Source organism: Ahaetulla prasina, chromosome 5 (genome assembly GCF_028640845.1).
Source record: "Ahaetulla prasina isolate Xishuangbanna chromosome 5, ASM2864084v1, whole genome shotgun sequence".
Lineage (NCBI taxonomy): Eukaryota > Metazoa > Chordata > Lepidosauria > Squamata > Colubridae > Ahaetulla > Ahaetulla prasina.
In genome coordinates, this window is record NC_080543.1 from 2,585,740 (window position 1) to 2,862,958 (window position 277,219).

Below are 277,219 nucleotides of genomic sequence, written 5' to 3' on the forward strand. Positions count from 1 at the left end.
AGAATAGAATAGAGTGGAGTGGAGTGGAGTGGGAGTGGAGAGGAAGTGGAAGTGGGAATAGGATAGGATAGGATAGGATAGGATAGGGAATTCCCCCACCCAGCTTTGCTTACTGGGGGAATTCTGGGAGTTGAAATCCGCCAAGGCTTAAAGTTGCCAAGGTTGGAGACTCCTGGAATAGAACAGAACAGAACAGAACAGAACAGAACAGAACAGAGAATAGGAAATAATAGGAAAATAGAATAGAGAATAGAAAATAGAGAATAGAGAATAGAATAGAAAATAATAGAAAATACAGAATACAGAATAAATAGAGTAGAGTAGAGTAGAATAGAATAGAATAGAATACAATAGAATAGAATACAATAGAATATTCTTTATCGGCCAAGTGCAATTAGACAGAGAAAGAAATTGTGATTAGACACACAAGGATTAGACACACAATATGCAAGAATATACAAGTTCTATGGATACTTTGGAGAAATATTACTACGTACAGATAGTCTTCGAGTTGCAACCAAAATGAAGCCCGACAATTATGGTTGTAAGTTGAGATGGTCCTAAAGCAGCCCATGTGATGATGTCATGGGGCGGAGCAAATCGTATGAGTGATGTCATTAGGGTCCTTTGTCTGGTGGTCTCATTCTCACTGATCCTTCCTTCCCCAAGACGCAGAGCGTGGTAGAACTTATTAGAACTTGTTTTGCATTTTTCCAGGCTTAAGCATCTCGCATGCTGTTTCTGCAATCATTTGCAATAACCTTTCTTGCCCTTTTCTAATTATTATGCCTTTTTTCCCCCATAAGATTTTGTTCTGAGAGCATTTTCCTCTAATAAGGATCAACACTCTGCTTGCTCCTTTCTCTGATACATGCATATTTATGCCCACAAACACATTCTTTTTTTAATTGGAAACTTGCATTGTAAAACTCCAGAGAAGACAATAAAAACAGCTGCAGTTTGGTTGGAATATCGGTTTAGAAAGTGCAAATTAAAATCTGAAATGAGCTCATTTCTGTCCGCCCTGAACACACTTCTTAATCCTCCTCCCTGACCCGACATTTGTTCCAAAACCACAAAAATTATTCCAGTTGCGAGACAGTTTAGTTTTTGATGATAGATGGATGGATGGATGGATGGATGGATGAGAGAGAGAGAGAGAGAGAGAGAGATGGATTGATGGATGACAGATGAGAGAGAGAGAGAGAGAGAGAGAGAGAGATGATGGATGGATGGATGGATGGATGGATGGATGGATAGATGGATAGATGAATGGATGGATGGTGGTTGGATGGATGGATGGATGGATGGATGGATGGATGGATGGATGGATGGATAATAGATTAGATAGATGAGAGAGGTGAGAGAGAGAGATAATGGATGGATGGATGATATATAATGGATGGATGACTGATAGATAAAAGATAGCTAGACAGACAGACTGACAATAGATAGACAGACAGAATAAAGAAATAGGAGATAGATGATAGATAGATAGATAGATAGATAGATAGATAGATAGATAGATAGATAGATAGATGAGAGATAGGTGTGAGAGAGAGATAATGGATGGATGATATATAATAGATGGATGAATGACAGATGATAGATAAAAAATAGATAGACAGACAGATAATAGATAGAAAGAATAAAGAAATAGGAGAGATGATAGATAGATAGATAGATGATAGATAGATAGATAGATAGATAGATAGATAGATAGATAGATAGATAGATAGATAGATAGATAGATGATTGATTGATGATAGATGAGAGATAGGTGTGAGAGAGAGATAATGGATAGATGGATGATATATAATAGATGGATGAATGACAGATGATAGATAAAAAATAGATAGAAAGAAATAGGAGATAGATGATAGATAGATTGATAGATAGATAGATAGATAGATAGATAGATAGATAGATAGATAGATAGATAGATAGATAGATAGATAGATAGATGATGAATGGATGATAGATAGATAGATGAGAGATAGGTGTGAGAGAGATAATGGATAGATGGATGATATATAATAGATGGATGAATGACAGATGATAGAAAAAATAGATAGACAGACAGACAGATAATAGATAGAAAGAATAAAGAAATAGGAGATAGATAGATAGATAGATAGATAGATAGATAGATAGATAGATAGATAGATAGATAGATAGATAGAATAGAATAGAATTTTATTGGCCAAGTGTGATTGGACACACAAGGAATTTGTCTTGGTGCATATGCTCTCAGTGTACATAAAAGAAAAGATGCGTTCATCAAGGTACAACATTTACAACACAATTGATGATCAATATATCAATATAAATCATAAGGATTGCCAGCAACAAGTTATAGTCATACAGTCATAAGTGGAAAGAGATTGGTGATGGGAACTATGAAACGATTAATAGTAGTGCAGATTCAGTGATTGATTGATAGATGATTGATTGATGATAGATGAGAGATAGGTGTGTGAGAGAGATAATGGATAGATGAATGATATATAATAGATGGATGAATGACAGATGATAGATAAAAAATAGATAGAAAGAAATAGGAGATAGATGATAGATAGATAGATAGATAGATAGATAGATAGATAGATAGATAGATAGATAGATAGATAGATAGATAATTAAAATAGATTGATGGATAGACAGACACAGAGGGAAGAGATATAGAGATAATTATATAGGAGATAGAGGTGATAGAGAGAAAGATAGAGCGAATGATCATGGAATCCTAGGGAAAGAAAGGGACCTTGGAGGTCTTCTATTCCAACCCCCTTCCCAAGGCAGGAGAATTTATATAATCCACAACCATTTTATTTTTAATCCCTGCCCCTCCCCTGCAGCGATGTGGTGGCCCCCAGCTCGACCTTCTGCAAAGTCTACACCTTGACCCCTTTCCTGGCCAACAACCGGGAAAAACGCGGACTGGCTTTGGACGGGAAACTGAAACACGAAGACACCAATTTGGCTTCCAGCACCCTGTGAGTGTCTCTTTTCCCCCGGGGGCCCTCGGGAAGGTGGATTTGGATGGAGCACAGATGCGCCCTGGGCCCAAAAATGGCCCACAAGGGTGGCCTTTGCCTTGTTTACAGGATCCCCTAGCCAGCACACATGGATTTCAACTCCCAGAATTCCCCAGCCAGCATGTGTGAACTAACTCCCATAATCCCTTAGCCCAGGGGTCTCCAAGCTTAGCAACTTTAAGACTTGTGGACTTCAACTCCCAGAATCCCTTAGCCAGCAAGAGTGAATTAACTCCCATAATCCCTTAGCCCAGGGGTCTCCAAGCTTAGCAATTTTAAGACTTGTGGACTTCAACTCCCAGAATTCCCCAGCCAGCATGTGTGAACTAACTCCCATAATCCCTTAGCCCAGGGATCTCCGAGTTTAGCAACTTTAAGACTTGTGGACTTCGACTCCCAGAATTCCCCAGCCAGCATGTGTGAACTAACTCCCATAATCCCTTAGCCCAGGGGTCTCCAAGCTTAGCAACTTTAAGACTTGTGGACTTCAACTCCCAGAATTCCCCAGCCAGCATGTGTGAACTAACTCCCATAATCCCTTAGCCCAGGGGTCTCCAAGCTTAGCAACTTTAAGACTTGTGGACTTCGACTCCCAGAATTCCCCAGCCAGCATGTGTGAACTAACTCCCATAATCCCTTAGCCCAGGGGTCTCCGAGTTTAGCAACTTTAAGACTTGTGGACTTCAACTCCCAGAATTCCCCAGCCAGCATGTGTGAACTAACTCCCATAATCCCTTAGCCCAGGGGTCTCCAAGCTTAGCAACTTTAAGACTTGTGGACTTCAACTCCCAGAATTCCCCAGCCAGCATGTGTGAACTAACTCCCATAATCCCTTAGCCCAGGGATCTCTGAGTTTAACAAGTTTAAGACTTGTGGACTAACTCCCATAATCCCTTAGCCAGCATGTGTGAACTAACTCCCATAATCCCTTAGCCCAGGGGTCTCCAAGCTTAGCAACTTTAAGACTTGTGAACTTCGACTCCCAGAATTCCCCAGCCAGCATGTGTGAACTAACTCCCATAATCCCTTAGCCCAGGGGGTCCCCAAATTTAGCAACTTTAAGACTTGTGGACTTCAACTCCCAGAATCCCTTAGCCAGCAAGAGTGAACTAACTCCCATAATCCCTTAGCCCAGGGGGTCCCCAAATTTAGCAACTTTAAGACTTGTGGACTTCGACTCCCAGAATTCCTCAGCCAGCAAGAGTGAACTAACTCCCATAATCCCTTAGCCCAGGGGTCTCCAAGCTTAGCAACTTTAAGACTTGTGGACTTCAACTCCCAGAATTCCCCAGCCAGCATGTGTGAACTAACTCCCATAATCCCTTAGCCCAGGGGTCTCCAAGCTTAGCAACTTTAAGATTTGTGGACTTCAACTCCCAGAATTCCTCAGCCAGCTTTGCTGAGGAATTGGAGACTCCTGCCTTAGCCCACCCATGTGGACTTGAACTCCCAGAATCCCTTAGCCAGCAGAAGCTCCTATACAGGTAGTCCTCGACTTACGACCACAACGGAGCCCCAAATTTCCATAGCTAAGCGAGACAGTCGTAAAGTGAATCTCACCCTCTTTTATTACCGCCGCTGTGAACTTACCAACACGGTTGTTAAGCGAATCTGGCTTCCCCATCAACTTGGGTCGGCAAAAGGTCACAAAAGTGGATCACATGACCCTGGGACACTACAACCGTCGTAAATATGAATCCGTTGCCAAGCATCTGAACTTTGATCACGTGACCGCGGGGGATGCTGCAACAGTCGTTAAGTGTGAAAAACAGCCCTAAGTCACTTTGTCACTTCGACTGGTCACTAAATGAACTGTTGTAAGTCTAGGTCTGACTTTTCTGCAACTGAGGGAAAGAGAGAAGCTGAAAAGAGGAGAGAACTTCTTGTATTTGACCAATTTTATTTTATTATTATTATTTGCACGTGAGGCAAAGAATCCTTTTCTCTCCCCCATCCCAGGTTGAGAGAAGGCGCCAACAAGGAAGTTTTGGGGATTATTGTCTCCTACAAAGTGAAAGCCAAGCTGGTGGTGTCTCGAGGCGGGTAAGTCCAGGCGGTCCTCGACTTACGGCCACAATGGAGCCTGAAATCTCCGTGGTATTTCCTAACCCTTAACCCCACGACCTATTATGACCTGCTCTTTATATGTACACGTATGTGAGCTTCTGCACCGGAGACAAATCCCTTCTGTGTCCGATTACGCTTGGTTAATAAAGAATTCTAATTCTAATTCTATCCCATCATATCCTATCCCCTCTTTTAATTCTAATTCTAATTCTAATTCTATTCTATTCTATTCCTATTCTATCTTCTCTTCTCTCCTATATGCTATTTCATTCCATTCCATTCCATTCTAATTCTATTCTATATTCTCTTCTCTTTTATTCCTATTCTATTCCTATTCCATTCTAATTCTATTCTATTCTATTCTATTCTATTCTATTCTATTCTATTCCATTCCTATTCTATTCTATTCTATTCTAATTCAATTCTATATTCTCTTCTCTCCTATATTCTCTTCTATTCCATTCCTATTCTATTCTATTCTATTCTAATTCAATTCTATATTCTCTTCTCTCCTATATTCTATTTCATTCCATTCCATTCCATTCTAATTCTATTCTATATTCTCTTCTCTTCTATTCCTATTCTATTCCTATTCCATTCTAATTCTATTCTATTCTATTTCATTCCTATTCTATTCCTATTCTATCTTCTCTTCTCTTCTATTCCTATTCTATTCCTATTCTATATTCTCTTCTCTTCTATATTCTATTCTATTCCATTCCTATTCTATTCTATTCTAATTCAATTCTATATTCTCTTCTCTCCTATATTCTATTTCATTCCATTCCATTCTAATTCTATTCTATATTCTCTTCTCTTCTATTCCTATTCTATTCCTATTCCATTCTAATTCTATTCTGTTCTATTCTATTGTATTGTATTGTATTGTATTCTACTCTATTCTATTCTATTCTATTCTATTAATTCTATTCTATATTCTCTTCTCTTCTATATTCTATTCTATTCCATTCCAATTCCAATTCTATTCTATTCTAGTTCTAATTCTAATTCTGTTCTATTCTATTCTATTCTAATTCTAATTCTATTTCTATCTTCTGTTCTGTTCTGTTCTAATTCTAATTCTATTCTCTAATTCTAATTCTATTTCTATTTTCTGTTCTGTTCTGTTCTAATTCTAATTCTATTATTCTCCTATTCTGCTCTGCTCTGTTTTTAATTCTGATTATCCTGATTATAATTAATGATAATGTTAATTCTATTCCCCTATTCTACAGTATTCTCTCCTCTTCCGTTCTGTTGAGTTCTAACTCTCTTCTCTCCTCTCCTTCCAACGCCAGCTTGCTGGGAGATCTTGCCTCCAGGTAACACCTTCCAGACTTCTACCTGTGCTGATCAAATGCAGTGCAACCTCCCTCCACCAGGGGCGTCCATGGGGAAAGTCGAAACAGTCGGGGGGGGGGTTGAACACAAGGGATGCGCCTGCGGTCGCTAAGCACAGAAGCCATCTTATTTATTTATTTATTTATTTATTTAATCCCATTTTTACATCTTGACTTTTCTGACCTCCTCTGTGGAAGCCCCTGCCTTTGCATGCAAGAGACCTGATCCCGTTCCCCACCTAGAAGGGAGGGGGTACTAATACTGTTACCCCCATTGCTACAGCACTGATGATGTTCCCTAGTCTGGTGATGAAACGTCTGCGAGAAAACAACCAAGCTCAGAGAGCAACAAGGACCCTTCATAAATAATTAGAATAAATCCCAATTATCGACAAATTATTTTAATAGCAGGGTCAAAACCTGGTCCTTTGGCGGAGAATTAACTCCTCAAAAGTGAACGTGTGAAGGAGGCTAAGAAATGAGGACTAGAAGCTTGAGTTGATATAGCTGTGGCCGAGGTAATGCAGGATCTTAAAGCAAGGTAACCTTTAAGATAGGTTTAGGGGAGCAGGAAAAGTGCTTTTGGGAGGAGTAATAATCCCCTCAAAAGTGAAACCTTCATGTGGAGGAGGCTAAGTGTTAGAAATGAGGACTAGAAGCTTGAGTTGGTAGAACGCAGGGGACTAGGTCCGCTAGAGCAGGGGTCTCCAATCTTGACAACTTTAAAGACTTGTGGACTTCAACTCTTCTGGGAGTTGAAGTCCACAAGTCTTAAAGTTGCCAAGTTTGGAGACCCCTGCGCTAGAGAGTCTTGAGTTTCCCCCCAGTGGCATCCACTTTGATTAAAAACTAATTTTAAAACAAAATGGCTGAAATGGAGGAGACCACCCAAACGTCCCTCTCTGATCCCTTGTTGAGAAAAAATGCCGGAATCCCACACAATTCGCCGCAAGAAAGGTAACTTTTCCTCCCTTGAAAAAAATGGGTTTCTTTGAATGCCTTGCCAGGAACTGGCCCCAACCTGGCTCCCCACAAACCCAGTTTAGGAAGCCTTGATCGGGCACACTCCACAGCAGCTTGAGAAGAGGGCATCCCTAGAAGAAGGAGGCCATGCCGGCCATACCCAAAACGGGTGCCTCACTTTCCAAACTCTTTCTTTCTAGCGACGTAGCTGTGGAGCTGCCGTTCACTCTGATGCATCCCAAACCCAAGGAAGAGTTGTTGCACCGAGAAGGTGAGCCTGTCCACGTGAGGAGGAGGCAGATTAGCATCCTCCCGAAAGGACCTTCATGAGGACTGCTGTCTTGAGAGGGTTGGCTAGTTGAAGAATCAAGTCGGCTGCGGGGGGGAGGGGGGGCAGATTACGCTCGCCGTCCAAGGAAACTGGATTAATTGGCTTTGTTTCTTGTTTTCAGTGCCCGAAAATGAAGCTCCTATCGACACAAATCTCATAGAACTTGACACGAAGTAAGTCAAATTTGTGTGTGTGTGTGTGTTCGGAACAGCTCCTCGTGGGAAGCCAGGCTCCTTTGCATGTAGCCCAGCCACTCTGTCTTAAACTGATAGTCCTCACTTTACAAGTTGAGGAGAGGAAGGGGAAGAAGGAAGGAGGAAGGAGAGAAGGAGGAAGAAAGTAGGAGAGGCGAGGGGAAAGAGGAGAAGGGAAAGAAAGGGTAGAAGAGCAACCCCCGAATGTAATTAAAATGTTTTATTTTCGTGCTTTCTTCAGAAAAAAAATATGTATGATTATTTACGGACAAGAGAATGTACATCTACAATATGGGTATAAGAAAATAAAAAATAAAAAACTTCTTTACAAAAAGGAAAAGAAAAACTTACAAGATACGAAGAACGGTTGCAGGAACTGGGTAGGTCTAGTTTAATGAAAAGAAGGACTGGGAGGGGGGGGCATGATAGCATCTTCCAGTATCAGTAACTGAATGGTCACTAAACAAACTGGTGTTTAAGTTCTATGTAACTAATCAAAGAAAGAAGCAACTTAGAACTAAAGAGAAATTTCCTGACAGTTAGAACAATTAATAAGTGGAACGACTTGCCTTCAGAAGTTGTGAATGCTCTAACACTGGAAATTTTTAAGAAAATGTTGGATAACCATCTGACTGATATGGTGCAGGGTTTCCTGCCTGGGCAGGGGGTAATAATAATAATAATAATAATAATAATAATAATAATAATAATAATAATAATAATAATATCAGAGTTGGAAGGGACCTTGGAGGTCTTCTAGTCCAACCCCCTGCCAACTTACAACTTCTGCAGGCAAGTTGTTCCACTGATTAATTGTTCTAACTCTCAGAAAATTTCTCCTTAGTTCGAAGTTGCTTCTTTCCTTGATAAGTTTCCACCCATTGTTTCTTCTTGTGTTAGGCAGGGGTCTCCAACCTTGGCCACTTTAAGACTTGTGGACTTCAACCCCCCAGAATTCCCCAGAAAGCTTGGCTGGAGGGCTTCAACTCCCAGAATTCCCCAGAAAGCTTTGCTGGAGGACTTCAACTCCCAGAATTCCCTGGCCAGCTTGGCTGGACCCCTCCAAGGTCCCTTCCAACTCTGTTGTTGTTGTTGTTGTTGTTGTTGTTGTTGTTGTTGTTGTTATTATGTCGAGAACTGCCTATATTGTGAAAACCAACTCTCATGTTTTCACCTGCTCCTTTTCGCTAGTGTGGAAAAAACAGTCACTTTTTTTCAGCCACCGTTGTAACTTCGAACGGTCCCTAAATGGAACGTTGTAAGTCGAGGACTACCCGAGATAGGAAACGGCTCTGGCCGCAGAACGATCAACGTCCGGCGGAGTTTCCCCTCGCCCCGCTCGCTGTGGTTGAGCCCCCAGTGACCCATTTCCCTCTGTCCTTTTTTTTGTGTGTGTGCCGCAGTGACGATGACATCGTCTTCGAAGATTTCGCCCGGCAGAGACTCAAATGCATGAAGGATGAGGAAGAGGAGGCCGACGGGACCAACTCGCCGCAGCTCAACGACAGATAAACTGCCCGCCTTCCTCCCCCTGTTTCCACTCCCAGCACTCCCCCCTACTCTTTTCTATAAGTTTTTTGAAGTTGCGTTGTTTTTAACACATTGGCTGGGAACCTGCAAAGGGTGGGTGGGGAGGGCGCGGATGCAATCCACCCTCCTGCAAAAGCTAGCCTGGGTTCAAGGCCCCCGTCCGGTCTGAATATTGCAGACGGGGTGTGTGTGTGTGTTGTGTCTAAGAAGGGAGCTGCGTTGTTTGAGCCACGCTTAGGGCATGTTTGGGCGTGCATGTGTGCCTGTGTGTGTGCTGGGAGGGGGTGATTGTATCAGGACTCAGGGGCGTCCTTGGTTGCTCCCTGAGCTTGGTGTTTTCGTGACCCAACTAGGGAACATCATCAGTGCAAGAAGGGAGGACGAGGAAGAGGAGGACCATGGGGTCCTTGGCGCTCTCTGAGTTTGGTAGTTTTCTTGCAAACGTTTCGTGACATAACTAGCTAACATCATCATCATTAAAGAGTAGGGTTGGAGGAGGAGGAGGAGGAGGAGGAGGAGGAGATGGATTGTAGGGTCCTTGGTGCTCTCTGAGCTTGATAGTTTTCTTGTTTCATGACCCAACTAGCTAACATCATCAGTGCCAGAAGGGAGTGGGGCTTAGGAGGAGGAGGAGGAAGAGGAGGACTGCTGGATCCTGTAGGGTTCCCTGCCTAAGCAGGGGGTTGGACTAGAAGACCTCCAAGGTCCCTTCCAACTCTGTTATTCTGTTTTCCCAATGGGAGAAAAACAAACGTAAACAGAATATATAATAATATAGCTAATCCTTGGTGCTCTCTGAGCTTGGTTGTTTTCTTGCAGGCGTTTCGTGACCCAACTAGGTAATATCATCAGTGCTAGAAGGGAGTTGGGTTTGCTCTCTGTTTATCTACCATGACTTGCACAGTATTGGTGGGAGTGTTGGTTTCTTGTGAAGTCCTTGGCTCTTTTAGAGCTTTTAGACGTTTCGTGACCACGTTAGGTAACATTATCAGTGCCATTAAAGTACCAGTAGATGAGAATGCACTGATGATGTTACCTAGTTGGGTCATGAAACATCTGCAAGAAGACCACTAAGTTCAGAGAGCATAAGGACCCCACAGTCGTCCTCTTCCTCCTCCCCTTCTCCTTCACTTCCACTCACGTACCCTTTTTCCCTTCTAGCACTGATGATGTTATCTACTTGGGTCGTGAAACGTCTGCAAGAAAACAACCCAGCTCAGAGGAGCATCGAGGACTCCTCGTTTCAATCCTGAGCTGCAAATGTTCCCCTTTATTGGTGACACGCCTCTGATTTACGTGGGAGGAAAGCCTGCATGCAGCAGAGCGAGTGTTCCTCCTCCTTCGTAAAACCCGAACTCAGGACCGGCTGCTAGGAGAGGCCAACGGGAAGGAATTTTTTTCATCCTTGCTGAACTTTCCTTGGGGAACTTTAAAAAAACGTAGATCCAATCCGTTACAGGTAGTCCTCGCCTCGCGACCACAGCTGAGCCCAAAATTTCCATCGCTTAGCGAGACGTTAAGTGAGTTTCGCCCCGTTTTACAACATTCCTTGCCGCAGTCGTTAAGTGAATCACTGCCGCTCTTAAGTCAGTCACACGGTTGTTAAGTGAATCCGGCTTCCCCATTGACTTTGCTTGTCGGAAATTCGTAAAAGAGGATCACGTGACCCCGGGACGCTGCAACCATCACAAGTCAGGGGTCTCCAACCTTGGTCCCTTTAAGACCTGTGGACTTCAACTCCCAGAGTTCCTCAGCCAGCTTTGCTCTAGGGCAGGGGTCTCCAACCTTGGTCCCTTTAAGACTTGTGGACTTCAACTCCCAGAGTTCCTCAGCCAGCTTTGCTCTAGGGCAGGGGTCTCCAACCTTGGTCCCTTTAAGACTTGTGGACTTCAACTCCCAGAGTTCCTCAGCCAGCTTTGCTCTAGGGCAGGGGTCTCCAACCTTGGTCCCTTTAAGACTTGTGGACTTCAACTCCCAGAGTTCCTCAGCCAGCTTTGCTCTAGGGCAGGGGTCTCCAACCTTGGTCCCTTTAAGACTTGTGGACTTCAACTCCCAGAGTTCCTCAGCCAGCTTTGCTCTAGGGCAGGGGTCTCCAACCTTGGTCCCTTTAAGACTTGTGGACTTCAACTCCCAGAGTTCCTCAGCCAGCTTTGCTCTAGGGCAGGGGTCTCCAACCTTGGTCCCTTTAAGACTTGTGGACTTCAACTCCCAGAGTTCCTCAGCCAGCTTTGCTCTAGGGCAGGGGTCTCCAACCTTGGTCCCTTTAAGACTTGTGGACTTCAACTCCCAGAGTTCCTCAGCCAGCTTTGCTCTAGGGCAGGGGTCTCCAACCTTGGTCCCTTTAAGACTTGTGGACTTCAACTCCCAGAGTTCCTCAGCCAGCTTTGCTCTAGGGCAGGGGTCTCCAACCTTGGTCCCTTTAAGACTTGTGGACTTCAACTCCCAGAGTCCCTCAGCCAGCTTTGCTTTAGGGCAGGGGTCTCCAACCTTGGTCCCTTTAAGACTTGTGGACTTCAACTCCCAGAGTCCCTCAGCCAGCTTTGCTCTAGGGCAGGGGTCTCCAACCTTGGTCCCTTTAAGACTTGTGGACTTCAACTCCCAGAGTTCCTCAGCCAGCTTTGCTCTAGGGCAGGGGTCTCCAACCTTGGTCCCTTTAAGACTTGGGGACTTCAACTCCCAGAGTTCCTCAGCCAGCTTTGCTCTAGGGCAGGGGTCTCCAACCTTGGTCCCTTTAAGACTTGTGGACTTCAACTCCCAGAGTCCCTCAGCCAGCTTTGCTCTAGGGCAGGGGTCTCCAACCGTGGTCCCTTTAAGACTTGTGGACTTCAACTCCCAGAGTTCCTCAGCCAGCTTTGCTCTAGGGCAGGGGTCTCCAACCTTGGTCCCTTTAAGACTTGGGGACTTCAACTCCCAGAGTTCCTCAGCCAGCTTTGCTCTAGGGCAGGGGTCTCCAACCTTGGTCCCTTTAAGACTTGGGGACTTCAACTCCCAGAGTTCCTCAGCCAGCTTTGCTGGCTGAGGGACTCTGGGAGTTGAAGTCCACAAGTCTTAAAGGGACCAAGGTTGGAGACCCCTGTCATAAGTACATGCCAGTTGCCAGCTGCCAAGCATTTTGATCACATGACCACAGGAATGCTGCAGTGTTAAGGGTGAAAGATGGTCACAAGTCACTTTTTTCGCTGCCGTTGTAACGGTCGCTAAATGAACTTAGTAAGTCGAGGACTTCTTGCAGCTGCTTCTCCAGTACTGTTCATCCCGCAGGCTGGCTGACGTCCGATTTCGAAGTCTCCTTCTTCACCTTCTGCTCCCCCAAGACCGGGGGCCACGTTCCTGGCCATGTGGCGCCATGTCACAGCCTCTTCTCTAACACAAGGGTCTCCAACCTTGGCTACTTGAGGACTTGTGGACTTCAACTCCCAGAATTGGGGAATTCTGGGAGTTGAAGTCCTCCAGCCAAGCTGGCTGGGGAAGTCTGGGAGTTGAAGTCCTCCAGCCAAGCTGGCCAGGGAAGTCTGGGAGTTGAAGTCCTCCAGCAAAGCTGACTGGGGAATTCTGGGAGTTGAAGCCCTCCAGCAAAGCTGTCTGGGGAATTCTGGGAGTTGAAGTCCTCCAGCCAAGCTGTCTGGGGAAGTCTGGGAGTTGAAGCCCTCCAGCCAAGCTGGCTGGGGAATTCTGGGGGTTGAAGTCCACAAGTCTTAAAGTGGCCAAGGTTGGAGACCCCTGCCTAACACACCCGACTTCCTGGCTGGCAGGTTCAAACCACACACCTATTTCCAAAAGCCAGGACACAACTAAGCACAACACCCCAGCCACGTTTCTCACTCCCTTTCTCAACTCACACATGTGCCCCCCCTTTTCCCCATGTGTAACAAGGGTGTGGATTGCACAATTCCAGTCGTCCCGTCCACTCCAGATTTTCTCGGCAGAGTACAGGTCGTCCTTGACTTACGACCATAATGGAGGCCAGAATTTCCGTGGCTAAGTGAGACAATTGTTAAGTGAGTTTTGCCCCATTTAATGACCTTTCTTGCCACTGCTGTTAAGTGAATCACTGTAGTTGTTCAGTTACGAACACGGTTGTTAAGTGAATCAGGTTTCCCCATTGACTGCGCTTGTCAGAGGGTCGCAAAAGGGGATCACGTGACCCCAGGACACTGCGACCGTCGTAAGTATGAGTCAATTGCCGAGCACCTGATTTTGATCACGTGACCAGAGGGAGGCTGCAACAGTCGCAAGTGTGAAAAGTGGTCACAAGCATGGTCACTAAACGAATGGTTGAAGATTGAGGACTGCCTGTGTTTATTTTTTAGCATGTGATGAGAACATGACAAGAGAGAACATATAAAAGGTAGTCCTCCGCTTCCGACCACAATTGAGCCCAAAATTTCTGTTAAGCGAGACACTTGTTAAGGGAATTTTGCCCCATTTTACGACGTTTCTTGCCACAGTTGTTAAGTGAATCACCGCAGTTGGTAAGTTATTAACACGGTTCTTAAGTGAATCAGAGCTTTGCTGGTCAAAAGCAACGGTCGTAAACATGAGTCAATGGCCAAAGCATCTGAATTGTGATCACATGATCATGGGGAATGCTGCAAAGGTCGTAACTCTGAAAAACGGTCATAAGTCACTTTTTTCAGTGCCGTTGTAACTTCGAACGGTCACTAAACGAATGGTTGTAAGTTGAGGAATGCCTGTGTCTATTTCTAGCCTAGGATGAGAATATGACAGAAGAGAAGTAAAACATATGTATTATAATAATAATAATAATAATAATAATAATAATAATAATAATAATAATAATAATAATAATAATAATAATAATAATAATAATAATAATAATATCAGAGTTGGAAGGGACCTTGGAGGTCTTCTAGTCCAACCCCCTGCCCAGGCAGGAAACCCTACACCATTTCAGGCAGATGGCTATCCAACATTTTCTTAAAAATTTTCAGTGTTGGAGCATTCACAACTTCTACAGGCAAGTTGTTCCACTTATTGATTGTTCTAACTGTCAGGAAATTTCTCCTTAGTTCTAAGTTGCTTCTCTCCTTGATTAGTTTCCACCCATTGCTTCTTGTTCTACCCTCAGGTGCTTTGGAGAATAGCTTGACTCCCTCTTCTTTGGGGCAGCCCCTGAGATATTGGAACACTGCTATCATGTCCCCCCAAGTCCTTCTTTTCATTAAACTAGACCTACCCAGTTCCTGCAACCGTTCTTCATATGTTTTAGCCTCCAGTCCCCTCATCATCTTTGTTGCTCTTCTCTGCACTCTTTCTAGAGTCTCAACATCTTTTTTACATTGTGGCGATATACAAACCCGCATAATTTTGTGCAAAGCTGGGTGTCCAGTTCAACTTTCCAGGCCATCCCTTTGTGCAGATCTTCCAGGGCATAGATCTCCAACCTTGGCCACTTTAAGACTTGTGGACTTCAACTCCCAGAATTCCCCGACCAGCTTGGCTGGAGGACTTCCACTCCCAGAATTCCTTAGACAGCTTGGCTGGAAGGACTTCCACTCCCAGAATTCCCCAGACAGCTTGGCTGGAGGACTTCCACTCCCAGAATTCCCCAGACAGCTTGGCTGGAAGGACTTCCACTCCCAGAATTCCTTAGACAGCTTGGCTGGAGAACTTCCACTCCCAGAATTCCCCAGACAGCTTGGCTGGAAGGACTTCCACTCCCAGAATTCCCCAGACAGCTTGGCTGGAAGGACTTCCACTCCCAGAATTCCCCAGATAGCTTGGCTGGAAGGACTTCCACTCCCAGAATTCCCCAGACAGCTTGGCTGGAAGGACTTCCACTCCCAGAATTCCTTAGACAGCTTGGCTGGAAGGACTTCCACTCCCAGAATTCCCCAGACAGCTTGGCTGGAGGACTTCCACTCCCAGAATTCCTTAGACAGCTTGGCTGGAAGGACTTCCACTTCCAGAATTCCTTAGACAGCTTGGCTGGAGGACTTCCACTCCCAGAATTCCCCAGACAGCTTGGCTGGAGGACTTCCACTCCCAGAATTCCTTAGACAGCTTGGCTGGAAGGACTTCCACTTCCAGAATTCCTTAGACAGCTTGGCTGGAAGGACTTCCAATTCCAGAATTCTGGGAGTGGAAGTCCGCCAGGCTTAAAGTTGCCAGTGTTGGAGAGAGCCTTCTTCTAGGGAACCAGAGAATGCCCATCGCGGGAGATCTTACACAACAGGTGGAATGGTTTGCACATCAGCACCACAATCGCACCATCTCTCCGTCCGCATGGAGACAGGGCAGAGGCAGTTCTTCCAGGATCACACACCTAATTCTGTTCCGTTTCCTCCAGACAGGTCAAAACCAGGTAATTTGGAAGAGGTAATTGGCCCCAAATGGATGAGGATGGAGATAGTCCCAGACTCACAACGTATTCATTCCGTCACTAAACGGACTGTTGTAAGATGAGAACTACCTTATTTAGTCGGGGTTTAAAAGTTATCCCGATAAGAGCCTCAGTTCTGATTACATAAGTAGTCCTCGAATTACAACAGCTTGTTTAGTGACTGTTCCGAGTGACGACGGCACTGAAAAAAGCGACTTGTGGCCCTTTTTCACACTTACATGATCAGAATTCAGAGGTTTGGCCTCTAGTTCGTATTTATGACGGTTGCAGTGTCCCAGGATCTTGTGATTCTCCTTCTGACGAGATGAGCCGAGGGGGAAGCTGGATTCACTTAACAACCGGGCGACTAATTCAAGAGCTGTGGCGATTCACTTAACAATCGTGGCAAGAAAGATCATAAAATGCGGGCGGGGGGGGGGAATTCGCTGAACCAAACAGAAATGCTGGGTTCAACTGTGGTCGTAAATCGAGGACTACCTACATTCGCTTTTCTTTTCCCAGTCTTGTGTGTGGCACTGGGCTCGTTGACTTGTGCTCTCTATCCAGGCTGGGTAGATATTTGGGGCTCCCCACTGACCACTCCCGCCACCCCAGGCTGATCATGGGATCAAATAGGGGTCCACTATAGCCCCCCACCTTCCTCGGCAAGTGGGAAGAAAATCTGAACACCCACCGGTCCTGCACTACGTCCAGCTAACCCAGCCACGCGTGGTCCCTTCACCCTGTCCTTGGCTTGGCTTCTCTTCCTTTCCTGTGACCGTTTTCTCGTGGTTTTGTCAAATAAATTATTCTAGTTTATTAATCCGAGAAACGTTTCAGCTTCTCTTGAATGGCGTCTGGTGTCATTTCTCTCCTTTTGTGGGCTGGGAGCGGCCGGCCGGCCGGCTTTGCAACTGCTGGACCACAGTGCCACCCATCCGGATGAGCGTGCAGAATGGAGGGGGGGGGAGGTTGCGGGTGGCGTGCACACACACACGAGGAAGTAGTCGCACACTTGGCTGCAACGGACAGCACGTGACCGTGTGCGATGGCGATGCTGTGTTTTCTCAAGGCTGCCTCTGTACACCAGGCTAAACCTGGTTATCTTCAGTCGTGGTTTCTTTGTCTCTCCTTGGCACGTTGGATGATGTTCGTTTAGGGTTGAATGCAGATGTAGCAACTTAATGGATTTCAATTTATTTTTTTTTAATTTGAATTTATATCCCGCCCTTCTCCGAAGACTCAGGGCGGCTTACATTGTGTTAAGCAATAATCGTCATCCATTTGTATATTATATACAAAGTCAACTTTTATTGCCCCCAACAATCTGGGTCCTCATTTTACCTACCTTATAAAGGATGGAAGGCTGAGTCAACCTTGGGCCTGGTGGGACTTGAACCTGCAGTAATTGCAGGCAGCTGCTGTTAATAACAGACTGCATTAGTCTGTTGAGCCGCCAGAGACCCTCCCAGAATTCTCCAGCCAACCACAGAAAGAAGGATTAACCAGGAGATAACAACTGGGAAACTGAGGCAGGACCATCCTGACACCTCAAACCCATTTTTCTCTGCAGGAAACAGCACAAATACCACATCTTATCGGTTTGCCCTGCACAAGCATTTTGCACACTTTTACACACTTCCACGCAGAGATTCTGGGATGAAAATATACATTTTGACGTTCACTCTTGGGACAAGGGGTTTACACGACGCACAACCACAACTGAGCCCAAAATTTCCGCTGATAAGCAAGACCGTCGTTAAGTGAGTTTTGCCCACATTTTACCACCTTTCTGGCCGCAGTCGTTAAGTGAATCACTGCGGTTGTTCAGTGAGTAACAGGGTCATTAAATGAATCTAGCTTCCCCACTGACTTGGCTGGTCGAGGGGGGGGGTCGCAAAATGGGATCATGTGACCCCGGGGCAATGCGACCGTCATAAATACGAGTCAGTTGCCAAGCATGTGAATTTTGATCACGTGGCCATGGAGACGCTACAATGGTCGTAAGTGTGAAAATTGGTCTATAGACACTTTTTTTAGTGCGGTTATAACTTTTGAGTGGCCACTAAATGAACTGTTGTAAGTCGAGGACCACCTCTATGTGAAAATGCTTTCTTCCAGCCTGCTCTCTCTGCCTTTTCAATCCCACTTACAGGTAGTCCTCAACTTACAAAAGTTCACTTAGTGACGGTTTACAATGTTACAAAGTTACAATGGCACTGAAAAAAGTGACTTATGTCCGTTTTTCACACTTACGACCATCGCAGCATTTCCCCCACGGTCATGTGATCCAAATTCAGACGCTTGGCAACTGTCTCACAGTTATGACGGTCTCACAGTTATGACGGTCTCACAGTTATGACGGTCACAGTTATGACGGGTTCACGCGATCCCCTTTTGCAACCTTCTGACAAACCAGGTCCATGGGGAAGCCAGATTCACTTAACAACCATGTTACTAAACTTACCAACTGTAATGATTTGTGTGCGGGAAGGGGGTTGGACTAGATGACCTCACAGTACAAGGTCCCTTCCAAGACATCAAAAGATGATTCCTTTAACAGATGTGGCGAGGAAGGCCGTAAAATGGGGCAAAACTCTCTTTAACCAATGTCTCGCCTAGCAACAGAAACATAGGGCTCCGCTGTGGTCGTATATCGAGGACCCCCGGGATGGATTATTAGGGCTGGAATTGGCCCCCATCTTCACCCATATTTTCAATAAATCACTAGAGATGTGTTATGTTCCTTCTTGCTTCAAACGCTCTACCATCATCCCAGTGCCGAAGAAGCCCACCATCAAGGAACTGAATGACTACAGACCAGTTGCTCTAACATCTGTAGTCATGAAAACCTTTGAAAGGCTAGTGCTTTCCTACCTGAAAACCATCACGAATCCGCTTTTAGACCCCTTGCAATTTGCATACCGAGCAAATAGATCAACAGATGATGCTGTTAATATGGCTCTGCACTACATCCTACAACATCTTGAGTCTCCAAAGACCTATGCAAGGGTCCTCTTTGTAGACTTTAGTTCAGCATTCAATACCATCATTCCAGACATTCTTCTAACTAAGCTAAACCAGCTACAGGTACCGGAACAGACTTGTAAGTGGATCACAAGCTTCCTAACAAACAGGAAGCAGCAGGTGAGCAAGATCACATCGAATACCTGTACAATTAGCTAAGCAAGATCACATCGAATACCTGTACAATTAGCACAGGGGCGCCCCAAGGCTGTGTGCTCTCCCCACTTCTCTTCTCTCTGTATACCAATGACTGCATCTCCAATGATCCATTTGTTAAGCTACTGAAGTTCGCAGATGACACAACAGTGATTGGTCTCATTCGAGACAATGACGAATCCGCATATAGACGAGAGGTCGAACGACTAGCCTTGTGGTGCAACCAAAACAATCTGGAACTGAACACACTCAAAACCGTAGAAATGGTGGTAGACTTTAGGAAAAACCCTTCCATACTTCCACCTCTCACAATACTAGACAACACAGTATCAACAGTAGAAACCTTCAAATTTCTAGGTTCTATCATATCGCAAGATCTAAAATGGACAGCTAACATCAAAAACGTCATTAAAAAAGGACAACAAAGAATGTTCTTTCTGCGCCAACTCAGTAAGCTCAAACTGTCCAAGGAGTTGCTGATCCAGCTCTACAGAGGAATTATTGAGTCTGTCATTTGCACCTCTATAACTGTCTGGTTCGGTTCTGCAACCCAACAAGACAGACACAGACTTCAGAGGATCATTAGAACTGCAGAAAAAATAATTGCTACCAACCTGCCTTCCATTGAGGACCTGTATGCTGCACGAATTAAGAAGAGGGCTGTGAAAATATTTACAGATCCCTCACATCCTGGACATAAACTGTTTCAACTCCTACCCTCAAAACGACGCTATAGAGCACTGCACACCAGAACAACTAGACACAAGAACAGTTTTTTCCCGAAGGCCATCACTCTGCTAAACAAATAATTCCCTCAACACTGTCAAACTATTTACTGAATCTGCACTACTATTAATCCTCTCATAGTTCCCATCACCAATCTCTTTCCACTTATGACTGTATGACTATAACTTGTTGCTGGCAATCCTTATGATTTATATTGATATATTGACCATCAATTGTGTTGTAAATGTTGTACCTTGATGAAGGTATCTTTTCTTTTATGTGTCCCATCACGCTTGGCCAATAAAATTCTATTCTATTCTATTCTATTCTATTCTATTCTATTCTATGACCATCATTAAGTGTTGTACCTTGATGAAGGTATCTTTTCTTTTATGTACACTGAGAGCTTATGCACCAAGACAAATTCCTTGTGTGTCCAATCACACTTGGCCAATAAAAAATTCTATTCTATTCTATTCTATTCTATTCTTTGCCGATTCCCGAGGGAGAGAAGGAAGGGAGATAAAGGGTTAAATGGGCGTGGCCGGGGGCAGCGCTCCGAGGGAAGGCTCGACCTTCTGCAACCCGATCGCTGTGCCGTGACCAGCGCCGTGCCGGGGGCGCCCGCGAGCACCTCGTGACTTAGCAGTATTTCGGAGCCTTTTGCAACGCCCCAGCCTGGCTGGGGGTCAGTCGGGACCCTCCGCAATTGGATCCACGCCTCAGCCACTCCCCACGCTCGCTCGGCCGGCCGCTTCGCCTTTGCAACCGCCTCGCCTGTTGCTCCGCGTTGCAAATCCGCTTTCCTGCCTGCAAGAGCCCCCGCCCGCTGCCAGGCTCGTCTTGAGCTCCGCTGGCCGGTGAGTGGCACCCCACCAAAAGGGTCGGGGAGTGGGTGCCGAAGGGTGGGCTTCCTCCCCAGTGGAAATGAGGCCCTCGGAGCCGTGGAGGTTGACAGAACCAGCTGGGGAGCGGCCACCACCCAGCGATCTAATTTTAAACAGACCCACTTTTACCCAGCTAGAATTGGGTTTGCACAACGGTGGGAAAATCGAAGAGATCCCTACAGAGGAAAATGTAAGGTGCAGAAATGGATAGATTAGCACTAAAAATTAAGGAGAAGGAAGAAACGGAATAGTTTTTAACAGGGCATTTTTTTTAATCAATGGCTAACTAGCAGAAACAGCAGTTAGAAACTTAAATGTATAAGAGAATGACCAATTACATAAGGAAGGTTCACTATACTGGATAAGCAAATAATAATGTATTTTAATAATGTTATTTATTATTAGATTAATATTAATTTTAATTAATTATTAATTTAATAATTAATATTAATTTATTAATAATATGTTATTAATGTTACAAATATTATTATGATTATTACTTCTTAACACTAATTGTAACTAGACAACACACTGTTTAGGCCGATATTGATTTTTTTATGTTTAATAAAAAACTCTTTAAACCTAAAAAAAAGAAAAAAGAACAACCAGCTGGGGACTGGTCACCACCCAGCGACCCGCCTCTTTTGAGTCCCCAAATAAGCCCTTTTTTCCCTAATATTTTGCATTTAAGTGACTTGGGGGACCTTCAGGTAGTCCTCGATTTACAACAGTCTTGTGAAGTCTACAAGTCTTAAAAGTCCACAAGTCTTAAAAGAATTATCGAGTCTTTTCATTGGCATCTAAATAAACTCTCTGGTTTGGCCCAGCAACCAAAGTTTAAAAGCTTTGCTGGCTGAGGAACTTTGGGAGTTGAAGCCCACAAAGTCTTAAAAGAGCCAAGTTTGCAGACCCCTGGTCTAGGAGAGGGGTGGGTGCTAACTTCCTACAGGAGAAAGGTGGTTTAGGGTTCACGAAAGAGATAAACCAGACCCCAAGTTTGTACTAACAAATTTGCCTGCTCTGGAGCTCGTCTCCAGCTTGTTTATCAGTTTAGGAATGTTAAAAGCTCGTAAATCCAAACATTACTTTAAAAGAATGTAAATCAGATTAAAATACAAAGTAACTATGTTAGTTAACAAAATTACAAAACCCGTGATATAGATGGGAGGTAGTCAACGGGGCATCATCAGCAGAGGCCTTCAAGTTTCATTGATGTAATTTTAAAAACCACAAAAAATGTTCTTCCTGCGCCAACTCAGAAAGCTCAGGCTTCCCAAGGAGCCGTTGTTATACAATTCTACTTGTATAATTCCTTCTACAGAGGAATTATTGAGTCTGTCATTGGCACCTAAATAAACTCTCTGGTTTGGCCCAGCAACCAAACAGGGCAAGGACAGACTTCAACGGATGGTTAAAAGGTAAAGGTAAAGGTTCCCCTCGCACATACGTGCTAGTCGTTCCCGACTCTAGGGGGCAGTGCTCATCTCTGTTTCAAGGCCAAAGAGCCAGCGCTGTCCAAAGACGTCTCCGTGGTCATGTGGCCGGCATGACTCAACCCCAAAGGCGCACGGAACGCTGTTCCCTTCCCACCAAAGGTGGTCCCTATTTTTTCTACTTGCATTTTTTACCTGCTTTCGAAACTGCTAGGTTGGCAGAAGCTGGGACAAGTCACGGGAGCTCACCCCGTTACACGGCGGCACTAGGGATTCGAACCGCCGAGCTGCTGATCTTTCGATCTACAAACTCAACGTCCTAGCCCCTGAGCCACTGCATCCCCCTTCAACGGATGGTTAGGACTGCAGGGAAAAAAAATTGCAAAAAGTCTTGCCTTCCATTGAGGATCCTGTATTTTTCGGAGTATAAGACACACCTTTTTCCCCCCCTAAAATGGGGGGGGGGGAATTTGAGTGCATCTTATAAACTGAATATAGCCCCTCCCGTCCACTGGCCCCCATCCTTTGGCTTCTGCCTCCCAGCAATTTACCTCCTTGCAGCAAACAGCAAGCAGCCCGTTACAGCTTCAGCACAGCCTGATTAGCACAAGAATAGAATAGAATAGAATAGAATTTTATTGGCCAAGTGTGATTGGACACACAAGGAATTTGTCTTGGTGCATATGCTCTCAGTGTACATAAAAGAAAAGATACCTTCATCAAGGTACAACATTTACAACACAATTGGTGGTCAATATATCAATATAAATCATAAGGATTGCCAGCAACAAGTTATAGTCATACAGTCATAAGTGGAAAGAGATTGGTGATGGGAACTATGAAACGATTAATTAAATTAATTAAATTAAATTAATTACTGCAGATTCAGTAAATAGTCTGACAGTATTGAGGGAATTATTTGTTTAGCAGAGTGACGGCCTTCGGGAAAAAACTGTTCTTGTGTCTAGTTGTTCTGGTGTGCAGTGCTCTATAGCGTCGTTTTGAGGGTAGGAGTTGAAACAGTTCATGTCCAGGATGCGAGGGATCTGCAAATATTTTCACGGCCCTCTTCTTGATTCGTGCAGTATACAGGTCCTCAATGGAAGGCAGGTTGGTAGCCATTATTTTTTCTGCTGATTGTCAAGCTGATTGTCCTTCAGCCTCCCGACTCTCAGCTGTTTCACGCTGCAGGGATGGCCATGACCTATTGCTTGCGCGGGCCTCTGCTGCTTGCTGCAAGGAGGTAAATTGCTGGGAGTCAGATTTTTTTTTCTTGTGCAAATCAAACTATGCTAAAAATGAAAATGAAAGTAAAACAGACAACACGAGACAAAATTGCTGGGAGGCAGAGGCAGACGTCTTTTTCTTGTTTTCCTCACCCAAAAAAGTTGGTGCGTCTTATACGCCGAAAAATACGCTAAGTGCTGTATACTGCATGAGCCAGAAAGAGGGCTGAGGAAATATCTACAGGCCTTTCGCATCCGGGACATAAACTGTTTCACCTCCTCCCCACCTCAGGATGCCACTATAGAGCAGGGGTCTCAAACTCAAGGCCCACGGGCCGGATCTGGCCTGTAGGGTGCTTAGCTTTGGCCCATGGAGCTACCCTGGAAACAGTGAGGGACCGGCCCACGGTGCCTCTGCCAGCAAAAACAGGCTCCTGAGCTCCATTTCCGGCTGAGACGGCCTCCTGCAATCCTCTGCCAGCAAAATCAGGCTCCCGAGCTCCGTTTCCGGCTGCGACGGCCTCCTGCAACCCTTTGCCAGCAAAAACGGAGCTCGGGAGGGCCGCGTGTGGCCTCCCGAGCTCCGTTTTTGCTGGCAGAGGGTTGCAGGAGGCCGTCGCAGCCGGAAACGGAGCTCGGGAGCCTGTTTTTGCTGGCAGAGGATTGCAGGAGGCCGCCGCAGCTGGAAACGGACCTCAGGAGCCCGTTTTCACTGGCAGAGCGCTCGAACCACTACAGGCGCCCCCGGCATGAGTGATGTCGAGCTGGCCATGCCCACCTTGACCACACACACCCTGCGCCCCCACCGAGGTCAAACACAACCCTGATGCAGCCTGCAATGAAGAGCATTGAGTGCCAAGACAATTAGACACAAACATAGTTTCCCCTCCCCCCCATCCCTGTGCCGTCACTCTGCTGAATACCTAATTCCCACACCACTGTCTTAAGCCTAAAGATACTTACCCGTGTAGTAGGGCTACGTATATTGCTGTTCTCACCTTTTCTTTTCATCTTCTCATTTTTCCTACTCCCTTTCTTCCCATGGATATATTATGATTCATCCACTTGGTTTGTATCTCAGGATTTATGACTGTATCGTTAAAATTTAGGATCTACGGACGTATCACTTTGCTGTTTGTACATACCCTGAGAGTTGGTGCACCAGGGACAGATTTCTTGTGGGTTTGATCCAGTGGTGAAATCCCAAAAAAAATTTTTTACTACCGGTTCTGTGGGCGTGGCTTGGTGGGCGTGGCAGGGGAAGGATATTGCAAAATCTCCATTCCCACCCCACTCTGGGACAAGCCAGAGGTGGTATTTGCCAGCTCTCCGAACTACTCAAAATTTCCGTTACCGGTTCTCCAGAACCTGCTGGATTTTACCCCTGGTCTGATCACACTTGGCCAATAAACTATTCTGTTCTATTCTATATGGGTTGGCTAGGGGAATTCTGGGAGTTAGTTCATACATGCTGGCTGGGGAATTCTGGGAGTTGAAGTCTATCCATGCTGGCTGGGGGATTCTGGGAGTTGAAGTCTATCCATGCTGGCTGGGGGATTCTGGGAGTTGAAGTTTATCCATGCTGGCTGGGGGATTCTGGGAGTTGAAGTCTATCCATGCTGGCTGGGGGATTCTGGGAGTTGAAGTCTATCCATGCTGGCTGGGGGATTCTGGGAATTACAGTCCCAACTATTTTGGCTGCGGAATTCTGGGAGTTGCTTCATACATGCTGGCTGGGAGATTCTGGGAGCTTAAAATCTACCCATTTTAAAGTTGCCAACTTTAGAAAATTGCTTTAAAGCCACCCGAGATTAATTCAGGATTTCCTCCAACTCTTTGCTTCCATGCTTCGAGGTCTCCTGCACCCAGCAGCCTTGTGATTCTGCATTTAGATTTTGTTAAAAGTCACAAGTATCCACAGTTTATATCTTTCAAGTGTGCAGTGAGTCCTTGACTAACAACCAATTCGTTTAGCGACTCTTCAAAGTTATCTCGAGACAAAAAGAAAAAGTGACTTGGGTCTGATCCTTCCACTTATGACTTTTTCTTCCTCCTGGAATGTCCCGGTCTCCAGAGAAGATGGCTGAGGCTCCGGGGGACTCCGTGAAGATGTTCCTCTTCAACAAGAAAGGGGACGTCACTTACCGCATCCCTGCTCTGATCTACTGGCCCGTGGAGACCACCTTCCTGGCTTTTGTGGAGGAACGTTCCTCACCGCGGGACGAACACGCCAAGGGCCTGGTGATGCGACGTGGATTCAAAGAGGGCCTGTCCGTTAAGGTAACACTGCAGCCCCAAAAGTAGCCGTGGTCTTCCAAATCTGTATAGGTAGTCCTCGACCTACGACCACAACGGAGCCCAAATTTTCTGTCGCTAAGGGAAACATTGGTTAAGTTCCGTTTTTATGGCCAGAAAGCCACCGTTGTTAAGGGAATCGTTGCAGTTGTTAAGTTAGGAGACAGTGAGTTCTAGTCCTGCCTTCGGCAGGAAAGCCAGCTGGTTGACTTTGAACTTATCACCAGACTGGTGATTGGCCCAAAATCACCCAGCCGCCTTTCATTCTTAAAGCAGAACTAGAACTCACCGTTGCCTGGTGATTGGCCCAAAATCACCCAGCCGCCTTTCATTCTTAAAGCAGAACTAGAACTCACCATCTTCTGGTGATTGGCCCAAAATCACCCAGCTGGCTTTCATTCTTAAAGCAGAACTAGAACTCACCGTCTCCTGGTGATTGGCCCAAAATCATTCAGCCGGCTTTCATTCTTAGAGCAGAACTAGAACTCACCATCTCCTGGTTATTGGCCCAAAATCTCCCAGCCGGCTTTCATTCTTAGAGCAGAACTAGAACTCACCATCTCCTGGTGATTGGCCCAAAATCACCCAGCCGGCTTTCATTCTTAAAGCAGAACTAGAACTCACCATCTCCTGGTGACTGGCCCAAAATCACCCAGCTGGCTTTCATTCTTAAAGCAGAACTAGAACTCACCGTCTCCTGGTGATTGGCCCAAAATCACCCAGCTGGCTTTCATTCTTAGAGCAGAACTAGAACTCACCATCTCCTGATGATTGGTCCAAAATCATCAAGCTGGCTTTCATGTTTTGCCATTTAAGGTAAAGGTAAAGGTTACCCTTGCATATACATGCTAGTCGTTCCCGTCTCTGTGGGCGGTGCTCTTCTCCGTTTCAAAGCCGAAGAGCACCAGCATTGTCCGAAGACGTCTCTGTGGTCATGTGGCCGGCATGACTCAACGCCAAAGGCGCATGGAACGCTGTGACCTTCCCACCAAAGGTGGTCCCTATTTTTCTACCTGCATTTTTTACCTGCTTTCGAACTGCTAGGTTGGCAGAAGCTGGGACAAGGAACGGGAGCTCACCCCGTTACACGGCAGCACTAGGGATTCGAACCGCTGAACTGCCAACCTTTCGATCGACAAGCTCAGCATCTTAGCCACTGAGCCACTGCATCCTCTTTTTTTTTTAGTCATTTGCCTTGTTCAGCCAAAATCCTTTGCCCATACTGCGACCACAGTTGAGCTCCAAATTCCCGTTACTAAGCAAGACTTATGTGAGCTTTGCCCCATTTTAGCTTCGTTAAGGAAATCCGTTAAGCGAATCTGGGATCCCCACAGAGAAGCAAAATCCATGGGGAAGCCAGATTTGCTTAACAGCCGTGTTGTTACTACATTAATGGCAGGGATTCACTTAACGTCTGCGGCAAGAAAGGACGTAAAATGGAGCAAACCTCACTTAACAAATGTCTCACTTAACAACAAAAATGTTGGTCTTACGTTGAGAACTATCTGTATTTAGTAACAACGAATATGGGATAGAAATATATACAGGAATAAAGTTGTAACCCCTTTTCCCTCCATCCAAGATCTCAGACCCCCTGAAACTTATCTTCGGGGTCTCAGGGGCCCAGATTCAGAAGCCCTGATCAATGGACTTTCCAGAGTATAGAATAACAGAGTTGGAAGGGACCTCAGAGGTCTTCTAGTCCAGCGGTCAGCAACTGGTGGTCGTGAGAAAATGTTGGTGGTCCTCAGAAAAATGATTTGCATTTTTTATATTGCACTCAATCAGGGGTCCTCAAACTACGGCCCCGTGCAATGAATGTTTGTGTTGCTGCACAGAGTCTCCCGCTTTGGGGTCTTTTTGTATAGGTCAGAGGGGGGCAGAAATTCCGACTCGGGGTCTGCTTCAGCCTCCTGGTGGGGGGCTTTGGGTGAAGGCTGGAGGGAAGAGCCGCTGGTGATGAAGAGCCGGAGGGCCTCGTTCCAGTGGGACTGCATCATGGCCTGGAACTGGCTGACCATCTCAGCCCAGGCGCCGGTACCTGGCCTTGCACTCCCACAGGTCTTCCCTCTGCTTGGAAAGCCTATGCTCCTAGTCCTCAGTGAGGTGTTTCTGCTGAGCCTCCTTTCTCGGCCAGATCCAATTTGAACTGAGCTGTTTTGCCAACTCTTTCTCGTGGTGGCTGCTTAGCTCCAACAACTGCTTCCTGCTGGGGCCCTAAGGAGCCCGGGCGGGCAGGCGAGGAGGGGCTGGGAGGGGAGGGGGTGAGTAGAGGCTAGGGAGGTGCCCCTTGACGTGAGTGACATCGAGTTGGCCATCCCCATCCAGTCACATGACCACCAAGCCACGCCCACCCAGCCGCTCATTAGGCAGATCATATTAGTGGTCCGTGGGATTTAAAATTATGAATTTAGTGGTCCCTGAGGTCCAAAAGGTTGGAGACCCCTGTTCTAGTCCAACCCCCTGCTCAATGCAGGAAACCCTCTTCCATTTCAGACAAATGGTTGTCCAATCTCTTCTTAAAAACTTCCAGTGTTAGAGCAGTCACTACTTCCGGTGGCAAGTCGTTCCGCTGGTTAATTGTTCTCAGTGTCAGGAAATTTCTCCTTAATTCTGGGTTGGATCTTTCCTTGATAAAAAAAACAACAACAGAATAACAGAGTTGGAAGGGACCTTGGAAATTGGAAGGTGGCCAGTTCTTCTCTCCATTAGACCGGACATATCCAGTTCTTAATTCAGATTTATTTTGTCCTAGTGGGGCCCTTTCATCCGTTTGAAGACAGCTGGGCTGCCCAACCATCGGACCATGAACCCGTGCCCGGTTTATGACAAGAAGAACGACGTCATCTTCCTCTTCTTCATCTGCGTCAGGGACGGCATTTCGGAACAGCATCAGCTGAGGACGAGGAGAAACGCCGCCCGGCTGGGCTACATCTCCAGCCAAGATGGCAGCCGCACCTGGAGCTCAATGACCGATCTGACCGAGCAGGTGATGGGTGACGAGGAGGTGAAGAAGTGGGCGACCTTTGCCGTGGGACCAGGCCACGGGGTGCAGCTGAGATCGGGGCGCCTGGTGATCCCAGCTTACGCCTACTACGTCCACAAGTCGTGGTTTGGGTACTCCTTCCCGTGGTGGATCAAACCCCATTGCTTCAGCTTCTACAGCGACGACGGGGGACAAACCTGGTCTCGGAGCGAGCTCCTCAAAGCCTTGAAGACCACCGAGTGCCAGATGGCCGAAGTCACCTGCCACGACAACAGGCAGGTGTTGTATTGCAACGCCCGAAGTTTGCACAAATTCCGAGCGGAGGCCTACAGTCCGGATGATGGGCACCGGTTTTCAGATCACGCCCTTTGCAAACAGTTGTTTGAACTGCCCTTCGGGTGTCAAGGAAGCGTTGTGAGTTTCTTTCCCTCGGACCCGGGCCAAAAGAAGGACCCCAACGGGTCAACATCTCAGACGGACTCGCCTCCATCGTCTGCTTCACCCGGATGTCCCAAATCATGGTTGATGTTCTCCCATCCCACCAGCAGGACGAAGCGGATGGATCTGGGGATCTACCTGAATCCTTCCCCAATGGAGCAGAGCAGGTGGACGACCCCTTGGGTCTTAAATAAGGGACCCAGTGGGTACTCAGACCTGGCTGTTTGTGAAGATGGGGAACCACTCGCCTTCGGTTGCTTGTTTGAGTGTGGAGAGTCCAAGGAATACGAGTACATCACGTTTCACCTCTTCTCTTACCATGAGCTCCTGAGAAATGTGGAAATGTGAGGGACAGTCACTCTGAGGCCGCATCTCCTTCAACGCTCGCCAAAATCTGAGGGTGGTTCTGCGCTTGGCATCGGGCTGTGAAGTTCCCACAGGCGGTTCCTCGTGTTATATCTTGTGTATTAAGCTGCTGGCTTTTCATTCTAACAGTCACAGAGTTGGGAAAGGACCTTGGAGGTCTTCTAGTCCAGGTGTCTCAAACCTTGGCAACTTGAAGCCTTGTGGACTTCAACACCCATAATTCAATGCCCCCATGTGTCCTGCCCCCCATGCATGTGCATGCGACCCCTCCCACACTTCCCCACGCATGCGCACCCTGTTTTGGACCTAGCAGGCCTACCTGAAGCCTCCGGGGAGCAAAAACGCCTCCCCCACCACTCCGGAGGCCAGAAATGGCCCGTTTCCTGACTTCCAGTGGGCCCGGTAGGCCTGTTTTTCGCCCTCCCCAGGATCCAGAAGCTTTCCTGGAGGCTGGGGAGGGCAAAAATGGCCTCCGCCACCACCACCCGGAGGGCCTCCGGAGGCCAGAAACTGCCCGTTTCCCGACTTTGGGTGGGTCCGGTAGGCCTGTTTTTCACCCTCCCCAGGTTGACTTAACCGTCTCACTGAGCAGCAGAAATGTCCGGTACAATTGTGGTCATAAGTGGAGGACTTGTGGTTGTGTTGGAAGAAATGTCCAACACATTTCTGAGTTCAGTTCCAAGTGGGGGGAAAAGAGACTGGAAACATGGAAACTGCTTGAAAAGAGGTTTAATGGTGGACAGGTTCACATGGTTGGAGTTCCTGAACAGAAACAGAGACAAGATACTGAGTGCGCCTTGGTTTTTGCCCTATCTGAGCTTTGAATTTTCTGGCGCACAGGAAGAGTATCCTGATTGGCTGCCCACCATTGGTGCACGCCCTGTCGTCCACGCATGCGCAAAGCCTTCTGCGCATGCGCAGAGGCTGAAATCGTCGCAAAAAAGAGACGTCATGACATCCGTGCAGATGGGCGGAGCCTCCCAAAGCCGCCGCTACCGGTTCGCCCAAGCCGGCTAGAACTGGCTAAATTTCACCCCTGAGTATATCCTTAAATATATACAACATTTGTGGCCAAGGGGAGGGGTTCTAAATATATTGGAAATATATGTTTGCTTGTGGGGTGTTGTACGAATGGAAATCTTGGCAGGGTTTTGACTCCTTACGAAGGATCAGATGATGGAATGTATGTACAGATAAGGCCTTGGGGGTCAGAGAGGAAGGTTCATATGTGGAGATATCCACGTGACACTTAGCTAGTAACACTGAGCTACTTTGCATAGCAAGCGTAAACAGTTTTAGGGAGCTGAAATCCAGATAACCAATCAATATTATATGTTATGCATGGATTATTAGGGGAAGGGCGAAGGGGTTGTTGCAAGAAAAACTCCGGGTTTTGTTCCCAGCTGGGACACACCACAGACGCCGAGAAGAAATAGATGCAGAAGCCAGCTGCCAGAAAGTGGAATTTTTTTAATGTAGGAAGGCAAGAAGCAAAAAGTGACACAGCTCTCCAGAGCAGGGGTTTCCAACCTTGGTCCCTTTAAGACTTGTGGACTTCAACTCCCAGAGTTCCTCAGCCAGCTTTGCTGGCTGAGGGACTCTGGGAGTTGAAGTCCGCAAGTCTTAAAGGGACCGAGGTTGGAGACCCCTGCTCCAGAGTGTTGATTGATGTGTTTCTGATTGCTCTGTGTTTTGTTTTTCTGGATTAATCTTGGTCCCAGGTCTTCTGTTTTTCCTGTCCTAGGAATTACTCCTGTCAGGGAAGCAGGAAGAAGGGAGTTTATTTTTAGCCTGATTCCCCTTATTTTAATGGCTCTACTTAAGTGTTTCTGTAGTCAGCTTTTGTTACTTTTGTAACAGCCCTTAGCACTGCTGCTCTGAGTTTTCCTTTCAGCTGGTGCTGCTTGGTTTTCTTAAAGGGGAAGGGCTGGCTTACATCTTTTGGCATTGCTTTAATGGTTCCTGGCACTGCCCTTTGGGGTGCACTTCCCACAAAATGTATTGGACCCATGCTTTGACTATAAGAATTGCTGTAAGATTGTAATCAGGGCCTTGGCAGCTTTTAAAGCCAGGGTCCTTATATCTTGGTACCAAAATAAAAAAATAAAAGTATATTCTTGTATCACACCTTGTGTTTGGTGACTCATCGGCTTCGACGCCAAGCTAAGACCCAAGTTTTGGGGACAACATTTAAGCCAGACACACGTGCAAATTTTTGAATTGGAATTATTTATTGGCCAAGTGCAAAGTTTTCTCTTAAAAGAAGAAAAATGTGTTGCATTGTGAAAGGTTATGTCACGTCATCAACAAATAAATTTAGTTAATATTGTCACCCTCTGCGTTCCAGATATGATCATCTAAGTGCTATTGCTATTTGTGCAAAGGGCAATAAATAGCATTTCAAAGACCAAAATAAACAGTAATGGAAAAAGGCGACACCTCATTAGGAGAAATATTTCTGAATCTTTAATTGTTTGTTCTTAGTTATCAGCTGTTAACATCATATTTTTAAATTTAGAGACATTTTTTTAAAAAGAATATTCCAGTCAAACGGAAAATATAGTTAATAAAGTTTTGTTCGTTTGATTTGTTCAAAACTGCATCAGCACTAAAAATAGTGACTTATGACCAGCCCTCGCACTTACGACCAGCATCCCACGGTCACAGCATCCCTATGGTCACATGATCAGAATTCAAGCTCTTGGCATCCATCAATTTACGGCAGTTCATTTAGTGACTGTTTTCCAAATAACAACAGCACTGAAACCGTACCTTATGTCCGCTTTTCGAACTTACGACCATTGCAGCATCCCCATGGTTATATGATCAAAATTCAGACACTTTTTTTTTTTTTTTGTTTACATTTATACCCCGCCCTTCTCCGAAGACTCAGGGCGGCTTACAGTGTATAAGGCAATAGTCTCATTCTATTTGTATATTTTTACAAAGTCAACTTATTGCCCCCCCAACAATCTGGGTCCTCATTTTACCTACCTTATAAAGGATGGAAGGCTGAGTCAACCTTGGGCCGGGCTCGAACCTGCAGTAATTGCAGGCTGCTGTGTTCTTAATAACAGGCTTTACCAGCGTGAGCTAAACCGGCAACTGACTCACATTTATGGCGGTCGCAGTGTCCGCGATCCCCTTTTGCGGCCTGCCAAGCGAAGTCGACGAGGAAGTCAGATTCATGTAACCGCCATGATGCTAACTTAACCGCTGCAGTGATTTCCTTAAGAAGAAAGGTCTTAAAATGGGGAAAAGCTCACTTAAACATCTCACTTAAGGACAGAAAAATTTGGGCTCAGTTGAGGTCGTAGGTCGAGGACTGCCAGTAGCAGGCTCAGCACTGCAGCACATCGAGCGACCACAAGGGGGCAACAAGTGAGCTTTCTCTTTCCATAGAGCTGCATTCTGTGAAAGGCCTCTACTTTTGCTAACCACAGCGCCCTTCCTTGGATGCATCTGCGTCTACGTGTCGGTCTGGCACACGTGTCTATGATGCAGGCATGCAGAATGTGCTGCTCTCAAAGCGCTTGGCAGCCCCACCCCCCAGGAAAACCTTTTCATAGGATAGGATAGGATAGGATAGGATAGGATAGGATAGGATAGGATAGGATAGGATAGGATAGAATAGAATTCTTTATTGGCCAAGTGTGACTGGACACACAAGGAATTTGTCTTGGTGCATATGCTCTCAGTGTACATAAAAGAAAAGATACCTTCATCAAGAATCATAAGTTACAACACTTAATGATAGTCATAGGGTACAAATAAGCAATCAGGAAACAATCCATATAAACATAAATATAAATAAATTATTCGGTCGAATAGGATGTAAAAAATGCTTTTAAAAGTAGAATAGAATAGAATGAAATTCTTTATTGGCCAAGTGTGATTGGACACACAAGGAATTTGTCTTGGTGCATATGCTCTCAGTGTACATAAAAGAAAAGATAAATTCGTCAAGAATCATAAGGTACAACACTTAACGATAGTCATAGGGTACGAATAGAATAGAATAGAATAAAATAGAATAGAATAGAATAGAATTCTTTATTGGCCAAGTGTGACTGGACACACAAGGAATTTGTCTTTGGTGCATATGCGCTCAGTGTACATAAAAGAAAAGATACGTTCATCAAGGTACAATATTTACAACACAAATGATGGTCAATATATCAATATAAATCATAAGGATTGCCAGCAGCAAAGTTACAGTCATACAGTCATAAGTGGAAAGAGATTGGTGATAGGAACGATGAGAAGATTAATAGTAGTGCAGATTTAGTAAATAGTTTGACAGTGTTGAGGGAAATATTTGTTTAGCAGAGTGATGGCCTTCGGGAAAAAATTGTTCTTGTGTCTAGTTGTTCTGGTGTGCAGTGCTCTAGAGCGTCGTTTTGAGGGTAGTAGTTGAAACAGTTTATGTCCAGGATGCGAGGGGTCTGTAAATATTTTCACGGCCCTCTTCTTGATTCGTGCAATATACAGGTCCTCAATGGAAGACAGGTTGGTAGCAATTATTTTTTCTGCAATTCTAATTATCCTCTGAAGTCTGTGTCTGTCTTGTTGGGTTGCAGAATCGAACCAGACAGTTATAGAGGTGCAAATGGCAGACTCAATAATTCCTCTGTAGAACTGAATCAGCAGCTCCTTGGGCAGTTTGAGCTTCCTGAGTTGGTGCAGAAAGCAATCAGGAAACAATATCAATATAAATCATAAGGATACAAGCAACAAAGTTATACAATCATACATGGGAGGAGATGGGTGATGGGAACAATGAGAAGATTAATAGTAGTATAGACTTAGTAAATAGTTTGACAGTGTTGAGGGAATTATTTGTTTAGCAGAGTGATGGCCTTCGGGAAAAAACTGTTCTTGTGTCTAGTTGTTCTGGTGTGCAGTGCTCTATAGCGTCGTTTTGAGGGTAGGAGTTGAAACAGTTTATGTCCAGGATGCGAGGGGTCTGTAAATATTTTCATGGCCCTCTTCTTGATTCGTGCAGTATACAGGTCCTCAATGGAAGGCAGGTTGGTAGCCATTGTTTTTTCTGCAGTTGTAATGATCCTCTGAAGTCTGTGTCTGTCTTGTTGGGTTGCAGAATCAAACCAGACAGTTATGGAGGTGCAGATGGCAGACTGGAACCCATACCACATCTCTGACATTAATAAAATTGAATGCGTCCAGAAATATTTTACAAGAAGAGTTCTCCGCTCCTCTGTAAACAACAAAATACCTTATACCACCAGACTTGAAATCCTGGGATTAGAAAACTCCGCCGACTCCGACAAGACCTGTGTTTAACACACAGAATCATCTATTGCAATGTCCTTCCTGTCGAAGACTACTTCAGCTTCAATCGCAATAATACAAGAGCAAACAATAGATTCAAACTTAATGTTAACCGCTTCAATCTTGATTGCAGAAAATATGACTTCTGTAACAGAGTTGTTAACGCTTGGAACACACTACCTGACTCTGTGGTCTCTTCCCAAAATCCCAGTTAACCAAAAACTGTCTACTATTGACCTCACCCCATTCCTAAGAGGTCTGTAAGGGGCGTGCATAAGAGCACAAAAGTGCCTACAGTTCCTGTCCTATTGTTCCCTTTATTATATCAAATTAATATAGTTGTTGCATACTTTTGCTTATATATATATATGTTTATATGATGTGTTATTGTTTTATGTTGATGTTTGTGTATACTGTTGTGACAAAATAAAATAAAAAAGACTCAATCATTCCTTTGTAGAACTGGCTCAGCAGCTCCTTGGGCAGTTTGAGCTTCCTGAGTTGGCGCAGAAAGAACATTCTTTGTGGTGCTTTTCTAAGGCCGTTGTTGATGTTAGCTTCGTATTAGAATTATAGCCTTGAATATCAGAGTGAAAATATAACGTCTTTGTTGCATAAGAGCTTATCAAACTGCCGATCTTTTGCTGCAGGAGCAGCGGCCGGCTGGGTTGCAAAACCCGATGCCTTTCAATGAAACGAATTAGTTGCATAAGGGAGCATCAAACGCCCGAGTTTTTGCTACCGTGGACTGTACACGAGCAGCGGCCGGCTCAGCGGTGGGGTTTCTGCCCCTGCGCCCACCCACTCATCCCCCTGCCCATCCCCCCGCCCCCGCCCCGGCTTTGCCTTTTTTTTTTTTTCCCAACCTCAAGCCATTTAGCGATGCGCTGCGAGAGGAGCCTGGCGCCCGCGGGCGCCCGGGCGGCCTCCATCCCTGCTCCTCCCCGTAACTCCGCGGTTGCTGGAGCCGGAAGGTGGGGCCCCGTGGGAGTCCCACCTCAAGCCGGCCGAGCAGGGCTGGCGGAGGAGGAGCGGCGACGGCGGAGGAGGAGGAGGCGAAGACCGGGGGAGTTCCGGGGTTGCCGATCCTCGCGCGGAGCGCTTGCAAGCAGGAGGGACCGCGAACCCGCAGCGCTGTGAGTGAGGGGCGCGGAAGGAGGGGGAGGAACGCCAGGGGAGGGGCAATCCTGGGGGAGGGGGAGTCTTGGGGAGGGGGAAAAGGGAAACTTGGAGGGGGGGGGGAATGAGAAAAACAAGGGGAGGGGGAACCCCTAAGGAGGAGCGTCCTGGCGCAAGCCTGGCCCCCAATTGCAGAAAGCTGCTTTGCCCTCCTTCCATAGAATAAAATAGGAAATAGGAAATAATAGGAAAAAGGAAAATAGAGTAGAATAGAATAGAACAGAATAGAGAATAGGAAATAGGAGAATAGAAAAGAATAGAATAGAATTTTTTATTGGCCAAGTGTGATTGGACACACAAGGAATTTGTCACCGGTGCTTAAGCTCTCAGTGGACATGGGGTGCAGGGCACTGCTCTCCCCCCCTCCCCCCGCCCCCCGTGGTACGATAGGCAGGGAGAGGTACAAGGAGCAATCCAGAGAATTGCAAGAGTCTGATTCTCCCCCCCCAACACACATAGAATAGAATAGAATAGAATAGAATAGAATAGAATAGAATAGAATAGAATAGAATAGAATAGAATAGGCCAAGTGTGATTGGACACACAAGGAATTTGTCTTGGTGCAGATGCTCTCAGTGTGCATAAAAGAAAAGATGCCTTCATCAAGGTACAACATTTACAACACAAATGATGGCCAATATATCAATATAAATCATAAGGATTGCCAGCAATAAAGTTACAGTCATACAGTCATAAGTGGAAAGAGATTGGTGATGGGAACGATGAGAAGATTAATAATAGTGCAGATTCAGTCAATAGTTTGACAGTGTTGAGGGAATTATTTGTTTAGCAGAGTGATGGCCTTCGGGGAAAAACATCCCCCCCACCATCGCTCCCTTCTCCACCCCACTCCATGGATGGTTGGTTGGAAGGAAAAGGGGATCCCCCTTTCCAAACCCTGCCTGCATTTAGGGCATCCTGGCTTAGATTTAGAGAATTATAAATTTTTATTTATAAAAAATAAATAGGTTTAGAAAATTTAAAACTACGCTGTCTTCCGCATGACTTGAGTTTAACTCATAGAATCATCTGTTACAATGTCCTTCCTGTCGAAGACCACTTCAGCTTCAATTGCAACAATACATGAGCACACAATAGATTTAAGCTTAATGTGAACCGCTCCAATCTTGACTGCAGAAAATATGACTTCCGTAACAGAGTTGTTAATGCTTGGAATACACTACCTGACTCTGTGGTCTCTTCCCAAAATCCCCAAAGCTTCAACCAAAAACTCTCTACTATTGACCTCACCCCATTCCTAAGAGGTTTGTAAGGGGCGTGCATAAGAGCACATACGGTGCCTACCGTTCCTGTCCTAATGTTCCCTTTGGTTGTATTCAATTTCATATAGTTATTATTTATTTATTTATTTTATTTATTATTTACATTTCTATACCGCCCTTCTCCGAAGACTCATACTTATATATATGCTTATATATTGTACAATCATTTCATGCTTACACTTATATATACTGTGTGACAAAATAAATAAAATAATAAATAAATAAATAAATAAATAGGCAGCTGCCGTTCACGGCCCCTCCCCCATCTTCCTCTCTCTCTCTCTCTCTCCCCCCTCCCCCACCACCGCAGGAAGGAAGCCACAAATGCTTGGCAGCCGTAGAATAAGCCCATTGTAAAACGGTTAGCCAGGCTGGAAATTTTAAAATAAATTTATTTAAATAAATAAATAAATAAAGCGGGGCTGGCTTAAATTTTATTGGTTTTTAAATTTTTATAATTTTTTATTATTAATTTTTTAATGGGTTTTTAGTTTTATGTTTTAAAATCTTTAGGCCAATTATGTAATAAGTTTTTTAATTCGTATTTTAATTTGTATGTTGTACTGTTTGTTTTACCTTGGCTGTACACCGCCCTGAGTCCTTCGGGAGAAGGGCGGTATAAAAATTGAATAAATAATAATAATAAAAAAATAAATACATTTCTGACTAAGGCACTTTTCTGAAATGAAAGGGCTGGCTTTAACCAAAATTAATTAATTAATTAATTAATTAATTAATTAATTAATTAAAAAGACAGATGTTGAACAGCCTTGGCAACGTTAAGATAGGTGGACTTCAACTCCCAGAATTCCGTGGCTGGCGGGAGAATTCCGGGAGTTGAAGTCCCATCGATCTTAAAAAGGCTAAAGATGGGTTATACCAGGGTCTCCAAACATGGTCCCTTTAAGACTTGTGGACTTCAACTCCCAGAGTCCCTCAGCCAGCAAAGCTGGCTGAGGAACTTTGGGAGTTGAAGTCCATAAGTCTTAAAGGGACCAAGGTTGGAGATCCCTGGACTATACAGGTCTATGGAGATTCTCCGTCATCCAAGAGGTTGTCTCCAAGATGTTTTTTCTTTGAAGACGTTTTGCTTCTCTTGAATGAGAAGCGAAAGGTCTTCAAAGAAGAACCAGAAAGCCCAGCTGCCTCTTGAAAAAACACCTTTGGGGCAACCCTGAACTACAGGTTATTTTCTTCCATTGAAGGGCCTGTTCCTCCCGTTTCTGTTTTAGTGGCCTTCTTTTGCCTAGCTTCATGTTTCTCAACCTCAGGGACTTGAAAGATGGGTGGACTTCAACTCCCAGAATTCCCTTGGCTAGGGAATTCTGGGAGTTGAAGTCCACCTACCTTAAGCTCCTCAACAGGGCATTCTGAAAATTCCATTGCTGGAATGTCGGCTTGGTTTAATGTCTCTTTTTTTCCCTCCTCCTGGAATTTTCCCGTCTCCAGAGAAGATGGCGGAGACTTTGGGGGTCTCTGAGAAGATGACCGTCTTCCGCCAGGAGGGGAGCGTCACTTACCGCATCCCCGCTCTGCTCTACCTGTCTTCGGAGTCTACCTTCCTGGCCTTTGCGGAGGAGCGCACCTCACCCCGCGACGAACATGCCAAGTTCCTGGTCATGCGACGTGGACAGAAAGAGGGCTTGTCCGTAAAGGTAACCCTGCAGCCCCAAAGTAGCCATGGGTCCCAGTTCACTACCTCTGTTCGTTTCACCTCCCACCTTTCAGGTGGATTTAGAGCATCCTATACATTGTCTTTCTGCCCCATGTCATACTATGGCTGCATTCACACAACTGCTTGAACCAGACTAGCAAACATTCCAGGGGTGAAATGCTCCCGGTTCGGACCGGCTCGTGCAATCTGGTAGTGATGGTGGCTGTCAGTTCGGAGGACCGGTAGCAAAAATCCCTGGCCCAGCCGCCCCTGCCTCTGCTGAGCCGCACCATCAGCAGAAGGTTGGGTTTTTTTACGTTTAAAAGCAGGTTTTTCTTCAGCCGAAACATGCCTTTAAAAGTAAAAAAAAAAGCCTTTGAGGATCCCACCCCTCAGCTGAGATCGGCAGAGCCTTTAAACTTAAAAAAAAATTTTTTTTTTTTAAAGGCTCCTCTGCCGATCTCACCTGAGTTCCTCATCAGCAGAATCTTAAAAAACATGTTTTCTGTAGAAAACATGTACAAAACCTCCTTTTAAGAGATTCTAAGGCACTTACCGGATTACTGATCGAACGCATGGCTTTTTTCCCAGCCCGAAAGCCCCAGTTTCACTTTCAGCACCAGACAGAATCAGTTTCTTAGCTAATCTGTTTCATCACTGAGCAACTAATGCTGGTTGGCTTTGCTGGCTGAGGAACTCTGGGAATTGAAGTCCACAAACCTTAAAAAATAAAATAATAAAATAAAATATTTGTGCAGCTTTCTGACATTTGGTGTGTTTCTGTAGCGTTTCACTCTAACTACGCAAACACACAAAATCTCAGAAAGCTGTATGTGGTATTGTGTGTGTGTGTGTGTGTGTCAGTTGTGTTGTGTTGTGTGTGTGTAAAGTGTGAAAGTTGGTTTTTGAGTTTTTTGTGGCTGTGTGAAGTGCAGCTGCTTTTACACTGTGTGTGAGTCAGTTGTGTTGTGTGTGTGTAAAGTGTGAAAGTTGGTTTTTAGTACCTCTTATTGTTTTTTATACTTTGTTTATTATTTTTATTATTTATTGTTATTGGCCATGCCCACCCAGTCATCTGACTACCAAGCCACACCCACCAATTAAGCCACGCCCGCAGAACCGGTAGGGGAAATTTTTAGATTTCACCCCTGAAACATTCTATTCTATTTTTTTTCTTTTTTGGGGAAGATTCTAGTCCTCATGGTTCCCAAACAGGACCCGATCAATCAATGGGAGAAGAGAATATTGTGCCCCACACTCAGGTTTGGCCATGAGGCTGTGAATGTCAACTCGGTTGCTGAGTGAGATCATTGTTAAATGCGTTTTGCCCCATTTTATAGTCTGTCTATAACCAAACCACTGCAGTTGTTAGAATTCGTAACACGGTTGTTAAGTGAATCCCCATTGACTTCGCATGTCAGGAGGTCGCAAAAGGGGATCACGTGACCCCGGGACACGGTAACCGTCATAACTATGAGTCAGTCGCCAGATGTCTGAATTTTGATCACAGGATTGTGGGGATGCTACAAAGCTTGTAACTGAAAAACGGTCGTATGTCACTTTTTTCAGTGCTGTTGTAACTTTTGAACGGTCACTAAACGAATTGTTATAAGTCGAGGACTGCCTGTGTTAGGGATTTAACTCAGTGCCTATACCAAGCCGCTATTCAAACCATGATGTGTAGCTTAGTGTTGTGCATGAATTAGAACCCTGCAGCTTGTGTACAAACTGTGACTTATAGCTTTGTGTTGTGGGGGCCCTTGATGCTCCTGTGAGCTTGCATGAATTAGAATACTGTGGCTTGGCTGCGTAACTGGGTTTAAAACAGAACATGGTTTAGCGCAAAAGAGCGGTAATAGGTCCCAGTCTTTTCTTTCTCTTTGCCTAAGAAAGCTGACATGATTGTCCCAGGATTGGATGGGACGATTTCACATCTGACCGTTTCGTATCTTCTCTCTAGTGGGGTCCCCTGCAGACTCTGGAGACCGCCGTGCTACCCAAGTATCGCACCATGAATCCGTGTCCGGTATACGATGCAAAAGAAGACACCATTTTCTTGTTCTTCATCTGTGTTCTCGACCACATCACAAACAGACACCAGATCTGGAGGAGCGAAAACGTCACCAGGCTGGGCTACATCTTCAGCAAAGATGGTGGACGCACCTGGAGCCCAATGACGGACTTGACCGAAAAGGTGATTGGAGGGGATATGAACAAGTGGGCCACGTTTGCCGTGGGACCAGGCCACGGGGTGCAGCTGAGCTCCGGGCGGCTGGTCGTCCCGGCCTACGCTTATTACATCCACACACGGCTGTTTGGACGCCCGCTCTGCTGCGGCACTAAACCTCACCCCTTCGCCTTCTACAGCGACGGTGGTGGGAAGACGTGGCTGAAGGGCCACCTTCTCCAAAAACCACTGCTGGCGTCGGAGTGCCAAATGGCCGAGGTGGTGGACCGGAATAATAGCTCAGTGTTATATTGCAATGCCCGCAGCCATGACCGATACCGTGTGGAGGTCTTCAGCAAAGATGGTGGGTGCCTTTTCGAAGCCCCCTTCCGATCTCGGAATCTGCAGGAACCACCCCATGGTTGTCAAGGTAGCGTGGTAAGTTTTCCTTCACCGCAACTGGGGTCTGAGTCTCCTTTAGCCTCTTCAAAGACCCCCGAATCGTGGCTGATCTTCTCCCATCCCACCAACCGAAAGACACGTGCGGATCTGGGCATCTACTTGAATCCGTGTCCGTTGGAGGAGAATTCCTGGAAGACGCCCTGGATCTTGAACACGGGACCCAGTGGCTACTCAGACCTGGCTGTTTGCACAGGGGAAGATCCTCTCTCTTTTGGCTGCTTGTTTGAATGTGGAGCGTCGACGTCCTACGAAGAGATCGCCTTCCGGTTGTTCAGTGGTGCAAAACTCCTGAAAACCCGGAATGCATCCACTGCAGAAAAGAATTAACTCCCTCCAAGCCGCGCCACTTTGGAAAAAGTGCAAAAAAGAGCAACTAAAATGATTAAAGGCCTGGAGACAAAAATATGTGTTGGAGGATTTGGGTTTGGCTAGTCTAGAGAAAAGAAGGACTGGGGGGGACATGATAGCAGCAGTCCAGTATTTGCCACAAAGAAGAGGAGGGTCAACTTATTCTCCAAAGCCAATGAAGGCTGGACCAGAAGCAACGGTTGGAAACTCACCAAAGAGAGAAGCAACCTGGAATTAAGGAGCAACTTCCTAACAGTGAGGACAATTAACCCGTGGAACAGCTTGCCACCAGAAGTTGTAGGTGCTCCATCACTGGAGGCTTTTAAGACGAGACTGGACAGTCGCTTGTCTGAAATGGTATAGGACAGTGATGGCTAACTTTTTTTTCCTCGAGTGCCCAAAACATGTGCATGCGCAATAGCACACATGCGTGTGCCCACATCCATAATGCAATGCCCCCCCACACGCCCCGCCTCCCTGCGCATGCACGGCCAATCCGCCCCCCGTTCTCCCCACCCCCCATGCATGTTCTCCGCTCCCCCAGGCGCCCCGTTTTGGGCCTAGCAGGCCTCCCTGAAGTGAGACCATGGGGATGCTGCAGTGGTCATAAGTGTGAAAAACGGTCACTAGTCCTTTCTTTAAGTCAGGGGTGAAATCTAAAAATTCTCCCTACCTGTTGTGTGGGCGCGGCTTAATTTGTGGGTGTGGCTTGGTGGTCCGATGACTGGGTGGGTGTGGCCAAAAATAATAAAAATAATAAACAAAGTGCACAAAACAATAAGAGGTACCAAAAACCAACTTTCACACACACACAACACAACACAACTGACTCACACACACAATGTAAAAGCAGCTGCACTTCACCCAAAATGTGCCACAAAAAGCTCAAAAACCAACTTTCACACTTTGCACACACACAACAGACTCACACACACACAAAATGCCATATACAGTGAGATTTTATGTGTTTGTGTAGTTAGAGTGAAACACACCAAATCTCAGAAAGCTGCACAAATATTTTATTATTTTATTTTATTTATATTTTTAGATACAAGCAGCTAAATTTAAAACTTCCTTAACATTAAATTGCTATGTCTAAAAACAAAACTCCTTAAAAAAACCCCCAATTAACTATTTTTTTTTAAAGCTCCCCCCAAGTTACTTACCCAATTGAAGGGACAAGGCAGGCAGATTGAGTTGCTCATCGATGAGATGGGTTGCAGGCAGGCAGATTGAGTTGCTAGCTGATGCAATTGATTGCAGCGGCCGAAGCAAGGCAGGAAAAGTGAGCGAGCCTGAAAGAAGCAGCGAGCTGCCAAGTAGGCAAGTGGGGACCGGACGATTGGGTGGGCATGGGGATGCTGCAGTGGTCATAAGTGTGAAAAACGGTCACTAGTCCTTTCTTTAAGTCAGGGGTGAAATCTAAAAATTCTCCCTACCTGTTGTGTGGGCGCGGCTTAATTTGTGGGTGTGGCTTGGTGGTCAGGTGACCGGGTGGATTTGGCCAATAAATAATAAAAATAATAAAGTACACAAAACAAAAGGTACCAAAAACCAACTTTCACACACACACAACACAACACAACTGACTCACACACACAATGTAAAAGCAGCTGCACTTCACCCAAAATGGCCCCTGCAACAAGCAGGAACCTCACACAGCCACAAAAAGCTCAAAAACCAACTTTCACACTTTGCACACACACAAAATGCCATATACAGTGAGATTTTATGTGTTTGTGTAGTTAGAGTGAAACACACCAAATCTCAGAAAGCTGCACAAATATTTTATTATTTTATTTTATTTATATTTTTAGATAAAAGCAGCTAAATTTAAAACTTCCTTAACATTAAATTGCTATGCCTAAAAACAAAACTCCTTAAAAAAAAACCAATTAACTATTTTTTTTAAAGCTCCCCCCAAGTTACTTACCCAATTGAAGAGACAAGGCAGGCAGATTGAGTTGCTCATCGATGAGATGGATTGCAGGCAGGCAGATTGAGTTGCTAGCTGATGCAATTGATTGCAGCAACAGAAGCAAGGCAGGAAAAGCGAGCGAGCCTGAAAGAAGCAGCGAGCTGCCAAGTAGGCAAGTGGGGACCGGACGATTGGGTGACCATGGTCGGGGGTGGGGCCAGGGATTTTTGCTACCGGTTCTCTGAACTACCCACTCCCATTGCTACCGGATCGCCTGATCCGGTCTGAACCGGGAGCATTTCACCCTTGCTTTAAGTGCTGTTGTAACTTCAAACATTCACTAAACGGTCGTAAGTCAAGGACTATCTGTACACATAGTTGAATATACCTCCTCCTCTCATGCCATTCCAAAATCCATTTAAAGCTGATTATTCTCCCAAACCTTTGGGTAGCATTGTGGTTAGCTCTCTGGACCCACATCTCTTTGTTCCTTTATCATTCTGAATTTTTAATACAGGCAGTCCTCGATTTATGACCACAATTGGGACCAGAATTGTGATGTAGCTGTTAAGCAAGTCATCATATGACTGCAGCTGATTTTACGACCATTTTTACCGTGGAACTCAGAGTCGTTAAGCAAATCTAATTTCCCCAATTAACAGGAGCTGGCTAGGAAGGTCACTAATTGTGAATATTGTGAATTGTGAATACATGCATGTTTTGCCCTCTCTCCCTAAAGTTACACCATTGTTTCCTTCTTTCCATAACCTACGATGTTTTCTAATCTTCAAAAACATTTTAAGTTGCTTTTTTCTTCTTTTTTCAGCAAAAAGTCCATAAAGGGTTTGCAGTCACTGATAAATGTAGTTGTTGATCTTTCTCTAAATCAGTTTTTCCACATCTGCTAATTCTGTCATCTTAAAACAGCCATTCCTCCGTTCTGGAAATTCCAGAATCTTTCCATTCCTGCCGATATGAATAGCCTCACAGCAATAATCATATTAAAATGATTGTTTAATATTTTCCTTGACGCTTTGCTAATTGGCTGTCCACCAGTCACCGCAAGAAAATAATCTGATTTCATCTGAATGCTGATCTTGAAAACTCCTTGTATTCATAAAGTAATAAAGATGTGATAAAAATTAATAAATAAATATGTCTTTGAACCCAGAAATTTCTCATTTTCTTTACAAATCCACCAAGCATAATAAAATGATTCTTAATATTGTCCATATTTCCAACATTCATTTGAAGTTCCTTTATACATTCTAGACAATTTTTTCTGGAGTCACCAACCAATGGTACATCGTTTTTAATAAATTCCCTTTATAAAATGGGATTTTTTTTTTAATCTACATGAAATAAATCATTCACTTTCTATTCCCTGGAACAAAAACTCAACCCCATCTCTTTAAGCACCAGGCTAGGAAGCAGGAGACCCTGAGTTCTAGTCTTGCCTTAGGCTGGGCGAAAGCTGGCTGTGTGATTTTGGGCTAATCACCAGGTGACTGTGAGTTCTAGTTGCACCTTAGCCATGAAAGCCCCTGGGTGATTTTGGGTCGATCACTAGGAGATGGAGAGTTCTAGTCCCATCTAAGCCATGATAGCCAGTTGGGTGGCTTTGGCTAATCACCAGGAGACAGAGAGTTCTAGTTCCACCTTAGGCATGAAAACCAGCTAGGTGACTGGACCAATCACCAGGAGACAGAGAGTTCTAGTCCAGCCTTAGGAATGAAAGCTGGCTGGGTGACTTTGGGCCATCACTAGAAGACCAGGAGTTCTAGTCCTGCCTAAGGCGTGAAAGCTGGCTGAGTGACTTTAGCCAATCACCCTCTCTCAGCCCAGCCCACCTCACAGGATTGTGGTTATAAGGAAAATAGAAGGAGGAAGGTGTGTCGAACATGTTCGCTGGCTTGGGTTCTTTGTAAAAATTATAAAGGCAGGATACAAATAAAATGGGCCTCTGTGGCTCAGACTGCTAAGACAGTCTGTTATTAACAGCAGCTGCTTGCAATTACTGCAGGTTCTAGTCCCACCAGGCCCAAGGTTGACTCAGCCTTCCATCCTTTATAAGGTAGGTAAAAGGAGGACCCAGATTGTGGGGGGGGCAATAAGTTGACTTTGTATATAAATATACAAATAGGATGAAGACTATTGCTTGACATAGTGTAAGCCGCCCTGAGTCTTCGGAGAAGGGCGGGATATAAATGCAAATTAAAAATAAATAAATAAAAAATAAAAACCGGAGCCCGGATAGTACTTCAACTGCAAGGGACTGAGAAACGGGCTAATAGTAAACTTGGAAGGAGAAAATAATCTTTTATAAGCGTAAAAATACCAACTTCCAAGTTTAACCCCCCCACCCAGAAAACCTGTTTCGCAAAGAGGCAAAGGAACTCAAAAGTGTAGGGAACAAACAGGATGAACCTGAAGTACGAATACGCAAAGGCAGTTGCTAATTTTGAAACTTGGCGACATGAAACTTAATTACTGGAATGTACTGATAGAAAGATACGAGCTGTACAAAGGAGGTGGAGTTGCATTATATATCAAATTTGCAGATGTCAGCAAGCTGGCAGGAATAGCCAACACTCCAGAAGATAGGCTCAAGATACAGAAGGATCTTGACAGACTTGAACATTGGGCGCTAACTAACAAAATGAAATTCAACAGTGAAAAAAGGAAGGTTCTACATTTAGGCCAAAAAAACAAAATGCACCAGTACCGTATATGTGGTACCTGGCTCAATAGTAGTACCTGTGAGAGGGATCTTGGAGTCCTAGTGGACAACCATTTAGATAGGAGCCAGCCATGTGCAGCAGCTGCTAAAAAAGCCAACGCAGTTCTGGGCTGCATAAACAGAGGGATAGAATCAAGATCATGTGAAGTGTTAGTGCCACTTTATAATGCCTTGGTAAGGCCACACTTGGAATATTGCATTCAGTTTTGGTCGCCACGATGTAAAAAAGATGTTGAGACTCTAGAAAGAGTGCAGAGAAGAGCAACAAAGATGATTAGGGGACTGGAGGCTAAAACATATGAAGAACGGTTGCAGGAACTGGGTATGCCTAGTTTAATGAAAAGAAGGACTAGGGGAGACATGATAGCAGTGTTCCAATATCTCAGGGGTTGCCACAGAGAAGTGGGAGTTGGGCTGTTCTCCAAAGCACCTGAGGGTAGAACAAGAAGCAATGGGTGGAAACTGATCAAACAAAGAAGCAACTTAGAACTAAGGAGGAGTTTCCTGGCAGTTAGAACAATCAATAAGTGGAACGACTTGCCTGTAGAAGTTGTGAATGCTCCAACACTGGAAATTTTTAAGAAAATGTTGGATAACCATCTGTCTGAGATGGTGTAGGGTTTCCTGCCTGGGCAGGGGGTTGGACTAGAAGGCCTCCAAGATCCCTTCCAACTCTGTTGTTATTATTATTATATAAAAGATCAGTACATGTCTACAGAAATCCACAAAAGGATTGAAAACCACCTAGAATCCCTATGGGTCAATATAAAAAGGAAAAAAGAATGACATTGCTATAGGCCGGCGATGGCTAACCTTTTCGGCACCGAGTGCTGAAAGCGCACGCAACCCACCCTGTGCGCCCGCCCCGGCACATGCATTCGCACCCCCCCGTGTATGTACCCCACCCCCCATGCATGCATGGGCAACCCCTGCACATGTGCCCCACCCACCCGCCACGGATGCATGGATGTCTCCTGCATGCACTCCACCCACCCCCGCTCATGCGCAGCAGAGACCTGAAAACCAGCTGGCCAGCGGGAGGCGTGTGCGCATGCGTGGCGGAGCCGAGCTAGGGTGACAGCTCACGTGCCCGTAGAGAGAGCTCTGCACGCCACCTGTGGCACCCGTGTCATAGGTTCGCCATCACGGCTATAGGTGCACACTATAGGCCACCCAACCTAGCAGAAGAAATAGATGAACTTTTTGCTAATCAATTAACAAATGTATGTAAGGGATGGGATGGGATGGGATGGGATGGGAAGGGAACGAACAGAACAGATTGTAGAATAGAACAGAACAGAACAGAACAGAACAGAACAGAACAGAACAGAACAGAATAGAATAGAATAGAATAGAAAATATGGAATGGAATGGAATGGAATGGAATGGAATGGAATGGAATAGAATAGAATAGAATAGAATAGAATAGGATAGGATAGGATAGGATAGGATAGGATAGGATAGGATAGGATAGGATAGGATAGGATAGAATAGAAAATATGGAATGGAATAGAACAGAACAGAACAGAACAGAACAGAACAGAACAGAACAGAACAGAATAGAATAGAATAGAACAATAAAAGTTGGAACAGAATGTGATGGAATGGAACAGAATACTATAGCAACAGCAATAGCACATGGGCTTATAAACCACTTTATGTGCTTTACAGCCCTCTAAGCAGTTTACAGAGCTGCCATCTTGCCCCCAACAATTTTTCTCATTTTACCCACCTCAGAAGGATATAAGGCTGAGTCAACCTTGTGCCTGGTGAGATTTGAACTGCCAAATTCCAGGCAGCCGGCAGTCAGCAGAAGTCGCCTGCAGTACTGCAATCTAACTACTGCGCCACCCCAACTTTTATAGATCAGATTGGAGTAGAAGAGAACAGAACAGAACAGAACAACAAAGAACAGAACATACTTTATCGGCCAAGTGTGATCAGACACACAAGGAGTGCATAAGCTCTCTGGTGCATAAGCTCTCAGTGTACGTACAAGCCATAAGTGATAAATCATGATCATACACCGCAGTAGTAACAGGAGACCTTTAACTACCCTGATATCAACTGGGAGGCAAACTCTTCAGCGAGTGGGAGATCAAAGAGATTCCTAACCAACCCAGCTGACAACTTTCTCATCCGAAAGCTAGAGGAGAGAACTAGAGCAAAAGCTGTACTAGAGCTCATTCTTGCCAACAGAGAAGAAGTGATAGAGGGAGTTGAAGTTGCCGGAAGTTGGAGCGACAGTGACCAGGTCATACTGGAATTCATTATAATGCAAACACAAGCAACAGAATATAATCCAACCAGCGTTTTAAACTTTAGACACTGCAAAATTGTGGAATTTTAGTTTTGTCTCGGAAATTAATTCCTAGCATTGTCCACATATCAAGACAACAGTCCCTGTATTCTTAGGCGCAAATATTAGGAATGGAGTTTAGAGAAGCAACAAAATTGCAGGAAAGTGCACATAGAGTGCTAAGGGTCCTAAAACTCCAACAGAAGAGATGGGTCCAAAATGCAATGTTGCATCAGAATATTTGCTGGTCCGATCTGCCCATCCAGGAAAGGACCAGGTTGTAGGAAAAAGATTCTTTGCAAGCAAATAGGATGGCCAGAAAAGGCAGCTGCTCTGCACACTCAGGAAAAATGAAAACTATGCACAATAGTTTGCCAGTTTGGTGTATATACCATGGTAGTGGTGAAGCTGCTGGCCTAGAAAGCAGGCGATGATGAGTTCTAGTCCTGCCTTGTCATGAAAGCCCGCTGGGTGACTTTGGGCCAATCACCAGAAGACTGTGAGTTCTAGTCCCACCTTAGGCATGAAAGCCAACTCGGTGACTTTGGGCCAGTCATTCTCTCTCAGCTCAACCCACCTCACAGGGTTGTTGTTGTAGGGAAAATAAGAGGAAGGGCTGTTAGCCCTGAAAGGAGGCTAATAGTGGGTGAGGGGGGCAGCATTTTCAAATCCTGGGGGTGATTTTATCCTGCCCTGTTTGGATGCTCTCAATTGTCCTGTTAACAGCTTGCTAAATTTACCCCCCAAGATTGCATTCAGCTATGGGGTGCAGGAGCCACCCTGCCAGATGAAATGTCAGACAGACACCCCCCCTCCTCCTCACATATTTTGCATGAACTTGAACCTGGGAGAGGGGCTCAACCCCCACTCCCCCAAATGTCAGTCACGCCTCGGCAAAAGTCCCACAGGCCCTCAGCTTCTGAATATTCCAGTCAAAAGCTTTCCAGGAATGTAAATAAATAAGAGTTAAATTTTACTTGTTTAATTCAGGGGTCCCCAACCTTGGCACTTTTAAGCCTGGAGGACTTCAACTCCCAGAATACCAGCTCTGCTGGCTGGGGAATTCTGGGAGTTTAAGTCCACCAGGCTTAAAAGTTGCCAAGGTTGGGGACCCCTGGTTTAGTTGACTGTTTAAAGTGATCAGAAATCAGAAAAATAATTTATGACCAATTCTTGCAGTTACAACCGTTGCAGTTTCCCGACGATTGAGTGATCAGAAGTCAGGTGTTTGGCAACCAGCATACGGTTACGATAGTTACAGTGTCCCAGGATAAAAGGAGGAGTGGAGAGGGGGGCATGATAGCAGCGTTCCAGTATTTGAGAGGCTGCCACAAAGGGGGGGGGTCGAGCTGTTCTCCAAGGCACCAGAAGGAAGAAGCAGCAACAACAACAACAACAACAACAACAACGGATGGAAACTCATCAAAGAGAAAAGCAACTTGGAATTAGGGAGAAACTTCCTAATAGCGAGGACAATTAACCAGTGGAAAAACTTGTGTGCCAACACTGACAGCTTTTAAGAAGAAACTGGTTTAAGAAGAACCCGTGCTTGAGCTGGTGGCTGGACTAGAAGACCTCCAAGGTCCCTTCCAGCTTTATTCTGATTGTCATTTACGACCTTCCCAGTCGGCTTCTGACAAGCGAAGTGAAGCCAGATTCACTTAATGTTCAGTTAATGACTGCAGCGTTTTGCTTAACAATCAATGGGGGGGGGAGTAAAATTGGACATGACCCACTCAACCGTCTCACATAGCAAGATAAATCTCTTTTCTGAATCAGAATACGAAATAACAGATTTGGAAAGGACCTGGGAGGTCTTCTAGTCCAGCCCTCTGCTCCAGCAGAAGTCCATATATCATTCTAAAGAAATGGTTGTCCAATCTTTTTTTTAAAATCCTCCAGTATCGCAGCACCCACAACTTTCTTGTAGCAACCTGTTCCACTGGTGAATAATTCTGACTGTCAGGAAATTTCTCCTTGGTTCTAAGTTGCTTCTCTCCTTGATGAGTTTCCACCCATTGCTTCTTCTCCTGCCTTCAGGTGCTTTGGAGAATAGGGGGACCCTCCCCCCTCTTCTTTGGGGCAGCCCCTCCGATATTGGAAGAGTGCTATCATGTCCCCCCCAGTCCTTCGTTAGGCTGCGCATATTTGGTCTATAGACCTCCGTCTGCCTGCCTTAAACGCAGATCGCTTGCATTGACTGGAGTCCCCAAGCCATTGCAGCGTTCTCAGCTCCCTTTTCGTACCCCGCGTTCTCTTGAACACGCGTCCGCAGCGCCCTTCCTCGGATGCACCTGTGTGTGTGTGTGTGTGTCCACGCGTCGGTCTGGCGCATAGGTGTGTCATGCATCCCGTGCACGCGTGGAGGATGTGCTTCTCTGCGGCTCCGCTGCAAAACCCGATGCCTTTAAATGAAACGAATTAGTTGCATAAGGGAGCATCAAACGCCCGAGTTTTTGCTACCGTGGACTGTACCCGAGCAGCGGCCGGCTCAGCGGCCAGATTTCGGCCCCGGCGCCCACCCACCCACCCATCCCCGCCCCGGCTTTGCCTTTTTGTTAAATCTCAAGCCATTTAGCGATGCGCTGCGAGATGAGCCCGGCGCCCGCGGGCGCCCGGGCGGCCTCCATCCCTGCCCCTCCCGGTAACTCCGCGGTTGCTGGGCCCGCAAGGTGGGGCCCCGTGGGAGTTACCGAGCAGGGGTGGCGGGGGAGGAGCTGAGGAGGAAGGCGAGAAGCCTGGGGAGCTTCGGGGTTGGCGATCCTCGCGCGGAGCGCTTGCAAGCAGGGGCCGCGAATCCGCAGCGCTGTGAGTGAGGACCGCGGAAGGAGGGGGGGGGAATTCCCGGGCCAGGGGAAGGGGCAATCCTGGGGAGGGGAGTCTTGGGGAGAGATAATAGGGAATCGAGGGGGCGGGGGAAAGAGGAAAACTGGAGGGGGAATGGGGAATTATGGGGAGGGGAAACTCTGGGGAAGGGAGATTATGGGGAGGCGAAAGGAGACTCCTGGGGAGGGGGAAGAAACTCCATCTCCACCTGTCTTAACCTTGTCAAACTGGGCATTCAGAGGAGCTGAAATTGCTTCTGCTGAAGACTAGAAATGTTGGCTTAATTTGACCTCTCCCGTCTCCAGAGAAGATGGCTGAGACTTCAGGGGTCTCTGAGAAGGTGACCGTCTTCCGCCAGGAGGATGGCTTCACTTACCGCATCCCCGCTCTGCTCTACCTGTCTTCGGAGTCCACTTTCCTGGCCTTTGCGGAGGAGCGCACCTCACCTAGCGACAACCATGCCAAGCTCCTGGTCATGCGACGTGGACAGAAAGAGGGCCTGTCTGTAAAGGTAACCCTGCAGCCCCCAAAGTAGCCATGGGTCCCAGTTCACTCCCTCCGTTCATTATACCTCCCACCTGTTCTGACCCAGCTCCCCAAACACAACAAACCCTCTGAAGCGAACTCATATAAGGAACATTTGTACGAAATGTTTTATAGGTGGCACTTACAAAAAATGGGAAGAGGGACACATAACACTGAAGATAAAAGAAAAAGAAAGCACAGAATATTTTCAAACTTGGGATTTGTTTTATCAATGGTCGAATAATAGAGGTAGAAACTAGGAGTTTAATATTGTGATGTAAGCAAATTGACTTAGACCAGGGGTCTTCAAATTTGGCTGTTTTTAAGACTTGTGGACTTCAACGCCCTGAATTCCTCTGGAGTTGAAGTCCACAAGTCTTAAAAGAGCAAAGTTTGCAGACCCCTGACTTAGACAGTATGCTGTTTAGTAAGCACTTATTTTTTATCAAGAGAAAATATATAAATAATATATATATATAAAAGAAATCTGTATGAGCCGTGGTAGCACAGTGGCTAAAATGTAATACTACTTCTTCTGCTACTATTGGCTGGCTGTAGTTCCAGCGATTTGATTCTGAATGGCTCAAGCTTGACTCTGCCTTCCATCCTCCCATCTGAGGTTAATAAAATGAAGACCCAGATTGTTGGGGGCAAAATGCTAATTCTGTAAACTGCTCAGACACAGGGGTGAAATCCAGCAGGTTCTGACAGGTTCTGGAGAACCGGTAGCGGAAATTTTGAGTAGTTCGGAGAACCAGCAAATACCATCTCTGGCTGGCCCCAGAGTGGGGTGGGAATGGAGATTTTGCAATATCCTTCCCTCAGGAGTGGGGTGGGAATGGGGATTTTGCAGTATCCTTCCACTGCCATGCCCACCAAGCCACGCTCACAGAAACTGTAGTAAAAAAAATTGGATTTCACCACTGCTCAGACAGTTTAGTTTTATTAGATTTTTTTAGACAGGGCTAAAAAGCACTGTGAAGTGATATATAAGTCTAAGTGCTATTGCTACTAGCAGAGAAGAAGTATTAGAGGGAGCTGAAGTTGCCAGAACTTGGGGTGAGAGTGACCACGTCATATTGGAATTCAATATAAAATAGACACAAGCAACCGAACATAATCAAAACTTTTGATTAGACTTTAAAAGAGCTGATTTTAACAAACTCAGAGAGAGCTTGGGAAGGATCCTGTGGATGAAAATTTTAAAGGAGAAATCAACTAAACAAGCTTGGGAAACTCTGAAAAATATTACAAAAGCCCATCCCAGTTCAATGCCACTAAAAAAGAAAAACAAGAAAACCAAGCAAAAACTAGATGGTTACACAAAGAACTGTCAGAGCAACTGAGAGGGAAAAAAGGATAAGTATACAAAAAATGGAAATGTCAGAGTTCCAAGAAACACCCCCAATGAAATAAAGCTCTGAGGCTTGAGGTTCCTCAAAGTTTCACTTTATTAGAGATGTCATGTTGGCACAGCTGGGAAAACCCAAAACTGAAAGCTTCCAGGTTTTCCACACCCAGTTGACAGGTCACAGCCCTGCTCCACACCCACAAGTTCATTACATTGTCCAATCAACTCTTCACACTCAATTGGATACAACCTTCAGGCAGTCTCCATTAGACACAGGATGTCCTTGAAAATGGATGTTGTTATGACTAATTTTCTACCGCTCCAACAACAACCCTCCTCTCAACTTCCCCAGCTAAAATATGTGGCAGTTAAGAAGCAAAAGAAAATTGCCTTCCAAAACTGACAGGGACACATAACTGAGGCAGTTAATACCACTTTACAAAGCCCTAGTAAGATCACACTTAGAATACCGGATCCAGTTCCGGTCACCAGAGTATAAAAAAGATGTTGAGACTCTGGAAAGTGTGTAGAGAAGAGCAACAAGAATAATTTGAGGGCTGGAGGCTAAAACATATGAAGAACGGTTATAGGAATTGGGTATGTCTAGTCTAATGAAAAGAAGGACTAGGGGTCACATGATAGCATTCTTCCGATAATTGAGGGGCTCCTACAAAAACAAAGGTGGTCAAACTATTTTCCAAAGCACCAAAAGGCAAGACAGGAAACAATGGATGGAAACTAACCAAAGAGAAAAGCAACCTAGAACTAAGGATAAATTTCCTAACGGTGAGAGCAATCAGCCAATGGAATAACTCACCTTCAGAAGCTGTGGGTGCTCCATCACTGAAGGCTTTCAAAAAGAGAGAGGACACGTACCATGTTTCCCCGAAAATAAGACCTATTTTTTGCACCCCAAAATAAGCGCTTGGCCTTATTTTTGGGGTGGTCTTATTATTTTGGGGCACATGGAACGAGACAGGGTTCCTCTTGCCATCTTACCTAATTTCCAGCTCTGTCTCCCTAACCCTAACAGAGGAAATGGTGGGGACCAGTTGCCCATGCGCTTAAATATTTTGCGGGGGCCTTATTTTCAGGGGATGGCTTATTATCCAGAGAGGGTTTATTTTTGGGTAAACGCAATATTTGTTTGAAATGATGTAGGGGCTCCTGTTCGAGGGCTGCACTAGTAGCCCTCCAAGGTCCCTTTTAACTCTATTATTCTATGTTCTATATTCTGTGTATACTAAGCATGATTTATGGCTAAGTGTTGTGCATGAATTAGAACACTGTGGCTTGTATAGAAACCAATTTATACCTTAGTGGGGTGCATGAAGTAGAACCCTGGCGTGCTGCATAACTGGCTAAAACAAAACATGGTTTATTGCCAAATAGGCAATGCAATAAGTCCTCAGACTTTTCTTTCTTTTCACCAAAGAAAGCCGACGTGATTTGCCAGGATCTGATGGACAGTTTCACATCTGACCATTTCTTCTCTAGTGGGGTCCCCTGCAAACTCTGGAGACCGCCGTCCTACCCAAATACCGAACCATGAATCCGTGTCCAGTGTACGATGCAAAGGAAGGCACAATTTTCTTGTTTTTCATCTGTGTGAAGGCCAATGTGTCAGAACAGTATCAGATCAAGACGGGGAGAAACGCTGCCAGGCTGGGCTACATCTTCAGCAAAGATGGTGGACGCACCTGGAGCCAAATGACGGACTTGACCGAAAAGGTGATTGGAGATGATGTGAGGGACTGGGCCACGTTTGCCGTGGGACCAGGCCACGGGGTGCAGCTGAGTTCCGGACGGCTGGTTGTCCCAGCCTACACTTATTATATCCACAAACGTCTGTTTGGACTTCCGCTCTACAGTGGCACCAAACCTCACTCCTTTGCCTTCTACAGCGATGATGGTGGGAAGATGTGGCTGAAGGGACACCTTCTCCAAAAACCACTGCAGGCGTCGGAGTGCCAAATGGCCGAGTTGGTGGATCAGAATAATAGCCCGGTGTTATACTGTAACGCCCGCAGCAGTGACGGATACCGTGTCGAAGCCTTCAGCAGAGATGGTGGGCATCTCTTCGAAGCCCCTTTCAACTCTCAGAAGCTGGAGGAGGTTAATAATGGTTGTCAGGGTAGCGTAGTGAGTTTTCCTTCATCACAACTGGGATCAGAGTCTCCTTTAGCCTCCTCAAAGACCTTCGAATCGTGGTTGATCTTCTCCCATCCCACCAACCGAAAGATTCGTGCGGATCTGGGCATCTACTTGAACCCCCGTCCGTTGGAGGAAAATTCCTGGAAGACACCCTGGATCTTGAACACGGGACCCAGTGGCTACTCAGATCTGGCTGTTTGCACAGGGGAAGATCCTCTCTCTTTTGGCTGCTTGTTCGAATGTGGAGTATCGATGTACTACGAAGAGATCGCCTTCCAGTTGTTCAGTGGTGCAAAACTCTTGAAAACCTAGAACACATCCACTCCAGAAAAGAATTAATTCAATCCAAGGCGGCCCACATCTCTGGGGCCCCTTCAGCCTCAGAGAAGAAATAAATCACAGACTTTTTATACACAATTTTTTTATGGAAGAAAATTTTATCAGAGTTTTTAAAAATAATAGAAACTGAAAGGAAACTAAAGACAATAAAGAAAAAGAGTAAATAGTGAAAAAAAAGAAAATATTAAAAAATAGGTTATATAAAATATAGATTATATGAAGCATAATACAAACTGAAAGAAAACTAAAGGAAATAAAGAAAAAGAATAAATAGTGAAAAAGGAAAATATTAAAAAAAATAGAATTATATAGAAGCAACTTCTGATCTTCTTAATGGTGGTTATAGATGCATGTATATTTTTTGTCAGAGATTTGCCATGTCCAAATGAAGTCAGAGGCGCTGAGACGAACTTGTAGTTTTATATACCAGTAAATAATTATACTTTATAACTATATATACAGCAAAACTAGATACTCAGGCTAACAGGAGCATCGTGAGGTAAATCAACACAGCGGGAAGATCATGAGGTAAATTACAGAGCCCACAGAAGAAAATGGGCGGGGGGAAAGGGAACCTCCCCCTCCACACCCACACAACCAATCACAGCACAGATTGCCTCATCTCGGAGCCAGCCCTCTCCAATCCATCAACCACAGCTGTGTGTTCTGGATCATTGTACAACCCCACTCCAGCTCCAGCTATCAAATTTAAATATCTTAACATTTCCCCTCTCTATAGAATAGAATAGAATAGAATAGAATAGAATAGAATAGAATAGAATAGAATAGAATAGAATAGAATAGAATAGAATAATAGAATAGAACTAAGGGTAGGATGGGATGGGATGGGATGGGATGGAATGGAACGGAACGGAACGGAACAGAACAGAACTAAGGATAGGATGGGATGGGATGGGATGGGATGGAATAGAACAGAATATAGAATAGCATAGCATAGCATAGCATAGCATAGAATAGGGTACAGTAGGGTAGAATAGAATAGAATAGAATAGAATAGAATAGAATAGAATAGAATAGAATAGAATAGAATAGAATAGAATAGAATAGAATAGAAAATGTGGAATAGAATAGAATAGAATAGAAAATGTGTAATGTGGAATAGAATAGAATAGAATAGAATAGAATAGAATAGAATAGAATAGAATTTGGGATGGGATGGGATGGGATAGAATAGAATAGAATAGAACAGAACAGAACAGAATAGAATAGAATAGAATAGAATAGAATAGAATAGAATAGAATAGAATAGAATAGAATAGAACAGAACAGAATTAAGGATAGGATGGGATGGGATGGAATAGAACAGAATATAGAATAGCATAGCATAGCATAGCATAGCATAGCATAGCATAGCATAGAATAGGGTAAGGTAGGGTAGAATAGAATAGAATAGAATAGAATAGAATAGAATAGAATAGAATAGAATAGAATAGAATAGAAAATGTGGAATAGAATAGAATAGAATAGAAAATGTGGAATGTGGAATAGAATAGAATAGAATAGAATAGAATAGAATAGAATAGAATAGAATAGAATAGAATAGAATAGAATTTGGGATGGGATGGGATGGGATAGAATAGAATAGAACAGAACAGAACAGAACAGAACAGAACAGAACAGAACAGAACAGAATAGAATAGAATAGAATAGAACAGAATTAAGGATAGGATGGGATGGGATGGGATGGAATAGAACAGAATATAGAATAGTGTAGCGTAGCGTAGCGTAGAATAGAATAGAATAGGGTAAGGTAGGGTAGAATAGAATAGAATAGAATAGAATAGAATAGAATAGAATAGAAAATGTGGAATAGAATAGAACAGAACAGAATTAAGGATGGGATGGGATGGGATGGGATGGGATGGGATGGGATGGGATGGGATGGAATGGAATGGAATGGAATAGAATAGAACGGAATTATTATTATTATTATTATTATTATTATTATTATTATTATTATTATTATTATTATTATTATTATTATTATTATTATTATTATTTATTAGATTTCTATACCGCCCTTGTCCCGAAGGACTCAGGGTGGTGTACAGCCAGAGTAAAAACAAACAATACAATATACAATTAAAACAAAATTAAAAAGCTTATTACACAATTGGCCGAAAACTTTAAAACATTTAAAATTCTAAAAACCCATTAAAATTCATATAAAATTTAGAAATATGGAATATAAATTTTAAAATACAACAAAATTTAAGCCAGCCCCGCGCGAGTAAATAAATGCGTTTTCAATTCGCAGCAAAAGGTCCGAAGGTCAGATATTTGGCGTAAACCAGGGGGAAGTTCGTTCCAGAGGGTAGGAGCCCCCACAGAGAAGGATCTTCCCCTGGGGGCCGCCAGCCAACATTGTTTGGCGGACGGCACCCTGAGAAGTCCCTCTCTGTGTGAGCGTACGGGTCGTTGGGAGGCATGAGGTAACAGTAGGCGGTACCGTAAGTACCCAGGCCCTAAGCCATGGAGCGCCTTAAAGGTCGTAACCAACACCTTAAAGTGCACCCGAAAGACCACAGGCAGCCAATGCAGTCTGCGCAGGAGTGGTGTTACATGGGAGCTACGTGGAGCTCCCTCTATCACCCGCGCAGCTGCATTCTGGACTAACTGAAGCCTCCGGGTGCACTTCAAGGGGAGCCTCATGTAGAGAGCATTGCAATAATTAAGGATGGAATAGAATAGAATAGAATAGAATAGAATAGAATAGAATAGAATAGAATAGAATAGAATAGAATAGAATAGAATAGAATAGAATAGAATAGAATAGAGTTGGAAGGTACTTTGGAGGTCTTCTAGTCCAACCCTCTGCTCAATCAGGAGATACTATGCCATTCCAGACAAATGGCTGGCCAATCGCTTCTTGAAAACCTCCAGTGATGGAGCATTCGCAACTTCTAGTGGCAAGCTGTTCCACTGATTAATTGTTCTAAGACTGTCAGGAAATTTCTCCTGAATTCCAGGTTGCTTTTCTACATGATTAGTTTCCATCCATTGTTTCTTCTCCTCCTTCAGGTCCTTTGACTCTTTTTTAATCGGCTGTCCATTACTCCCAGCAGGAAAATAATCTCATTTCAATTGAATGTTGATCTTTAAAACTCTTTGTATTTATAAATAAAAATCTAATAAATGAATAAATATGACTTTGAACCCAGAATGTTGGCTGTTTTGACAAATCCACCAGGCATAATTAAATGACTTTTAATATTGTCCATATTTTGAACATAAAATTTGAAGTAGCTTTATACATTCTAGACAATTGCTCTGCAGTCACAGAACAGAGGTACATCATTTTGTAAAAAATTCCCTCTTTAGGTTGTAACATCATGTAAACTGGGAATTGATTTTTAAATCGGGGTAAAATAAATCACTCACTTTCTATTGCCAGGAACAGGAATTAAACCCCGATATTAAGGCTAGAAAGCCGGAGACCATGAGTTCAAGTCCTGCCTTAGCCATGGAAGCCAGCTGGCTGACTTTGGGGCCAGTCATTCTCTCTCAGCCCAACCCACCTTGCAGGGTTGTTGCTGTGGGGGAAATGGGAAGAGGAAGGTGTATTGGGTATGTTCATCCCCTTATTTATAAAAAAATAAATAGAAAAATAAATAGAATAAGAACTGAACCCCAGATGGTACTACAAGTGGAAGGGATTGAGAAATGGGCTAATGGCAAATTTAGAAGGAGAAAAGAATCTTTTATAAGGTTAAAAGAAAAAATGTTTTGCAAGCAGCAGGAGACAATGAGTTCTAGTCCCACCTTAGGCATGAGTGACTTTGGATCAGTCATTTTCTCTAAGCCCAACCCCACAGGGTTGTTGTGGGGAAAATAGGAGGAGGGGCTCTTAGCCCTGAAAGGAGGCCATTAGTAAGTGGATGAGGGGGCGGCATTCTCAAATTATGGGGGTGATTTTATCCTGCCCTCCATTGTCCTGTTAACAGCTTGCTAGATTTACCCCCAAGGTTGCATTTGGCTATGGGGTGCAGGAACAACTCTGCCAGATGAAATGTCAGGCAAATCCCTCATTTTGCATGAACCTGAACCTGGGGAAAGGGCTCAGTACCCCCTCCCCAAATGTCAGTCACCCCTCTGCAAAAGCCCTGCAGGCCCCCAGCTTCTGAATATTCCAGTCAAAAGCTTTCCAGGAATGCACATAGAGTTAAATTTTATTTGTTTAGTTGACCGTTCAAAGGTGCAACAGCGTTTTAAAAGAAGTGATTTATGACGAAATTCTTGCAGTTGCAATTGTTGCATTATCACCACAGTTGCATGATCGGAATTCAGGTGTTTGGCACTCGGCACATACCGGTAGTTATGATGGTTACAGCATCCCAGCATAAAAGAAGGACTAAGGAGGACATGCTAGCAGTCTTCCAGTATTTGAGGGGCTGTGACAAAATCGAGATTGCAGCTAGAAGAACAAGGGTTAGATTTGGAATGGTGGTCATATTTACAAATTCAGTCAAGTTATATGAAAGATACGAAAACATGGGGCATCAGCAGAAACTTAATGATATTAGATAAACTTTCATTGGGGACAGAGGAGAAAATGATTAAAGCAATGTATAAATTTTTATTAGAATACAAAACGGAGAAAGAGCGTGTTAAAGAGACAATGGTGGTATGGGCAAAGAACTTTGAGTACATTATCGAATTGGAAAAGTGGGAAAATTTGTGGGGAAAAAACAGGAAGCTAACTTTGGCCACGTCATACAAAGGGAACCTATACACAAAGTTTTATAGGTGGCACCTACCACCAGCTAGGCTAGCCAACGGTCTCACTTAGCAAGAGAAATCTCTTTTCTGAATCAGAATACGAAATAACAGATTTGGAAAGGACCTGGGAGGTCTTCTAGTCCAGCCCCCTGCTCCAGCAGAAGTCCATATATCATTCTAAACAAATGGTTGTCCAATCTTTTTAAAAAAAACCTCCAGTGTCGGAGCACCCACAATTTTCTTGTAGCAACCTGTTCCACTGGTGAATTATTCTGACAGTCAGGAAATTTCTCCTTGGTTTTAAGTTGCTTCTCTCCTTGATGAGTTTCCACCCATTGCTTCTTCTCCTGCCTTCAGGTGCTTTGGAGAATAGGTGGAACCCCCCCCCCTTCTTTGGGGCAGCTCCTCAGATATTGGAAGAGTGCTATCATGTCCCCCCCAGTCCTTCGTTAGGCTACGCATATTTGGTCTATAGACCTCCGTCTAAGTGCCTGCCTTGAAGCAGATCGCTTGCATTGACTGGAGTCCCCAAGCCATTGCAGCGTTCCCAGCTCCCTTTTCATACCCCGCGTTCTCTTGAACACGCGTCCGCAGCGCCCTTCCTCGGATGCACCTGTGTGTGTGTGTCCACGCGTCGGTCTGACGCACGGGTGTGTCAGGCACCCCCGTACACGCGTGCAGGATGTGCTTCTCTGCGGCTCAGCTGCAAAACCCGATGCCTTTAAATGATACGAATTAGTTGCATAAGGGAGCATCAAACGCCCGAGTTTTTGCTACCGTGGACTGTACCCGAGCAGTGGCCGGCTCAGCGGCCAGATTTCGGCCCCAGCGCCCACCCACCCATCTCCGCCCCGGCTCGGCTCCGGTTCCGGCTCCGGCTCCGGCTCCGGCTTTGCCCTTTTTTCCCCCCGCTCAAGCCATCCAGTTTGGCAATCCTCGCGCGGAACGCTTGCGGCACTGGACGCGAATCCGCAGCGCTGTGAGTGAGGGGCGCGCAGGTGGGGTCGGTGGGCGGGGAACCCCCGCGGGAGGCAAAATCCTGGGGGAGGGGGATTCGTGGGAGAAGGGGGAAAAGGGAAACCTGGGGTGGGGGAAAGGGGGAATTCAGGGGGAGGGAGAATCCTGTAGGAGGGGGGAAGGTGAAATCCTGGGGTGGGGAAGAAACCCCATTTTCTGGGGTGGGCAAGGATGCCCCCCCCATTGCAAAAGTCTGCCTTGCCCTCCTTCCATGGGGCACAGCGTGCCGCTCCTCCCCCCTCCCCCATGGTACAATAGGGAGGGGGGGTGAGGAGCAATCCAGATTATTGCCAGAGGCTCCCTTGTCCCAACTCCCACCCTAGATAGATGGTTGAGGGTAAAACAGGATCCCACTTTCTGCTCACCCCCCTTCCCTGATTCCCCAATGCCCTTTTGGAATCCTTGCTTAGATTGACACCTGTCTTTCAGGCTGGACCGTTGACCTCCCACTCCCCATCCTTCCCCCCCCCCCAGTGCAAGAGGAAAGAGACCCCAAATGGTTACATCAATAGAAGAAGCCCCTTGTGAAATGTCCATGCAGTGGAAGGCTGGACAAGATGAAGAAATGGTAGCTCTTCTTCTCACTAAGGAAGTTGGCTGAAATGCACCAGCTCTCCTGAACAAAAAAACAAAAAATACAGGTAGTCCTCAACTTACAACAGCTCAAACTTACAACGGCACTGAAAAAAAGTGACATATAACCATGTTTCACACTTACGACCGTTGCAGCATCCCTGTGGTCCTGTGATTTACATTCGGAGGCTTGACAACTGACTCGCGTTTATGACAGTTGCAGCGTGCGGGGGGGGGGTGTCACGCGATCCCTTTTTGCGACCAGCAAAGTCAGTGGGGACACCAAGTTCACTTAACAACCAGGTTCCTAACTTAACAACTGCGGTGATTCACTTAACGAATGCGGCAAGAATGATCGTAAAATGGGGCAAAACTCACTTAGTGAATATCTTGCTTAGCAACGTAAATTTTGGTCGTTGAGGTCTACCTGTATTTAAAAGGCAAAAGATGTTTCTCAACCTTGATAACTTCAAAGATGGGTGGACTTCAACTCCCAGAATTCCGCATTCAGCAGAGTTGAAGTCCACCTGTCTTAACCTTGTCAAACTGGGCATTCAGAGGAGCTGAAATTGCTTCTGCTGAAGACTAGAAATGTTGGCTTAATTTGGCCTCTCCCGTCTCCAGAGAAGATGGCTGAGACTTCAGGGGTCTCTGAGAAGGTGACCGTCTTCCGCCAGGATGAGGGCTTCACTTACCGCATCCCCGCTCTGCTCTACCTGTCTTCGGAGTCTACCTTCCTGGCCTTTGCGGAGGAGCGCACCTCACCCCGCGACGAACATGCCAACTTCTTGGTGATGCGACGTGGACAGAAAGAGGGCTTGTCCGTACAGGTAACCCTGCAGCCCCAAAGTAGTCATGGGTCCCAGTTCACTCCCTCCATTCATTATACCTCCCACCTGTTTTGACCCAGCTCCCCAAACACGACAAACCCTCTGAAGCGAACTCATATAAGGAAAATTTGTACAAAATGTTTTATAGATGGCACTCACAAAAAAATGGAAAGAGGGACACATAACCGAGGCAGTTAATACCACTTTACAAAGCCCTAGTAAGATCACACTTAGAATACCGGATCCAGTTCCGGTCACCAGAGTATAAAAAAGTTTTTGAGACTCTGGAACGCAACAAGAATGATTTGAATTCTGGAGGCTAAAACATACGAAGAACAGTTACAGGAACTGGGTATGTTTAGTCTAATGAAAAGAAGGACTAGGGGGGTCACATGATAGCATTCTTCCGATAATTGAGGGGCTCCTACAAAAACAAAGGTGGACAAACTACTTTCCAAAGCACCAAAAGGCAAGACAGGAAAGAATGGATGGAAACTAACCAAGGAGAGAAGCAACCTAGAGCAATGGTGAGAGCAATCAACCAATGGAATAACTCACCTTCAGAAGCTGTGGGTGCTCCATCACCAAAGGCTTTCAAAAAGAGAGTGGACAACCATTTGTTTGAAATGATATAGGGCAGGGGTAGTCAAACTTTTTATACCTACCACCCACTTTTGTATGTCTGTTAGTAGTAAAATTTTCTAACCGCCCACCGGTTCCACAGTAATGCGCCATGTATCATCGTCTGTGCATGCCTCTCACGCATCGTGGATTGGGTTTGTGGGGGGCGGCGCCGGCTATCAGCTCTGCTTGTCTGTTACAGCTGGGTGGTGTGGGGGGGGAGATGCACAAGCTATTCTGGGACGAGGCTCTTTTTTTTGCGGTCGCACTATAGCGCCATTTAGTTTCACTTACGTAACGTGAACTAAACTTATGTGCAAGCGATACAAATAGTATATTTTCAGAAATTTAAATTGTCACGGGGAATTTTATGAAAACCTAATGAAAATGTTTTTAAATAATGCTATGAACTTTTTTAAAAAGTAAATTAAAGTAAAAAAAAGGAAAGTGCTTCAGTATCGGACAACACCCCTATCGCCCACCATGAAAGCTGGAACGCCCACTAGTGGGCGGTAGGGACCAGGTTGACTACCACTGATATAGGGTCTCCTGTTCAAGGGCTGGACTAGAAGATATCCAAGGTCCCTTCTAACTCTTTTATTCTATGTTCTATATCAGTGATGGCGAACCTTTTCGCCACGGAACTGTCGCGCACGCACGCACTAATCAGGGCCGCACTCCGGAAAAGCTGAACATTCGGGTTCTAGCGCGCATGCGCACCCGACAATCAGCTGGTCAGCGCACATGCGCACACCAGCTTTTAGCACTGCCACGCATGTGAAGGACAGCTGATCATCATGTGCGCATGAGCGCCAGAAACCCAGAAGACAAACAGGCAAGTTTGACAAAGTGACAAAATTAGTAGACCAGAGGAATGCTGTCGATATAATTTACTTGGACTTCAGTAAAGCATTCGATAAAGTAGACCATAACCTACTACTAGATAAAGTAGAAAAATGTGGGTTAGACAGCACCACCACCAGATGGATCCGTAAGTGGCTGACCAACCGCACTCAACGTGTAGTCCTCAACGGAACTACATCCACATGGAGGGAAGTATGCAGTGGAGTACCCCAAGGCTCTGTTTTAGGCCCAGTACTCTTCAACATCTTCATCAATGACTTGGACGAGGGGATAGATGGGGAACTCATCAAATTTGCAGATGACACCAAGCTGGCAGGAATAGCCAACACTCCAGAAGATAGGCTCAAGTTACAGAAAGATCTTGACAGACTTGAACATTGGGCGCTATCTAACAAAATGAAATTCAACAGTGAAAAAAGTAAGGTTCTACATTTAGGCAAAAAAAACAAAATGCACCAGTACCGTATATGTGGTACCTTGCTCAATAGTAGTACCTGTGAGAGGGATCTTGGAGTCCTAGTGGACAACCATTTAGATATGAGCCAGCAGTGTGCAGCAGCTGCTAAAAAAGCCAACACAGTTCTGGGCTGCATAAACAGAGGGATAGAATCAAGATCACGTGAAGTGTTAATACCAATTTATAAGGCCTTGGTAAGGCCACACTTGGAATATTGCATCCAGTTTTGGTAACCACGATGTAAAAAAGATGTTGAGACTCTAGAAAGAGTGCAGAGAAGAGCAACAAAGATGATTAGGGGACTGGAGGCTAAAACATATGAAGAACGGTTGCAGGAACTCGATATGCCTAGTTTAATGAAAAGAAGGACTAGGGGAGACATGATAGCAGTGTTCCAATATCTCAGGGGTTGCCACAGAGAAGTGGGAGTCAAACTATTCTCCAATGCACCTGAGGATAGAACAAGAAGCAATGGATGGAAACTGATCAAGGAAAGAAGCAACTTAGAACTAAGGAGAAATTTCCTGACAGTTAGAACAATTAATAAGTGGAACGACTTGCCTGCAGAAGTTGTGAATGCTCCAACACTGGAAATTTTTAAGAAAATGTTGAATAACCATCTGTCTGAGATGATGTAGGGTTTCCTGCCTGGGCAGGGGGTTGGACTAGAAGGCCTCCAAGGTCCCTTCCAACTCTGTTGTTATTATTATTATTATAAGTCTGCATGTGCCAGGCGACATGGCTTCCGGTGCCACTTTGGGCATACGTGCAGAGGTGAAATGCTACAGGTTCCTCTGAACCGCTATTTCGGACGATCAGCTGTGGTGTTGGGCTTAGTTTTGTTAGAAAGCAGGAAATTCTGCTTTCTAGCAAAGCTAAATCATGCGGCACAGCTGATCCCACCCCCTCGCTGGTCTACTTACCTTCCCAAGCCTCCTTTTGGCGTGTACTGCACATGCGTGCATGTACATAGCATGCATTTGGTGTGCATTACGCATGTGCATGCAGTGCACATTTGTAGCACAATGCGCATGCGTAGCCAGCAAACCAATAGCCAACCGGTTCAGATTTCACCACTGCACACGAGTCATAGGTTCGCCATCACGGTTCTATATTCCCTCCTTCACCAGGGGGAGTGGGATGACCCGTTGCAGGGACGTGCTGAGGAGTTTAACGGTTATCTATACGATAAAATCGTTCAGCTTCGGGACGGTCTGGACCAAAATTGCGGGGATCCAGATGGGGCGTCTGAGGGCGGTCTTGTTGACATTGTTTGGGATGAGTTTGACCCTGTGGCTCCCGAGGACATGGACAGGTTGCTGGGTAGGTTGAATGTCACCACGTGTTTACTGGACCCGTGCCCCTCCTGGTTGGTACTGGCCACTCAGGAGGTGACACGAGGCTGGCTCCAGGCGATTACGAGTGCTTCTTTGTTGGAGGGAGTCTTTCCGACCGCCTTGAAAGAGGTGGTGGTGAGGCCCCTCCTCAAGAAGCCTTCCCTGGACCCTGTTTTAGGTAATTATCGTCCGGTCTCCAACCTTCGCTTCGCGGCGAAGGTTGTAGAGAGTATGGTGGCATGTCAGTTTCCCCGGCACCTGGAGGAAACTGTCTATCTAGACCCGTTCCAGTCCAGTTTCCGGCCCGGTTACAGCACGGAGACGGCTTTGGTCGCGTTGGTGGATGATCTCTGGAGGGCCAGGGATAGGGGTTGCTCCTCTGCCCTGGTCCTATTAGACCTCTCAGCGGCTTTTGATACCATCGACCATGGTATCCTGCTGCGCCGGTTGGAGGGATTTATTTATTTATTTATTTGTTTATTTGATTTTTATATCAAAAATATTGGGATTGGGAGTGGGAGGCACTGTTTATCGGTGGTTCTCCTCCTATCTCTCCGATCGGTTGCAGACGGTGTTGACAGGGGGGCAGAGGCCGGCCCCGAGGCGCCTCACTTGTGGGGTACCTCAGGGGTCGATTCTCTCGCCCCTTCTGTTCAACATCTATATGAAGCCGTTGGGTGAGATCATCAGTGGCTTCGGTGTGAGGTACCAGCTGTACGCTGATGACACTCAGCTGTACTTTTCCACACCGGGCCACCCCAACGAAGCTATCGAAGTGCTGTCCCGGTGTCTGGAAGCCGTACGGGTCTGGATGGGGAGAAACAGGCTCAAGCTCAATCCCTCCAAGACAGAGTGACTGTGGATGCCGGCATCCCGGTACAGTCAGCTGAGTCCATGGCTGACTGTTGGGGGCGAGTCACTGGCCCCGATGGAGAGGGTGCGCAACTTGGGCATCCTCCTGGATGAACGGCTGTCTTTTGAAGATCATTTGATGGCCGTCTCCAGGAGAGCTTTTTACCAGGTTCGCCTGGTTCACCAGTTGCGCCCCTTTCTAGACCAGGATGCCCTATGCACGGTCACTCACGCCCTCGTGACGTCTCGTCTGGATTACTGCAATGCTCTCTACATGGGGCTCCCCTTGAAGGGCACCCGGAGGCTTCAGTTAGTTCAGAATGCGGCTGCGCGGGTGATAGAGGGAGCCCCTCGTGGCTCCCATGTGACACCTCTCCTGCGCAGACTGCACTGGCTACCTGCGGCCTTCCGGATGCGCTTCAAGGTTCTGGTAACTATCTTTAAAGCGCTCCATGGCATAGGGCCGGGCTATTTACGGGACCGCCTGCTGCTACCGAATACCTCTCACCGACCCGTGCGCTCTCACAGAGAGGGACTCCTCAGGGTGCCGTCTGCTAGACAGTGTCGTTTGGCGACACCCAGGGGAAGGGCCTTCTCTGTGGGGGCTCCCACCCTCTGGAACGAACTCCCCCCAGGACTTCATCAACTTCCGGACCTCCGAACCTTCCGCCGCGAGCTTAAAACATATCTATTCATCTGCGCAGGACTGGATTAGATTTTAAATTTATACAGGTTTTAATGGGTTTTATTATTTATATTGTTCTTTTTTAACTATTTGGCTGTGTAGAATAAGTTTTTTAATTGATATTTTATTCTGTATTTATATGTACCTTTTTATTTGCCTGTGAACCGCCCTGAGTCCCTAGGGAGATAGGGCGGTATACAAATACAATAAATAAATAAATAAATAAATAAATAAATAAATATATTCTGTATATACAAAGGATGATTTATGGCTAAGTGTTGTGCAAGAATTAGAACACTGTGGCTTGTATAGAAACCAATTTATACCTTAGTGGGGTGCATGAAGTAGAACCCTGGCGTGCTGCATAACTGGCTTAAATCAAAACATGGTTTATTGCAAAATAGGCGATGCAATAAGTCCTCAGACTTTTCTTTCTTTTCACCAAAGAAAGCTGACATGATTTGCCAGGATCTGATGTTTCATATCTAACCATTTTGTATCTTCTCTAGTGGGGTCCCCTGCAAACTCTGGAGACCGCCGTCCTACCCAAATACCGCACCATGAATCCATGTCCAGTGTACGACGCAAAGGAAGGCACAATTTTCTTGTTCTTCATCTGTGTGAAGGCCAATGTGTCAGAACAGTATCAGATCAAGACGGGGAGAAACGCTGCCAGGCTGGGCTACATCTTCAGCAAAGATGGTGGACGCACCATCTTTGACTGAAAAGGTGATTGGAGATGATGTGAGGGACTGGGCCACGTTTGCCGTGGGACCAGGCCACGGGGTGCAGCTGAGCTCCGGACGGCTGGTCGTCCCAGCCTACGCTTATTACATCCACACACGGCTGTTTGGACGCCCGCTCTGCTACGGCACTAAACCTCACTCCTTTGCCTTCTACAGCAATGATGGTGGGAAGACATGGCTGAAGGGACACCTTCTCCAAAAACCACTGCAGGCGTCGGAGTGCCAAATGGCCGAGTTGGTGGATCAGAATAATAGCCCGGTGTTATACTGTAACGCCCGCAGCAGTGACGGATACCGTGTCGAAGCCTTCAGCAGAGATGGTGGGCATCTCTTCGAAGCCCCTTTCAACTCTCAGAAGCTGGAGGAGGTTAATAATGGTTGTCAGGGTAGCGTAGTGAGTTTTCCTTCATCACAACTGGGATCAGAGTCTCCTTTAGCCTCCTCAAAGACCTTCGAATCGTGGTTGATCTTCTCCCATCCCACCAACCGAAAGATTCGTGCGAATCTGGGCATCTACTTGAACCCCTGTCCGTTGAAGGAAAATTGCTGGAAGACACCCTGGATCTTGAACACGGGACCCAGTGGCTACTCAGATCTGGCTGTTTGCACAGGGGAAGATCCTTTCTCTTTTGGCTGCTTGTTCGAATGTGGAGTATCGACGTCCTACGAAGAGATCGTCTTCCAGTTGTTCAATGGTGCAAAATTCCTAAAAATCTGGAACGCATCCACTGCAGAAAAGAATTAACCAAGCCGACCCACATCGCTGAGGCCCCTTCAGCCTCAGAGAAGAAATAAATCACAGACTTTTTATACACATTTTTTTTTATGGAAGAAAATTATATCAGAGTTTTTAAAAATAATAGAAACTGAAAGGAGACTAAAGACAATAAAGAAAAAGAGTAAATAGTGAAAAAAAGAAAATATTAAAAAATAGGCTATATAGAAATATAGATTATATAAAGCATAAGACAAACTGAAAGAAAACTAAAGGCAATAAAGAAAAAGAATAAATAGTGAAAAAGGAAAATATTAAAAAAAATAGAATTATATAGAAGCATCTTCTGATCTTCTTAATGGTGGTTATAGATGCATGTATATTTTTTGTCAGAGATTTGCCATGTCCAAATGAAGTCAGAGGCGCTGAGACGAACTTGTAGTTTTATATAAATGATTATATTTTGTAACTCTATATACAGCAAACAAGGCTAACAGGAGCATTGTGAGGTAAATCAACACAGTGGGAAGATCATGAGGTAAAGAGAGCAAACAGAAGAAAAAAAGGCGGAAAAAGGGAACCTCCCCCTCCACACTCAAAGCAGCCAATCACAGCGCAAATTGCCTCATGCAGAAGACAGCCCTCTCCAATCAATCAACCACAGCTGTGTGTTCTGGATCATTGTACAACACCCCTCCCGCTCTAGCTACCAAATTTAAATATCTTAACATTTTCCCCTCTCTAAAGGATAGGATAGGATAGGATAGGATAGGATAGGATAGGATAGGATAGGATAGGATAGGATAGGATAGGATAGGATCAGATCAGTAGTGGGTTGCCCCCCGGTTCGGTCCGGTTCTTGTGAACCGGTAGTAAAACTGATCATCCATGTCATCATGGATGATCTGTGCATGCGCAGAAGCACACGCAGATGTGTGAGCAAAGCAAGTGAGCATGCGCGATCCAGTTGCGAACCGGTAGTAAAGATAAGTAGAACCCAACCCTGGATAGAATAGTATTGGATAGGATAGGATAGAGAATAGAATAGAATAGAATAGAATAGAATAGAATAGAATAGAATAGAATAGAATAGGAAATACCGTAATAGGATAGGATAGAGAATAGAATAGAATAGAATAGAATAAGAAATAAGATAAAATAGAATAGAATAGAATAAGAAATAAGAATAGGATAGGATAGGATAGGATAGGATAGGATAGGATAGGATAGGATAGGATAGGATAGGATAGGAAAGGAAAGGATAGGAAAGGAAAGGAATAGGAAATACCATAATAGGATAGGATAGAGAATAGAATAGAATATTGGAATGAAAAATAGACTAGACTAGACTAGACTAGACTAGACTAGACTAGACTAGACTAGACTAGACTAGAATAGAATAGAATAGGATAGAATAGAATAGAATAGAATAGAATAGAATAGAATAGCTGGAATGAAATAGGAATAGGAAATACTGTAATAGGATAGGATAGAGAATAGAATAGAATAGAATAGAATAGAATAGAATAGAATAGAATAGAATAGAATAGAATAGCTGGAATGAAATAGGAATAGGAAATACTGTAATAGGATAGGATAGGATAGGATAGGATAGGATAGGATAGAATAGAATAGAATAGAATAGAATAGAATAGAATAGATGGAATGAAATAGGAATAGGAAATACTGTAATAGGATAGGTTAGAGAATAGAATGGAATAGAATAGAATAGAATAGAATAGAATAGAATAGAATAGAATAGAATAGGAGAGTTGGAAAGTACCTTGGAAGGTACCCTCTGCTCAAGCAGGAGATACTATGTCATTCCAGAGTCCAGACAAATGGCTATCCAAGCTCTTCTTGAAAATCTCCAGTGATGGAGCATTCACAACTTCTGGTGGCAAGCTGTTCCACTGATTAATTGTTCTAAGGCTGTCAGGAAATTTCTCCTGGTTGCTTCTCTCCATGATTAATTTCCATCCGTTGCTTCTTGTCCTGCCTTTAGGTCCTTCCTCTTCTTTGGGGCAGCCCATCAAATACTGAAATACTGCTATCATGTCACCCCTAGTCCTTTTCATTAAAGTTACATCATAATTTCCTTCTTTCCACCTTTTTTAATCTTCCAAAACATTGAAGCTCCCTTCTTTTCCTTTTTTTGAGCAAAAAATCCACGAGAGGTTTGTAGCCACTGATAAATTTAGTTATTGATCTTTCTCTAACTCAATTTTGCCACCTCTGCTAGTTCTGTCATCTTCACCAGCCGATCCTCCATCCTGGAAATTTTGAATTTTTCCCTTTTTGCACACATTAATAATCTCACAGCAATAATTATATTAGAACAATCTTCTTTGATTCTTTTTTAATCGACTGACCATTACTCCAAGCAGGAAAATAATCTCATTTCAATTGAATGTTGATCTTTAGAACTCTTTGTATTTATAAATAAAAATCTAATAAATGAATGAATATGACTTTGAACCCAGAATGTTCTGGCTGTTTTGACAAATCCACCAGGCATAATTAAATGACTTTTAATATTGTCCATATTTTGAACACAAAATTTGAAGTAGCTTTGTACATTCTAGACAATTTCTCTGCAGTCACAGAACAGCGGTACATCATTTTGTAAAAAATTCCCTCTTTAGCTTGTAACATCATGTAAACTGGGAATTGATTTTTAAATCTGGGTAAAATAAATCACTCACTTTCTATTGCCAGGAACAGGAATTGAACCCCGATATTAAGGCTAGAAAGCCGGAGACCATGAGTTCAAGTCCTGCCTTAGCCATGGAAGCCAGCTGGCTGACTTTGGGGCCAATCATTCTCTCTCAGCCCAACCCACCTCGCAGGGTTGTTGTTGTGGGGAAAATGGGAAGAGGAAGGTGTATTGGGTATGTTCACCCCCTTATTTATAAAAAACAAATAAATAGAAAAATAAATAGAATAAGAACTGAACCCCAGATGGTACTACAAATGGAAGGGATTGAGAAATGGGCTAATGGCAAATGTAGAAGGAGAAAAGAATCTTTTATAAGGAGAAAAATACTAATTTCTTTGCCAAAAGAAAAAAAATGTTTTGCAAAAAGCTGGCAAAATAGACATTCATCTTGAAAGTCTAGACTAGACCATTTGCAAAATTGTGGATTAAAAAAATTAATTCTTAGCAACACAATAGCAGGAAAGTTCACATAGGTTGCTAAGGGTCCTAAAACTCCAACAGAAGAGATGGGTCCAAAATGCATCAGAATATTTGCTGGTCCGATCCGCCCATCCAGGAAAGGACCAGGTTGTAGGAAAAAGATTCTTTGCAAGCAAATAGGATGGCCGGAAAAGGCAGCTGCTCTGCACACTCAGGAAAAATGAAAACTATGCACAATAGTTAGCCGGTTTGGGGTATATACCATAGTAGTGGTGAGGGTGCTGGCCTAAAAAGCAGACGACTGTGAGTTCTAGTCCTGCCTTAGGCACAAAAGCGAGCTGAGTCGTTCAATCACCAGGAGACGGTGAATTCTAGTCCCGCCTTGTCATGAAAACCTGTTGGGTGACGGGGTCAATATCTAGGAGATGGGGAGTTCTAGTCCAGCAGTCACCAACTGGTGGTCCGTGGACCACTGGTAGTCCGCGAGAAAATGTTGGTGGTCCGCAGAAAAATGATTTGCATTTTTTATATTGCACTAAATCAGGGGTCCTCAAACTACGACCCCTGGGCTGGATACGTGCAATGAACGTTTGAATTGCTGCAAAGTCTCCCCCTTTGGGGTCTTTTTGTGTGGGGCAGAGGGGGACAGAAATTCTGACTTGGGGTCTGCTTCAGCCTCTTGGTGGGGGGCTTTGGGCAAAGGCTGGAGGGAAGAGCCACTGGTGGCAAAGAGCCGGAGGGCCTCGTTCCAGTGGGACAGCATCATGGCCTGGAACTGGCTGACCATCTCAGCCCGCTGAGCCTCCAGGCGCCGGTACCTGGCCTTGCACTCCTGCAAGTCTTCCCTTTGCTTGGAAAGCCTATGCTCCTAGTCCTCAGTGAGGTGCTTCTCCTGAGCCTCCTTCTCGGTCAGAAGAGTGGCTGGGAAGGGTGAGTAGAGGCTGATGAGGCGCCCCTTAACATAACATAACATAACATCAAAGTTGGAAGGGACCTTGGAGGCCTTCTAGTCCAACCCCCTGCCCAGGCAGGAAACCCTACACCATCTCAGTCAGATGATTATCCAACATTTTCTTAAAAATTTCCAGTGTTGGAGCATTCACAACTTCTGAAGGCAAGTTGTTCCACTTATTAATTGTTCTAACTGTCAGGAAATTTCTCCTTAGTTCTAAGTTGCTTCTTTCTTTGATCAGTTTCCACCCATTGCTTCTTGTTCTACCCTCAGGTGCTTTGGAGAACAGCCCGACTCCCTCTTCTTTGTGGCAGCCCCTGAGATATTGGAACACAGCTATCATGTCTCCCCTAGTCCTTCTTTTTGTTAAACTAGACATATCCAGTTCCTGCAACCGTTCTTCATATGTTTTATCCTCCAGTCCCCTAATCATCTTTGTTGCTCTTCTCTGCACTCTTTCTAGAGTCTCAACATCTTTTTTACATCGTGGCGACCAAAACTGGATGCAATATTCCAAGTGTGGCCTTACCAAGGCATTATAAAGTGGTACTAACACTTCACGTGATCTTGATTCTATCCCTCTGTTTATGCAGCCCAGAACTGTGTTGGCTTTTTTAGCAGCAGCTGCACACGGCTGGCTCATATCTAAATGGTTGTCCACTAGGACTCCAAGATCCCTCTCACAGGTGCTACTATTGAGCAAGGTACCACATATACGGTACTGGTGCATTTTGTTTTTTTGGCCTAAATGTGGAACCTGACTTTTTTCACTGTTGAATTTCATTTTGTTAGATAGCGCCCAATGTTCAAGTCTGTCAAGATCTTTCTGTAACTTGAGCCTATCTTGAGCCTTGACATGAGTCACATGGAGTTTGCCACGCCCACCCAGTCACATGACCATCTAGCCATGCCCATACACCCAGTCATTAGGCAGACCATATTAGTGGTCAGTGGGATTTAAAACTATGAATTTAGTGGTCCCTGAGGTCCGAAGGGTTGGGGACCACTGTTCTAGTCCCATTTTAGGCATGAAAGCCAACTCTGTGACTTTGGGGCAGTCATTTTCCCTCTGTCCAACCCACCTCACAGGGTTGTTGTTGCGGGGAAAATAGGAGGAGGGGCTGTTAGCCCTGAAAGGAGGCTAAGAGCGAGTGGGTGAGCGGGGCGGCATTTTCAAATCCTGGGGGTGATTTTATCCGGCCCCGTTTGGATGCTCTCGAGTGTCCTGTTAACAGCTTGCGAGATTTACCCCCGAGGTTGCATTCGGCTATGGGGTGCAGGAGCAACTCTGCCAGATGAACTGTCAGCGAGACCCTCCCCCACATATTTTGCCTGAACCTGAACCTGGGGGAGGGGCTCAGCCCCCCCCCCCCCAAATACCAGTCACTCCTCTGCAAAAGGCCCGCAGGTCCCTTACCTTCTCCCCTTGCCCGCCCTTCCTGCCGGATCCTATCCCGATCCAAGTGAGCACGTTCCCACCCCTCACCATCCCCAGAGCTGCTCCCCCACCGCCCCATCCCGGCCCGGCTTGGCTTCCCCGTCTGCTTCCCATTCTCCTCCTCCTCCTCCACCGCCGCCGCCTCCTCCTTCCCGGGCGGGCCGGGGGCGGCAGAAGGCGCGATGCTGCGGGCGGCGGGGCTGGCGGGGTTGCGGCGGCTGCTGCTGCTGCTGGCGGCGCTGGGCGGGCCGGGCGGGCTGTGCGGGGCTCCGGGCGAGACCTTCAGCTCCATGCTCAGCATCCGCCGGGCGCTGGGCACGGAACGGGCGCTGCTCCGCCACCTGCGCTCCTACCTGGAGGACGAGGCCAGCCGGCTGCGAGACCTGGACAGGTAAGGCGGGAGGGGAGGGGAGAGAGGGAGGGAGGGAGAGAGGGAGGGAGGGACACCCCCCCTCTTCCTTCCTTCCTTCCTTCCTTCCTTCCTTCCTTCTCTCTTCCTCCCTCCCTTTCTTTCTGTCTTCCTTCTTTCCTTCCCCATCTTTCTTTCTTTCTTTCTCTCCCTCTTTCTCTATTCCCCTTCTTTCCTCCCTCCCTCTCTTCCCCCTTCCTCTTTCTTTCTTTCTTTCTTTCTTTCTCTTTCTTTCTCTATTCCCCTTTCTTCCTCCCTCCTGCCTTCTTTCTTTCTTTCTTTCTTTCTTTTCTTCCTTCCTTCATTCCTCTTTCCTTCCTTCTTTTTCATTCTTCATTCCCTTCCATCCTCCTTCCTCTATTCCTCTTTCTTTCTTTATATTTCTTTCTTTCTTTCTTTCTTTCTTTCTTTCTTTCCTTCCTTCCTTCCTTCTTTCTCTCTTCCTCCTTCCTTTCTTTCTGTCTTCCTTCTTTCCTTCCCCATTTCTTTCTTTCTTTCTTTCTTTCTTTCTTTCTCTTTTGTTCTCTTTTTCTTTCTTTCTTTCTTTCTTTCTTTCTCTTTCTTTCTTTCTTTCTTTCTTTCTTTCTTTCTTTCTCTATTCCCCTTCCTTCCTCCCTCCCTGCCTTCTTTCTTTTCTTCCTTCCTTTCTTCCTCCTTCCTTCCTTCTTTTTCATTCTTCATTCCCCTTCCATCCTCCCTTCCTCTATTCCTCTTTCTTTCTTTATATCTTTCTTTCTTTCTTTATCTTTCTTTTCCTTCCTTCCTTCCTTCCTTCATTCTTTCTCTCTTCCTCCCTTCCTTTCTTTCTGTCTTCCCTCTTTCCTTCCCCATTTCTTTCTTTCTTTCTTTCTTTCTTTCTTTCTTTCTCTTTTGTTCTTTTTCTTTCTTTCTTTCTTTCTTTCTTTCTTTCTCTCCCTCTTTCTCTATTCCCCTTCTTTCCTCCCTCCCTCTCTTCCTCACTTTCTTTCTCTTTCTTTCTTTCTTTCTTTCTTTCTTTCTTTCTTTCTCTATTCCCCTTCCTTCCTCCCTCCCTGCCTTCTTTCTTTTCTTCCTTCCTTTTTCCTCCTTCCTTCTTTCTTTTTCATTCTCCATTCCTTCCATCCTCCTTCCTCTATTCCTCTTTCTTTCTTTATATCTCTCTCTCCTTCCCTCCTTCCTTCCTTCTCCTTCCTTCCTTTCTTTCTTTCTCTGTTCCCCTTCCTCCCTCCCTGCCTTCTTTCTCTTTCTTTCTTCCTTCCTTCCTTCCTCCTTCCTTCTTTCTTTTTCATTCTCCATTCCCTTCCATTCTCCCTTCCTCTATTCCTCTTTCTTTCTTTATGTCTCTCTCTTCTTTCTTTCTTTCTTTCTTTCTTTCTTTCTTTCTTTCCTTCCTTCTCTGTTCCCCTTCCTTCCTTCCTCCCTGCCTTCTTTCTTTTTCTTTCTTTCTTTCCACCCCTTCCTTGTCTCTCTTTCCTTTCCTTCCCTTCCCCTTCCTTCTTTCTCCCTTTCTCTTTGCCTTCCATTTCGTTCCCCCTTCCCTTCCATTCTGTCCTTCTGTCCTTCTTTCCTTCCTTCTTTCACCCCTGGCAAGTGGGTTGCACCCCAAGTGCCGAGGAAAAATTGCAGATCGAGGGCTGGTCTCTCACCCAAACACTGCCTGGTTTGGACCACCCCCCCATTGGTCTTAAATCCAGTCAGGTGAACGCCTCTTTTTTGTCTACTTGGCATTATCTGTTAGATTTCAACACAGAGACTGGGAGGCTGTTGTGGTTCAATTAAGTGGCCTCCAAAAACAACGATGAGCTCATTTAGTTTTGCTTTTGAGTTCCTCTGCCAAGTTCCCCAACTCTAAGGGGTAAAAACGACCATTTTACTTTACCTTAATTTTCAGGGATTATCGCTTAGAAGACTTAGAAATAACTTTACGGTTACTTTGAATGTACACTAATTGGCATGCATGGAAATGAAAGTTCGTTGCATACACCTCTCAAAGTGTCACCATCTCCAATAGACACTGCATAAAGACGACAGTCTGGAACTGAACACACTCAAAACCGTAGAAATGGTGGTAGACTTTAGGAGAAACCCTTCCATACTTCCACCTCTCACAATACTAGAAAACACAATATCAACAATAGAGACCTTCAAATTTCTAGGTTCTACCATATCGGAAGATCTAAAATGGACAGCTGACATCAAAAACGTCATCAAAAAAACACAACAAAGAATATTCTTTCTGCGCCAACTCAGGAAGCTCAAACTGCCCAAGGAGCTGCTGATCCAGTTCTACAGAAGAATGATTGAATCTGTCATCTGCACCTCTATAACTGTCTGGTTCGGTTCTGCAACCCAACAAGAAAGACACAGACTTCAGAGGATCATTAGAACTGCAGAAAAAACAATGGCTACCAACCTGCCTTCCATTGAGGACCTGTATACTGCACGAATCAAGAAGAGGGCCGGGAAAATATTTACAGATCCCTCGCATCCTGGACATAAACTGTTTCAACTCCTACCCTCAAAACGACGCTATAGAGCATTGAATAACAGAACAACTAGACACAAGATCAGTTTTTCCCCGAAGGCCATCACTCTGCTAAACAAATAATTCCCTCAACACTGTCAAACTATTTACTGAATCTGCACTACTACTAATCTTCTCATCATTCCCATCACCCATCTCCTTCCACTTATGACTGTATGACTGTGACCTTGTTGCTTGTCAATTTATATTGATATTGTTTCCTGATTGCTTATTTGTATCCGATGACTATCATTAAGTGTTGTACATTATGATTCTTGATGAAGGTATCTTTTCTTTTATGTACACTGAGAGCGTATGCACCAAGATAAATTCCTTGTATGTCCAATCACACTTGGCCAATAAAAAATTCTATTCTAAATTCTACAACAATAAATAAATACAAGATTATGCATATACCCATATATATTATGTGACACAGAGAACCAACACAGTCTAGTTCAGATGTATACATGTACATGGTGAGAAAAACAAATCTTGCAAGTTTACCGGATGGATGGCCTAGGGAACAAAGCTGCTCCACAATCAGGAAGTTCTGCTAGAAATACTTTGAAACCTCCTTCCAGAGGGGAGCAACAGAAACAGACTATGAAGTGGGTGTGGGGGGTCTCTAACAATGATTCAAGCTCTAAGCACATAGCACTTATAAGCAGTATCCTGAATAATAGGAAGCGAGCTTCCACTAATCTCCACTGTCCTCACCACTCTCTGTAGGGACTTTCTATCTGAGGCTCTGCTGCCACCAAACCAAACAGGGATGCAGCTTGTTAAAACATTCTCAATCGCGTCTCTGTAAAAAGTGGCCAGGACAGAAGGAGAAAGAGGTGCTCTCCTCATCCGACGCAAGTAATGCAGATGCTGGTTTGCAAATCACAGCCTAGGAAAGGGGTTGGACTAGAAGACCTCCAAGGTCCCTTCCAGCTCTATTCTGATTGATTGGTTAATAAATGATAAAATAGGAACAAAAAAATGCCATTTCTGTTTTCCAGGTTCTACCAGAAGATCCGGGTTTTGCATCAAGGATCGAGTGGCAATATGGCGAACCCGTTGATGGCGTTTGCCCTGATCAAGAGATTACAGTCGGACTGGAGGAACGTAGTTTACAGCATGGAAGGAAGTGAGAATATTCAAGGTGCGTCTTCCTCAGAACTCTTTAATCTCAGGAGACAGAAAGCTCATTTAAATGGGACTCCAGGAGTAGGCCCAAATAAAAGCCACCCTCAATTTACAACTGTTCATTTAGTGACCGTTTGAATGAATGGTTGTAAATGGAGGAGCGCTTTTATTTGGTTGTAGTTCTTGTAGACCACCCCCATTGTGAGGCATGGTGGCCTAGTGGTGAAGATGCTGGCTTCCCATTCGGAAGTTTGAGAGTTCGATCCTAGGTAGTGGCAGATATTTCTCTCCTGGGACGCAAAGAAAAAAAAAACTGCTGCTAACTCAGCATAGGCATCAGGAAGGGCATCCGGCCAGTAAATGTTCAGCTCCATCCAATCGCTCTAGGCCAAATTAAGTAATAAAAAGCGAGTTGAGGGACTGTTTGAAATTACAACCATGCTGAAAAAAATGTTACTTAAACCCAGTCCTCAACCCACACTTATGACCGTTGTAAGGATCTTGCAGTCACTTGATCCAAATTGTCGTGTCCCACTCCTCCGCTGACGGCCGGGTCAGGGAAATCCGAATCAGGCGTGCCTCTGCAGCTCTGCCAAAGTCCTAGCAAAGTCCTCAGGGCAGGCAGGAGACCAGAAAGTGACTTCAGCAAGATATGTTTAGACTTTGCCTGACTCAGAGAATGCCAGAAAGCAGGTCCTTTATATAGGCCATGGGGTGTGGCTCTATGACTCAGCACTTATCCCGGCCTGCCCCTCCCTTCCTTCTGTTGCCTCCGCCTATCAAGTCTTGTGACACGAGGGTCATTCCAGTCGGCAGCTGTTGGCAATTGACCTCCCTCAGGCTCACATGCTGTGGAGGAGGGGGAGGGGTCTAGTTGCTCCGTTTGCCTGGGCATGGAGCCAGAGCTGGGGGCTGGAGGTACTTCCTCCTCTTCAGCCTGTCTGGGCATGGAGCCAGGGCTGGGGCCGGGAGGCATACTAGGACATTCCTCCGTGTTCGGAAGCAGATAAGAAGGCCCCGGCTGTGGTGAGATCGGACGAGACACAACACAAATTCAGGGGCTTGGCAACCCAAGCTGCCAAGTATTTATGACGATTGTAGCATCCCGTGATCACTATTTTTCGCCTTCCGGGCTGGCTTCCAACTAGCAAATCAGTGAGAGAAGCTGGATCCGCTTAATGACCATGGCCAAAGAAGTTTTTAAGAAGAGACTGGACATCAGCTTGTCTGAAGCAGTATAGGGTCTCCTGCTTGAGCAGAGGGTTGGACTGGATGACCTCCGAGCTCCCTTCCCACGCTGTTATTCTGTTGTCCCAACCCAACCTGTTTTTTCAGCCCTGAAGGTCAGCTATCACCACTTAGAAGACCACCTACCTGTCTTCGAGGACCTTGAAGGAGCAGCGCGGGCCCTCATGCGACTTCAGGACGTCTATGCTCTGAGCGTCCAAGAGTTGACCAGAGGCCGATTTCGGACGGCGAGTGAGGCCCATCCTGATCTCTACCATCCCAGCCGGGCCTTTGCCTTGTCTGCCGATGACTGTTTCCACATCGGGAAGGTGAGAGTCACTGAAACCATGATGGCCAAGAAATAATTCCTTAGACAAGGAAATTCCCAATTGTGGGTTTCACACACACACACACACACACAAACACAAACACACACACACTGGCCTTGTTTGTTAAAGGGGACATGGCATAGAGGTTGTCCTTGACTTAAGACCACAATTGAACCCCAAATAGAATAGAATAGAATAGAATAGAAAAGAAAATATGGAATGGAACGGAACGGAACGGAACAGAACAGAACAGAACAGAATAGAATAGAATAGAATAGAATAGAAAATATGGAATGGAATAGAATAGAATAGAATAGAATAGAATAGAATAGAATAGAATAGAATAGAAAAGAAAATATGGAATGGAACGGAACGGAACGGAACGGAACGGAACGGAACGGAACGGAACGGAACAGAACAGAACAGAACAGAACAGAACAGAATAGAATAGAATAGAATAGAATAGAATAGAAAATATGGAATGGAATAGAATAGAATAGAATAGAATAGAATAGAATAGAATAAGAATAATAGAAAATGTGGAATGGAAGGAAGGGAGGGAGGGAGAGGAGGGAGAGGAGAAGAGGGAGGGATTAGAGGAGAGGGAGGGAGAGAGGAGAGGGAGGGAGAGGAGAGGAGGGGAGGGGAGAGGAGAGGAGAGGAGAGGAGAGGAGAGGAGAGGAGAGGAGAGGAGAGGAGAGGAGAGGAGAGGAGAATTCTTTATTGGCCAAGTGTGATTGGACGCACAAGGAATTTGTCTTGGTGCAAAGGCTCTCAGTGTACATTAAAGATACCTTCATCAAAGTACAACACTTACAACACTTAAAGATAGTCCATAGGGTACAAATTTAACACTTAATGATTCTATTCTATTCTATTCTAAAAATTTTCGGGAGACGTTTGTTGAGTGAGTTTTGACCCATTTTTACGACCCGTCTTGCCGCGGTTGTTAAGTGAATCACTGCAGTGGATAAGCTAGTCACCCGGTTGTTAAGCGAATCTGGCTCCTCTGTTGATTTTGCTTGTCAGCAGATTGCAAAAGGGGATCACGTGACACACCCAGGACACTGCGCCCCGTCATATATATGAACCAGTTGCTAAAGGTCATGTGACCAAAGTCGTAAGTGTGAAAAGCGGTCAGAGATATCACATTTTCCCGCGCCCTTGTAACTTTGAAAGGTCGCTAAATGAACTGCTGTCAGTTCGAGGGCTACCTGTACACGGGTCCCACGGGAGCTGGTGGCCGAGGCTTGGAGTTAGGTGGTCCTGCAGACCATCTTGGCAAAGCTTTGGTGATCTCCAGCCATTGAAGGAGGACCGCTGTGGTTCCAGGAAAGCCCAAACCCTCTTGAGTGACGGGGGGCGTCAATCCAAGGATGATGGACACTCTTATCTCTTGTTTCTACAACCCGTGTGGATTGCACATCTGATCTGCCCCGGTTTCTTACAGGTGGCTTACGATAAGGAGGACTTCTACCACTCCATCCCGTGGATGGAGGAAGCTGTCCGCCTCTTCCGGGTCTCCTACGGGAACTGGAACACCGAAGACGAAGGAAGCCTGGAAGAGGCCCTGGATCATTTGGCCTTCTCCTACTTCATGGTGAGCCAGTTAGCTTCCTGAAATTGCAGTGGCTTAGTCCAAAGTTTGTTTGTATGTTTGTTTATTGGTTGGTTGGTTGGTTGGTTGGTTCCTTCCTTCCTTCCTTCCTTCCTTCCTTCCTTCCTTCCTTCCTTCCTTCCTTCCTTTCTTTCTTTCTTTCTTTCTTTCTTTCTTTCCTTCCTTCCTTCCTTTTCTTTCTTTCTTTCTCTCTCCTCTTTCTTTTCATTCCTTTTCTTTCTTTCTCATCCTTCCTTCCTCCCTGCCTTCTTTCTTTCTTTTCTTCCTTCCTTCCTCCTTCCTCCCTTTCTTCCTTCCTTCCTTTCCCTGTTTCTTCCTTTCTCTCTCTTCTTTCTTTCTTTCCTTCATTCCTTCTTTCTTTCTCATTCTTCCTCCTTTCGTTCTTTCTTTCCATCCTTCCTCCCTCCCTTCCTTTCTTCTTCTCTTCCTCCCTTTATTCTTTCTTTTCTCTTTTCTCTCATCCTTCCTTCCTCCCTTCCTCCCTCCCTGCCTTCTTTCTTTCTTTCTTTCTTTCTTCTCTTTCTTTCTTTTTTTATTCTTTTCTTTTCCTCCCTCCCTCTTTCATCTCTTTCTCTTTCTTTCTTTTCTCTTTCCTTCATCCTATCTTTTTCTTTCTTTTCCTTCCTCCCGCATGCTCTCTCTCTCCCTCCCTCCCTCCCTTTCTCTTTCTTTCTTTTCTCTCTCCCTTCCTTCCTTCCCCTTTTCCTCCATCCTTGCAGCCGCCATCCCCTGGCTAAGCACCTGGAGGCAAAACCTTCATTTAATGGACTGTCTGGGAGAAGAAGTGTCTATTAAACCCAAATATCCATTAAATCCGAATGAGCATTTGTACTCATCTATATCTACGTAATTACACCAATCATGTCAGGTTTGTGGTTAAAATTAAATTTAGCACATTTTAGAGGGTTTTTGTCCACTAAAGGGAAATGCAATTAATGCAAACTTTATTGGTTTCTTCCCAAATCTATTAAATCAAGGTTTTACTCTTTACTTTTTTAAAAGTATGAGCAGAGCATATCCTGAAACAGCCAAAGATAATATTTATATAAAACGTGTCCAATCTTGAGTTTAAGGTTGCTAAAATGCTGTGTTTCACAGGCAGCGTGAAGTTTTTAAACTTTTCAGACTGGAAGGAATTGCTTCGAAAGTTAAACTCCGGCTGCCTTTATTCCTATAAAATGTTAACTATCCACTTCTTTTTCTCTCTCTCTCTCTCCTCCTTTCCCCTTTGAAATCTTATTTTTTTACAAGGCAGGAAACATTTCTCACGCCTTAAGGCTGTCCCAGGAATTTCTCCACTACGGTATGTGCTTCTCGGAAAAAAATATCCAGATTTATTTGGTCTGTCAGTCTAACACCACCACTTTCAAAGACTGTGTTCTTAATAAATTCCATCACATCTTCACAGCCAAAGAAATACTGTATTTACCCGAAAAGGCGGCAACCATGAATTTAGCTTCCAAAATTCCAAAATACCACAAAGATGAGAGAGAAAAAAATCCACCCCCTTCCTTTCCTGTATTCTCAGCAAATAGGATGGGGCTCCCATTGAAAAAGCGAAATATTTAGGGGAAAAAATACACTAGGCGTTCCTCAACTTACGACCGGATACTTAATGACCGTTTCAAGTTACGACGGGCCTCCCCAGATCTACTTACTACAGGAAGTTGTAAAGTCCTCGACATACGACTGTAATTGAGCCCAAAATTTCTCTTGCTAAGCCAGGCTGTTGTTACGTCTTGCCCCATTTTTACGACCTTTCTTGCCACAGTTATTAACTGAATCACTGCAGTTGTTAAGTTAGTAACACGGTTCTTAAGTGAATCTGGCTTCCCCGTCGATTCTGCCTGTCGGAAATTCTTAAAGCGGGATCACGCAATCCAGGGACACTGTGACCGTCATAAATACAAGTCAGTGGCCAAGCATTCAGATATTGATCACGGTGATAAGTGTGGTCATAAGTCACTTTTTTTCTGCCCCATTGCAACGTCAAACGGTCACTAAACGAATGGTTGTAAGTCGAGGACCAGCTGTATAGGTAGCTGGTTGCTTTGTGGTTATGATCATTTAAAGCAGTGGTTCCCAATCTTTTCTGTATCCCCTAGAACGTTTTTGATATATCCTCGCACCCTTTAAAAAAATAAATAATTATACGCATATAATTATGCGTATACAGTATAATTTTGAAACTTCTAAGCCCAAGTTTTCAGACTCCCAGGCGATTGGAAACCCCGGATTTAAAGTTACAACAGACCTCTGAAGAGCTACTTGCTACCTGTTTCGAGTTATGACGGCGACACGCACAATTTTAGGTGACTGCATTTTGAGCCCTTGGCAACCAGCTCAACTTTACAATTGTTTCCACTGTGATCTGTGATGGTTTTTTTGTGTGTTCACTTCTGGTTTCCATTAAAAAATTGGGGGAAATGGATTCCCTTAACGATTATTTTTTTTTTATTTACATTTATATCCCGCCCTTCTCCGAAGACTCAGGGCGGCTTACATTGTGTAAGGCAATAGTCTCATTCTATTTGTATATTTACAAAGTCAACTTATTGCCCCCCACAACAATCTGGGTCCTCATTTTACCTACCTTATAAAGGATGGAAGGCTGAGTCAACCTTGGGCCTGGTGGGACTCGAGCCTGCAGTAATTGCAAGCAGCTGTGTTTTTAATAACAGGCTATCTTACAGCCTGAGCCACCCATTGCTGGTTTTGCTGAACAACTATATTCATAACATGTGACCATCCGCAACGGCTTAAAACCTTAATTCCAGGCTTAATTCTGGTTATAAGTCATGGGCTATTTGTCTAGCTTTCCTTTTGGGTAAAATATGAGATATGCATCTCTCTTTTTTTTGAATTATTTTTTTTCAAATTTATTTGCCCTATGTTTCCCAGTTTACTCTAAACTTTAGGGAATTAAGAGGAATATATTCAACCACACAAGTTTTACTGTAAATTTGTTAATTGGGAAGCACTGCTGCTTCCTAAAAATTAACCTAATCACGAGCACTGTAGAATTAAATAATCTCAATTTATTTAGCATTGTCTGGATATGATTTAAGCTACCATCAGAAACAGTTTGGAAAGAAGCATTTAAAGAGTTCCTTATTTATTTTTTTTTCCTCCCCCAAACTGGTAAGTGATATTTTGCACCATCCTGAGCTTCAGACGCTGAGTCAAACCGCCGTTAGACGATCAGGAAAAGCAAAAAACATTTTTCTAGCCAGCTGGCAATTCGTTCTTTTGTTGGAGAAAAAGAATAGGAAACACGCAGGCATCCAGAAGGGTTTTTCAAAACTGAGTTCTGCAGAATTTGACGGGATCCTTTGAGATATTAAGGACCAAAATGGGAAGGGGTGGAAAAATCAACCCTCTGGAATATTCATGGCAGCTTTCAGAAGTCACCGCAGGTCAAAAAAGTCAAGATGGAGGCCAGAACGATGTAATTGAAGCTCTGCCTCGTTTTTGTTTTTTGTTTTTTTTAATTTGTGTAACTTTAAGCCCACTGTTACATCCGCAATCTTGATTTTGGGGGGGCCAAATCCTGAATTTCCCCCCTGACATTTTTCTCATAAAAATAGAAGCCTGATTTGTTGGGCTAAGAAGAGATTGGACAGCTGTTTGTCTGAATTGGCATAGGGTCTCCTGCTTGAGCTGGGGGTTGGACTAGATGACCTCCAAGGTCCCTACCAACTCTGTTATTCTGTAGAACTAGCGCTTGAGTTACAACCATTTGTTTCGAAGTTACAAGGGCACCGAAATAAAGTGACTTATGGCCCTTTTTCACACTTAGGGCCATTGCAGCATCCCCATGATCACATGATCAAAATTTGGATGCTTGGCAATTGACTCATGTTTATGACGGTCGCTCATGTGATCCCATTTTGCGACCTTCTGACAAGCAAAGTCAACAGGGAAGCCAGATTCACTTAACAAACCGTGTTGCTAAGTGAAGAGCTGCAGGGATTCACTTAACGACTGTGGACAGAAAGGTCGTAAAAACGGGGCGCAACTCACTGAACCACTGTCTCATTTAGCAATAGGAATTTTGGGCTCAGTTGTGGTCCTAAGTCGAGGACTACCTGCGATTGGGAAGTTCGTAATTTTTTTTATTTGCATTTATATCCCGCCCTTCTCCGAAGACTCAGGGTGGCTTACACTATGTCAAGCAATAGTCTTCATCCATTTGTATATTATATACAAAGTCAACTTATTGCCCCCCAACAATCTGGGTCCTCATTTTACCTCCCTTATAAAGGATGGAAGGCTGAGTCAACCTTGGGCCTGGTGGGACTTGAACCTGCAGTAATTGCAAGCAGCTGCTGTTAATAACAGACTACTTAGTCTGTTGAGCCACCAGAGGCCCTTTTAATTGTTCTGCGTTGGAAATATTGCTTCCGTGTTTCCAATCAAACAGTTTACTTTTTCTACTGAACAAGAAGCGGAAGAACCTTTGGGGGCCAAAACCGAAGCAGTCCTTTTTCTGAAACAGAAATAAATTACAAACACAAGTTTCACCCTCCTGCCAATTTTCTACGGGTAGAATTTTGCCTCTTGATTAATGGTTCCATTTTTTAAAAAACAGGAAAAGCTAATTTTTTTTTTAAACCCTCTGCCATATAATGTCCCAAGCAGTGGCGGGATTCAAATAATTTAACAACCGGTTTTCTGCCCTAATGACCAGCTGGGTAGGCTTGGCTCGGTGGTCATGTGACCGTGTAGCCGTGGCCAACTCAACGTCACTCAGGTCGATGGGCGCTTCGCCTTAGCGGTTACAATGTAACAAGGGTTAAGCAGAGAGGCAGTTTCTGTAAGCAGGGCAATAGAGGCTAGAAACAACACCAGAATGTTTCAGTTCCTTACAGGATTAGCCCTGTAAAGTGGAAAAAAACAAAATAAGATTTCTTCCAACAACCGGTTCTTCGAACTGCTTAGAAACTTAACAACCGGTTCTCCCAAATAGTTGTGAACCGGCTGAATCCCACCACTGGTCCCAAAGATGCTTTTTCAGGAGACAACTGGACTTTCTGGTTTGTTTTTTCTTCTGAAGATGTTTTACCCAATCACTTTTAGGGGCGAAGGACGAGGAGGAAAGAGGGGGCTGGGTGGGAAACCATCTTCTATCCTGGTTTGAGGATGGTTGGGGCAGAGGATTATTCTCTTCCCCAGATCCGGGCAATGAACGGATGGCCAGGAACGTCCTGAAGTACGAGAAGCTCTTGAAGGAGAATCAGGAGGAGGGCAAAGGAAGAATCACGGTGCAGAGACCCAATGTGACTCACCTGGAGACGCGAGATGCCTATGAAGAACTCTGCCAGAGGCTGGGCTCTCAGGTGGGCCAGATACAGGAGGAGGAAGAGGAGGAGGAGGGAATTGGGGAAGGAAGAAGGCTTTAGAGGAGAACCACAACGTGATCCGTTCCTGCCTGGCTGCAGGAGGGAGGCCCCTTCATTCTATTTGCTTACATACAGTCTCTGCCAGATATGTATAGATATATAATCTACATTTTCCAGGGAAATTCCCATCTTCCATGCAACTCTGCTTCCACTTTGTCCTTCCAATCAGAAGCCTATAAGGTAGACTGCTCTGAAGGAGGAGGTCTCTTCCTTGGCAGAGAATTGAACTTCCTTCCTTCCTTCCTTCCTTCCTTCCTTCCTTCCTTCCTTCCTTCCTTTCCTTTCCTTTCCTTTCCTTTCTCCTCCCTCCCTTCTCTCTCCTCCTTTCTTTCCATCTCTCCTTCCTTGCATCTCTCTCTCACACTTTCCTTACTTAGTTTCTTTCTCCCTTTCTTCCATCTCTATCCTTCCTTCCCCCCCTCTCTCTTTCTTTCTTTCTTTCTTTCCTTTCTCCTTCCTCCCTCCCTTCCATCCCTCTCTCCACATTTCCGTCCATCTCTCCTTCCTTCCATCTTTCCTTTCTTCCTTCCTTTCTCCTTCCACCTCCATCCCTTCCTTCCCTCCTTTCTTCTATCCCCTCCCTTCCTTCTCTCTCTCCTTCTTTCCTCCCTCCCTCTCTTCCTTCCTTTCTTCCTCTCTCCCTGTGTCCCTCCCTCCCTCTTTTTTCTTTTTTCTTTCCGTCCTTCCTTCCTTTTTCTCCTTCCACCTCCCTCCCTTCCCTCTCTCCTTCCTTCCATCCCCTCCCTCCTTCCTTCCTTCTTTTTTTCTTTCTTTCTTTCTTTCTTTCTTTCTTTTTTTCTTTCTTTCTTCTTTCGTTCTCTTTCTTCTCTTTCTTTCTTTTTCTTTCTTTTCCTTCTCTTCTCCCCTCACTGATAACGCTGGACCTTAAAGTCTTAAACAGGGGTCTCCCACCTCCAACAGCTTCCCCGCTCTGGCTTCCTTTCAGTTCGCTTCTAACAGATCCCAATTTGTTTCTAACACGTTTTCTAGCCCTCATGAATCTCCCAACGGTTCCAAGTGACTTGCCAAGAAACATTTACCTGAAAATAGAGATTCCAAGAAGCTGGGAAGGGCAATTTTAGCAGAAGGCAGCCTCCCTTCCCTCAGCCAAGGTATAACTCCCCCAAACGCCCCCCAATGCGGCCCCGGGACAGTCTAGTGCAGTGATGGCGAATCTTTTTGCCATTGCGTGCCAAAAGTGGGGGACTGCGCATGCACACCCACACCCATAATTCTATGCTCCCCGCCCCCGCACTTTCCCCTCCTGCTTTTGGCACGTGACAGCCCTGTGGGCCCGGTAGGCCCGTTTTTTGCCCTCCCCAGGCTCCAGAGGCTTTCTAGGAGGGCCTCCAAGGGGATGGGGAAAGCTGTTTTCACCCTCCCCAGGCTCCTAGAAAGGCTCTGGAGCCTGGGGAGAACGAAAAACGGGCCTTCCCCACCTCCTCAAGGCCCTCTGGAGGCCGGAAACAGCCTGTCTCCCTACTTCTGATGGGCCCAGAAGGCCTGAAAATCAACTGCCAATGCGCGCATGCGCACCGGAGCTAAGCTCACGCGCCCACCGCTATGGCTCCACGCGCCACATTGTGGCATGCGTGCCATAGGTTCGCCATCACAGTTCTAGTGCCGCAAACGAATAAATAACCCAGAAGTGTCCCCAGGGAGGTTTGTTAAAGGCAAGTTGAAATTGAAGTCCACTAGTCCTCATGTTGCCAAGGTTGGGAAACACTGCATTGGACACGTCCTTACCTTACAGCGAGAAGGGGTGGCAAACGAATTTAATTCATCAATAAATCGTGATATGTTTTACCAAATGCTGCTTCGCAAAACGGTCACGTTCTCCTGGTCTTCTTCCAGCCAACCCACCGTCGTCTCTCCTGCTCCTACGAGACCAACCGGAACCCTTGGCTGACCCTGCAGCCGCTGAAAAAGGAGACTTTGCACGCGCAGCCTGAGTTGGCCTTGTACCACGACTTTGTCAGCCCCTCCGAGGCGGAGAAGATCAAGGCGCTGGCGGCTCCGGGCGTAAGTGACGATGGCACGCTGGGTGCCTCGGTGGGCCGGTCTCCTCCTGCCTTTCTCCTGCTGCAAAGAGACAGGGAGATCTCGACCTACAACCGTTCGTTTAGTGACCGTTCAAAGTTACAACGGCGCTGAAAAAATGTGACTTATGACCATTTTTCATAGTTACGACCCCACGGACATCATAGTTACGCATCCCCACGGACATCAAAATTCAAATGCTCGGCAACTGTTCATACTTATGACGGTCACAGTGTCCCGGGGTGGTGGTGGTCACGTGATCCCCTTTTACGACCTTCCGACAAGCAAAGTCCACGGGAAAAGCCGGATTCACTTAACAACCAGGTTGCTAACTGATCAACGGCAGTGACTCGTTTTAACAACTGTGGGAAGAAAAGTCGTAAAACGGAGCAAAACTCACTTGGAACAAACGTCTCACCTTGACAGCAGAAACGTTGGGCCCGATTGTGATCGTAAGTCGAGGACTACTGTAGTTCATTTAGCGACTGTTCCAAGTTACAAACAGCACTGAAAATTTTGATTTATGGCCATTTTACACATTTTTGACCGTGACAGAATCCCCATAATCACACGATTGATTCAGATACGTGGCAACCGTCTCGTATTTATGACGGTGGCACTGTCCCGGGGTCCTGGGATCACTTTTTGTGACATTTCAGCAAGCAAAGTCACTGGGGTAGCGAGATTCACTTAATAATAACCGTGCTACTGACTTAACTGCCGTGATTCGCTTAATAACGGTGCAAAAACGTCATAAAATGGGACAAAAACTCACGGTCTTGTGTAGCAACATAAATATGGGTCTCAATTATGGTTGTAAATCAAGGATTCCAGTACAGTTAATCTTAATTCTGGATCCTGTCAGTTCCTCGTTTTTGTGAATCGGTCACATTCTCCTTGTTCATTTTTCTAAATCTGTTAAGGTATTTTTACCTCAGGGTTTACTCTTAAGAGATATACGCGTTTTGATGCCTATTTCTCCAATATTTTGGATAGTTTCTCTCTTTTTCTTTTTTTTTAACAAGAACAAGAATTTTTTATTGGCCAAGTGTGATTGGACACACAAGGAATTTGTCTTGGTGCAAATGCTCTCAGTGTACATAAAAGAAAAGATACCTTCATCAAGGTACAACACTTAATAATAGTCATAGAATAGAATAGAATAGAATAGAATAGAATAGAATAGAATAGAATAGAATAGAATAGAATAGAATTTTTATTGGCCAAGTGTGATTGGACACACAAGGAATTTGTCTTGGTGCAGATGCTCTCAGTGTACATAAAAGAAAAGATACCTTCATCAAGGTACAACATTTACAACACAATTGATGATCAATATATCAATATAAATCATAAGGATTGCCAGCAACAAGTTATAGTCATACAGTCATAAGTGGAAAGAGATTGGTGATGGGAACTATGAGACGATTAATAGTAGTGCAGATTCAGTAAATAGTTTGACAGTGTTGATGGAATTATTTGTTTAGCAGAGTGATGGCCTTCGGGAAAAAACTGTTCTTGTGTCTAGTTGTTCTGGTGTGCAGTGCTCTATAGCCTCGTTTTGAGGGTAGGAGTTGAAACAGTTTATGTCCAGGATGCGAGGAGTCTGTAAATATTTTTTTCCAGTTTACGCATTTCCTTAGTTTAATACCTCTTCTCATTGCTGCAAATCTTGAAGCCATTTCCATTCAATCCTTAAAATATAAATAGCAGATTAAAGCATTAGAGAAATTAAAGATTCCTTTCAAAAAGATTGGGAGAAGGGAAGAAAAAGAGAAAGGAATAAATAAAATCAACAACAACAACAAAAAAAAAACCAGAAATAAATAAATCATGTAATAGTCCTCAACTTATAACCACAATGGAGGCCGAAAGTTCAGTTGCTAAGCGAGACAGTTGTTAAGTGAGCTTTGCCCCATCTTATGACCTTTCTTGCCACCGTTAAGGGAATCACTGCAGTCGTTCAGTTAGGAACACGGCCGTTAAGTGAATCCGGCTTCCCCCGTTGACTTTGCTTGTCAGAAGGTCGCAAAAGGGGATCACGTGACCCCTCCGGGACACTGCAACCGTCATAAGTACATGCCAGTTGCCAAGCCTTTGAATTTTGATCACGTGACCACAGGGATGCTGCAGCGGTCGTAAGGGTGAAAAACGGTCATAAGACCCTTTTCTCACTGATGTTGCGACTTCGAATGGTCATTAAACGGGCTCTCCCTTCTCCTCTCCTCTATTTTCCTCTCTTTTTCTCTCTCCTTCCTCCCTCTTTCTCTGTTTTTCTTCAGTTGCAGAGATCAGTGGTGGCTTCAGGAGAGAAACAGGAACAAGTAGACTATCGGATCAGTCAGAGGTGAGAGGGGTGGACTTCAACTCCCAGAATTCCCTGGCCAGTAATTTCTTCTCCTTTTCCTTTTTCTCCTTCGCTTTCCTCCTACCTTCCTTTCTCTTTTCCTCCCTCCCTTTCTTTTTTCTTCCTTCCTTCTCCTTCCCTCTTCTCTCCCCTCCCACTCCCTTTCCCTCCCCTTCCTTCCTTCATTTGTTCCTTCCTTCCTCTCATCCCTTCTTTCCTTTCATATTTTCTTCATCCCTCTCTCCTCCTTCTCCTTTTCCTATTTTATTTATTTATTAAATATATTGTATATGCCACCCATTTCATTCTTGTACAACAGTGGACAGCTTACAATCTTTCCTTCCTTCCTTCCTTCCTTCCTTCCTTCCTTCCTTCCTTCCTTCCTTCCTTCCTTCCTTCTTCTTCTTTCTTCTTCCTCCCTCCCTCCTCCTCCTCCTCCTCCTTCTCCTTTTCCTATTTTTATTCATTTATTTATTAAATATATTGTCTATGCCACCCATTTCACTCTTATACAACAGAGGACAGCTTACAATCTTCTCTTTCTTTCCTTCCTTCCTTCCTTCTTTCTTTCTTTCCTTCCTTCTTTCTTTCTTTTCTCCCTCCCTCCCTCCCTCTTCCTTCCCTTTCTCCTTTTCCTATTTTTATTCATTTATTTATTAAATATACTGTATATGCCACCCATCTCCCTGTCCTAAGCCAGTGGACAGCTTACAATCTTCTCTTCCCTTCCTTCTTCCCTTCCTCCTTTTTTTCTTTCTTTTCTTCTTCCTTCCTCCCTCCCTCCTCCTTCTCTTTCTCCTTTTCCTATTTTTATTCATTCATTTATTAAATATATTGTCTATGCCACCCATTTCACTCTTGTACAACAGTGGACAGCTTACAATCTTCTCTTTCCTTCCTTCCTTCCTTCCTTCCTTCCTTCCTTCTTTCCTTCCTTCTTTCTTTCTTTCTTTCTTTTCTTCCTTCCTTCCTCCCTCCCTCCCTCCTCCTCCTCCTCCTTCTCCTTCTCCTTCTCTCTTTCTCTCTCCTTCCTCCCTCTTTCTCTGTTTTTCTTCAGTTGCAGAGATCAGTGGTGGCTTCAGGAGAGAAACAGGAACAAGTAGACTATCGGATCAGTCAGAGGTGAGAGGGGTGGACTTCAACTCCCAGAATTCCCCGGCCAGTAATTTCTTCTCCTTTTCCTTTTTCTCCTTCGCTTTCCTCCTACCTTCCTTTCTCTTTTCCTCCCTTCCTTTCTTTTTTCTTCCTTCCTTCTCCTTCCCTCTTCTCTCCCCTCCCACTCCCTTTCCCTCCCCTTCCTTCCTTCATTTGTTCCTTCCTTCCTCTCATCCCTTCTTTCCTTTCATATTTTCTTCATCCCTCTCTCCTCCTTCTCCTTTTCCTATTTTTATTTATTTATTAAATATATTGTATATGCCACCCATTTCATTCTTGTACAACAGTGGACAGCTTACAATCTTTCCTTCCTTCCTTCCTTCCTTCCTTCCTTCCTTCCTTCTTCTTTCTTTTCTTCCTCCCTCCCTCCCTCCCTCCTCCTTCTCTTTCTCCTTTTCCTATTTTTATTCATTTATTTATTAAATATATTGTCTATGCCACCCATTTCACTCTTGTACAACAGAGGACAGCTTCTCTTTCTTTCCTTCCTTCCTTCCTTCCTTCTTTCTTTCTTTCCTTCTTTCTTTCTTTTCTCCCTCCCTCCCTCCCTCTTCCTTCCTTTCTCCTTTTCCTATTTTTATTCATTTATTTATTAAATATACTGTGTATGCCACCCATCTCCCTGTCCTAAGCCAGTGGACAGCTTACAATCTTCTCTTCCCTTCCTTCTTCCCTTCCTCCTTTTTCTTTCTTTCTTCCTTCCTCCTCCTCCTCCTCCTTCTCTTTCTCCTTTTCCTATTTTTATTCATTCATTTATTAAATATATTGTCTATTCCACCCATTTCACTCTTGTACAACAGTGGACAGCTTATAATCTTCTCTTTCCTTCCTTCCTTCCTTCCTTCCTTCCTTCCTTCCTTCCTTCCTTCCTTCCTTCTTTCTTTCTTTCTTTTCTTCCTTCCTTCCTTCCTCTCTCCCTCCCTCCCTCCCTCCCTCCTCCTCCTCCTCCTCCTCCTCCTCCTTCTCTTTCTCTTTCTCCTTTTTCTATTTTTATTCATTTATTTATTAAATATACTGTGTATGCCACCCATCTCCCTGTCCTAAGACAGCGGACAGCTTACAATCTCCTCTCCTTCTTCAGTTCTCCTGCTGTCTTTGGGAAGGGCCCAACCCAGCCTCTCCTGGAGGTTCTCCATCCATTCTTCCAAAATCTGGCATTTTTCTTCCAGCGCCTCTTTTTCCTTTCGGGCCCTGAGATGCAGAGAGCTTCTCAAAAGGAGGGTGTTGGATTTGTACCCCAAGATTCCCCCGAGAGACCCTTTCCTGGGTGTGTGCCTGCTTTGCCCAAATACTTTCACGGAGGTGAAATGTTTTATTTTATTTTATTTATTTTTATTTATTTATTTTGTCAATCATATATAAGATAACAGGTAAAGTATAAACATAATTTGGATACGTGAAAAGAGTAAGTAAAAAGGGAATATTAGGACAGGGACGGTAGGCACGCTGGTGCTCTTATGCACGCCCCTTATAGACCTCTTAGGAATGGGGTGAGGTCAATAGTAGATAGTCTAAGCTTAAAGTTTTGGGGGTTTGGGGAAGAAACCACAGAGTCAGGTAGTGCATTCCAGGCATTGACCATTCTGTTGCTGAAGTCATATTTTCTGCAATCGAGTTTGGAACGGTTTACCTTGAGTTTGTATTTGTTATTTGCTCGTGTATTGTTGTGGTTGAAGCTGAAGTAGTCATTGATAGGTAGGACATTGTGGTATATAATTTTATGAGCTACACTTAGGTCAGACTGCATAGTTCTAAGTTGTCTAAGCCCAAAATTTGCAGTCTGTTCATCATTTCTGAATTACCTTCCACGAACGTCTCCTTTACGAACCACATCTGGGTTTTTCTTCTCTATACCTCTTTCTCTCCAGGGGGGGATGAATTTATAACCACCATTAATCACTTCCCGAGAATGTCTGTCTGAGTGGAAGGGAAATGACTTCAGACGGTCTCTCGAAATGCCAAGAAAGAGAGAGAGAATATGTGTATATATATATATACATCTCAAGTTGCTATAGCTGCACAGCCGTCCCTAAAATATGTTTCATGATCTCACTGCTGAATTTTGCAGCCTGCAGAGGAAAACCCCTTAAGCGCTTCTCCAGCTAGGAAAGAAAAGAGCAGTTAACTCTTCTCTCTCTCACCTCTGATGCTCCGTAGGAAACAGATCTAGCCTGGATTGCCAGATCAGAATCGGTCCAGTTGCAGCCTTTTCAATACTAATTAGCAAGGTTTCTGGGAATGGCTGCTAGGTGGGAGGTTTGTTATTAGATGCTTTTAGATAATCTTTTTTTTTTTTTTGGTTAAAGCTGCTTCTTCTGCATCCTGGGAACTTCCTCCTCCTCCTCTTTCTTCTTTCTCCTCCTTCTCTCTTTTTTTTTCTTTTTCCTCCCCCTTCCTCTTCCTCCTCCGCCTGTTCTCTTTCTCCTCCACTTTGTAACCCTCCCTCCCTTCAAGCACTGATGATGTTACCTAGTTGGGTCATGAAATGTCTGCAAGAAAACAGCCAAGCTCAGAGAGCACCAAGGACCCCACACTCCTCCTCCTTCCTCCTCCTCTTCCTCTTCCTCTTCCTCCTCCCCCTTCCCCCTTCCTCCTCTCCCTCCTCCTCTTCCTCCTCCCTCTTTCCCCCTCCCCTCCCCCCTCCTCCCGCTCCTTCTCCTCCCCCTCCCTCTCCCCCTCCTCCTCCTCTCTTCCTCTTCCTCCTCCTCCTCCTCTCCCCTACTTTGATTAGAGTTAAATCAGAATAGCAGAATAACAGAACAGCAGAGTTGGAAGGGGCCCCGGAGGTCATTTAGTCCAACCCCCTGCTCAAGCAGGAGAATACCATTCTTCTTGAAAATCTCCAGTGTTGGAGAACCCACAACTTCTGGTGGCAGGCCGTTCCAAAGCCACTGAATGGCTCTCTGGTGGAACCCACTTTTCGGGCTTCAGCTGTTTCTGGATCTTTTTCAGTGCTTGGCTGAAGGACAACCTGGATCCCACGATCGAGGCGTTGGGCCGACGGGCTGCGGCCTTAACAGGCTTGAATATCCGGCACCCTTACGCAGAATACTTCCAGGTAGTCAACTACGGGTTGGGAGGCCACTACGAGCCCCACTTTGACCATGCGACGGTGAGTAAAACCTGTTGCAAAGCTATTGCACATGGCAACAGCTTTTCCATCTTCAGATTCAAAATTAGATTCGTTTATAGCCAAAGATTTTCCCGAAAGGAAAGAACAAAAAGGAAGGTTGGTGTGCTGTGAAAAAGAGAAAGATATCAGAAAGGATGGTAAAGTACCAGGCTAGGAGCTTAATGGCACTAGGCTACAAAACCAGGAGACGGTGAGTTCTAGTCCCGGCTTAGACATGCAAGCCAATTGGGTGACTTTGAGCCGATAACCAGGAGATGTTGAGTTCTAGTTCCTCTTTAGGCACAAAAGCCGCCTTGGTGACTTCGGGCCAATCACCAGGAGACAGTGAGTTCTAGTTCCTCTTTAGGCACAAAAGCCGGCTAGGTGACTTTGGACTGATCACCAGGAGACTGTGAGTTCTGGTCCCATCTTAGACACAAAATTTGGCTGGGTGACTTTGAGCCAATAACCAGGAGATGGTGAGTTCTAGTCCCTTCTTAGGCACAAAAGCCAGCTGAGTGACTTTGGGCCAACCACCAGGAGACAGTGAGTTCTAGTCCTGCCTTAGCCATGAAAGCTGGCTGGGTGACATTGGTCCAGTCCCTCTTTCTCAGCCCAACCCACCTCACAAGGTTGTTGTGGGAAAAAGAGGAGGAGGAGGAGGAGGAGGTATTATGTATGTTCATCACCTTGTTTATAAAAAATAATAAAAGTGGAGAAAAAAATTATAAGGCTACGTTGAGAATTGTCCCACGTACGCAAATGATACAGGCATTGTAAACTCCTGGCTGATCTTGTCACAAGCTGCTCTCAATAAAAAATAAATAAATAAAATCTCATTTCCCCCCCCCTCCCCGCCACTTCTGATCCAGTCGAGAAAAAGCCCCCTGTATCGGATGAAATCCGGAAATCGAATAGCTACGTTGATGATCTATGTGAGTTTTCAGTCTCTTTTTCTTCCCTTCTTTCTTGGATATCCATGGCAGAATTGAATTTGGGTTAGGGGTGCAAGGAGTTGTAGGTGCTCCATCACTTGAGGCTTTCAATAAAAATGGGGCAACCATTTGTCTGATGTCCTATACCTATACCATTGTCGTGTCCCACTCCTCCTCTGACGGCCGGGTCTGGGAAGTCTGTCTCAAGCGCGGCCACGAAGCCTCTGCAGCTTTGCCAAATTCCTGTCAGAGTTCTCAGGGCAGGCAGGAATCCAAGGTGTGACTTCAGCAACCAGATGAGACTTTGCCTGACTCAAGGAATGCCAGAAAGCAGATCCTTTATATAGGCCATGGGGTGTGGCTCCATGACTCAGCACTTATCCAGGCCTGCCCCTCCCTTCCTTTTGCTGACGTCGCCTCTCCATTCTCCGGAAGCGGGGATCCATCCACTGTGAACTCCCTTCCTCCTGATCTGCTGCCGGCAATTCTAGCACGTGGCTGGCTTCGTGCTCACACGCTGTAGGAGGGAGGTTTGTTTGCTCAGTCTATCCGGGCATGGTGCCAGGGCTGGGGGCTGGAGGCATGCCAGGCCATTTTTCTTCACTATCAGCCTCTGGCTCAGATAGCAGGAGATGGGAGGGGCCCGGCTGAGGAGAGGAGGGCGGGCGAGGCACAACATGAACTGATATTTCTGACTATCAGTTGTGCAGCGGGGTTTAGCTTTGCTAGAAACCAGGAAATCAGCTGCAGACACAGCAGGCATTCGGCGTAGCAAACCAGTTTGGATTTCTCCTCTGCTTCCAACCCTAGGACTCTATGATTCTCCGTTGCATTCTTTCTTCTTGCCTCTTTTTGCTTAGCTGAGTTCGGTGGAAGCTGGCGGATCTACGGCCTTTATTTATGCAAACCTGAGCGTGCCGGTTATCAAGGTGAGCCCTTTCCGGTTTGCAATTCCCCTCCCAGCCAGTTTTCTTTTCGCTGGTCAAATCCTGACTTTGTCCTCCTCTTCCTGTTCAGAAGAGCCACCCCACAAAAAAATATTGCAAAAAAATCAAAGGATAGCCAAGGCTTTTAATGTTATTCCGGCCTTCCTAAATATAGGAGAAATAAGGCTGGAATTAAGATCAGTCCCAAGCTTCTTCTTGATTTATGAGTGTCATTGAGCCTGCAGTTATAGTTGTGGCGGTCATTAAGTGGGTCTGATTTTACAACCTTTTTTGTGGAGGTGGTTTTATTCATTCATGGATTCATTCATTCATTCATCCATTCCCTCACTCGTTCATTTACATATGCACTCATTCACTCATTCATTCACTCATTTGTTCATTCATTCATGCATTCATTCACTCACTCACTCATTCCCTCACTCAATCATCCCTTCCTTCCTTCCTTCATCCATTCCCTTTCATTTCCTCACTCATGCACCCATTTCCTCATTCATCCATTTCCTCAGTCACTCATTCCCTCATCCATTCATCCATTCCTTCATTCATCCATTCCCTTTCATTCTCTCACTCATTCATCCATTCCTTCATCCATTCATTCACTTGCTCATTCATTTGATGGGGATGGGTGGGGGAGAAACAGGCTCAAGCTTAATCCCTCCAAGACGGAGTGGCTGTGGATGCTGGCACCCCGATTCAGTCAGCTGCAGCCGCAGCTGTCTGTTGAGGGCGAGTTATTGGCCCGAAAGGAGGGAGTGCGCAACTTAGGTGTCCTCCTGGATGAACGGCTGTCGTTTGAAGATCATTTGACGGCCGTCTCCAGAAGAGCTTTTTACCAGGTTCGCCTGGTTCGGCAGTTGCGCCCCTTCCTTGATCGGGATGCCTTGTGCACAGTCACTCATGCGCTCGTTACCTCTCGCTTGGATTATTGTAATGCTCTCTACATGGGGCTCCCCTTGAGGTGCACCCGGAGGCTGCAGTTGGTCCAGAATGCAGCTGCGCGGGTGATAGAGGGAGCTTCGCGTAGCTCCCATGTAACACCGCTCCTGCGCAGACTGCACTGGCTGCCTGTGGCCTTTCGGGTGCGCTTCAAGGTTTTGGTTACCACCTTTAAAGCGCTCCATGGCTTAGGGCCTGGGTACTTACGGGACCGCCTGCTGTTACCACATGCCTCCCACCGACCCGTACGCTCTCACAGAGAAGGACTTCTCAGGGTGCCGTCCGCCAAGCAATGTCGGCTGGCGGCCCCCAGGGGAAGATCCTTCTCTGTGGGGGCTCCCACCCTCTGGAACGAACTTCCCCCGGGTTTACGCCAAATACCTGACCTTCGGACCTTCCGCCGCGAATTGAAAACACATCTATTTATTCGCGTGGGGCTGGCCTAAATTTTATTGGTTTTAAATTTATTATTAATTTTAATGGAGTTTTTAGTTTTATATGGCCATTTTTATAATAAGTTTTTTAATTAGTATTTTAAATTGTATATTTTGTACTGTTCGTTTTTTATCTTGGCTGTACACCGCCCTGAGTCCTTCGGGAGAAGGGCGGTATAAAAATTGAATAAATAATAATAATAATAATTTACTTATGCATTCATTCACTCATTCCCTCATTCATACATTTACTCACTCATTCATTCACTCATTCACTCACTCATTCCCTCATTTGTCCATTCATTCATTAATCCATTCATTCATTCCCTCACTCATTCCCCCATTCATCCATACTTTCATTTATTCATTCATTCCCTCATTCATCCATTTACTCATTCATTTATTCATTCCCTCATTCTTCCATTTACTCATTCATTCATCCATCCCCTCACTCATTCCCTCATTCATCCATTTACTCATTCATCCACCCACCCATCCATCCATTCACTCATTTCCTCCTTTGTCCATTTACTCATTAATTAATTCATCCATTCATTCCCTCATTCATTCCCTCACTCATTTCCTCATTCGTCCATTCACTCATTCATCCATTCACTCATTCATTCATTCATTTTCCCTCACTTATTCCTTCATTTGTCCATTTACTCATCCATCCATCCATCAATTCACTCATTCATCCATTTACTCATTCATTCATTCATTGTTCATTCATTCCCTCACTCATTCCTTCATTTGTCCATTTACCCATCCATCCATCCATCCATTCACTCGTTCATCCATTTACTCGTTTATTCATTCATTCTTCATTCATTCCCTCATTCATCCATTTAGAATTAGAATAGAATTTTATTGGCCAAGTGTGATTGGACACACAAGGAATTTGTCTTGGTGCATATGCTCTCAGTGCACATAAAAGAAAAGATACCTTCATCAAGGTACAACTTTTACAACACAATTGATGGTCAATATATCCATATAAATCATTTACTCATTCCTCCATCCATTCATCCATTCACTCATTCCTTGAATGTTTATGCCATCCATCTCCCCTGTGAGCTTTCTCTTGTCTTTTCCACACACACCCGCCCCCTGTTCCCCCTGCCTGGGCTGGGGGCCATTTCCGTGTGGACCCCCCTCTCTAACACCTTCCCTTCTGGTCTCCTTCAAGAACGCCGCTCTCTTCTGGTGGAACCTGCGGAAGAACGGGGAGGGGGACGAGGCTACCCTGCACGCCGGCTGCCCGGTCCTTGCTGGAGACAAGTGGGGTAAGCAAGTGGGGTCCCCCCCCTGCGCCCCCCAAGATCTGTCTTTGTGCATCTGTGGAGAGAACACGGCTGAGGCCAGAACCTCCTAAGGCCTGACACCGGGCGATGCTTCGTTGGGGGGGTTGGGGGGTCCCCCCGATAAAGCTATCCCACTATTTCATTTTTATTTATTTATGCTGCAAAGTTTATATGCAGGTGGTCCTCGATTTACAACCGTTCGAAAGTTACACCTGCACTGAAAAAAAGAGACTTACGACCGTTTTTCACCCTTGTGACCGTTGCAGCGTCCTTGGGGGGGTCAGGTGATTTAAATTTGAGATGCTTGGCAACTGACTCCTATTTATGACGGTCGTAGAGTCCCCAGGTCATGGGATCCTCTTTTGCGACCAGCAAAGTGAATGGGGTAGCCAGGTTTCGTTTAACAACCGGGTTACTCACTTAACAACTCCAGCGATTCGCTTAACAAGTGTGGCAAGAAAGGTCATAAAACGGGGCAAAACCCACCGAGCAACTGTCTCGCTTAGCAGCGTAAATTTGGGGCTCAAATGTGGTTCGTAAGTCGAGGACTACCTGTTACGATGCTGTAAAATTATACCTGGCGTAAATTATAACGAGGGCAACTTTGCCAATGGGCGCAAGGCTCCCACAGCCTCCTCATCCTTCCTACGCCTCCTCTCTCCGCAGTGGCCAACAAGTGGTTCCACGAACACGGCCAGGAGTTCCACAGGCGCTGCGGCACCAACCCGGAAGAATAGCGACCCCCCCCAAGGCGGCTCTGTGTGACGTGACAACGAAGAGGCTGGATCTTGCAGCTGGGTCAGGGTGGGGGTGCAAAGAAAATGGGAACATCTGGCCCCACTGCAGAAGCCTCGACGCACCGGTTGTTGGAGCACCCAGGCTCCAGATGTGTCCAAATTTTATTGATTTAACCTTTGAGGATGGACAGGTTGGGAAAAAAACGTTTGGGCTGCAAAGGAACAGCACACACTTGGGTGTGCAAGACAATAGAAGTGTTCTTGCCACAACTGTTGCCCCAAAACGAAGTGCAAGAAGAGCCGGGCAGCTGTAGGGATATTATGGGATGTGTCCACGAAGGGCTGAAAGTGAGTAAAGATAGCATTTGATTGATGACCACAACGGAGCCCGGAACTTCCGTTGCTAAGCAAGACAGTTCTTAAGGGAGTCGTGTTCCCTTTTACGGCCTTTTTTTGCCACGGTTGTTCAGTGAGTCACCGCAGTTGCTAGGTGAATCATGAAGCGGGGGACTGTAGGGCCCTGGGGGCGTTTCTGAGCTGGGTTGTTTTCTTGCAGATGTTTCATGACCCAACGAGGGAACATCATCAGTGCAAACCTTCCTCCCTTCTAGCGTTGATGACGTTACCTCGTTGGGTCATGAAACGTCTGCAAGGAAACAGCCCAGCTCAGACAACATATCAGCCACCCAGCCCTCCTCTTCCTCTTCCTCCTCTCTGCAAACCCCACTCCCTTCTAGCACTGACGATGTTTGGGGAAACGAAACATCTGTAGGAAAATTAGTGGGTCAACTTATTTTATTATATATTGTTATATATCAACTTATTGTCAGTAAGATAATAAGGGGGTCAAACTATTTTCCAAAGCACCCAAAACTAAGCTAATCAAGGAGAGAGCAACTTAGAACTACGGAGAAACTTCCTAACAGCGAGGGCAATTAACCAGTGGAACAGCCTGCCACTAGAAGTTGTGGGTTCTCCAACACTGTTTATTAGTTTATTTAGTTTATTTAGACTTTTATACCAACACTGGAGGTTTTAATGAAGAGAATGGACGGTCACTTGTCTGAAATGGTCGAGGGTCTCCTGCTTGAGCAGGGGTTGGACTAGAAGGCCTCCAAGGTCCCTTACAGCTCTATTCTGATTGATTGATTGAAGCTCAGAAAGCATCAAGGACCCCTCCAGTCAAGGGCTTCTCAACCGAAAAACCTTCAAGTTGTTCAGACTACAATTATTTTATTATATATTATTTTATTAATTTATTACATGATTCTCCCTTTGCTTAGTTTTATTGTTTTTATGTAGGGTTTCATAATCTTGTAAGCCGCCTTCAGTCATCATGTGTGAATTGGCGCCAATATAAATTTCCAAATAAAACGATTTCTCTGTCGGCACGTGCCGTGTTGCCCCAGCCCAACTCCGTCACATTTCTCGCCACCTCACCAATAATGGAGACAGGGTCCCCTCCTCCTGGAGCCGATTACAATGCTGAGCCACAATGCGACCCTCCATCCTCGTCATGGACTCGCTTCAGCCTCCCGGATGTCAAGAGCTGCTGGTGTTGTGATGCCCCGCCTCCCAGCTGGTGTTCGGCCGACCAGCTGATCCGCGGGCTGCTCCTGGGATTCCCACCACCCAGCACCAGTTCATGGGTTCCTTCCACCCCACCCACCCCCAGGAGAAGGGAGAGAGGGAGGGAGGGGTGGGGAAGAGAGAGGGGGAGGGAGAGACAGACAGAAATAGGCAGAGAGAGAGAAAGAGAGGGGTGGAGGGAAAGAGAAAGGGAAGGAAAGGGAGGGAAAGAGAGAGCAAGAGAGAGAGGGAGGGAAAGAAAGAGCAAGAGGGGGGGACAGAAAGAGAAAGGGAGGGAAAGAGAAAGACAGAGGGAGGAAAAGGGAGCAAGAGAGAGGGAGGGAAAGAGAACAAGAGAGACTGAGGGAAAGAGAAAAAGAGAGGGGAGGGAAAGAGGGAGGGAAAGAGAGCAAGAGAGAGGGAGGGAAAGAGAAAAGAGAGGGGAGGGAAAGAGAAAAAGAGAGGGGAGGGAAAGAGAGCAAGAGAGAGGGAGGGAAAGAGAAAGAGAGGGGAGGGAAAGAGAAAAAGAGAGGGGAGGGAAAGAGGGAGGGAAAGAGAGCAAGAGAGAGGGAGGGAAAGAAAAAGAGAGGGAAGGAAAGAGAAAAGAGAGAGGGAGAGAAAGAGAAAAACAGATGGGAGGGAAAGAGGGAGGGAAAGAGAGCAAGAGAGAGGGAGGGAAAGAGAAAAAGAGAGGGAGGGAAAAGAAAAAGAGGGGAGGGAAAGAGAGCACGAGAGAGGGAGGGAAAGAGAAAGAGAGAGAGGGAGGGAAAGAGAGCATAAGAGAGGGAGGAAAGGAGAGAAGGAAAGAGAGGGGAAGGGAAAGAGAGAGAGGGAGGGAAAGAGAAAGAGAGCAAGAGGGAGGGAAAGAGAGAAATTATATCACAAAAGTTTTCAAAGTACCGTATATACTCGAGTATAAGCCGATCCGAATATAAGCCGAGGTACCTAATTTTACCACAAAAACTGGGAAAAACTATTGACTCGAGTATAAGCCGAGGGTGGGAAATGAGGCAGCTACTGGTCAATGTAAAAAATAAAGATAGAGCCAAGTAAAATAACATGAATATTTATTTGAACGAAAAACAATAAAAGTGCAAAAGGGGGTCCCCAAAAAGAATATGGTATCAAAAATACAGTATCTTTAAAAGTAACAGCAACCAAGCTAACGAGAGCTAAAATCCCTCAAAACTGGAGTTCTCCTCCTCATCATCTGTTTGTCCAAACAGAGCTTCAGCTACTTCAGCTTCTGTGATGTTATCCGCATATACGTTGTCGTCATCACTGAGTTCACAGTCGTCATCATCACTGCTGTCACTCTCATACAATGCGCTGTCTTCACTGCCATCCATAGCATTACTAATGCCACATTTCTTGAAGGCACGTTGCACCATGTCCTCTGGAATATCTTCCCATGCATCACGAACCCACTGTGCTATTAGTTCTATGTCTGGCTTTCTCAGATTTCCAACTTTTGTCAGACGAGCTTGACCAGATGTCATCCATTCATGCCACATCCTTCGCACATGGTCCTTGAAAGGTTTATTTAAACTGACATCTAGGGGCTGCAATACAGATGTAAGCCCACCTGGAATAACGGCCAAAGTGACTTGAGATGACTTTGCCAATTTTTTTATGTCATCAGATGTGTGGGCTCTGAACATATCCCAAACTAACAGTGATCTTCTAGTCCAGTCCCCACTCCTCAAGCAAGAGATCCTATACTGTTTCAGACAAAGGATTGTCCAGTCTGTTCTTTAAAAACCCTCCAGGAATGAAGTGTCCAATAAGGTTCAAATTGCAAGTACCGGTAGTCCTCAATTTAAGACTGCAATTGAGCCCAAAACATTGTTTTGTTATTTTCCCTAACCGTGTATGTATCCCCTGCCCCCATTTCGTCAGGCTGCCATCAAAGCGAAGCACGGCTGAATATTATTATTATTATTATTATTATTATTATTATTATTATTATTATTATTATTATTATTATTATCATTATCATTATTATCATCATCATCATCATCATTATTATTATTATTATTATCATTATCATTATTATCATTATCATCATCATCATTATTATTATTATTATCATTATCATTATTATCATTATTATTATTATCATTATCATTATCATTATCATTATCATTATTATCATTATCATCATTATTATTATTATTATTATTATTATTATTATCATTATTATTATTATTATTATATGATGATGATGATTTTTTTGCATTGGACAGAGCGAGCTTCAGTTTACCAAACTTTGTATCTTTTAATGAAACGTGTTAGTCTGGAAGGGACTGTTTGAACTCACAAAACACTTGCAACTTTTAGTTCCGTGCTGAGGATTTTTGGAAAGCAGCCCAGCAATATTTATTTATTGCTCGGACTGCTCTTATTTTCACTCCCCCTTTTCTTTTCTTTTCCTTCCCTCCTTCCCTCCTTCTCTGCCTCTCTTTCGTCCCCCACCTCCCGGGATCCTTGCGGGTCGAAGGTTCTGCCCTGCCTTACACCAGCCGCCCACCTATGCCAAGGTCTCCCTGGCTCTTTCGCTCTCTGTAAGCAGCGGCTTCTCGGCAGCGTCGCCCCCCTCCCCTCCATGGATCGGCTCCTTCCCCAGCACTGAAGGCATCCTTAGGAATACACCTCCACCTCCAGGAAAATAAAAAGAGGCAGAGAAGGTAAATCGCCCGCCCCGTTCGGAAAGGAAGGGGAGAGGACTCCAATGGAAGAAGGGAGAGGAGAATTACCAATAACAAACACAAAGCGCTGGGTTAGAGGTGCCTTGTCATGTACAAGGAGATCAGAGAGGGCAACCACCGCGAAACAATAATCAGACTCAAAACGGGCTGCTTATTTGCCATTTGCTCTGGGTAGAACGGGTTTTTTTTTTTAAAAAAAATTGGTTTGGAGAAGGAAAGCTAATTTGCTGATCTGCGCGAGGTCGGTTTCTTTTGCCTCCTTCTTCTTCCTCCTCCTTCTTCCCACCCTAGCTTGCAATGCCCCATCTCTCCTCCTCCTCCTCCTCCTGCCCCCTCTCGGGGAGAAATTGTTGTTCTTGCCGTATTTCTCCGCTTTCCAAGAGGCTTTTCTTTTCACCTCTTTCTCCCCACCTCCCCAATTTCCATAGGGAAAAAAACCCTAGGAAAACTTGGCAAAAATAAAATAAAATAAAAAGTACTGAGTGCAAATGTTTTTTTTATACTGTAGTTGGAGTTTTCCACGTTTCTTTCACATTCAAGGCAGCATTCTCCCCATCCTCGCTGCTTTTCCAAAACATGCTTTGAAACCTTTGCATTTTATTGGGATGTATTCGTGACAACGCCCCTCCGCCCCTCCGAGGCGAGAGGAGGCAGTAAGAGGAGGCGAGTGACAAACAAATAAAAGAGAGTTCTTCTCGCCTTGGCGTTTGACACACTCGCCGTCCTCTCCAGCGAAATTGAGTGCGGCGGCAGTGGGGTGGGTGGGTGGGTGGGGAGGCCGCCGTGAAGTGCCGGCTGGGGAGCCGGGATTGAAGTGCCGGCATGCTTTGCCAGCTCGGCCGGCTCGTTTTGGGCGGCTGGCCTCCGGCGTTTTCTTCCGCCGCTTTTGATGGCGGCGGCGGTGGTCGGCGGAGGGGCGGAGGGGCGTTCGACATTTCGCCTCTCACTCGTCCTCCTCTTGCCCGCGGTGGGGGCGGAGGCGTTGTCACCTCGCCCTCCTCTCCGAAAAGCCGAAATTGAGTGCGGCGGCAGGGGAGGCCGCCGTGAAGTGCCGGCTGGGGGCCAGGAGCCAATCCCGGGCTCCCCAGCCGGCACTTCACGGCGGCCTCCCCCACCCCCACTGCCGCCGCACTCAATTTCGGAGAGGAGGGCGAGTGACAAACGCCAAGGGCGAAGAACTCTATTTGTTTGTCACTCGCCCTCCTCTCCGAAAAGCCGAAATTGAGTGCGGCGGCAGGGGAGGCCGCCGTGAAGTGCCGGCTGGGGGCCAGGAGCCAATCCCGGGCTCCCCCAGCCGGCACTTCACGGTGGCCTCCCCCCACCCCCACTGCCGCTTCGCACTCAATTTCGGCTTTTCGGAGAGGAGGGCGAGTGACAAACGCCAAGGGCGAAGAACTCTATTTGTTTGTCACTCGCCCTCCTCTCCGGCGAAATTGAGTGCGGCGGCAGGGGAGGCCGCCGTGAAGTGCCGGCTGGGGGCCAGGAGCCAATCCCGGGCTCCCCAGCCGGCACTTCACGGCGGCTCCCCCACCCACCCACCCCCACTGCCGCCGCACTCAATGCGCCGAGAGGAGGCGAGTGACAACGCCCCTCCGCCCCTCCGCCCCTCCGAGGCGAGAGGAGGACAGTAAGAGGAGGCGAGTGACAACGCCCCTCCGCCCCTCCGCCCCTCCGCCGACCACCGCCGCCGCCGCCATCAAAAGCGGCGGAAGCGCCGGAGGCCAGCCGCCCCAAAACGAGCCGGCCGAGCTGGCAAAGCATGCCGGCAGCATTTGGGCTCGTCCTGCCGGCCCAGCTGTTCCCGAGGGCAAAAAACCCTCTCCCTGGGTCGGCTCTGCAAGGGTAGACTCGAGTATAAGCCGAGGGGGCGTTTTTCAGCACAAAAAACGTGCCGAAAAACTCGGCTTATACTCGAGTATATACGGTATTTCAAAAGCAGAAAAAAAATGAAAGGGCATAAAAGCGCATTCATCACGTTTTTTCCTAGAACAATTAGCTGAACTCTGCCTTGTTTATCATTATTTTAGGTTAGTGAAACCTCCGGACTCACGTTGGCACTTGGCGATTAAATCAGAGGGTTTCGGGTTGCAGTTTGGCCACTCGGTCCGTAAAAGGTTCGCCTATCACTGCCATAGGTAGATTACAATGCCAAATTCAGTCGGAACATCTGGCCGGATGGTAATAATAATAATAATAATAATAATAATAATAATAATAATAATAATAATAATAATAATAATAATAATAATAATAATAATAATAATAATAATAATAAAAACCACAGACTTTTTTGCAGATTCTTTCCACTTTATTTGGATTCAAGGCACCACTCCCCAAAAAAAACGGTTTGGCCACCAGAGGTGAAGAACAGGGGGGGAAAAAACCGCCAAGGCTTTGGGGAGGGGAGGGGAGGGGTCTGCAACCGCCCCGAATCATGCCTCTCTTCAATCCCCCCCCCGATTTCCCCCCTCCCCCTTCCTTGTTCCCAAACCAAAAGCGTTGACGGATTCGGAAGGGGAAGAAGGCGTTTGGGCCCTGATCTCCCAGGGAAAGCCAGTGGTTCCAGAGGCAACATCTGGAAACCTTTTGTGGCTGCGGAAAAAAATTGGTTGCATTCCCGGATCTGGAGCTACAAGGGAGGGGATCGGTTTTGACGAAGGATCAGCAAATGATTTAAGCAGGCGGAAGTTCAACAGGGGCAGCTTCCTTTCCTGGTTGTGCTGTGCCAGACTTCCTAATGCCGTGTTTGTTTGGCAGCTTTAAAGACGCAGGGGGAACTATAACTCCCAGAATTGTGCACCTTAAGATGGGGGGACTATAACTCCCAGAATTCCCCAGCCAGCTCTGCTGGCTGGGGAATTCTGGGAGTTATAGTCCCCCCATCTTAAGGTGCACAATTCTGGGAGTTATAGTCCCCCCCATCTTAAGGTGCACAATTCTGGGAGTTATAGTTCCCTCCATCTTAAGGTGCACAAACACTGCAGACACAGAGAAAACAATGCACCAGGTGAGGCTACCCCAGCCTGTTCAGACATGCTGGGGGTTGCAACCGAATCAGTGGCTAGCTAGGAATTTGGGAAACTGTTGCGCCGGGTGCGTTTGGGTGGCGCCCGGTTTGGGGAAGTCCGCCCCCACCTCCTTCATGCGTGGGAGAATGAAACCTCGACTGTCGAAAAAACGGTGGCAACGTATACACACGAGCGGGGAGCGGGCGAAGAAGCGAGGAAAGTTTGCCGAGATTTTTCCCAAAGCCGGAGTTTAACCCGACATCCCGGATTAGCAGCCGGGAGAGGAGTTAAGGAACAAACAAGCCAGGATCTCTTGATGATCTCGGGAACGAGACGAAGGAAGGGGGAGGAGGGTGGCCCAGCCAGGATGAAATGGTGGGAGAAATGGAAAAAAACGAGCCGAGCCGGAGACCCGGTTTCTCCGCGATGAGATTTGTGCCGATGGGTCAGAGCGGATGATGGGAAGGAGACGGGATATGCCACGGTGCCTCCAATGTTGGTTTATTTACAAGAGTCGCAGAAGGACCCGCCAGGGTGGGGTATTAACAAGCAGGAAAAACACTGTGAAAGAGAAGGAAAAGAGGAGACGTGTTAGCTGGTGTATCTCGATTTAGCATTGCCGTATTGTGCGAGGACGCCCACCGTGGATTATGGATAGTCCTCGACTTATGAGGAGTGAACTCGAGCGTTTCTGTTGCCGAGTGGGCTTTGCTGGTAAGACCGTTGTGAAAACGACAGCTCGCTCCCGTTTTACGACCGTTTTTGCCGCGCTTGTTCAGCGAACCGCGGCCGTTGTTACTAACACAGTTGTTAAGGGACTCTGGCCTCCCCATAGACTTTGCTGGTTGGAAGGTCGCAAAAAGGAAACGCGTGACACACACACACCCCCAGGACGTTGCAACCGTCACAAATATGATCCAGTTGCCGACCGAATATAAATCACGTGACCACGGGGCTGCTGCAACGGTCCTAAGTGTGAGAAACTGTTGTCAGTCAGTTTTTTCAAGGCTGCTGTAATTTCAGACAGTCACCGAATGAATGGTCGTAATTTGAGGACTACCTGTATAGAGTTCTTCACGCCAGCCTTGTCCCTCCCAGCTCCCCTATTATTTTGGGAGTGGGTGGCAATTTCAAGGTTTCCACACACACCCCTAAACTAGTAGCTCAACACATCTGGAGTCTCCCTACGGCGAAGTCCAGGGTGGGGTGGGGTGGGGTGGGTGACTGTCAATGACGGCCTTACCATTGAAATCCGCCGATGGGCTCCGTGAACCTATGACGGATCAGAAATGTTGCCACGGCTTCCGCTACCTGAAAGAGAGAGACCGGGGGTGGGGGGGGCAAGAGGCAGAGATGAAGGAGGCTCTCCCCCTTTCCCTGCGATAGACCCTCCCCAACCATTCGGGAACCCTGCGTTCTACTTCCTTCCTTCCTTCCTTCCTCTCGCCCAAAGGAACCATTCACACAAACGGGTCGGGCCTCGCCAACTGGAGCACTGAGAGTGGTTTCCAGAGAACATTTAACAGAACAGCAGCAGCGTTGGAAGGGACCTTGGAGGTCTTCTAGTCCAACCCCCTGATCAAGCGGGAGACCTTATGCCATTCCAGACAAATGGCTATCAATCATCTTATCTATCTATCATTTACTCTATCTATCTATCTATCTATCTATCTATCTATATCAATTATCTACTGTATCTATCTATCATCTACTGTATCTATCTATCTATCATCTACTGTATCTATCATCTACTGTATCTATCTCTATCATCTTATCTATCTATCTATCATTTACTCTATCTATCTATCTATCTATCTATCTATCTATCTATCTATCTATCTCTATCAATTATCTACTGTATCTATCTATCATCTACTGTATCTATCTATCTATCATCTACTGTATCTATCTATCATCTACTGTATCTATCTCTATCAATCATCTTATCTATCTATCTATCATTTACTCTATCTATCTATCTATCTATCTATCTATCTATCTATCTATCTATCTATCTATCTATCTATCTATCATCTACTGAATCTATCTACCGTATCTACCATTATCTATTTATCTACCGTATCTATCTATCTATCTGTCTGTCTGTCTGTCTGCCTGTCTGTCTGCCTGCCTGCCTGCCTGCCTGCCTACCTACCTATCTTTTTCTCAGTCTGTGTAGTGGCCCACTAGTGGCCAGTGGATCTGGCAGCAGAATCTGACAGAGATGAGATTGGGCCAGTCCTGGAGTCTGGGGAAGGCTCTGATGAGGGCTCTGCATCGGAGGTAGAGACAGTCAGGGCCGTCTGACAGCTGTCAGCTGCCTTCTGAGTCGGACATGAGTGGGGCAGAAGAACAGCTGGAGCCTGTTCCCAGTGTGCGCATGTGCAGAGCTGCCAGGAGAAGGGAACAGCTAAGGAACAAGGACCGACTCGGGAATAAAGGCCCAGGTGGACAGTGAATGGCCTCTCCCATTGGGAATAAAGAGGAGCGAAAGGGGAGGGGAGTTTGCAGGAGACAATTAGTTCAATTCATTAGAGTGAAGATCTGTTCCTGACTTCTTGCCAAGTATTGTCTGCTACAGAGTGGCCTTTGGAAGATATCGGCCTGGCAGCTCTCCAAGTCGTAAAATGTCTTGTAAGACCGTTGGCCGGGACTTCGGCTGGAGAGGAATTCCCTTTAAACTAAATAAAAGGAGTTTTATCGGGATGAGGAGTCTGCTCCGTGCTTTTGGGAAGCCTAAGTCAGAACGGTCTGTCTCTTGGACCTGTCTGTCTATCTATCATATGTATCTTATCTATGTATGTCATAGAATCTTAGGGCTGGAAGGGACCTTGGAGGTCTTCTAGTCCAACCCCCTGATCAAGCGGGAGACCTTATGCCATTCCAGACAAATGGCTGTCTAGTCTCTTCTTAAAAACTTCCAGTGTTGGAACACCCATATCTTCTGGTGGCAAGCCGTTCCACCGGTTAATCGTTCTCACCGTTAGGAGGTTTCTCCTTAATTCCAGGTTGCCTCTCTCCTTGATGAGTTTCCATTCTTTGCTTCTTGTCCTGCCTTCACGGCCGTTGGAAAATAGCTTGGCCCCCTTCCTCCTCTCTGATGCAGCCCCTCAAATATTGGAAGACCGCTATCAAGTCTCCCCCGGTCCTTCTTTTCGTCAAACTAGACATACCCAATTCCTGCGACCGTTCTTGGTATGTTTTAGTCTCCAGGCATTTAATCATGTTAGTTGCTCTTCTCTGCACTCTTTCTATGATCTGAACGTCTTTTTTTATATCATGGCAACCAAATCAATGGCCCTGCTGGTTACAGAGTTCTGGGGGCTGAAGGGTACACCCCTTGGGGCGGCTTAGGCTCCCCCTTGAACAAGCCTGACACGGCAACTTAATTTGGGGTGCAGCCAGTGGTGGGATTCAAATAATTTAACAACTGGTTCTCTGCCCTAATGATTTCTTCCAACCACCAGTTCATCAAACTTGGTAAGGCCACACTTGGAATATTGCATTCAGTTTTGGTCGCCACGATATAAAAAAGATGCTGAGACTCTAGAAAGAGTGCAGAGAAGAGCAACAAAGATGATTAGGGGACTGGAGGCTAAAACATATGATTGCAGGAACTGGGTATGTCTAGTTTAATGAAAAGAAGGACTAGGGGAGACATGATAGCAGCGTTCCAATATCTCAGGGGCTGCCACAAAGAAGAGGGAGTCAAACTATTCTCCAACTCTTCTCTACTCTTCACTTGAGGGTAGAACAAGAAGCAACGGATGGAAACTAATCAAGGAGAGACGCAACTTAGAACTAAGGAGAAATTTCCAGACAGTTAGAACAATTAATCAGTGGAACAACTTGCCTGCAGAAGTTGTGAATGCTCCAACACTGGAAATTTTAAAGAAAATGTTGGATAACCATTTGTCTGAAATGGTGTCCTGCCTGGGCAGGGGGCTGGACTAGAAGATCTCCAAGGTCCCTTCCAACTCTGTTGTTGTTGTTGTTGTCATTATTATTATTATATTTACACAAAATGACAGTATACACAGCAAACGAGATAACTATGCTGGATTTCGTATCACAGATCACTAGTCGAACACTTCCCGAGCATTTAGGACTGCGTGATGTATCGGCGAATTATGCGAGCAGATCCCAGTAAGGTGGCCTTCTGCAGCCGACCAATGGTGATCTTGTCAGTGCCAATTGGTTTTAAGTGCTTGCCTAGGTCTTTAGACACAGCTCCCAGTGTGTTGTTCTTGTTGTTATTATTATTGTTGCTGTTGTTATTAAACTGCTCAGAAAGTTAACAACCGGTTCTCCCGAAGTGGTGCGAACTGGCTGAATCCAGCACACAGAAGTCAAACTACCACGCTACTCACTTTCTCTGGAGCATCCTCATGGACTGCGTGGCCGCACTGTGGGAGAACCTGGATCTGGAACTTCCCTGCAGGGAAGGGAGAAGAGAGCCGGGTTGGGCCAGTGGCTAAGGCATCGGGCTAGAAACTGGGAAATCGTGAGTTCAAGTCCCACCTGGATCCCGCCAAAGCCAGCTGGATGAATTGGGGCCGGTTTCACCCGCTCAGCTCAGAAACCCCTAACCACTTCAGAAAACATCACCAGGATAAGGGTCACTGTTGTGACCCAGGTTCCTGGACCCGGACTCCTGGACTCGGATGATTCAGAAAGTGAGGGAGAAGACCTGGCAAGCCCTGCTTCTCTTGGGCCCTCTCCCTCCCTGGCACCCACTCAAAGGGAGGAGGAGGGGCCGGCAAGGCCTGATTCTCTGGAGCCTTCTTCTGATTTGGCAACGCCCCAAGAACAGTTTTGGAGTGATGCAAGACTGCGCAGACGTGACCGGCGCGCGCAGCAGAAGAAGCGTTGGGATAAAGCCAAGGAATGATGGTCATGCAGTGACATCTGCAGAGACTATAAATAGGAGGCGGGACTTCCTGGTTTTTTGTCTTGGATAAAGCAATGAATTTGCGCGGGCAAACTGTATCAATGGAGGGAAGAATATATTCGTGAGTAATTCTGGCCTTATCTATAATTTCCTCGTTATCTCCAGAAACTTGGCAGGCCCGTGGGTAGACGTGGCCAGGACGTTTATCTATGTAAATAAAGTAGAAGAGGAGGCCTTTGACTGACTCTTTGTTGGGAGTATTGGGGGAGGGAAACAGAACAGTCACCTTGTAGGGTGATCAACCCTGAAGCTGGCCTGACCGAAGCCATTTTGTCCGCTTCAGTATTGCCACTGGAGCTGAGGTGATCAGGGAGGGCGGATTTGAAATAGTTGGGATTCTGTAGCCAAAACAGAATACTTTCTCTTGGGAACCAAGGACATTCTCGCACTTGGTTGGAGGAAGGCGGAGTGATGCCCCCTCCCGGTTGTCGGACTGCACGGCGGTTGGACCATGTGACTGATTGTTTTGAGAAAATCTTTTACTTTTCATGAGGTGAAAACCACGGGAGTTTTCAGAGTCCGTTTTCCCCGCTATGATTATTTCCAATAGAAGTAATCTTTGAGGAATTCAACTGCCTCAGTTTTGCTTGCTATGGGATTATTACCTGGAATCCTGACATAGGGAAGAGGAGAGGCATGAAAATAAAATAAAATAAAAAAATAAAATAAAAACAAAAACATGAAATAAAATAATTAAATTAAATTAAAAAAATAAAATAAAATAAAAATAATGAATAAAATAATAAAATAAAAAATAATGAATAAAATAATAAAATAAAAAATAAAATAAAAATAATAAATAAAAATATAATAAATGTACTATACTATACTATATTATAATATAATATATAAAAAATAAAAATAAAAAAACTGACTGATTGACTGACTGACTACAGGCCCAGAATCAAGACTGACTCAAAAGCATAACTAAAACTAAAAGGGCGGTGGCTCAGTGGCTAAGAGGCTGAGCTTATCGATCGGAAGGTCGGCAGTTCAGCGGTTTGAATCCCTGGGGCCGCGTAACGGGGTGAGCTCCCGTGACTTGTCCCAGCTTCTGCCAACCTAGCAGTTTGAAAGCAGGTAAAAAATGCAAGTGGAAAAATAGGGACCACCTTTGGTGGGAAGGGAACAGCGTTCCGTGCACCTTTGCCGTTGAGTCATGCCGGCCACATGACCACGGAGACGTCTTCGGACAGCGCTGGTTCTTCGGCTTTGAAACGGGCTTTGAAACAGACATGGGCACCGCCCCCTAGAGTCGGGAACGACTAGCATGTATGTGCGAGGGGAACCTTTACCTTTTAATAACCTTGGTTAGTTGGAAAAAGGCAACCAGACTAATGATTTGGGGCCACTAACACGGCTCTCTTTCACAAATTTGGGGAAATCAGGCCTTTAAGAGGCCTCTTTGTCTCATGTGAGAATCCAGATAATGCATCAGAAAATAGTCTTGATAGGTTTATTTATTTATTTTTTGTTTACATTTATATCCCGCCCTTCTCCGAAGACTCAGAGCAGCTTACAGTGTGTAAGGCAATAGTCTCATTCTATTTGTATATTTACAAAGTCAACTTATTGCCCCCAACAATCTGGGTCCTCATTTTACCTACCTTATAAAGGATGGAAGGCTGAGTCAACCTTGGGCCTGGTGGGATTCGAGCCTGCAGTAATTGCAGGCTGCTGTGTTTTAATAACAGGCTATCTCACCACGGTCCATATTGAATGAATGAATGAATGAGAGAATGAATGAATGAATGAGTGAGTGAGTGAATGAATGAATGAATGAATGAATTGAAGGCTGAGGATTGGATGCCAAGTCCTCAGGGGCAGAAACTGAGTTCTTTTAAAGAAAGCCTTCCTAAAAGACACCCTGGACCGGAAATCTGAAGATTTTTACCTTGCATTTGGCCAATGGTGAGATCTTTATCCAGTCTGTCAACACCTAGAAAAGAACGGGGGGATTCAGGGGACGGGAGGGAGAAAAGAGGGGAGGCCCCCCCCATATGTTAGTCCAATCCTCTGGCCAACTTTTGAATTTATTCTTTGCATTTCTGAATTATCTAACTCTATCTACCTACCTACCTATCTATCTATCTATCTCTATCAATCTATCATCTATACATCCATCATTATCTCCTATTTCTATCTTTTTTTATCTATCTATCCATCCATTATCATCTATTTCCTAGCTTTTCTTTTTCCCTCTTCCTTTCTTTCTCTTTTTCTCTTTATCTATCTGTATGTATGTATGTATGTCTATCCATCCATCTATCTCCTATCTCTTTTTTTCTTTCTTTCTTTCTATCTATCTATCTATCTATCTATCTATCTATCTATCTATCATCTATCTATCTATCTATGTATGTATCATCTATCTAATCATCTATATCTATGTATCATCTATCTAATCATCTATATCTAATCATCTATATCTAATCATCTACATCATCTATCCATCCATCCATCATCTCCTATCACTATCTTTTTTATATCTATCTATCTATCTATCTATCTATCTATCTATCTATCTATCTATCTATCTATCTATCTATCTAATCATCTTTATCATTTTATTTATTTATTTTATTTTATTTGCATTTATATCCCGCCCTTCTCCGAAGACTCAGGGCGGCTTATACTATGTTAGCAATAGTCTTCATCCTATTTGTATATTTATATACAAAGTCAACTTATTGCCCCCAACAATCTGGGTCCTCATTTTACCTACCTTATAAAGGATGGAATCATCTATCCCTCCATCCATCTATCATCTCCTATCTCTATCTTTTTTATATCTATCTATCTATCTATCTATCTATCTATCTATCTATCTATCTATCTATCATCTCCTATCTTTTTCTCCTCTCTCTCCATCCATTCCTATCATCCATCTTTCTCCACCCAATATCCATTAATCAATCCTTCCTTCCTTCCTTCCTTCCTTCCTTCCTTCCTTCCTTCCTTCCTTCCTTCCTTCCTTCCTTCCTTCTTTCTCTTTCCAAATGGTTGCAACTTGGGAACTACCTATACATACTCACATGTAAACCCATCTGCAAAATACATTGAAAAAGTGGTGAGAGCCAGTTTGGCCCAGCGGTTAAAGGGCCAGTCTAGCGAGTGAGAGACCGTGACTTCTAGTCCTGCCTTAGCCACGAAAGCCGGCTGGGTGACTTTGGGCCAGTCATTCTCCTTCAACCCAACCCACCTCCCAGTATTGTGGTTGTTGTGGTTGTTGTGGGGCAAATTAGCAGGACGAAGGGGTGCTGCAGAGCTTCTTTGCATTATTTGCCAAAATGATAAAGGGGGGGGGATACAAAATAAATACACAAATAAGTAAACATCAGGGAGGGAAGTTGGACAGCCGTCATTAGGTGCTTGCAGAGGGATGGGATGAATTCCTGGAAGGAGGAAGGGAAAGAAGGGGAGGGGGGGGCAGCCCCACCTACCTGCCAAAAGCAGAAGTTTGGGAACAGGGCAATTGAGGAAGAGGTTGGAGAGACCACTGAACCAGCCCTCCCAGTATCTCTCCGTTTTGGCCAGTTCAATCCGCCAGGTGTAGGTAGCTTCTTTCTTGGTCTGGGGGGGAATGGGGGGGGAAAAAGAGCAAATACGTAACCGTGTAGGAGGCTGAGAAGCCGCGTTGCTTGCAAGCAGCAGACATTAATTAGGACAGAAGTCTTGAAACTGGGCAGCTTTAACTCCTGGGAGTTGAAGTCCCCAAGTCTTAAAGCTGCCAAGTTTCAAGACTTCTGCAAATAGGAGTTACAGGAAATACCAGCGGGGTGCAATTCACACGGATATCTGTGTGCGCAACTTAGGTGTCCTCCTGGATGAGCGGCTGTCGTTTGAAGACCATTTGACGGCCGTCTCCAGGGGGGCCTTCCACCAGGTCCGCCTCGTTCGGCAGTTGCGCCCCTTCCTTGATCGGGATGCCTTGTGCACAGTCACTCATGCACTCGTTACCTCTCGCTTGGATTATTGTAATGCTCTCTACATGGGGCTCCCCTTAAGGTGCACCCGAAGGCTTCAGCTAGTCCAGAATGCAGCTGCGCGGGTGATAGAGGGAGGATCTCGTACCTCCCACGTAACACCCCTCCTGCGCAGACTGCACTGGCTACCTGTCGCTTTTCGGGTGCACTTTAAGGTTTTGGTTATGACCTTTAAAGCGCTCCATGGCTTAGGGCCTGGGTACTTACGGGACCGCCTACTGTTACCATATGCCTCCCACCGACCCGTACGCTCTCACAGAGAGGGACTTCTCAGGGTGCCGTCCGCCAAGCAATGTCGGCTGGTGGCCCCCAGGGGAAGGTCCTTCTCTGTGGGGGCTCCCACACTCTGGAACGAACTTCCCCGGGTTTCGCCAAATACCTGACCTTGGACCTTTCGCCTCGAACTGAAGACGATCTTTTTATTCGCGCGGGGCTGGCTTAAATTTTATGGATTGTATAGTTTTATTATTAATTTTAAACGGGGTTTTAATTTCTATATATTTTAAAATTTTAGGCAAATTATAATAAGTTTTTTAATTTTGCATTTTATAGATTATTGTCTTGTCTGTTTTTATTTGCCTGTACACCGCCCTGAGTCCTTCGGGAGAAGGGCGGTATAAAAATCAAATAAATGAAATGAAATGAATGAAATGAAATATCTATTTGGGGGTTTAAAAGTTATCCTGAGGACAGCCTCGGTTCGGAATACATAGGTAATCCTCGACTTACAACAGCCTGTTTAGTGACTGCTCAAAGTTACAACGGGACTGAAAAGAGAGACTTTTAGGACCGTTTTTCACATTAAGGACCGTGGCAGCAACGCCCGTGGTCACACAAATCAAAATTCAGACTCAATGGGTTCGTATTTATGACGGTTGCAACCTTCCGGAGATTACGGGATCCACCCCTCGAGAACTTCTGACGAGCAAAGTCAAGGAGGAAACCAGATTCGCTTAACAACTTGAGTTACAAACTCGTCCGCTGCAGTGATTCACTTAACAACTGTGGCAAGAAAGGTCATGAAATGAGGAGAAATCCACTTAACAAATGCCTCACTTAACGACCAAAATTTTGGGCTTCCTTGTGGTTGTAAGTTCTTGACGTCGTTTAGTGACTGTTCCAAGTTACCAACCGCAGTGAAAGAAAATTAATTCATGATCGGTTTTCACACTTACGACCGTTGCAGCCTGCCCGTGGTCACGTGATCAAAAATTCAGGAGCTTGGCAGGTGACTCGTATTTATGACGGTTGGAACCTTCCGGAGATTACGGGATCCACCCCTCGAGAACTTCTGACGAGCAAAGTCAAGGAGGAAACCAGATTCGCTTAACAACTTGAGTTACAAACTCGTCCGCTGCAATGATTCACTTAACAACTGTGGCAAGAAAGGTCATGAAATGAGGAGAAATCCACTTAACAAATGCCTCACTTAACGACCAAAATTTTGGGCTTCCTTGTGGTTGTAAGTTCTTGACGTCGTTTAGTGACTGTTCCAAGTTACCAACCGCAGTGAAAAAAAATTAATTCATGATCGGTTTTCACACTTACGACCGTTGCAGCCTGCCCGTGGTCACGTGATCAAAAATTCAGGAGCTTGGCAGGTGACTCGTATTTATGACGGTTGCAGAGTCCCGGGATCATGTGATCTTTGGCGACCGTCTGACAAGCAAAGTCAGATTCACTCACTCACTTGACGTCCGATTGATTTAACAACCGTGGCAAGAATGGTCGTAAAACTGGAGAGACTCACTTAACAAAGGCCTCACTTAGCAACAGAAATATTGGGCTCCAAGGCTTGCCAGAAAGTTGCCAAGAGGATCGTGGGGCCCCGAGACACTGCAACAGTCATAAGTACATGCCAGTTGCCGAGTGTCTGAATTTTATTTATTTATTTATTTATTTATTTAATCATATTTATATACCGCCCTATCTCCCGAAGGACTCAGGGCGGTTTACAGGCACTTAAAAAACACATAAACACATAAATACAATATAAAAACAATTAAAAAACTTATTCTAAAAGCCCCAAAAATTAAAAATATAGAAATAAAGCCCAATTTAAAACCCATAAATTTAAAATCTAGCTCAGTCCTGCGCAATTAAATAAGTGTGTTTTAAGCCCGCGGCGGAAGGTCCGAAGGTCCGCAAACTGACGAAGTCCGGGGGGTAGATCGTTCCAGAGGGTGGGAGCCCCCACAGAGAAGGCCCTTCCCCTGGGCGTCGCCAGACGACACTGCCTAGCTGACGGCACCCTGAGGAGTCCCTCTCTGTGAGAGCGCACGGGCCGGTGAGAGGTATTCGGTAGCAGTAGACGGTCCCGTAAGTAACCCGGCCCTATGCCATGGAGCGCTTTAAAGGTGGTCACCAAAACCTTGAAGCGCACCCGGAAGACCACAGGTAGCCAGTGCAGTCTGCGCAGGATGGGTGTTATGCGGGAGCCACGGGGGGCTCCATCTATCACCCGCGCAGCTGCATTCTGAACTAACTGTAGCCTCCAGATGCCCTTCAAGGGGAGCCCCATGTAGAGAGCATTGCAGTAATCCAGGCGAGACGTCACGAGTGCGTGAGTAACCGTGGATAGGGCATCCCGGTCCAGAAAGGGGCGCAACTGGCGTACCAGGCGAACCTGGTAGAACGCTCTCCTGGAGACGGCCGTCAAATGATCTTCTAGAGACAGCCGTTCATCCAGGAGGACGCCTAAGTTGCAGACCCTCTCCATCGGGGCCAATGACTCGCCACCGATGGTCAGCCGCGGATTTAGCTGACTGTACCGGGATGCCGGCATCCACAGCCACTCTGTCTTGGAGGGATTGAGCTTGAGCCTGTTTCTCCCCATCCAGACCCGTCGGCCTCCAGACACCGGGACAGCACTTGATAACCGTTGGGGTGGTCCGGTGTGAAAAGTACAGCTAGGTGTCATCCGCATACAGCTGGTACTTCACACCGAAACCACTGATGATCTCACCCAGCGGCTTCATGTAGATGTTAAACAGAAGGCGAGAGGATCGACCCTGCGGCACCCACAAGTGAGGCGCCTCGGGGCCGACCTCTGCCCCCCTGTCAACACCGACTGCGACCGGTCAGAGAGATAGGAGGAGAACCACCGATAAACGGTGCCTCCCACTCCCAATCCCTCCAACCGGCGCAGCAGGATACCATGGTCGATGGTATCGAAAGCCGCTGAGAGGTCTAATAGGACCAGGGCAGAGGAACAACCCCTATCCCTGGCCCTCCAGAGATCATCCACCAACGCGACCAAAGCCGTCTCCGTGCTGTACCCGGGCCGGAAACCGGACTGGAACGGGTCTAGATAGACAGTTTCATCCAGGTGCAAGGGAAACTGATATGCCACCATACTCTCTACAACCTTCGCCGCGAAGCAAAGGTTGGAGACCGGACGATAATTACCTAAAACAGCCGGGTCCAGGGAAGGCTTCTTAAGGAGGGGCCTCACCACCGCCTCCTTCAAGGCGGCCGGGAAGACTCCCTCCACCAAAGAAGCGGTTGTAATCGCCTGGAGCCAGCCTCGTGTCACCTCCTGAGTGGCCAGCACCAGCCACGAGGGGCACGGGTCCAGTAAACACATGGTGGCATTCAACCTACCCAACAACCTGTCCATGTCCTCGGGAGCCACAGGGTCAAACTCATCCCATTTTGATGACGTGACCCTGGGGATACTGCAACAGTCGTGTGAAAAACGGTCGTAAGTCGCTTTTTTCAGAGTGCTTGCCGCTTTGAGCGGTCACTAAATGAACGGTTGTATGCGAAGGACTACCCATATATCCAGAATGATGCTGTTCTGTCCCCGACACCTCAGTCCGGGAGGCATGAGCGATGACTTAATTAGCCGGCAATTCAATTGCTCTGGCAGCAAACTAGTGAGCCCCTGCCAAGTTTCTCTGTTATCTTTTCTTGATGCCAGCGAGTCAACCAGGAAACCAGGAACAAACAGTACTTCAGCTCAAGTTCTCTCTAAGCAGTTGATTTGTTCGCCACGGAGTAGTATAGCAGCCCCTGCTGCTTTTATACCCTGTGGGGTGTGGCTCCGTGACTTAGCACTTCCTAGGCCTGCCCCACCCCTGCTTCTGCTGTTCCCGCCTCTCCTGTCTACGAAACCTAGGGTCCAACCAGGACTGATTGTCCTCAGCTGGGTCTGGGAGCATTGCCTGGGCGGGGGGAGATACAGGAGACAGAGGCCTCGTTATTTCTTCCACCTGGCCTGCCTCCGTCTCCTGGAGCTGAGCCAGAGAGGCCGGCCCTGCAGAAGGGAGCCTTGACGGCCCTTCCCCCTCACTCTCTGAGTCACTCTCTGGCAGGGGGCCAGGCCCGGGGGGGGGAGGGGGCTGGAGCCACAACAGACGCCTTCTAACCGGTGGTGGGATTCAAATAATTTAACAACCAGTTCTCTGCCCTAATGACCGACTGGGTGGGCGTGGCCATGGTGGGCATGGCCATGGGTGTGTGACAGGCAACACTTGGCCTCCTGCACCCCCCTAGGAGCAAAAACGGGGGAGGGGGACGCATGCCCCCTCCTTGCGTACTGTTTTGGGCCTAGTAGACCTCCCTGCAGCCTCCTAGGAGTGAAAACGGGAAGAGGCGGGGCAGATAACAGCCAGCAATTTAACTACCGGTTCGCCCGAACCGGCCGAATCCCACCACTGCTTCTAACATTGGAGCATCTCAGCTCCAGAAAATTTTGCGCAGGCTTCAGATGCCAAAGACCAGATTGTAAGGGAAGAGAAAACGGCGTTAAAAAAGTTTCTCACCTCCACATCGTCATCTTTCTTCTTCTTGTTGAGAGATTGCCCGTTTTCGCCGTCCTCTTCCTCTTCTTCCTCTTCCTCTTCTATAATCCCTTCCACGATGGCTCGGGGGCCGCCGGGGCTCGTGGCTTCTTCGCACCTGGTTTGCAAAGTTTGTAAAAGAAAATGAGATTAAAACGAAGAGCTTCCAGATTGGCCAGAAAATTCCGGGAAAAAGATCTTTATCGCTAATGAAAAAAACGTGGACAGGATCTCGGAATTGCCCACCGAAGAAATTCTCCAGGTCAACTTATGTCCAGGACGGTTCGTTCATGGCCATGCCCCTTTCTCCGTGTTTCCAGGCTTACGTCCTTGATTTACGACAGCAGTTGAGCCCAACATTTCTGTGGTTAAGTGAGGACATTTGTTAAGTAAGTTTTGCCCCACTTTATGGCCTTCCTTGCCTCAGCTGTTCAGCGAACCACTGCAGTTTTTAAGTGAATCCTGCTTCCCTCATCGACTTGGCTTGTCAGAAGGTCACAAAAGGTGGATCACACGACACTGCGACGGTCGTAAATATGAATCAGTTGCCAAGTGGCCAAATTTTGATCCCGTGACCACAGGGAAGGCTATGATGGTGAAAAATGGCCATAAGTCACCTTTTTCCAGTTCTGCTGTAACTTTGGACAGTCACTAAATGAACTATTTGAATGGTCAAATAGGAACTATTTGAAGAGTTCACTAAATGAACTCTTCTAAGTCGAGGACTATCTGTAATGCAGCCTGTCCCCTCAGATAAATTAGCTACCACACAGAGATAAACCACATTTACAAGTAGTCCTTGACTTACAACAGTTTAGATTAGAACTGCAGAAAAAATAATGGCTACCAACTTGCCTTCCATTGAGGACCTGTATACTGCACGAATCAAGAAGAGGGCCGTGAAAATATTTACAGACTCCTCGCATCCTGGACATAAACTGTTTCAACTCCTATCCTCAAAACGACGCTATAGAGCACTGCACACCAGAACAACTAGGCACAAGAACAGTTTTTCCCCGAAGGCCATCACTCTGCTAAACAAATAATTCCCTCAACACTGTCAAACTATTTACTAAATCTGCACTATTATTAATCTTCTCATAGTTCCCATCACCCATCTCTTTCCACTTATGACTGTATGACTATAACTTGTTGCTGGCAATCCTTATGATTTATATTGATATATTGACCATCAATTGTGTTGTAAATGTTGTACCTTGATGAAGGTATCTTTTCTTTTATGTACACTGAGAGCATATGCACCAAGACAAATTCCTTGTGTGTCCAATCACACTTGGCCAATACAAAATTCTATTATTATTATTATTATTATTATTATATAGTGACTGTTCAAAGTTACAAGGGCACTGAAGTGAGTTATGAGCATTTTTCACACTTATGACCATTTTGTCACACACACCCCATCACATGACTCATGTTTATGATGGTTGCAGTGTCCGGAGGGGGTGGGGGGTCACATGATAAACTTTGGCGACCTTATGACAAGCAAAGTCAATGGGGGAAACTGGATTCACTTAACAACTGTGTTGCTAACTTAACCACAGCAGTGATTCACTTAACAAGTGTGGCAAGAAAGGGGGCAAAATTCACTCAACAAATGTCTCGCTCAGCAACATAAATGGGGGGGGGGGGTCAATTGTGGTCGTAAATCGAGGACTACCTGTACACACCATTCAAACTAGTCAATAAAAAAGCCAAGAAGGAAACAAGAAGCTCACAACACTTCCTCTCCAGCAGTCAGCAGCCAGATAAACCGGGATTAACACCAGACAAACAATCAAGCGGAAAACAATACTCTAAGCAAGGAACTACCCAGGAGGAAACTACCCAACACTGGCAGGGCAATCCATGTATATATATAAAAGCGAAAACCACTCATGCCGTAATCACGAAATCTCCAGAACCGTAAAGCCTACAAACTTGAAATTTGCCACGTATGTTCCTCTTGGCTTCTAGGTGCTCGCTAAGAAAGGATTTTTCAAAATGACCATCAGAGTATTAGTATTTCCTATATTATTCTTAACATGCTCTGATGCTAAGGAGTTGTACTCCCCCTCTCCACCTGAAAAGAAATCTGTTCCAAATGCAAAACACAAGCAGAGGAGAGGAGTTTCACTTTCAGTTTTACTTTCACAGCCGCAAGCAGCTTTACTACCGAACAGTTGAGCTAAGCCACGCCCAGCCTCCTTCCTGTCTCCTTCTTGCTCACACAGCAAATACTGTTTGAGTTTCCAAACACCCCTCAACTCTCTCACACACTGACAGGATGCTAGCCAGATGAATACCGATGGATGCTGTGGGATATTCTACTCCCCTTCCCCCTCTGTTCCAACTGCCAGTTGCATTATATTAACACACTCTGATGCTACATCCTACATTGTTTCAGGCTGCAAGTGTCAATTTATCAAGCCCGAGCACATAGTTTCGTAGCGAAGCACGGGTGTCCAGCTAGTTCTATATACAGAGCATATCCCACCATCCCTTCCATTGATGATGATGGTACCCAGCTGGGTAATGAAACGTCTGCAAACCATGAGCTCCATCAACAGCTCCACACCCCCTAGCCAGTTGAAGTTTAGACATATTAAAATATTTAAAGTTTGAAAAGCACTGCTCTGCAAGGAAGGGGTTTCACAAAAGAACCCAGATGCAAGGATTTTCACGTACGTAAGAAAGCAGGGAAGGGAGTTTTAAAAAGTCGACATACTGTTTGACTTGGCCGATCATGGACACTCTCGCGGAGTCGAGATTTCGGATCTGTCCGCTCTTCACACTAGGAAAAAAAAAACCCGCAAGAAGTCCTCACCCACACGGAATCTGTTTTAATTTTCCTCTTTTTCTTAACAACAAAAATGATTTATTTTGCATTAAGTCCCACCTGTCCCCTCTCAGAGAAAGGCAAAGTAACCGATATGGAACTCCCTGCTCTAGTTTTATTTTTTTATATATAGTTTATTTTGATTCGTCGCACCGTCGGCGATGTTCAGACTTGATTGGTATTTTTTTTCTACACGTAGGACCGAGGAAGACGTTGGTGTTTGATGGAAGTGTTGTGGCCCGTCAGCTACCGGCAGATGTAGCAGCAGAGTCAGAGATAACAGAGCTGGAAGGGACCTTGTAGGTCATCTAGTCCAACCCCTTTCCCCCCAAGTAGGAGACCCTACACCATTTCTGACAGATGACAGTCCGGTCTCTTTTTGAAAGCCTCCAGGGATGAAGCTCCCACAACTTCTGAAGGCAACTTCAGTTCCATCAGTTGATGGTTCTCACTGTCAGGAAATTTCTCCTTATTTCCAGCTTGAATCTCTCCTTGGTCAGTTTCCATCCATGATTCCTTGTCTGGCTTTTGGAAACTAGCTTGACCTCCTTCCTCCTCTCTGTGGCAGCCCCTCAAATACTGGAAGGCTGCTATCCTGTCTCCCCTGGTCCTTCTCTCCACTACTCTACCGAGTTCCTGCAACCATTCATCGTATATTTTAGCCTCCAGTCCCCTCATCATCTTGGTTGCTCTTCTCTGCACTTTTTCCAGAGTAGAATCTGTTAAAATTCTAAAGTCCCAGAGCAATGTAGTTTCTTCATTTTCTATTTCTTTCTGTTTTACGGTCCCCCACCCTAGTTCTTGCTTGCAGGCAAGGGATATTTCTTGCACCTCTTCCAATGCACCATTGCTGCTACTTTGTGATGCCGTTGTTCGGCTTCAGTCTGTGCGATCTTGCAGCAGCTACCCAGGTGGTCCACTGTTTCTTCAGCTTTTTTGCGGAGTTGGCACTTGCTGCCTTTTTAACAGAATCAACAGAATCACAGAGCTGGAAGGGACTTTGGAGGTCTTCTAGTCCAACCCCCTGCTCAAGCAGGAGACCCTATATCCATGATGGCGAACCTATGCGCACGCTGGCCAGCTGATTTTCGGGCCTTCTGGGCCACTCGGAAGTAGGGAAACAGGCTGTTTCCTGCCTCCAGAGAGCCTGGGGGGTGGGGAAGCCCTATTTTTTGCTCTCCTCAGGCTCCAGAGCCTCTCTAGGAGCCTGGGGAGGGTGAAAACAGCCTTCCCCACCCCCTCAGAGGCCTTCCGGAGGCCAGAAATAACCCGTTTGCCAACTTCCGGTGAGATTTCCGGAGGGCCTCTCAGGGGCTGAGGAGGGCAGTTTTTGCCCTCCCCAGGCTCCTAGAGAAGCTCTGGAGTCTGGGGAGAGCAAAAAATAGGGCTACCGGGCCCACCATGTCATCACATGCCAAAAGTGGGGGGAGCGCAGGGGCGGGTGTCAAGCGCACATACATGAGGGGCAGGGCACACAGAATTATGGGTGTGAGCACACATGCCCGCCTCCCCCCTCGTTTTCCCTACTTTTGGCACACGACGGCAAAAAATTTAGCCATCACTGCCCTTTACCGTATTGGACAAACGGCTGATCCAATCTCTTCTTGAATTCAGTGATGGAGCATTCACAAGTTCTGGAGGCAATCCAGTCCACTGGTTAATTGTAATCCATTGCTAATTCTATTTTTGCCGCCCAGCTCACGGTTTGCAGCAACTCCGAGTGGCTAGATCCACGGACAGAGCACCAAGTTGGCTTACTGGGGTGGGATGCACAAACAGACCGACATGGTTCTAACGTTACCTCCATTCGATGGCATTTTCCAGAGATTTGAACGTCTTCGGGCGACTCCGAAGGAAGTTTTGCATGCTGTTGAGGGCATCCATAGCCGTCCCTGCACCAAGGACAGAGGGACACCCGGTGTTGAACAAACTGACATGCATCGTGGCTAATGCAAGGCTAGGAAAGGCTGACGGGAGAGGAGAACATTCTGGTGGGCTTACCTTCCACGACGTCGATCATACAGAGGCCCAACAAGCTCGGTACCAGGTTGGACACTGCTGTGTGAACAGCAATGGCCCCTCCCATGCTGTGTCCGATCAACATAATGGGAGGGCAGAGGTCGCCATACATGACTTCAACCACGTTGCCAACATCTCTAGAATAACATAAAAACAGGGGAACATAAGCCGTATCCTGCTGGATGGGACCCCAGACCCATTTTGCTCGTCCGTCCCCCCCAGTGGTCAAGCAACCGGCCAAGGGGCCCCACTGGTCCCCTAGCACAGGAGTATCCAAACTTGACAACCGAACCCCAGATTAAAAACTTTCAAACAGGGGTCCCAGAGCAATTCAGCTTCTTCAGTTTCTATTTCTATATCTGACCTTCGGACATTCCGCCGCGAACTGAAAACACATTTATTTATTCGCGCGGGGCTGGCTTAAATTTTATTGGTTTTTAAATTTATATTATGAATTTTAATGGGTTTTTAGAATTTTAAGCGTTTTTTAAAGTCTTAGGCCAACTGTGTAATAAGTTTTTTAATTGTTTTAATTGTATATTGTATTGTTTGTTTTATTTTGGCTGTACACCGCCCTGAGTCCTTCGGGAGAAGGGCGGTACAGAAATCTAATAAATAAATAAATAAATAAATAAATTTCTCTCTCTGTTTTACGGTCCCGTCCCCTCCAGTTCTTGCTTGCAAGGGATATTTCTTGCACCTCTTCCAATGCACCATTGTTGCTGCTTTGTGACGCCGTTGTTTGGCGTCAGTCTGTGCGATCTTGCAACAGCTACCTAGGTGGTCCCCTGTTTCTTCAGCTTCTTTGCAGAGTTGGCCACTTGCTGCCTTTTTAACAGAATTAAACAGCTTTGCTGGCTGGGGCATTCTGGGAGTTAAAGTTGCCAAGGTTGGAGACCCCTGCTGTAAAAGACCTCCTTCCCCTTCCCCCCTCAAATTAGCGAGCCACATACTTGGACATGGTCTCCGCAGAGAGGTCTTCGGGACTCCGCACTTTCGTCTCCCCTGCAAAGAAACCAGATCAGATTAAAAACAAGCATTCACCTGAATTAAGAACGTTTTCCCCTCTCTCTATATAAGGCCCGGCCTCTCCCCCCACTTTTTCAAGAAAGTAAAGACTCTCGAAATATTCAAAAGGAACCTTTTATTGAATAGAGGTGATAGCAAGGCGAAAAGAAAGCAGGCTCTGAGAGCCCTCGGGCCCGTGCAATTAGAATAAGGGAATTACCATGTTTTCCGGAGTATAAGATGCAACCTTAGTTTTTGGGGAGGAGAATAAGAAAAAAGCTGATTGGTAGGTGGATCGGCCTCCCGGAATACCCCCCCCCATCAGCTGTTCCCAGAGGTGAATTTTAGCAACAGGTTCCTTGGTTGTGAGCTCTGTGCCTTACTTTTTTTTCAGCCTCTGAAACTCTGTTTTAGAAAAAAAAATCAGGAAAAAAGCCTTTGGGGGCTTTATTTATTTATATTTATTTTTATTTTTCATATTTTTATACCGCCCTATCTCCCTAGAGACTCAGGGCGGTTTACAGGCAGATAAAAATACATATAAATACACAATAAAACATACAATTAAAAAACTTATTCTACCGTATATACTCGAATATAAGCGATCCAGTAGACCAGGTCTAATTTTACCCCAAAAACTGGGGTAAACTGGGACTCAGTATAAGCCAGGGAGGAAATGAGGCAGCTCGTCAGGAAAGCCTCCCTCCCTCAGCCGAGAAGGCTGGCGGCCCTCGCCCGCCTCTCACTGCACCGCAGGGCTTCCGCTAATGCAAAAGCCCGCCAAGTTTGCACCATCCGGCATAATGTGAAAAAAGAAGAAAAAAAACTGAGAGAAAGTCAGTATACTGAGTATAAGTTTAGGACGTTTTTCAGCACAAAAAACGTGCTGAAAAACTCGGCTTATACTCGAGTATATACGGTAAATAGCCAATTAGTTAAAATATCAAAGTACATAATAAAAACCCGTTAAAACCAGTTAAATTTAAAATCTAAAAACTAATCTAGTCCTGCACAGATAAATAGATGGCTTCTTTTCTAAGCTCCATTTGGGGCTTTTTTTTCTAAGCTCCGCTTGGGGCTTTTTTCCTGAAGCTCCGTTTGGGGCCATAGTTTCTCACCCCTGATCTAATTGATCCACCCCTATGACCGGCTTTCAGCGTTATCCCTGGGTTGTTGTTGTTGTTGTTTTTTTGCAGTTTCAGCATCGGCTTGTATAATGAATTGTGTGCGACCAGCAAAACGTTATGCGATGAATGGCAAAAACCGAAACATTTCCAAGCCAGATTGCTGAGTTGCTTTAAAGAGAGGGTTGCAAATGATGTGAGCTGACGAGTTCGAATCTTCCTTTAAAAGCTGCCGTGTGTCTTCAACTTACCGCCATTCATTTAATCCACCTTCAAAGCTACCCACGGCTACTGAAAAAAGTAACTTGCGTGTTTTTCACACTTACAACCATTGCAGCATTACAAACGCTTGGAAACAGGCGTGTACTTACGACGGTTGCACTGTCCCCATTTGCGACCTTCTGACAAGCAAAGTCAATGGGGAAGCCAGATTCACTTAATGACCGTCTGACAAACTTAACCACTGCGGTGATTCACTCAGTTCAATGAATGTCTCACTTACCAACAGAAATTTGAGGCTCAATTGTGGCCACAAGTCGAGGACCACCTGTGTTGCGTTGGTATTTGCGCTGTGTATTATGCAAGATCTCGAATGGACAGCTAACATCAAAAACGTCATTAAAAAAGGACAACAAAGAATGTTCTTTCTGCACCAACTCAGGAAGCTCAAACTGCCCAAGGAGCTGCTGATCCAATTCTACAGAGGAATTATTGAGTCTGTCATTTGCACCTCTATAACTGTCTGGTTCGGTTCTGCAACCCGACAAGAAAAACACAGACTTCAGAGGATAATTAGAACTGCAGAAAAAATAATGGCTACCAACCTGCCTTCCATTGAGGACCTGTATACTGCACGAATCAAGAAGAGGGCCGTGAAAATATTTGCAGATCCCTCGCATCCAGGACATAAACTGTTTCAACTCCTACCCTCAAAACGAGGCTATAGAGCACTGCACACCAGAACAACTAGACACAAGAACAGTTTTTTCCCGAAGGCCATCACTCTGCTAAACAAATAATTCCCTCAACACTGTCAGACTATTTACTGAATCTGCACTACTATTAATCTTCTCATCCTTCCCATCACCAATCTCTTTCCACTTATGACTGTATGACTATAACTTGTTGCTGGCAATCTTTATGATTTATATTGATATATTGACCATCAATTGTGTTGTAAATGTTGTACCTTGATGAACGTATCTTTTCTTTTATGTACACTGAGAGCATCTGCACCAAGACAAATTCCTTGTGTGTCCAATCACACTTGGCCAATAAAATTCTATTCTATTCTATTCTATTCTATTCTATTCTATTCTATTCTATTCTATTCTATTCTATTCTATTCTATTCTATTCTATTCTATTCTATTACAATATTATATTAATATTTGTGTTTCTTAAATAATCAATCAATTCTTGATCAAAAATCTACCTGCATGGCCACTCCAATGGCATCATCCAGCTGGTCAAAAGCTAATCAGGATTAGATCTGGATAAGATAAGACTCCACCAGTTCCCATACAGATATTAACAAAAATTAACCAAGACCTACAAGGTCTTGGAAGAGACTTTGTAGGTCATCTAGTCCAACCCCCTTCCCAAGCAGGAGACTCTACATCATTTCGGACAGATGGCAGTCCAGCCTCTTCTTGACAGCTTCGACTTTCGATCACAATCCAGCCCAACATTTGTTGCTAAGTGAAACAAGTGAAGAATTTTGCCTCATTTTACGACGTTTTCTGCCACAGCTGTTAAGTGAATCACTGCAGTTGGCAACTCAACTACGTGGTTATTAAGTGAATCCGGGCTCACCGTTGATTTTGAGCGCAGGTGGTCACAAAAAGGGGATTGCGTGACCCCGGGACACTGCGACCGTCATAAATATGAGTCGGTTACCCAAGCATCTGAATATTGATCACGTGACAATGGAAGAACTACAACGGGGCCTCTGGTGGCTCAGACTGGTAAGACAGTCTGTTATTAACAGCAGCTGCTTGCAATTACTGCAGGTTCAAGTCCCACCAGGCCCAAGGTTGACTCAGCCTTCCATCCTTTATAAGGTAGGTAAAATGAGGACCCAGATTGTTGGGGGCAAAGTCAAAAGTTGACTTTGTATATAATATACAAATGGATGAAGACTATTGCTTGACACAGTGTAAGCCGCCCTTTGGAGTCTTCGGAGAAGGGCGGGATATAAATGCAAATTAAAAAAACAAAACGGTCATAAGTCACTTTTTTCAGAGCTGTTGTAACTTTGAACGGTCACTAAGTGGACTGTTGTAAGTCGAGGACTACCTGCATTCGTGCCGAGAAAATGTCACCGGTTTCCTGTAAAATCCCAAAGAGTCAGTCTCGGGCTTGGAACGGCTTACCGTGTCCTCTTAAATCCAAAGCTACGATCCTGCACTGGATACGGTTCACGATGGCGGCCTGCAGAAGAGATCAAATGACCCAAATAGTTATAGTAAAGCCAGAGAGGTTGAAGCCCCCAGAATCATCCAACGCGGTTTTCTCAACCTTGGCAGCTTGAACATGGGTGGACTTCAACTCCCAGAATTCCCCAGCCACCAAACGCAGGACTGGGAGTTGAAGTCCACCCATCTGTTGTGGCCTGTTGGCCGACGGCCCCTCCAGCAGCCGAATCGGAGGAGGAGAAACGTGGGAATCAAGGTCAGCATTAGGGCGGCCTGAGAGCTCCGAGGGGGAAGAGGGAATGGAGCTGGCAGAGAGACAGAGGTGGAGCCTGGGCCGTCCCTCAGCCCTCAGGTGGAGAGTCAAAAGCCCCCAGGTCTGGAGGTGGCTGATGAGGAAGAGGAGGAACAGCTGGGTCCAGTGCCTGACGCACAGATGCACAGAAGGCAGAGGAGAGGAGAGCAGTGGAAATCTATAGGCTGGTCCTTGGGACGGAAGAGCCACCGCTGCTAGCAAAGCCCCGCCCTACTACTGGGGATCAAAGGCAGGGGGCAGAGATGAATAGATGGGACAGATAACTATTCATCTTCCGGATGGACGGACTTGTTAGCCTGCATTGAGAGAGAAACTTTTTTGACGGGGCTGCCGGCGTTCCTAATAAAGGAATTTTTGAGTGCACTTCAGAAGGTTTCTCGCGTTTGGGGAACTGGGTCACCATCTTCAAGTTGCCAAGGTTGAGAAACACCGCTCTAAGTCAATCCTCGGCAGAGGTAGCCCTCGGCTTACGTCCACAATCGAGCCCCAGAATTTCTGTGGACGCTTGTTCGAGTGAGTCCTGCCCCATTTTTTCACGATCGTTCTTGGCCCAGCGGTTAAGCGAACCCCGGCGGTTGTTAACTTAGTCAAACGGCTGTTAAGTGAATTGGGCTTCCCCACCGACTTTGCTTGTCGGAAGGTCGCAAAAGGGGGATCCCGTGACACCCACCCACCCCCGCAAGACATTGCGACCGTCGTAAATACGACTCAGTTGCCAAGCGCCTGAATTTCGATCACGTGACCATGGGGTTGCTGAAACGGCAATAAGTACGGGAAACAGTCGTAAGTCACTTTTTTTTAGTGCTGCTGCAACGGTCACTCAATGAATTGTTGTATTCCATATGCCCACTGACCCCCTAGCCCAGACCTGGGCAAATTAAGGCCCGCGGGCCACATCCGGCCCTTTGTACGTCCCTGTCCGGCCCGCGTGAGGCCAATCATAAACACCATAAATTAAACTTTTTTTTTAACTTTTATTTTGAAATTTTATTTAACCAATAGACCACAGTTTCACATAACCTAATATACATATTTACAGAGTGCTTTATTCTTCTGATTATCAGTACCAGCTATTCAAAATATTTAATTTAAGTATTTTACAATGAAAGAAAGTTGGTGGCCCTCTGACACAATTCAGGCTTCTCATGCGGCCCCTGATAAAAATTAATTGCCCACCCCTGCCCTAGCCATTCTCTCCCCATCCGGACACGAATGCCCACCGCCGATGACACCCTGATGATAGATCCCTGCCACTTCACACTTTTTTTATATAAATGTGTTATTTTGGGCACTGCCACCATGAAGCGACATTTCTGCTGAGAGGCTGTTTTAAAAATAGGTTTTTGTTGGGAAGCGTGTGACCAAAAAAACAACAACAAAAAAACCCAACAACATTCAAAATAAGCATCAGATAAAAAAAGATCGAATAGCATATGAGTAAATTGCTTAATGTACAGGGATTATTGAAGATGTATAAATATAATTTATGGGCCGGATAGCTCAGGCTGGTAAGGCCTGTTATTAAGAACACAAAGCCTGCAATTACTGCAGGTTCGAGCCCGGCCCAAGGTTGACTCAGCCTTCCATCCTTTATAAGGTAGGTAAAATGAGGACCCAGATTGTTGGGGGGGCAATAAGTTGACTTTGTAAAAATATACAAATGGAATGAGACTATTGCCCTATACATTGTAAACCGCCCTGAGTCTTCGGAGAAGGGCGGGGTATAAATGTAAACAAAAAAAAAATAATAATAATTAATGTAGGGTCGGGTCTGCCCAGTTACCATTTTAGAACGGTGGGGAGGGAGAAAAGAGGAGAGAGGAGGAGGTAGGAAAGAGGAGAAGAGGAAGGAAGAGGGGAAGAGGGAGAAGGAAAGTGGAGGGTGGAGGGAGGAGAGGATGTAGATAAGAGAAGGAGAGGAAGGTCTGGAAAGTAAAAGAAGGTAGAAGAGGGAAGAGTGTTAAAAAGGGGGGTGGTGACCGGGCAGGCCCGACTAATTGTATATAACTGTACATTGGATGAGTTGTTTGACATGATTGTAAAAATAAAACTTTTTTATGAAAAAAACAACAACAACCCAACAACACAAAAAGGAACTTTTCCTGCAAGAAAAAAAAAAAAGACAGCTGGAGAGGGGTTGCAAACCCATGAAAGTGTCCCTGGCCAACGAGATGCCACAAGGCAGTCCCCGATTTACAAAAGTTCATTTAGTGACCGTTCGAACTTACGCCGTCACTGAAAAAAGGCCATTTTTCACACTTACGACCGTTGCAGCATTCCCCTGCGGTCAAAGGATCAAAATTCGGAGGCTTGGCAACCGACTCGTATTTATGACAGTCGCAGCATCCCCGGGAGGAGGGGGAGGGGTCACGCGATCCCCTTTTGCGACCTTCTGGACAGGCAACTTCAATGGAGGAAGCCAGATTCGCTTAACGACCGTGTCACTTATCTTAAAAAGCGGCAGTGATTCAGTTAACAACTTTTGTTACTCATTTAATCACCGCTGTGATTCACTGAACAACGGTGGCAGGTCCTAAAATGGGGGCAAAGCTCACTTAACAAAGGTCTCGCTTGACGAAAGAAACGCTGGGCTCAACTGTGGTCGTTAAGTCGAGGACTGCCTGTAGAGCAACATGCCCAGAGTCACTCTGAGGTAGAGGGGTGGTTTTAAAAGAAGCATTCACCTGAATTAAGAATATGAATTATTATTATTATCCTTTTATTCATTAAACATGAAACTCAGTCAACTGAACATTCAACTCCCGCCCTCAAAACGACGCTATAGAGCTCTGCACACCAGAACAACTAGACACAAGAACAGTTTTTTCCCGAAGGCCATCACTCTGCTAAACAAATAATTCCCTCAACACTGTCAGACTATTTACTGAATCTGCACTACTATTAATCGTTTCATAGTTCCCATCACCCATCTCTTTCCACTTATGACTGTATGACTATAACTTGTTGCTGGCAATCCTTATGATTTATATTGATATATTGACCATCAATTGTGTTGTAAATGTTGTACCTTGATGAAGGTATCTTTTCTTTTATGTACACTGAGAGCATATGCACCAAGACAAATTCCTTGTGTGTCCAATCACACTTGGCCAATAAAATTCTATTCTATTCTATTCTATTCTATTCTATTCTATTCTATTCTATTCTATTCTATTCTATTCTATTCTATTCCAAAAGGCATCACAAATACCATTGACTGGTGCTGATGGTTGATAAGGGTTGCTGCCAACGTCCTAAGTATCAACCAAGTACCTTCTTAAGATGTACGATGTTCCAAGTAGCGCAGTTTTTTGCAGTTCCGCTGGTGTTATTGCAGGAAGCTGCAATTTGTTGGTTTATCTTATAAAATTCTTGGACATGGTATCAAGTGCCCCGATGACAATGGGTATCACTGTTGACATGTTTCATTCATAGCCGTGTAGTTTCGATGGCCAGGTCGTGATATTTCGTGATTTTTTCCCAGTTCTTTTTCTTCGACTTTGGTATCTCCTGGTACCCCGATGTCAATAAATTGTATGCTTCGGTTTTTTACAACTGTGATATCTGGTGTGTTGTATTCCAAGTGATGAACTGTCTGTATTCGAAAGTCTCACAGGATCTTCACCTTACCATTTTCTCTAACTTTTTCCACTTTTTTGGATACAGGCAAGTCATATTTTTTACATAATGACCAGTGGATTAATTTAGCAACTCGGTTGTGTCTAGCTTGGTAATCAGTTTGTGCGATTTTGCTGCATTCACGTATTAAATGTGAAACAGTTTCGACTTTGTTGTTGCAAAGTCGGCAGTTTGGATTGCGGGTGGATTTTTGTATCTTTGCTTTCATGGCATTAGTTTGTAGTGCTTGTTCTTGAGCAGCGAGTATTAAACCTTCCGTTTCTTTCTTGATGGTTCCCATCTTAAGCCATGCCCATGTAAAGTTGTCATCACATTTTCTTTCAATGTTTGTTAAGTGCTGTCCATGCACAGCTTTGGATTTCCATGTATTTAATCTGTCATCCAGCTGTTTTTCGTTATATTCAGCCTTTGTTTCTGTTGTTTTTATAACGTTCTCTGTTTTCACAGCCTGCAGCAATTTTTCTGTACTTCGGTTCACATAGTCATTCAAACTTCATTTTTCTTCTTCCACAGTTTGATGGATTTGCAATAGCCCTCTGCCCCCTATTTTTCTTGGCAGGTACAACCTGTCGATGTCACTTTGTGGATGTAAAGCGTGGTACATATTCAAAAGTTTGCACGTTTTCCGGCCTAAGTTTTCCAGTTCAGCCAAAGTCCGGTTGACGATTCCAGCTGAGTAGCATATCACTGGAACTGCCCATGTACTAATGTCTTTAATTATGTTGCCAGCATTCAGTTTGATTTTAATATTTTGCTGATGTATGCCTTTTGCGTTGACTTTTTGACTTTTCCATTCAAGATGTTATAGAATAGAATAGAATAGAATAGAATTTTTATTGGCCAAGTGTGATTGGACACACAAGGAATTTGTCTTGGTGCATATGCTCTCAGTGTACATAAAAGAATAGATAACTTCATCAAGGTACAACATTTACAACACAATTGATTATCTGCTTCCAATATGCCTAGGTATTTGTAGCCATCATCCTTTGCTAATGTTTTTACTATGTTTCCATTTCCCAGTTCTATTCCATTCCCAGTTCTATTCCTTCTATTTTTTCTGTTTTTCTTTGCTGCATGGATAATATAGCACATTTTTCAAGTCCAAAGTTCATTTTGATGTCGCTGCTAAACAGTTGAGCTGTGTTGAGTATTGATTTAAGTTCAGTGGGGCTTTTCGCATATATTTTTAAGTCATCCATGTATAGTAGGTGGTTTATCTTGCCATGCTGGCTTGAGATTTGGTATCCCAGTTTTGTGTTTCGTAGGATTATTGTCAATGGAATTAATGCGATGTTGAACATTATTATTATTTCTGATCAAGACACAAAGAAACAGGGGACTTACGGTGAAGACGGCCCAGGAGAGAGCAGAATGGCCTCCACCGTGAAGAAGGAGCAACACCGGACCTTCGGAACCGCTCTTGTACACTCGAAAAGTGTATGAACAGTTAAGGAAGGGACAACCTTCTTTGGAAAGCCTTGAGGTTAAGGGAAAAAGGAGGGGGGAAGATATACGGCCCGTATGGGCCACAAACTTAGAGGCCGTGGTAGCTCAGGCTGTAGAAGCCTGTTATTAAAACACAAAGCCTGCAATTACTGCAGGTTCAAGCCCGGCCCAAGGTTGACTCAGCCTTCCATCCTTTATAAGGTAGGTAGAATGAGGACCCAGATTGTTGGGGGGGGGGCAATAAGTTGACTTTGTAAAAATATACAAATAGAATGAGACTATTGCCTTATACACTGTAAGCTGCCCTGAGTCTTTGGAGAAGAGCGGGATATAAATGTAAATAAAAATAAAAAATAAAATAAAATAACACTACTGCACAGAATCACAGAATCTTATGGACGGATGGGACCTTGGAGGTCTCCTAGTCTCCTGGAAAGTAAACCATATGAAGAACGGCTGCGGGTTTTGGGGTCTGGCTAGTCTAAAGAAAAGAAGAAATAGGGGCGACATGATAGCAGTGCTCCAGTATTTGAGAGGCTGCCCCAAAAGAAAGGGGGGGGGACACAAATTATTCTCCAAAGCCCCTGAAGGCAAGACAAGAAACAACGGTTGGAAACTAATCAGGGAGAGAAGCAACCTGGAACTAAGGAGAAACTTCCTAACAGTGAGGACAATTAACCAATGGAACAGCTGGCCACCAGAAGTTGCGGGTGCTCCATCACTGGAGGTTTTTTAAGAAGAGACTGGACAGTCATTTGTGCGAGATGGTATAGGTGCTCCTACTTGAGCAGGGGGTTGGACTGGATGACCTCCAAGGTCCCTTCCAGCTCTGCCCTATTCCTTTCCATTCTGCATTCCATTCCATTCCATTCTATTCTATTTTAATTCTTCATTCTATTCTATTCTTCGTTCTATTCTATTTCTATCTTTCTATTTCTATTCTATTCCTATTCCACTCCCATTCCTATTCCATTTTGTTCTCATTCCATTCCATTCCTATTCTATTCCTATTCCATTCCTATTCCTATTCTATTCCATTCCTATTCCATTCTATTTCTATTTCTATTCCTGCTATTCCTATTCCTATTCTCTTCTCTTCTATATTCTATTCTATTCTATTCCATTCCATTCCTATTCCATTCTATTCTAATTCTTCATTCTATTCTATTTCTATCTTTCTATTCCTATTCTATTCCTATTCCATTCCATTCCTATTCCATTTTATTCTCATTCCATTCCATTCCATTCCTATTCTATTCCTATTCCATTCCTATTCCTATTCTATTCCATTCCATTCCTATTCCATTCTATTTCTATTCCTGCTCCTATTCCTATTCTCTTCTCTTCTATATTCTATTCTATTCCATTCCATTCCTGTTCCATTCTATTTCTATTGCTAGTTCTATTCCTATTCCTATTCCTACTCCTATTCTATTCTCTTCTATATTCTATTCTATTCCATTCTATTCCTATTCCATTCCAATTCTATCCTATCCTATCCTATCCTATCCTATCCCCTTCTGTATTCTCTTCTCTTCCCTTCCCTCCCTTCCCATTCCAACCTTGATCCTTGATTCTATCCCTCTGCGTTAACAGAGGGATAGAATCAAGATCACGTGAAGTATTAATACCACTCTATAAAGCCTTAGTAAGGCCACACTTAGAGTCCTGCATCCAGTTTTGGTCGCCATGATATAAAAAGGATGTTGAGACTCTGGAAAGAGCGCAGAGAAGAGCAACCAAGAGGGTTAGGGGGCTGGAAGTACCCCTAGGGAGGTTAACCGTAACTACGAAGAATTGCTAAGTGATTTGCTGTAATGAGAGGACAACCTGTATTAATTAATAGAGGTGACTCTATTATAATAATATAACAACAGAGTTGGAAGGGACCTTGGAGGTCTTCTAGTCCAACCCCCTGCCCAGGCAGGAAACCCTACACCATCTCAGTGAGATGGTTATCCAACATTTTCTTAAAAATTTCCAGTGTTGGAGCATTCACAACTTCTGCAGGCAAGTCGTTCCACTTATTAATTGTTCTAACTGTCAGGAAATTTCTCCTTAGTTCTAAGTTGCTTCTCTCCTGGATTGGTTTCCACCCATTGCTTCTTGTTCTACCCTCAGGTGCTTTGGGGAACAGCCCGACTCCCTCTTCTTTGTGGCAACCCCTGAGATAGTCTATTAATAGTCTTTCTTCTTGATTTCAAAAAGGATGCGATGGCTGGCCTACAGCTGTTTTGCATTTTTAATTCGAAAGCCATCTAGCAAGAACACTTGTGTCCTGGGAGAATCCTTAGCTTTAAATATTAAATATTTAATAAATATTATTAAATAAATAAATAAATTAATAAATGTAAACAAACAAACAAACAAACAAAAGTAACCCAGAGGCCTCAAGAAAAGGATATATCCTTGCCAGAGTCGGTCTCAACCACCACATCTTCCATCGATTCAAAATATTGGTTCCAAGAAACCGGACTATAATCGCGCTTCCTTCCGGGCCTGGAAAAAAAAGAAAAGAAGAAATAGGGGCGACATGATAGCAGTGCTCCAGTATTTGAGAGGCTGCCCCAAAAGAAAGGGGGGGGAGACACAAATTATTCTCCAAAGCCCCTGAAGGCAAGACAAGAAACAACGGTTGGAAACTAATCAGGGAGAGAAGCAACCTGGAACTAAAGAGAAACTTCCTAACAGAGAGGACAATTAACCAATGGAACAGCTGGCCACCAGAAGTTGCGGGTGCTCCATCACTGGAGGTTTTTTAAGAAGAGACTGGACAGTCATTTGTGCGAGATGGTATAGGTGCTCCTACTTGAGCAGGGGGTTGGACTGGATGACCTCCAAGGTCCCTTCCAGCTCTGCCCTATTCCTTTCCATTCTGCATTCCATTCCATTCCATTCTATTCTATTTTAATTCTTCATTCTATTCTATTCTTCGTTCTATTCTATTTCTATCTTTCTATTTCTATTCTATTCCATTCCTATTCCATTTTGTTCTCATTCCATTCCATTCCTATTCTATTCCTATTCCATTCCTATTCCTATTCTATTCCATTCCTATTCCATTCTATTTCTATTTCTATTCCTGCTATTCCTATTCTCTTCTCTTCTATATTCTATTCCATTCCATTCCTATTCCATTCTATTCTAATTCTTCATTCTATTCTATTTCTATCTTTCTATTCCTATTCTATTCCTATTCCATTCCATTCCTATTCCATTTTATTCTCATTCCATTCCATTCCATTCCATTCCTATTCCATTCCTATTCCTATTCTATTCCATTCCATTCCTATTCCATTCTATTTCTATTTCTATTCCTGCTCCTATTCCTATTCTCTTCTCTTCTACATCCTATTCCATTCTATTTCTATTGCTAGTTCTATTCCTACTCCTGCTCCTATTCCTATTCTATTCTCTTCTATATTCTCTTCTATTCCATTCTATTCCTATTCCATTCCATTCCAATTCTATCCTATCCTATCCTATCCTATCCTATCCTATTCTATCCTATTCCCTTCTGTATTCTCTTCTCTTCCCTTCCCTCCCCTCCCATTCCAACCTTGATCCTTGATTCTATCCCTCTGCGTTAACAGAGGGATAGAATCAAGATCACGTGAAGTATTAATACCACTCTATAAAGCCTTAGTAAGGCCACACTTAAGAGTCCTGCATCCAGTTTTGGTCGCCATGATATAAAAAGGATGTTGAGACTCTGGAAAGAGCGCAGAGAAGAGCAACCAAGAGGTTTAGGGGGCTGGAAGTACCCCAGGGAGGTTAACCGTAACTACGAAGAATTGCTAAGTGATTTGCTGTAATGAGAGGACAACCTGTATTAATTAATAGAGGTGACTCTATTATAATAATATAACAACAGAGTTGGAAGGGACCTTGGAGGCCTTCTAGTCCAACCCCCTGCCCAGGCAGGAAACCCTACACCATCTCAGTCAGATGGTTATCCAACATTTTCTTAAAAATTTCCAGTGTTGGAGCATTCACAACTTCTGCAGGCAAGTCGTTCCACTGATTAATTGTTCTAACTGTCAGGAAATTTCTCCTTAGTTCTAAGTTGCTTCTTTCTTTGATCAGTTTCCACCCATTGCTTCTTGTTCTACCCTCAATTGCTTTGGAGAACAGCCCGACTCCCTCTTCTTTGTGGCAGCCCCTGAGATAGTCTATTAATAGTCTTTCTTCTTGATTTCAAAAAGGATGCGATGGCTGGCCTACAGTGGTTTTGCATTTTTAATTCGAAAGCCATCTAGCAAGAACACTTGTGTCCTGGGAGAATCCTTAGCTCTAAATATTAAATATTTAATAAATATTATTAAATAAATAAATTAATTAATAAATATTATTAATATGGCATAATCCAGAGTCGGCAAGCGGAAAAAGTAACCCAGAGGCCTCAAGAAAAGGATATATCCTTGCCAGAGTCGGTCTCAACCACCACATCTTCCATCGATTCAAAATATTGGTTCCAAGAAACCGGACTATAATCGCGCTTCCTTCCGGGCCTGGAAAAAAAAGAAAGAAAAGGAGGTATTTAATTTTTTTACAAATCATCTTCATCTGGTTCCATCCACCATCAAGGGGTGAGAGAACCATTAGATATTTTTTTTTAAAAAAAGACTCCAAAACAGACCTGGGAATTTTATGGGTTTATATCTGGGCTAAATTTGGGCCTTTGGCTGGCTCTGTCCAGGTCCCCATGGATTGCTTTTATTTGGAAGGCAACTACTTATTTATGCCTACGCAATGTCACACCCCCATTTGGTTCGGCCCTCCCCAACAGTTCAAGTTTCTCATGTGACTCCTTGGAAAACTTAATGATGGAGGGGGAAGAAGATTGTAGGGTCCTTGGTGTTCTCTGAGCTTGGTGGGTTTCTTGCAGACGCTTCATTACCCGACTAGGGAACGTCATCAGTGCTAGAAGGGAGGAGGAGGAGGAGGACTGTGGGGTCCTTGGTGCTCTCTGGGCTTGGTAGTTTTCCTGCAAACATTTCATGACCCAACTGGGTAACATCATCCGTGCCAGAAGTGGATAGGGTTGGAGGAGGAGGAGGAGGAGGAGGAGGAAGATGATTGTAGGGTCCTTGGTGCTCCCTGAGCTTGGTGGATTTCCTGCAGATGTTTCCTTACCCAACTAGGGAACATCATCAGGGCTAGAAGGGAATGGGGTTGGAGGAGGAGGAGAGGAGGAGAAGAGGGAGAGGAAGAGAGAAGGAGGCACAGGGAAGAGGATGAAGGAGGAGTAGGAGGAAGGGAGGAGGAGGAGAGAGAGAAGGAGGAGGAGAGAAGGAGAAGAGGGAGAGGAAGAGAGAAGGAGGCACAAGGAAGGGGACGAAAGGGGAGGAGTAGGAGGAAGGAAGGAAGGAAGGGAGAGAGGAGGAGGAGGAGGAGAGGAGGAGAAGAGGGAGAGGAAGAGAGAAGGAGGCACAGGGAAGAGGATGAAGGGAGGAGTAGGAGGAAGGGAGGAGGAGGAGGAGAGAGAAGGAGGAGGAGGAGAAGAGGAAGAGAGAAGGAGGCACAGGGAAGAGGATGAAGGGAGGAGGAGGAAGGGAGGGAGGAGAGAGAGAAGGAGGAGGAGGAGAGGAGGAGAAGAGGGAGAGGAAGAGAGAAGGAGGCACAGGGAAGAGGATGAAGGGAGGAGTAGGAGGAAGGAGGAGGAGAGAGAGAAGGAGGAGGAGGAGGAGGAGAAGAGGGAGAGGAAGAGAGAAGGAGGCACAGGAAGAGGATGAAGGGAGGAGTAGGAGGAAGGGAGGGAGGAGGAGGAGGAGAGAGAAGGAGGAGGAGAGGAGGAGAAGAGGGAGAGGAAGAGAGAAGGAGGCACAAGGAAGGGGACGAAGGGAGGAGTAGGAGGAAGGAAGGGAGGAAGGAAGGAAGGAAGGAAGGAAGGAAGGGAGAGAGGAGGAGGAGGAGGAGAGACGGAGGAGAGGGAGAGAGGAGGAGGAGCAGAGGAAAAGGACAAAAGGAGAGGAAGAGGGAGGGAGGGAGGGAGAGGAGGAAGAGGACAAAAAGTACTGTGGGGTCCTTGGTGCTCTCTTGAGCTGGGTGGGTTTCTTGCAGACGCCCATTACCCGACTAGGGAACGTCATCAGGGCTAGAAGGGAGTGGGGTTGGAGGAGGAGGAGGAGGAGAGGAGAGGAGAGGAAGAGAGAAGGAGGCACAGGGAAGAGGACGAAGGGAGGAGTAGGAGGAAGGAAGGAAGGAAGGAAGGAAGGAAGGAAGGGAGGAGGAGGAGGAGGAGGAGGAGGAGAAGGAGAAGAGGAAGAGAAGGAGGCACAGGAAGAGGACAAAGGGAGGAGTAGGAGGAAGGAAGGAAGGAAGGAGGAGGAGGAGGAGGAGAGACGGAGGAGAGGGAGAGAGGAGGAGGAGCAGAGGAAAAGGACAAAAGGAGAGGAAGAGAGAGGGAGGGAGGGAGAGGAGGAGGAGAAAAATTACTATGAGGTCCTTGGTGCTCTCTGAGCTTGGTGGGTTTCTTGCAGACGTTTCATTACCCGACTAGGGAACGTCATCAGGGCTAGAAGGGAGTGGGGTTGGAGGAGGAGGAGAGGAGGAGAAGAGGGAGAGGAAGAGAGAAGGAGGCACAGGGAAGAGGACGAAAGGGGAGGAGTAGGAGGAAGGAAGGAAGGAAGGAAGGAAGGAAGGAAGGGAGGGAGGGAGGGAGGGAGAGGGAGGAGGAGGAGAAGGAGAAGAGGAAGAGAAGGAGGCACAGGGAAGAGGACGAAAGGGGAGGAGTAGGAGGAAGGAAGGAAGGAAGGAAGGAAGGAAGGGAGAGAGGAGGAGGAGGAGAGACGGAGGAGAGGAGAGAGGAGGAGGAGCAGAGGAAAAGGACAAAAGGAGAGGAAGAGAGGGAGGAGGAGAGGAGGAGGAGAAAAATTACTATGAGGTCCTTGGTGCTCTCTTGAGCTGGGTGGGTTTCTTGCAGACGTTTCATTACCCGACTAGGGAACGTCATCAGGGCTAGAAGGGAGGTTGGAGGAGGAGGAGGAGGAGAGAGGAGGAGAGAGGAGAGAAGGAGGCACAGGAAGGGGACGAAAGGGGAGGAGTAGGAGGGAGGAAGGAAGGAAGGAAGGAAGGAAGGGAGGGAGAGAGAGGAGGAGGAGGAGGAGGAGGAGAAGGAGAAGAGGAAGAGAAGGAGGCACAGGGAAGAGGACGAAAGGGGAGGAGTAGGAGGAAGGAAGGAAGGAAGGAAGGAAGGGAGAGAGGAGGAGGAGGAGGAGAGACGGAGGAGAGGGAGAGAGGAGGAGGAGCAGAGGAAAAGGACAAAAGGAGAGGAAGAGAGAGGGAGGGAGGGAGAGGAGGAGGAGAAAAATTACTATGAGGTCCTTGGTGCTCTCTGAGCTTGGTGGGTTTCTTGCAGACGTTTCATTACCCGACTAGGGAACGTCATCAGTGCTAGAAGAGAGGAGGAGGAGGAGGACTGTGGGGTCCTTGGTGCTCTCTGAGCTTGGTGGATTTCCTGCAAACATTTCATGACCCAACTGGGTAACATCATCAGTGCTAGAAGTGGATAGGGTTTGTGGAGAGGAGGAGGAGGAGGAGGAGGACTTGGTGCTCTCTAAGGTTGATGGTTCATGTGATCACATTTGTAACCTTTGCAGTGGATCCCGACAGCCAAAGTCAAAGGGGAGAAGCCCGATTCACTCCACAACTGCAGGATTCCCATGTTTATGCATTTCCCAACAGGTGCCCCCAACCCAACCCACCCAACCCCCGCCCACAGCATCCATCCTCCAGGCCTTACTCCCCACAGGCTGGAGGTGGGGTGGGGAGTCCACGGGTGGGGTGGGGAGCTCTATCCATGGTGCTGGTTCTCCTAGAGATCTTTTCCCCTTACAAACACACACCTGCCCTTGTCAAAGGGAGCATGTCTGGGGTCTTAGAGCAGCCCCCCCCCTCATGACTAGCTGGAGATGATGGGAGAGGGATGCCAACAGGGTAGGAGGAGGATGGGGGTTGGGGGTGGGAAAGCAAAGAGGGTGGGATCTTTCAAGGGGGAGGGGGGCAATTAGGAGGGATCAGGCACCCACAGGGGGAAAAATGGGCTGTGGTTCAGCTGGGGGTGGGAGACCCTCCCCATGATCCAGCTGGGGGGAAACTTCCTATGATCCAGCTGGAGGGGGAGACCCTATGATCCAAGGGGGAGGGGGGAAGAACCTCCCAGCTGGGGGAGAGAGACCCTCCCCATGATCCAGCTGGAGTGGGAGACCCTCCCCATGATTCAAGGGGGGGGAGACCCTCCCCATGATTCAGCTGGAGTGGGAGACCCTCCCCATGATTCAAGGGGGGGAGACCCTCCCCATGATTCAGCTGGAGTGGGAGACCCTCCCCATGATTCAAGGTGGGGGGAGACCCTCCCCATGATTCAGCTGGAGTGGGAGACCCTCCCCATGATTCAAGGGGGGGAGACCCTCCCCATGATCCAGCTGGGAGGAGACCCCATGATTCAAGGGGGGGAGACCCTCCCCATGATTCAGCTGGAGTGGGAGACCCTCCCCATGATTCAAGTGGAGGGGAGACCCTCCCGATGATCCAGCAGGGGGCGGGGAGAAACCCCATGATTCAAGGGGAAGACCTCCCATGATCCAGCTAGAGGGGGAGACCCCATGATTCAAGGGGGGGAGACCCTCCCCATGATCCGGGGGGGGGAGAGACCTCATGATTCAAGGGGGGGAGACCCTCCCCATGATTCAGCTGGAGTGGGAGACCCTCCCCATGATTCAAGGGGGGAAACCCTCCCCATGATCCAGCTGGGAGGAGACCCTCCCCATGATCCAGCTAGAGGGGGAGACCCTCCCCATGATTCAAGGGGAGACCTCCCATGATCCGGGGGAGACCTCATGATTCAAGGGGAGACCTCCCATGATTCAGCTGGAGTGGGAGACCTCCCATGATTCAAGGGGAGACCTCCCATGATCCAGCTGGGAGGAGACCCTCCCCATGATCCAGCTAGAGGGGGAGACCCTCCCCATGATTCAAGGGGGGGAGACCCTCCCCATGATCCGGGGGGGGAGAGACCTCATGATTCAAGGGGGGGAAGACCCTCCCCATGATTCAGCTGGAGTGGGAGACCTCCCATGATCCAGCTAGAGGGGAGACCTCCCATGATCCAGCTGGGAGGAGACCTCCCATGATCCAGCTGGGAGGAGACCTCCCATGATTCAAGGGGAGACCTCCCATGATCCGGGGGAGACCTCCCATGATCCAGCTGGAGTGGGAGACCCTCCCGATGATCCAGCGGGGCGGGAGAAACCCCATGATTCAAGGGGAGGGGAAGAACCTCCCAGCTGGGGAAACTTCCCATGATCCAGCTGGGGAAACTTCCCATGATCCAGCTGGAGTGGGAGACCTCCCATGATCCAGCTGGAGGGGAGACCTCCCATGATTCAAGGGGAGACCCTCCCATGATTCAAGGGGAGACCCCATGATTCAAGGGGAGACCTCCCATGATCCAGCTAGAGGGGAGACCTCCCATGATCCAGCTGGGAGGAGACCTCCCATGATCCAGCTGGGAGGAGACCCTCCCATGATTCAAGGGGAGACCTCCCATGATCCGGGGGAGACCTCCCATGATCCAGCTGGAGGGGAGACCTCCCATGATCCGGGGGAGACCTCCCATGATCCAGCTGGAGGGGAGACCTCCCATGATCCAGCTGGGGAAACTTCCCATGATCCAGCTGGGGAAACTTCCCATGATCCAGCTAGAGGGGAGACCCTCCCGATGATCCAGCGGGGCGGGAGAAACCCCATGATTCAGCTGGAGTGGGAGACCCTCCCGATGATCCAGCGGGGCGGGAGAAACCCCATGATTCAAGGGGAGACCTCCCATGATTCAAGGGGAGACCTCCCATGATTCAAGGGGAGACCTCCCATGATTCAAGGGGAGACCCTCCCATGATTCAAGGGGAGGGGAAGAACCTCCCAGCTGGGGAAACTTCCCATGATCCAGCTGGAGTGGGAGACCTCCCATGATCCAGCTGGGAGGAGACCCCATGATTCAAGGGGAGACCTCCCATGATTCAAGGGGAGACCCTCCCATGATTCAAGGGGAGGGGAAGAACCTCCCAGCTGGGGAGAGACCTCATGATTCAAGGGGGGGAGACCCTCCCCATGATTCAGCTGGAGTGGGAGACCTCCCATGATTCAAGGTGGGGAGACCTCCCATGATTCAAGGGGAGACCTCATGATTCAAGGGGAGACCCCATGATTCAAGGGGGGGGAAAGACCCTCCCCATCATCCAAGGAAGATCCTATTGATGCAGCTGGGGAGGAGACCCTCCATAGATTCATCTCCAATGAACGGGCGGCCGATCCACGGAATGAGCGAATGAATGAAATCCAGCGGCGATTTGGGGCAAAAGTGGGCAAACCTGGCAACGCCCTAGCCGGGCTGGCTGGGGATAATGGGAGTTGTAGTCCAGCATCCCCGGAGGGCACCGGGTTCATTCGCCTCCCCCCCCCCATCCCAAGACGACCCCCACCCCACCCCCACCGGGGCACGCCCCTCCTCCTGTCCCACCTGAGCGCCCATGACGTCACCGCCTGCCGCCTCCCCCACCGCCCGTGACGTCACCGCGGCCGTCCTTACCCCATGCGCATCTTGGGCGGGGCCTGGCCGCTGCCTCCGGCGGGGCCCGGCGGGCGAGCGGGCAGGCGGCCGAGCTGCAGCTGCTTCTCCAGGGCGGACATGGCGAGGGGCGAGGCGGGCAGGCCGGCGAGCAGCAGCGCAGCGGCCGAGGGGCGTGGAGGATGCGGCCCCCGCCTTCCCAGAAGAAGGAGCCGCCGGGCCGCCGCTCGCCGGAAAGGGAGGAGCTCCCGCCCCGAGGCACGACGGGAAAGGCAGTCCGCGTCGGGGCACCGCTCCGTGCCGGAAGTCGCCGGAAGGCACCTTGGGAAACGGAGTATTAAAGCGGAGTCCGTTCCACAAAGGGAGGCCGGTCCGCTCAAGAGAGGCGAGGGGGGGAGATAATCATAGAGATAATAATTAGAGTGATCGTTGATTCAGGATGAGAGACCCAAAGGTGCTTTTTTTTTTTTCTTTTCAAGAGGCAACTGGACTTTCTTGTGTTTTTTTTTTCTTTTGAAGATGTTTCACTTCTCCTGCAAGGAGCTTCTTCAGCTCTGACTGCATGGTGGGGAATGGAAAGATTGATACTCCTTGCAGACAGCTGGTCATTTGCATCCTTTTAGAGCAGGGGTCTCCAACCTTGGTCCCTTTAAGACTTGTGGACTTCAACTCCCAGAGTTCCTCAGCCAGCTTTGCTGGCTGAGGAACTCTGGGAGTTGAAGTCCACAAGTCTTAAAGGGACCAAGGTTGGAGACCCCTGTTTTAGAGGGTCATTGAGGCCACCTAGAGGTTTACCTGTGTCCTCAGGGTCACCTGAGTGGTGCAAAAAGTAGAGCATCCACACCCATTTGCACCACTCAGGTGAGCCTGAGGAACCTCCATGTTGCCTCAACCAAGGACAGGACAGTTGGAAAGGCACCTTGGAGGTCTTCTAGCCCAACCCCCTGCTTAGGCAGGAAACCCTCTACCATTTCAGACAAATGGCTATCCAATTTCATCTTAAAAACGTCCAGTATGGCAGCATTCACAACTTCTGGAGGCAACTGGTTAATTGTTCTTATTAAACACTTTCTAAAAGGGTTTGCCTGAAATGGTAGAAGGTCTCCTGCTGGAGCAGGGGGCTGGACTAGAAGACCTCCAGGGTCCCTTCCAGCTCCATTCTGATTCCGATGCTGCTCCAAGTTGGAAAAACACTGGTCTTATCCTTGGCGGGTTTCGTATCTCTACGTTCCCTCGCAAAGCCTTCTGGGGGCGGTAGTTGAAGCGGCGACCGCTCGAGGCAGCGGCCCTCCCGCCATTTTCCCAGCAGGCACCGCGCGCCCGCGGCGGCGGCGGCGGCCGTTGCTAGGCAGCGGCTCCGGGCCTGGCGGCGAGGATGAAGCCGAAGAAGAGTAAAGCCGGGCCGGGCCGGGCCGCGGCCGTCCGTCGTCGGAAGGGTGGGTGAGGGAGGTGGAAGCCGGGTTGTATCGTTCCCTCTCCCGCCTTCCTACAGTCTTGGGGTCGGAGGGGCAGAAGGCCTTGGGAATAGTCTCATCTGGTTGTTGAGCGGATTTCAACTCCCAGATTCCAGCCAGCAAAGCTGGCTGGGGGATTCTGGGAGTTGAAGTCCGCCAGGCTTCAAGCGGCCAAGGTTGGAGACCCCTGGAATAGATGCTTTGGGTTTTTTTCTCTCTCTCACTCCTGCTGTTGCTGCAAGAGACGGATGGGGGACCACCAGGAGATCCCATAGGGCAGGAGACTAGAGGAATTTCCTTTTGGGAAATGACTTTTTTTTTTTTAATGTACTATGAAGGAGACTCAATTGATGTCATGGGGGGGAATGGCGGCAGGCTAGATCCCGTGAGAAGTTCCGGGGCTGGTTCCGAGTTCGAGTTCTGCCCTGGGGACAAAGCGAGCCCGGGGTGTGTGTGTGTGTGTGAAACCCCCCCGCTGTCGATGGAAGGCATAAGGCTGCGTGGGAGGAGAGGCGCTTGCTTTGTCTCTCCTGCCGTTGGGGGCATAAATTCTTGGTTGAAGAGACGGATGGGGGACCACCAGGAGATCCCAGAGGGCAGGAGGCTAGAGGAAGGTGGTGGGAAAAACCCTTGCGGGAAATGCCGTTTTTTTTTTTGTTTTTAATGTATTATTTATTTATTTATTTATTAATCGTATTTATATACCGCCCTATCTCCCAAAGGACTCAGGGCGGTTATGAAGGAGAATCAATTGATGTAATGGAGAACGGCGGCAGGCTAGATAACCAGGAAGAAGTTCCAGGACTGGTTCTGAGTTCGAGTTCTGCCCTGGGGACAAAGTGAGCCTGTGGGGGGGGGGAGCCCCGCTGTTGATGAAGGCAGAAGACATAGGAGGAGAAACTCTGCCTTTTCTCTCCCACTGCTACAAATAGTTTCTCAGCTAAAGTGATGGATGGTGGGCCACCAGGAGATCCCAGAGGGCAGGAGAATGGGAGGGAGGCCTTAGCCTAGGAGGAAAGGGGTAGGAGACCCATTTCTTATTTTGTGGGTCCTTGTAAGTACCCCAAAGATACAAAATACATCTCAATGAATCAGATCCTTGGCTTATTTATTATTGAATCTTTAATAATTTATTGCGTAACCTTTTTGAATTTTAAGTATTTTGTACTACAGGGACTCTTTGACTTATGACCACAATTGAGCCCCAGATTTCCTCTGCAAAGTGAGACATTTGTTAAGTGAGCTTTGCCCCATTTTACGACATCTCTTGCCACAGTTGTTAAGTGAATCACTGCAGTTGTTAAGTTGGTAACAGTTAAGTGAGTTTTGCCCCATTTTATGACCAGTCTTGCCATGGTTGTTAAGTGAATCACAGCAGTTGTTAAGTCAGTAACATGGTTGTGAAATGAACCTGGCTTCCCCCTTGACTTTGTCAGGAAGTTGGCAAAAGAGGATTGCATGACCCTGGGATACTGCGACCGTCATAAATATGAGTCAGTTACCAAGTGTCCAAATTTTGATCACATGACTGTGGGGATGCTGCAACAGTCGTAAATGTGAACAACAGTCATAAATCCTTTTTTTTCTGTGCCTCTGTGACTTTGAATGGTCACTAAGCAAAGAGTTAAAAGTTGTACCTTTATTGTTTTTTTTACTTTTTATTGTTCTGTAAACTGCCCAGAGTTGCTGTAACATTGAAATGGGTGGCATATGAATTTAAGAAATAATCCTAATCTAATTTCTTTTTCCCCCCAAGTTTTTTATTTTATATTATTTATACATACCAATGCGTGAATAGTAGGATACCTGGGTATCATACATTTTGATGCAAATAGACAATATTATTACTCATAGTTATTACATTTCATTTTCATTGTTTCTTATTGTTTAAACATAAGAACTAATAAATTTAAACTAATATTACCACCCTTCAATTTCTAAACCTCCCTCTTATTATTACATATATCTTATTATATTAATATATATATTATTATTCCCCTCTTATTTCTATCCCTATTTTAAACTTTTTTTCCATATCACACATTTCTTTTCTATCTTCCATCTTTTACCTGCTTTGTTATTCATATTTCCCTTATTTACCTCTTCACATCTATTTATATTGAAATTTCACCCTTCGTTCTTTCATTGTTCAGTGTTTCAATGTACAATTCTAATACCAATCACAATCCTTTAAACATATAAAGTAAATCTATTCATGATCTTTCCAATCATCCAGTCCGTGTGATTCTACTATTAATGCACATGCTTACATTATATTCTTTCATTATCTAATCACCCATTGTTTAATTTTATCATTTCACTGCTAATCATAATGTTTTTCTCCATGTTTAATAACACCATTGTTCAATCTCTAGTTTTCCAGTTAATGCTTAATCCATATTCATAATTCCCATATTTCATTCTTCATTACATGCAAAATCTTCACTACATACAAAATCTTCACTACGTACAAAATAATTATCCAGACTATATTTTGTTTTTGTTAAAATATGTTCATGCAGGATCTTTTTCTCTCTTTTTTCTGTCCATCATCTCTAATTTCTAATCTAATCTGGTTTGGTTCTGCAACCCTACAAGACAGACACAGACTTCAGAGGATCATTAGAACTGCAGAAAAAACCATGGCTACCAACCTGTCTTCCATTGAGGACCTGTATACTGCACGAATCAAGAAGAGGGCTGTGAAAATATTTGCAGATCACTCGCATCCTGGACATAAACTCTTTCAACTCCTACCCTCAAAACGATGCTATAGAGCACTGCACACCAGAACAACTACACACACAAGGACAGTTTTTCCCCAAACACCATCACTCTGCTAAACAAACAATTCCCTCAACACTGTCAAACTATTTACTAAATCTGCACTACTATTAATCTTTTCATCGTTCCTGTTAAGTTCTGGAAGTAACGAGGCTGGAGACCAGGGTAGTGACAACAGCTCTTTAATATAGGGTGAACCCAGCAACCAGGCTGGGGAAAAACATCTCCTTTTATACTGTTTAACCGGCGGCTTCAACCAATCAGCAACGTGCTTGTTTCCCGCCCAAACATTTAAAGATACATAACACTCCTCCCCTCCCAGAAAACACTTTACCTATATTTACATATTATTTACATGTTATTTTTCGACGTAGTCACCCAAATAACCTGCCTCCTGATTCTTTCGGACCTGCGCGGTTCAGTTCTTGGGAGTGGGTTGAGCTGGTCGGAGGGGCTGTTTGCTCCTCCCAGCTCTTTCTCTAGGCCATCCAGCCCTGGATTACTTGCAGGCTCTTTTTGTTGGCCATCCGGCCCTGGATTAATTTCAGAGTCGTCCCTGCCGATACCAAGGGGAACCTGATGGCGTCGCTGGACCTCCGGGAACTCAGCTAAGTCTTGCGCTTCTCCTGGTCTAGGGTCAGCTGTGGGTTTAAATAATGTGTGGTCAGGGTCTGTGTCAATTTGCTCGGATTGCTCGGTTATTCTTTTCCTGAGTTGATCTATATGGCGCCTCCATACTCGGTTGTCTTTTAATTCAACTAAGTATGATTTTGGACCTGTTGCTTTCAAGATTTGCCCTGCTAGCCAACTTGGGCCGTCCCCATAGTTGCGGGCCCACACTCGGTCGCCGCTACCCATTTCTCTCGTTTTTTCCAGTTCCCCCTTGTAACCCTCTGGTGTGTAAAGGGGACTTAACCTGTCGAGTGGGCACCGGAGCTTCCGACCCATCAGTAATTCGGCTGGGCTTCTGCCTGTAGCCGTGCTGGGAGTTCTATGCTGAACGGCCAGAAAGAAATCTATCTTGGTTTGCCAGTCGCCTGGCTTGAGTCTGGACAATGCCTCTTTAGCGCTCCGGACAGATCGCTCTGCAAGGCCATTCGACGCAGGGTGGAAAGGCGCAGAGAGGGCATGTCGGATGCCCTCCTCTGCCAAGTATTCCTCGAACTGGGTTGCCGTGAATTGCGGGCCGTTATCGGATACCAGCGTGTCGGGCAAACCGTGGGTGGCAAATAGGTGCCGCAGGGCTGCGATTACTGCCTCGGCCGTCATGGATTTCATGAGAATGATCTCCAGCCATTTAGAGAAAGCGTCGACTACCACTAGGAAGGTCTGGCCGTGGAACGGGCCAGCAAAATCAATGTGGATTCTCGACCAGGGCCCTTGGGGTTTCTCCCATTCCCTGACTGGGGCCGTTGGGGGTAGAGGTCTGGACTCTTGGCAAGCCTGGCATTTCCCTACCCTCTCGGCAATTTCTGCGTCCATTAGAGGCCACCAAACATAGCTTCTTGCCAGCCCCTTCATCCTTACGATCCCTGGATGACCCTCGTGGAGGAGGTCCAATACCCTTTCCCTCAGTTTCACCGGGATCACCACTCGATCGCCCCACAGCAGGCACCCCCCTTGAGCCGATAGTTCCCCCCGTTTTTTTACAAATTCCTTAAACTCGCCCGCATGGCCACCCTCTTGTACCCAACCGAGTACAGTCCTCAAATAATGTCCGGTATGATGCCCGAGCCACCTCCTTAGATGTGACTGGGCCAGAGTCCAAAGAGTCAATTAGCAGGATGGGCGTCCCGGGTGGGGTCTTGATCGCCCCTGGTAGTGGGCATCTGCTTGCGTCCGCATGCCCCACTTCTTTTCCCGGTCGATGCTGCAGCTTGTAGGAATAAGCGGCTAAAATAGTCCATCGGGTCAATCGTGGCGAAAGTGCCACAGGCGTTGGGCGATCGCCAGCCAGTATCCTAACAGCGGTCTATGGTCAGTCACAATTTCAAAGTCTCTACCAAAACGTATTCGTGAAACTTTTTACCCCTGACACAATTGCTAGCGCTTCCTTATCTAACTGGCTATAGTTCCTCTGTGAGGACATCGTTCTGGAGTAGAAGGCTATAGGGGCTTCTGTGCCGTTTGGAAGTCTGTGGCTGAGCACAGCCCCACCCGTAAGGGAGGCATATAAACCAGTAATAAGGGCAATGAGCTATGATACTGGATCAGTAGGCTGTCGCTCGAGTAGGTTTTTACTGCTTGAAAGCCCTAGCTCCGACTTTCCCCAAGACCAAACAGTATTCTTTCCCAGAAGCTTATGCAGCGGTTCAGCAACGGTCGCTTTGTTTTTAAAAAACCGTAAAATTCACTAGCCCCAGGAATGCCTGTAGCTCTGCTTTGTTTTTGGGCGCTGGAGCCTTTCTGATTGCCTTAACCTTGCTTTCCGTGGGGTGAATTCCGTTCTTGTCAATTCGGTAGCCCAAGAATTCGACGGATTCTACCCCTATCTGGCATTTGTTTACTTTAACCTTTAGTCCGGCTGACCGGAAAATGCCCAGAACTTTTCTCAACCGCTCCCCTAATTCCTCTAAATTTTCGGCTGATATCAATACATCATCGAAGTAGGGAACTACCCCTGGGAGCCCTTGCAGAAGTCGTTCCATCAGATTTTGGAACAGCCCCGGTGCCACACTCACCCCAAATTGTAATCGGGTACACTTGAAGGCACCTCTGTGAGTTACGATCGTTTGGGCTTCGGCGGTGGTGGCGTCTACGGGCAGCTGTTGATAGGCTTGAGCCAAGTCTAACTTTGCAAAGACTTGCCCTTGCCCCAACGAGTGCAGCAAGTGTTGCACCACGGGAACTGGGTAAGCGCTTTTCTGTAAGGCTTTGTTTAGTGTCGCCTTGTAGTCAGCGCAGATTCTAATTGACCCATCTGGTTTTACTGGGGTGACGATTGGTGTCTCCCACTTTGCGTGATCGACTGGCACCAGAATCCCCTGATTTATGAGCTTATCTAACTCCTTGTCAATTTTAGGCTTAAGGGCGAAAGGGACTCTCCTTGCCTTTAACCTAATGGGGGCTACCTGGGGGTCTAAGTTGAAGGAAATGGGGGTCCCCTTGTACTTGCCCAGGCAGTCCTTGAAGACATCTTCGAACTCGTTCATGAGTATGTCTTTGAGGTTACAGTCACTTCTGTATATGCCAGTCACTCCCATGCCCAGTGCACGAAACCAGTCTAGTCCCAACAAACTAGGCAGGGTCTTCTTGTGTGGTCCGTACTCGACTCGGACAGAGGTGGTCCCTCGAACAGGGATGCGATTCCCTTGGTAGTCGTGGACTCGTAGCCGTTGTGTTTGCAGGTGGCGCTTCGCGACTGATGGCAGCTTCGCCAAAGTGTCCCAGGACATGATGGTGATCGCTGACCGGTGTCCACTTCTAATCGGCACGGGACTCCTTCTATTTTGGGCTTGGCTGTGTTGGCGTCTCTGGGCAGTTGTTGATAGGCTTGAGCCAAGTCTAACTTTGCAAAGACTTGCCCTTGCCCCAAGAGTGCAGCAAGTGTTGCACCACGGGAACTGGGTGGCGCTTTTCTGTAAGGCTTTGCGTCGCCTTGTAGTCAGCGCAGATTCTAATTGACCCATCTGGTTTTACTGGGGTGACGATTGGCGTCTCCCACTTTGCGTGATCGACTGGCACCAGAATCCCCTGATTTATGAGCTTATCTAGCTCCTTGTCAATTTTAGGTTTAAGGGCAAAAGGGACTCTCCTTGCCTTTAACCTAATGGGGGCTACCTGGGGGTCTAAGTTGAAGGAAATAGGGGTCCCCTTGTACTTGCCCAGGCAGTCCTTGAAGACATCTTCGAACTCGTTCATGAGTATGTCTTTCAGGTTACAGTCACTTCTGTAGATGCCAGTCACTCCCATGCCCAGTGCACGAAACCAGTCTAGTCCCAACAAACTAGGCAGGGTCCCTTCGACGATCGTGATGGGCAGGGTCTTCTTGTGTGGTCCGTACTCGACTCGGACAGCGGTGGTCCCTCGAACAGGGATGCGATTTCCCTGGTAGTCGTGTACCCGTAGCCGTTGTGTTTGCAGGTGGCGTTTCGCGACTGCTGGCAACGCCTTCGCCAAAGTGTCCCAGGACATGATGGTGATCGCTGACCCGGTGTCCACTTCTAATCGGCACGGGACTCCTTCTATTCTGGGCTTGGTGAAGATTTTCTTCTCCACCCGGGTTGCGGCGCGGCCTATGATCACCGTCGTTTGGTTTGAGTTCGCGCCTTTTTTGTTTGAGCCAATCACGGGCCGCCTTGCCGATCCCGCGCTCTGATTGGCCGATTTGAATTTTCGGCGGGAAGGTTGGGGAGCTCGACAGACTTGAGCTAGGTGCCCCTTCTTCTCACACCGCCGACATGTAGCGTCCTTAAACTTGCACTGTTGGCGCTGGTGTTGACCCCCGCAGCTTCCGCATTCGTCCCGGTCTTCTTTGCCCCGTTTCTCGGTTCGACAAACCCCTTCCTCATCCTCGCCGTCGGATTCGGTCTGGATCTCCTCTTGGTGCACCGGGGTTGATTTTGTGTTCACCTTTGGTGTGAGTGGCTGTTGCAGGGTCTCCGCCGCTTGGGTGGACATCTCATGCGCTCTGGCTTCGTCCAGAGCGTTCGCCAACGTTAAATTGCTCTTTGATAGCAATCGCCTCCGCAACCGCATGTCTCTGACCCCCCGGATGAGTTGCTCCAGTAGCGCCTCGTCCAGGTCTCGGTATGCACAGTCTTTGGAGGCTTTCCGCAGGGCGGCCATGTAGTCGCCGATGGATTCGCCCTCTAGCTGCCTGCGTTCTCCAAATTCAAAACGCCGCACGTATTTGGACGGCGTTGGCGCGAAATGGTTTTTAAGCAGGGTTTGCAGAGTTTGCCACGATACCGATTGTACCGGCGTTGGCTCTGCCAGGGCTTCCGCGATGTCGATGACCTCGGGACCGCAGTGGCTCAAGAAATATGCCCTTTTGCGGTTATCTGGAACTCCTTGCAGTTCGTTGGCTTCTAGGAAGCTTTCGAAACGGGTCATGTACGTTCCCCATTTCTCTCTGGCTGGGTCAAACGGCGCGGGCGGAGTGTAACTGGCCATCTCCGCGTTTCTGCCCTGGGTTTGCTGGGTTCGGTTCTGTCGTGCTTCAGCTCGGTTCTGGTGCTCCTTAGCCTCGAGATCCCACCCTCGTCGCCAGTGTTAAGTTCTGGAAGTAACGAGGCTGGAGACCAGGGTAGTGACAACAGCTCTTTAATATAGGGTGAACCCAGCAACCAGGCTGGGGAAAAACATCTCCTTTTATACTGTTTAACCGGCGGCTTCAACCAATCAGCAACGTGCTTGTTTCCCGCCCAAACATTTAAAGATACATAACAGTTCCCATCACCCATCTCCTCCCACTTATGACTGTAAATTTGTTGCTTGTATCCTTACGATTTATACTGATATTGTTTCCTGATTGCTTCTTTGTTCCCTATGACTATCATTAAGTGTTGTACCTTGTGATTCTTGATGAACTTATCTTTTCTTTTATGTACCCTGAGAGCATCTGCACCAGGACAAGTTCCTTGTGTGTGTCCAATCACACTTGGCCAATAAAAAATTCTATTCTATTCTATTCTAGACTATTCTATATTCTATTCCAGGGGTCTCCAACCTTGGTCCCTTTAAGACGTGTGGACTTTAACTCCCAGAGTCCCTCAGCCAGCAAAGCTGGGAGTTGAAGTCCACACGTCTTAAAGGGACCAAAGTTGGAGACCCCTGCTCTATTCTATTCTAATCTAATTTCATGGTGCTCTGTTATTGCTCTGCAGCTCTCAGTGACATCACCCCTTCTACCAGTCTACCCCCACTTGTGGAAGGACAACTGCGCTGCTTCCTCAAACTGACCGTCAGCAAAATTGTATGGATGGTCGCCAAGCCGCCGGCATCGTCCCTTGTCCGGGTGAGATGGTGGGGAGAAACCAGCAACGGCACCACCTTTGTTCCCCAGGATGCTTCCCAGCCGGAGCAAAAAATTCTGAACACCACCACCTGCTACCCGGTGCGATGTGGGCCCAAACAGTTTGCCTCCTACCTGACAGGTACGTCTGTCCCTTGGCAATGAATTGGTTGAATTAGGTGGAATGGGGTGTGTTTGCCCTGGATGTGGTCAGTCCACAGAGGCCTCCTCTGGAAATGGCCGACAAAATAGCTATTTTTAGGGTGAAAAAAAAAATAGAATGATTAAATACCGTTGAGAACGGTCATATTCACTATGGCAGGGGTCTGCAAACTTGGCTCTTTTAAGACTTGTGGACTTCAACTCCCAGAGTTCCTCAGCCAGCAAAGCTGGGAGTTGAAGTCCACAGGTCTTAAAGTTTGCCAAGGTTGGAGCCCCCTGACCTGTATCATCCATCCATCTATCCATCATTTTTCTTCCTCATCTCTCAACTCTCTTTATCTATTTCTCTCTCTCTTTCTCTTTCTCCTTCTCTTTCTCCCTGTCCACCCACCCACTCATCCATCCCACTTAGAAACTGCCCGTGTCGTTCATCTTTACAACTTCCCATGCTAGAGGAGTTGAAGTCCACAAGTCTTTTTTTTTCTTTTTTTTTCTTTTTTTATTCAAAAGGTTTTACAGGAAAAAAAAAATTTCCCCTTTCCCCCCACCTCCCCTCCCCCCTCCCTTCACAACCCCCCTCCCCCCCCCGACTTCCCGGAACGAGCACAAGGTATAGTTAAAAATAAAACAAACATATGCTAAAAAATTTTCGTCCCAACTTAATTATACCCCTACAATCATCAATTCCTAACTTCCCCCGAAAACAATCAAAAATAATACATCATAATCATTCAAAAACAGTCTGATAACTCTTAGTCTGATATCTACTTTGAATATAGTCAATCCATTTTTTCCATTCCTTTAAGTATCTTTCTTGCGTATTGTCTTTCAAAAAGGCTGATATCTTCGCCATCTCAGCCAAATTGGCAACTTTCAATATCCATTCTTCTATTGTAGGTACTTCTTTTTTCTTCCAGTATTGTCCTATTAGTAATCTTGCTGCTGTTATTAGATTTAAAATCAATTTAGTCTCAATTACTGTACAGTCCGTAATAATTCCCAACAGAAAAAATTGTGGCAGGAACTTTATTTTCTTTCTTTTTTTTTTTATTGAAAGAGTTTTAAAAAACAAAAACATTTTCCCTTTTCCCCTCCTCCCCAAAACCCTTCCCCTCCTCCCCGGCTTCCTGGGTCAATCACAAGGTATTGTTATACATAAACCAAACATAGAATAAAATTTTCCCTTCCAATCCAAATAACCACATCCAAAGCTTTTCATCTCCCAACCTCCTCCCCATTACATAACAGGAACTTTATTTTCTTTTTCAAAACATTTTGTAAAATCCACCAAATTTTTATCTAAAAGGCCTTTATATCCTTACAAGTCCACCAAATATGAAAATATGTAGCATCATCACAATTACATCTCCAACATTTTGCTTTTAAGTCCACAAGTCTTAAAAGAGCCAAGTTTGCAGATCCCTGCACTCTGGAGTCCTTGGGCGTTCTCTGAGCTTGGTGGTCGTTTTCTTGCAGATCTTTTATGACCAAACTAGGTGACATCAACAGGGCCAGAAGGGAGCGGGGTTTGCTCCCAATTTACATTCTCGTCTAGCGGCTTGAACGTAAGCAAATAATACCCCAATGAAGGAACAAGGTAAGAGGAAACAGCTCAGCCAAAGAGCCGCCGTACTGACAGGGCAAGCCACTAGAATATAAATTAATTGAGAGTAAACCCCATCCTATTGTGGCACATTGATGATGTTCCCTAGCTGGGTCATGAAATGTCTGCAAGATAACCACCAAGCTCAGAGAGCAGCAAAATCCCCAGTGTTCTCCTCCTCCTCCCCACAAACCCCACTCCCTTCTACCCCTGATAATATTCCCTAGTTGGGTCATGAAATGTCTGCAAGAAAACACAGCTCAGAGAGCACCAAGGACGCCACAGTTGTCCCCCTCCTCCTCTTTCTCTTTCCCCTGTCCGCAAACCCTTCTCCTTTCTAGCATTGATGATATTCTCTAGTTGGGTCATGAAATGTCTGCCAGAACTAGCTCAGAGAGCACCAAGAAACTCCTCCCCCTCCTCTTCCAACCCCACTCTCTTCTAGCCCTGATGAGATTCCCTACTTGGGTCATGAAACATCTGCAAGAAAACAACCCAGCTCAGGGAGCACCAAGGACCCCATAGTTCTCCTTCTCCTCCTCCTCCTCCAACCCCACTCTTTCCAGCACTGATGATGTTCCCTAGTTGGATCATGAAACGTCTGCAAGAAAACAACCCAGCTCAGGGAGCACCAAGGACCCCCCCACAGTTCGACCTTGAGCTACAGCTACTCTCTTCTCTCGGTATCTTGCTCCATCATGGTGGGTGTGGAAATGAGAAACAAAAGTTTGCATTTAGGGAGCCTTAAATAATGGAAAAAACCCCCCCCCCCACATGGTTTCGAAGCAGAATTAACACCCTCACGTGCTGTTTACCCAGTTCGACCAAGCCGGTCATCTTTTCTCCATTCCTTTGTTTCTTTGCTTGCTTCCTGCAGATATGGGGGCTCTTACCCTGGAAGTAATGACCAAATCCGATCATCTTCCAATTGGACGGGTTCAAATCAAGGGGTTGGCCCAGCTCTCTCCCAGCCACCCAATCAGTGGGTTTTTCACCATCGTTTCGCCCTCGTCCGAAAAGATGGGAGAGCTGCAGGTAAGTCAGAAGTAACATTTTTTTTGCCCTGCCTCAATTCCAGGTATTGTAAGTGGGGATCAGTTTGAAATGCACACCGTATTATTAGTAATACTCTGGATGTTCTAAAGCAGGGGTCTCCAATCTTGGCAACTTTAAGCCTGGAGGGCTTCAACTCCCAGAATTCCCCAGCCAGCAGGAGGACTTCAACTCCCAGAATTCAGCCAGCTTTGCTAGCTGGGGAATTCTGGGAGTTGGTCCTCCTCCTAGCTGGGGAATTCTGGGAGTTGAAGTCCTCCTGTTGGCTGGGGAGTTCTGGGAGTTGAAGTCCTCCTGCTAGCTGGGGAATTCTGGGAGTTGGTCCTCCTCCTAGCTGGGGAATTCTGGGAGTTGAAGTCCTCCTGTTGGCTGGGGAGTTCTGGGAGTTGAAGTCCTCCTGCTAGCTGGGGAATTCTGGGAGTTGAAGTCCTGCTAGCTGGGGAATTCTGGGAGTTGGTCCTCCTCCTAGCTGGGGAATTCTGGGAGTTGAAGTCCTGCTAGCTGGGGAATTCTGGGAGTTGAAGTCCTCCTGTTGGCTGGGGAGTTCTGGGAGTTGAAGTCCTGCTAGCTGGGGAATTCTGGGAGTTTGTCCTCCTCCTAGCTGGGGAATTCTGGGAGTTGAAGTCCTGCTAGCTGGGGAATTCTGGGAGTTTGTCCTCCTCCTAGCTGGGGAATTCTGGGAGTTGAAGTTCTCCAGGCTTAAACTTGCCAAGGTTGGAGACCCCGGTTCTAAAACAGTCTTTTGAGGCTATGGAGGATTTTCAGTCCTCAATTTTAGTCCTCAATTTACAACAGCTCGTTTAGTGACCATTGAAAAGTTACAACAGCCCTGAAAAAAAGGAACATATGACCGTTTTTCACACTTATGACCATTGGAGCATCCCCATGGTCAAAATTTGGACCCTGGACAATTGATTCATATTTATGATGGTCACAGTGTCCCTGGGTCGTGTGTGATCCCCCTTTTATGACCTTCAGGCAAGGAAAGTCACAACCTTTTTACTAACTTAATAACCGCTGAGATTCGCTTAACAACGGTGGCAAGAACGGTCGTAAAATGGGGCAAAACTGACTTAACAAACGTTTTGCTTAGCAACATTTTGATGCTGAACAACCGACTCACCTTTATGACAGTTGCAGTGTCACGCGATCCCCTTTTGTGACCTTCTGACAAGCAATGCCAAAGGGGGAAACTAGATTCGTTTAACGACCGTATTGCTCATTTAATAACTACAGTGATTCAGTTAACAGCTCTAGCAGGAAAGGTCATAAAATGGGGCCAGAATCTTACCAAATTTCTCGCTTAGCAACATCAATTTCGGGCTCAATTGTGGTCGTAAGTTGAGGACGACCTGTGTTAGATCCGTATGTGGGAATAGGGAGGTGTTCTTCCAGGCTTGCCCAAATGAAAATATTTACAGACCCCTCGCATCCTGGACATAAACTGTTTCAACTCCTACCCTCAAAACGACGCTATAGAGCACTGCACACCAGAACAACTAGACACAAGAACAGTTTTTTCCCGAAGGCCATCACTCTGCTAAACAAATAATTCCCTCAACACTGTCAAACTATTTACTGAATCTGCACTACTATTAATCTTCTCATCGTTCCCATCACTAATCTCTTTCCACTTATGACTGTATGACTATAACTTGTTGCTGGCAATCCTTATGATTTATATTGATATATTGACCATCATTTGTGTTGTAAATGTTGTACCTTGATGAAGGTATCTTTTCTTTTATGTACACTGAGAGCATATGCACCAAGACAAATTCCTTGTGTGTCCAATCACACTTGGCCAATAAATTCTATTCTATTCTATTCTATTCTATTCTATTCTATTCTATGACACCTTGCAGATATCCCTGTTTTTGGAACCTCTATCCGACGTGTACGAAAGCAACCACACCGTCCACAACACAAATACGAACAAAGATGCTGCACATTTGAGCCACTGCCTCGCTCCGTCCCAGCTCCACAGACCAACCGGCACGCACGCTCATGGAAGAGAGTCTCTGGGCAGCAGCAGAGCGAGTACTCCAAGGTGTGTGGTTTTTTGTTTTTGTTTTTTCATTTTTATTTTCTGTCTGCCGGGATCGGCCCAATATCTCTAAAACATCTAGTTGCTACCTTTGGGAAAAGAATTTGCTTGCTTCATACGATAGTTATGCTTTTAATACGTACATATGTATGTGCGTTAGGTTATATTTTATGTTGGGTTGTTAAGTTACATTGCTGTCGTAAATTATTTAGCCACAGTGGCGCAGTGATTTGAATGCAGTATTGCAGGCTAGTTGCATTGCTGACTGCAATTTGGCAGTTCGAATCTCACCAGGCTCCGGGTTGACTCAGCCTTCCATCCTTCCAAGGTGGGTAAAATGAGGAGCCAGATTGTTGGGGGCAAGAGGCTGACTCTGTAAACCGCTTAGAGAGGGCTGGAAGGCCCCGTGAAGTGGTACTCTAGGTGCTGTTGCTATTGCCCTTCCTTCTTCCCTCCCTCCCTCCCTCTTCATTTCCTTCCTTCCTTCTTCTTCCCCCATTCTCCTTCCTTCCTTCCTTCTTCCCTTCCTCCCTTCCTCCCTTCCTTCCTACCATGGTGGCACAGTGGTTGAGAATTTATTTATTTATTTATTTATTTAATCACATTTATATACCGCCCTATCTCCCAGGGGACTCAGGGCGGTTTACAGCCTAATAAAAACATGCATATAAATACAGAATAAAACACCAATTTAAAAAACTTATTAAATAAGGCCGAATGTTAAAAATTGCAATAAAATAATAAAACCCCATTAAAACCAAATTAAAATTTAAAATTCTAGTCCAGTCCTGCGCAAATAAATAGATGTGTCTTAAGCTCGTGGCGAAAGGTTCGAAGATCGGAAAGTTGACTAAGACCTGGGGGAAGTTCGTTCCAGAGGGTGGGAGCCCCCACAGAAAAGGCTCTCCCTCCGGGCGTCGCCAGTCGGCACTGCCTGGCTGACGGCACCCTAAGGAGTCCCTCCCTGTGAGAGCGCACGGGTCGGTGGGAGGCAATCGGTGGCAGTATTTTATTTATTTATTTATTTATTTATTAAATTTTTATACCGCCCTTCTCCCAAAGGACTCAGGGCGGTGTACAGCCAAAATAAAACACAATATATATACAATTAAAACCAAAATTTAAAATAAAGCATATTACAAAAAGGCCGATATTTAAAATTTAAATTTAAAATTTAAAAATTTAAAACCCCACAACAATAAAAAACCCAGTTTAAAATATTAAAAACCATTATGCCAGTCCAGCTTGAATAAATAAGTGTGTTTTTAGCTCACGGCGAAAGGTCCGTAGACGGTCCTGTAGATAGCCCGGCCCTATGCCATGGAGCGCTTTGAAGATAGTTACCAAAACCTTGAAGCGCACCCGGAAGGCCACAGGCAGCCAGTGCAGACTGCGCAGGAGAGGTGTCACATGGGAGCCACGAGGGGCTCCCTCTATCACCCGCGCAGCCGCATTCTGGATTAACTGGAGCCTCCGGGTGCTCCTCAAGGGGAGCCCCATGTAGAGAGCATTGCAGTAATCCAGATGCAGTATTACAGGCTAATTCACTGCTCACTGCCAGTAGTTTGATCCTGATCGGCTCAGGATTGACTCAGCTTTCCATCCTTCCGAGGTGGGTAAAATGAAGACCCAGATTGTTGGGGGCAAGAGGCTGACTCTGTAAACTGCTTAGAGAGGGCTGGAAAGCACCGTGAAGCGGTATATAAGTGCTATTGCTAGTCCTTCCTTCCTTCCTTCCCTCCATCCCTTCCTTCTTTCCTTGCTTCTTCTCTTATTCCCTTTCCCATTCTCCTTCCTGGTGGCACAGTGTTTAGAGTGAAGCATTGTAGGCTAATTCTGCCCACTGCCAGCAGTTCAATCCTGACAGGCTCAAGTTTGACTCAGCCTTCCATCCTTTTGAGGTCAGTAAAATGAGAAGCCAGATTTTTGGGGAGCAAGGTGCTGATGACGCTGTCAACCGCTTAGAGAGGGCTGTAAAAGCACTGTGAAGTGGTATATAAGTCTAAGGGCTATTGCTATTGTGTATACCATGGACAGCTGCTTTAATCGTATAAAACTAGACATAAGACTCCCAAAGGTGCCTTTTCAAGAGGCAACTGGTTTTTCTTTGAAGACGTTTCACTTCTCATCCAAGAAGCTTCTTAAACTCTGACTGGACTCTGACTTGTGGACTAAGGGCCGCGGTGTGGCTCAGGCTGTAAGAAGCCTGTTATTAAACACAGCTGCTTGCAATAATTGCAAGTTCAAGTCCCACCAGGCCCAAGGTTGACTCAGCCTTCCATCCTTTATAAGGTAGGTAAAATGAGGAGCCAGATTGTTGGGGGGGCAATAAGTTGACTTTGTATATAATAAATAGAATGAGACTATTGCCTTACACAATGTAAGCCGCCCTGAGTCTTCGGAGAAGGACGAGATATAAATGTAAATAAAAAAATAAAATAAAAAACTCTGACTAAAGAGTTCTTAAACTCTAACTAAACTCTGACTTGTGGACTTCAATTCCCAGAGCAAAGCTGGCTGAGGAACTCTGGGAGTTGAAGTCCACAAGTCTTAACGTTGCCAAGGTTGGAGACCCCTGTTTTAGAGAGTCATTGAGGCCACTTGGAGGTTTGTCTGGGTCCTCAGGGTCACCTGAGCAGCACAGATGGGTGTGGATCCAGCTGTCTGCGAAGAGTATAAGTCCTTCCATTTATGGGTTCGATTGTGGTCGTAAGACAAGGACTGCCTTTATACGACCCTATCTGACATGTTAAAAGAGGCAGATCTACTTCGAGAGAGGCACTCCAGCAAATTCACCCCCTCTTCCCTTTTCTGATTTTCCTTCCCTTCCCTCTTCCAATTTCGTTTTGGGTGCTGGGCAACCGTTTCGCCTTTACGTCCAGTTTCAGTCTGCCACGATCACATGTCCATGATTCGTATGAATGCCTGAAGCCGCCACAGGGACCTCGGGTCAGCCCGAATTTGATTTTTTTCTGTGATGCTTTATGTTTCAGGGGGAAAGATCACCTATATTTCCAGGAGAACTCGGAGAATATCCAAAGAAGCATCGGCGGATCTCACCCACACCTGGATTACATCTTGAACGCCAAGGATCCCAAGCCACAAAAAACGTTTTTGAACAGCTCCGATCAAGAGGCACAAATTAAATCGGGCAAGGAAACCACACGGCCTGTCCATCTTCTTCCTTGCAACAGTCCAGCGACGAAGGACCTCCTTACAGGTAAACAGGTGTGCAACACTATATCAGGGTTCCAAGTCATAGCAAGCAAACCTCCGAGGCAGGTAGATTCCTCAAAGAATACTTTTATTGGAATTATCATATTGGCACAAATCCGGTGGAAATCGACTCTAATGTGTTGCTTGAAATAGATTCGGAAAAGGATTTGGTAAAGGACTGTATGATAAAATGGGCACAGAATATTCAGGAACCAATAATGTTGGAAACATGGGAGAAAATCTGGGTTAGAAATGTTAAGTTTACACAAGCACAGAATTTAAGGGAAAATTTTTATAAGATGTTTTATAGATGGCACTTAGATCCCAATAAATTATCATGTATGTATCCTGATATCCAAGCGAAATGTTGGAGGTGTGGTTGTGATGACGCTACATATTTTCATATTTGGTGGACTTGCAAGAAAATTAAGGCCTTTTGGATAAGAATTTGGTGGATTATTCAAAATGTACTGAAGAAGAAGATAAAGTTCCTGCCGCAATTTTTCCTTTTGGGAATTATAACGGATTGTACAGGGATTGAGACTAAATTGATTCTGAATTTAATAACAGCAGCAAGACTGTTGATTGGACAATACTGGAAGAAGAAGAGTACCTACAATAGAAGAATGGATATTGAAAGTCATTAATTTGGCTGAGATGGCTAAAATCTCAGCTTTTTAAAAGACAATACAGGAAAGATATTTAATTGAATGGAAAAATGGATTGATTATCTACAAAACAGATATCAGATTAAGAAATATCAGATTGCCTTTGAATAATTAGGAAGTATTATTTTATATAATGGGGGTTGGGAAATGAAAAGATTTGGATGTGGTTAATTGGATTAGAAGGAAAATTTTATTCTATGTTTGGTTTATGTATAACAATACCTTGTGATTGACCGGGAAGCCGGGGGAAGGAGGGGAAGGGGTTTTCTGGGAGGAGGGGAAAAAGGGGAAATGTTTTGTTTTTAAACTTTTTCAATTAAAAAAAAAAAAAGAAATCGACTCTGAAGGTTCCCGCGATTTTCACTTCATTAAAAGTAAAAGTTTCCCCCCAACCCCAGTCCATCAGTCACATGGTCCAATCACGACACTGTCTGGTTGCCTAGTGACATCATTCCTCCCTCCTCAGACCAAGTGCGAGAATGACCTTGGTTCCCAAGAGAAAGTATTTTGTTTTGGCTACGCAACCCCAACTATCTCTAGTTCCCCCTCTCTATCCCTCAACTCCAGTGTGGCAACACTGAAACTCCAAGATGGCTTCGGTCAGGACAGCTTCGGCTTTGACACACTACTCTACAGCTGGTCCTTGACTTACAACCATTCCTTTAGTGACCGTTCGAACTTACAGCGGCACTGAAAAAAAGTGACTTAGGACCCTTTTTCAGACTTGCGACTGTTTCAGCATCCCCACGATCACATGATCAAATTTCAGACACTTGGCAACTGGCATGTACTTATGACAGTTGCAGCGTCCCGGGGTGGTGTGATCATGACTTTCTGACAAGCAAAGTCAATGGGGAAGCCAGATTCACTTAACAACCGTTTGAAGTTACAAAGGGACCAAAAAGAGGAACTTACGACCGGTTTTCACATTTACGACCGTTGCAGCATCCCTGTGGTCACGTGATCAGAATTCAGTTGCTTAGCAACCGACTCATATTTATGACGGTCGCAGTGCCCCAGGGTCATGTGATTCCCTTTTGCGACCCCAAAGTCAATGGGGAAACCAGATTCGCTTAAACAACCATACTACTAATTTGACAACTGAAGTGATTCACTTAACAACTGTGGCAAGAAAAGTGGTAAAACGGGGCAAAACTCACTTATCAATGGTCTTGCTTAGCAGCGGAAATTTTGGGCTCGATTGTGGTCGTAAGTTGAGGACTCTCAATATATATATTTTTTTAAAAGGCCATATTGCCTTTGATTGTGCAAAAGAGGATTACAGTCAGCTGGAGTGAATGGTTCTTTCGTTTTTCACGTGGATTTCCTTTCTCTGCTTTCTCTTCTTTCAAGACCTTTTGGATCGAGGGAACCGGTTGCGAAACGCGATGGCTGTGTCCGTCATGATATCGAACCCGGATCCCGTCATGGAACGATATGAGGCTCAACCTTCTGTAAAGCAGGACCTCTCCCGACAAGCTGGAAAGTAAGTTTGGGTAGGCAAGAGGGAAAGTTTGGGTCCACCAAGAAAACGGGGTACAGTGTGTGTTGCTAAAAAAGAGTTTAAAAATTGTGACTTTTTCAGAGTAACTTGAAGGGAAGGCAAAATCAATTTGTCAATTTCTGTTATGAGTATGTCATTCATTTACTGACAACCCAAAGTTACAACAACACTGAAAAACGTGTCGGATGGACCAGTTCACACACAACAAAAACAACCATTGAAGAATCCCCAAGGTCACATGATTAGAATTTGAACGCTTGGCAACTTGCATGGTCTTAGTGACAGTTGCCATGTCCCTTCCTTGAATCTAAATGTCTATGGAGATTCTCAGTCATGGAGGTCACAGTTGCCCCGAAGATACTTTTTCAAGAGGCAACTGGACACTCTGGTTTTTTCTTTTGAAGATGTTTCGCTTCTCCTCCAAGAAGATTCTACAGCTGGATGGTGGGGAAGGGAAGGATTGATGCTCCTTGCAGGCAGCTGGTCATTTGCATCCTTTTAGCAAGTCGTTGAGACCACCTGGAGGTTTACCTTTGTCCTCAGGGTCACCTGAGTGGTGCAAATAGATGTGGAGCCTTCTTGGAACTGCTGAAAGGACAGGGATAGATGATGCGGTGTCCCTCTCCCTCTGTTGAGAGTGGGCTGTCATATTCTCCCCCTCCCTCCGCCGTAATTTAAAAGAGGGGTCAAAGAGGCCATCAATGTCAAAATTGAACAGCTGTCGCTCAACAGAAGGGGAGGGATACAACAGCATCTTCCTCTAGTCTACAACACAGTCTGTTCAACAGTCCCAAAAAGGCTCCACGCCCATTTGACACCACTCAGGTGAGACCCTGAGGACACAGACAAACCTCCAAGGGGCCTCAAGGACCCTCTAAAAGGATGCAAGTGACCAGCTGTCTGCAAAGAATATCAATCCTTCCAGTCCCCACCATCCAGTCAGAGCTGAAGAAGCTTCTTGGAGGAGAAGCGAAACGTCTTCAAAGGAAAACCAGAAAGTCCAGTTGTCTCTTGAAAAGAAAAAGCATCTTCAGGTTCCTCAAATCTAGAAAATTATAAACGATGCTTGAAAACGATCTAAATCAGAGGTCTTCAAACTTGGCAGCTTTAAGACTTGTGGATTTCAACTCCCAGCATAGCTGACTGGAGAATTCTGGGAGTTGAAGTCCACAAGTCTTAAAGCTGCCAAATTTGAAGACCTCTGGTCTAAATAATTTAGATCCCAATTCCTACGTAAAATTGCCTTGGGCTTCTGTTGCCCTTTTCCCTAGGCAGATATAGAAAGGGCTAAACTGAAAAATATCCTGCTAAAACTATTGGGTGAATTATTGTTCTTAACCTCACTTTAAAGGATCGCATTTTCCCTCCACGAAATGCTTTTGATTCTGATAGGTGTTCGATTCCCTCACATCTTCCTTCCTTTCCTTTATTCTAATATTCTATCCAGAACTCTGAAGAATCCTGGCCTTCGGTGTGAAGTCCCTCGTGAGCTATGGCGTGAATGTTCCGAATTTGATTTGGATGCTGAAAAGAAAGCAGTCGAGCTCCTGCTGGGCAGGTGAAATATATATATATATATATTGGTCTGGCTCCTATTTGGGGAGGGGAAAAAAATTGCCTCAGGAATTTCCCCAAATTTATGTTTCCGGGATAGTCCTCAATTTACAACCACAACTGAGCCCAAGATTTCTGTTGCTAAGTGAGGCAGTTGTTTAAGTGACATGGCTGACTGAGGAATCCTGGGAGTTGAAGTCCACGTGTCTTAAAAAAGTTGCCAAGTTTGGAGCAGTCGCTGAACAAATGGTTGTAAGTTGAAGGCTACCTATAATACAGGAGGTAAGTTCTACCAGCCTTTTACGTGCACCTGTGAAACTTTTCTATCTTTCTATCTCTACAGTTCAGATTTATCTCCGGATCACCTCGTGGACGGGGCAGGCTCCCCTCCCGAATCTCTTTCCCCTTCCAGTCACTTGTATGACAGCGAATTGAATGACCCGCACTACGACCAGAGTCTCTTGGAAAATTTGTTCTACACAGCTCAGGTGAGTAGAAAAGGTGTGTGTGTAGAATATTTGATGGTGAAATTAAATGAGTTTGGGTCATTAGCAGGTTTCAAAATGAACAAACAGAAAATATCAACGCTGATGAAGAATATGACCGCACAGGAGGGTGATAGATTGATTAAAAAGTCTGGTTTTTAGGGTTGAGAAAAAGGAAAAGTCTTACTTTTGACACATTCATGTACAACGTACATCGTAAGGTCTCCAAACTTGACAACTTCAAGACTTGTGGACTTCAACTCAGGATTCCTCAGCCAGCATTGGGTACACCAGGGTTCCCCAAACTTGGCAAATTTAAGACTTGCGGATTTCAACTGTAAGACTTGTGAACTTCAATTCCCAGAATTCCTCGGCCATGATCTGCAAACTTGGCAATCATAAGATTTGTGGACTTCAACTCCCAGAATTCCCTAGCTAGCACAGCTGGCTGAGGAATTCTGGGAGTTGAAGTCCCCAAGTCTTGTTTAGACACCCCTAGTATAGACAATGTCTTTGCCTATTTTGAGGGCGGCGATACTGTTCTGCTACAGTTTTTTAATTCTTCTTCATGCTCGCAAGAACTGCATTGGCAGCCGTAGAAGCTGTAGCGAAATATCTGTATTTCGGCCTCCAGTATCTCTTGCCAGTTGGCCTAAACTGACAGGCCCAATTAATTCCTCTTAACGTTGGATTTCATGGAGCCTGTTGGGTAAATCGTGGCTTCTTTTCCATGCTGGAAAACAAGATAAATCCCCCGATTAAGGAGAGGAACTTCCTATGGCTACTGCTAGTAAAGGAATTGGAAAGAACACCAGAAACTCTACGCCACAAGTTTTCCCTTTTTGTTTAAGTGTATAATCATGTGTTGTTGTTGTTATTTTGTGAGGTCCTTGATGTTCTCTGGGCTTGATTGTTTTCTTGCTGACATTTCATGATCCAATCAACGAACATCATCAGTGCTAGAAGGGAGGGGGGTTTATAAACAGAAAGCAAACCTCACTCCCTTCTAGCCCTGATGGTGTTTACTAGCTGGGTCATGAAACGTCTTCAAGAAAGCAACCAAGCTCAGGAGCACCAAGGATCTCACAGTCCTCCTTCTCCAATCCCTGGGCTTGGCTGTTTTTTTGCAGACATTTCATGACCCAACTAGGGAACATCATCAGTGCTAGAAAGGAAGTGGGGTTTAAAAACAGAAAGCAAACCCCTCTCCCTTCTAGCACTGATAACGTTGCCTAGTTGGGTCGTGAAACGTCTGCAAGAAAGTGGACAAGGTTAGGGAGCACCAAAGACCCCCACCGCATAGCCCCGAGCAACAAATATTCTCTTGTAATGTTTGTTTTCCTCGATTAATTTTCTTCAGAAATCTGACAGCAGCTTCAGCGACATTTTTAGTGAAGAGGAGGACGAGGCTGGGAAACGAAGTCGGCCTCAGGGCCCAAAACTTCAGAGGTCACCAAAGGCTTCAGAGTCGAGTCCCCACAGGCAGAAAAAGAAGACCTTGGAGACAAGAGCCAGGTAAAGTACCTGTTCCGGATTCTCTTCCTCTCTGCCATGGGGCAGCCTCTGATGCTGATTTTGTGCCCCAGTAAAGGCTCAGTTCATATCCCAAGCGTGGCATCTTTTCAAAACGCACCTTTGCTGGCCAGTAAAGAACACAATTTCCCCAGGACACTCTTTTTTCTTCTCTTATCTGAAGCTTGGACCCAGATGACCGGGATGCCTTATGCACGGTCACTCACACTCTTGTCACCTCCCATTTGGATTATTGCAATGCTCTCCACATGGGGCTGCCCTTGAAGTGCACCCGAAGGCTTCAGCTAGTTCAGAATGCAGCTGCGCAGGTAATAGTGGGAGCCACTCGTTGCTCCCATGTAACACCAATCCTGCGCAGTTTGCACTGGCTTCCTGTGGTCTTTCGGGTGCGCTTTAAGATTTTGGTTACGACCTTTAAAGCGCTCCATGGCTTAGGGCCCAGGTACTTACGGGACCGCCTGCTGTTACCTTATGCCTCCCACCGACCCGTACGCTCACACAGAGAGGGCCTTCTCAGGGTGCCGTCCGCCAAGCAATGTCGGCTGGCGGCCCCCAGGGGTAGGGCCTTCCCTGTTGGAGCTCCTACGCTCTGGAACGAACTTCCCCCTGGTTTACGCCAATTGCCTGATCTTCGGACCTTTCGCCGTGAGCTGAAAACGCACTTATTTATTCAAGCAGGACTGGCTTAAAAGTTTTATTAAATTTTAATTGGGGTTTTTATGCATTTTAGGGTTTTAAATTGTTTTAAATTTCGGCCATTTATGTAATATGCTTGGTTTTAAGTTTTGTTTTAATGTGTATATTGTGGGGTTTTTATTATTTGGCCTGAGTCCTTCGGGAGAAGGGTAGTATAAAAATCTAATAAAAATTAAAATAAAATAAATAAGATAGGTTGAATTGCCTGTTTCAGTACAAACAAATAACGTCGTGTAACAATACATAACAACAGAGTTGGAAGGGACCTTGGAGGTCTTCTAGGCCAACCCTTTGCTCAACCAGGAGACCTTATATCAGGGGTCTCCAACCTTGGCAACTTTAAGCCTGGAGGACTTTAACTCCCAGAGTTAAAGTCCTCCAGACTTAAAGTTGCCAAGGTTGGAGATCTCTGCCTTATACCATTTCAGACAAATGGCTGTCCAATCTCTTCTTAAAAGCCTCCAGTGATGGAGCACCTACAATTTCTGGTGGCAAGCTGTTCCACTGGCTAATTGTCCTCACTTAGGAAATTTCTCCTTAGATCCAGGTTGCGTCTCTCCTTGATTGGTTTCCATCCGTTGCTTCTTGTCCTGCCTTCAGGGGCTTTGGAGAAGAGGTGGACCCCCTTCTCTTCTTTGGAGGCAGCCCTTCAAATATGGGAAGACTGCTCTCACGTCACCCCCTAGTCCTCCTTTTCATTAAACAGAATAACAGAGTTGGAAGGGACCTTAGAGGTCTTTTAGTCCAACACCACCACCCCGCTCAAACAGCCTGTATCATTTCAGACAAAAGGCTGTCTGATCTCTTCTTAAAAGCTGCTAGCGATGGAGCATTCACAACTTCTGGAGGCCTGGAAAATAGCATTACTTTCTTTCGGGTTGAATTCGAGGTGTATTTTCCGCCAGTGGGGGATCAGTCAGTCGCAAGCGTGAAAACCCAGTCATAAGTCCCTGTTCTAATTTTCTAATTGACTTTGGGCCAATCGGTCACTAAACAAACCGTTGTAGGTCGAGGACTACCTGCAGTGCACCTGATGATGCTCGCAAGCCCTTTAATAATGTTTTACGGCTGTGGCACTTAAAAAGTTTCTCTTTTCTCTTTGCAGCCGTTCCCCTGCTAAACCCCTCCCTCGTGAGACATTCCCGGAGTCCACCGATGAAAGCCAAGCTGTTAATTTGAGCCTTGACAGGCTGGCCACGCTGGGTCGGATCCGCTTAGCCAGAGTTGTGATTGAGAGCCTAAGAGGCATCCCCCATGAAGACAGCTCTCAGAGTACCCCCAATCAAAAGAGCCCTGGTGGGAAACCCCCCAGGCCAGCTATGGCTAAGAAGAGGTGAGAGTTTTAATCAGGACTGTCAACTCGTCTGTTGTGTCTGCGACCCCCGAGCCGGGCCCCCTGCCAGAAAGTGACTTGGAAAGTGAGGGGGAAGGGCCGTCAGGACTTACTTCGGGAGCACCGGCTTCCCTGGCTCAGCTCCAGGAGCCAGAGGCAGGCCAGGTGGAGGAGATAACGAGGCCTCCATCCCCTGACTCTTTCCCGCCCCCCGCCCCCCCCCGCCACGTCTCCAGACCCAGCTGATGGCAATCAGGCCTGGCTGGACCCTAGGTTTCGTGGGCAGGAGAGGCGGGAACAACAGAAGCAGGGGTAGGGCAGGCCTAGGAAGTGCTGAGTCATGGAGCCACACCCCACAGGATATAAAGGCAGCAAGAGCTGCTGTGCCTCTTCGTAGCAGGCAAATTAACTGCTTAACTAAGAGCTGAAGTACTCTTTGACTCATCGGCGTCGAGGGGGATAACAGAGACACTTGGCAGACGCTCGCTATTTTGCTGCCAGAGCTGATAGTGCCGGCTAATTAAGCCATCGCTCGGACGGAGGCAAAGGGGGGACAGAACATCGTCCTCTTCGCTGGACTTCAGATAAATTGTTCTTTTAATCAGAGAGTAGAGGGTCCCGTAAAAAATAATGCAGGGGGAAGAACTCTTCCAAATACCACTTTTAAGGGGGTTGCAGATCAATAGTTTTGGAAGTTTGGTCTAGTGATGAGGGCACCACGATGGAAACCAGGAGACGGTGAGTTCTAGTCCCACCTTAGACATGAAAGCCAACTGGAGGACTTTGGGCCAATCCCAGGAGATGGTGAGTTCTAGTCCTGCTTAGGCATGAAAGCCAGCTGGGTGACTTTGGGCCAATGACCAGGAGACGGTGAGTTCTAGTTCTAAGGTGCTGGCCTAGAAACCAGGAGATGGTGAGGTCTAGTCCCACCTTAAGCACGAAAGCCAACTGGGTGACTTTAGACCAATCATGAGGCAGTGAGTTCGATTCTCGCCTTAGACATGAAAGTTATCTGAGTGACTTTGGGCCAATCGCCAGGAGACCGTGGCCTTAGAGATGAAAGCCGACTGAGTTACTTTGGGACAGTCCCTTTCTCTCAGACCAGTCCACCTCACAGGATTGTTGTTATGCGGGGAATGAATTAAGGAATGAAATAAGGCGGCAAAGTTTTGGTCAGTCTTATTAAAAAGACCGAATTTTGTTGAATTCCCTCAATTTATTTCCACAATTTCTTCTCTTCCCAGGACTTTCTTTGTCGAGTATCACTTTCCAGTGGGAACTTCAAAGAACGGGGTCGGCCAGACAGCCGTGACTACAGAAATTGTCCGCGTAGCTTCGAGTAAATTCTCAGCAGATGGTAAGACCGGGAGGGCAGGAGACCATTTCCCCCATAATCCTATGTTAGATCGAGTTTTCCACAATGACCGTGACTGCAGAAGCAGCCCTTTCATGAACTAAGCTGAAACTAAGCAACTCTTTAAAGCAGGGGTCTCCAACCTTGGTCCCTTTAAAACTTGTGGATTTCAACTCCCAGAATCCCTCAGCCAGCAAAGCTGACTGAGGAACTCTGGGAGTTGAAGTCCACAAGTCTTAAAGGGACCAAGGTTGGAGACCCCTGCTTTAAAGAAATGTTTTCACTGCAGGAATTTAAATACCATATGGAGATGATTCCAGGAGTGAAATGCTCCCGATTCGGACCGGATCGCCCGACCCGATAGCGATGGCAGCAGGTGGTTCGGAGAACCGGTAGAAAAAATCCCTGCCCCCTCCCCATCCCGCATACCCAGCTGAGCTGCGCAATCATCAGAGGTTTTTTGTTTTGTTTTTTACTTTTGAAAGCATTTTTTCTTCGGCTGAAAAAATGCTTTTAAAAGTTTTTTTTTAAAAAGCCTCTGATGATCGTGCAGTTCAGCTGGGATCATCAGAACCCTTTAAAAGCATTTTTTCCTACAACCTCTTCGGCCGAAGAGGCTGTAAAAAAATTGCTTTTAAAGGGTTCTGGCGATCAGGCAACTCAGCTGGGATCGCCAGAGAGCCAATTGTAGAAAAAATGCTTTTAAAAGTTTAAAAAAAAAAAGTTGGCCATGCCCACCCAGTCACATTACACACACACAGACACACACCAAGCCACACCCACAGAACCAAACAAATTTTACACTTCATCCCTGGATGGTTCTCAACTCACAGCCTCAATTGGGGGAAATTGCTAAGAAAAGCACTGTTAAGTAAACCCTCTAAAAGGGAATATTTGTAGCTCAGGGTTGAAATGAGGGACGCAAATGTTTTATTTCCAAAACTAGGTAACATCTTCAGTGCTACTTGATGCAATAAGGGAGCCCTGTTCAATTTTACAACCTTTTTGGACACATGTCTATGGAGATTCTCCAGGTCACAGTTGTATCAAAAGTGGTTTTCTGTTTTGAAATAAACAACTGGACTGAATTTTTGAGGAAAAACAAGATGCTTTGCTTCCTATCCTATGAGCCACGTTGGCACAGTGGTTAGAGTGCAGTACTGCAGGCTCCTTCTCCTGACTGCCGGCTGCCTGCAATTTGGCAGTTCAAATCTCAGCAGGCTCCAGGTTGACTCAGCCTTCCGTCCTTCTGAAGTGGGTAAAATGAGGACCCAGATTGTTGGGGGCAAGAGGCTGACTCTGTATACTGTTTAGAGAGGGCTGGAAAGCCCTGTGAAGCGGTATATAAGTCTAAGTCCTATGGCTATTGCTATCCTGGAAATAACCTAATAGAAGCAACCTAAAACTAAGGAGAAATTTCCTGATAGTGAGAACAATTAACCAGTGGAATTGTTTGCCACCAGAAGTTGTGGGTACTCCTTCGCTGGAAGTTTTTAAGAAGAGACTGGACAGCCATTCGTCTGGAATGGTATAGTTTCTCCTCCTTGAGCAGGGGGTTGGACTAGAAGACCTCCAGGGTCCCGTCCGACTCTGTTATTCTGTTAAATGCTGGTTTTGCCAAACCACCAGCTGCTACTTTGCAAATTGAGAATTTATCTCTATCCTGGGTATATCCTGATTGGTCTTTAATTTTATTTTTTAATACCACTAAAGAAATCTTAGATTCTTTCTTCAGTCTTCTTCCACTGAACCCTTGAAAATCCTTTTCCTTTGTTTTGCTTTTGTGTCTATCCAATTCCCGCTGCAGGAGTGAAGTTTCAGCAACGTTACGTATTCCCTGTCCATTTCAGTGGCTCCATGATCACCCATTGGTGGAAGTCGCACCTTGATTTTAACTTGTTTTTGAAAAAGGGCACCCAAAGGAAGGTACTGTCATTTTCCATACTATCCCTCTGGATGAAAACTGTCTGAAGAGTTGTTATTCGGAAGGGGAAGGGGATTTATTTTATGATTCATCCCACGGCAGGACCAGAAAGGAATAGGAATAGAATTAATTAGAATTAGAAAAGGGCAGGGTAGGGTAGGGTAGGATAGGATAGGAATAGGATTAATTAGGATAGGATTAATTAGAATAGGATAGGAATAGGATTAATTAGGATAGAATAGGATAGGAATTGGATTAATTAGAATAGGATAGGAATAGGATTAATTAGGATAGAATAGGATAGGAATTGGATTAATTAGAATAGGATAGGAATAGGATTAATTAGAATAGGATAGGAATAGGATTAATTAGGATAGAATAGGATAGGAATTGGATTAATTAGAATAGGATAGGAATACGATCTAATTAATCTTATTAAATAGGATAGGATAGGAATAGGATTAATTAGGATAGAATAGGATAGGAATAGGATTAATTAGAATAGGATAGGAATAAGATCTAATTAAACTTATTAATTAGGACAGGATAGGAATAGGATTAATTAGGATATGATAGGAATAGGATTAATTAGGATAGAATAGGATAGGAATAGGATTAATTAGAATAGGATAGGAATAAGATCTAATTAATCTTATTAATTAGGATAGGAATAGGATTAATTAGGATAGGATAGAATAGAATAGAATAGAATAGGAATAGGAATAGAGAATAGAATAGAATAGAATAGAGAATAAAGTAGAATAGCATAGAATAGATCAGAATATAGAAAATAATAGAATAGAGAATACTGTGCAATGCAGATTGTGTAACATCAGAAAAAGGACTCTGCAGAATGCCCGCGATTTCTCTCCTTGTGATCTTCAGCCAGTACTGATTGGCACAGCAGCCTTTCCCCTGCGCGACGTCCTTCAGTCCGAGGACTTATTCGTCAGCCGTGAATTGCCAGTGAAAGAAGACGGCGTCCCAGGCCCATTGGGGCCTTTACAGGTATAGAATTTGCTTCTGACATTTTATTCTTTATTTTTAAGATCCTCCTTTCGTCATTCCACGCGTTTTGATAACACGTGCAGTTTTCATGTGTCGAGAGAGCAGCTCAGGATGTATTAGCACAACCCATTTATGGTGAATTTGTTCCTTAAGGTACAGTTGGGTCCTCTCACATTATCCAAGTGGCATTGCCAAGTAGGGCTAAGATTCCAGGGAAGGTCACTTGTGCTTTCCCAAAACAAGATACATCTACAAGAAAATGAGTAGAAAACTAGCAGTGCTCTCTGAGCTTGGTTATTTTCTTGGAGACGTTTCATGACCCAACTAGGTAACATCATCAGGGCTAGTTAGGAGTGCTGTTTCCTGTCAAGTTTATATTCTGGTGTCTTGCCTGTCTGTGTGTGCGGGACCTGTCTTAGGGATTCTTTGGTTGGGCTGTTCACTGATGGCTCTTTGGCAGTTTCTTGATTAGGGTGTTGTTTACATCAGGGGTCACCAAACGTTCGGACCTCAGGGACCACTAAATTCATAATTTTAAATCCTGCGGACCACTAATATGATCTGCCTAATGACCGGGTGAGAGTGGCTAGGTGGTCATGTGACTGGGTGGGGATGGCCAACTTGATGTCACTTGGGTTTAGAGGCGCCTCGCCAGCCTCTACTCGCCCCCTCCCCTGCCAGCCACTCCTCGCCTCCCCACCCGGGCTCCTTAGGGCCCCAACAGGAAGCAGTTGTTGGAGCTAAGCTGCCACCATGAGAAAGAGTTGGCAAAACAGCTCAGTTCAAATTGGATCTGGCCGAGAAGGAGGCTCAGCAGAAGCACCTCACTCAGGGCTAGGAGCATAGGCTGTCCAAGCAGAGGGAAGACCTGCGGGAGTGCAAGGCCAAGGAACAGCGCCTGGAGGCCCTCCGGCTCTTCACCACCAGCAGCTCTTCCCTCCAGCCTTCACCCAAAGCCCCCCACCAGGAGGCTGAAGCAGACCCCGAGTCAGAATTTCTGCCCCACTTCCAACCTGCACAAAAGACCCCGAAGGGGGAGACTCTCTGCAGCAACACAACCGTTCATTGCACGCATCTGGCCCAGGAGCCCTGATTTAGTGCAATATAAAAAATGCAAATCATTTTTCTGCGGGCCACCAAAATTCTCTCGCGCACCACCAGTGGTCTACGGACCACCAGTTGGTGACTGCCGCTCTAATGCAGTGACCGACCCATTTTATGACTGTGATACAACTTAGGAGCGTAATAAGTAAGCTCCATTACGATCATAACCCGAGGTCTGCCCTATACATGCAGTCCTGGGCCTATAAATGAGAAGTTGGGTAACCATGGACATTCTCAGTCTCCAGGTCATCGTTGTCCCAAAGGTGCTTTTTCAAAAGACAACCGGATTTTCTTAGAAAGTCCAGATGCCTCTTGGAAAAAGTTGGGTAGCTACTACCCGGCTTTAGAAGTTGGGTGGTTGCAGCCAAGTTGTCCACCCTCCCGTTGATGGCAATGTGTCTGACTTCATGTGTGGCAGGTATCCGTGGAGTTGGCTGCTAACAAAGACTTCTCCAACATCAAAGCGAGCAGCGCCTCCCCAAGAGCCCCCACCGGTTCCATCAGGGGCCACGGCGCCATTTTTCAGGATGCTGAAAGGGGGCCCCCCTGTTCCACCAGAAGCCCTCAGAGCAACCGCAAAGCCCCAGCGAGAAGCGAAGATCCCTTGCCTCCAGCTTTTCAGAGGTCCCCCAAGGATGTGGGTCAGCCGCCGGTCCCTCTGCCCGTCTCCCGCAACCTCCTGAAGCAGATGAGTGCCTCCTCGGAAGAGGAAGGGATGCTGCTCCACGTCCTTTTGATGGTCTCGGAGGGGCAGATCGCTCCCCCTCCCAACGGTGGGCTGGAGAGCTCTTGCAACCTGTATTTAATCAGCAAGCTCTTCAGCACCGAAGAAGCCACGAGGTCCCCCGTCGCGTGGGGGACCTCGCGACCCACTTTCCATTTTTCTCAGGCAAGTCACAAGCATTGTGGAGAAAGGGTAGGGTGTAGGCTGAGAAAGTAGCAGAAGGACGGACGGACATAAAGAACCGGGGGGGGGGGATAAACGGAAAAGTCATTAGCAGGTTTTGTCATCATTGGTAATTTGGCCCAGATAGAGAGAAAGCTGGGTGTGGGGGGAAGAGAAACATTCAATCAAGAAAGGAGAATATTGGTAACTCGGGGAGGGGGGCTTTGGTGCTCTCTGATTGTGTTTTTGGGGTTTGTTTGTTTTTTGCAGACGTTCCATGACCCAACTAGGTAACCTTGTCAGTGCTCGAAGGGAGGAGGAGCAGAAGGAGGGAGAAGGAAAAGAACTGTGGGGTCCTTGGTGCTCTCTGAACTGGGTTGTTTTCTTGCAGACGTTCCATGACCCGACTAGGTAACATCATCAGTGCTAGAAGAGAGTGGTATTTGCGGAGGGGCGAAGAGGGGAGAAAGAAGAGAGGTAAAGGACTGTGGGCTCCTTGATGCTCTCTGAGTTACGTTGTTTTCTTGCAGACATTTCATTACCCAAACTAGGTAACACCATCAGTGTTTGGCTAGACTAGCACTGATGCTGTTACCTAGCTGAGTAATGAAACGCCTGCAAGAAAATAACGTAAGCTCGGAGAACAACGAGGATCCCACAATCCTGGTCCTCTTCCTCCTCCTTTTCCTCCTCCTCGTCCCTCCTCTCCACAAACCCCCCTCCCTTCTAGAACTGATGAATAGAATAGAATAGAATAGAATAGAATAGAATAGAATAGAATAGAATAGAATAGAATAGAATTTTTATTGGCCAAGTGTGATTGGACACACAAGAAATTTGTCTTTGGTGCATAAGCTCTCAGTGTGCATAAAATGCTGATTCAGTTCTACAGAGGAATTACTGAGTCTGTCATTTGCACCTCTATAACTGTCTGGTTCGGTTCTGCAACCCAACAAGAAAAACACAGACTTCAGAGGATCATTAGAACTGCAGAAAAAATAATTGCTACCAACCTGCCTTCCACTGAGGACCTGTATACTGCACGAATCAAGAAGAGGGCCGTGAAAATATTTGCAGATCCCTCGCATCCTGGACATAAACTGTTTCAACTCCTACCCTCAAAACGACGCTATAGAGCACTGCACACCAGAACAACTAGACACAAGAACAGTTTTTTCCCGAAGGCCATCACTCTGCTAAACAAATAATTCCCTCAACACTGTCAGACTATTTACTGAATCTGCACTACTAATCTTCTCATCGTTCCCATCACCAATCTCTTTCCATTTATGACTGTATGACTATAACTTGTTGCTGGCAATCCTTATGATTTATATCGATATATTGACCATCAATTGTGTTGTAAATGTTGTACCTTGATGAAGGTATCTTTTCTTTTATGTACACTGAGAGCATATGCACCAAGACAAATTCCTTGTGTGTCCAATCACACTTGGCCAATAAAATTCTATTCTATTCTATTCTAAAAGAAAAGATACCTTCATCAAGGTACAACACTTACAACAGTTAATGATGGTCAATATATCAATATAAACCATAAGGATTACCAGCAACAAAGTTACAGTCATACAGCCATAAGTGGAAAGAGATGGGTGATGGTGTTACCGAGTTGAATAATGAAACATCTGCAAGTTAAACAACCAAGCTGAGAGACCACCGAGGAGCCCCTCAAATATTCAGTCATTCAAATAGCCCCCCCCCCTCTCAACTATGTTTCATACAGGTGGTCCTCAACTTACAACTGCGCCCTGGATCAGAATTTCCATTGCTAAGGATGGTGGTTGTTAAATCAATCACCCTCAATTTTACGACCATTTTTTGTCATGTTTTCCAGCTTCCGGTCAGCGAGGGAAACCGGATTTGCTTAATGCCGTGATTCTCTTAACAACCATAGCGGGGGGAAAAGGTGGTAAAATTGGGTGTGACTCACTTTAAAACTTGTAAGTTGAAGTCCGTAGAGATTCTCCATCATCCAGGCCATGGTTGTGCCAAAAGTGCTTTTCTCAGGATAATTAATTCAGGATGACAGACCTAAAGGCGTTGGTTTTTTTTTTCAGGAGGCAATTGGACTTTCTTGTTTTTTCTTTTGAAGATGTTTCGCTTCTCCTCCAAGGAGCTTCTTCAGCTCTGACTGGATGGTGGGGAAGGGAAGGATTGATGCTCCTTGCAGACAGCCGGTCATTTGCATCCTTTGAGAGGGTCCTTGAGGCCCCTTGGAGGTTTACCTGTGTCCTCAGGGTCTCACCTGAGTGGTGCAAATGGTTCCTGTAGTCTGCAATTATTTTCCTCTGGAAATCCATTCCTCCTCCCACCCCATTCCAATGGTGTTCATCCCAAATTGTATAGCTCAAAGTTTGTAGAGATTCTCAGCAACTATTTGCACCACTCAGGTGACCCTGAGGGCACAGGTAAACCTCCAGGTGGCCTCAAGGATTCCCTAAAAGGATGCAAATGACCAGCTCTGCCTGCAAGGAGCATCCATCCTTCCGTTCCCCACCATCCAGTCAGAGCTGAAGAAGCTTCTTAGATGAGAAGTGAAACGTCCTCAAAGGAAAAAACAAGAAAGTCCAGTTGCCTCTTGAAAAAAGCACCTTTGGAATTGTAAGTTGCAGATATACCCGTAATTTTTTTTTTATTAGTAAGGAAAGAGTTCTTTATCGTTTCTTGATATATATTTTTATTTGCATTTATATCCCGCCCTTCTCCGAAGACTCAGGGCGGCTTACACTATGTTAGCAATAGTCTTCGTCCTATTTGTATATTTATATACAAAGTCAACTTATTGCCCGCAACAATCTGGGTCCTCATTTTACCTACCTTATAAAGGATGGAAGGCTGAGTCAACCTTGGGCCTGGTGGGACTAGAACCTGCAGTAATTGCAGGCAGCTGTGTTAATAACAGACTGTCTTACCAGTCTGAGCCACAGAGGCCCTTGAAAAGCTGAGCAGGTTCTTAGGCAGAATGAAACAGCTGCCTTGCCTTGCCTTGCCTTCCTCGGGATATGTCAGCTGTTCCACTAACGGCCCGATCCACCTTCTAGATCACTCCGGTTGCGTTGACATCGAAACATCTGGAGCGTCTGAAGAACAACGTCATGGTGATTGAGGTGTGGAATAAGGTGCTCAGCCCCGGAGGGGACCGGCTGCTGGGACTGGCCAAGCTTCCCCTCCATCAGTTCTACGTTTCATTCAAGTAAGTCCCTGCCTTTGCTCTTCTACCATAGTTGCAGGGAGTCCTCGCCCTACGGCCACAGCGGAGCCCGAAATATATGTCGCTAAGTGAAATGATGAGTTTTGTGCCGTTTTTAACGCCTTTTCTTGATGCATTTGTTAAGTGAACCACTGCAGCTGTTTAGTTTAGTTTAGTTTATTTAGATTTTTATACCGCCCTTCTCCCGAAGGACTCAGGGCGGTGTACAGCCAGAGTAAAACAATAATATACAAAATTAAAATAACAATTAAAATACATATTCAAAAATGGCCGAAAATTAAAACCGTCAAATTGACCTATACTAAAATATCCCAATCTAAAATTATTAAAAAAAAACAGAACATTAGGAGTAACACGTTAGTAAACCACGTGACCCTGAGCATGCTACAACGGTCGTAAGTGTGAAAAATGGTCATAAGTCACTTTTTCAGTGGCCTTGTAACTTTGAACCGTCACTCAACAAGCTGTTTTAAGTCGAGGAACTTACCTGTTGATAAATACATCATAAATACAGATATTTATGTACAGGCAATCATGAATACCTGAACAGGTAGCCCTTGATGAAAAAAGTGACTTATGACCGTTTTTTACAGCCATTTCAGAATCCCGGTGGTCACGTGATCCAAATTCCGATGTTTGGCCAAACTGACTCACATTTATGACAGTTGCAGTGTCCCAGAGTCATCTGATCCCCTTTTTGCGACCTTCTTACAAAACCAAGTGGATGGGGAATCCGGATTCACTTAACAACCACGTTACTAACTTAACAGCTGGCAGTGATTCACTTAACAACCGGGGCAAAAAAGGTCGTGAAACGGAGCAAAAGTTCACTTACCTCGTTTAGGGACATAGAAATGTTGGGCTCCGTCGTGGTCGTAAGTCGAGGACCACCTGTGGAGCAATATGGCACTTTTCCCCCTGCAGAGACCCCAAGGTTTCCAGCCTGCTGCTCCAGGCTCAGTATCCGGTGCTGGCAGTGGACGGCCACGTCCCGGTGGTTGACGTCTTCTCCGGCCAAAAGAATGGCACTCTGAAGACCATCTTAGCCATGGGCTCGGCTGACCAGGTGTTGGCGCTGCAGAGGGTCAAGAAGGAAGAAGGGCTGGCAACTCCCGCTGTGCTGCGCCCACCGCACGCTCTGGATCCCGTCCCTGCACCCGCCCCTGAGGTGGGTCCACGTGATTATTAGACCGGGGTCCCTGCCCTTTTCGGGGCCACGGGACCTGCGCGTTTATATTTATTTCCCCCAAAGTTTCAAACGGCACAGACGTAGCTTTATTATTATTTTTTTAATCAGAAAAAAGGATAGGTGTGAAAGAGCGTGATTTGTCGTGTCCCACTCCCACTCCGACGAACGAGTCAAGGAAGTCCGTGACAAACTTGGCAACGAAGCCTTTGCAGCTTGTCAAGTTCCTTCGAGGTTTCTCAGGGCAGGCAGGAGTCCAAGTTGTGACTTCAGTGATAGGGTCCGATATCAGCAAACTAGCTAGGACTTTGCTTGACTCAAGGTTGGAATGCCAAAAGCAGGTCCTTTATATAGGTTGTGGGGTGTGGCTCCATGACTCAGCATTTATCCAGGCCTGCCTCACCCTTCCTTCTGCTGGCGTCGCCTCTCAGATCTCCGGAAACGAGGGTCCACCCACTCTAAATTGTCTTCAGCTGGATCTGCTGTCAGCGTCTGGGAAAGGGAGGGGTCAGAGGGAGTAGGGCCGAGTAATTCTACCGCCTGGCTGGCTTCCTGCTCTGAAGGCTGAGCCAAAGGAACACACGCTGTATGAGTGAGGTTTATCAGGCTTCTCCTTTCACTCCTGGAATCCTCTCTGGGCATGGGGCGAGGGCCGGGGGCTGGAATCATGACAGGCCGTTCATCTTCATTATCAGACTCGGAGAAGGCCCGGTTGGAGACGGGAGGGGCCCGGCTGAGGAGAGGAGGGAGGACGAGTCACAACATGATTTGACAGAGTTCTTCAACTTGTGTCTTGCTAGTTCTAATGCAGGGATGATTAGGACAGCTTATGACATGCGTGTCAAAGCTTCGATGCTCTCTGATCTGGGGGAGGGGTTTCTTGCAGACGTTTCGTGACCCAACTAGGGAACATCATCAGTGCTAGAAGGGAGGAGGGGTCGCTGTCTGTTTATATACTTAGCCGCTTGCTCTGTCAGCAATTTTATGTAAATTTTAGTGACCGTTTGAAGTTACAGCGCCACTGATAAAAGGGACTTACGACTCTTTTTCACACTTATGGCCATCGCAGCATGATCAACACGTCACGTGATCAAAATTCAGACACATGGCAACTGACTCCTATTTATGACGGTCGCATTGTCCCGGGGTCACGTGATCCCCTTTTGTGACCTTCCAACAAGCAAAGTCAATGGGAAAATCAGATTCACTTAACAACTGTGGGACTAACTGAGCAACCCCGTCGATTCCCTTAACAACTCTGCCAAGAAAGATCGTAAAAATGGGGGCAAAACTCACCTAACGACTGTCTTGCTTAACGCCAGAAATGTTGGCCTCCATTGTGGTCGTAAGTCGAGGACCACCTATAAGCTTTTTCCTAGAGACCCAGCCTTTAAGTATGTGGCAGAACTACAGCTAGTCCTCAACTTACAACACTTCATTTAGTGACCATTCGAAGTTGGTCGAAAAAGTGACTGGTGACCATTTTTCACGCTTACGACCGTTGCGGCATTCCCCCATGATCACGTGACCAAAATTCAGACGCTTGGCCACTGGCTCGTACTTACGACGGTCGCAGTGTCCTGCGGTCATGTGATCCGCTCTTCCGACCTTTTGACAAGTCAGTGGGAAGAGCCAGTTTCACTTAACGACCCTGTTACTAAATTTTAACCACCGCAGCAAGAAAAGGTCGTAAAACAGGGCAAAAGTTAAAACACACTTAAGAAACGTCTCACTTCACAGCGTAAATTTTGGGGTCCCCAATTTGGGGGTCGTAAGTGGAGAACTACATGCATAAGGGTTGTAGAATTGGTAGGTGTATCATCTTACGTGTTGTATCCACAGGTCGCTTCTGGGAGACTTAAGTCTAACGCCTCCAATATTTCCTCACCCGTTCTGCCTTTCCTTCTCCCACTCCCTTTTTCTCCCTTGCCTTCCTCAGCTGTCAAGCAGGGAGAAGGAAGGCCTGGTGGAACATACCTTTGAGATCCACATCGAGGGGGTCCAAGGCCTGACGCCCCTCCAGTCCACCGTCTGGGGAGAAACCGACTGTTACGTCCAGTACCACTTCCCGGTCCAGAAATCGGAACCCGAGACGCTCCGGGATGCGGAGTTCAGCGAGAAGGGTGAGTTTGTAAGAAAAGCCCCTTTCAGACAGGCTTCCACCGGTCCCCCTACTCAGGAGCAGCGACAGGAGCCTAAGCAATTCCTGAGTCTCGCAATAAAGCAGCCGAAGTTTCCAAAAGTCAGTTTTTTGTCCGTCACGGAGCCCAAAGGCAGCTCCACCCACTTTTATACCCTGTGGGGTGTGGCTCCGTGACTCAGCACTCCCTGGGCCGGCCCCTTCCTTTCTTTTGCTGCGCACGCTTCACTCGGCGTCGCTGCCTTGCATCTAGCCACGATTGATCCCCCTCAGCTGGCTCTTGGGGCGTTGCCAGGGAGGAGGAGGAGGGGTCGGGGAAAAGAGGCCGTGTCAGCTCTTCCTCCACCACCTGGCCTGCCTCTGGAATCTGGAGCGGAGCCAGAGTGGAAGGTTCTGCAGAGGGAAGCCCTGTCGGCTCTTCCCCCTCACTCTCTGAGTCACTCTGTGCCAGGAAGCCCGGCTCGGGGCCTGCAGACACAACAGACCCAAAGACCAGCTGGCCAGGGGGAGGCACGCATAAATGCGCGGTGGAGCTGGGCTGGGGCGACGGCTGGCGTGCCCGCCGAGCGGGTTCTGCGTGCCACCTCTGTGCCACACATGTGCCTTAGGTTCGCCATCACGGGCCTAGGAGAAGGGCCATTAGAGAAATTCGTAATGAACAAATTTGTGCAGTTTATCCAGCAAGTCTTAAAACGCAGAAGATTGAATGCTAGGTCTGGAGGGGACCTTGGAGGTCTTCCAGTCCAGGGGACACCAAACTTTTGGACCTCAGGGACCACTAAATTCATAATTTTAAATTCTGCGGACCACTAATATGATCTGCCTAATGACCGGCTAGGTGGGGATGGCTAGGTGGTCATGTGACTGGGTGGGTATGGCCAACCCCTCCCCTCCCAGCTACTCGTCTCCTGCTCACCTGGGCTCCTTAGGGCCGCAACAAGAAGCAGTTGTTGGAGCTAAGCAGCCACCACGAGAAAGTCGGCAAAACAGCTCAGTTCAAATTGAATCTGGCCGAGAAGGAGGCTCAGCAGAAGCACCTCACTCAGGACTAGGAGCATAGGCTTTGCAAGCAGAGGGAAGACCTGCAGGAGTGCAAGGCCAGGGACCGGCGCCTGAAGGCTCAGCGGGCTGAGATGGTCAGCCAGTTCCAGGCCATGAGGCAGTCCCAGTGGAATGAGGCCCTCCGGCTCTTTGCCACCAGCGGCTCTTCCCTCCAGCCTTCACTCAAAGCCCCACACCAGGAGGCTGAAGTAGACCCCAAGTTGGAATTTCTGCCCCCCTCCGACCCACACAAGAAAACCCCAAAGGGGGAGACTCCCTGCAGCAACACAAACATTCATTGCACATATACGGGCCAGGAGCCATAGTTTGAGGACCCCTGATTGAGTGCAAGATAAAAAATGCAAATCATTTTTCTGCAAACCACCAAAATTTTCTCACAGACCACCAGTGGTCCATGGACCACCGGTTGGTGACCGCTATTCAAGTCCACCCCCTTACTCAAGGCAGGAGTCTCATACCATCCCAGCCCAATGCCTGCCCAGTCTTATTTGGGGGTGGGGGGGGGAAGCTCTAGCGCACCTCATTCAAAATGCAAGTTATTGTTTCTGAAGCACGAGTGACCTTGAGGAAACCCGTCACTTTACTCCAGGGTGACTAGACCTCCCCCTTGAGCCCTTCTTCCCTTCCCCTCCCCTCCGCCTGCCTCTTGATTGAAACAACCAGAGTTTTATTAGTTAGAGCAATCAATAAGTGGAATAACTTGCCTGCAGAAGTTATGAATGCCCCAACACTGGAAATTTTTAAGAAAATGTTGGATAACCATCTGTCTGAAATGGTGTAGGGCTTCCTGCTTGGGCAGGGGGTTGGACTAGAAGGCCTCCAAGGTCCCTTCCAACTCTGTTATTATGTTATGTTATTTTCTTCCTCAGGCCTTGAGTTGAAGGCTTTCCGCACGTCCACCACTTTGTGCGTTCCCGATCCCACCTTCCGCGGTGAGCACCATCACTCTCTGCTGGTCCCAGCTGACCTCCCAGTTCAGCGGCTGCTACTCAGTGCTTTCTCTGCCCGGAGCTTAGCTGGAGAAGGAGGAGGGATTCATTTCGAAATCTGGTGCAGGTATGTCTCTCACCCCTGAACACACAACCCCCTCCCAGGGTTCAGTCTGTTTGTCACTCTCTCTGTTTGCATCACCTGGTGCCGAGGATGATGGGATACACCAATGTGGGCAGTCTCCAGATTCCTCTCCTCTCTTCCCCTTCATTTGTCTTTTCTGTAGGCCAAACTCACCCAGGTCTTTTAACCCAGGGCTCTCCAACCTTGGCAACTTTAAGACTTGTGGACTTCAACTCCCAGCTTTGCTGGCTGAGGGATTCTGGGAGTTGAAGTCCACAAGTCTTAAAGTTGCCAAGGTTGGAGAGCCCTGTTTTAACCAGTCTTCAAAGGTGGGGTGGGGGAGAGGATGACTCTGTGGGGCCTTGGAGCTCTCTGAACTGGGTTGTTTTCTGGCAGATGTTTAATCCGCCAACTAGGGAATATCATCAGTGCCAGCGAGAGTGGGGCTTGCAAGCACCCTTCTAGCATTGATGATGTTACCTAGTTGGGTCATGAAACGTCCGCAAGAAAACAATTCTGCTCAGAGAGCACCAAGGACCCCATAACCATCCTCCTCCTCCTCCTCCTCCTCCTCATCCACAAACCCTACTACCATTTAATGCTGATGATGTTCCCTAGTTGGGCCATGAAACGTCTGCAAGAAAACAACCCAGCTCAGAGAGCACCAAGGGCCCCACAGTCGTTGTCCTCCTCTTCCTCATCCTCCTCTTCTCAAACCCCACTTTCTTCTAGCGCTGCTGATGTTCCCTAGTTGGAATTCATGAAATGTCTGCCAGAAAACCTCTGAAGCCCAGAGAGCATCAAGGAACCCCATAATCCTTCCTCCCCTTTCCTCTCCTCCTCCATTCCACCAACTCCTCCCCCCTTCGAGCACTGATGATGTTACCTAGTTGGGTCATGAAATGTCTGCAAGGAAACCGCCAAGCTCAGAGAGCACCAAGGATCCCTCGTTTCAACCCTGAGCCACAAATATCCTATCGCTTAATTTCTTACTGTGTTTTGCCCTTGACCAAGCAACTTGGTTTCCTTTCACGTTCCTTTCACTTTCACGTTTGCCGTCTCTTGTTTTCTCCAGCTGAACTGCAGTTTTGCAACCTGTCTCCCACAGGTACTACTATCCCAATGTCCGAGATCAGATGGTTGCCAGGGCGAGCTTGCCCCTCTCCCGCCTTTGTGCCATGGTCACCATGCAGCACCGTCAGGAAATGGGGAGCCAGACTTTCCACCTGCCTGTCATGCCAAGAATCGGCAGCTCAGGCGAGCTCCATCCTCGGACTTCAGGTAGGAGAAGACGCCTGGTGCCCCACAGCTAAGATGAGGGTTGATCGGGGCAAGAAACCATCTGCCCTAAGAAGAAACTTAGAACTAAGGAGAAATTTCCTGACAATTAGAACAATTAACTGTTGGAACGAGTTGCCTCCAAAAATTGTGGCAACTCCAACACGGGAGGTTTGTAAGAAGAGACTGGACAGCCATTTGTCTGAAATGCTGTAGGGTTTCTTGCCTAAGCTGGGGGTTGGACTAGAAGACCTCCAAGGTCCCTTCCAACTCTTGTTATTCTATTCTATTCCGTTCCATTCCATTCCATTCTATTCTATTCTATTCTATTCTATTCTATTCTATATTGTATTCTAGTCTAGTCTATTTTTATTCCATTCTTCTTTCTGATTCTATTCTATTCTCTATTCTATTCTATTCTATATTCTATTCTATTTTTATTCCATTCTTCTTTCTGATTCTATCCTATCCTATCCTATCCTATCCTATCCTATCCTATCCTATTCTTATTCCATTCTTCTTTCTGATTCTATTCTATTCTATTCTATTCTATTCTATATTCTAGTCTATTTTTATTCCATTCTTCTTTCTGATTCTATTCTATTCTCTATTCTATTCTATTTTTATTCCATTCTTCTTTCTGATTCTATCCTATCCTATCCTATCCTATCCTATTCCTATTCCCTTCTTCTTTCTGTTTCTATTCTATTCTATTCTATATTCTATTCTATTTTTATTCCATTCTTCTATTCTGATTCTATTCTATTCTATTCTATATTCTATTCTATTTTTATTCCATTTTCTTTCTGATTCTATCCTATCCTATCCTATCCTATCCTATTCTTAGTCCATTCTTCTTTCTGATTCTATTCTATTCTATTCTATTCTATTCTATATTCTAGTCTATTTTTATTCCATTCTTCTTTCTGATTCTATTCTATTCTATTCTATTCTATTCTATTCTATTCTATTCTATTCTATTCTATTCTATTCTATTCTATATTCTATTCTATTTTTATTCCATTCTTCTTTCTGATTCTATCCTATCCTATCCTATCCTATCCTATCCTATCCTATCCTATCCTATCCTATCCTATTCTTATTCCATTCTTCTTTCTGATTCTATTCTATTCTATTCCATTCCATTTCCTTTTGTGCCCTTCCGACAAGCAAAGTAAACGGGGAAGCCAGATTCACTTAATGACCGTGTTGCTAATTTAACGACTGCAGTGATTCATTTACAGCCCACTGTGGAGAGGAAGGTCCCCAAATGGGGCAGAACTCACTTAACAAACGTTTCACGTACCAACAGAAATTTTGGGTGGTCATAAGCCGAGGACCAGCTGTATTTAGCCACTGAAAGCTGAACCCGCCTTCTTCTCTCCCTCTCCTTTTTACCAGGTTTGTTCCAAGTGAGCGTGAAGTACCGGCGCAGCTTGAAAATAACGGAAAATGGTTTAGCGGCCCAGACCGTTCCCATCTCCATCCAAATCCATGCAGCGGCTGGCTTGCAAGCAGCAGCCAGGTAAGAAGGAAGCAAGAGCTCGATACAAGCGGTCCTTGACTTACAACAGTTCGTTTAGTGACGATTTGAAGTTACAACTGCACTGAACAAAGTGACTTATGACTGAGTTTCACACTTACGACCGTTGCAGCATTTCCCATGGTCACTTGATCAAAATTCGGACCCTTGGCCACTGACTCGTATTTACGATGGTCACAGTGTCCCGGGGTCCCCCTTTTGCGACCTTCCGACGAGCAAAGTCGATGGGGACGCCAGATTCACTTAACGACTGTGTTACTAACTTAACAACCGCAGTGGTTCGCTTAACAACTCACTACCACAATTGAGCCGAAAATCTCCGTCGCTAAGCAAGGATGTTGTCAACTGAGTTTTGTCCCATTTAGCGACCTTCGGCTTGGCTGTTACGCTGCAGTGGCTAACTGAGTCAAACGGTCGTTAAGTGGATCTGGCTCTCCCCATTGAATTTGCTTGTCAGAAGGTTGTGAAAGGGGATCATGTGACCATGGGAAGTCACATTTTTCAGTGCTGTTGTGACTTCGAAGAGACCATGCAGGTGCAGCTGCATCGTAAGACTGAAAAACTTTCACAAGTCACCTTTTTCATGACTTTTTTCACCATTCGGTCACTAAGCAAATCGTTGTAAGTCAAGGACAACCTGTGTGTGAATAAATCGCATGAAAATAAATAATTTCTTCTCGTCACTTAGGGCGCTGGCCGAAAAGCACCCACCTTTCCAATACAGTGCGGAAATTGGTCTCAACACCTACGTCTCGATACTCCTCCCCTTCCTTCCTGGGGCCGAGCCGCGCAGGACACGAACCGTGGCTCGCTCCTTCTGTCCCGCCTTCGACCATAACGTGGAGCTGCCCTGCCATCTTTTGGTGCAGAGGAGCAGCGGAGAAGCCTGCTGCCTGGCGGAACTCCTGCAGCGGTCGGAGGTGGTCTTCCACCTCTATCACCAGCCCCTGAACTCAGGTGCGACAAACGAATGGGGACCAGGGGTCGAACTGCACAACTAGCCCAAAGGCTGGGGAGTGGCAGGGGGGCATTGCTTCATCGATGTGTCTTCAGTTGTGAACGTTGTGGTGCTTTTGCACAACAACTTCCCATCACCTGATTGAGATGTTCTCTTTTGTTCTATTCTTGATTCTGTTCTATTTTTACTCTATTCCTTATTCTATATTCAATTCTAATTCTAATAATTCTTATTCCTATTCTATTCTATTTTCTGTTCTATTCTTTATTCTATTCCAGTTGTAGTCAACTTGGTCCCTACCAGCTTTCATGGTGGGCGGTCGGGGTTTTGTCCGATACTGAAGCCCTTTCCTTTTTTTTAATTTAATTGACTGTTTAAAATTTTTTCATAGCATTGTTTTAAAACATTTTCATTAGGTTTTCATAAAATTCCCCGGGACAATTTAAATTTCTGAAAATATACTATTTGCATCGCCCGCGCATAAGTTTAGTTCACGTTACGTAAGTGAAACTAAATGGCGCTGTAGTGTGACCGCAAACAAAAGAGCCTCATCCCAGAATAGCTCGTGCATCTCCCCCCACACCGCCCAGCTGTAACAGACAAGCAGAGCTGGTAGCCGGTGCCCGCCCACCACAAACCCAATCCACGATGCACGAGAGGCATGTGCAGATGACGATACATGGTGCATTACTGTGGAACCGGTGGGCAGTTAGAAAATTTTACTACTAACAGAGATACAAAAGTGGGTGGTAGGTATAAAAAGGTTGACTACCCGTGGTCTATTCTATTCTACTCTATTCCTTCTTCTATATTCAATTCTAATTCTAATAATTCTTATTCCTATTCTATTCTATTCTATTTTCTATTCTATTCTTTTCTATTCTGTATTTCTATTCTACTCTATTCCATTCCATTCTATTCTTTTCCTATCCTGTTCTGTTCTCTATTCTATTCTTTATTCTATTCTACTCTATTCCTTCTTCTATATTCAATTCTAATTCTAATAATTCTTATTCCTATTCTATTCTATTTTCTATTCTATTCTTTTCTATTCTGTATTTCTATTCTACTTTATTCCATTCCATTCTATTCTTTTCCTATCCTGTTCTGTTCTCTATTCTATACTACCTAGTAGACTAGACTAGATTAGTCTACCATGTTTCTCTGAAAACACGACCCACCCCAATAATAAGGCCAACCCTAAATTTTAGGGGGTGGCATAATATTACCCCACCTCGTAAATAAGCCCGGGGGGGGATGGGTGTGGCCAGCACAATTGGTGGTGCAGGCACAGGGGGGCAACTGTCCAGCTACAGCTGCAGCCCGCTGGCCCCTTGGGGCAGCGCAAATACCACTTTTGCCCTTCTCTTTCTGGGCACAGCGCTCCTGCTTGTTTGGCTGCCAGCAGCTCTGCAGTCAGCTACTTTGCTTTTTCCCTCTTCTCACAGGAAATATTTTCCTGCCTGTCATCCGTTCCTCAGCACAGACTGAAGGAAGGATGGCAGGCAGGAAAATCCCCCTCCCCATTTTCCTCCCGTTCGCCAAAAAGCCTCCAATCCAAACGCTGAAGGTTCTCAATGGAGGCGAAGGTGCGTCCACAAAGCATCTAGCTGACCAAGCTTGGCCTGCTGCACCTCAGAAAAAGTAAGACCGCCTCGAAAATAAGCCCAAGTGCTTATTTTCGAGTCTAAAATAAAATAAAACTCGGTCTTATTTTCTGAGAAGCACATATAACTAACTCTAACTATAACTATAATTATAACTATATGAAAGATTGTAAGTCAAGGACTACCTGTAGTTGAACAGCTTAATTGTATGCTTACTAATACAGATAGTCCTCAAGTTACAACCATAATGGAGCCTGCCAATTATGGCCATAAATTGTGACAGTCGTAAAACGAGTCATCCTGTAACCAAGTCGATTTTTTTGCGACCTTCTTTTGCAGCAGTCGGTAAGCAAACAGTGCAGTCATTAAGCGAACTCATTGGTTGCTGTGGAGCATTTTTGCCAGAGAACCAGAAATAAATGACGGCTTTCAGCAAACAGTCATAAGTTGTAGTCATGTGACCGCAAGAGACAGGCATAAATTCAGACCGGTTGCCAGGCACCCAAAATGCAGTCACATAGCTGTGGAATTCTGGGAGTTGAAGTCCCCAAGTCTTTAAAGTAGCCAAGTTTGGAGACCCCTCCTCTAATGTCGATACTTTCCAGAGGGATGAATTCCCATTATGATGATGGAAAGTTTACATCATAACTATTACTTACTCTTGCAGCTCCAAGGGAAGCGCTCAAAGATTGCTTGCTGGGAACCGTGAGAGTTCCTACCAGAGATCTGCTGATTCGAAGATCAGGTAAAGACACCTGGTTACACACTATGACCTCTACACTTATCACAAGCCGGGGGCACAACTTGGAGCAGATGGCATCTGTGGCGAGGAGGGTGATCTATGCATAGGTTCACCTGGCGCATCAGGTGCGCCCTTCATTATTGTTATTTACTGAATTTGCATCCAGCCTTTATTATTTTTAGAAATACCTGGGGCAGTGAACTTACCAAATACAGGCAAATACGCCTTCTTCCTCATGTTTTCCCCCACAGCAACAACCCTGTGAGCTGGGTTGGGGTGAGAGGGAGGGACTGACAGCTTTCATGGCTAAGGCGGGACTAGAACTCACCGTCTCCTGGTGATGGGTCTAAAGTCATCCAGATGGTCTAGAATTCCCCATCTCCTGGTGATTGGCCCAAAGTCATCCAGACGGCTTTCATGCCTAAGGCGGGACTAGAACTCACCATCTCCTGGTGATTGGCCCAAAGTCATCCAGACAGCTTTCATGCCTAAGGCGGGACTAGAACTCACCGTCTCCTGGTGATGGGCCTAAAGTCATCCAGATGGTCTAGAATTCCCCGTCTCCTGGTGATTGGCCCAAAGTCATCCAGACGGCTTTCATGCCTAAGGCGGGACTAGAACTCACCATCTCCTGGTGATTGGCCTAAAGTCATCCAGATGGTCTAGAATTCCCCGTCTCCTGGTGATTGGCCCAAAGTCATCCAGACGGCTTTCATACCTAAGGCAGGACTTGAACTCACCATCTCCTGGTGATTGGCCCAAAGTCATCCAGACAGCTTTCATGCCTAAGGCGGGACTAGAACTCACAGTCTCCTGGTGATTGGCCTAAAGTCCCCCAGCCGGCTAAGGCAACACTAGAACTCACAGTCTCCTACTCTCTAGCCTGGTACCTCAACCACTAGGCCAAACTGGTTTCCTTTCCTGAATTGGGAAGCCCTTTGAACACTTACGCACGCCCTGGTCACCTCATGTCCGGATTACTGCAATACACTTTCCATGGGGCCATCCTTGAAGACTACCCAGAAGCTACCCCGGCATCAAAAGTCAGTGGTGCCCGCAGAAACGGCTGCATGTCGGCATGCTTAGATGCCACCACTGCTGCTTGAGCTGCCTGGAATGCCAGTCGGCTTCTGAGTGCAATTCAGGGTGCCCGTTATTTGCCTCTAAATCAGGGGTGAAATGCTCCCGGTTCGGACCGGATCGCCCGATCCAGTAGCGATGGCGGCAGGTGGTTCGGAGAACTGGTAGCAAAAATCTCTTCCGCCCCCCGCATGTCCAGCTGAGCCGCGCGATCATCAGAGGCTTTTTTGTTTTTTACTTTTAAAAGCATTTTTTCTTCGGCCTGAAAAAATGCTTTTAAAAGTAAAAAAAAAGGCTCTGATGATCACACAGCTCAGCTGGGATTGTCAGAACCCTTTAAAAGCATTTTTTCTACAACCTCTTTGGCCGAAGAGGTTGTATGTTGTTGGTCTTTGAGATTTTTTTTTATTTTTTAGACACAAACAACAACATACAATGTATCTTTTCTTAACAAAATATCAGCCAGGTACACGTTTACTTCCAGTTCAGTTTTTTCCAACATCTCTTATACAATATATTTTCCTTCCCCCCCTTTTTTTTTATTTCCCTATTTGCATTTCTCTTAAAAGTTCTAATCTAACTCTCCATCCCCAATTTTAATCTTTAGCCAAATCTATCCCTTCCCCCCCCTTTTTTTTTATTTTTCCATTTATATTAAAACCCTATATTCCCATTTGCTAATTTCTTTCTTTTCAATCTCCATAGCATCAGCATCATTCATCTCTTTACATTTCAACGACAGTCTTAAAAATTGTTATTCATAATCTTATAAAGAAAACAAAAAACAAGCAGGCATTTCCATCATTTCAGAGAGTCCATTATTTATATATTCCCATCTCATTAATATTTCAACCTTTAATTTATTTCAATTCCCTTCTTTTTTTTTCTTAAAATTCCTTGCTCTCTTTGCTTAGCCTATATTTCTATCCAATCTCCTTTTTTCCTCTTCCCCCATTTTTTGTTTCTCTCTATTAGTCCCTATGTAGTCCTTTGATTTTGTATTTTTTCCCTTCCTTTCTTTTTTCCCCCCTTCTTGTTTTCAGTAGTTTTTCGTTTACTTTCATCAGCTTCTTTGTGCTATTTCCCTTTTTATTGTCCCCCTTTCTGGAGATCCTTTTGCCTCTCCCCTTAAACTGTTTTTAAAATTACATAATCACTTAATAGTTCATCCTCAGTCTTTTTTTCTTCTTCTTCCAATGCTCTTTCTTGCTTCGTGGATTCTTTGTTTACTGTCAGTTCCTGAGCAGCTCTTATTTCTTATGGATCCTGTTTTCCATACGGTCTTGTGATTATTTCTTTTATTTCTTGCTTAAAAGTCATATGCATCTTTTTTTCATCATTTCAATTATTCCCTGTGCAGTTCTTGGAGTTGCAGTTCTTATTATCAAATTCAAATAGTTTATTGACAAAGTCCTCCCTTTGTCTCGCCAGCCTTATCCCTGCCGTAGAAAAGTTTTCCACAATAATTTTTTTTTTTTTGTGCATTTATATCCCGCCCTTCTCGGAAGACTCAGGGCGGCTTACACTATGTTAGCAATAGTCTTCATCCATTTGTATATTATATACAAAGTCAATTTATTGCCCCCAACAATCTGGGTCCTCATTTTACCTACCTTATAAAGGATGGAAGGCTGAGTCAACCTTGGGCCTGGTGGGACTTGAACCTGCAGTAATTGCAAGCAGCTGCTGTTAATAACAGACTGTCTTACCAGCCTGAGCCACCAGAGGCCCTAAATAAATGTTAGTCCATGCAATTTTCTCTTCCGCCTGAGGGTGTCACTTTCCAATCCACAGTTCGAATCCAAAAGGCTTTTAAAAGTTTTTTTTTAAAAAAAGTTGGCCACGCCTACCCAGTCACATTACGCCACATTACCACCAAGCCACGCCCACAGAACCGGTAGTAACAAATTTTACATTTCACCACTGCTCTAAATCCTTGCGTAGGGCCTGGATATCCGCGAGACAGTTGGGAAATTGCCAGCCAGGCCGGGAGGAAGGATCAAGACAAGGGCCTTTGCAAAATGAATGATAGAAATTATATGTTTATTTTTACGACAAGAACTTCTTCTCTTTGCGTTTCCTCGCAGGTCCGAGAGGTTGGTACCCTGTCATTCTCCCAGAGGACCTCTCGGCATCGCGGCGTGCAAACGTCACTCAGAGCGTCGTCGGAGGTTTGGAGATTTCGGTTGCTTTTGTTCACCCCGGAGACCGCGAGCGTGTTCTGGAGGCCGCCAACCGTTTAGGGTGGAACTGGGAGGAAACCTACTCCGAGGATCCGTGGGAGGATAGCGAGAGTGAAAGCCAGACCCCTTCGACCCCGCTCCGCGTGACTGTTTCTACTCCTCGGCTGTGGTTACCGCTACAGAGCGTGCTACTCGCAGGAGAAGCACACTTAAACAAAAGCGTCTATTGCTACCTTCGCTATAAACTCTACGATCAAGAAGCCACTTGGTCTTCCCTTAAGAGGCCAAAGTTCACCGAAGGCGAAAAACAGGGGATGGTGATGTTTAAGAAACCCAACCGAACGGAGCTTCGGTTGAGTCCGGCATTATTCTGGTACTTCAGGGAAGAGAAACTGGAACTCCAGGTGTGGCGAGCTTACGGCAAAGATGGCGACGTGGAAAGACCGCTGGATACCGACCGCTTGATCGGGTCAGCCTATGTGGACCTGGCACCGCTGGCGGACAGTTCACGGACGGAGAAAACCATCAGCGGTACGTTTAGAATGGTTTTACAGGCAGTCACTAGCCTGGTTCTCGGAAATATGGGTAGTCCTCGACTTACGGTCACAATCGAGCCCGAAATTGTGAGTTTTGCCCCGTTTTACGACCTTTCTTGGCACAGTGGTTAAGTGACTCACGGCAGTTGTTAAGGTAGTCACATGGTTGATAAGTGGCTTCCCCCTTGATTTTGCTTGTGAGAAGGCTGGCTCTGGAGATTCTCAGCCATTGTCGTGTCCCACTCCTCCTCTGACAGCCGGGTCTGGAAAGCCTGTATCAAGCGTGGCCACGAAGCCTCTGCAGCTTTGCCAAAGTCCTGTCAGAGTTCTCAGGGCAGGCAGGAATCCAAGTTGTGACTTCAGCAACCAGATGAGACTTTGCTTGACTCAAAAAATGCCAGAAAGCAGATCCTTTATATAGGCCATGGGGTGTGGCTCCATGACTCAGCACTTATCCAGGCCTGCCCCTCCCTTCCTTTTGCTGACGTCGCCTCTCCATTCTCCGGAAGCGGGGATCCATCCACTGTGAACTCCCTTCCTCCTGATCTGCTGCCGGCAATTCTAGCACGTGGCTGGCTTCATGCTCATCATGCTCACACGCTGTGGGGGGGGGAGGTTTATTTGCTCAGTCTGTCCGGGCATGGTGCCAGGACTGGGGGCTGGAGGCATGCCAGGCCATTCGTCTTCATTATCAGTCTCTGGCTGAGATAGCAGGAGATGGGAGGGGCCCGGCTGCGGAGAGGGGGGCGAGCGAGGCACAACAGCCATCATGCAGGTCATGGTTGTCCCAAAGGTGCTTTTTTCTCAAGAGGCGACTGGACTTTCTGGTTTTTCTTTGATGATGTTTCGCTTCTCATCCAAGAAGCTTCTTCAGCTCTGACCGGATGGTGGAGGATGGAAGGATTTATTTTCCTTGAAGACGACTGGTCATTTGCATCATTTTAGCAAGTCATTAAGGTCACCTGGAGGTTTACCTGTGTCCTCAGGGTCACCTGAGTGGTGCAAATGGGTGTGGAGCCTTCTTGGAACTGCTGAGGTAGACTGGAGATAGATGATGTCATATCCCTCCCCCTCTGCTGATAGAGGGCCATTCAATTTTGACCTAGCTGGCCTCTTTGACCCGTCTTTCAAACCAGCAGTGCTCTCTGTCCAAAATGTGGACTTTGCTGTGAGCGGCCTTTTTTTAAAAAAAATGCAGATGGACTGCTGAATCTACTCCTAGTTTGTTCTCCTCCGTTGTGCCATGCGTTTGTGAAGTGGCTGTTTTGTTCCCCCAATGTATAGAACTGTACCTGGTTCACTGCATTGTACTGCATGTACCATGTTGTTCAGTTTGTGTCTGGGTGTTTTATCTTTGGGGTGGACAAGCTTCTGCCTTAGTGACTTCCTGTGAGAAGGCTGTAGCAAGAAAGGTGGTAAGGTAGAGCAACGCTCATTTAACAACTTCCTTGCTCAGCAACGGAAATTTTGGGCTCAATTGTGGTCATAAATCGAGGACTGAAAGTCAACCTGCGGTTGGTTCCCCCTTAGAAAACCTAGCAGCTTTTTCTCAGAGGGGCGAGATCTGCATTTCGATTGAGCCTCACGTTCTCCCCTTGTCGCAGGTGTCTTTCCTTTGTTCCGACGGAACGCTGCCAACCTGGGGGGAGCCGCGCTGCGGGTTCACATTACGGTGACGCCTGCCGATCCATGCGGAGGGTCTGGGAACCATGAAGACGACAGGGACAGCAGCAGCAACAGTGTTGAAGAAGAGAAGAAGGCAGTGGTGGAGCAGGAACTGGAAGTCCGCTCGGAAGCAAATCCTCCCGTCGACGAAGTCCCCCAGGGCAAACCTGCTGCCAGCGATCTGGAGAACACCTTCGCTGTGAGCATTCTCGTGGAAAGAGCCATGCACCTAAGCTTAAAAGGTAAGCAGGTGTCAGTCCTGCCTCATCTCGGACCTTTAAGCGAGAAAGACCCTTGACTCCCTTCGTTGAGAAAGGTATCGTTTACTAAAGGTGAAGTGGATTACAGTAAAGAAAAGCCAGAACTGATGTTTGCCTTGCTATAATTTTTCCCTCCCAGACACTTCCCATCACTTGTTCCCCCCACTCCAAATCATTCAATGTGGGGGGGGGACCAGCCCCAAAGTGTGAAAAACGGTCCTAAGTTGTTTTTGTCAGTGCCCTTGCAACTTCGAATGGGCACCGAGTGAAGCCAAGGATTACTTGTAAAATAAAATGCAAGCGTTTGCAATCCAGCTGAGCTGGAAGTGGGAGAGGGCAGCCACGAAATAGCCCTTTGTTCGACTTTTGCTTCTGGTGACCTTATTCCTAGAATTTCCTCCCACAACGGGGGGGGGGGGGGTCTTGGCCCTTGCGCTGTGCACCACCATGAACACCCAACTGTTCCATCCTGATGCGCTCCAATAATTTGTGCCCAATGCCAGCACAACTAGATTAAACTGGATTAATCAACCAAGCAACTTCCCATATTTCTCTCAAGGAAGGCCTTTTGATCAACACGCGGCTTTCGAAGCGGTGCGGCTTGACTGCGGGTTAAAGAACAGTCAGGAAATTATTCTTAAAGAGTTTCCCACCCACCCACCCACCCACCGCCGGCTCAAAGTACCCCTGCCCTCCTCATCCTTGCACTGTTAACACATTCCTCCTAAATTGTTGTTGTTGTTTTCCTCCTTTCAGGAAGAACCACTAACTGCTTCAGCAAATTCGTCGCGAGCTTAAAACACACTTATTCATCTGCGCGGGACTGGGTTAGATTTTAAAGTTATGGGTTTTAAGGGGTTTTTATTATTTATACTATTTTTAAATTTGGCAATAGAATAAGTTTTTTAATTGTCGTTTTTAATCTGTATTTATATGTATTTTAACTGCCTGTGAACCGCCCTGAGTCCTTAGGGAGATAGGGCGGTATATAAATTTGAAAAATAAATAAATAAATAAAATAAATAAAATTCTGTTTTTCAGGGATTCGTTCCTACAAATACGAACTAGGGCCGAACTTCTCCACTTGCAGCTCAGCTTGGATCAGAACTATGTGAAACTGACCAGTTGTTATGCAGGCTTGTCTTTGTAGGGAGGAGAGATTGACCAGAAAAGAAAGGATTTATACAGGGGGTTCTCAACTTACGACCGCCCGCTTAGTGACCATTCGGAGTTATAGCGGCACTGAAAAAAAAGCAACTTAACAACCGTTTTCCACACTTAACGGCCGTTGCATCAGCCCCATGGTCACGGGTTCAAAATTTGGATGCATGGCAACTGGTTCATACTTACGACGGTTGCAGTGTCCCGGGATCATGTATTCCCCCTTTTGCGACCCTCTGACAAGTAAAGTCAATGGAGAACCCAGATTCATTTAACGACCGTGTCACTAACTTAACAGTTGCAGTGACTCATTTAACCACTGTGGCAAGAAAGGTCGTAAAATGGATCAAAACTCACTTAACAACCATGTTACCCACTTAAGGACTGCAGTGATTCACTTAACTGAGGTGAGAAAGGTTGTAAAATGGAGCAAAACTCACTTAACAACCATGTTACCCACTTAAGGACTGCAGTGATTCACTTAATCTGCTGCAACAGAAATTTTGGGATCAATTGTGGTCATAAGTGGAGGACTGCCTGCATATATTTCACTAAATTTAACCAAGTTTGTCTTCTCATATATGATAACGTCGTAGAACAAGGCCAGTTTAGACATTAGACTTTTTTTAAAAAAAAAAAAGAGAGATCAGTTGAACAGCATTATATAAAATGGTTTAAATAAGAAACACCCTCCCAGATTTCAAGAACGATACAAATACTTAGTGATTATTAACTATTGGAAAGCAAGGGAAAACGAGCTGTCAAAAGTTCTTTATAAATCTTAATGCTTTACTTGATTCTTTTACCTTGTTTCAGCAGCTTTTTTCTTCTATCTGCAATCTCTATTCTTTATCATCGTCTTGAAATGTGTGTGGCGATGATATGCTTGTCATAAAGGCTGCTGTGTATATATACGTACAATGATGATAAAGTTATTATTTTTGGGGAAAACAAGAAGTCAAAACGGTGGGTTCAGTGGCCTGGGTGTGGCCATCTTTTTGACTTCAATTTTAACACCCATCCACACTAATGAAGCTTGTCTTCCCACTTATTTGGGGCAAATCTGTATTAGATGTTAGATGTTTCATTATATGACTGTATTACTATTATCTTTCTCGTCTTTTTTACCGCCTTCTCTTATTGGTATAAGAGCTTCTGAATCGTAGACAAATGCCTGGTGTATCCGATCATACTTGGCCAATAAACAATGCCTGCTTCTGTTTTTTTCTTTCTCCTATTTTAATTCTAATTCTATTCTGATTCCATTCTAATTCTATTCTATTTCTATTCTAATTCTGTTGTATTAATATTCTTAAAAGAAATTTGTTTTGGAAGATGGACTTTGCCTATTTCTTTTTGAGTGGGTTTCATCACTTGGAAACCTGACATCTCTATTCTTTCTTCTGTTCTATTCTTTTCTCTTTTCTTCTAATTGTAATTCTGTTCTGTTCTGTTCTGTTCGATTCGATTCGATTCTATCCCATCCCATCCCATCCCATCCCATCCTTAATTCTGTTCTATTATATTCTATTCCATTCCATTCCATTCCATATTTTCTATTCTATTCTATTTATTCTATTCTATTCTATTCTACTCCACTCCACTCCACTCCATTCTATTCCATTCCATATTGGTCAAGGGCAGTGGTGAAATGTAAAATTTGTTACTACCGGTTCTGTGGGTGTGGCTTGGTGAGGGGTTAAATGTGACTGGGTGGGCGTGGCCAACTTTTTTTCCCCCCTTTTAAAAGCATTTTTTTTCTTTTGCCGAAGAGGTTGTAAAAAATGCTTTTAAAAGCCTCTCAGCTGGGATCATCAGAGGAGCCTCTGAAAAACTTTTGAAGGGTTCTGACGATCCCAGCTGCGTTGCCTGATCTCCAGAACCTTTTTAAAGCTTTTTTTTTTTACAGCCTCTTTGGCTGAAGAAAAAATGCTTTGAAAAGTTTAAAATAAAAAAAAAATCCTCTGATGATCGCGTGGCTCAGTTGGGCATGGGGGGGGGCAGGGATTTTTGCTTGGGGTTCTCTGAGCCACCCGCCGCCATCGCTACCCGATTGGGTGATCCGGTCCAAACCGGGAGCATTTCACCACTGGTCAAGGCCATAGCTGCAGAGTTTTATTACAAGAGCAGCCAAGACTTTGCAGTAAAAACCAGAAGTGGGTAGATTTGCTTATTTTTATACAATACCTTTCTTTGGGCAAGGATGAGAACATGCCTTGGTTGAAAGCCCAAGTGGGCAGATGCTGGAGAAGACCAGGCATTGGTGCGAGAGGAACAGGAGTCAAAAGGCCACCCAGAGCAGAAAAACAGCATTAGAGTCCTAGGAAAAAGTTTAATACTATTATCTGGGCTGTTTTCTTTTTTTTAATTCTCTGTAGCACCCTGGTCACTAGAGGAGAATCTGCAGCAAAATGTGACAAAGAGGTCGCAAATCCTCGACTTACGACCACAACTGAGTCTCCAAATTTCCATTGCTAAGCAAGGCAGTCACTAAGTGAGTTTTGCTCCATTTTACGCCCTTTCCTGCCGGGTTTGTTCAGTGAATCACTGCAACCAGTACCACGGTTGCTTGTCAGATGTTAGCAAAAGGAGATCACAAATGACCCCCTGGGACAGGGGTCTCCAACCTTAGAAACTTTAAGACTTGTGGACTTCAACTCCCAGAATCCCTCAGCCAGCAAAGCTGGCTGAGGAATTCTGGGAGTTAAAGTCCACAAGTCTTAAAGTTACTAAGGTTGGAGACCCCTGCCCTGGGACACTGCGACCGTCATAAATACAAGTCAGTTGCCAGCCCTTTGAATTTTGATCACATGACGTTGGGGAATGCTGCAATATGTTGTTGTTACTTCAAACAGCCATTAAACAAATGATTGTAAATCGAGAACCACGTGTACAAAGAGTCCTCAACTTACAACTGTTCATTTAGGTTCGAAGTTACAACGGCACTGAAAAAAAGTGACCGGCGACCACTTTTCACACTTACGACCATTGCAGAATCCCCATGAGGACGAGATCAAAATTCAAAAGCTTGGTGACTGACTGGTTCATCTTTATGACGGTCGGAGCATCCCCGGGGTCACGTGATCCCCTTTTGCGACCTTCTGGCGAGCAAAGTCAACGGGGGAGCCAGATTCACTTAACGACCGTGTGACTCACTTAACAACGGCAGTGATTCACTTAACAACTGCGGCAAGAAAGGTGCTAAGACGGGGCAAAACTCAGTTAACAAATGTCTCACTTAACCTGCTAAGAATGTCAACTTTCATTTCTCCAAAGACACGTAAACTCTGAATGTGGCTGGTAAATCCAGATTTTTCACTATAAACCCTTTGCAGGAAAGTCGTTCCCAACCCGGATCCCTTTCACCTTAGGTCTCCTGCCTTGAACAGGGGGTTGGACTAGAAGATCTCTGAGGTCCCTTCCAGCTCTAGGATTCTATCTTCTATTAAAGCAATTTTTCAGGTTTCCTTTTCAGCCTGTGGTCGGGACACCATTCAGGTTAAAAGTTAAAACAATGGATGGAAATTAATCAAGGAGAGAAGCAGCCTGGAATTAAAGATAAACTTCCTAACAGTGAGGACAATTAACCAGTGGAACAGCTTGCCACCAGAAGTTGTGGGTGCTCCATCACGGGAGGTTTTTAAGAAGAGTCTGGACAGCCATCTGACTTAAATCTAATAAATAATAATAATAAAAAATGATATAGGGTCTCCTCTCCTGCTTGAGTAGGGGGTTGGACTAGAAAACCTCCAAGGTCCCTTCCCTCTCTATCTTGATTGACTTTTGTTTCTTTTGTCGTGAAATTGTCGTAGAACGCAAACCCATAACTGCAAACTGATTCTAAATTATTCGGTTTCAGGGAGTCCTCTTGCAGAGCGGGGAGGAACGTCGCCCTGTAGCTACGTGACTTTCGTGGCCGCTGATGTCGATAACCCCGTCACCACCGCCACAGTAGAAAACACAGATTCCCCCGTTTGGGATTTTCAGCACCAGACGAGGTTTGTAAGGCATCAGAAATATTCTGTCAGAAATACGCCGGTCGCCTGTCCCAAAGGGGCTTTTTCAGGAGGCAATTGGACTTTCTGGTTTTTTTCTTTTGAAGACGTTTCACTTCTCATCCAAGGAGCTTCTTCGGCTCTGACTGGATGGTGGGGAAGGGAAGGATTTCTGTTCTTTGCAGACAGCTGATCATTTGCATCCTTTTAGTGGGTGGTTGAGGCCACTTGGAGGTTTACCTGTGTCCCCAGGGTCACCTGAGTGGTGCAAATGGTTCCTGTAGGCCTCTGGTGGCTCAGACTGGTAAGACAGTCTGTTATTAACAGCAGCTGCTTGCAATTACTGCAGGTTCAAGCCCCACCAGGCCCAAGGTTGACTCAGCCTTCCATCCTTTATAAGGTAGGTAAAATGAGGACCCAGATTGTTGGGGGCAATAAGTTGACTTTGTAAATATACAAATAGAATGAGACTATTGCCTTACACACTGTAAGCCGCCCTGAGTCTTCGGAGAAGGACGGGATATAAATTCAAATAAATAAATAATAAATAGTAGGTCTGAAAAAGCACCTGTGGGACAACCATGACTTGGATGACTGAGATTCTAATGCCAGACACCTGAATTTTCCATCATAAATACAGGCTGTCCTCAAGTTACGACCACAATTGAGCCCAAAATTGATGTTGCTAAGTAAAACATATTTAAACATACTAAGTAAAACATACATCTGGACACAGAACCACTGATTGGTTCAAAATTGGGAAAGGAGTCCGGGAAGGCTGTATACTATCACCCTGCCTATTTAACTTATATGCAGAACACATCATGAGAAAGGCGGGGCTAGATGAATCAAAAATTGGAATTAAGATTGCCGGAAGAAATATCAACAACCTCAGATATGCAGATGACGCCATTCTAATGGCAGAAAGCGAAGAGGAACTAAAGAGCCTCTTCATGCGGGTGAAGGAGGAGAGTGCAAAAGTTGGCTTGAAACTCAGCATTAAGAAAACTGAAATCATGGCATCCGGCCCTCTCAATTCCTGGCAGATAGATGGTGAAGAAATGGAGGTAGTGACAGATTTTATTTTCCTGGGCTCCAAGATCACCGCAGATGGGGACTGCAGCCTAGAAATTAAAAGACGCTTGCTCCTGGGGAGGAAAGCGATGGCAAATCTAGACAGCATAGTAAAAAACAGAGACATCACCCTGCCAATCAAAGTGCGTATAGTTAAAGCTATGGTTTTCCCAGTTGTAATGTATGGCTGTGAAGGTTGGACCATAGGAAAGGCTGAGCACCAAAGAATGGAGGCCTTTGAACTCTGGTGTTGGAGAAGACTCCTGCGAGTCCCTTGGACTGCAAGGCGAACAAACAAGTCAGTTCTAGAGGAGATCAACTCTGACTGCTCTTCAGAAGGCCAGATCCTGAAGATGAAACTGAAATACTTTGGCCACCTAATGAGAAGAAAATACTCACTGGAGAAGAGCCAAATGCTGGGAAAGATGGAGGGCAGAAGAAGAAGAAGGGGACGTCAGAGAATGAGGTGGCTGGATGGAGTCACTGAAGCAGGAGGCGTGAGCTTCAATGGACTCCAAGGGATGGCAGAGGACAGGAAGGCCTGGAGGAACGTGGTCCATGGGGTCGCGATGGGTCGGACACGACTTCGCAACTAACAACAACAACAAAGTAAAACATGGGTTAAGTGCGTTTGTCCCATTTTATGAACTTTCCTGCCCCAGTCGTTAAGCGAATCAGTGCAGTTGTTCAGTTAGTCACACGGTTGTTTCCTGAATCTGCATTCGGCCCCCGTGACTTTGCTTGTCAGAAGGTCGCGAAAGCGGATCACAAGACACTGCAATCGTTGTAAATACGAACCAGTTGCCAAGCGTTTTGATCGCGTGACCACGGGGATGCTGCAGTGGTCGTAAGTGTGAGAAACGTTCATAAGTCCCTTTCTTCCAGCGCTGTTGTAACTTTGAGCGTTCGCTAAATGAATTTTTTGCTTCTGCCCGATTTGCTTAACGACTGGCTGATTCGCTTCACGAACGTGGCGATTCACTTTAACGCTCAAGGCAAAAAAAATGGTCGTAAAAATGTGTGTGGACCCCTTGCTTAGTGACAAAAGTTCCAGTCCCAACTGGGGTCGTAAATCGAGGACTACCGTAGGCGAGCCAGTTGCCAAGTGTCTGAATTTTGATCACGTGACCCTGGAAACACCGCAACGGTCATAAGTCTGAAAAAATGGCCATCAGCCCGCCATAACTTCAAACGGTCGCTAAACGGATTGTTCTACTCCGAGGACCGCCTGGGGCAGCTCCTGGTGACATTGTGCATACCTTTTTGCGCTCTTTGATTTATTTATTTTTATTTATTTATTTTTCAAATTTATATACCGCCCTATCTCCCTAAGGACTCACAGGCAGTTAAAATACATATAAATACAAATTAAAAAACAACAATTAAAAAACTTATTCTATTGCCGAATTTAAAAAACAATATAAATAATAAAAAAAACCTTAAAACCCCTAAATTTAAAATCTAATCCAGTTCCGCACAGATGAATAAGTGCGTTTTAAGCTCGCGACGAAAGGTTCGGAGGTCCGGAAGTTGACGAAGTCCTGGAGGGAGTTCGTTCCAGAGGGTGGGAGCCCCCACAGAGAAGGCCCTTCCCCTGGGCGTCACCAGACAACACTGCCTAGCTGACGGCACCCTGAGGAGTCCCTCCCTGTGAGAGCGCACGGGTCGGTGAGAGGTATTCAGTAGCAGTAGGCGGTCCCGCAAATAGCCCGGCCCTATGCCATGGAGCGCTTTAAAGATTGTCACCAACACCTTGAAGCGCACCCGGAAGGCCACAGGTAGCCAGTGCAGCCTGCGCAGGATAGGTGTAACACAGGAGCCCCGAGGGGCTCCCTCTATCACCCGCGCAGCCGCATTCTGGACCAACTGAAGCCTCCGGATGCCCCTCAAGGGGAGCCCCATGTAGAGAGCATTGCAGTAATCCAGGCGAGACGTCACGAGGGCGTGAGTGACCGTGCATAAGGCATCCCGGTCTAGAAAGGGGCGCAACTGGCGCACCAGGCGAACCTGGTGGAAAGCTCTCCTGGAGACGGCCGTCAAATGGTCTTCAAAAGACAGCCGTTCATCCAGGAGAACGCCCAGATTGCGCACCCTCTCCATCGGGGCCAATGACTCGCCCCCAACAGTCAGCCGAGGACTCAGCTGACTGTACCGGGATGCCGGCATCCACAGCCACTCTGTCTTGGAGGGATTGAGCTTGAGCCTGTTTCTCCCCATCCAGACCCGTACGGCTTCCAAACACCGGGACAGCACTTCGATAGCTTCATTGGGGTGGCCTGATGTGGAAAAGTACAGCTGGGTGTCATCCGCGTACAGCTGGTACCTCACACCGAAGCCACTGATGATCTCACCCAGCGGCTTCATATAGATGTTGAACAGAAGGGGCGAGAGGATCGACCCCTGCGGCACCCCACAAGTGAGGCGTCTCGGGGCCAACCTCTGCCCCCCTGTCAACACCGTCTGCGACCGGTCAGAGAGATAGGAGGAGAACCACCGATAAACGGTGCCTCCCACTCCCAATCCCTCCAACCGGCGCAGCAGGATACCATGGTCGATGGTATCGAAAGCCGCTGAGAGGTCTAATAGGACCAGGACAGAGGAACAACCCCTATCCCTGGCCCTCCAGAGATGCAAATACAATGTAAACACAGTGTTTAAATGGAGATACGTAGATCTGTGTTTCTTGTAATATGCAGAGACATCATATTAAAGATGGAAATCTGAGCTGCCAGCATATTTAAAATGCTGATGATTACAAGATGATGTTTTGCTCCTGTTTTGAGACGGGGCTGAAAAGCAGCAAAAAAAAAAACCCAACCCCAAATCCCTGACCTGTAGGTTGTTCTGGAAATGAACAGAATAACAGAGTTGGAAGGGACCTTAGAGGTCTTCTAGTCCAACCCCCTGCTCAAGCAGGAGAATCTATACCATTCTGGACAAATGGTTGTCCAATCTCATCTTGAAAAACCTCCAGTGGTGGATCCCAAAGGTGCTTTTTCAGGAGGCAACTGGATTTTCTTGTGTGTGTTTTTTTTTGTTTGAAGACGTTTCGCTTCTCCTCCAAGAAGCTTCTTCAGCTCTGACTGGATGGTGGGGAATGGAAGGATTTACGTATATTCCTTGCAGAAATCCTTTCATTCCCCACCATTGTTCACTAGGTAGAGAACTCAGGAATTGGAACTAAACTCCTGTTGTGATCTGCCAGCAGCCTGCGGAGGTGGCAGCGGAGTCAGACAGTAAGGAGGCTGGGGAGGATGATGGACTAGTCCTGGAGTCAGGGGAAGGCCTGGACGAGGGCTCTGTGTCGGAGGCAGAGATGGGGCCAGGGCCATCTGGGAGCGATGCACAGACTCCAGAGCCTCCAGAGTCGGATGTCAGAGAGGCAGAGGAACAGAAGGAGCCTGTTCCTAGTGCACTCATGTGAAGAGCTGCCAGAATTCAAGAGCAGCTGAAGCAAAAGGGACGACTCAGGTGTAAGGCCAGGAGATGATTGGCCACTCCCATTAGGCTTAAAAGAGAAGCAACGTTGGGTTCTTTGTGGAAAAGCAAAGTTGAATCCCGTTGTTTCTTTTCAGCGTCTCTTGAACTTTGTGGGGGTTTTGCCAAGAAAAGCCTTTGGCAGGTTGCCAAAGACATCAAAAGTTGGTGATAAGGCCGAAGGACTGTTTAGGAAGGATTTGTTTTGGACTAAGCTGAGAATGAATTAGTTCTCAGCTGTTTTAATAAAATAAGTTTGTTCAGGACTGAATTGTGTTTAGTAATCACTACTTGGGCCTCGGTCACAACTCCAGACCTACCACAGTTTTGTCATTTTGCCAACCTGGGCTCTTCAGATAGGATAGACTGCCCTAGTTCCTGGAGGATCGTTAGAACTTCTTGTTCAACATAATTGGAGAGAACCAGATTGACGCAAGCTTCTATCCAAGTAATCCTCGACTTACAACCATTCATTCAGTGACCGTTCGAAGTTACAACGGCACTGAAAAAAGCGACTTACGACCTTGTTTCACACTTACAACCATTACAGCATCCCCACAGTCAGGTGATCAAAATTCGGACGCTTGGTAACTGACTGGTAGTTATGTCGGTCGCAGTGTCCCTGGGTCACATGATCTTCTTTTGCGAACTTCCAACAGACATTTTGGGGCTCATATGTTGAGGACTACCTGTATATCAAAAAAAACATGCCAGGAAGTGATATTTCCTCCAGCTATCATTTAAATATATTTCTGGTTTCTTTTTGGATTCTTTGCAGACTCTCCAAGGAACTCCTGCTGGATTCCCAGAAAACTCTGGTCTTCAAAATATGGCATAAAGCAGGTACCCCGTCACTAATCGGAACTCCTTCGCCACAGGGCAACTTCTAACCGTAACATAGCAATCTTTCTTTAAAAATCGGTTGATTGAAAGCTATCTGCCTATCCACCCTATGCGATTGATATTTATTATCGCTCGTGTGTAGCTGTAAGTGGCTACAGGTAATTCTCGACTTACAATTGACTTTGTCTTTACCTTAACTTTGTCAGAAAATTCCTAAGAAGGTCGCAAATGATAGTCCCCGGGACTTTGGGATGTTACACAAACCAACATGAATCCATGTCAGTTGCTAAGCATCCAAAAGTTTGTTCGCTTGACTCCTGGGGCTGCCGCAACGATCATAATAAGGGTGAAAAACTGGTCCTCGGTCACTTTTTTCCCATGCCGTTGTAACTTTGAAGCATTAAACAAATGGTCGTAAGTCAAGGACTGCCTGTACAGTTAACTGGCCAAGTATTCTCGGCTGTATTTAATTAAATTTGTATATTTAATTTGGATGCTTTTATTGTTTTTAGAAGGCTTTTAAATCCTTTTCATTGTTTTCATACTTCGGGAATTGTAAGCCTCCCAGAGTTTTTGATGGGTGGCAGGCAGACAGGCAGGTAAGAAGGAAGGAAGGAAGGAAGGAAGGAAGGAAGGAAGGAAGGAAGGAAGGAAGGAAGGAAGGAAGGAAGGAAGGAAGGAAGGAAAAAGAATATGCGCAAGGGAGAAGAACGAGTGGGAGGAAGGGAGATGAAAGGAAGAAAGAAGGGAAGGGATAAAGGAAGGGAAGGAAGGAAGGAAGGAAAAAGAATGTGCTTAAGGGAGAAGAACGACTGGGAGGAAGGGAGGTGAAAGAGAGAAAAGAGGAAAGAAGGGAAGGGATGAAGGAAGGAGGGAAGGAAGGAAGAAGAAAGAATGTACGCAAGGGAGAAGAACAAGTGGGAGGAAGGGAGATGAAAGAGAAAGGAAGAAAGAAGGGAAGGGACGAAGGAAGGAAGGAAGGAAAATAACCAACCAACCAAATGAATAAATAGCTTCTGTGTTTGAAAATGCTTTTACAAAGCAATGGAAATATATTTTTAAAAATTCCCAATTGCTTGCAAAACTAACCATGTTTGGGGGTGTTTTTAATTGCTATTCGAAAGGTGCATATATCAGATAATGGGAGCTGTAGTCTGGGCCCTTTGGAAGAAGGTAGATTAAACTAGAGCCTTCAAAGTTAACATGTGGTCACTTTCTACTCAGTCGATTGCCTTTTCCCTTGGTGCCCTCGTCCATTTGTCTTTCTTAGAGGCCGACGTTTGGAATTGTGGGTACGAACCAAGGTCTCTTACGGCCAGGTGCAAATTTTAATTGCTGAGATGTTAATTGCTGAGTTTAATTGCTGCGTGCTTTTTACATGCAGACGTTGAACGAGTGATAGGATTTGCATCGGTGGACCTCTCCCCGCTGCTCTCCGGCTTCCAGTACATCTGCGGCTGGTACGACATCACCGACCTGACCGGGCAGTGCCGAGGGCAGGTCAAAGTTGCCGTCTCCCCGCTTGAAAATATCACTCACCTGAAAGAAGAAAGGCAGGCAAGAAGCTGCCAGGTAAAGGCATCCTCTGTACGTACCGTTCCCTGTTTCTCTTTGGCAAGTCTGCTTGCCACGCGGACAAAACCGCCTGGGAAAGTTTTTAATTTATTTATTGTTTTATTTGTGGTGTTATTGTTTCATTCATTTGTTGTTTTGTTTATTTATTGTTTTGTTTTCTTTATTTTGTATTTATTCGTTTATTTTATTTATTCTGGTCAATTATTTTTTGTTTCATTTACTTATTTATTGTTTGTTTAGTCTCGATTTCTTTCTTTTCTATTTCTTTATTGACTACGGGTAATCCTCGACTTATAACCGATTGTTTAGTGACCATTCGAAGTTATGACAGCACCGAACAATGTGACGTAGGACTGTTTTTTCCACACTTACCACCGTTGCAGCATCCCCCGTGGTCACGTGATCAGAATTCAGACACTGTGTTCTGTCCCCCCTCACCTCAGTCCGAGCGATGGCTTAATTAGCCGGCACTTTCAGCTCTGGCAGCAAAATAGCGAGCGTCTGCCAAGTGTCTGTGTTATCTCCCTCGACACCGATGAGTCACTCAGGAACAAACAGTACTTCAGCTCTTAGTTAAGCAGTTAATTTGCCTGCTACGAAGAGGCACAGCAGCTCTTGCTGCCCTTATATCCTGTGGGGTGTGGCACCATGACTCAGCACTTCCTAGGCCTGCCCCACCCCTGCTTCTGTTGTTCCCGTCTCTCCTGCCTCCAAAACCTAGGGTCCAGCCAGGCCTGATTGCCATCAGCCGGGTCTGGAGGCGCGGCCTGGGGGGTGGAAAGAGTCAGGGGACGGAGGCTTTGTTCCACCTGGCCTGTTTCTGGCTCCTGGAGCTGAGCAGGGAAGCTGGTGCTCCCGAGGTAAGTCCTGACGGCCCTTCCCCCTCACTGTCCAAGTCACTTTCTGGCAGGAGGCCCGGCTCAGGCGGCGCAGACACAACACGCTGGCTCGTATTTATGACAGTCGTAGCGTCCCGTGTGTGTGTGTGTGTGTCACCTGATCCCCTTTTGCGTCTTTCTGACAAGCAAAGTCAACACGGAAGCCAGATTCCCCGTAACAACTGTGTCATGAAATGGGGCAGCATTCACTTGAGACACGTCTCGCTTAACAACAGAAAATTTGGGCTCAGTTGTGGTCGTAAGTCGAGGACTGCCTGTACTGAAATTCCTGGAAAGCTCAAGAACGTAAAAGAAAATTGCATGCTACTTTTGCCAGATCGTAATAAACCGATTGTCCAGTTGTGGGTTGTTGCAGGTTCCTACCTTAAGGCCTTTTGTCTTTCAGGCCAGGGACTCCTATCCTTCATTCTCATCCTTCTCCACCAGAGGCACCCCCAAACTTTCCAGTTCTCCATGGAAGAGCCCGGAAGCTTCCAGTCATGCAAGGTAAGACAAAATCAGAAGTGGATGTTTCCAGGGCTGCAAAATTATTGCTTAAGAGTTTCACTTACTCTGTCCCAGGCATTGTTGTGACCCAGGCCGAAGTAGGTAGTAATAAACTTAGCTCGTGGAAACACAAACTTTATTCGAACAGCTGGGAATTACTTAATTCCCAGCATTGTTCAACTCAAAGTAAAACAGATACCTCCCAAAACAAATTCCTCAGTTATCTCACAAACCTTGGTCCAATTAGGCAACCTGCCAAAGGCCCTTTCTGGCAAACGTCCAGAAGCCACAAAAACAAAGACGTAGACGAAGCAGAAGACACAGCTACAACTTTGTTTTCCAGCAAAGCTCAAACGCCATTGCTGGTCTGTTTTAAGCCTTATGGGAGGGGCCAATCATCTCCTGGCCTTACTCCTGAGTCGTCCTCTCTGCTTGAGCTGCTCTTCCCTTCTGGCAGCTCTTCTCATGCGTGCATTAGGAACAGGCTCCTCCTGTTCCTCTGCCTCAGTACTATCAGCCTCTGGAGACTCTTGAGTCTGCACCTCACTCCCCGATGGCCCTGGCCCCACCTCTGCCTCATCGCTGTCCGACTCCGTTGCCAGCTCCGTAGGCTGCTGATGGATCACAACAGGCATTTATTGGCAGGGGTATTCCGTTTATCGTGGGTCTGATTGTGTTTCCCCAAATTCCAAAACACTAAAATTTGATATTCTGCCTCCTCCGTTGTATCCCATAACAGTGAGATGGGTGACACATACATTTAAATAAATAAATATTCTTTACCGATAGTAGAGAATGTTTGTAGCTCAGGGTTAAACTCTGGGTGGTCTCTGAGCATGGTGGCTTTCTTGCAGACATTTCATGACCCAACAAGGTAACTTTATCACTGCTAGAAGGGAGTGGGGTTTGTGGAGAGGAGGAAGAGGAGGAGGACTGTGCAGTCCTTGGTGCCCTCTGAAACTTGGTGGTTGAAACTGAAGCTATGCTGGCTGGAGAATTCTGGGAGTTGAAATCCACAAGTCTTTTAAACTGCCAAGTTTGGGGACCCCTGTTCTAAATCTTAGCCTTGGCTCTCCCGCAGGGCTGGATCCCGTTACGAAGAGCATGTGCAGAATGTCCGTCGGTTCCACACCTCGTTACAGCAAGCGGAGGAGAAGACGGCGGAGCAAGCGGAAGGACTCGATTCGCTGTCCCTCTCCTCCCATACCTCCCTCTTCAGGGCGCTCAGGTGAAGAGAGTCCGCAAGATTTTGCATTCATGTCCCAGTGGGCAGAGCAGGAGTAAAGTACACCGAGGAGTAAAGTCACCATAAGGGATTACTTTTGGAAAGCTTTTTTTTTTTTTGCTCTGAAATATAGGGCCTAAAGAGCAGTCATGCCTGCGGTCCTCAAATTACGACCGTTCATTTAGAGAATGTTCAAAGTTACAACGGCGCTGAAAGATTAAGAGATTGACGACACGTTTTTCACACTTATGACCATGGGCAGTATCCCCACCATGGTCAGGGGATCAGAATTGGGGCGCTTCCGACAAGCAGTCACGGAAGCCAGACTGCAACTGGGCCCCAATTTCCATTTGCTAAGCTAAGACATCTACCTGAGTTTTGCCCCATTTTCTGGCTTGCCACGGTTGTTAAGTGAATCACCGCAGCTGTTAACTTAGTAACACGGTTGTTAAGCGAATTTGACTTCCCCATTGACTTTGCTTTGTAAGAAGGTGGCAAAACGGGATCACATGACCCCAGGGACAATGCAACAGTCACAGATAGATGCCAGTTGCCAAGCACCCGAATTTTGATCACCCAACCAGAGGGGTGCTGCAACGGTCGTAAGTGTGAAAAATGATCATCATAAGTCACTATTTTCAGTGCCGTTCTAACTTCCAACGGTCACTAAACAAATGACTGTAAATCAGGGACTTATTACCTTTTTTTTTTTTTTTATTTGCATTTATACCCCGCCCTTCTCCGAAGACTCAGGGCGGCTTACATTGTGTAAGGCAATAGTCTCATCCTATTTGTATATTTATATACAAAGTCAACTTATTGCCCCCAACAATCTGGGTCCTCATTTTACCTACCTTATAAAGGATGGAAGGCTGAGTCAACCTTGGGCCTGGTGGGATTCGAGCCTGCAGTAATTGCAGGCTGCTGTGTTTTAATAACAGGCTATCTTACAGCCTGAGCCACCACGGTCCTGAGCTATCTTCAAAGTAACAATAATGTTATACTGTTCTGTTCTATTCCCTCTTCCATTCTATTCTCCATATTCCATATTCTATTCTATTCTATACAATGCTATTCTATTTTCTATTCTGTTCCTATGCTATTCTATATTTCCATTCTATTCTATTCTTCCTCTTCTTTCTATTCTACTCCAGTCTACTCTATTCTATTCTATTCTATTCTATTCTTTCTGTTCTATTCTATACTATTCTATATTTCTATTCTATTCTATTCAACATCTATATGAAGCCGCTGGGTGAGATCATCAGTGGTTTTGGGGTGAGGTACCAACTGTACACTGATGATACGCAGCTGTACTTTTCCACCCCAGGCCACCCCAACGAAGCGGTCGAAGTACTGTCCCAGTGTCTGGAAGCCGTACAGGTCTGGATGGGGAGAAACAGGCTCAGGCTCAATCTCTCCAAGACGGAGTGGCTGTGGATGCCTGCACCCCGGTACAGTCAGCTGCAGCCGCGGCTGGCTGTTGGGGGCGAGTCATTGGCCCCGATGGAAAGGGTGCACAACTTGGGCGTCCTCCTGGATGGGCAGTTATCTTTTGAAGATCACTTGACGACCGTCTCCAGGAGAGCTTTTCATCAGGTCCGCCTGATTCACCAGTTGCGCCCCTTCCTAGACCAGGATGCCCTATGCACGGTCACTCATGCTCTGGTTACCTCTCGCTTGGATTACTGCAATGCTCTCTACATGGGGCTCCCCTTGAAGAGCACCAGGAGGCTCCAGTTGGTTCAGAATGCAGCTGCGCGGGTGATAGAGGGAGCTGTTCGTGGCTCCCATGTAACACCACTCCTGCGCAGGCTGCACTGGCTGCGTGTGGTCTTTCGGGTGCACTTCAAGGTTTTGGTTACTACCTTTAAAGCGCTCCATGGCTTAGGGCCGGGGTACTTACGGGACCGCCTACTGCTACCGATTGCCTCCCACCGACCTGTGCGTTCTCACAGAGAGGGACTCCTCAGGGTGCCGTCCGCCAAACAATGTCGGCTAGCGGCCCCCAGGGGAAGGGCCTTCTCTGTGGGGGCTCCCACCCTCTGGAATGAACTTCCCCCAGGACTCCGCCAACTTCCTGACCTTCGAACCTTTCGCCGCGAGTTGAAGACCTACCTATTTATTCGCGCAGGACTGGCATAGAAATTTTTAGAAAGTTTTAGCAGTTTTAATATTCCGATTTAATTATTTGGGGTTTTTATGTTTTTAATAGTTTTAATCTGGCCTGATATTTAATAAGATTTTTATAATTGTTTTTATTATGTATATTTGCACTGTTTTATTTTGGCTGTGAACCGCCCTGAGTCCTTCGGGAGAAGGGCGGTATAAAAATCTAAATAAACTAAACTAAACTAAACTATTCCTAATTCATATTCTGTTCTATTCTATTCCTAATTCATATTCCCCTCCCTTCCCTTCCAGAAAAAACCTGAACGAGCTGGATGAGATACAGAGGTATTTCAGTGAGAAACTCACCAGGCCTTTGACTGACTTGAGTGCTCCTTGTAGCACCATGGGCGGTCTTGAGAACCAGAGACCTTCCTCCAGGAGAGTAGATCCAGAAGAAGACCATCTGCAGAAGAAGCCCATTCCTCTGGTTTCCAAAGTTAGCAGCCAGCATGTCGGTATGTTTTCCCCCATCAGCCGTTTTCTGAGTGGCTCTGGAGAAGTCAGCAATGACTGGTATAATGCTATGAAGTTTGGGAGCGGGGATAAGCTAGCGAATCTTTGACTTAACAACCACAATTGAACTCAAAATTTCCGTTGCTGAGTGAGACAGTTGTTAAGTGAGTTTTGTCCTACTTTCTTGCCACCGTTGTTAAGGGAATCGCAGCAGCTGTTAGGCTAGTCACACCGTTGTTAAATGAATCCAGCTTTCCCATTGACTCTGCTTGTCCAAAGGTCGCAAAACGTGATCACATGACCCTCGGTCAGTGCAACCGTCGTAAGTACATGCCAGTTGCCCAGCCTCCGAGTTTTGATCCCATGACCACAGGGAAGGCTGTAAGTGTGAAAAGCGGTGGTCAGTCGCTTGTTCCACAAATAAGCAGCATTTCCTAATCAATTGCGCCCGTTGTAAAAGGCACGCAACAGCTGTGACTTTGCAAGGATACGAAGTGGAAGTACGTTCATTTCTTGGCTATCGCTTTGGTCCGTAACAGTGACTGCCCTCGACTTCTGGCTCAGCATAAAAGTAGAATGGAAAGCAGAATTGGAAACAGTTTGGGTTGGCTTTGCAAACAATTTTTTAAAAACAGTCTGGCCTAGGTTTGGTTCCTGCAAGAAAATGAGGCGTGTGCTTTGAAATTAAATAGTATTTGTGCCTAGAAAAGGCTGTCCTGGCATATCTGTGTGATTGTGTGTTTCTCGTTTCGCATCTTTCAAATCGGCAGTTTTGGTGGTTAGTTAAAGAGCCCCAGCCACGTTCTAAGGGTGTCAGAGCATTCAATTATTCCTGATGTAATTGTGCACCAAAGGAGCCTCCGTGATGTATTTCTGTCTGACTTCGATTCTGGAGTTTTCTCCTTCTAATTTAGGGGTCACAGCTCAAAAAACCATGAACTGGAAGTGAGAAACAAGCCCTGCCACGACAGAAATCTTTACACTTTCAAAACTAAAAGCAAAAATCAGCTTTTTTAATTCAGGAAGAAATGTCCCATAGCCGTCAAAACAAAACAAAACAGCAGTTTATTTTTTATTTTTTTATTTTATTTTATTTGCATTTATACCCCGCCCTTCTCCGAAGACTCAGGGCGGCTTACAGTGTGTCAAGCAATAGTCTTCATCCATTTGTACATTATATACAAATTGCCCCCCCAACAATCTGGGTCCTCATTTTACCTCCCTTATAAAGGATGGAAGGCTGAGTCAACCTTGGGCCTGGTGGGACTCGAACCTGCAGTAATTGCAAGCAGTTGACTTGCAACTATTAGTTTAGTGACCGTCCGAAGTTACAACGGCACTGAAAAAAGTGACTTATGGCCGTTTTTCACACTTACGACCATTGCAACATCCCCAAAGTCACATGATCAAAATTCAGCCACTTGGCAACTGACTCCTATTTATGACGGTCGCAGTGTCCCAGGGTCACGTGATCCCCTTTTGCGACCTTCTGACGTGCAAAGATAATGGGGAAGCCGGATTCGCTTAACAGTCATGTTACTTACTTAACAACTGCAGTGATTCACTTAACAACTGTGGCAAGAATGGTCATAAAATGGGACACAACTTAGCAGCAGACATTTTGGGCTCAATTGCGGTCATAAATCAAGGACTACCTGTAGAACTATTTCAGTGTTAGCAGAAACAATGGAGGCAAGGAGCTTCTCCAGAGAAAAATTTGGGAATTGCTGAACACAACCAAGGCTGGTTCGTGATTTCAAAACCCTGGTTTGCAGGGCAGCCGGTGCTGTGTTTATACTACCAGTAGGTTACTTATAAATAGTCCTCAACTTACAGCCACGATTGAGACCCAAAATTTTTTTTTTGCTAAACGAGACATTTCTTAAGTGAGATCTGCCTCATTTCATGAACTTTCTTCCACAGTTTATTTATTTATTTATTTATTTATTTATTTGATTTGATTTTTATACCGCCCTTCTCCCGAAGGACTCAGGGCGGTGTACAGGCATAATAAAAAACCGACAATACAATATACAGATTTAAAATACGATTTAAAAAACTTATTTAAATTAGCCCAATGATTAAAATTTACCATACTAAAACCCCGTTTAAAATTAATAAGTTTAAGATTAAAATCCCGATTTAAACCAGCCCCGCGCGGATAAAAAGGTGAGTCTTGAGTTCGCGACGAAATGTCCGAAGGTCAGGTATTTGGCGTAAACCCGGGGGAAGCTCGTTCCAGAGTGTGGGAGCCCCCACAGAGAAGGCCCTTCCCCTGGGGGCCGCCAGCCGACATTGTTTGGCGGACGGCACCCTGAGAAGTCCCTCTCTGTGGGAGCGTACGGGTCGGTGGGAGGCGTATGGTAACAGCAGGCGGTCCCGTAAGTACCCAGGTCCTAAGCCATGGAGCGCTTTAAAGGTCATGACCAACACCTTAAAGTGCACCCGAAAGACCACAGGCAGCCAATGCAGTCTGCGCAGGAGTGGTGTTACATGGGAGCTACGTGGAGCTCCCTCTATCACCCGCGCAGCTGCATTCTGGACTAACTGAAGCCTCCGAGTGCACTTCAGGGGGAGCCCCATGTAGAGAGCATTACAGTAATCCAAGCGAGAGGTAACGAGCGCATGAGTGACTGTGCATAAGGCATCCCGGTCAAGGAAGGGGCGCAACTGCCGAACCAGGCGAACCTGGTGGAAGGCCCTCCTGGAGACGGCCGTCAAATGGTCTTCAAACGACAGCCGATCATCCAGAAGGACACCCAAGTTGCGCACCCTATCCTTTGGGGCCAGTAACTCGCCCCAAAGTTCTTAAGTGAATCACTCCAATGGTTAAGTTAGTAGCACGGTCGTTAAGTGGATCTGGCTTCCCCCCCCCACCATGGACTTTGCTTGTCGGAAGGTCGCAAAGGGGAATCACGTGACCCCCCCGGACGCTGAAACCGTCATAAATAGGAGCCAGTTGCTGAGCGTCCGAATGTTGACGATGTGACCATAAGTCACATTTTTCAGTGCCGTTCTAACTTCGAATGGTCACTAAACCAACGTTCGTAAATGGAGGACTACTTATATTAATTTCGTCCTCCTTCTTTGCAAGTTTAATGCCACCCTGTTACCGCTGGCAGTTGCCCGAATGTTGAAACCTTAAAGCACAGCTCTTCAAACATGGCAGCGTTAAGACTTGTGGACTTCAACTCCCAGAATTCTCCAGCCAGCATAGCATAGCTGGCTGGAGAATTCTGGGAGTTGAGATCCACAAGTCTTAAACTGCCAAGTTTGAAGACCTCTGATTTAGATCGTTTTTTTATTTTTATTTGAATTTATATCCTGCCCTTCTCCGAAGACTCAGGGCGGCTTACAATGTGTCAAGCAATAGTCTTCATCGATTTGTATATTATATATAAAGTCAACTTTTATTGCCCCCAACAATCTGGGTCCTCATTTTACCTACCTTATAAAGGATGGAAGGCTGAGTCAACCTTGGGCCTGGTGGGACTTGAACCTGCAGTAATTGCAAGCAGCTGTGTTAATAACAGACATACTTAGTCTGCTGAGCCACCAGAGGCCCTTTTCAAGTATCGTTTATAATTTTCTAGATTTGAGGAACCCAAAGGTGCCTTTTTTTTTTTTTCAAGAGGCAACTGGACTTTCTGGTTTTTCTTTGAAGACATTTCGCTTCTCCTCCAAGAAGCTTCTTCAGCTCTGACTGGAGGGTGGGGAAGGGAAGGATTGATGCTCCTTGTAGACAGCCGGTCATTCGCATCCTTTGAGAGGGTCCTTGAGGCCACTTGGAGGTTTGTCTGTGTCCTCAGGGTCTCACCTGAGTGGTGTCAAATGGGCGTGGAGCTTTTTTGGGACTGTTGAACAGACTGTGTTGTAGACTAGAGGAAGATGATGTTATTTCCCTCCCCTTCTGTTGAGCGACGGCTGTTCAATTTTGACATTGATGGCCTCTTTGACCCCTCTTTTAAATTACGGCGGGGGGAGGGGGAATATGACAGCCCACTCTCAACAGAGGGAGAGGGACACCGCATCATCTATCTCTGTCCTTTCAGCAGTTCCAAGAAGGCTCCACATCTATTTGCAGCACTCAGGTGACCCTGAGGACAAAGGTAAACCACCAGGTGGTCTCAACGACTTGCTAAAAGGATGCAAATGACCAGCTGTCTGCAAGGAGTATCAATCCTTCCCTTCCCCACCATCCAGCTGTAGAATCTTCTTGGAGGAGAAGCTGGCTGGAGAATTCTGGGAGTTGAAGTCCACAAGTCTGAAAGCTGCCAAGTTTGAAGACCTCTGCCTTAAAGCTTTCCCCTTTCCTGACGACGCATCAAAATTCCTTTTCTTCCATTAGGTCTGTGGCCTAAGATGACAAGCCACCCTGAAGAGCCCTCACAAGGTCATGAAGACGATGGTCCCAGATTCTCAAGCGCTGACCAGGCGCTCCTTGGCCAAGAAAACGACGCCAGCGGAGCCGAGATCCTCCAAGCTCCCTCAAGCAATGAATTCTGGAATGCCAGGGCAGGTGGCGAAGAACCCCTATTTGCTCTCGGGAAATCCCCTCCCGCAGAAGACACCCTGTATGGATTCTTTGACCCAACAAACTTTCCCAGAGCTCCTCCCTCCGGATTCCTCCCCGGGATCCACGGGGAGGAAGACTCTGCTCGGTCTCACAGTGAGGAAGAGTGCGAAGAGACCATTGTAGAACCGAGGACGCTGAATGAAATCACCACCGTGACGGACAGAACCAGTCCATGGTCCAGCTTCCTCTCCGAAACCGAGCAAGAACCAATCCAGGAGGCCCCAATGACCAATTGGGACGATTTACCAAAAGAGAGTGCCATCGGAAGCAGCTCCGCGATCCAAGATGACCCTTTGAGCGTGTCCAGCATCACTGGGTCCAGAAACAGCCCTTCCCGAGAAGAAGACGGGGACAACGCTGACCAAGAACCAGAACTCGAAGCTGGGGAAGAAGAACCCGCAGCCGCAGGGCGGGTGGAACCTGCGGACATCCCACAGGTTGGTCAAGGAAGATCGACGGGAGCCCAAGAAGGAGGACCCGAAGAAGCGTCATCCACGCACCAAGGCGGAGGAGACTTCACGAGACCACAGTGGGTTCCTCCAGGAGCGGTAGAAGGGAGAGAAAACCTGCACAGAGACCCCCAGCAGGAAGATGGGATGAACGTGAAAGGAGAAGAGGGTCTCCAGCTTTGCCCCCCATCGCGGGAGACGGTGCAACGGAACGAGGCCTACTCTGGAGAAGATGACGAAGACCTACCGGAAGAGTTCAACGGGCCCATGATCACCCTGTATCCTTTCCTTCACCTCGTCGACCGCGCAAAACGCCCTCTCGTCTTCGAATAAACGATGGGTGCATCCGTGAGGAGGGCTCTTCCTTTCACTTCTTCCCCGCGGCCCTCGGAGCTGCCACAACCCGACTCTTCCTCAGCTTGACTTCAACTCGCAGTCATGGAGGTGAAGTCCAGGAAGGCCACGGTTGAGGAAGGTTGGCCTACTTGAGAGAGCTTCGAGAGGGTCCTGGGTGCTCTCTGAGCTTGGTTGTTTCCTTGCAGATGTTTTGCGATCCAAACTAGGTAACATCATCAGGGCTGGTTAACCTTATCGTCTGGCACAGGGGTCTCCAACCTTGATCCCTTTAAGACTTGTGGACTTCAACTCCCAGAGTCCCTCAGCCAGCAAAGCTCCACAAGTCTTAAAGGGACCAAGGTTGGAGACCCCTGCCCTAGAGCAAAGCTGGCTGAGGAACTCTGGGAGTTGAAGTCCACAGGTCTTAAAGGGACCAAGGTTGGAGACCCCTGCCCTAGAGCAAAGCTGGCTGAGGAACTCTGGGAGTTGAAGTCCACAAGTCTTAAAGGGACCAAGGTTGGAGACCCCTGCCCTAGAGCAAAGCTGGCTGAGGGACTCTGGGAGTTGAAGTCCACAAGTCTTAAAGGGACCAAGGTTGGAGACCCCTGCCCTAGAGCAAAGCTGGCTGAGGAACTCTGGGAGTTGAAGTCCCCAAGTCTTAAAAGGACCAAGGTTGGAGACCCCTGCCCTAGAGCAAAGCTGGCTGAGGAACTCTGGGAGTTGAAGTCCACAAGTCTTAAAGGGACCAAGGTTGGAGACCCCTGCCCTAGAGCAAAGCTGGCTGAGGAACTCTGGGAGTTGAAGTCCACAAGTCTTAAAGGGACCAAGGTTGGAGACCCCTGCCCTAGAGCAAAGCTGGCTGAGGAACTCTGGGAGTTGAAGTCCACAAGTCTTAAAGGGACCAAGGTTGGAGACCCTGGTCTAGCACAGGGGTGAAATATAAAATTTGTTACTACCAGTTCTGTGGGTGTGGCTTGGTGGGGGGGTAATAGGTGGGCTTGGCCAACTTTTTTTTTTTTTTTACTTTTAAAAGCATTTTTTCGGTGGAAGAAAAAATGCTTTTAAAAGTAAAAAAAAACACCCCTCTGATGATCGCGTGGCTCAGCTGGGCATGGGCTGGGCGGGGGCGCAGGGATTTTTTAAAAATTTCTTTTTATCACAACAGTATACACAAACAATTGTCATAGATAAAACAACATATCTTGAAGAAATATATATATATATATATATATATATAAGTAAAAAAATATGCATCAACTATATTAATTTGATATAATGAAAGGGAACAATAGGACAGGAACGGTAGGCACTTTTGTGCGCTTATGCACGCCCCTTTTAGGAATGGGGTGAGGTCAATAATAGACAGCTTTTTGGTTGAATTTTTGCTACCGGTTCTCCAAACCACCTGCTGCCATTGCTACTGGATCGGATGATCCAGTCCGAACCGGGAGCCTTTCATCCCTGATCTTGCACTGATGATATTACCTAGCGTGGTAATGAAACATTTGCAAGAAAATCTCAGCACGAAGAATTCCACAGTCCTTCCTCCTCCTCCTCTTCCTCACCATTAACTCCCGTCCATTTTAACACTGATAATATTACCTAGAAGGGTCATGAAATGTCTGCAGGAAAAACTTCCAAGCTGAGAGAGCACCAAGGACCCCACAGTTGTCGTCATCCTCCTCCTCCTCCTTGCCACAACCCCCCCACACCCTTCTAGCACTGATGATGTTCCATAGCTGGGTCATGAAACGTCTGCAAGAAAACCACCAAGCTCAGAGAACACCAAGGACCTCACAGTTCGACCCTGAGCTACAAATATTCTCCTTTATGGGTGAGAGAGCTTTTGAACAAGAACTGGATAAGGACAGTTGATTCCTGCCTGTGCCTCCCATTACAGGTAGTCCTCAACTTGTGACCAGAATTGAGCTCAAAATTCCCGTTGCTAAGCGATAAACAGTTGTTATGTGAGCGTTGCCCCATTTTGCAACCTTGCTTGCCACAATTATTAAGTAAATCGACTTTGCTTTGTCAAAACAATGCCAAAGGGGGCGGGGACACTGCAACCTTCCTAAGTACATGCCAGTTTCCAAGCGTCTGGATTTTGATCACCTGACCACAATGGTCGTAAGTGTGAGACCTGCTCCTAAGTCCCTTCCTTCAGTGACATTGTAACTTCAGTCACTAAGCGAACAGTTGTAAGTCAAGAACTTCCTGTACTTCCAGTTTCTGGTAAAAAAACAACACCCCCCAGAGTAAAAAAAAATGCCCATAGTAAACAATGGATTCACTTAATGACCATGGAATTTGTTCAAGAACCACAGCATTTCACTTAACGGCCACTGCAGCAAAGGTCGTAAAATCGGTTGCGGTCACGTGCTGACCCACTTAACGACCGACACGACTTGTAATTGTGGGCTCAATTATAGTCGTAATTCAAGGACTACCTGTACCTCTTGGTGTTGACCACTCATAAAACAGTTGTTGGATGTGAGGCACCTTCTCCTTGCTAAAGCCCTTAGCACAGCCTTCCTCGGCTTAGCAGTACCCGCCAGGTACGCGGGACTTCATTTCCCAGAATTCTTAGCTAGCAAGGACCAAAGTCTGGGGAAGAAGCCCATGCTCCAGGGCTCAGTAACCGAACCTTTGGCCTGCGGTTTCCAAGAAAAGGAGAACAAGTTTATTAGTCTGATTTAATGATTACTAATATCCCAGAAATGTCCTCTTTCCAAGAACAGGAGGAGATTTCTAATAAGTCCTGGGAGAAAAATCTGAGTTTTGCAGGCAGGAAGTCCTAAATTCAGCCACCAAAAACTGCCCAGGAGAACCAAGAACAGGATTACAAGTAGCCTAAACCAGGGGTCTCCAACCTTGGTCCCTTTAAGACTTGTGGACTTCAACTCCCAGAGTTCCTCAGCCAGCTTTGCTCTAGGGCAGGGGTCTCCAACCTTGGTCCCTTTAAGACTTGTGGACTTCAACTCCCAGAGTTCCTCAGCCAGCTTTGCTCTAGGGCAGGGGTCTCCAACCTTGGTCCCTTTAAGACTTGTGGAAGCTTTGCTGGCTGAGGGACTCTGGGAGTTGAAGTCCACAAGTCTTAAAGGGACCAAGGTTGGGAAACCCCTGGCCTAAACACCACAATTGAGCCAAGAAAAAGTTTTTTCCTTTCCTAAGAGAGACAGTTGTTAAGTGAGCTTCTGGCCTCAGTCACTAAGTGAATCACTGCAGCTGTTAAGTTAGTCACAAGGGTTGTTAAGTGAACTTGGCTTCCCCATTGACTATGCTTGTCCGAAGATTGCAGAATACATGACCCTGGGGACACTGTAGCCGTCATAAGTATGAGTCAGTTGCCAAGCGTCTGAATTTTGATCACTTGATGCTGCAACGGCCGTAAAAATGGTCATAAGTCACTTTTTTTTCAGTGCTGTTTGTAACTTTGAACAGTCATTCAATGAACTGTTGTAAGTTGAGGACTACTTGTATTTTTTTCTGTGCGATTTTCTATTTTTTCTGGGTTTTTTAGTGCCATTGTAACTCTGAATGGTTACTAAATGAATGCTTGTAAGTCTATAACTACCTGCAGTTATAAACATTTCTCTAAGCCCTCATTGCTTGGCAGAACAAAAGTCTGGAAAAGTCACCCGGATTAAGTTGTTGGCATCTACAGATCAGATCAAGTAGAAGATAATGAAGATGTATTGGCTTGTATGTTTTTATTCCTGTCTTTTCATTTTTTATAAACAGTTCCAGGCAGCGAATGTATTTGATACTCCTTCCTCCTCCTATTTTCCTCACAACAACAACCCTGTGAGGTGGGTTGGGCTGAGAGAGAAGGACTGGTCCAAAGTTACCCAGCTTTCATGCCTAAGGCGGGACTAGAACTCACTGTCTCCTGGTGATTGGTCCAAAGGCACCTAGCCAGCTTTCATGCCTAAGGCGGGACTAGAACTCACCGTCTCCTGGTGATTGGTCCAAAGGCACCTAGCCAGCTTTCATGCCTAAGGCGGGACTAGAACTCACCGTCTCCTGGTGATTGGTCCAAAGGCACCTAGCCAGCTTTCATGCCTAAGGCGGGACTAGAACTCACCGTCTCCTGGTGATTGGTCCAAAGGCACCTAGCCGGCTTTCATGCCTACGGCGGGACTAGAACTCACCGTCTTCTGGTGATTGGTCCAAAGGCACCTAGCCAGCTTTCATGCCTAAGGCGGGACTAGAACTCACCGTCTCCTGGTGATTGGTCCAAAGGCACCTAGCCAGCTTTCATGCCTAAGGCGGGACTAGAACTCACCGTCTCCTGGTGATTGGTCCAAAGGCACCTAGCCAGCTTTCATGCATAAGGCGGGACTAGAACTCACCGTCTCCTGGTTTCTAGCCGGGTGCCTTCACCACTATATCACTCTGGCTGTCTGATAGTAGTCATTCTGAACAAGTGCCAGCTCTAGGTTGTATAAATTAATTTATTAAATTTATATGCTCCGTATCTGGGCTGGGGGCAACCTGGGAAATAACCCGACTTGGCTAAGAGCGATTACTCTGTGGTGCCTCAGCCATCTTGTTCTCAGCAATAGCCCTTAGCCTTCTATATCGCTTCCAGTGGTGGGTTTCAAAATTGTTTACTGCCTGTTATGTGGGTGTCGATACCCACCAAGTATCTGGGGGGGAAGGATACTGCAAAATCCCCATTTCCTCCCCACTCCAGGGGAAGGTGACTGCAAAATCCCCATTTCCTCCCGATCAGCTGGGACTCCGGAGGCAGAGAATAGATGGGGGTGGAGCCAGTCAGAATTTTTACTACCGGTTCTCCGAACTACTCAACATTTCCGCTACCGGTTCTCCAGAACTGGTCAGAACCTGCCGAAACCCACCTCTGACCGCTTCGCGGTTCCTTCCAGCTCTCTCTAAGCACTTTACAGAGTCAGCATTTTGCCTCCCAAAATATGGGTCCTTGTTTTAGCAATCTCGGATGGAAGGCTGAGTCAACCTTGATCTGGCCAAGATCGAACTGCTGACGGTGCGGCAGAGTCAACCTGCAATATTGCACTGTCACCACCGTGCCATCCTGGCTCTTTGGAAAAGAGGAGGCTTAGGAATTGACCTAGCTGGGAGAAGGAGGGTCTCTAGTCCAGGGGTCTCCAACCTTGGCAGCTTTAAGACTTGTGGACTTCAACTCCCAGAATTCCTCAGCCTGGCTGAGGAATTCTGGGAGTTGAAGTCCACAAGTCTTAAAGCTGCCAAGGTTGGAGACCCCTGCTCTGGTCCAATGCATTAAGGCTCTCACCTGGCCCCCGAGCATTCTGGGATTTTCCCAGCCAGGACACACCAGGGGAGGAAAAAGGACTTTCTCACCCAGGCACAAGGCAGCGCGGAACTGAACGTCAGGTAGTCCTCGCCATACGACGACAGTTGTGCAGTTGTTAAGTGAATTTGGCTTCCCCCTTGACTTTGCTTGTCAGAAGGTCGCAGAATCCATGACCCCGGGACACTGCAACCGTCATAAGTACAAGTCAGTTGCCAAGCTTCTGAATTTGGATCACGCGACCGCGGGGATGCTGCAACGGTCGTAAGTGTGAAAAACGGTCATAAATCCCCTTTTCTACACACTGAGAGCATCTGCACCAAGACAAATTCCTTGTGTGTCCAGTCACACTTGGCCAATAAAAAATTCTATTCTATTCTATTCTATTCTATTCTATTCTATTCTATTCTATTCTGAACGTATCTTTTCTTTTATGTACACTGAGAGCATCTGCACCAAGACAAATTCCTTGTGTGTCCAGTCACACTTGGCCAATAAAAAATTCTATTCTATTCTATTCTATTCTATTCTATTCTATTCTATTCTATTCTATTCTATTCTGAACGTATCTTTTCTTTTATGTACACTGAGAGCATCTGCACCAAGACAAATTCCTTGTGTGTCCAGTCACATGGCCAATAAAAAATTCTATTCTATTCTATTCCACTCTATTCTATTCTAGTGCCCTTGCAACTTCGAACCTTCACTAAATGAAGCGTCGTAAGTCGAGGACTATACCTCTGCCCGCCCCAGGTGTTCTCTTCCTTAACTCCGTTCCTCAGATCCGAGCCGATTGTGGTGCCCAATTTCTTCCTTCCGCCACAACATCTGGAGGTTTCCATGAGGCTTCTCAGCGCTTCCTCTTCTCCCCTGGCAGCTGCTCATAAAGTAAGTATTATTACGTTTTTTTAACTCGTTTTATAAGCCATCCGGAGTCCCCTCTACAGGAGATCCGGGCGGCATAAAATCAGAATAGAGAAGCAATAAAATAAACGGGGGAACTGTTTGCATTTTCTTCTCTGCTTGGCCTTCAGCTCTGAATATATATATAGAGAGAAACTGATGTCCTTCTTCAGACCTTTATAGATTTAATTTCCACGTAAACAGGACTTGGCAAGGGAATGGATCTCCCGATAATCCACCTGGTCCACCGAGTATCCTATTAGCAGTCCCTTAGCATTTAGCACTTCGGCCATGACACCGGGCAGTCCTAGAGCCAGAATTAGTTCAACCTTCAACCTCCTGAGAATATTTGTTTCAAAAAGTTTTGGGTCTCCTTTGTGCTCTCTGAGCTTGGTGGTTTTCTTGCAGATGTTTCATGACCTAACTAGGTAATGCTGGGCGGGGGGGGGGGGCAGGTTTGTGGAGTGGAGGAGGGGGAGAAAGAAAGAGAAAGAGGATCATGGGGGGGGTCTTTGGTGATGTCTGAACTTGGTTGTTTTCTTGCAGACGTTTCATGACCCGACTACGTAACATCATCAGGCTAGAAGAGAGTGGGGTTTGTGGAGTGGAGGAGGAGAGGGCTGTGGGGTACTTGGTGATCTCTTGAGTTTGGTGGTTTTCTTGCAGACATTTCATGACCCAACTAGGTAACATTATCAATGCTAGAAGGGAGTGGGGTTTGTGGAAGAGGGAAAGAAGTAGGAAGAGGAGGAGGAGGAGGAGGAGGAGGAAAACAAGGACTGTAGCATCCTTGGTGCTCTCTGAGCTTGGTGGTTTTCTTGCAGTTTCATGACCCAACTAAGTAATACAGTCAATGCTAGGAGGGTTTGTAGAGAGGATGGGAGAACTGTAGGGTCCTTGGTTCTCTCTGAGCCTGGTTGTTTCCTTGGAGACATTTTATTACCCAACTAGGTAACATCATCCGTCCTAGAAGGGAGGAGGAAGACATGGAAGAGGCAGAGAAAAAGGGCTGTGAGGAACTTGGTGCTCTCTGAGTTTGGTTGTTTTCTTGTAGACATATCATTACCCAACTAGGTAACATCATCCGTGCTACAAGGGAGTGAGATTTGCTCTCATTTTACATAAAGTGGCTTGCCCCGTCATTGTTGTGGGGAGTATTCTTAGTGATTCCTCGATTCGGCTGTTGTCTGTTTGCTATGAGCTTGCTTATCTGAGTTGGTAGTTGCTGGATTGAGCTATTGTTTGTTTACTGTTTTAAAAATAACCAGCTGTTAAGTTCAAGAGGAGAGGCTGAAATGAGTGAGTTGCGTTTAGAAATACGGTGGTACCTTGATACTCGACGCCTTTGAAACTCCTCGGATTTGGTACTCAACGCATTTTTATGTGAAAATGTTGTCCCGTTACTCATCGTTTGTTTGGTACCCAATGCGCAAGCTAGAACTTGTCGGCATCGGCTGCCTTACGACTCGCCACATCGTTCCATTACGGGAAAAATTTGTTCGGTACTTTTCATTTTTTGGTACTCATCCTCCCGGAACCAGTGATGAGTACTAAGGTACCACCCTACCTATAGAGCACGGCCAAGCTAGGGCGGCATGTGGAGTTTGCAGAAACTGGGAAGTTAGTATCATAACAGAAATTTATCCTTCCCAGAAAAGGAGAAATCATATGAATAAAAAGATTAAAGGTTAATAAGTAAAGGTTAAGAGGTTTGCTATGGGTTATGTCCTGGGAATGGGACACAACTCAACCCTTTGCGTTGTATTAGTGGAAACGTATTTTTCTCTTATGCACAACCTTCCCCAACTGCAGCCTTGATTTGGTTAAAAACGGTTACAAAGAAGGAAGCGGGGAAAACGGGAAGCGTCAGAGAGGGTGAGGAAGCACAGAACCTTCTAGAACAGGGGTCTCCAACCTTGGCCACTTTAAGCCTGGTGGACTTCAACTCCCAGAATCCCCCAGCCAGCAAAGCTGGCTGGGGGATTCTGGGAGTTGAAGTCCACCAGGCTTAAAGTGGCCAAGGTTGGAGACCCCTGTTCTAGAACTAATCCCTTTCCTCCTTGAGTTAGTTTGGAATTCTCTTTCCCAGCAAGGAGAGAGCGTGAGCCAAAACCCAAGGAGGAATGATAAATCAAGAGACATTTCCTTCCAAAACTGTTAAGTTTAGAAGCGGAATCATTATCGGGGCAGAGAAATACCATCCTGTTCTTTCCTCAAAGCGCCAAAAATTGGAGGGTTATTATTTATTATTTTTTAATAGCCCTTCTCAGAAAGTTCTCCACGCTGACCTCATCAATCCAAGAACACCAGGGTCGGTTTCACTGAGCCGAGTGACGTCCAGGCTGTCACTTCCACCGATGGCAAATTTAAGGGTCACCTCCTGACCTCCGGAGAATCTGTAAAAGAACTTTGGCAAAAGGAGGGGGAACATCTCGCTTGGGTTAAACCAAAAATAGACCTTTAATGACCCTGAAGGAAGGGCCAAGATCAAGGAGCCGTAAAACTTCTCTGGACTAAGATCCCTGAGCTTTGTGACAGACAGCAAATTATACAAGAACAGAAATACAGGGGGAAAAAATCCTTGATTTAGGACAGGGGTATCCAGCCTCCGTGACTTTTAAGACTTGTGGACTTCTCAACTCCCAGAATTCCCCAGCCAGCGGTAGCATTGCCCTAAAAGCTTCACATTGCTGACAGAAGGTTTTCAGGCTGAATCCTATAGCACAGGGGTCTCCAACCTTGGTCCCTTTAAGACTTGTGGACTTCAACTCCCAGCAAAGCTGGCTGAGGAACTCTGGGAATTGAAGTCCACAAGTCTTAAAGGGACCAAGGTTGGAGACCCCTGCTCTAGCATCGGAAGTTGCAAAGGTGAACGAGATGGGCAGTTTCTAAGTGGGATGGATGAGTGGGTGGGTGGACAGAGAGAAAGAGAAGGAGAAAGAGAGAGAAATAGATAAAGAGAGTTAAGAGATGAGGAAGAAAAATGATGGATAGATGGATGGATGATACAGGTCAGGGGTCTCCAACCTTGGCAAACTTTAAGACCTGTGGACTTCAACTCCCAGCTTTGCTGGCTGAGGAACTCTGGGAGTTGAAGTCCACAAGTCTTAAAAGTTGCCAAGGTTGGAGACCCCAGATATATATGATGGATGAATAGATAAATGATAGATAGATAGATAGATAGATAGATAGATAGATAGATAGATAGATAGATAGATAGATAGATAGATAGATAGATAGGGATGGATGGATGGATGGATGGATGGATGGATGGATGGATAGATAGATAGATAGATAGATAGATAGATAGATAGATAGATAGATAGATAGATAGATAGATATGGATGGATGGATGGATGAATGGATAGATAGATAGATAGATAGATAGATAGATAGATAGATAGATAGATAGATAGATAGATAGATAGATAGATATGGATGGATAGATAGACAGACAGACAGACAGACAGACAGACAGACAGACAGACAGAGAGAGAGAGATAGATAGATAGATAGATAGATAGATAGATAGATAGATAGATAGATAGAAAGAAAGAAAGAAAGAATACTTTATTGTCACTTTGAATGTACACTAATTGGCATACATTAAAATGAAATGACAATGCATGCAGCTCTCAAAGGGTGAGAGAGAGAGAGAGAGGGATGTCAGAAACCAGGCTGAGCAAACAGCAGATTCTCCATCCATCCATGGGATGCAGGAAGCACATGGAACCAACGTTCCCTCCTCTCTCCACGGAACCGGTGCCTGGTGCCCTAAAGGTTGGCGGCCAAGTGGGCTAACGGGTTCTTAATGAGGACCAGAAAGTTGAGGAAGTGCGCCAGCTCCTTCATCTGCAGCTCCTCTGCGATCCCGTGTGCCAGAAGCGACCCAGCCTGAAGGGCCTGGATCAGCAGAGGGAATCTCAGGGAAACCTTCCGCCCACCTGGCTGCCTTTTCCCGTCCTTTGCTGACTCAAGCAGTACAGAGGCAAACCGGAGCCGGCGGCAGCCGGATGAGTTTTTTTTTTCCGGCTGCGACAGCAACACACGGCCCTTTCTGCCAGGTGGCAGGAGGCGAACCAGCTGCCCTCTTTTGCCAGCCCCTTAAGACTCTTTAAGCAGCCCTGCCATCACTGAAGCCCTCTCTCTGCCTGAAGTGAAAATAAGCGGGTATAAATAGGAGGCCTGACACCCGATCCGGGTGTCATTTGTGTTCCGACTTTCAGCGCCTGGAAAGTTACAGCGTTTGGGGAGCTGAAATCCGCCCTGAACATGTCCCAAAGGTGGGTTTTTTGTTTTTCTTTTTCAAGAGGCGACTGGACTTCCTGGTTTTTAACATAACATAACAACAGAGTTGGAAGGGACCTTGGAGGCCTTCTAGTCCAACCCCCTGCCCAGGCAGGAAACCCTACACCATCTCAGTCAGATGGTTATCCAACATTTTCTTTAAAATTTCCAGTGTTGCAGCATTCACAACTTCTGCAGGCAAGTCGTTCCACTGATTAATTGTTCTAACTGTCAGGAAATTTCTCTGTCAGGAAATTTTCTCTGAAGACGTTTCGCTCCTCATCCAGGGAGATTCTTCAGCTCTGCAAGGAATATCAATCCTTCCCTTCCCCCAGAGCTGAAGAAGCTCCTTGGATGAGGAGCGAAACGTCTTCAAAGAAAAACCAGAAAGTCCAGTTGACTCTTGGAAAAAGCACCTTGGGGACAACCATGACCTGGATGATGGAGAATCTCCATAGACACCTGAGCGTGGTCACCTGAGTGGCATCACTTTGATTTCTTCGGGCATCTAGAATAGCTTTGTCTCCAACAATAGGGGTTAGGACTTTGGGGTTACAGGTAGTCCTCAACCTACGACCACAATGGAGCCCCAAATTTCTCTCGCTAAGTGAGAGACGGTTGTTAAGTGAATTTTGGCCCGTTTTATGACCTTCCCTGCCACGGTTGCTAAGCGAATCGGTGCAAGCTGTTAAGTTAGTCACAGGGTCGTTAAGTGAACCTGGTTTCCCCCATTGATTTTGCTTGTCAGAAGGTCACAAAAGGGGATCGCGTGACCTCTGGAGACCGCAACCGTCATAAATATGAGTCAGTTTCCAAGCGCCTGAATTTTCAATCCCGTGACCATGGGGGGTGGGCGTGGTGCAAGGGACGTAAGTGTGAAAAACGATCGTGTCCCTTTTTTTCAGGGCTGTTGTAACTTTGAACGGTCACTAAATGAACGATTGTAAGTCGAGGACTGCCTGTATTTGGTTATGAGAGCCAGTTTCACATAGTGGTTAAGATGTTGGCCTAGATCCCAGGAGACTGTGAGTTCTAGTCCCGCCTGAGGGGTGAAAGCTGGCTGGGTGACTTTGCACCAAACACTAGGAGATGGTGAGCTCTAGTTCCACCATAGACATGAAAGCCAGCTGAACCAGTTCTTTTTTTCTCAGCCCAAACCACCTCACAGGGTTGTTGTTGTGGAGAATACAGGAGGAGGAAGGAGTACGTACATTCGCCACTTTGAGTTGCTTATAAAGTAATAAAGGCAAATTAAAAAAATCAAATAAATGAATTAACTTCATCTATCTGATATCTGTTTATCATTTATCTATCTTTATCTATCTATCTACTGGAATCATATCTATCTATCTATTGTCTGTCATCTATCTGATATCTGTTTATCATCTACCTACTCAATCATCAATCATCTCTATCCATCAATCAACTTATCTATCATCTATCATTTATCATCTATCTTATTTATGTCTCTATCTTTCTATCTATCTAATCTCTATCTATCTTCTCAATCATCTCTATCCAACAATCAACCTATCTATCATCTATCTATCGTCTCTCTTTATCTATCTATCTATCTATCTATCTATCTATCTATCTCTATTATTTCTCTCTCTGTGTCTCTCATTATCTCTCTCTCTCTCTCTCTCTCTATCTATCTATCTATATCTATGTATCTATAGCTATCTCTCTATCTATACCTATCTCTCTATCTATCTATCTATCTATCTCTTATTATCTATCTATCTATCTATCTATCTATCTATCTATCTATCTATCTATCTATTATTTCTCTCTCTGTGTCTCTCATTATCTCTCTCTCTATCTATCTATATCTATGTATCTATAGCTATCTCTCTATCTATACCTATCTCTCTATCTCTCTATCTCTTATTATCTATCTATCTATCTATCTATTATTTCTCTCTCTGTGTCTCTCATTATCTCTCTCTCTCTATCTATCTATCTATCTATATCTATGTATCTATAGCTATCTCTCTATCTATACCTATCTCTCTCTCTATCTCTCTATCTCTTATTATCTATCTATCTATCTATCTATCTATCTATCTATCTATCTATCTATCTATCTATCTATCTATCTATCATCTATCTATTCTTATTGTCTATCTATCTTATTATATTTGTAAGCCACAGCCTTCCTCCCTGGCAGGCATATTTTGATGACCCTGGGATTGAGATCCAGCCGTTTGCAAAAATAATAATAATAATAATTAATTAATTAATTAATTAATTAATTAATAAATTGTGGCTGTGCTGCTAAAACTGAGCCGAGGCGAAAGTGCAGCCGAGTGTATTATTAGCGACGGAGTTTATTGCTTGGCTAAGCTGAACTCAGCCGAGAACTCGGCCCCTTTTCTAGAAGGCCGCCCCCCCCTCACTTTCCTACAGTTTGAGGGGGCCGGTTGGAGAGTGGAAAAACAGCCCCCCTCAGTAGGTGAAAGGTGGAGGGCCATGAATAGCTTGTGACCAGCTGCCTGCCTTGGGCTGCCCTTTTGCAGAAGGCAGAGTTTATTCCGAACCAGGGTTTAAGATTGCAGAACAGAGTTTAATGGCCACCCCACCCCACCCACCCACCCACCCACCGCTGCGATTTCTCTTGGCTCTCCCCCCACTTCCTTTCCCCAAAGTTCAAGGCTGCTATTTGGGAAAAAAAAGAAAAGAAACCACACAGGCCAGGATCCTTCATCAGCAAAATTCCAACCTGCGATGAAAAAAAAGGAGAATTTCGCCCTTGTGTAAAGAAGGCAGTTTTAAGAAACGTCTTTGCAGAGCAGTGGTAGGGGGTTAAAAGTGTTTCAAGGATGCTAGTCTGTTGCAGGATGTTGGCCTGTTGCGATTCTCGGCCACCCGGCCCACTCGCCCGAGGGGGACCCTCCTTTCTACAATACCTGTAATCCTCCCACTTACGACCACAATTGAGCCTGAAATTTCTGCTGCTAAACAAAGCAGTTCTTAAGATCTTTCTTGCCACGGTCGTTAAGTGAACCCCTGCAGTTGTTACGTCAGTACAGTTGTTTAAGTGACTCAGGGCTTCCCCGTTGACTTTGCTTGTCAGAAAGCCGCAAAACGGGATCACGTGACCCCGGGACGCGGCAACTGTCATAAGTACACGCCAGTTGCCGAGTGTCTGAATTTTGATCATGTCGCCAGGGGGATACAACAATGGTCGTTCTTGTGAAAAACGGTCATAAGTCGCTTTTTTTCAGTGACTTTTCAACGCACGGGCCTCAAAATTCCAGAATTCTCCCGCGAAACTTTGGATCTTTCTTTCCTAAGGCAAGAGATTTCCTCTGTATTTCTGTTAAATTTCATTCATTTAAGGATTAGCCCCCTTCTCTGCCGTATCGAATTATTTTGGATTTTTGTTTCTGTCATAACAGGGTATCAACCTTTCTACCCGATTTGAGTGGGGGGAGGAACATAGAATCACGGAGTTTGAACCGTCTGTGTATTAATGGAGAGAGATTGCGAAAGCTTCCTGGTTCAAGCTCACCTTTGTCCTCACCTGCCTGGGGAGCCCAAGGCAGACGGTCGGATGGACGGGTTTTACTTTCCCGCCCAGCTTCTCCTTCCTGCAGCATTGCCTGAAGGGCTTCCTGGGCATCTGAGGATCCCAAGGGGCCAGGAATTTTTCTTCCCGGCAGTTGCAGCTCCAAAAATCTACTAAAAGGTAGCTGGATTCTGCTGCAGGGCCCTGGGGACAAGAAGCACAGTTTTGTTTCGCCATCTAAATTCTCTCTGTCCATCCATCCCTACCATACAGTATCTATCATCTGTCTTTCTCCACACAATATCCATCCATTTATGTCTATCTGTCTGTCTATCTTATCTACCACCTCTATCTCCTATTTATCTCTTTATTTTTTCTGCATGTCTATCACTCCACCATCTCTGTCTCTGTTCTTCTCATCTATCCATCCATCCATCACTAAATCATCTCTCTCCACCCAATAGGCAGCCAGCCAGTCTTCTATTTCCCTCTCTCTCTCTCTATTTATCTATCTCAATCAATCAATTTATCTGTCAGTCAGTCGCTTCGAAGTCCCTCTCTGCATCTGAAGGAATTATGTTGGAGGAGGCGGCCAAGGTGGCTACGGGGGTATCTATGGTTGGAACCTTAAGAAGGTCCTCGAGCTCCTGATCTGTTGTGTACATTTTCTTGTCTGAACCACTAGGGGTGGGAATGGTACCTGGGTGACCCCATTGATGCTGAATGATGTCTAAGAAGAGCTTAGGTGATGGAATCTGTCTATCTGTTGGTCGGTCTATCCATCCATCCATCCATCTACTTCTTTATCATGTCAGTCCATCCATCCATCGATATCTATCTATCTATCCATCCATCCACCAATCAATCCATCCATCCATCCATCCATCCATACTTCTACTTCTTTATCATGTCAGTCCGTCCATCCATCCATCCATATCTATCTATCCATCCATCCATCCATCCATCCATCCATCCATCCATCCATCCTTCTACTTCTTTATCATGTCAGTCCATCCATCCATCCATCTACTTCTTTATCATGTTAGTCCATCCATCCATCCATATCTATCCATCCATCCATCCTTCTACTTCTTTATCATGTCAGTCCATCCATCCATCCATATCTATCCATCCATCCATCCTTCTACTTCTTTATCATGTTAGTCCATCCATCCATCCATCCATCTACTTCTTTATCATGTTAGTCCATCCATCCATCCATATCTATCTATCTATCCATCCATCCATCCATCCATCCATCCATCCATCCATCCATCCATCCTTCTACTTCTTTATCATGTTAGTCCATCCATCCATCCATATCTATCTATCCATCCATCCATCCATCCATCCATCCTTCTACTTCTTTATCATGTTAGTCCATCCATCCATCCATATCTATCTATCCATCCATCCATCCATCCTTCTACTTCTTTATCATGTCAGTCCATCCATCCATCCATCCATCTACTTCTTTATCATGTTAGTCCATCCATCCATCCTTCTACTTCTTTATCATGTCAGTCCATCCATCCATCCATCCATCTATTTCTTTATCATGTTAGTCCATCCATCCATCCATCCTTCTACTTCTTTATCATGTCAGTCCATCCATCCATCCATATCTATCCATCCATCCTTCCTTCTGCTTCTTTATCATGTTAGTCCATTCATCCATCCATCCATCCATCCATCCATCTACTTCTTTATCATGTTAGTCCATCCATCCATCCATCCTTCTACTTCTTTATCATGTTAGTCCATCCATCCATCCATATCTATCCATCCATCCATCCATCCATCCATTCATCCATCCATCCTTCTACTTCTTTATCATGTCAGTCCATCCATCCATCCATCCATCTACTTCTTTATCATGTTAGTCCATCCATCCATCCATCCATCTACTTCTTTATCATGTCAGTCCATCCATCCATCCATATCTATCCATCCATCCATCCATCTACTTCTTTATCATGTTAGTCCATCCATCCATCCATCCATCTACTTCTTTATCATGTCAGTCCATCCATCCATCCATATCTATCCATCCATCCATCCTTCTACTTCTTTATCATGTTCGTCCATCCATCCATCCATATCTATCCATCCATCCTTCCTTCTGCTTCTTTATCATGTTAGTCCATTCATCCATCCATCCATCCATCCATCCATCTACTTCTTTATCATGTTAGTCCATCCATCCATCCATATCTATCCATCCATCCATCCATCCATTCATCCATCCATCCTTCTACTTCTTTATCATGTCAGTCCATCCATCCATCCATCCATCTACTTCTTTATCATGTTAGTCCATCCATCCATCCATCCATCTACTTCTTTATCATGTCAGTCCATCCATCCATCCATATCTATCCATCCATCCATCCATCTACTTCTTTATCATGTTAGTCCATCCATCCATCCATCCATCTACTTCTTTATCATGTCAGTCCATCCATCCATCCATATCTATCCATCCATCCATCCTTCTACTTCTTTATCATGTTCGTCCATCCATCCATCCATCTACTTCTTTATCATGTCAGTCCATCCATCCATATCTATCTATCTATCTATCTATCTATCTATCTATCTATCCATCCATCCATCCATCCACCCACCCACCCATCCATCTACTTCTTTATCATGTTAGTCCATCCATATCTATCTATCTATCTATCTATCTATCTATCTATCTATCTATCTATCTATCATCTTCCATCTATCTAATTTATATGACATCCATGTATTCTGCAGAGTGACTCTGGGGCTTTCAGAATCGCCCAGCAAATCAGCTGTTCCCTCAAAGGAATTTGTATCCTGATTTCTTTTCTCTTCGTTTGTCTATGCACCAAACGTAGAAACTGCCCATCTCACTCCCAGAGCGACTTCTGGAGTCCCTGGAGGAATTTGGGTTTTTTTGAAATGATTTCTGTATAAGAGCAACCAAGAAGCTCTCAAAAGAGCCATTTTCCTTTCCTTCTGTTTCAGGCTGGAAAAGACCGAAGCGAGGCGCCGGGAATTCCTCACCGAAGGCCCAAGCCAAGCCCGATGCCTCTTCAGCTGCCCGAAGAGGAAATGAAAAGAATCGCTCGGATTTTTTCCACGCAGTTCTCCGAAAAAGCATAAAACCAGCAGGACCGAGTCGGCTTCATAAAACTTCCAGCAAAGGCTGTGACCTCGGCCTTCTCAATGCCACCGACCCCAAATGCAGAGGGTGGGGTGGGGGGTCCCATCAGCGCAAGATCCCTCTGCCGGACCCCGAGACTCACCTGTGGCCCCGGCCCTTGTTTCTGGAACAGCACCTAATCAAGCAACACTTTGGTCTCCTTGAAGAACGTAGAGACACACGTGAGCCAAGATAATGAACGTTGGCATCCCTTGCGTCAACTCATCCGAAAGGCAATTTTGGGTTTGGAGTGGGCACCACCAGGACAAACTAACGTTCTCCAGGCCACATCCTTTCCTCACCACCTTCTTGTCAACATCATGTGCCTCCTGGCCTGTGTTGGCATGGGAACTGCAAGGATGCCCCTCTGGGCAAAATGACACGCAAGGCCCCTGGCATGACTGTGGGGGGGGGGACCTCAATATCTACCCCAGTTCCTTCCATAGCAGAGAAATCCAGATTATTTTCTTTCTTTCTTTCTTTCTTTCTTTCTTTCTTTCTTTCTTTCTTTCTTTCCTTTTCTTTCCTTTCCTTCTTACTTACTTTCTCTTTCTTACTTTCTCCTTTTCTTTCTTTTTCTTTCCTTTGTTCTTTTTCTCTATTTCTCTTTCTCTGTTTTTCTTTCTCCTTTTTCTTTCTCCCTTTGTCTCTCTTTCTATTTCTTCCTTTCTCTTTCTCTTTCTTTCTGTATTGTCTTTCTTTTTCCTTCCTTTCTTCCTTCCTTCTCTTTCCTTCCCTCCCTCTCTCCTTCTTTCCTTCCTTCTTCCTCCCTCCTTCCCTTCCTTCCTCAAATATCGGTGCCACTTTGAAGAGATTCTACCTGCCAGCCAAAATTGATTAATTGTCACCTTAGCGATAGAAAGATAAGGGGGGGGGGGGAAAGGTGCATTGCAGCAACAGAATTATCTCTTTTTTTTCCCAAGCTCCACCTTTTGGCTCCATGTCTTTTTTTTTTTTTTTTTGGCATTGGAAAGGAACAGATTCATTCCAAAGAGTTGCATCTCCCAAAAGTTACACTCTGGCTATCTCGGATCCATAAAGGCACCCTCCTTTCCTCCCTCTCTCTTTAAAAATCCACCCTGGATCTCTCGTTTACCTTTTCATTTCTTTCCATTTGTCTCCCATGGGGAAAAATTAATAATCCTTTCTGGATTCTTTGCCTGAAGGAATTTGGAAGTGAACACCTGAGAGTCTGGGCTTAAAAAGACATCCTTTCCCGAACAACTTTTTAAAACTGATTTTCTTCCAAGCACCAACCTTTCCCAATAGGACTGCAGGTTATCTGGCTATCCTGGATGAAGTATGAACTGGAAAGGGTTGTAGGAGAGCTATTATAAGCTTAGGATACTGTTTTATTTAAACGGCGGCCTGCTTGGTTCTCACAGGATCGGGGATAAATGCTCCATCTGTGGGAGTTTTCCCAGCCTTCCACAGCAAAAAAAGAAATGTGGAAATTTGCATCCAGCTGCCCAGGTGTATGTGTGACTCTAATCCATTGTATAAGCCTTGATTCTCCTGGTTTGTCCAATTTTTAGGAACGTATCGGGTTTTGGGGAAAATAATGCGTCCAAATGGAACCGTGCTAATTTATTTACAAAGTATTTTTAGTTTGTTCTTTTTTTATTATTATTATCGTGATTCTGGGTTTTTACACAATAAAAACAATGTTATATTTTTATGAATTCAAGCATATTTCTTCGATAGCAATGTTAATGTTTGAGGCAGGAGAGCAGCGTTTCTCAGCCTCCCACCCCTTTAAGAGGTCTGGACTTCAACTCCCAGAATTCATGGGTGGCTGGGGAATTCTGGGGGTTGAAGTCCAGACCTCTTAAAGGGGCCAAACTCAAGAATTTCCCTAATGTTGACAGTTTCTTTGGGAGGGTGTAAAATTTGAGAAAGGAAGGCACCAAGGCTGAGGGAATACCCAGGTTCTGTCTAGAGGTAGTCCTCAACTTATGACCAGTTGATTATCAACAATTCAAAGTTATGACGGACCTCAACCAGGCAAAAAAGATTCATAAATTAGCATTCATTTCTGGTTTCCTTCAAAAAATGCCCATTGTAAACAAATAGAATAGAATAGAATAGAATAGAATAGAATAGAATAGAATAGAATAGAATAGAATAGAACTATGGAACAGAACAGAACAGAACAGAACAGAATAGAATAGAATAGAATAGAATAGAATAGAATAGAATAGAATAGAATAGAATAGAATAGAATAGAATAGAATTCTTTATTGGCCAAGTGTGATTGGATACACAAGGAATTTGTCTTGGTGCATATGCTCTCAGTGCTTGGTTTGGTTAACAACCATTGCAGATAAAGGTCGCAAAATCAGTGTTCACTTAACAACCATTGCAAACAAGGTCACAAAATCAGCATTCATTATTAACAACCATTGCAAAAGATTCATAAATTAGCATTCATTTCTGGTTTCCTTCAAAAAATGCCCATTGTAAACAAATAGAATAGAATAGAATAGAATAGAATAGAATAGAATAGAACTATGGAACAGAGCAGAGCAGAGCAGAACAGAACAGAACAGAACAGAACAGAACAGAACAGAACAGAACAGAACAGAACAGAACAGAACAGAATAGAATAGAATAGAATAGAATAGAATAGAATAGAATAGAATTCTTTATTGGCCAAGTGTGATTGGATACACAAGGAATTTGTCTTGGTGCATATGCTCTCAGTGCTTGGTTTGGTTAACAACCATTGAAGATAAAGGTTGCAAAATCAGTGTTCACTTAACAACCATTGCAAACAAGGTCACAAAATCGGCATTCATTATTAACAACCATTGCAAAAAAGATTATCAAATCAGATGCAGTCAAATAGTGACACACTTAACAACCAGCATGATTTACGACCGTAACGCCGGGCTCAATTGCAATCCTAAATCGAGGACTAACCTATATTACCATTCCACCGCTTAAAAATTAGACGTAATTTTAATATTAAAATGAGAGCGAAGCACGACCGAACCAGCGTTCCATTCCTGCAATGGAAAAATAGAATAGAATAGAATAGAATAGAATAGAATAGAATAGAATAGAATAGAATAGAATAGAATAGAATAGAATAGAATAGAATAGAATTCTTTATTGGCCAAGTGTGATTGGATACGCAAACGCAAAATGGTTGAAAATTTGAAATTGAGAATGCAAAAATCAACCCTTCCCAGTCTGGTCCCCTCCCTGCTTTCCGCTCTGAGTCCCATCATCCCCAGCCGTGAACCATATGAATTGGGGATTGTGGGAATTGAGTACTATGGAGGAAGGCTGTGAGGCTGATTCGCTACAGAGAAAAATCCCCTTGTTTTAACTACTTCTTTGGGCTCGTCCTCATATCCCCCCAAAAAAGATTGTTCAATTCTTATCAGAATTTCTCAGAAATCCTGACTTTTCCATCCAGTCGCGTGCATGCAGGATGCAAATTATTTCCCATAAGAGGTGCCAATAATCTGAATTATTTCTGGCTCAAATCCCCCTCCAGGTAAAATTCTACTGTCCATTCTCAGTTCCACCGTCTTTAATAATGAGGCTATTTTAATATTTTTTTGCCAGACAACCCAGCTGGCTGTGGGAACATTCTTCGGTTACTAGAGGCACCCAAATAAACCGTGTATGCTTTCCTGAACTGTTTGTCCCAGAAACTCGAGAAGAGGCTGGAATTTTCTCCTGCCAAGGAGGGAAAAAAATTTTTTTTTTAATTTCTTGTGACGTCCGCAACAACAGTGGCAGAGGTCACGCGCCACTTCCTGGCCTTGGGTGCTGTTACAACTGTAAATTGTAAGCACAACCTGTTCCTAGTAACGTCCCTAAATACGCAGAGAAGCGGCTGACGCTGGGCTGGGAATGCTCTAGTGTGGATTCCTTTAGTAAGGAGGGGGCTGGACCAGATGACCTCAAGGATGCCTTCCAGATAGACGACTCTTGGGTTCCGAATGCCTTGCACGCTTGTGGATTTGCAGCAGATCCACCAATTTATTTATTTATTTATTTATTTATTTCGATTTTTATACCGCCCTTCTCCCGGAGGACTCAGGGCGGTGTACAGGCAAGTAAAAATTCAATATATAAACATTAAAAAGAGGTTAAAAAGAAATATTATAATGTGGCCGAAATTTTAAAACCATTTAACATCTTAAAACATAAATACCCCAATAAAATTTCAATCCAGTCCCGCTTGAATAAATAGGTGCGTTAAATAAATACAGGCAGTCCTCAACTTAACAACCAGGGTTCGGTCCAAACATTTCTGCTGTTAAGCAAGACAGTTGTTAAAGCAAATTTTGCCCCATTTTACGACTTTTTCATGCCGCAGTTGTGAATCACTGTTAAAAGTCAGCGAAACGGTTATTAAGTGAATTCGGCTTCCTCGATGACTTTGGGGGCGTTAATTTGCTTAACGCCCGCATGATTCACTGAACAACTGCAGTGATTCGCTTAACGAGGGCAAAAAGGTTGCGCGAGTCACTTAACAACCAACTTCTCTTAGCAAAGGAAATTCTGGTCACTTAACAACTGTCTCATTTAGCAACAGAAATCCTGAATTGCGGTCGTAAGTCTCACCTGGAACTGAATTCACTCATTTTCTAGACTGGCAGAGTCCCAGAAATAAATTTTTATCCTTTGCTAAACTGAGCGAAACATTTTCCCCAAGTTAACACCGACTGAGTTAAGGATGCTGGTACCTTTGTAGCAATCCCTGGTTTTTTTGCACAGAACCTGATTAAATTGGTTGTATGAACGCAGCCACCAGACACTGCAGAGATGGGCAGTTTGGACGTTTAGTATTATTATTATTATTATTTATTATTTATTAGATTTATAAACCGCCCTTCTCCCGAAGGACTCAGGGCGGTGTACAGCCAGGATAAAAGAAAGCAATATACAGTTAAAATACAATTAAAAAACTTATTATACTATATGGCCGGAATTAGAATAATTAAGAATCTAAAAACCCCAATTAAAAACAGAGAAAAATTTAAAATTTAAAATTAAACAATTTAAGAAAGCCCCGCACGAAAGAATGCAGGTAGTTCTTGACTAACGACCGAACTTACGAGCCCAAAATTTCCCTTGCTAAGCGAGACGGTTCTTAAGTGAATTTTACGACCTTTCTGGTCTCGATTGTTAAGTGAATCAGTGCAGCTGTTAAGTGAACCATGCGGTCATTAAGCGAATATGGCTTCCCCATTGATTACACTCAGCAGAAGGCCGTAAAAAGGGGAACACTGCGACCGTCATAAATGCGAACCGGTTGCCAAGGCTCTGAATTTGGTTCACGTCACTCTGGAGACGTTGCAGCGGTCATAAAAATGAGCCGAAGTCACTTGTTTTCATTGCTGTTGTAACTTCGAACGGTCACTAAACAAACGGTTGTACATCAAGGACCTGTGTATTTTTCCAGAATGACACATCCCACTGCTATTTTTGGGTCCCACAGACCGGGGGGGGCCCGGCGGTGGGGGGGGGAGGAAGGGTCATTTCTGTCCTCACACTGGCTGACCCGCCACACGATCCGTGTTTTCATCCCTTGGTATCTTGTTCAAATGCCATCCCGGCTGAGTTTATAAAGGGGCATCGACAACGATGACAAATCAAAAGAGTCCCGACATCTGTTTGAGCCGGACGGAGGGGCTGCTCCCCGCTCGGACTGGCCGGATCGTTGATTGACGGACGGTTCATCGGCAATGATCGGAAAGATCTGGGTTTTGCAAGAAGGTTTTTTTTCTTCGAGCTGCGAACGGGGGGAACGCCAGCCTGAGAGGCTCCGGAGAGACGATAATCCGAGTCCAGGTAAAAATTCTGTTTTTACTGCTTGGTTTCAGGTGGAGCTCGACTTGCGATCAGTCGCTTAGGGGCTGTTTATGTGATTTATCGATTGTTGTTTGCAGTTTGTGATTGATTATTGTAAGTATGGTTATGACCTGTGACCTGTTACGATATTTGCTGTTTTAAACTGGGAGCTTCTGCACCAGAAACAAATTCCTCCTGTGTCTGATAACACTTGGCCAATAAAGAATTCTCTTCTCTCCTCTCCTCTCCTCTCCTCCCTTCCCTCTCTCCTTTCCTTCCTCCTCCTCTCCTCTCCTCCCTCCCCTCTCTCCTTTCCTTCCTTCCTCCTCTCCTCCTCCCTTCCCTCTCTCCTTTCCTTCCTCCTCCTCTCCTCTCCTCCCTCCCCTCTCTCCTTTCCTTCCTTCCTCCTCTCCTCTCCTCCCTTCCCTCTCTTCTTTCCTTCCTTCCTCCTCTCCTCTCCTCCCTTCCCTCTCTTCTTTCCTTCCTCCTCCTCTCCTCTCCTCCCTTCCTTCCCTCTCTCCTTTCTTTCCTTCCTCCTCTCTTCTCCTCCCTCCCTTCCCTCTCTCCTTTCCTTCCTTCCCTCTCTCCTTTCCTTCCTTCCCCTCTCTCCTTTCCTTCCTTCCCCCTCTCCTCTCCTCCCTTCCTTCCCTCTTTCCTTTCCTTCCTTCCCCCTCTCCTCTCCTCCCTTCCTTCCCTCTCTCCTTTCCTTCCTTCCTCCTCTCCTCCCTTTCTTCCCTCTCTCCTTTCCTTCCTCCCTTCCCTCTCTCCTTTCCTTCCTTCCCCCTCTCCTCTCCTCCCTTCCTTCCCTCTCTCCTTTCCTTCCTTCCCTCTCTCCTTTCCTTCCTTCCCCTCTCCTTTCCTTCCTTCCCTCTCTTTTCTCGTTCCTTCCTCCTCCTCCTCCTCCTCTCTCCTCTCCTTTCTTCCCCTCTCTCTCCTCCCTTCCTTCCTCTCTCTTTCCTTCCTTCCCCTCTTCTCCTCTCTCTCTCCTCTTTCCTTTTTCTCCTCTTCTCTTCTCTTCTATTTTTCCACCATTATAACATGGAACTGTCACTAAACGAACCCTTGTAAGTGGAGCACCATCTGCATTTTCCACAAGACCGTCTCTGGGCTCCTCTACCCCAATATCCGATGGATCCACTGTTCCTGCACAGGCAGCTGCTCCGTCTCTTCCTATCGGTTCAGCCGGCATGGATAAACTCTTCGGATGAGATCTCAGTCCAGCGAAAACAACGACCATCCTAGTAACCGTCGATTTAAATTTTTCTTCTTCTTCTCTTCTCTCCTCTCTCCTCTTCTCTTCTCTTCTTCTCCTCCTCCTCCTCCTCCTCCTCCTCTTCTTCTCTTCTCTCCTCTTCTCTTCTCTCTCTCCTTTCTTTCCTTCCTTCTCTCCTTCTCTTCTTTCTCCTTCTCCTTTTTCTCTTCCTCATTGCCTCCTCCTCCCCTTCCTCCTCCTCCTCCTCTGTCATCTCCTCCTCCTCTTCTTCTGTCACCTACTTTCTCCTTCTTCCCTTCCTCCTCCTCCCACAAACAGTGTCAAGAGCTTAATCAACCACATCTCCAAGCGACCCCTTCCCTAATTTCTCACTCTTAGCCCTTCGGGGTAGGCCAAGCCAGGAAACAGAGTCCACCAAAAATAAACTACCTTATAGCTCCGGGTGCTAATAGCAAGGCCTCCAGAGCCTGAGGGAGTTCCCTCCCTCTCTCCTTTCCTTCCTTCCCCTCTCCTCTCCTCCCTTTCTTCCTCTCTCCTTTCCTTCCTTCCTCCTCTCCTCCTCCCTTCCTTCCTCTCTCCTTTCCTTCCTTCCTCCTCTCCTCTCCTCCCTTCCCTCTCTCCTATCTTTCCTTCCTCCTCTCCTCCCTTTCTTCCCCCTCTCCCCTCCTCCCTTCCTTCCCTCTCTCCTTTCCTTCCTTTCCTCTCTCCTTCCTTCCTCCTCTCCTCCTCCTCCTCCTCTCCTCTCCTTCCTTCCTCTCTCCTTTCCTTCCTTCCTCCTCTCCTTTCCTTCCTTCCTCTCCTTTCCTTCCTTCCTCTCTCCTTCCTTCTTCCCTCCTCCCTTCCTTCCCTCTCTCCTCTCCTCCCTTCCTTCCCTCTCTCCTTTCCTTCCTTTCCTCTCTCCTTTCCTTCCTTCCTCCTCTCCTCCCTTTCTTCCCCCTCTCCTCTCCTCCCTTCCTTCCCTCTCTCCTTTCCTTCCTTCCCTCTCTCCTTTCCTTCTTTCCCTCTCTCCTTTCCTTCCTTCCCCCTCTCTCCTCCCTTCCTTCCCTCTCTCCTTCCTTCCCCCTCTCCTCCCTTCCTTCCCTCTCTTTTCTCGTTCCTTCCCCTTCTCCTCTCCTCCTTTCCTTCCCCCTCTCCTCTCCTTTCTTCCCCCTCTCCTCTCCTCCCTTCCTTCCCTCTCTCTTTTCCTTCCTTCCCCCTCTCTTCTCCTCTCTTCTCTCCTCTTTCCTTTTTCTCTCCTCTTCTCTTCTCTTCTATTTTTTCACCATTATAACATGGAACTGTCACTAAACGAACCCTTGTAAGTGGAGCACCATCTGCATTTTCCACAAGACCGTCTCTGGGCTCCTCTACCCCAATATCCGATGGATCCACTGTTCCTGCACACAGGCAGCTGCTCCGTCTCTTCCTATCGGTTCAGCTGGCATGGATAAACTCTTCCGGATGAGATCTCAGTCCAGCGAAAACAACGACCATCCTAGTAACCGTCGCCGTTCTTGTGATCGATTTAAATTTTTTCTTCTTTTTCTCAGTTCCTTCATTCCTCAAGGCTGGAGCTGCGTCTGCGGCATCCGTCACAAATTGTAGGTCGCAGCCAAAGGAGGATTTTTTTGGTGGAGTGGAGATCGTAGAGAAAGATGGTCGGCCTGAAGCCCACCGAGATCCCACCGTCGGCACCCATCAAATTCCTGAGCGCTGGCACAGCCGCCTGCATTGCTGACCTCTGCACCTTTCCCTTGGACACAGCAAAAGTCCGGCTCCAGGTAGGTCCCGGTCAGAATGGCACCGTCACTAAAGGAGACGATGGTTGCTAAGAGTATAAACCAGAGGTGGCATTCAGCCGGTTTTTTTATTTTATTTGCATTTATATCCCGCCCTTCTCCGAAGACTCAGGGCGGCTTACAGTGTGTTAAGCAATAGTCTTCATCCATTTGTATATTATATACAAAGTCAACTTTTATTGCCCCCAACAATCTGGGTCCTCATTTTACTGACCTCGGAAGGATGGAAGGCTGAATAAATCTTTTTTTTTTATTTGCATTTATATCCCGCCCTTCTCCGAAGACTCAGGGCGGCTTACACTATGTCAAGCAATAGTCTTCATTCTATTTGTATATTATATACAAAGTCAACTTATTGCCCCCCCCACAACAATCTGGGTCCTCATTTTACCTGCCTTATAAAGGATGGAAGGCTGAGTCAAGCTTGGGCCTGGTGGGACTAGAACCTGCAGTAATTGCAGGCAGCTGCTGTTAATAACAGACTGCATTAGCCTGTTGAGCCACCAGGGGCCCAGAGGTTCGCACCACTTCAGGCGAACCGGTAGCGGAGATCGTAGGTGGGCCCGCACACCCTCCCCGGAGCCATGCCGTCCTATTTAGGCACATTTTTGAGGTCGGGCGCATGCACGGAAGGCATGCACAACATGGGCAAAAAGTATGCATGCAAAGCAAGCGTGCGCACTCAGGGCGAACCGGTGGTACCAAAATGTGAAACTCGCCACTGGTATAAATCCTTCCATCTTCCAGCCAGAACCGAAGAAGCTTCTTGGATGAGAAGCGAAACGTCCCCAAGAAAAAAAACAAAGAAAGTCCAGTTGCCTTTTGAAAAAAAAGCACCTTTGGAGGGTGGCCAAAGGAGACAGAGCGAGAGCTATGCCATTGAGCAGGGGCTATGGAGTGCAGAAGGAACCACGCTGGCTGGGGAATTCTGGGAGTTGAAGTCCGCGCGCCTTAACCTTGCCAAAGTTGAGAACCTCTGGTTTAAACCCATGCCAGGGGGAGATAAGGCCACACCGTCTCCCTTTCTCCCCCCAGATTCAGGGGGAATCGAGGACTTGCAAAGCAAGCAGACAAGTGAAATACAAGGGGGTCCTGGGGACCATCACCACTATGGTGAAGATGGAAGGACCCAAGAGTCTCTACAAGGGGCTGGTGGCCGGTCTTCAGCGCCAGATGAGCTTCGCTTCCGTCCGGATCGGGCTCTACGATTCGGTGAAGGAGCTCTACACGCCCAAGGGCTCCGAGCGTAAGTCCAGAGGCTATCATAAGTGTCTTCTCCTCGTCTTCCTCTTCCTCGACCACTTGGTCCCCTCTCCTCCTCTTTCTTCTCCTCTTCTCCTTCTCTTCTTCTCCTTTTCGTCCTCCTCATCCTCCCATCTCCTCTTTCTCTTGTATCTTCTCCTTCTTTTCCTATTCTCATGTACTCTTCTTTTCTTCTCCTTCTCCTGCTCCTCTTCCTTCTCTAACTTCTCCTCTCCTTCTCCTTCTCTTCCTATTCTCATCTCCTCCTCCTGCTTCTCTTCGTCTTCTCCTCCTCCACTTCTCCCTTTCTCCTTCTCTTCCTATTCACATCTATCGTCTTTCTCCTTCTCCTTCTTCTCTTCCTCATCGCCTCCTCCTCCCTTTCCTCCTCCTCTTCCTTCATCTCCTCCTCTTCTTCTCATTCTCTCCTTCTCTTCCTCTTTCTCCTTCTCATTCTTCTCCTCATTGCCTCCTCCTCTTCTTCTTCTCTTCCTATTCTCATCTGTCTCTTTCTCCTTCTCTCCTTCTCTCCTTGTCTTCTTCTTTCTCCTTCTCCTTCTTCTCTTCCTCGCCTCCTCCTCCCCCTCCTCCTCCTCCTCCCTCTCCTTCTCTTCTTCTCACTCTCTCCCTCTCTGCCTCTTTCTCCTTCTCATTCTTCTCCTCATCGCCTCCTCCTCCTCCTCCTCCTCTTCTTCTCTTCCTATTCTCATCTATCGTCTCTTTCTCCTTTTCTCCTTCTCTTCTTCTTTCTCCTTCTCCTTTTTCTCTTCCTCATTGCCTCCTCCTCCCCTTCCTCCTCCTCCTCCTCTGTCATCTCCTCCTCCTCTTCTTCTGTCACCTACTTTCTCCTTCTTCCCTTCCTCCTCCTCCCCGCCACCAACAAACAGTGTCAAGAGCTTAATCAACCACATCTCCAAGCGACCCCTTCCCTAATTTCTCACTAACACTCAGCCCTTCGGGGTAGGCCAAGCCAGGAAACAGAGTCCACCAAAAATAAACTACCTTATAGCTCCGGGTGCTAATAGCAAGGCCTCCAGAGCCTGAGGGAGTTCCCCTCCCCTCCCTCTTATACCAAAGAGACTCAAGGAAAGGGCACCTTGAGTTTCTTTCTCACATTTCCCCGTGTTCCCGGACCGAGCTCAGGTTTTGCTACCGGCTTCCGCGTATCTTGTCCAAAGCCATTTCTGTACTCTTCTCGGTGGTTCACGTGTCCTTTTTCCTTCCTCTTCCTCCCTGGTCACCTCTCAGATACCAGCATCTTCACCCGCCTCCTGGCCGGCTGTACCACCGGCGCCATGGCGGTGACCTGCGCCCAACCTACGGACGTGGTGAAAGTCCGCTTCCAAGCCCACATCCAGCTGGTGGGGGCTCCCAAGAGGTACAACGGGACCGTGGACGCCTATCGAACGATCGCCCGGGAAGAAGGGGTCCGAGGCCTCTGGAAAGGTGCTGCTCCCCATCTGTTCTTTTCCCAAAGCAGTTTTCGAACCCAAAACCTTCATTTTTCCCCCCCTCCCCACCATTAACCAACATTTCCTTTCCTTCCTGGCAGGGACGATTCCCAACATCACTCGCAACGCCATTGTGAACTGTGGGGAAATGGTGACCTACGACCTCATAAAGGAAACCCTGTTGAAATATCACCTGATGACTGGTAAGGGAACCTCTTCGTCCCAACGGCCAGGGAAAAATTGGGACGGGGGAGGGGGGGAAATTCTGCATTACAGGTGATCCTCGTTTAGTGACGGCTCCGTTTACCCTGTTTCCCCCAAAATAAGACATCCCTCTGATAAATAAGCCCAATGGGGCTTTTGAGCGCAGGGCAATAAGGCCAAGCAGTTATTTCAGGGTTCAAAAAAATATAAGAGAAGGGGCCGTAATAGCTCAGGAGCCTGTTATTGTTAGAAGCCTGTTATTAGAACACAGCAGCCTGCAATTACTGCAGGTTCAAGCCCGGCCCAAGGTTGACTCAGCCTTCCATCCTTTATAAGGTAGGTAAAATGAGGACCCAGATTGTTGGGGGGGGCAATAAGTTGACTTTGTAAATACACAAATAGAATGAGACTATTGCCTTACACACTGTAAGCCGCCCTGAGTCTTCGGAGAAGGGCGGGATATAAATGTAAATTAAAAAAAAAAAAAAGACAGGGTCTTATTTTTGGGGAAACACGGTAGCGACCATTGGCAGCTACAACTGTGATTAAAAAAAGTAAATTTGCGACCAGTCTTCACTAAAGCACTAAAGCAAAGATGAAGGTAGATCACAAGCTTTGTCAGGGTTTCCCTTTTAACCAAACGCGTGGCTTAACAACCAAGTTGCCGGTTTGAATTGCGGTCACTAAACGAGGACTACCTGTCGCGTGAAGAAAACGGATATGTCAGAAATACAAGAAAACTGTAGAAATGGCACCTTATGACACGTAAGGGAACGGCTTCATAAATCAAGGATTTTTTTTTTTTAAAAAAAGGAAATAAATAAAATAAAAATAAAGATTCAACCTGAAAATAAGGAGGAATTTCCTGACAGTGAGAACCATCAACCGATGGAACAGAAGTTGCCTTCAGAAGTTGTGGGAGCTTCATCACCGGAGGCTTTCAAGACAAGATTGGACTGTCAGAAATGGTGTAGGGTCTCCTGCCTGGGCGGGGTGGTGGGGGTGGACTAGATGTCCTCCAAGGTCTCTTCCAACTCTGTTCATCCGTGAATGCTTTCTGCAGAAGCCTATTGGGAGAGAAGGAGCACCTTCTATCCGGATTCTTGATGCCCGTCATCCTAAGGGCCTTCTCCTCCCTTCTCTCCCCAGATAATTTCCCGTGCCACTTCGTCGCTGCGTTCGGAGCCGGTTTCTGCGCGACGGTGGTGGCGTCTCCGGTGGACGTGGTCAAGACGCGGTACATGAACTCCAGTGCCGGACAATACAAGAACGCCTTGAGCTGCATGCTGACCATGGTGGTGAAGGAAGGACCAAACGCCTTCTACAAAGGGTGGGTGGATTGCTCCCCTCACCAAGAGGAGGGTCCCCTGGCCCTCCTCCCCATCCGTCCTCAGGGTCTCCCAGAGACCCTCCTTGGAGGACAGAGGAAGATACAGCTAGTCCTTGACTTAGAACCCGTTCGTTTAGTGACCAAAATCACAACAGGACTGAGAAAAGCGACTTAGCGCGGCTTTTCACACTTCCATCCTGGTGGTCACGTGGGTTTTGATGGGCAATTTCAGGGCAATATATAGTCCTCGACCATGAGTCCAAATTGGCCATGAGTCCAAATTACACGTTGGAGAAGGAAGAGCATCTACAGCAGGGATCCAAAGAGTCAAAATAGCCACCGTGACCTCCTGATCCCAAATCTACCACGCTACTGAAGCTAAACAAGGAGCTGGCGCATCAAACACACAACCTTGTGGCCACCATCTTGGGAGGTTTTTTTTTTTTTTTGGAGTTTCTGGGCACAGACGCTTCTGCATTGTCTCGGGTACCAGCGATTTAAATTCCTTTTTTCTTTTCTCATTTTTCCAGCTTCATCCCTTCTTTCTTACGGCTGGGGTCCTGGAACGTGGTGATGTTTGTATCTTACGAGCAGCTGAAACGGTTGATGGTTTTGGCTCAGGTTTCTTGGGAAGCTCCCTTCTGAAGTTCGGCCTGATCCGGTCCGAGGCAATGGGTCTCCTTGAGCCAAAGAGAGAAGAGAGACACGCAAGAAGGGGGGATTTTAACCGAAGGATTTTCTGCAAACAGTTCTTGCCAGGATGGCAAGCGTACCTACCAATTATATTAATTGCTACGAATGCTGTGCCCTGTTAGGCATGAATAGGATAGAATGACAGAGTTGGAAGGGGCCTGGGAGGTCTTCTAGTCCAACCCCCTGCTTAGGCAGGAAACCCTATACCAAGGGTTATCCAACCTCTTCTTAAAAACCTCCATGAGACTTCAGGCACAGCAAAAAGACCTTTTATTATCCTGTCAACAAGCCGCAACTGGACATGGATCGCGCATCCTTGCTCAACGGAGCCACCCCAGATGTGGGTCACATATCACGTGAATGGATTCCGAGAGGTAAGGATTGTAAAATGCTACATAAAACCACCCGATCCTAGCTTGATCTGTGTTTCTGAAATATTTTAAAACAGGGGTCTACAACCTTGGTCCCTTTAAGACTTGTGGACTTCAACTCCCAGAGTCCCTCAGCCAGCTTTGCTGGGAGTTGAAGTCCACAAGTCTTAAAGGGACCAAGGTTGGAGACCCCTTTTTTTAAAGCAGCGTTTTTTAAAGTTGGCCGCTGGAAGGCGGGTGGACTTCAACTCCCAGAATTCCCTGTCTTTAAGGCATTCTGGCTAGGGAATTCTGGGAGTTGAAGTCCACAAATTGACATGGTGGAAAAGCAATTTTTGGGGTTTTGGGGGGAGGACATGAGGCTCTGCACCATCAGGGTTGGTGATGCCCCAACTGAGTAACAATTTGCAGAGGTTGTTAAATGAAATAGCTTTGCACGCCAAAGAAAACGCAGCGGCTGGAGAATAGGAAAACTGAATAGAAAACAAAGGACGGAGAAGAGAAGGTAACACATGTGTAAAATATCGTAAATAAATGAAACTAGATGCAAAGGGGTGAAAAATGAAATTCTGAAACTGATCAATTACAAAACGGGTCAAAACGTTGCAAGTCTGGATTCCCCAAATTGAAAACGTTTGTGTGTCTTTTTCCCCTCATTTATTTATTTATTTATTTATTTATTTTGTCATAACAATATATGTAGGTATCATACAAAAAGATTATATAATATATAAACACATATATGGGTAAATATAAGGAGGTATAAACATATATGTATATAGGAAGAAGAAAAGAAAAGCAATAGGACAGGAACGGTAGGCACGTTTGTGCGCTTATGCACGCCCCTTATGGTCCTCTTAGGAATGGGGTGAGGTCAATAGTAGAAAGTTTTTGGATAAAACTTTTAGGATTATGGGAAGAGACCACAGAGTCAGGTAAAGTGTTCCAAGCACTGATGATTCTGTTACAGAAGTCATATTTTCTGCAATCTAGATTAAAGCGGTTGACATTAAGTTTAAATCTATTGGTTGCTCTAGTATTATTGCAATTAAAGCTGAAGTAGTCTTTAACAGGAAGGACATTACAATAGATGATTCTGTGAGTTAAGCTTAGGTCTTGTCGTAGGCGACGGAGTTCCAAGTTTTCTAAGCCTAGGATTTCAAGTCTGGTGGGATAAGGTATTTTGTTGTTTTCAGAGGAATGGAGAACTCTTCTTGTAAAATATTTCTGGACACGTTCAATTGCATTGATGTCAGAGATGTGGTGAGGGTTCCAAACAGGCGAGTGGTATTCTAGAATTGGTCTAGCAAATGTTTTATATGCTCTGGTTAGTAGTGTGGTGTTTTTGGAAAAGAAGCTACGCAAGATTAGGTTTACAACTCTTAGAGCTTTTTTTGCTATGTAGTTGCTCATAGTTGCTCATAGTTGCTCATAGTTGCTCATAGAAAATCATTGCAGCAAGAGTGAAGTATTTTCTCCCCAGTCTGCCTCTACCATGTTTTTTTTTTAAAGTAAATATAATCCTCTTGGTCATTTTTTCTCCAAGAAGGAGAACATTAAATGAAAAATAAAGGAGTAAGGGTTGCTTTAGGTTTTCTGTCATTTTCTTTTTTTTTTAACATACTTTATTGATCTTTTTTATATTAAAAACAGAGAAAAAAAGAAAAAGAAAAGCTATTCGTGGTGTTTTTCTTATAACCATAATCCGTGCAATAATTATAAACATTAAATTGTATATATTTGTGTTCTTGTTTTATCTATTGTTTATACTTAGTAACTAAATATCCTTGTCTATCTGGTTTTCTGTAATTTTCTAATGCAGTAAAGCTTGAAGCATTTCAATTTTTTTCATACTTGAAATTTATTGACTTGCTGTTTATTTTGTTGGAACATTTTAAAAAAAATGCATAATTTTAGACTGCTGTGACTTAAACCCTCTTCCTTTCTGCTTTTTTTCTAGTTAAGGAACCGGTGAAAAAGAGGACCTGTTTTCTGAAATCCTGCAAGGAAATTCTGCCATAAAAATAAATTCTAATAAATTACATGGGCAAACTAAGTGCTTCCTCCCACAACAGGTTTCCAGAGATGAAATCAAAGTCCTTTGCCCTGTCTCCAGTATTGTATATTTTCCCTGTTCTTTCAATAAACCTTTTTAAAAATGGCAAATATCTCTGAGATTTCTATCAGAATCACTTTAATCAGCCTCTTAGAACAATTTTTTTTAACAGTCGTCACAATTCATACAAAATTTTTGACACAGATTTCATGATTAACAAACAAAACCAAAGATATTCGTTGAAAATTACTACAGAGGGTCAAGACGAGTTAATGAATAAATCTGGTCTTAACATTGAGAAAAAGGATTAATAATACCTTTAAAATGTGAATTGTACGTTGTTTCAAAATTATTGTGCTATGGTATAGAATGAAGTTAAAAAAATATGTAGAGATGGGGAAAACTGCCATTGTCATTGTTGGGAAGAATATCTGTGATTAAGATGAATGTTTTACCTAGAATGCTATTTTTATTCCAGATCACCCTTGATGACTGATGTACCTCTTAAGCAAGGGTAAAAAGACATTTCTAAATTTGTCTGGCAAGGCAAGAAATGGAGAATTAAATTGCTGCAGGATTCTAAAGAAACAGGAGAGTTTGGACTTCTAGATTTGCAGCTTATTGTTGAGTATGGCTGAAAGAGTGGGTGGCTTTAAGAAATAGATAGCTACAGGAATTGGAAGGATACGATTTAAGATTTGGTTGGCGCGGCTATTTGTGGTACAATACAGCTAGTCCTCAACTTACAACTTACACAGATGAGTCCAAAATTTCTCTCTGTCTCCAAAGTCACCCAGCTGGCTTTCAGGATGGTGGGGGGGGGGGAGAAGGAGGAGTGGGGGAAGAGGGGAAGAGAGGAAGGAGAAGGGGGAGGAAGGAAGAGAGGGAGAAAGGAAGGAAGATGGGAATGAGAAGGTGGGAAGGAAGGAAGATTGGAATGAGAAGGAGAAGGAGAGAAGGAAGGTAGGAAGATGGGAATGGGAAGGAAGGAAGGAAGGAAGGAAGGAAGGAAGGAAGGAAGGAAGGAAGGAAGGAAGGAAGGAAGGGAGCGAGGGAGGGAGGGAGGGAGGAAGATGGGAATTGAAAGGAAGGAAGGAAGGGAGGGAACTCCTGGTGATTGGCCCAAAATCATCCAACTGGCTTTCATTGCTAAGGTGGGACTAGAACTCACCATTTCCTGATTGGCTCAAAGTCACCCAGACGACTTTCATATCTAAGCAGAACTAGAACTCACCGGCTCTTGTTTTCTAGCCTGGTGCTTTAACCGCTAGACAAAATTATCTGAATTCTGCTGGTCTTGGTAGCTGTAGAGAAGAACACTAAAAAGGCTTCTCTGCTTTGTCTGCTCTCAACATACCTGGGAAGGCAGGTGAAACAGCCTCTTAGAATCTGGCAGCTGAAAGAGGCTAACAGGCAGTCCTCGACTTACGACCAGAATTTCTGGGGCTAAGCAAGGCAGTTTTTTAAATGAGCCACGGCTGATTTTACGACCTGTTTTGCCAGGTTTGTTAAGTGAATCGGTGCAGTTGTTAAATGAATCACAGCAGGGGTGAAATGTAAAATGTGTTACTACCAGTTCTGTGGGCATGGCTTGGGGGGTTAATGTGACTGGGTGGGCGTGGCCAACTTTTAATAGAATAGAATAGAATAGAATAGAATAGAATAGAATAGAATAGAATAGAATAGAATAGAATTTTATTGGCCAAGTGTGATTGGACACACAAGGAATTTGTCTTGGTGCATATGCTCTCAGTGTACATAAAAGAAAAGGTACATTCATCAAGGTACAACATTTACAACACAATTGATGGTCAATATAGCAATATAAAAAAATTTTTTACTTATAAAAGCATTTTTTTCTACAACCTCTTCGGTCAAAGAGGTTGTAAAAAAATGCTTTTAAAAGCCTGTGATGATCAGGCAACTCAGCTGGGATCGCCAGAGGAGCCTTTTAAAAGCTTTTTTTTTTTTTACAACCTCTTCGGCCGAAGAGATTGTAGAAAAAATGCTTTTAAAGGGTTCTGACAATCCCAGCTGAGCCGTGCGATCATCAGAGGCTTTTTTTTTAACTTTTAAAAGCATTTTTTCAGCCGAAGAAAAAATGCTTTTAAAAGTAAAAAAAAAAATCTCTGATGATCGCGTGGCTCAGCTGGGCAAGCGGGGGGGAAGGGATTTTTGCTACCGGTTCTCCGAACCACCCGCCGCCATCGCTACCGGATCGGGCGATCCGGTCCGAACCAGGAGCATTTCACCCCAAATCACACAGTCCTTAAGCAAATCCGGCTTTTCCCCAATGATTTCATTTGTCAGAAGATCGCAAAAGCGAATCGCATGACCCTGGGATGCTACAACTGTTCTAAATACACAACACACAACACAAGGGATTGTTAGCAAATGCATCATGACATCGTTCTGTGCCTGTGACATTATTGTCGCCCCATCCCCATCGCAGCTGTGACACTTCAGCCCCCCCTCATCTATCCCACCAGATCAACCAATCTCCAATGTTGCTCTGGGATTTCTAAACCACAATTGGTGGCTTAGTAGCCGCCCTGGAGAATCTGGGGACCTCAGCCCCCCTCTGCCTCACCCCCATCAGGGCTGCAACTTAAGACAGCCAGGGGATTACTGGCATTGTAGTCCCCCACCCTGCAGGGTCCAGAGCGAAGGTGGATTGTCCTCACATCTGGATGGGTTGCTTCATGGCCTGGATGTTGCTATGAACCCGGGTTCCGGGGATGCAGCTGAGTTCACACAACACAGGTTAGGCTTTCCAAACCCTCATTCTCGCATCACACCAAGCTTGGCCGGTTCTTCCAGGTGTTCCGTGTAGATTTCTTTGTCTTTTCCACCATCCAAGGTCAGGTTGTCCCCAAAGATGCTTCGTTTTTTTCAAGAGGGACCTGGACTTTCTGGTTTTTTTCTTTGAAGACGTTTCGCTTCTCCTCCAAGAAGCTTCCTCAGCTCTGATCAGATGGGACGGAAGGGAAGGATTAGATACTCCATGCCGACAGCTGGTCCTTTGCACCCTTTCAGAGAGTCCTTGAGGCTACCTGTGTCCACAGGGTCACCTGAGTGGTGCAAACGGGGGTGTGGAGCCTCCTTGGAACCGTTGAACGGGCTGTGTTGTAGACTGGAGAGAAGGGAAGGGAAGGGAAGAGAAAATAGAAGAGAGGAGAGAAGAGAAGAGAAGAGAAGAGAAGATAGAATAATGGAAGGGAAGGGAAGAGAAGAGAAAATAGAAGAGAGGAGAGGAGAGAAGAGAAGAGAAAGAAGAGAAGATAGAATAATGGAAGGGAAGGGAAGAGAAGAGAAAATAGAAGTGAGAGGAGAGGAGAAGAGAAGGGAAGAGAAAATAGAAGAGAGAAGAGAAGAGAAGATAGAATAATGGAATGGAATGGAATGGAAGGGAAGGGAAGGGAAGGGAAGGGAAGAGAAGAGAAAATAGAAGAGAGGAGAGGAGAGGAGAGAAGAGAAGAGAAAATAGAAGAGAGGAGAGGAGAGGAGAGGAGAGAAGAGAAGAGAAAATAGAAGAGAGGAGGAGAGGAGAGAAGAGAAGAGAAGAGAAGAGAAGTGAAGAGAAGAGAAGAGAAGAGAAGAGAAGAGAAGAGAAGATAGAATAATGGAAGGGAAGGGAAGGGAAAATAGAAGAGAGAAGAGAAGAGAAGATAGAAAATAGAAGAAAGAGGAGGGGAGGCGGAGGGAAAGGAATGGAAGAGAAAATAGAAGGGAAAAGAAGAGAAGAGAGAAGAGAAGAGAAGAGAAGAAGAGAGAAAGGAAGGGAAGAGAAGAGAAAACAGAGTCAGAAGGGACCTTGGAGGTCCACCAGTCCAACTCCCTGCTCAAGCAGGAGACCCTAGACTATATCAATCAATCAATCAATCAATCAATCAATCAGAACAGAGCTGGCAGGGACTTTCGAGGTCTTCTAGTCCAACCCCCTGCCCAGAGACAAAGATGGGTGATGTGGTATGTCTACGACGTCGATCTCTTTGTTCCCCCCCCCACTCCCCCAATTCTTTCAGCCGCCCCCCCCTCCAGCCCGGCTTCTGCTCCCGAGCCCTCCATCCCGACGACCGGGGGGAAAGATCGCGAGCGCAACCTAGGCGCGGGTTCAGCGGGTGGTGGGAAGGCAGCCCAGCCTAGGCAAAGGGCGGCGGGGGCGGGAGAGGCTGGGCTGGGTGGGGGGCGAGGCCCCGGCCGGCCGCTATAAAGGCTGGCTCCGCACGGCTCTTCCTCGCTCGTCCGTCCTTCCTTCCTTCGCCGCCGCCCGCCTCGCTTGCTCGCCCGCGCTTTCCCCGGACGCCGCCGCCGCTGCAGCGCTTCGCTCGGTGCTTCGCTTCCCCCTCTTCCCCCGCCCTCCACGATCGCAGGTGAGTCTCTGTTTGGGGAGGGGGCTTTGGGCCTGACCTCCCCCCCTTGCAGTCTAGGGCTCCCCCCCCCCGTGGCTTTCCCCCCCCCCCGGGGAGGGTCGCTCCCTCTGCTTCTCCCGGGGGTCGCCTCTTGCTTTCTGCCCCCCCCACCCATCCCTCGTTCGCTCACCGGCTGCCCGGGAAATTTGGGGCTGGGGTCTCCGCTTTGGCTCGAGGGGTTGACTGCAATGCCCCCACCTTCCCCGCCCAGGCTGTAATAGCGATGAGAATAGAGAGGGAAGGGGACCTTGGAGGTCTTCTAGTCCAGCCCCTCTTCACCCACCCCCTGCCTGGCAATTGGGGCTGGGGTCTTCCCTTTGGCTCGAGGGGTTGACTGCAATGCTCCAGCTTCCCCGCCCAGGCTGTAATAGCGATGAGAATAGAGAGGGAAGGGGACCTCGGAGGTCTTCTATTCCAGCCCCTCTTCACCCACCCCCTGCCTGGCAATTGGGGCTGGGGTCTCCGCTTTGGCTCGAGGGGTTGACTGCAATGCCCCACTTCCCCACCCAGGCTGTAATAGCGATGAGAATAGAGAGGGAAGGGGGCCTTGGAGGTCTTCTAGTCCAACCCCTCTTCACCCATCTACTGCCTGACAATTGGGGCTGGGGTCTCCCCTTTGGTTCAAGGGGCCAACCACAATGCCCCACCTTCCTCACCCAGGCTGTAATACCAATCAGAATAGAGAGAGAAGGGGACCTTGGAGGTCTTCTAGTCCAACCGCCTGCTCAAGCAGGAGATCCTAGACCATTTCATTCCTAGGTGGTCTTTGGGCTGCAGGAAGAAAGCTGCCTTCAGACAACCCGCTGAACCAGGTTAGATGAATGCAGGAAAGATGCATTCACCCAGCTGTCCAAAACCTGGTTTCTTTTTAACTTGGTTTCTTTTCAAGCTTTGGTGGATGGGAGGACTGCATCTGCTTTGCGTGGTTTGGATATTCCGCCATGCCACAAAATGGCTTAGTTTTTCTAACCAGGCTAAATGTGTTGTGTGAATGCAGCCCACCGTTTCTGGTCTAGGGAGCCTTGCTTTCCTGTTCTTGAGTCCTTCCTTGTTACCTCTTTTTTTTGGGGGGGGGGCTTCCTTATCCCACAAGTGTTTGGGGTCAGTGTTGAGATGTGAACTGGGGAATTGGATGATGCTTACCTGTTTTCAGGTGATCAGTGAGCCCAACACCCTGGTGTGGCCAATAAACCATCTTTAAAATAAATTGCAGCTTGGCTGACTTTATCCCCAGCCGCTGCAAAGCAAGATCTTAGGTTTACCTGTTGGGTACCGCCAAGAATCAGATTCGAATTCCAAACACAAGTTTTACCAAGTTGCTTTTTGGTTTAAAAGCCTACTATACTTTGTGTGTTTGTGTGTGTTTAAGCAGTTTTTAAAATAAATAAAGCAGATGGTTAATTGCACTGCTCTACAAATTGGGGACTGAGGGTTAAAGTTATTTATGGTCGATCTTAAGAACCCAGCAGCTCTGGATTAGAAAGGCCTCTTCAGTTCCCACCTTAGGAAAAAAAAAATCATAGATAAATTAATGGGATTTTAGAAACAGGGGCCACCATTTTTTTATCCAATGTGGATGGAGTTTGTGATTTACCTTAATAGTGATCAATTATTTATTTATTTATTTATTTATTTATCAAATTTATATACCGCCCTATCTCCCGAAGGACTCAGGGCGGTGTACAGGCATTTAAAACACATAAATACAATGTAAAAATATAAAAACAGTTAAAAAACTTATTCTAAACGCCTATTAATTTAAAATTAAAAATATAAAATAAAAGCCAATTTAAAAACCAGTAATTTAAAATTTAAAATTTAGCTCAGCCCTGCACAATTAAATAAATGTGTTTTAAGCCCGCGGCGGAAGGTCCGAATTATAATTTGCTGTATTTTTTTATGTATGGTAAATGTTCACCTGTGCAAGGCCTTTTTTTTTTCCTATTTATATTGCAGTAGATCTTGTATTTTTTAATATGTTCTCTCTTTGGGTTTTGGGTCTGTATTAATGTAAGTTATCTGATATCGTTTGGAAAAATAACTAAAATATTCTGAGGGGGAAAAAAATTGAGCAGGCTTTTTGTAACCAAGGCCAATAGCGTATTCTTCCAATTTACAAATTTATTTATTTATTTATTTATTTATTTATTAATCAAACTTATATACCGCACCATCTCCCGTAGGACTCGGGGCGGTTCACAGGCATATTAAAACAGTATAATAAATAAACATTAAAACCCAATTAAAACTAAATATTATCATGGCCTGATCACTAAAACAGTAAAACCTATAAAAACCCCATTAAAATATGCTAAAACCTTTTATCTTAGGCTAGTCCTGCCTAAATTTGTGTTTTAAGTGCTGTGGTTTCCTACAGTTGACCAGCAAACGACTTTCTCCCAATACAGTCCTCGTCTTACGACCGTAATTTGACCCCGACATTTCTGTCGTTAAGCGAGGCCTTTATTAAGTGAGTTTTGCCTTATTTCACGACCTTTCTTGCCATAGTTGCTAAGTGAATCATTGCAGTGAGTAGCCTGGTTGTTAAATGAATCCGGTTTCACTGTTGACTGAGGGTCACAAAAGGTGACACGCGGGCATTGCATCCGTCATAAATACGAGTCAGTGGCCAAGCCTCTGAATTTCGATCGTGTGGCCATGGGGAGGCTGCAGCGGTCGTAAGTGTGAGAAAAATGATCCTAAGTCGCTTTTTTCAGCGCTGTTGTAACTTTGAACGGTCACCAAACAAACTGTTCTAAATTGAGGACTACCTATCCTCTATTGAGCTGTTTTTCCAATTTGCTGTGAATTGCAAAAACTGGGTAAAATTGGGGCAAGCAAGATTTCCTAACCAGGAATGGGGGAAGGAAAGGAAGGGAGGATTTTTCGCTTCAGGAGAAGTTACATCTACCTGCCAGCTTCTTTTTCTAGTTTGCTTAAATAATTTTTTATTATGTTGGGGTGTTGCTTGGAAGCTGCTCCAGATCTGGTGCGATCTTGGCAATGTCTGGTTTCATTAAAAAGGATCTTCTTCTTTTTTGTTGTTTCTGTTTTCTTCTGGTCTGGTGCCAGCTGAACTGGTTCTGACGCTGGGAAATTGCTCAGGGTCATAATGTGTAGCAAAAATTGTTGGTGTGAATTGTTGGTTAAAGACCTTGGAGTTTTCATGTCAAATGATCTAGGTGCCAAAGCCCACTGCAACTACATAGCAAAAAAGGCTCTAAGAGTTGTAAACCTAATTTTGCGTAGCTTCTTTTCCAAAAACTCTACACTACTAACCAGAGCATATAAAACATTTGCTAGACCAATTCTAGAATACAGCTCGCCTGTCTGGAACCCTCACCACATCTCTGACATCAATACAATTGAACGTGTCCAGAAATATTTTACAAGAAGGGTTCTCCATTCCTCTGAAAACAACAAAATACCTTATCCTACCAGACTTGAAATCCTAGGCCTAGAAAACTTAGAACTCCGTCGCCTTCGACAAGACCTATGTTTAACTCATAGAATCATCTATTGTAATGTCCTTCCTGTTAAAGACTACTTCAGCTTTAATTGCAATAATGCAAGAGCAACCAATAGATTTAAACTTAATGTCAGCCGCTTCAAACTTGATTGCAGAAAATATGACTTCTGTAACTGAATCATCAGTGCTTGGAACACTTTACCTGACTCTGTGGTCTCTTCCCATAATCCCAAAAGCTTTAACCAAAACTTTCTAATATTGACCTCACCCCATTCCTAAGAGGACCATAAGGGGTGTGCATAAGAGCACAAACGTGCCTACTGTTCCTGTCCTATTGTTTTTCTTTTTCTTCTTCTTATATATACATATATATGCTTACACCTCCTAATACTTACTCATATATATGTTTATATACTATATAATCTTTTTGTATGATACTTATATATATTGTTGTGACAAAATAAATAAATAAATCACAGCTGGTCAAAAAAATGATCTCTTTGCTGAGAATCTCCCAAGATCTCCCAATGTTCAATCTAAGGCAGGGGTCTCCAACCTTGGCCGCTTGTGGACTTGTGGTCTTCAACTCCCAGAATTCAATTCTGGGAGTTGAAGTCCACAAGTCTTAAAGCTGCCAAGGTTGGAGACCCCTGATCTAAGGCACTGGTTTTTTTTTCAGGCTTAGCAACTTGAAGATGTGTAGACTTCGATTCCCAGAATTGCCCAGCCAGCCATGGGGAACTCTGGGAGTTGAAGTCTACCCATCTTATAATTGCCCCAGTGGAAAAACACCGATTTCAGATTGACAGAGTTGGAAGGGACCGTGTAGGTCATCTAGTCCAACCCCCCCTGCCCAAGTAGGAGACCCTACTGCTACACCATTTCTGACAGATGGCAGTCCGGTCTCTTCTTGAATCTGGAAAGTCACAATAATTAATCATCCGTCATAACCAATAATAAATAATGGTCCACTAAATTCAGGTATTTTCCTTTATTCTTTTATTTCTCCAGGATAAATATTATGATTATTCGGTGTCCCCTTTCTGCCCGTGTTTCTATGGCACATCGAGGGAGTTCGGCTGAATTTGTGTCGAAGCAATTTGACAGATGGGAAAGCTTTAGAGAAGCCTGATCAAACCGATCAATCGATCCTGACATACTTGAATAAGGTAATTCTTGGTTTTTTCGCATCTTGAAAAGGTAACTCTTAATATGGCTCGATATAGGTGGTTCTCAAGTTATGGCCACAACTGAGCCACAAGTTTTACAGAGCTAAGCAATTATTTCGCGTTAATAAAATGTCAACCCTCAGCCAAAGTTTACATCCTCAAGCATAGCTTGTCAAATTGAAAAAATGGGATTTTTTTTTTTTTTAAAGCGAGGCATTGGTGAGTTTTATCCCATTTTAATGACCTTTTTTTTTTGCCAGAGTTGTTAAGTGAATCATGCAGTTGTTAAACGAATCTGGCTTCCTCCATCGACTTTGCTTGTCAGGTGCATCCTGGGAGATTATAAATGTTGATCCCATGATTCCCCCCGACACTGCAACCATCATAAATACAGGCCAGTTTGCCAAGCAACCAAATTTTGATCATGGGACCATGGGGATGCTGGAACGGTCATAAGTGTGAAAACTGGTTGTAAGTCGCTGTTTTCAGGGCCGTCTTAATTTCAAGTGGACACTAAACAAATGCTTGTAAGTTGAGGGCTACCTGCATTTAGGGAGACCTGTGCTACAATGTCACGCAGGCATGGGAAAAAATAATATTTGGTGTCATGCAAAATTTTGTAAGAATCTAAGCTTTTAAAAGGTGTCAAGAGTTTGAAAAAGATTGTTTGAGATTTTTACAAGGATGCAGATAGAATAAACTAGCTGGACGTCCATGCGTCGCTACGAAACTATGTGCTCGGACTTGATAAATTGACACTTGCAGCCTGAACCTGTTGTGCCTCGCCCACCCTCCTCTCCTCAGCCAGGCCCCTCCCAACTCCTGCTATCTGAGCCAGAGTCTGATAATGAAGAGGAACAGCCTGGCATGCCTCCAGCCCCCAGCCCTGGCACCATGCCTGGACAGAATGAACAAACAAACCTCCCTCCTACAGCGTGTAAGCATGAAGCCAGCCATGTGTTAGAATTGCCGGCAGCAGATCAGGAGGACGGAAAGACACAGTGGACAGATCCCCACTTCCGGAGAATGGAGAGGCGATGTCAGCAAACGGAAGGGAGGGGCAGGCCTGGGTAAGTGCTGAGTCATGGAGCCACACCCCGTGACCTATATAAAGGATCTGCTTTTTGGCATTCCTTGAGTCAGGCAAAGTCTCATCTGGTTGCTGAAGTCACACCTTGGATTCCTGCCTGCCCTGAGAACTCTGACAGGAATTTGGCAAAGCTGCAGAGGCTTCGTGGCCACGCTTGATACAGACTTCCCAGACCCGGCCGTCAGAGGAGGAGTGGGACACGACAGAACCTTAATGTAGAATGTGTAACTCCATAGCATCAGAGTGTGTTAATATAATGCAACTGGGAGTTGGAACAGAGAGGGAAGGGGAGTAGAATGTCCCGCAGCATCCATCGGTATTCATCTGGCTAGCATCCTGTCAGTGTGTGAGAGAGTGGAGGGGTGTTTAGAAACTCAAACAGTATTTGCTGTGTGAGCAAGAAGGAAACAGGAAGGAGGCTGGCCGTGGTTTAGCTCAAGTGTTCTATAGTAAAGCTGCTTGCTGCTGTGAAAGTAAAACTGAAAGTGAAACTCCTCTCCTCTGCTTGTGTTTTGCATTTGGAACAGATTTCTTTTCAGGTGGGGAGGGGGAGTACAACTCCTTAGCATTAGAGCGTGTTAAGAATAATATAGGAACTACTAATGCTCTGATGGTCATTTCAAAAAATCCTTTCTTAGTGAGCACCTAGAAGCCAAGAGGAACATACGTGGAAAATTTCAAGTTCGTAGGCTTTACGGTTCTGGAGATTTTGTGATTAATACGTGAGAGGTTTTCACTTTTATATATATAGATATAGTCCTCAACGTGTGGCTAAAAGGGAGCCCAAAATTTACGTTGCTAAGTGAGACAGTTTTTAAGTGAATTTTGTCCCATTTTACGCCCTTTCTTGCCACGGTTGTTAAGAGAATCTGCTATTAAGTTAGTAACACCGTTGTTAAGTGAATCTGGCTTCCCCCATAGCCTTTGCTTGTCAGGAGGTCGCAAAAGGGGATTGCGTAACCCCGGGAACACTGCGACCGTCATAACTATGAGTCAGTTGCCAGGGGTCCGAATTTTGATCAGCTGACCATGGGGATGCTGCAAAGGTGTGAAAAAAAGGACATCGGTCACTTTTTAAAGTGATGTTATAACTTTGAACAGTCACTAAAGGAACTGTTTTAAATTGAGGATTACCTGTAACTTGTGCAATAGAAAGACTTGTCGCTTCCCAGCATGTATGTTTAAAAAATAAAAGACAAAGGAAATATCAAAGATTTTTACACCTCGAGTAACCTTCAGCGTTACTCAAAAGCCACCCATTAAATTTCCCCCTCTCTTGTTTTGCCTTTTTTGAAAATTGGCCCAAATACTCAGCTGATGTTTATCGTTAATACATTATAGGGCAACCTCGATATTCCATTTTTTTTTTTATTTGACAAGCTTTCTAAGGATGCTTGAGGATGCAAACTTTGCCCTGAGTGGGTCTCCATGTTTTATTAAGGTTAAATAATGTAGTGTCGTACATTATAAAGAATGCCTAAAATGTAGAATTATAATAGATGAAGAGAGAGGCAGTTTGGCGTTCTGTAATAATTCTGCAATTCTGCATCAGGCACAATCCTTTCTAACCCTCTCTCTTTCCCCTTTCTTCTTCCTCTCCTTTCCCCCTTTTCTACCTCTCTCTTTCCTACCTACTTTCTTCCTTCACTCTCTCCTCTTCCTTTCCATTCCCTTCTGAAATGGCAGCTGAGCAGCCCCGATTTCATTTCAAATTATTTCTATTTCTTAATTACATATCTTCAATCATTCCTTTACATTGATCCTTCATCTCCCCTCCTCTCCCCCCTCCCCCTCCCTCCCCCCTCCCACCCCCTGAGACTTCCCAGAACAAAGTACAGGGCATAAGATTAACAATCATAAATTAAAATACAACGTAAGTTATAATCCATAGTCACTCCTCTCTCTAAGACCTTAACTCCCCTTCCAGAAACAAAAAAGTACATTCTTCTTCCAGTCCATTATATATCAGTCCATTCCACTATACCGGTAATTCTTGACTTACAGCATTCATTTAGTGACCATTTGAAGTTACAACGGCACTGAAAAAAAGTGACCATTTTATGACCATTTTCCACACTTATGACTGCTGCAGCATCCCCAGGGCAAAATTCAAGTATTTGAAAACTGGCTCGTATTTATGATGGTTTCTGTGTCCCGGGGTCACATGATCCCCTTTTGCGACCTTCAGACAAGCAAAGTCAACCAGGAAACCAGGTTCACTTAACAACTGTGTTACTAACTTAACGACTGGAGTGATTCACTTAACAACCGCGGCAAGAAAGGTCATAAAATGTGGCAAAATTCACTTAACCACTGTCTCGCTTAGCAATTTTGGGCTCCATTGTGGTTGTAAGTCAAGGGCTACCTGCATTCTTTCTGCAAACGTCCAAGCTGCCCATCTCTGCATTGTATGGTGGCTGCGTTCACACAACCCATTTAACCAGGTTCCGTGCAAACAAACCAGGGATTGCTGCAAAGGTACCAGCGTCCTTAACTCAGTCAATGTTAACTCGGGGAAAACGTTTCGCTCAGTTTAGCAAAGGGTGGAAATTCATTTTTGGGATTCTGCCAAGCTAGAAAATAAGCGAATTCAGTACTGGTAGCTTACTTGTTTAGCAAATGGTTATTCTGGGCTCTATTGTAGTCATAAGTCAAGGACTACCTGTTGTGCAGGGATAAAGAAGAAACAAGGGAAAAAAAACAGTGACTTTTTTGACTTTTTCCCAGGAGAGTAGAACCCAAAAATAATCAGAACCACAAATTTGGATTTACACTTAATAACATAACAACAGAGTTGGAAGGGACCTTGGAGGCCTTCTAGTCCAACCCCCTGCCCAGGCAGGAAACCCTACACCATCTCAGTCAGATGGTTATCCAACATTTTCTTAAAAATTTCCAGTATTGGAGCATTCACAACTTCTGCAGGCAAGTTGTTCCACTTAGACACAAACCATTTCTTCACCAACAAAGTTAATCTAATCCTCAAACCTAAAATCAACTTTTCATCCGCCCCTCCCCTACCCGTTTCCAGCATGAAGCTCAGAAACGGTTTCCAAGTGGAAGCAAAACTGATTTGGTTCTTCTTTTTAATTAAAAGTCAGTTTTGCCCTCTCCGTCAACTCTCCTTTAACCTCCTTTCTGAGAAAATCAGAAATAAATGGGATTAAAACCCAGATGGGGACACCCAAAGTTTGCAAATTACTCAATTTGTAAAAGGTTTTGCTTTGGTCACTTCTTCAAAAGCGAGAGTCAAGTGTTTGCTGACTCATTTGGGCAGGGAAGAAATAAACTTTTTTTGTTGTTGTGGGTTTTTTTTTTTTTTTGCACATCATCTGTAGCAAAGGTTGAATGCTGCGGTGGCCTAGAGGTGGAGCTTTCACCTCACAATCAGGGGGCTGTGAGTTCAATCCTCGGTAGAGGCAAATATTTCTTTCTCTGGGCGCAATGACAATGTATCTGCTGAATATAACTCCGCACTGGTAACAGGAAGGGCATCCGGCCAGCTCCATTCAGTTGCCCTGACTCCACCCCGCAAAGAATTAAGGTTTCATTCAACGAAAAAAAAAATCTTCTGTAAGAAACGTTGACCGGAGGCGGCTTTCACCAGCCACTTTGGCCTTATAAAGGTTTTTGTTTGTTTTTTTTAGATTTTCCATCTCTGAATTCCTATGTTTAAAAACTTCCAATATTATGTGTGTGATCAGTTGTGGCACGCGATCTTCGGAGCCTTTTTTTTTTTTACTTTTAAAAGCATTTTTTTACAATTTACTCGGGCAAATAGGTTGTAAAAAAAATGTTTTTAAAAGGTTAAAAAAAAGGCTCTGACGATCGTGCGGCACAGCTGGGATCGTTAGAGCCGCTTTTTTTTTACTTTTTAAAGCATTTTTAACTACCGGTTCTCTGGTAAAAAAAATGGTAAAAAAGTAAAAAAAAAAAAGTTCCGATGATCGCACGTCGCTCACCTGATCTTTGGAACTTTTTTTTTTTTTTACATTTTTTACTACTGTTTCGCCAAACCTGTAGCCTTTTTTACTAACCGGTTGGCACGAACCGGACTGAACTGGGAGCATTTCACCCCTGGTATGGGGTCTCCTGCTTGAGCAGTGGGTTGGCCTGGTGGACCTTCAAGGTCCCTTCCAGCTCTATTCTGATTGATTGATTGATTGATTGATTGATTGATTGATTGGAGGTGCTAGAGTTCCATCCCCCATCATTCCCAGCCAGAAAGGTGTTGGGCTGCACACAGAATAGAATAGAATAGAATTTTATTGGCCAAGTGTGATTGGACACACAAGGAATTTGTCTTGGTGCATATGCTCTCAGTGTACATAAAAGAAAAGATACGTTCATCAAGGTACAACATTTACAACACAATTGATGGTCAATATATCAATATAAATCATAAGGATTGCCAGCAACAAGTTATAGTCATACAGTCATAAGTGGAAAGAGATTGGTGATGGGAACTATGAGACGATTAATAGTAGTGCAGATTCAGTAAATAGTCTGACAGTGTTGAGGGAATTATTTGTTTAGCAGAGTGATGGCCTTCGGGAAAAAACTGTCCTTGTGTCTAGTTGTTCTGGTGTGCAGTGCTCTATAGCGTCGTTTTGAGGGTAGGAGTTGAAACAGTTTATGTCCAGGATGCGAGGGGTCTGCAAATATTTTCACAGCCCTCTTCTTGATTCGTGCAGTATACAGGTCCTCAATGGAAGGCAGGTTGGTAGCAATTATTTTTTCTGCAGTTCTAATTATCCTCTGAAGTCGGTGTTTTTCTTGTTGGGTTGCAGAACCGAACCAAACAGCAGTCTTGGGGTCTGCATTCAGCCCAAAGAGCAATGCAGGTAGTCCTTGACTTATAACTGTTTGTTTAGTGACCATTCAAAGTTACAGTGGCACTGAAAAAAGTGACTCGCAACCATTCCTCGCACTTATGACTACCACACCATCTCCATGGTTGCGAGAACAAAATTCAGGTTTTTTGGCAACCAGCTTGTCTTTGTGGCAGTCATAAAAGTCCCAGGATCGTGTGACTTGCCAATTGTAATCTTCCCAGCCAACTTCCAGCAAGCCAAGAACTGGTAGTCCTCAATTTACAACCACAATTGAGCCGGACATTTCTGTGGCTAAGTGAAAAAGTGTGTTTTGTCCATTTTACAGCCTTTCTTGCCAATTGTTGTTAAGCATATCACTGCGGTTGATAAGTTAGTGACACGGTTTTTATTTATTTATTTATTTATTATTTATTTTTATACTTTTATACCGCACCATCTCCCGTAGGACTCAGGGCGGTTCACAGGCATATTAAAAATACAACAATAATAAATAAGCTATTTAAAACCCAATTAAAACAAAATATTTCAATCGCCAAATAACTAAAAACGGTAAAAAACGGTTAAAACCCATTAAAATTAACTAGAATATTTTATTCTTAGGCTAGTCCAGCTCGTTGAAATAATAAAGTCTTCAGTTCACGTCTGAAGGTCCGGAGGTCTGGGAGTTGCCGTAACCCTGGAGGAAGCTCGTTCCACAGGGCCGGTGCTGCCACAGAGAAGGCCCTCCCCCTGGGGGCCGTCAACCTGCACTGCTTGGTCGACGGCACCCGGAGGAGGCCCGCTCTGTGGGAGCGCACCGGTCGTTGGGAGGCTATTGGCGGCAGGAGGCGGTCTTGTAGGTACCCCGGTCCTAAGCCATGGAGCGCTTTAAAGATGATGACCAAAACCTTGAATTGCACCCGGAAGGCTACCGGCAGCCAGTGTAGGCCGCGCAGGATCGGTGTTATATGGGAGCAACGCGGTGCTCCCTCTATCACCCGCGCGGCCGCATTCTGGACTAACTGGAGCCTCCTGGTGCTCTTCAAGGGGAGCCCCATGTAGAGAGCATTGCAATAGTCCAGGCGGGAAGTGACGAGGGCATGAGTGACCGTGCGTAAGGCATCCCGGTCAAGGAAGGGGCGCAACTGGCGGATCAGGTAAACCTGATAAAATGCTCCCCTAGCGACGGCTGTCAAATGATCCTCTAAGGACAGCCGATCGTCCAGGAGAACGCCTAAGTTGCGCACTCCTCCCCTGGTTGTTCATCAATCTGATGGCAATCAGGCCTGGCTGGACCCTAGATGCGTCTGGCTTCTCGCTTGTCAGAAGGTCTCACGTGACAGAGGGAATCACGTGACCCCAGGACACTCCGACCATCATAAATGTGAGTCCGTTGCCACGCCTCTGAATTTTGATCACGTGACCGTGGGGATCCTGCCATGGTCATAAGTGTGAAAAACGGTCCCAAGTCCCTTTTTTCAGTGCCTTTTGTAACTTTGGTCACTAAATGAGCTGTTGTAAGTCGAGAACTGTACCCCAATCTGTGAACTCCCCAGAAGATACAGTAGTGAATTTTAGGGTTCGCCTGCGTCGTTCACACACTTTAAGCAATGAATTTTCTTCTTTTTTTTCCCTTCCTCCGTATAGACCGAGTTCCTTCCTCTGGTCTTTCGGTTCCCACGCTCCACAGCTACTTTTGCTGGCTTCTTTCGAACCCTTCGCTCCGTCCTCCCTGCCTAAGACCCTCTCGAGCCTGTCACCATGGTTGGATTCAAGCCCTCCGATATCCCTCCAACGGCAACGGTGAAGTTTTTGGGAGCCGGGACGGCTGCCTGCATCGCCGACCTGATCACCTTCCCACTGGACACAGCAAAAGTCCGGTTGCAGGTGAGCACTTGGTGACCCCTCGCACTCTTGGCTCTCCAAAGAAGGGAGTGGAGTGGAGGAGGAGAGAGAGAAAAGAAGGAAGGAGAACAGAACAGAATTCTTTATTGTCCACTTGTGATGAAGCTGTTGTGTCTGCGCCCCCCGAGCCGGGCCCCCTGCCAGAAAGTGACTTGGAAAGTGAGGGGGAAGGGCCGTCAGGATTTACCTCGGGAGCACCGGCTTCCCTGGCTCAGCTCCAGGAGCCAGAATCAGGCCAGGTGGAAGAGATAATGAGGCCTCCATCCCCTGACTTTTTCCCCCACCAGGCCACGCCTCCAGACCCAGCTGATGGCAATCAGGCCTGACTGGACCCTAGGTTTTGTAGGCAAGAGAGGCGGGAACACCAGAAGCAGGGGTGAGGCAGGGGGTTGGCTAGAAGACCTCCAAGGTCCCTCCCAACCCTATTGTTCTACCCTTCCCCCCCCCATTTCTTCCTATTCAGATCCAAGGAGAGAAGAAGGCCCATGTCACCCCCAAAACGGCCGAGTACAGGGGCGTCTTTGGCACCATGGCCACCATGGTCAAGAACGAGGGCCCCAAAAGTCTCTACAATGGATTGGTGGCCGGTCTTCAGCGCCAGATGAGTTTTGCTTCGGTCCGGATCGGGCTCTACGACTCCGTGAAACATTTCTACACCAAAGGCTCAGACCGTAAGTTGGCGCCAGGTACAAGGCGGGATGCCAAGGACAGATTTCCCTCCCAAGCCGAGTTTGTGAACGCAAGCAGTTCTTGGCTTACAACTACAACTGAACACAGAAATTAGGTTGATAAGTGAGACGGGTTAAGTGAGTTTGGTCCCGTCTTACGACCCTTTTCTACTGCTGTTAAGTGAATCACTGCAGTTAAGGGAATCTGGCTTCCCCCCCTTGACTTCGCTTGTCGGAAGGTCGCAAAAGAGGATCGCATGACCCCCCCCAAGACGCTGCAACCATCATAAATACGAGCCAGTCGGTTGCCAAGCGTCTGAATTTTGATCACGTCACCGTGGGGGCTACTGCAATGGTCATAAGTGTGAAAAACGGTCGTAAGTCATTTTTTTTTCAGTGCCGTTGTAACTTCAAACAACCAGTAAATGGACTGTTGTAAGTTGAGGACTTCCTGAAGTAAAATTTGGCCAGGGTATTATTCCGTGGTCAGTCTTCCTTGCCAGAACAATGGGTTCGTTTCTGGAGGGAGCTTTAACGATGCCCACGGGCTGCTGGTGAACTCCTCTCTCTCTCTCTCCCTGACTTTGGCAGATGCCGGCGTGGGGAGCCGTCTCCTTGCCGGGTGCACCACGGGGGCGATGGCAGTCATGGTGGCCCAGCCCACGGACGTGGTCAAAGTGCGATTCCAGGCCCAGATCCGGACAGATGCCGGCCGACGTTACCAAGGCACTTTGCATGCCTACAAGACCATTGCCAAGGAAGAAGGAGTCCGGGGCCTGTGGAAAGGTGGGTCGGGGGCAACGACCAGGATGACCCCCAGTCTTGTGCCAGGGACCCTCCCCCCCAACCCTGTCTTATGTAAGCCGTCTCGGTTTGGGGCTCAAATCATGATCGAAGGACTCTTATCCTGGCTAACACAATTGCAAGATTTGGTGGGGCCACCACTGTTGAGGTCCCATCACTGCCAGCATCCTTCAGAGTGGCACCCTCCCCAGCATCATTCACACACACACACACACAAACAGCCGGCCTGTCGTTTGGAGGGCATTAAAGACCTGGCGGTTTGCTCAGAGAGTGTTATAACCCATTTGGGGATGGATAGACAGACAGACAGACAGACAGATGAGAGAGAGCGAGAGATGATAGTGATAGATAGATAGATAGATAGATAGATAGATAGATAGATAGATAGATAGATAGATAGATAGATAGATAGATAGATAGATAGATAGATACAATAGATAGATAGATAGATAGATAGATAGATAGATAGATAGATAGATAGATAGATAGATAGATAGATAGATAGATAGATAGATAGATAGATAGATAGATAGATAGATAGATAGATAGATAGATAGATAGATGATATATATATATAGATAGATAGATAGATAGATAGATAGATAGATGATAGATAGATGATAGATGATAGATAGATAGAGATGATAGATAGATAGAGATAGATAGATAATAGATAGAGATAGATAGATAAATAGACAGACAGATAGATATATAGATAAATAGATGATAGATGATAGATATAGATGATAGATAGATAGATAGACAGATAGATAGATAGATAGATAGATAGATAGATAGATAGATAGATAGATGATAGATAGATAGAGAAATAGAGAGATAGATAGAGAGATAGATGATAGATGGAGAGATGATAGATAGATAGATGATAGAGAAATATAGATAGAGAGATAGATAGATAGATAGATGATAGATAGATAGATAGATAGATAGATAGATAGATAGATAGATAGATAGATAGATGATAGATAGATAGATGATAGATGATAGATAGATAGATAGATAGATAGATAGATAGATGATAGATAGATAGATAGATAGATAGATAGATAGATAGATAGATAGATAGATAGATAGATAGATAGATAGATAGAGATAGATAGATAGATGATAGATAGATAGATAGATAGATAGATAGATAGATAGATAGATAGATAGATAGATAGATAGATAGATAGATAGATAGATAGATAGATAGATACAGAAAGATGGATAGATGGATGATAGATAGATAGATAGATAGATGATAGATGATAGATAGATAGATAGATAGATAGATAGATAGATAGATAGATAGATAGATAGATAGATAGAAGATAGATAGATACAGTAGATAGATAGATACAGTAGATAGATAGATAGATAGATAGATAGATAGATAGATAGATAGATAGATAGATAGATAGATGATGATAGATGATAGGTAGGTAGGTAGATAGCTATAGATTGATGATAGATAGATAGATAGATAGATAGATAGATAGATAGATAGATAGATAGATAGATAGATAGATAGATAGATAGATAGATGATAGTGATAGATAGATAGATGATAGTGATAGATAGATAGATAGATAGATAGATAGATAGATAGATAGATAGATAGATAGATAGATAGATAGATAGATAGATAGATAGATAGATGATAGTGATAGATAGATAGATAGATAGATAGATAGATAGATAGATAGATAGATAGATAGATAGATAGATAGATAGATAGATAGATAGATAGATAGATAGATAGATAGATAGATAGAGAGATAGATGAGAGATAGATAGAGAGATAGAGAGATAGAGAGATGAGAGAGATGAGAGAGAGAGGGATGATACACAGACAGACAGATAGATTTTTTTCCCTCCTCTTGTGTTTTTTGTGCCAACTCATCTCTGGCACAAAATATTTTGAAGGACATTTTAATGAAATGGCTTGATTGCCTTTTCCTCCTCGGATGAAGAACGCTGCCTTAAGTTGCTTGCTGAGTGGTGGGGCCCTGCCTAAGTTGTTCGAATAAATGGAATTAATACAGGTTTAGTCCTGGACTTATGACCGCCATTGAGCCCAAAATCTCCGCTGTCGCTAGCAGAACGCAACAGACATGTTAGGCTCCGTTGTGGTTATAACTTGAGGACTACCTCCGTATTTGGGTGTTAACTTCAAGGGACATGTTGGTATCATTG

General features: G+C 45.7%; 8 protein-coding genes and 1 pseudogene across 16 annotated transcripts in view; 8 read left to right on the forward strand and 1 right to left on the reverse strand.

Moving 5' to 3' along the window:
• Window positions 1-11,056, forward strand: part of ARRB1 (arrestin beta 1) — a 94,477-nt gene extending 83,421 nt beyond the window's left edge. For 3 of the 4 annotated variants that reach the window (XM_058185528.1, XM_058185526.1, XM_058185527.1), the window contains exons 11-16: window positions 2,859-2,996; window positions 4,998-5,081; window positions 6,404-6,427; window positions 7,609-7,679; window positions 7,861-7,912; window positions 9,337-11,056. In XM_058185528.1, the coding sequence (XP_058041511.1) occupies window positions 2,859-2,996; window positions 4,998-5,081; window positions 6,404-6,427; window positions 7,609-7,679; window positions 7,861-7,912; window positions 9,337-9,445 (478 nt within the window). In that variant the 3' untranslated portion in view covers window positions 9,446-11,056. The remainder of the gene's footprint in view (window positions 1-2,858; window positions 2,997-4,997; window positions 5,082-6,403; window positions 6,428-7,608; window positions 7,680-7,860; window positions 7,913-9,336) is intronic. The other variant, XM_058185531.1, reaches the window with a different exon arrangement.
• A 9,234-nt stretch (window positions 11,057-20,290) lies between these two features.
• On the forward strand, window positions 20,291-31,257 carry LOC131199680 (sialidase-3-like). Of its 2 annotated transcripts, none has more exons than XM_058185706.1 (3): window positions 20,291-20,575; window positions 25,341-25,541; window positions 28,312-31,257. In XM_058185706.1, exons 2-3 carry the CDS (start codon window positions 25,341-25,343, stop codon window positions 29,326-29,328), a joined length of 1,218 nt encoding a protein of 405 aa, XP_058041689.1. In that variant the 5' UTR covers window positions 20,291-20,575; the 3' UTR covers window positions 29,329-31,257. The 2 variants fall into 2 exon arrangements, with proteins under 2 accessions (XP_058041689.1, XP_058041688.1); XM_058185705.1 differs by having other exon boundaries at window positions 20,292-20,575; window positions 25,336-25,541.
• Window positions 31,258-35,612: 4,355 nt separating this feature from the next.
• On the forward strand, window positions 35,613-43,080 carry LOC131199681 (sialidase-3-like). The gene is made up of 3 exons (XM_058185707.1): window positions 35,613-35,774; window positions 38,550-38,755; window positions 40,715-43,080. Exons 2-3 carry the CDS (start codon window positions 38,555-38,557, stop codon window positions 41,708-41,710), a joined length of 1,197 nt encoding a protein of 398 aa, XP_058041690.1. The 5' UTR covers window positions 35,613-35,774; window positions 38,550-38,554; the 3' UTR covers window positions 41,711-43,080.
• An 8,333-nt stretch (window positions 43,081-51,413) lies between these two features.
• LOC131200036 (sialidase-3-like) lies at window positions 51,414-56,690 on the forward strand. Its single transcript, XM_058186351.1, has 3 exons — window positions 51,414-51,496; window positions 51,820-52,025; window positions 54,888-56,690. Exons 2-3 carry the CDS (start codon window positions 51,825-51,827, stop codon window positions 55,854-55,856), a joined length of 1,170 nt encoding a protein of 389 aa, XP_058042334.1. The 5' UTR covers window positions 51,414-51,496; window positions 51,820-51,824; the 3' UTR covers window positions 55,857-56,690.
• Window positions 56,691-61,547: 4,857 nt separating this feature from the next.
• Window positions 61,548-72,959, forward strand: LOC131200034 (sialidase-3-like; annotated as a pseudogene).
• Window positions 72,960-74,935: 1,976 nt separating this feature from the next.
• On the forward strand, window positions 74,936-110,285 carry P4HA3 (prolyl 4-hydroxylase subunit alpha 3). Of its 2 annotated transcripts, none has more exons than XM_058185784.1 (13): window positions 74,936-75,240; window positions 78,769-78,911; window positions 80,231-80,451; window positions 81,902-82,051; window positions 83,321-83,372; window positions 87,245-87,408; window positions 89,326-89,493; window positions 91,794-91,858; window positions 95,966-96,125; window positions 96,998-97,060; window positions 97,921-97,989; window positions 100,567-100,663; window positions 110,157-110,285. In XM_058185784.1, exons 1-13 carry the CDS (start codon window positions 75,032-75,034, stop codon window positions 110,267-110,269), a joined length of 1,674 nt encoding a protein of 557 aa, XP_058041767.1. In that variant the 5' UTR covers window positions 74,936-75,031; the 3' UTR covers window positions 110,270-110,285. The 2 variants fall into 2 exon arrangements, with proteins under 2 accessions (XP_058041767.1, XP_058041768.1); XM_058185785.1 differs by lacking the exon at window positions 110,157-110,285 and adding an exon at window positions 101,348-103,171 and having other exon boundaries at window positions 74,939-75,240.
• On the reverse strand, window positions 107,982-148,046 carry PPME1 (protein phosphatase methylesterase 1). 2 transcript variants are annotated; one of them, XM_058185788.1, is made up of 14 exons: window positions 147,820-148,046; window positions 141,649-141,742; window positions 137,130-137,222; window positions 131,789-131,846; window positions 128,236-128,287; window positions 127,265-127,419; window positions 127,065-127,155; window positions 125,153-125,218; window positions 122,407-122,542; window positions 117,098-117,227; window positions 115,549-115,593; window positions 113,074-113,138; window positions 109,947-110,014; window positions 107,982-109,264 (listed from the first exon to the last, which is right to left on the reverse strand). In XM_058185788.1, the coding sequence occupies exons 1-14, from the start codon at window positions 147,918-147,920 to the stop codon at window positions 109,246-109,248; spliced, it is 1,173 nt and encodes a 390-aa protein (XP_058041771.1). In that variant the 5' UTR covers window positions 147,921-148,046; the 3' UTR covers window positions 107,982-109,245. The 2 variants fall into 2 exon arrangements, with proteins under 2 accessions (XP_058041771.1, XP_058041770.1); XM_058185787.1 differs by lacking the exons at window positions 141,649-141,742; window positions 147,820-148,046 and adding an exon at window positions 139,636-139,725 and having other exon boundaries at window positions 137,130-137,221.
• A 1,049-nt stretch (window positions 148,047-149,095) lies between these two features.
• On the forward strand, window positions 149,096-242,202 carry C2CD3 (C2 domain containing 3 centriole elongation regulator). 3 transcript variants are annotated; one of them, XM_058185765.1, is made up of 33 exons: window positions 149,096-149,234; window positions 157,865-158,134; window positions 160,635-160,792; window positions 162,676-162,860; window positions 165,851-166,077; window positions 168,095-168,227; window positions 169,693-169,803; window positions 170,143-170,287; window positions 171,645-171,799; window positions 173,619-173,846; window positions 175,091-175,203; window positions 177,008-177,126; window positions 178,010-178,132; window positions 179,655-180,125; window positions 183,185-183,336; window positions 184,279-184,522; window positions 186,480-186,663; window positions 188,612-188,798; window positions 189,904-190,076; window positions 191,475-191,598; window positions 192,305-192,573; window positions 194,849-194,926; window positions 198,091-198,717; window positions 200,327-200,629; window positions 205,668-205,806; window positions 211,133-211,197; window positions 212,582-212,784; window positions 214,057-214,157; window positions 215,239-215,385; window positions 217,807-218,009; window positions 222,356-223,310; window positions 229,444-229,549; window positions 240,360-242,202. In XM_058185765.1, the coding sequence occupies exons 1-33, from the start codon at window positions 149,174-149,176 to the stop codon at window positions 240,495-240,497; spliced, it is 6,897 nt and encodes a 2,298-aa protein (XP_058041748.1). In that variant the 5' UTR covers window positions 149,096-149,173; the 3' UTR covers window positions 240,498-242,202. The 3 variants fall into 3 exon arrangements, with proteins under 3 accessions (XP_058041748.1, XP_058041749.1, XP_058041750.1); XM_058185766.1 differs by having other exon boundaries at window positions 212,582-212,769; XM_058185767.1 differs by lacking the exon at window positions 179,655-180,125.
• A 3,941-nt stretch (window positions 242,203-246,143) lies between these two features.
• UCP2 (uncoupling protein 2) overlaps window positions 246,144-277,219 on the forward strand; it is a 36,959-nt gene continuing 5,883 nt past the window's right edge. Inside the window, exons 1-11 of the mRNA XM_058185085.1 lie at window positions 246,144-246,351; window positions 249,094-249,324; window positions 250,378-250,588; window positions 251,833-252,030; window positions 252,137-252,238; window positions 253,389-253,569; window positions 254,100-254,202; window positions 259,492-259,549; window positions 273,385-273,530; window positions 274,012-274,219; window positions 274,808-275,002. Of these exons, the coding sequence (XP_058041068.1) occupies window positions 249,199-249,324; window positions 250,378-250,588; window positions 251,833-252,030; window positions 252,137-252,238; window positions 253,389-253,569; window positions 254,100-254,202; window positions 259,492-259,549; window positions 273,385-273,530; window positions 274,012-274,219; window positions 274,808-275,002 (1,528 nt within the window). The 5' untranslated portion in view covers window positions 246,144-246,351; window positions 249,094-249,198. The remainder of the gene's footprint in view (window positions 246,352-249,093; window positions 249,325-250,377; window positions 250,589-251,832; window positions 252,031-252,136; window positions 252,239-253,388; window positions 253,570-254,099; window positions 254,203-259,491; window positions 259,550-273,384; window positions 273,531-274,011; window positions 274,220-274,807; window positions 275,003-277,219) is intronic.

Bases quoted from the DNA above. Each gene is read 5' to 3' on its own strand.
- PPME1 (XM_058185788.1), bottom strand. From the start codon at position 147,920: ATGTCCGCCCTGGAGAAGCAGCTGCAGCTCGGCCGCCTGCCCGCTCGC. The intron at 127,420-128,235 runs GTATGTGGCTCG...ATGTTATTCTAG, and splicing joins TCTGCGGAGACCATGTCCAA to AGATGTTGGCAACGTGGTTG. The intron at 113,139-115,548 runs GTAAAAATCTTC...CCTTCCCTGCAG, and splicing joins CACCATTGGCCAAATGCAAG to GGAAGTTCCAGATCCAGGTT.
- LOC131200036 (XM_058186351.1), top strand. From the start codon at position 51,825: ATGGCTGAGACTTCAGGGGTCTCTGAGAAGGTGACCGTCTTCCGCCAG. The intron at 52,026-54,887 runs GTAACCCTGCAG...TTTCTTCTCTAG, and splicing joins AAGAGGGCCTGTCTGTAAAG to TGGGGTCCCCTGCAAACTCT.
- P4HA3 (XM_058185784.1), top strand. From the start codon at position 75,032: ATGCTGCGGGCGGCGGGGCTGGCGGGGTTGCGGCGGCTGCTGCTGCTG. The intron at 91,859-95,965 runs GTGAGAGGGGTG...GATCTTTTTCAG, and splicing joins GACTATCGGATCAGTCAGAG to TGCTTGGCTGAAGGACAACC. The intron at 96,126-96,997 runs GTGAGTAAAACC...CTTCTGATCCAG, and splicing joins CCCACTTTGACCATGCGACG to TCGAGAAAAAGCCCCCTGTA.
- LOC131199680 (XM_058185706.1), top strand. From the start codon at position 25,341: ATGGCTGAGGCTCCGGGGGACTCCGTGAAGATGTTCCTCTTCAACAAG. The intron at 25,542-28,311 runs GTAACACTGCAG...ATTTTGTCCTAG, and splicing joins AAGAGGGCCTGTCCGTTAAG to TGGGGCCCTTTCATCCGTTT.
- C2CD3 (XM_058185765.1), top strand. From the start codon at position 149,174: ATGAAGCCGAAGAAGAGTAAAGCCGGGCCGGGCCGGGCCGCGGCCGTC. The intron at 162,861-165,850 runs GTGTGTGGTTTT...TTTATGTTTCAG, and splicing joins AGCAGAGCGAGTACTCCAAG to GGGGAAAGATCACCTATATT. The intron at 198,718-200,326 runs GTACGTTTAGAA...CCCTTGTCGCAG, and splicing joins GACGGAGAAAACCATCAGCG to GTGTCTTTCCTTTGTTCCGA.
- LOC131199681 (XM_058185707.1), top strand. From the start codon at position 38,555: ATGGCGGAGACTTTGGGGGTCTCTGAGAAGATGACCGTCTTCCGCCAG. The intron at 38,756-40,714 runs GTAACCCTGCAG...TCTTCTCTCTAG, and splicing joins AAGAGGGCTTGTCCGTAAAG to TGGGGTCCCCTGCAGACTCT.